General features: G+C 41.5%; 3 protein-coding genes and 1 long non-coding RNA gene across 9 annotated transcripts; 1 reads left to right on the plus strand and 3 right to left on the minus strand.

Moving 5' to 3' along the window:
• Positions 1-6,004: 6,004 nt before the first annotated feature.
• Positions 6,005-18,598, minus strand: pecam1a (platelet and endothelial cell adhesion molecule 1a). Of its 3 annotated transcripts, none has more exons than XM_074655200.1 (15): positions 17,871-18,581; positions 17,741-17,764; positions 15,296-15,589; positions 13,268-13,564; positions 12,915-13,175; positions 11,777-12,058; positions 11,342-11,635; positions 10,978-11,259; positions 10,017-10,155; positions 9,814-9,881; positions 9,532-9,585; positions 8,417-8,509; positions 8,269-8,325; positions 7,618-7,640; positions 6,005-6,355 (listed from the first exon to the last, which is right to left on the minus strand). In XM_074655200.1, the coding sequence occupies exons 1-15, from the start codon at positions 17,926-17,928 to the stop codon at positions 6,209-6,211; spliced, it is 2,373 nt and encodes a 790-aa protein (XP_074511301.1). In that variant the 5' UTR covers positions 17,929-18,581; the 3' UTR covers positions 6,005-6,208. The 3 variants fall into 3 exon arrangements, with proteins under 3 accessions (XP_074511301.1, XP_074511302.1, XP_074511303.1); XM_074655201.1 differs by having other exon boundaries at positions 6,005-6,352; positions 17,871-18,574; XM_074655202.1 differs by lacking the exon at positions 9,532-9,585 and having other exon boundaries at positions 17,871-18,598.
• An 18,918-nt stretch (positions 18,599-37,516) lies between these two features.
• Positions 37,517-205,472, minus strand: LOC141780119 (uncharacterized). Of its 3 annotated transcripts, XR_012596553.1 has the most exons (5): positions 205,362-205,472; positions 196,316-196,364; positions 134,867-135,079; positions 40,118-40,290; positions 37,517-39,895 (listed from the first exon to the last, which is right to left on the minus strand). It is a non-coding gene; the product is annotated as an uncharacterized LOC141780119 (long non-coding RNA). The 3 variants fall into 3 exon arrangements; XR_012596554.1 differs by lacking the exon at positions 196,316-196,364; XR_012596555.1 differs by lacking the exons at positions 196,316-196,364; positions 205,362-205,472 and adding an exon at positions 182,461-182,569.
• nptx1l (neuronal pentraxin 1 like) lies at positions 152,968-157,143 on the plus strand. 2 transcript variants are annotated; one of them, XM_074655154.1, is made up of 5 exons: positions 152,968-153,505; positions 153,792-153,999; positions 154,997-155,241; positions 155,369-155,548; positions 155,949-157,143. In XM_074655154.1, the coding sequence occupies exons 1-5, from the start codon at positions 153,062-153,064 to the stop codon at positions 156,168-156,170; spliced, it is 1,299 nt and encodes a 432-aa protein (XP_074511255.1). In that variant the 5' UTR covers positions 152,968-153,061; the 3' UTR covers positions 156,171-157,143. The 2 variants fall into 2 exon arrangements, with proteins under 2 accessions (XP_074511255.1, XP_074511256.1); XM_074655155.1 differs by having other exon boundaries at positions 153,183-153,397; positions 155,949-156,306.
• Positions 205,473-213,338: 7,866 nt separating the features above from the next.
• Positions 213,339-228,906, minus strand: sec14l1 (SEC14-like lipid binding 1). The gene is made up of 16 exons (XM_074655211.1): positions 228,675-228,906; positions 228,275-228,361; positions 222,941-223,090; positions 221,988-222,119; positions 221,375-221,503; positions 220,471-220,684; positions 219,571-219,680; positions 219,149-219,338; positions 218,577-218,665; positions 218,050-218,120; positions 217,773-217,944; positions 216,836-216,970; positions 216,481-216,615; positions 215,125-215,376; positions 214,786-214,964; positions 213,339-214,096 (listed from the first exon to the last, which is right to left on the minus strand). The coding sequence occupies exons 2-16, from the start codon at positions 228,335-228,337 to the stop codon at positions 213,991-213,993; spliced, it is 2,127 nt and encodes a 708-aa protein (XP_074511312.1). The 5' UTR covers positions 228,338-228,361; positions 228,675-228,906; the 3' UTR covers positions 213,339-213,990.
• Between the last annotated feature and the right edge of the window lie 22,074 nt (positions 228,907-250,980).

A 250,980-nucleotide genomic window follows, 5' to 3' on the forward strand; every position in this document is an offset into this window, starting at 1 on the left:
ACGCATTCTAATGCCAGGTGTGAACAGGGCCTGGGAGCATTTCTATTGCCTCCACACAGCTCTCAACATGATGACGGCTGAGCCAGTGGCTCGCAGCTAGCGGTGCTAACAGCGCTAACAGTGGAAACTACAGCAACACTGCTGACGCTTCGGTGACGACGCGGTTACAGCTGATATGAGAGCAGTGCAGAGCCGCGACCGTGAGCTCGCCAGTGTGGCACTCTCACATGCACGAACATGCACTAAAAGCACGCTTTGCGGCCCGGCTATGTCAACAAAGCACGTAGAAGCTCTGATTACAACACACACAGAGGGAGAGTGACTTCATTCTCTGCTCTGGTAGACATTACTCCTCTATATCTTTACATAGCAGATAGATGTTTGCTGCTGTATTAATGCTCTGAATATCGTGTAGAGCACCTTAAAATTATTAATTAATATCATAGCCATCATGTAGATAACAGGTGCAGACTGGTGGGGGTGAATGAACTCTGCAGGCGGCCCGCTGGGAGTGTAAATGTGTTTTTTGTTCCAAGAGAAATATAACTGCTCGGGCCGTGTCTAAATGTTGGCATAAGAAAGGGCAGAGCATTTGAACCAATGCATCGCTCGACTGTACATATCTCCTCATAAACACTTTAATATTTTCCAGTGGCCCCAGTAACCTGGAATTAAAAGGCTTCCAGTATAGCTTTGAATAAATACTCCCATGAGAAGCCTCAAAGCTTTTATAGACTGTCTAGAATAGTTATAAGCCATCAAGTAGTCAAGGGGGAAAAAAGCGGCCCCGTTGAGGGACGCTACTGCTGACATTAACCAAGCGTGAAGAACGCCGCCCTGCAAAGAGGTAAAGGCAGTAAACAGGCGCAGCAGCTGTCCGGGACGCAGCGAGAGCGAGAGGGCTCAGACTTAGCACAGAGGGGAGCGGGAGTAGCACCAAGGCCGGCTGAGTGTTTGTGTGAGGATTGGGTTACTTTAGCTGAAAGCCGCCTCCGTGGAAAAGGAGGTCAGAGGTTAAGAGTTGTGCATACGTGCGCCTAATGTGTTGATGCTCGATTGCACAATGAGGGCGTGTGTGTCAGTCAGTGGTCAGCGAGGGAGAGGACGTGAACCTTCGCCGTCGCCGCCGTGTGCTCTGAGCAGGTTGTACAAGGTTATGATGAATTAATGTCCGGGATATGTGAGAGCTTAAGCAATTAAAGACAGAGGACATCGAGCAGGTGGACTTACAAAGTCTAACCTTTACTCAGCATATGAAGGACAATGGAGTATCACACTTTCACACAATAGCATGCCTGAGCTGCCTTTAGCCTTGATACAGCACAGTGACATGTGGCTGTGTGTCAATGACAAGAAAAGTATACTGTAACATATATACCCTCATCCACCTCCACTGGCTCCCGGTCAAGTCCCGCATCACCTACAAAATCCTCCTCCTCACCTACAAATCCCTCAACGCCCTGGCTCCTCAGTACCTATCTGACCTCCTCCACCCTTACACACAGCCCCGGAACCTTAGATCCTCAGGCACGGGTCAGCTCTCCATCCCTCACACAAGAATGAGAACTTTTGGGGACAGAGCCTTCAGTGTGACAGCCCCCACACTTTGGAACTCTCTCCCCATAGAGCTCCGCAACGCACCATCTCTGGACACCTTCAAAAGACTCCTCAAAACCCACCTCTTCACCAAGGCCTATGGTCTCTAGCTACTGTTACATTTGTTGTATTTATTTATGTCTTTGTTAAGCGTCCTTGGGTTTCATGAAAGGCGCTATATAAATCCAAGATATTATTATTATTATTATTATATATATAATAGTAATATAATATTATAAAGTGTAGGTACACCTGAAGTGATGCCAGCTTCAAAGTAATTTAATTTTTACTTCCCACCATGAGACTGTTGTGCCAAATGCAGCATTATATAAACACCTGCTGCATTATATAACTTGCATAAATAATTGCTGTTCTTCAGTAATATCAATATCTATTTAATAGGTTTCAGACACAAACCTAGACTGCAGGCGCTCATCCCGAACGTCCCAGCACGACTCTTTAATGAGCCTCCTACCAGTGAGTGGTATGTATGAAGACAAATGAGCCACGAAATACCATCCTTTTGATAAATAACTCTGTGTATTCCCAATTAATTTTATTTTAAGTTAGTCGGAAGGCTTGACATTGAATTGAGGTCATAGTTTGCATAATGCATCGACCAATTCACAGTTTAAAGCAAATCTTCTTGAATAAATCGTGAAAATTAGAAACAATAATTACCAGTTTGACTCATAACTGTTCCTCAAATATATCCATTATACTAATATTGAATATGAATAAAAATGCATGTAATAAAACACTGAATTGAACACAACTCATTAGTTTCCTTTTCGGAAATTAGGAAATTAAAAAAAATAATGCTCCACAACCTGACTTGAGTTATACGGACAAATCACTTGATGCAGTGATTTTATTTCTATATTCTTAGTTAGCCACAGTGGTGGAAGAAGTACTCAGATCTTTAACTTAAGTAAAAGTAGTAATACCACAGTGGTGGAAGAATTACTCTGCTACAAGTAAAGGTCATGCATTCAAAACTTTACTTCAGTAAAATAAAAGTATACATCAAAATATACTTAAAGTACTCATTATGCAGAATGGCTCATTTCAGAATAATATATATTATATTATCAGATTGTCATTATTGATGCATTAATATGTTCATCACTTTATTGTTGCAGCTGGTAAAGGTGGAGCTCATTTTAATAATTTGATATACTGGGTAGCTTAATCTATAATAATATAATGCATCATGAATCATCTAAATCTGAAAAGTAACTAAGGTTATGAGATAAATTTAGTGAAGTAAAAAGTACAATATCCCTCTGAAATGTAGCGGAGTAGAAGTATAAAGTAGCATAAAATAGAAATACTCAAGTAAAGTACAAGTACCTCAAAATTGTACTTAAGGACAGTACTTGAGTAAATGTACTTAGTAACACACTGGTAAGACATGATATGGCTTTTCTTCACAGCCCTACATACAGTAATGTGAATATACTGCTGCCTTTATTTCTATTACAACTACTGAACTGCACCTTGATTACAAGAACGTATGAATCATATATTAAATAAATGATTAAACTAATGTAAAATGATGATAATGTGAAATATATTGCCGGATAAATTTAGGATAATTACGTGGTGGCTGAGAGCACCTCTAAATGTTCCTCCGCAGGAGCAAGAGAGATGAGGTCAACACAATGACCTCATTGCTGCATCTGAAGACCACCAGCAGCACTGGCCCCATAAGGCCAAGTGAAAGACAGCATAGTCCCAGAATGCATTTCACAGGGGTCAATATGCTAATTTTAGCACAGCGGCCAATGGCAGTTCAGGAGTCGTGCTCCAGATACGGGAGGAGCCGGATCAGGTTACGTGGCGGCGGAGACACGAACGGCGTACGTGCAGCAATAAAGAGGGGACGCAGGACTCTGCTGCTGGGCCTGTAGGACCGATCTATCACGGTTACCACATGCATGTACAAAACGTTTCCTTAGTTACCACACGATTGGCACCATAAGCATTGATCATGTGATAGTATTACTCTGGTGGTAACAGGATCCCTAAAGGTGTGTACATGGCCTCACACGTCGCAGCTTTGGGTACGGTAGTAAATCCACCACCTTCCCTCCTGACAGACAGTTATGATGTAACGGCAGAGCAGCACCATGCTTGGGCAAAGTGTTCGGTGTCTGAGACGAGAATGCACTCAGACGAATGCACTTCCCTGGCAGTCGCTGCACACAGTTTTGTAGCCGTTGAAAACACACCGGTTAAAACGGGTGTTATATGACTTTGCGGTTTTGTCTTTTGGTCAAATGCATCCAAGAATAAAAACCAAAGCAAGTTCAGACTACGGTTTTCTCTGCCCACTGTGTAATCATACTCCGACGGCCTATTTCTAACAAGTCTGATGGCGTGTAAGTTACTCCCCTGATATTCTTGTAACACAGTCCCTGTGTGCCGGATCTCTGGTGCTCAGAATATGCTGTTGCCTCCTGTCAAGGCCGGCCTCCCGGTTAAGTACTGTAATGTGATTAATAAACCATGAGTCGACTGAGACGCGGCCCTATCCTCAAAGCAGGGATGAGTTTTCATTTTGGCACCTCCGAGCTGAAGCCGTATCCATTCATAGATGCCTCTGAGGACCCCACAGAAGCCGAGAAGCACACGTATCACTCCACATGTGAGGTCTGTGGGGGGCCTGAGGGAATGGTGCAAACCCTGGAAATATTGTACCACACCCTGGTGTCACATATTGTGCACACATTCGTGAAGCACAACTGCAGCGGTGAAAGAAGCTCAAGAGGTGGAGGAGGAGATCAGACGGCTCTGTGAACTGGCATACACACGGAAGCATATGGAAACTCCAGGCAGGCCGGTAATGAAGATGAACAGTCTATACCGTACGTTCGCCTGTGTGCTAAGAATGGAGATGAAAGCTTGTGAGTCGGTGGCAGGCTGTCGGTGTTAGCTCTGGTGTCAGGTTGTTACAGATTCCCACATGGATTTTATCTGCTGTTCAGCGTCTCTAAGAGCTTCCTGTCAAAACGCAGATCCTCATAATCCAGATTGTTGACAGCAGTTGCTGCCGTGAACTGAGTGAACCCAAAACGTATGCCCAGGTCCAGAGCAGCACCTATTGTGCAGAGCTTGCCCCAGTTCACCTGCTAACAGGTGCAAAATGTCAAAATGACACTTTTAACATCCACAGATCTTTGAAAGAGGTCAGAGAACTTTGTAAAGCCATAATAATGAAAACAATCATTCTAAAATAAGATATGCAGAAGGATCACTTTAATGCTTTGCACTCACTCAGAAATATCCGTCAGCAGAGCAATAAAGTGACCGTTCTGTAGAGGGGTATTCATTAGGGCAGCAACTGACAATTATTTTCATTTTCGATTAATTATTTTCTCGATTAGTTATTTGGTCTATAAAATGTCATAAAATGGTAAAAAATGTTGATCAGTGTTTCCCAAAGCTCAAGACACCGTCCTCAAATGTCTTGTTTTGTCCCACAACTCAGAGATATTCAGTTTACTGTCATAGAGGAGCAAAAAAAATCCAGAAAATATTCATATTTAAGAAGCTGGAATCAGACAATTCAGACTTTTCTTTAAAAAAATGACTTACTTAATCAAAAATAGTTGGCGATAAATGTAATAGTTGACAACTGATCGATTAATCGTTGCAGCTCTAGTATTCATGATGATCTAACACTAGCGCAGAAGCCAATCAATACAATCAATAGAAAATGACAATGAATCCTTTAAGTCATTTTTAAAGCAAAAACACCAGATACCAGTGTATTGAATATTTTTTGGTTTGGATTGTTGGACAAATCAAACAATTTGAAGAAGTCACCCTGGGCTTTGGGCTTTGACATACAACTCTAACACACAAGCTATGTTACATTATGTCCTGAGCTATGAGCTCTAAGTGTCAAAGTCTGAGTTCATCCCAGCTATTAATGTACATTATCCTCCACTGCAGCATTAAGTTTAGCAATAGATTTGCCAGCTAAACATATCTGGAGACCTTGGATCAGTTCATGTTATATCATTCAATCAAAGCTTAGATAACGGAACATGAAACTGATATGTGTGATGAAAGTGATTACCTCAGTGGATGCCCCCCTCGCAGTGAGAGACATCACAGCCAGATGGCACTAAGTTTCCATGCAGCGCTGCCTGAAGTCTGTCCTCTAGTGGTTTCAACAGCAAGCACTGGTGAATGTAGTCCCAGCCTCGTCTCTAAAGGGGCAGTATCACTACTCTGCTCACTTCAAAGACCTCTCTTTCTATTCAGATTCTGTCACCACTGACAGCAGTGGAAGGATATAGACTTGAACGTCTTTTCCTTTGTGGCCACCACACACATCCTCTCTCTCTGTGTCCTGGCAAGAAATCTACCGGAGATGGAAAGAGAGACACTTCACTTATCAAAAACATTTTATTTGCCCTTCAAAAAGGCAAAAGCAAGTGGATTTACAGTGTGGGATGTTGATTGCAAAGCGTTACAAAAATACAAAAAGTATATAGTAAATGCTTAGAGCTGTTTAAGGTCTTTCAGGACAAAAGTCTCCAGCTGCATCAACCAGCCGGATAAATAAAGGAATAAATATTCTGGTCGGTCAGTTGGATTTTCATTCCCCGTGGTCAGCAGTGTCGATGTGAACACTGTCGTCAATCTCATCTATGTGGTCATCCTGGACGATGTGGTCGCCTTGGTTACCGTGGTCACTGTGGTGATCCGTATCATGATTCAGCTGTGCATACTCCACTGACCCCTGCTGGGACAAAACAATGAAAGAAAGGGACAAACTGACACTGTTACAGTTTCACAGCTGGCAAAAATTGGTCTTGCACTGATATTTTATGTTGAGACACAAAACAAAATATTAAGGCTGTCAATCGATAAAGATATTTAGTCGCTATTAACCGCATGACTGTCCATAGTTAATCAGGATTAATCGCAAATTAATCGCACATTTGTATCTGTTCAAAATGTATCTTAAAAGGAGATTTGTCAAATATTTAATACTCTTATCAAATTGGGAGTGGGCAAACATGCTGCTTTATGCAAATGTATGTATATATTTATTACTGGAAACAGAGCGTTTCACATAGAGAATGAATACAGGTATATTCAGACAGACAGTATGAGAAAAATAATGTGTCTTTTGAACATTAAAGCATGTAAACATGTTCTAGTAGAAACCCAAAATACAAGTATGAACCTGGAAATGAGCATGATATGTCCCCTCTAAAAGCAGATGCTTGAAACACAAGTTAAAATGTATAATCATTCATCTATTATAGGAAACGTTATCCCTCAACATGTTGAACTGTATGTTTGCCTGTAGACTGATTTCTGTAGACACATTTTTGAATGTTCACTTGACCTAGTGTGTACTGACTCAAGGTTAATTAAGGAAGGGATAATGTACAGCAAGCTGTTCATTGTTGTGAAATAAACCCCGACAGGGCGATGCGGCACCCTGACGCTGTACATTAATCTGCTTATTACACGGCTACTTACTTAAGAAATCAATAATTTGAAACATTTAACAAAAATATTCCGCCAGAGTCCGACATCAGAACTGCGCCCATAGCAACAGTCTGTTATACATAGCAACGGTCTGCTATAAAGAAATAACAGACCGTAGAATGCTGTGATGGACCAATCAGAATCGAGTATTCAACACCGCCGTGTAATAACTGGAATTAATTAATAGAAGTGCATCAATTGAACATAATTAGTTCCAAATTGCAGTTTTTTCCAGGACACTTCCTACATAAGTATTAGCAAATGATCACAAATTTACAAAGCAGTTAAATAAAGTGTTTTACTTGGGCTATAATACTTTCAGTTACCTGTCTACAAACAATAAAAACGGACTCCTCAGGGTTTCCGTTTATTGCACTGTCTGTCCGTGAGAGGTCTCTCTGAGCAAAGACACAACAGATTCATGAGTGTGTGTGTGTGTCTGCCTTTTTGTAGCGTGTGCATGCACTGTGTGTGTGTATGCGTGGTGTGTGTACTTCTACTTACACCATCAGTCTGCTCGGGAACACCTGCAAAAACAAAGCCAGAGGACAAGCTCAGGAAACAAAAGGAGTCTGAGGATTAAAGGAGGGCTGGCATAGTCATCAGCACTCCCATGAAAGAGCTCCCACATCCCATGAAACCGGGAGCTTATCATGTCGCACACATTCACACTAACATGTTCGTGCTAATAGAGTCTTTATCTACAAGAACGTCTCCTCTCATAGAGCAAAAAACATGCCTGTTATGTTATATTGTGTTTCCCTTCACTTCTGCTGCATCATTGTTTGCATCACTACAGCCGACATTCAAACCGTTAGGAGTTATTAGGAGCCAGTGACTGAACAATGGATAATAGTTTCCCCCACGAGTACGAAACAATGGCGTTTGCTCACTTAGTCTTAACGGATGTACACACTGTTTGGTTCTGATTGTTAGAACAGGAAGTTCTCTCTGACGAAAGCAGGAAGTGGACACCTGGCGACTGGGCCTTCTGTTTTAATGACACATTCTTTCACTAACAATGCAGATGTTTACAGTCAGAGCTGATCCTGTTTCCTGGCACTTTTCTCTTTCAAACGTCAGCGAGCGGCCTGTTTTCTCTCACCGCGTAACATTAAGTGGGATTTGAAACGCAGAGCAGGATGTTGGTCGTACCTTGCTTGGAGTTCCGCACTTCGCTGTACACCGTGTCAGTGCCCTTTTTCACCGGAGCTGTCATCAACAAATACAGAATTATTTTAGACAGTGTTTTTGAGTTCGACATGATCACACTAATAATAATAATAGTCAGAGGAAGTCTCACCTCTGTCAGGATCTGCCTGTCTGGTCTGCACCTCGGTGTATTGAGGTTCTGGTGGTTTTTCTGGAGCGGTCACGCTATTCTGGTCCTCAGACTCTGCAGTACAATACAGGAGCAAGCTGAAGTTAAACTTCATAGCATTTTGTATTATTTTAAATCAAACAATAGGCTATAGCAGTCAGATTAGGTAATTTACAGATGTTTAATTGAATCCATTTTAACCAGTTAACGTAATTTATTTTTAACGCATTAACACAATCGATCTTTTAGAGGATGTAGCGGCTCAGTTTTAAAGCTAGAGAGAAGACACTGGCATCATATGAAACTAGAAAAACCTAAGGAATCCATACTAGCTTGTCGAGAAGGAGGCTAAATAACACTCCAAACTGTGGCTACATTTTGGTGAGGAAAAACTGTCATGGCCATTTTCAAAGGGGTCCCTTGACCTCTGACCTAAAAAATGTGCGATTAATTTGTGATTAATCATAGACAATCATGCGATTAATCACGATTAAATATTTTAATCAATTGACAGCCCTAGTTTGGATTTTTTGTATTACTGTTTGGAGCAGACTTGGAAGTCTTGTTGAAATGTCTTTTCAGGTGTTGTTTGAGGACACCTGTTAGGAGGACTAAGAGATTCCACGTCTCCTTCACCCTAAGTACTATTAATATTCTCAATAGCATATAGCACTCTGGCTGCACTTTTTGCACTTCCCCTAGCACAACTGCATATTTGCACAATTGTACATGTGTCCTGGGTACGAATTTTCATTTCCCTGCTCTAGCTCTGCGTTTTATTGTGTTGATGTTGTCTTTTGTATTCTGTTTTTATAGGAGCACTGACTGCAAAACAAATTAGACGGAGAAGAATTAAACGGTTGCTTGTAAATTAAATTAGATTAGATCATGGTGCAGATTAATGTCGAAATATGTATTTGATTTGAGTTTCTTTTTGTATTTTTTTATTGTATTTATTATTATTTTTTATTATTATTATTATCATTATTATTTTGCATTAAGGGGTCATTTGATTTGTTGACCAAAATGAGACAATACTAATTTAAAAAATCAATGAAATACTAATTACAATTTTTTTTTTTAAACTGTCCACTCACCAGAGCCTGATGCCTGTTCACTCCAAACACTCTTTCCGATCATGCCTGGAGTGACTAGTGCACAGAAAGAACAAAAAACAGCACCAGGCTCAGTTGTTGAATCATCAGTAAAATCTACACCACTACTTTAATGCTTAAAAAAAAGAAGAAAAAAAAAGAAAATATTTTAAAATGAGTTTACTAAATCATATTTTGCTCTTAAGCACCATTTACAGCTCAGTATTTATTGTATAATCAGTATCAAATCAATCAATCAGTATATATCAGCATTAGCGACTTTACCATTAGCAGCCTCATTGACTTCTGCCTGGGTGAGGCTCAGCCGCTCCACTTTAGTGCTGGCTGACTTCCTAAGAAGAGGTGGACACAAAACACAATCAGCTTTTTTACAACAGGAAACTGTACGGGCGTCATCGTCTTGTTACTGAACTTGTTTCACCTTCAACACACTGATTTTTGATAAGAACATGAGCAATGTTACTTACACCGACAGCTCGCCAGTTCGTTTCCTCTTAAACAGAAGGAGACGTCTTTTAAAGGCCATAATGAGGATCATGGCCAGTATGAGCAGGAAGCAGATGACGATAACAGCGATGAGACCTTTCTTCCAGCCAGCCATCTTCACTGCCATTTGAATGAAATACATGGATGTGTATGAATTATATTAAACACAATGATTATAAAACACAGCATTCAAAATTGTTATCACAGAACCTCAAACTTTTCTGCTTAATGTAGTTTGTCTTTCCCTTCTGGGTTTATATATGTAATCATTTCATTTCCCAATCATGTCACAGTTTACACCTGCACAGAAACACTGCTCCTGAACTGCCTGAAATGCTTTGCTTGAAGTCCTGCTTTTTCTTTTGTAACGTGGTGATGTCACCAAGTAACACATTTGCATAATACCTGCCTAGCGGCTAGTTTGGCATGCCCTCAAACAAAGCTAGTTAGAGCGGAGTCTGGAGAGATTGGCAGGAGCCAAACAGAGCGTTTCAGACAGAGGGAGATGTTTTTGAACATAAAAGCATGTAAACATGTTCTAGTACCTGAAAAGGAGCATGATGTGTCCTCTTTAATATTTTTAATGTAATAATTGCCGCAGGGTTTATACTTCAAACTCATGTTGGTTCACTTTTTTATAGCTGATCTGTATTCTCATAAATGCTGAGTCAAAAACACTTATGGTGTTCCGCTTTTACAACCAGATTCTTCTTCTTCTTTTTCCAACAGCACAATGTTAAAACGTCTTTATGAAACTCATTACTCTTTAAAAAATTTACTGAGAAACTTGTCAAACTCAAATCGAAACGCACCCTTAGACTTTATGTCCACTTTTCATAAACATCCTCTCTAAAACTCTAACGGCCCTCACAAAGATAGACATACAAGAATCGCACCCATGACCATCATCATCTCTGCTATCAACTGAAGATAAAAACACACCTGCCATCATGACGGTGTGGCTTCGTTTGGTTTCTTCGGCCAGGTTGGTGGCCACACAGTAGTATCCCCCTCGTTGTTCTCCTCTGACGTTGCTGATGCTGTAGGATCCTTTCAGTGTCTTGGAGGTCTGGGAACCGAGAGCGCCCTGCGTCTCCGTGTGGTACAAGGTGAAGTTGATGGGAAGAGTGCCTCTCTCAACGGTGCAGACGAGAGTCACGTCCTGCCCCTCGGAGACGTCCCCCGCGTCGGGGAGCACGCTCAACACTGGTTTTGACACTGGCTCTGCGTGGAGTAAAATGCACGTTAGCCCTGCAGTTCACCATGTTAACATCAATTTGTTTGAGTGAGTCGTCATCCAACACACCTATGATGGTTGAACGTAGCAGCTGCTCCCCTAATCCTGTCATGGGAGGCCTGTTTTCACTGTTTTTCGCGTGGCACATAAGGCGATTTAAGTCTGAGGTCTTGTAGATGGCTGAGGCGTTAAAGATGGCCTGCTCCCCCGGCTTGCTCACCATGAGCTCAACCTGCCTGTCAGGGCTGTGCAGGGTATAGATGATGGGCAGAGTGCCATTGTCGCTGTGACAGAGCAGCTGGAAGCGCTTTCCCAACACCAGCGTACCCCCCACCACACTCAGCATGGGTTTGGAGACAGGAACTGAGGATAAGATAATTAGCCAGTTAGTCAGTGCAACAGAAAAGAACAAGAGACGACAGCCATGCTAACAGCTCTGTGAGGCGGAACTTAGAGCTAAACACTAATGTCAGCATGCTTAATTCCAAGCATTTGATGACTCACCTTTTGCTTTCACAACAACCATTTGGCTTTCTTTCACAAAGCTGTGTGTGGAAGAAGCAGCCTCGACTTTACAAGTGTAGTTGCCATTTTTAGAAGGGTGTGCCACCGCGACGTATGTCTCTGCACTGGCGACTTTGACGTTATCTTTGTAGAAGGAGAACTGCATGGTTTCATTGTTGATCTTCTCAGGAACATAAATGGAGACTGAGCAGGTCAGCTTGAAGCGGTCTCCCTCAAATATGTCTATGGGCGTCACAGACAGTTGTGGATTTGAAAACAGCTCTGTTGAAGTGGGAGAGCAAAAACCCAGCATTATATAATGTTCCTGTGGTATACTTTTTAATTTAGAAAATAGAAAATGCTAATGTTAAGAAGGTATTTAGATTAGGGCTGTCAAAGTTAACGCAATAATAGTTAACATAAATTTCTTTTAACGCCACTAATTTCTTTGATGCATTAATGCAACATGAGTTTTTTTAGGTTGTAGAGGCTCAGTTTTGAAGCTAGAGTGAATATACTGGTATCATATGAAACTATAAAACCTGAGGAATCCATTGCCCACCATGCCATATTACCTTGTTGTGAAGGAGGCTAAATAATGCTGCGAACTTACGCTAAATTTTGGCGAGGAAAAACTGTCATGGCCATTTTCAAAGGGGTCCCTTGACCTCTGACCTCCAGATCTGTGAATGAAAATGGGTTCTATGGGTACCCACGAGTCTCCCCTTTACAGACCACTTTATGATAATCACATGCAGTTTGGGGCAAGTCATAGTCAAGTCAGCACACTGACACACTGACAGTTGTTGTTGCCTGTTGGGCTGCAGTTTGCCATGTTATGATTGGAGCATATTTTTGTTTATGCTAAATGCAGTACCTGAGAGGGTTTGTGGATAATATTTGTCATTGTTTTGTGTTGGTAATTGATTTCCATTAATAAATATATACATACATTTGCATAAAGCAGCGTATTTTTCCACTCCCATGTTGATAAGAGTATTAAATACAAGACAAATCTCCCTTTACGGTACATTTTGAACAGATGTGTGATTAATTTGCGATTAATCGCGATTAAATATTTGAATCGATTGACAGCCCTAATTTAGATATACAAAACAAAGAGCTATCCAGTTCTTGCCTTTGACTGTGATTGTTTGATAGGTTTCTTTCTGCACGTTGCCCCACTCTGCCTTGCACACAAGCTCCCCAGAGTCGCCTTCTAGTGTACGGTACCGATGACTGAGGCTGACTCGGGCTTTCTTGAGGATCCTCCTGTCCTTCGTCAGGAATACGTCAATGTTGTTCAGTGGACTCACCACTTTACAGACCACCTCTATTATCTCACCCTCATAGACATTTGGGGAGGGCAGCACATTCATGATCGGGGAAATGTAGAGTGCTGCAAGACACAACTCAGAAGAGTCAATCACACAAGCCTCTGTAAGCAGTCTGATCTTTTGTTGGAGACATAACAGCGCATGAACTAATCACCTTTGACTATGACTGGGATGTCGTTGCTGCGGTTGGAGCGTCTGGCGCCAGAAACCAAGTTGACCTCATAGTCACAGTACAGGAGGCTGTCTCCAATCCTCCTCAGGACCAGCGTGGTCTCTGATGAGTTCCCAGTGGGCGCCGGCTGCTTTATCTTCTGAATGTCTCCGGTCCTGAATCTCTGGTAGAACCGGAAGATGAGGGATCCTTTCTCCTCCGGAGCGCTGCAGGAGGCTGTGAACTCCTCGCTCTCATAGGGGGAAGTCTTATTCAAATACAGAACGGGGGTCTGCAGGCCTGAGGAGAGGAAAACCCAACAGGACAGTTGAAAGTATACTCTGCATACTAATGTTGTTTGTTCAGGTGCCTGGTTATGAGGTGTGTGGAAATTATATTATTTATATGTTTTGCCAGAACTTTCTGGAATTACCACGAACAATGAGGATTTGAAGTGCCAAGTGTGTCCATGGTTTTGTGTGTTTTAGCCCATTAACTTAAAAGGTATGTATATTTACATTGCTGATAATTATTTCCCAAATTTTGCTTTAAAGGGATAGTTTGGGTGTTTTGAAGTGGGGTTGTATGAGGTACTTATCCATAGTCAGTGTATTACCTACAGTAGATGATGAAACCAAAGCAATGCAGTGCTGTGGATGGGGCTGGCAGCAAAACGTATTTTAGCCACTTAAAAGAAAGGCTCACCTAAAAAAAGTGTGCGTTATATTTAGAATATTTTCCCATGGGAACTGATCTGAAAGTGAAGCTTATCTAGAGAGCATAGATAAGTTTCACTTTCAGTTCAATTCCCCATTGGAAACATAGACTGTATAGCTGTCTGACGGCAAGGTTATTATAAATATAGTGTACATTTAAATTGATATTGATTTTCTTTTTTAGGTGAGCCTTTCATTTAGGTGTCTAAAATACTTTTAGCTTCGCTTCCATGGAGTAACTCCTGTCTGCTTCTCCAAACTGGGGGAGTGCCGACCCGTCATCTACTGTAGGTAATACACTGACTATGGATAAGTACCTCATACAACCCCACTTCAAAACACCCAACTATCCCTTTAAGTCAAACGTTACAATCTCAAAGATCTCTGTTTCGTTCCCCTTGGCGGCACTTGTGGCGATAAGTGGTAATTACGGTGATCCTGCTTCCCAGAGATCCAAACAGTGTCGCCACAGCCAACCAGTTCGTAATACTACAAATGCAAGGGCTTTCATCAGTGAGCCATAGACTCATTACTTACTACTTACTTCAACTAGAATTACCGCATCACGGTTGAATGCCTCCGCTAACCAGTGAAGTTGCAGTTCTGTCCAAAATGTCATCACTACATCATTTTATCCTATTAAGCATTTAACTGCCAACTTCTAACCAGTTCATCCACAGCCACGGCTGTCGCCAGCACAGAGGCATAAAAACATGTTTGTGTGTTAAAAGAAATTCTAACATCCAAAATTCCAATGCCAGCAGATGTAATGCAACATTTCTAACGCAAAAAAATACAAAACACTTTATTATTTTTACATCTACCATATGTTTTCTTATTGTCTGTCCTTTTCAGCTCCTCCCTACCAAATGTCTAACATTGGAGATTCCTTGAACACAACACCAAAGACATATTTTAAGAGTCGTGGCATAACTTTTACAAAAACAAAAACGCAGCCAGAATGCTCACTGTGATTGATATTTACCTCAAAAGTTTGAGCTCTCTGGAAATGCTTATTTAAACGGCAGAAGGCAGGATGTCAGTCTAAACTCTTCTGACATACTGTGGAAAATGGCTGGCAGTATTGTGAATTATTCAATTGGGGAAAAAAAACACCACTGGTTTTGTCCAATTACTTTATGTTGACTTTTCCCCCCAAATGTGCTGATATATGGTAGAATTTCAGGTATATTATCACATTTTTCATGTAATACTACCTTTGTCAGACAAAAGCAATAACAACAAACATATCTAAGCAACTGAAAACAAATAAACCCTGGTTTGAGAAATCTATTGTACCAATATATAGCTCTACCTGTGACGTCCAGTTTTTTGCTGACGCTGATTTTGTTCTTGTCCTTGACTGTGACACGACACTCGTAACTTCCGGAGTCAGCTGCCCTGGCCGGGTCGAGTTCATATACGATTGCGTCTTCTGTGCTGGTAGAGGAGTGGATGGGAACGTCGTCCCGTCTCAGCTGGAAAGTGTGTGTCAGGTTACGGATGTTGTCATGACTGACTCTGACCTGGCAGCTTAGGGTCACCGGTGTCCCGCTTGGAACTGTGTTGCTGGGTTGGATGGTAAGGCCAACGGTATCTATAGTGAATGCTGTAGGTCCAAATGTCACACACACACACACACACACACACACACACACACACACACACACACACACACACACACACACACACACACACACACACACACATGTATTAGACAGAAATTATTGTCTCGTTCATGTAAAACCAACATCAGGGATTGAGCCAGTAACACAATACACCAGTCAGGGTCTATTATTCTCTCCACAATAAAGGTGAAGTCTGACGGAAGGCGCTCCCTGGCCTCCAGTCTACTGCGCAGTAAGCAGGAGCTGCTGAAGGAAGGAAAAAGCTTCAACAAACAGCTTCTGACCCTCTCCGCCCCCCTGGGAGAGCTGTGTTGATTTATCCCAGCTCCTGCTCTCCCTCAGCAACAACAACACAGTGTAACCTGCCTCAACAATCACTTAGTCCACATCCTCAAAGTACTGCTGCTAGTTTGGGCTCAGTGATGTAGAGTGACTGAGGCAGTAAACGACTGCGCTAACTCAGCCTACTGTATAAGTAGTTCATTCAAAGCTCTGTAAAAAAAAACTGCAGACCTTGAATTAAAATTATTTTGTCAAAGAATACATGTAGGTATTGCAATTTTAAAGGAATAGTTCAAAATTTTTGTAAATATACATTAGTTTTTATTGCCAAGAGTTAGATGAAAAGATTGATACCACTCTCAGAACCAGGTGGCAACATTCGGGTCTGAAAAGTGAAGCCAATGCTGAAGAGCCTTAAACCTGCATTCTTTCTAACAGCCAGCAGGGGGCGACTCCTCTGGTTGCTAAAAGAAGTCTGATTGCATAGAAGTCTATGAGAAAATGAGCCTACATCCCACTTGATTTATTACCTCAGTAAACATTGTAAACATGAGTTTATGGTCTCAATCGCTAGTTTCAAGTCTTCTTCAATACAGCATGATGTTCATTTAGTAAATTATGGTCCCATTTAGAGTCAGATAGACCATAAAGCAGGGGATGCTTTAGGGCGTGGCTACCTTGTAGCGTCTATGTCATTGTCCGGTCTGGGAGTTGTCCGTGTTTTTGTCTTACAACTTTAACCCTTTCACAGTGTGTTTTCAGTTCATGAAAGTTAATTATTACATTTTTGGTCGACTTAAAAGCTCTTATTCAGTGTTTGGTTGTGCTTAGCTCCACCCTCTAGTGTCACTTGGTTGCAAAAACCAAGATGGCAACGGCCAAAATACCGAACTCGAGGCTTCAAAACCGTAGACCACAAACCAATGGGTGACATCACGGTGACTACATCCACTTCTTATACACAGTCTATGGTGTGTACGCTAAATATGAAGCTACAACCAGCAGCTGGTTAGCTTAGCTTAGCACAAAGACTGGAAACAGTGGGAAACAGCTAGCCTGGTTCTGTCCAAAGGAAACAAAATCAACCTACTAGCAACTCCAAAGCTCACTAACTAACACGCTAGATCCCTTTTGTTTACTCTGTGCAAAAAACAAAGTATAAAAACGATAATTTACAATTTGACGAGGGGTTATGTGACTATTTCTTTACAAGGAGCAGTTAGGCTACTATTCGGAGTCTCAGCTGGTTACTGGCAACCTCACACTGACAGCAAGACTTCAGGTTAATTAGTGAGCTTTAGAGGTACTAGTAGGCGAGTAGTCTTTATGCTAAGCTAAGCTAACCGCCTGCTAAATGTAGCTTTATATTGAGCGGACACACCTGAGAGTGACATCACTGTTCATCTAACTCCCGGCAAGCGTGTTTCCCAAAAATGTCGAATTATTCCTTTAAGACACTAACTGCCTCTATAGCCACCTAGTTAAGAGCTAAGAGAAGAAAGCAAGAAGAAATAAGCGTTTTAATTCAAATACATGTTGTTTGAAAGCTATTCAAAAATTGGGAGGGATTCATTCAAACTCATGCTGATTTTAAAGATTACCCAGCTTCACCTGCGCAACTAAAAATATCTTCAATGAATCTCACTAAAGACTTTAAAATCTCAAGGAGGCCATGAGTGCACGATACAACGCCCGACTTGCAAAAAATAACTGTGCGAGGTAAAAATAGCTTTCTCGTCGAACGCAGCGAGGAACGGATAACCTGAAACTGTCTCGACACTGGAGAAACTACAGTCCTCTAGACCGATCATTAAACAAGAGTCAAATATACATAATGGAGTTCTACTTACATGACTGTCCTCTGGCACACTGCCCTGTGTTTGGAGAATACAGAGGGAAAAGAGAGAAAAAGTGAGAATCAGGAGATTAACTGGAGGAACATCCTTTATCCTTGAAGCGGCACAACAGTGGGTCCCTTACAGAAGTGTAGGAGGCAGGTGAGGAGCAGCAGCGGTAGGTTGGGGGGTCTGGAGTCCATCCTGAGTGATGCTGGTTCACTGCTGTAAGATTAAAATACAGCTGCAGAAGGCCGACGAAACGGAGGCCAGAAGGGCGGTCAGACGGACGGAGAGAGGAAGGGAGAGGTGGAGTGTGTGGAGGACAAACTTGTGGTGATTCAGGCAGTGGTGGTGGTGGTGAGGGGGGTGTTCCTCGTCTTATCATGTGCTGCTTGACTGGCCAGGAAATGGTGGTCACTTCCTCAGGAATCGAGCATTTACCGTGTATTTATCAGTGTGCGAGAGAAGAGAAAAATTCAACAATAATGCACAAGAGCCTGGCAACCGTTTCACTTCTCTCTCAGCGTGGATCTGCTTAGGGTCTTACATTATTCAACAGTTTCATATGGATGACAACCATTTTGTGCAACGCTATGACTACATTTGGTAACATCGGAGACTTTTGCTCTCCAGATAAAACAACAAACACATCAGGAATTATGCAACAACACTCACACTCCGCTCTCACCTCTTAAATTGTTAATGTCGTCGGCTGTTTCTTTGCTGAGCTGCAGCGATTCCTACCGAGCCGTGGACCAATATGTAATTAAATATATGAAAAACATTCAGTGTTTTGACAACATCACCTACCACCTTACACCCCTTCTCCTCTCCTTCTCCTGTGCTCTTGTTAAAAACTCTGAGATGAAACTATGATGGAGCCACTGAATCATTTATAGGACACAAACTGAGATCTTAGCATCTGCAGAGCGTGTAGAGATGATTTATATATGCTCAAGTGTTTGGGGAAATTTGGGGAGAAATACACAACATAAGAGAATGTCAGATTAATTATGGCTACAGCTTGAGATATCAATCCTGCACTTAATCTACTATCCAGTCGTCGAGGAAATTAGACTTGAGTAGGCAGGCGTTATTGTTGGACAGGTGTAGATTAATCTCATGACAGATATTGTAGTTGTCATGGATGTGTTTCATCATCAAATGAAACTCCTTTTGCTATGGGAGTCCTCTGGGGAACAGTCACTCCATTGAACACAGTATATTTCCCACAATATGGGAATATATGGGAATAATTTCAACTTTTGTTGTCACAAATGCACATATATTTTAATAGAGAGTGTGGTTGCATTTGTGTTTAAAATCCAGATGTAGGTATGCAATGCTGTGCAGCATCCTGCAGTCCTCAACTGTGACCACTAAGAGCTGCTGAAGACCAACAGGAAAAAAAGGGTCTGCTCTGCAGCTTTATCTGCATAATGCTCCCAGTACCTTTCATTTATGCCACATTTTTACAAACAACAATGTTTTCAGGCTGCACAGAAGTGCATTTTATCTGCTACAGAGCTGCTGCAGAGGTGACCTTGACGGGAGACCGCCATGTTATTCCAACATATAATGTCCTATCTGACTTGTTGGTTATAGCAGCACATAAGAAGTTCCACAGACTAGTTAAATCTGCTGTTGATGGAAGGATTTCTTAGCATTGCTAGTGGGCTAGGATGGTGCCATTTGTAAACACGTCCGTCAGAGTTCACTCAGCTTTCTAATAAGCATTTTAAAATACAAAGAGCACATACAGTAAGTAGGGTGTTGTTCTAAAAATTTGAAGCATTGCACACGCAGAATGTGTATTTCAGGGTGGATGTTCATTTCAAGAAAGCTATCATGCTAGTTTCCAATTGTTTCCTTTCAGACAGTTATTATGTATTCTTGAGTCCTCTCAAAGCGGATCATCAGATCTAGGTCTGCATTAGTATACATAACATTACTTTGCTTAATATTAATCAGAAATATTAGCCCGTGTTCAATCCCAGAGCCAGAGCCGGCCCTGACCAATTTGGTGCCCTAGGCAAAATTTTAGCTGATGCCCTTAGCATCCAGGGGTGTTGCACAAAATTGTGGGCCCAATTAAAAGCCCAACCTAGTGTTTTAGTTTAATTCACAATGTTAAGCACATGATTACTGCGACCGAAAAGTGACGCCGAGGGGAGTTGGGATGAGAATTTGTTGGAAATATATCCCCAACTACATGGCCCACTTTGAAAGTTGTGTGTACCTAGTCAGTATTGGGATGTGGCCCATGCCAACAGGTCTGTATGAGTGGTCTTCCAACAGTGTCAGACAAAGTTTTTAGTGTGATTCTTAGCCCATTATAACCATTGCAGTACCTCATAACTGAGCTCACTGCAGTGGATGGCTCTGCTTGAGCCATTATCTGCTCACCTTCTCATTTCCACTGAATTAACATTGGTTAGAGATCCATAGAGAGGGTTAGAGTTTAATTGTACATCAGCCGGATACACACTCAGGGGTGGAGCAGAGTTTTGAGGCTGGTTAGGCGGTGCGGCCAGTGGTAATGATGTGATAACTTCACATCATGACCTGTAATTATTTTGTCTTCTTGACATTTCAGCTTGATTTCTCTTCTCTCAAAATGCAGCAGACTTTTTAAACTGGATGATATTCCCTGCATGCGTTAACTGTATTTTCATGACTGTAAAGAGTGTCCGAGTGATTGATGGTGGCCATGGTAGTACCATTGACACCGTCAGTTCTCGGTGGGTCCAGTGCGGCGCCGTGATTGATGTCTTCGCCCTGGGCCTCATCCTGCCAGCACTTCTCTCAGACTGCCAAACAGGTTCTGGCTCTGCTTCACACTGTAATATGGATCCCAGCGTGTTGAGATTCAACCGCTGCGATCATGCGTATCAACACAAACAATATTGCCTCTGCCAGAGATGATGACAGAGACAACAGGAGAAACAGCTTCCTCAATCAAAGAGGGTTTCTGTGTGCGTAAAAACTGAACATAATGAACTGTGCTGATGTTTCTCTGAATGGACATCCTACTGTAACACATGTATGAAGAGGAAGGGGAAATGAGATGAGTTAAAAACTAATTCAGACTCCTACTTTATTTGGGCATAAGGGAAATGTTGATGGATAATAAAAACCCTCCATTGAAAGACATGAGACGGGTAATGTGTTTCTGCTCTGAGGCAAACATCTTCAGGGCCTAATTACAAGCAATCAGCTCAGGCTTTGTAGAAAAAGTAGCCTGTACAGTCATGCAGTTGTGGTGGTTTTAGGGGACACATATTGGAACAAATGGTTTAATATGACAAACCAAAAGAGAGGAATTACACGTGGGTATTACTGTTTAAAAAATGGAACGCAATAGTTAAGGTTTGACTTGGTTAGGGTTAGAGTTAGAAAATATGCTTGCTTTATGCAAATGTATGTATATACTGTATGTATTATTGTAAATTCCTTAACAACACAAAACAATGACAAATATTGTCCAGAAACCCTCACAGGTACTGCATTTAGCATTACAAATATGCTCAAATCATAACATGGCAAACTGCAGCCCAACAGGCAACAACAGCTGTCAGTGTGTCAGTGTGCTGACTTGACTATGTCTTGCCCCAAACTGCATGTGATTATCATAAAGTGGGCATGTCTGTAAAGGGGAGACTCGTGGGTACCCATAGAACCCATTTTCATTCACATATATTGAGGTCAGAGGTCAAGGGACCCCTTTGAAAACGGCCATACCAGTTTTTCCTCGCCATCATTTTGCATAAATTTGGAGCGTTATTTAAGCTCTTTCGCAACAATCTAGTATGACAATGGATTCATTCGGGTATTCTAGTTTCATATGATGTGAGGATCTTCGCTCTAGCTTTAAAACTGAGCCCGCTATATCCTAAAAATCGCAAGTTGCGTTGATACGTCAAAGAAATTAGTGTTGTTAAAACAAATTTGCGTTTGCACACAGTTGCGTAACTTTGACAGTCCTAATAATAAAGTTATTGACAGTTACGTGGTATAACGAGTATAACAAGCGAGAAAGTCCACTATGGGCGGGCATGCGGGGAAGTGGATGGGTGCAAGAAACACCAGACTTTTCCCCAGGAGGCCGCGGTTAGTGTCCCTAAAAGTCAACGTTCACTTACATTGTAATTTTAAGACAAACCATTATGTTTTTTTTACTAAACCTAACCAAGTAGCTTTGTTGCGTTTTTTTTTGTTGTTTCATTTAATTTAATTTGCAACCTTTGTTATTACGAAAGGTCATGGTCATTTGCTCTCGCCATAATTAGTAACGGCCGTTAGAGAGCTTTCTCACTTGGACGTAAACATATGTCGTTTCGGGGCTGAAACGACATATGCTGCTGTTCTTCTTGGGAGGACAAGTCTTGTAAAAATTTTCCACAGTTTTTTTATGTACAACTTAAACATGTGAATAAAACAGGTGGATAGAAACTCACTCAATGGCACACTATATTGTATATAAGACCTTCAGCTTTAGAGTGTTTGCTGTCTGCAGATCCATCCGACTGACTAATGTTGACTTTACAAAGCCACTCTCCATCCCCTCCCTGGCATGGTGTGTTTTGACAGAGTGCAGCCAGTTGTGTCCCCAGAGAGCCTCTGCGCCTGAGCGGCAGGGCTGACCCAAGACTGGAAACACTGCGGATGAAGGACAACATGGAGAGGTTTCTGCCTCTGGCACAACAGCCTGCAGGACGCAGGGAGCGTGTTGCTACAAGGCAAAGCTTTGAGGCTACGAGTCCCACATAACCTCACGCCCCACCACAACTCCATCTATCTTTCACCAACTGTCCGTCTGTTCAAGTGTCATCACTGCTCTGTTTCACTAATTTAGCACAGGGACTTTAAATTCATACTTTTCATTCCTACATTTTCTCCTTCCACTCTTTTTTTTCTAAATAGGTCTTATGACTGACTTTCTCTCACTCTCTGTCTCTTTCTGTCCTCCCCTCTCCACCCACCTCATATCTGCTGAATCAATAATAAATGATCTGAGAGGCTTGGCTGTGACAGGCTCTCTGCATCGACTCTCTCAGGGTTAGAAGCAGACAATGCTCCAGGTCCTGGTACAGCAGCGGGTATACAGTAGGACAATGAGGCAGAGAGGACAGAAAGGAGAAGTCATGCTCATCGTTCCGTACTGCGGGTCATTAACAGTGAGCTTTCACGGATGTGTGCATCACGGCACAGCCGGCCTTCAAACCTCTTCGATGCAGCACATGTATCCGTGGCGTGCAGTATGTGGACAGCTCCATCTGAAACTCCACAGGGGACTATTGCTCTGAGAAACCTGCTGTGTGTTCACTCCCAACAAAAACCTGGATCCAAGGCCTCCTCTGTTCACATGCTGGTTTGAACATGAGCTCATTCTTTTTCTCTCTCCTCCTCTTTTTTTGTTTTTAGGGCTCTGTTAGATCTACCCTGCTGAAGTGTCCTTGAGCAATACACTCCAGGGGTGCTGTTCTGTTGCACATCCTGGTGAGTCAGAGCGAGGCGGAGAGAGGATCACATCTGTGTGACTCTCAAGATCTATTATGCATGCATCAAAGAACATAAACAGTAATTGCCCTGTAACTCAATCAGTTCTTCTGAAACAGCTTATCTTTTCTCTCATTAGAGGGGCGAAAAAGAGAGAGACATCGAGGCTGTGATCTCTAAAACTATAGCCAGGTTTACATGCAAATGTAGCCCAAATTTGAACCAAATTTCCAGAAAATCTGCAAAAGAAAATGCTAATTATGTGCATTTCCATCCCCTATGGTTATACGGAAATAAGGAGTTGGGTGCATCAAGATGGTGCTAATTCTCCAGTTTGGTGCCATTAAATTATTGCAGAGGAAGAGGGTTCAACGAGATGATGTAATTAAAAGAGCGCCGGTCAAACCTCAAATGGTGGAGAACCATGAGGAAAATATGATGGAAATATGACATTTCTGTTTGTTTCATCTATTAATTTGAAGAAGGTTACAGTGTCATTTCTGAATACACGGTAGGTTGCCTGATGAAGGTATAGAAAGGTGCAGGGATGACATGTTTTTGTAGGCCAACCAGGAAGTTAGCATCGCCCCGGTTCCCTCCACAAAAAGCCAATAGGATTTTTCCATTGGGTTTTGGATTATTGCAGAAAATAATCTCTGTGGCAAATGAAACGTTTATGATACTGACACGTTTTGTTCAGCAAGATAACCTTCACAAATGAACACCACTTTTATGATTTTTAAAGTGTGAATGCAACCGCCGGAAGTAAAAAGCTAACGTTAGGCTATAGACAAACTACACCACGGTCGCATGAGCGCGAGTATACACAACGAGGCTGTAAAGGCGGACGAGTCGGCGTGATGACGTTTAGTAGTCTCATTTAGCCACTTGTTAGCAACCGCCTTTTTAAATACACGTAAAAGCTTCAAAATTCACGAGTGGGATATTTACTGACGTACTTCATGTCGTAGAACAAAACGTTAAAATCTCTTCAGCTTGTGTTAACCACAGACCTTATTTCAGGCATCAAACTAAAAACCCATTTACAAAACCAATTGACATCCAGATAACGGGAACAGGAAGTGCTGAAATGCTAACTCATTTCTGGGGTTTACGACTCATTCCTGCAGCACTTCGATAGTTTTGTTTGACTCAAACATTTGGAGAGCTTGTAGAATCAGACAGGAAAACAGCAGACGAGGAGCCTCAGCGGTGTGAGCGTTGGCGGAGGAAAAAAGCTCTAAATAGCCTCCTCAGAACAGAGGCTCTCCCGAGAGGAGAATCTTTCTTTGGGTTCTCGTACATCATGAGATGGATGCTGGTTCGCCTTCAAAGTAAAAGTGCTGACACACTGAAGTCAAGAAGGGGAGGCAGAGAAGAGCCTCACGATCCGTCATGCAGGCCTATTGTCAGCGTTCCTACCTCAGATGCTCACACAAGGCCGTGTTTTTGCATGCAATGTGTCGAAAACCTGTTTTGGATTGTTGTTCCAGACAAAATCTTACTGTATGTGCTACTCCCAGCAGCCACTGCGGCGTCAGCCACTGAAGTTATCAACTCCCAGTAGAGGGCAGGGCTCAGTTAATCATGATGGTTCTGATTAAATCATGCATTTAACCTCAGTGTTTAGCTCAGTTAAAATCCTGTGGTCTCTATCACAGTGCTAGGGCATCTGGCAGAGCCCACTCACAATCAATACGAGCATTATGTTAATTCATCGGCTCTCCTCAGGACTCATTTAGAGTTATAGAAACTGCAAACGTGTTTGCGTGCCTGCCACTACTGCCAACGGGAATACTGAAATGTTTCAGGCTGCAAATGTGTCAAAATACGTAACTTTTAAGCTTTTTTTCACCGTTGAAACATGAAACCACTCAGCAAATACAGACAGGAATACAGCTGGAGGTACAAGGCCTGGCATTTTTGCTTGTTTTCTCCGTAAATGTCAATTTTTAAAAAGGAAAATACCAGCACACGGGAGAGAAGCAGTTGGGGAGAAGTGTCTTAAAAGTAAAAGGGAAGTGGGGGGTAAGTCATTTATTACAGTGAGTTAGCACGGAGCGTTGCATAACTCGCAGCCTTGGCTGGCGTTGGCCTTTATAGCAGAACAATGTGTCTCATTTGGGAGGAACACTAATTAGCTGGGGAAAAAAAGTGGGACGAAATTAAGTTAAAATGGATGTTGCAGGTTCGGAGTTGTCCTCTGCCACCTCTTGGCAAACTAAATGCTGAAAAATTACAGCATGATTTTTAAGTGGCTGTGTTTATTTCAGCAGAGCATAAATTATAGAGGACTTAGTGTTTTTAGTCTCATCAGAAAACAAGTCAATCAAGCTGTATTTGAAGATGGGAGAAAGGAAGGGGCAGCAGGAAGAAACAAAAAGTCTTATTTACTGCCAACAAGCCCCTGTCACATGTACCCAGAAGTGACTGCAGGAGGCCAATTAAATACTCAATCCCTGCAGCACCATAAATAATTAAGGTCGTCAGAATAGATGTAAAATGTTTTGTGTGATGGTTTCCCAATGTCACTGTTTGCAAAGGAAAAGAAAAGTCAATAGGTCTAAACATCCTAGAGTTCATGGCGACATGTTGTATACGTGGAAACCAATGACATTTTGTGTTTGAGTTTCTATGGTGCTAAAAAATAATTTAAAGGTGCAGTGTGTAGGACCTGGCGGCATCTAGAGGCGAGGTTGCAGATTGCAATCAACTGAAACTTCTCCCATTTTCCAAGCGTGTAGGAGAACTACAGTGGCCGACGTGAAAACACGAATGGCCCAGAGTGTTTGGTTTGCCCGTTCTGGGCTCCTGTAGAAATATGGCGGACTCCATGAGGGGACATGATCCCTATGTAGATATAAACGGTAAAAAACAGTATTCTAAGGTAACGAAAACACAACGATTCTTATTTTTAGGTACACTAAAGAAAACATGCTTAATAATATTAAATTCCATTCTGCCAATAGATCCCCCTAAATGTTACACACTGTTCCTTTAACGCTGCTAACGGACATTCTTAAAGTGAAACACCACCCAAAAGCCACAATCTTTAAGTATAAAACATAAACGATAAGCATGAAAAGTGGTTGTAAAACATTTGTTGCTTCTTTTTGGAGGGCAGTTGTTCACTTTTCTTTATATTTATTTCTATCAAACATCTACTCAGCTGTGCTCGGCTTTGTTTATAGGAAGTACAACATCAGGTTAGCCAAAGATTAAGCTAGGACAGAGCCATTGCTGTTTCCACTACTGATCTCTGTCTCTTATGTAGATGTTTTTCATTTCTTAGTGAAGCCCTTTGCAACACAATCTTGCAGGAGAGACCCTGCATGAATAAAATTTGATTTAACAGTCATCTATTTCTCTGGATACCTGTGTTAAGAAATTTGTTCCATTTCGTCATTTTTACTTTTTATTTCATCATCTGTATATAAAAGCGTAGAGTCGAAGTGCTCAACTCAAAATCTTGTGTCAGGATGAGGAACAAAGGCTCATCAGGATAGCCCACCACACACACACTCACTAAAATATTCATCTTAATTCAGTTATAAATGAATAGAAATCCAATTTAAAATCCAATTAATGTGTCTGCAGAGCCTATAAGGCTAATGTAACTGCTATCTATGAATATGTGCAGAAATCCATATAGCAAAAATTACAGAGCTGCACAGCCGCAGATAACATTCAACGTTTTCAGTCAGACATCACTCGATCTAACATTACAGGCAGAAAGGCGACCAGGCAAAAGAGTGATGTTTGGAAGTATTTCGACACACTAAACAAAATGAATGTGCAGTGCAAGCTATGTAACATTAAACTTTCATATCACAGAACAACTAGTTTGATGATTAACCATTTGCGCATCAAGCACAAGGAGAAATCAACGGAGACAGACCATGGGCAATCTCTCATCACCTTATTTGCTAGCAGTGTTAGCACGCACCATTGTGAAATGCGAGTTTGGGAGCCTTTCTGTTGCCTCCGCACAGCTCTCAACATGGCGATAGCTGAGCCGGTGGCTCGTAGCTAACATTGAAAACAAAGGCAACACTGCTGACAGAGCTAACAATGTTAACCTGGGGGGGAACCGGAGGGTGTGTGCTACACTTCCGCGCTGGCGCCGTCGGTCGGGACGGCGTTATCAGCTGTGAGTGCCATATGAGTGGTGGCCATGAGCTAGCCAGTGGGGCACGCTCACATGCACGAACATGCACTAAAAGCACGCGTAGCCGGCCTGGATATGTCAACAAAGCATGGAGAAGCTCTGATTATAACACACACAGAGGGAGAGAGACTTCATTCTCTGCTCAGGTAGACATTACTCCTCTATATCTTTACATAGACATATCATATAGAGCACCTTTAATGTTTGTGGATATGTTTTTTCTTTATGTAGGCTAATCTCTGGGCAGCAAAGAAAGGTGGGCTTACCCCTACCCGCATTTTCGCTTGGGTGTTCACGTCGGACCCTATTGTTATGTTAGATTTCATTTTGTGAGTACTCTTATGTATACTGGGGCGGCTGTAGCTCAGTAGAGTGGTCGTCCTTCAACCACAAGGTTGGCGGTTCAATCTCCAGTTCCTACTGTGTAGATGTTGAAGTGTCCTTGAGCGAAACACTGCTTTACAGCAGCTCACTGCTTAGGATGGCTTAAATGCAGAGGTCAAATTTCATGTATAAACCTGTATGTGACGAATCTAATGAAGTTTAAGAGTATGGAAATTACTTAAAGGTCCAGTAATCTGGCAGTATCTACTGTATAGCGGTTAGATGAGGAGATTGCAACCAACTGAAGCCTCTCGTGTGTGCAAAGTGTGTTGGAGAGCAACGGTGGCCGACGCAAATGTCCCTGTCTAGAGCCAGTTGGAGCAGAGCCTGTGCATAGTATGTGTGTGTACGTCGGAAGCAAGAGGAACAGAGCAGCGGTGACGACAGCGAGTAACGTCATCAACTCCAGCCTAAGAGGGAGAACACATGAACTGCAGCACTTGTCTGCCTGAGGAGACTGATTACAGTGCTAAGTGGAGGTGAATGTCTCTCAGCCCCAACATGGAAATGAGACCCAGCAGGGGAGCCAGAGGGATCGGACAGATGAGGAATAAAGGACGCTGGAATAAGATGGAGAAGAGGTACAACATGGCTGAACAAGGGCATTTCTTTTTCTCCTGAGAATATAATTACAGACCAGACTACTGACGCCACAAACTAGTAAATAATCAAGATGTTATGTTAAACGTTATGTAATCTATTGGTTTTGAAACTTTATTCCAGCCATTCAAATGTGACTACAATGAGACATTCCTTCTATTCATCTCGTCTCTGCAGGAACATTCACAGTGAAATAAACAGACAACCAAGTATGCGCAAAGTGACCTTGGAGCTGCTTCATGGCGGATCCAAGCACAGAAAGTATTCAGTGAATGACGGGGATTTTTGTTTAAGAATGATTAGAGAACATTTTGACCGAAATATAATGAAACTGTAACCATGGCAACGGCTCTGGTGATAATGAGGAAGCTGTCAGAAGGCCTGTCTACCTTTGTCTGTGAACAACAGCAGGATGAAAAGATGGGAATGAATTCCTTTGATTTCACCGGTCTAATGGGACCAACCGCTGGAGGAAGGATGAACCTTTGTTATGTTACATGGAGTCAAAAGGAAAGATGACGAAGGGGGGAGGGGTTGGACATGCTGTGTCCCCTCATGTTGACTTTATCCACAGAGACACCGTTTGTTTTCAGTCAAAGTTTCACCTTTCGGTTTGAGCGTTCACAGCCAGTCAGCCTGGTCCCCTCCAGTAGCATTCAGTTACTTTGAGCATGAGAAAAACTGTTCAAATCTACTTTCTACGTAGCCCTCTGTATCCGTCCCATAGTGGAAAAGCATTCACCCCTGGTGGCTGGACACTGTAAACAGTAGTCTTCTATACATATCTTCTGATCACCAGTTGCAGCATTGAGTGCAGCTGAGACTCAGTGTCAGTGAGTAAGGAAAAAACCCTGCACCATAGTTGACTTGATGATTTGCATCGACTTAAACAGAAGAAACGGAGTAAATCCTGTTTTTTGTTACATTGTTCTCCTCCCACCTTTTAACTATGGACGGTTTATTAAATGTGTTAAATACAGGATTGGGAGCGTTTTTATGGCCTCTCAACATGGCGATGGCGAGCTGGTGGCTCGCGGCTAATGGTGCTACTAGCGCTAACAGTGCAAACAAAGGTGAAAGTGCTGACAGAGATAATAGTGTTAATCTGGGGTGGGGGGGAACGGAAGGGTGGGTGCTACGTTCCAGCCACGACGCCGTTGGTCGGGACGGCGTTATCAGCTGTAACCACCGTATGAGAGGAGTGCAGAGCAATGGCTGTGAGCTAGCCAGTGGGGCACGCTCACATGCACTAAGAGCACGCAAGGGCCGGCCCGGTGATTTCAACAAAACAAGGAGAAACTCAGATTACAACACACACAGAGGGAGATTGACTTCATTCTCTGCTCAGGTAGTCTTTACATAGACAATATTTGTTGGCTGCTATATTAATACTCAGGATATCAAATTTAGCACCTTTAAGGTGCAGTCAAGGTGCCACATCACAAATTCTGTGCACATTTGCAAAAAATGTGCAAAGCATCCAAGTATAGAAACTTTTATCGTACTTGTTAGCGTCTCAATCATAGCCGATCACATCGGATCTTTAAAGATGTAACAATTGATGGGTGATCTGAAGCAGCTTCTCCAGAAACAAATGTTCTCTCAAGAGATATGGCAAACATAAATATGCAGCGTGCTACTTTTTTTAAATTGAGATCAACTCTCTGGACATAATTGAAACTCCTGACGTCATCTTTTCCAAGTGTAAGAACAGACAATTTTGAATCACTACTTCTTTACACCTGGCATTAAAAATGTGTCTCGTATCCAGATTGTATCATGATATGATTTAACCTGATTACATTTACACCTGGTATTAATATGTGTCTCCAGTGTCCACATCGAGATCCGATCGCTCTGCACAGCTCAAACAAACGAACGGGTCGAGTGAGCGATTACGTATTTCTGCTCACGCAGTGTGGGTACGTAGACTGAAAACGTAATTTACACGCATTTACACTTTTGTGTTCAATGTGGTCACAACGCATCACTGACCACCTCTGGAAGTGATTTGGCTGATCGGATCACAAACCGTCCTCAATGCATTTAGGGTGCATTTACACCTGTACTTTTATGTGTTCAAGCAATATCTGATTGCAATCCAATCACCCAAAACACATTTAAATGCCAGGTGTAAAGGGGATAATTGATCCACACGAACACATTTGCCGTTATAAATGCACTTATCATAAATGCCCCATTAGTGTATTTTGAAGCAGGTTCACAATGAAAGCATGAAGAGAAATTTGGGCAAATCTAAATCAAAAAGGAATCTCTCCTCACACATACTCCGTGTGAAAACCCATGCTGACCTCCCCTTGGGGGCTCCGGGGAAAAGCCTTCACTCGGGGTCTTTTTAACTGCAGCAGAGTACAGAGACCTTCGCACGCGGCTCCACAAAGCGGCCGGGTGTCACAGGAGACTGTGTGTGCGAGGGAGGCAGAACAAGGCAGGGACATGCTGCGTCGGCTTCCAATTAACTTGAAAACATCTCATTGTTTTAAATCACTGACACTCTCCCACCATGCCATCCTATAAAGCACCCCCCATACACATCGTGGTTTCATCTCACCCTTTTCATATCAGATATGTGTGTGTGTGTGTGTGTGTGTGTGTGTCACACAGGCATACTCTCTCTCTACCCTTATTGCCAATGTGAAGGTGTTAGCTGCAGGTGATTTTGGAAATTGCTAATAAATCAAAGTATATTGATGTGTGAGGTTTACATGAGGCTTTTCTGGTCCTTACTGATCACTGTTGATGAATCATTGACGAGTAGTTCTTGAATAACTCTGATTCGAGGATTGTATAGTAGATAATGATGAGGTACTGGAGAACAGACTGGGAGACATCAATGAATCATCAGGTAATGATTAGTTTATAAGTATGTGTGAATCGGAATAGCGACCACTTTCTTCATGGGTAGTTAACTCTGAACCAGTCCCCGAGCGACACAAACCGGTAACAACTCATTACCTACTCATTACATAATTAATTAGTTTCTCTTTTTGTGCATCCCCAAGTAAGTGACACATCACACTGAGTAGTTTCTCATTACGTCTTATTTATTACACTGCTGCAGATTTTTTTAAAGCCTGAAAACAGAGCCATGAGGAGGTGCAGAAGTCTAGTTTTCTTTCAGAACACTTTAATTACAATATGCTGAAAGGTTATTATGGAATATTTTTGCCCAATGATGCCAAAATCATTCTGCCTACTGAAGCTTTAAGTCATCATATTTGTGACGCGAGGAGTCTACATCTCTGCAATTAACACAGGGTCACAAGGTCTAGAGCTTGTGTCTTTAAGTGTTTTGGGAACAAGCAGCAGCTTTCTGCCGGGATCTCAAGTTTTGCACACAGACTTGAGAGGCACCCAAAGTTCAGCGATAACTCCAGGCCAGGCAATGCAAAATGTATAAGTACAATCTAAAGAAGCACCTCTGAAACACCTGACATCCATTAAAGAGATGTTAAAAACAGGAGCGATAAGTCTCTGCTTCTTAGTTTTACCTCTTTCTGATAAAGGCATGTAAATAACACACTGCAGTAGCTGAGGTGAGAGGAAGCCAAAGTGTGTATAAAACCTCTCTGATATTCAGGAGGATGGATCTAATTTTAGCTTTTTAGAGACAGACAAAAAGCATGACTGCTTTTTAGTATGCAAGCAACTACATTCCAGTGTTGCAATGCACCAGTCCTATCATTCATGCTAATCATCACCAGCGACTGTGAGACGGAGAAAGAGGTTTCCAGCGGAGTGCAGGCACATCGGAAGAAACTACTTTCAGCTCAAACCAAACTCATCCTGGTCCACGCTGGGCCAGCCCGGCTCGGCAACAGTAAACAAACTCTGCCCGTTGGGCTGCTCGAGCAGCTGGAAGTGTATGTGTGTGTATGTGTGTGTGTGTGTGTGAGCAGCAGGTTGAAAGCTCCCGGTGATGCGTTGGGGATCAGGAGTGCACCTGCTTTAAACTCCTCTGTTTAACATGAAGGATTGCTCCTGAAAATATTCACTTTAGCCACATTCACTGCTTCTAATTAATCCAGTGTGAGTGCTGCTCAACATGCATGCACATACACCGCGCACCCCCATGCATGCACACGTGCACATATACAAAAGGAATAATCAGTGAGGCGTTACCGGCAGTCGCCATCAAAGCGAGGAAGAGGAAGCATGCGGGGGCAAATGCGTAGCTGTTTTCCATCACATTAGGTTTCTTAATGCTTGATGGGAAACAATCAGTATGCAGAGCTGAGAAACACAACTTACCTTTATTTACCTGGCCTCCACCTGACCTGACAGGAACAATAAACAGCTGCATGTAGGTGTGTGTGTGTGTGTGTGTGTGTGTGTGTGTGATCAGAGAGCACATCTGCCACAGACAACTGCTTTGATGACTGAAGATTGAAAATGGCCTCCTCCTGACTGCTGCATGAACATAATAACCCGAATAAAAACTGCCACCACACTCAATATTTCAAATGGCCGTTTCACATGCAGCCTTATTATTTGTGATATTGCGGCGCTTCATGGAGTAAAAAAAAAAGTGGATGAAAAACAGAAAAAGAGATTGAGCTGAAAGAGTGAAGGCAGATTCATCCAGCTGAGAGGAGACAAGCTGACACGGGTATTTCTAGGATGTTAAACCTCTGGCTGTGTAAATGGCAATTACTGTATGAGCTACTGTACGAGGTGTGTATGAGGCTCAACCCCCCCCCCCCACCCAGGCTGCGGCAGAGGGGCCGAGGACAAAGCAAGGCTTCGGCGTTCACCCACAGGTCTGCATGCTGTGACATTAGCACCGCTTTACACTAGGCGTAATGAAAAGAGCACGACAGTCGTACCCACATGGCTGACGTATAGCAGCGCATGGTGATTAGAGCCGAGAACAAAAAACATATAATCCCTCAGGTTTCAATCATGGGATTTAATTATAGCAACAGCTTAGCACACTGTTTTCATGTCTGCAGTAGTGTGTGGTATCAAGCCAAATACATGTATATAGAATGACTCAGGGGAGAATATATGCTAAGTAATGCAGAGGCAGGAACAATAGGCCAGTGTTTGCTGTGTGCTTTGCAGCGATGCACAGGGGGGAGGCAGAGTTAGGTCATGATCATGTGTACATTTCTGGGTCCTGTCCTTTGATGTGTGACCTCTGCTTTAGGTTACAGCTGTCTTTGCATTCCATATCTTCTTGCTTCTATTAAGTAGGTATTCGTTCTGGATTTCAGTGTGTTTTAATCACATTTAGCAGCATATAGCAGAATGTATTAACAGAATAATCCATGATATGCAGCCAATCCCACCCTGGTGGTCATATGATGAAGTGGAAACAACGTTGAAGAGGGCAGAAATCAGAATGAGAGTTAACAGGTGTAATGTAATTTAATGAGGACTCTGTTTATGGTGCTTTCAGCTATTGAGGTATGAAGCCTCATGAAATACATGTAAAAAAAATAGGCCAGATTAAGTTGTACTGAGTCAGCATTTAGGGAACACACATTATTTGCATGTTTGGCTTTCATTAATTTATTGCTGCATTAAAGGGGACATATTATGCTCATTTCCAGGTTTATCCTTGAATTTGGGGTTTTCTACTAGAACATGTTTACATGCTTGTTTGCATGTTTACATGGGTGCAAAACTCTGAGGAGCGGTTTGTCACTAATGAGAATAGCGCTGGTCCGCCTTAAGCGAGTCTGAGCTGACGTTGTGGCTAACTTCGGGGCCCCTTCGGTAATCTCTATAAACAGATTCTGCATTCACATGTAGAATATGAGGGCAACGGGACAAGATTTTTGGTACCGGAAGCGTTCCGGTTTTCGAGTAGTATTGACCAATCACGTTCGAATAGGCTTTGGTTGAATGCAGGTAAACAGTCCGTGTGGAGAGCAAAACGCATTGGCCGAAAAGTATTCTTGGAACCCACCGGCTATCGTCTGATGATGATTTTGCTTTTTATTGGTTTAAAATTAGCTTGTAAAACTGGCTACTTGTGAAACAATCCAGTCGTACACGTCGTCTCTCAACTCCAACTCCAGTCTCACATCTCAAGTTGCTAATCGGACTGTAAACAATGAACAGCGCACGGAAAAGGAAGTCTTGGCCTGGATATCTGCTGGCTACACCGGAACCCCAAAAATATAGGCCGTTGCCCCCAGAGGCTTATCCGTCGTTAGACCGGAAGCCGATGGGTTCTGAGGAGTTGTAGCACTTATTCACTGACAGCTCAAAATTGTATAACAAATTTTATTTTATATAACATCTTAAAAATAAATAATTCCCCGATGCTTAGGCCCGGCGGGCTGCCAACACACTGGCAGAAACTCTGGCATAGTACACAAGATCCCATCGGTGAAGGGAGAGGAACAGAGCCTGAGCAGGTGGAGGTGGAGATGGTGTTCAATGATGTCAATAAAGCAATACAAAGAAAAGTTAAGTTGCAGTCTGCAGTGGTTTTACAGTTCATCGATGGTCAAGTTCAAATTCAAGTTTGATCAACACAAACTACATCTGTACTCTATTCATTTGTGTTACAGTAATCAGTTTTTGTGTTTATTAATAAAGGCCAAATCGCTTCATTTTTCTTTATAATAATCAGGTGTTAGTTATATGCAAGCCTATATTTAATGCATGTTTCTTTTCCCTCTACAGTCTTCCTTGTGGCTCTTGTAAATCCCATCTGTGCTGTGTTTATGAAATAGTAAATCCAGCAGAATACATAATCAACCTCTCTCCCATTTGCATGATCCTCCCTTAAAGGGAAACTTAGGTATTTTTCAACCTGGATCCTATTTTTCCATGTTTTTGTGTCTAATGGGGACAACAATTTCTGAAATTCGTCCAGTATTGAGCGATAACGCTGCAGCCGGCAGCTGCTAATCGGGCTGTCTGTTCCCTCAGAGAAGCCTCGTTCTGAAATCTCGCCTCGCATCCACATTGTCGAAATCATCTACATAATCAGCCGTGACATTGAAAATCTTTTAGATAACACTAAGCTATGCTTTCTGTACTCCCAACACAACAAACTCTGACAACACCGGGACTCCTCTCTCCAACTCGCACTCACGTTTCCATCGTTGTTTTCCTGCAACAAGTCACATGACACAATGACAAACAGCGAAAGGTCAAGAAAAAATGTTTTATTTCTCTGTAGGGTCCTTTCCATAATGTTGTCAGACACTTATACTAGCAATGTGAGCCTGTCAGTGGCAAAAACAAGCCCTTTTAGTGGACGTACATTGATGATGCGAAATTTCCCGAGCGTTTACATTATCCCTCAATATTGGAGCACTTTAAAAAATATGTTGTCCTCATTAGTCACTTAGACACAAAAATATGGAAAATACCAAAGTTACCCTTTAAATGCATGTGAAATGAGGACAGAGGCAAACACTCAGCCTTAGTAAATCTGGCCCCCAATGTTTTAATTCATGGATAGAAAAAGTTGATCAGAGTTCACATACAGTACACAGGACTAAATTATGTTGCACAAGAGTGGGTGTTAATGAACTGACTGACACCTGCTAAATCTTTGCCTCCCCCTTCCTAATAGCGCTCTTTGTCTCCACGGTTCTCACTGAGAGGACAAAGCACTGCATCTGATAATAAAGTGGGTCCTGTGCTGAATTATTAATAATAAGTGCTTTTCTTCCAAAGAACAGGGATCAGCGCCCAGCAAGGGGTCCCTCTGAGCTACCAGGGCCCTGAAAAATCAAAACTGCACTACTTTGTTCAGCTGTAACTGTGAGATCCCAGACTGGCTTTGTGATGCACCATTACAGTCAGTCCAAGGGAACTGGGTCCATTATAATAGTGCTTAAAAAGGTTCTTCTGTATATCACAACGCTGTAAAGTCAACCGTTAAAAAACGCTTTGGGACAAAAATGCGTTTTCATCCCTGCTGCTGCACTACTGACTCAAGTGATTCATTTGAGTAGGAACAGGTTTTGAATTTGAGTCACTTCAACCCTATCGCCAGACAAGAACGTCAGTATTGGAAAAATGAAGCAAAACCCCAGATTATGTTCATTTCTGACACACTTTGTCGACATTTCTAATGTAGTTTCTACAATACGTACGCATGGTATAAGTCAGGGAAATCTTGTGGTTATGGCAAATAAACTATGCTTAAAGTATAATTATGGTTAGGCAACTAAAACACTTTCTAAAGTTAGAGAATTCTTTTTAATTTAAACGCAGAAGCAGGTCTGTGACAGGATGCAAACACTGGTCTTCTGCATGAAAGTCAGACATGCTACACATCTGTCCACCACCCTACTCCACATCCCAGTATAACCCAGTCAGAAGTGCTTGTCGGATGGTAGAATAGTTGAATGTGTCCTCATACAACGGTTCGTATATCTTATGAAAAGCTATTCCTCATTTTTCGTGAATTTTCCTACGAATGACCAGCAATGTGAGCTAATTTCCGCTTGTTACATGCTTACAGTCTTTTCAAAATAATGAAAAGACTGTATGCATGTAAGTTCCTTTCAGGAAACAACTTGGTTAGGTTTAAAGGCAACAAAACTTCTTTGTTAAGTTCAGGAAAAGATCGTGGTTTGGGTTAAAATAACTCTGGAAATGGCGTAAATTAAGTATGGAAGTTACGTGACAAATAAATCAACGTTGACTTCTGGTTTCACACGGGGTACGAACGCTGGTCTCCTGGGCGAAGTTTTGGTGTTTATTGACCCACCCATCCACACTGACCTCATCCCTACGTGGCGTTTGCCACTCTTTACTCTTCGTGGTTCACAATTTCGTGAAGCCCCAAATTGATTTCAACGGATATATTCGAATTACAGTGCATTACTTTTTGTAGGTATAGCTACGAACGGTGTATATATACGGAGTACAGCCTGAATTGCTTCGTATATGCCCGCCCCCTACACCTTTCTGACGTCTGAATTGGTGATTCTGTGTCCGACCACTTCTGTAACTTTCTGAAACCGAGGATCCCACATTCACTCTCACTTCATGATGTGATTGACCAGCGGTGCGGAAGTGAGAAAGAAGCCAAGGTTTGAGCTTCTTTCTCTTGCTCTCTTTTCATTCTTTACACAAGTGTTCTTGCAGCTCATCTCTCTCTATGATAGACGGCTGTTCACCCTGACGTCAAGTGTGGCCGTGCAGTGCAGCTATAAATACTTTTACATTCCAACAAGGTTGGACAACACGTTGTACAGACTAGTTCTTTTCAAGCATAATCCTGCCATTCATTTCCAACTCGCAACATAAAGGACATATTACTTCTTGTATTGATACTTAACGGTGCAACGTATCCTCAAACAACGGTTCGTATGATATCTTACGGAACGTTATTCCTAATTTTTCATGCGTTTTCCTACCAATGTCCAGCAACACGTGACACACGTGTCAATTTCCGCTCAAGTATTTTGAAAATAAACTTTTGTCTTCACAGGAAACAAGTTAGGTTTAGGCAACAAAAATACTTAGGTTTGGGAAAAGATCATGGTTTGCGTTAAAATAACACCGGAAGTGGCGTAACTTAAGAATGGAAGTTACGTGGCAAATAATTCAACGTTGACTTCTGGTTTCACGTTTCAGTCTGGTGTTTTTTGACCCACCCATCCACCCCAAACTCCTCCCTTCGCTCCGTTTGTCGCATTTTATACTTCCTGGTTCACAATGATGTGGATTACATACAAATTGATTTTGTGGGATATATACGAATTGCCATGCATTACTTTTCATAGGTATAGCTACGAACGGTGTACGAGAACAGCCTGCAATGGTAGCATTGGACCTAAATCATGAGGTGTGGAATCTACCAATATGGATGTAATTTCTGGGGACACTAAGCTGGTCAGTTTGTGAAGGTGAAGGTTTGGAAAGGTGACCGTTGCAACGGCTATTTGTTCCTAAATGTGTCTGCATTGTGATTACTGTATTCTTACAGCCTTGTACTGGTCACTTTTGACAAACATGAGAAAACCCCCGTTTGAGTTCAAGTTTGCCGGAGTTCTAAACCAGAGCAGTTTATATCATGAGCTCAACAACATCAAAAAGTTCACATCAGTCGCACCACAATCCCCAGTTGAAAAAGAAGAAAGTGCAACAACTTGAAAGCAGCGTCTTCCTTTAACTCCAGTTCCGGCTTTGCTACACTCGGTCTCTTGATGATTTATCTCATATCTAGGTATCAAGTGTAATATACTGTATAATGTACAACCAAGCAGGTATTCATATAATCTTTGGTACCTTTCTAAGGATATTGAGTTTATTGTGTTTCAACAAATGGTGCATCTGTTTCTTTATTCTAACCTACTGGGAGTTGTGGGAGTGTTGAGAAGTCATAAAAATGTAATAACTCTAATATTATCATCATCTCCTTGGAAAGCCTTCCAAACTCTGAAGTCCTTTGGTAGCTGCGCTGACATTAGCTCTTTCTTTCCTCTGTGCTCCTAACAGACTCCAGATATATGTGCTGGTGTGAGCTGTCAGTGATAATTCCCCTTCACTTTGAAGAGGTGGATTTACTTAAGTATGTGATAGAAATCTGTAAACAGCCTCCTGTTTTTTCCCCTCTCTGATCCAAAACTTAAAATGCATGTAGCGAAGCCAGTCAATGTGAAACAAGGATGGAGGTGGACTTTTTTATTCCACCCCACCTCACCTGGAGTGCCACGACTCCAGCCAGGAACAGAAATGAGAAGCCTGTTTCTCATACGACACCAGGCGAGTCCCCGCTGGCTCAAGCTAAGGTGTGATTTCAAAAAGGCAGCAGAGTGTTCTGGCACGTCCTCGAGACGGCTTTTGAAAGGCGCGGACCCTCCCTTTGTCAGTCCGGTGCAGGCAGGCATGGAGCAGCCTGAAGAAGAGTGGCAACAATCTGCCTCGCACCTTCCTCAGGGACACCCTGACAGGACTCCCATCAAACGAGACGCAGAGAGTTTCCAAACTTTGTTGTTCGTGTCTTTGTTCTCTACTTTTTTTCCCCTCAGTTTTAAGTCAACTGTCCTGTAAAAAACAACACTTCTAGGGAAGAAGGAGAGCTTTCCCTCTTCCCTTTGTTAGATCAAAACAGTCAGTCCCTGGTGATGGAAATAAACAGCGTAAACATCTTTTTCCATGCAGGAATTAAAACTGCATAAAGTGCAAAGCACATAAGGACAAATCAGCAGATCAACTCGGCTAAAATCCCACAGGTCCCGCTTTGAACCTGCCACTGAGCCTGCAGGAACAACCAGCACAGAGAGCGAGTGGCGGATTAGAGATTCGCCTCAACACAGGTGACATCCACCTGTTGGCATAATCACACCAGGTTGCTCTAGCACCCCATATAGTGAACTGTTTAAGCTGCCGTTGCGGCCACAGATCTTCAGGTGAACTAGTCGTTTTCTTGCCATTGCCAGCTTGAAAGCGGCAGAATCATCCCCATCGGTACGATACATTATGGAATTTTTGTGCAGAGTCTCTTGAGGGCAAACCCTGGGGAAAGATCCGGTCCTCTCCTCCCTCCGCTCATCTCACTCTCTCTGGCACTGAAGTCATATGGGAGGTTAGAAGCAGGAGGAATATGTTTAGTAAAACGGCAGGCACTTGAAATATGAAATCCACAAACTGATGAGGGTAATTTGGACATCGGATACTGTATACACTGACACTCCACGATCATTTGGTCAAGACGCAGCAGGAAAACACACCATCATCACAGGAGAAAATTCTCTTAAATCTTCCTGAATCTGGAAGTCTGTGATGCTTACCACGTCCCACTCAGTATGGTGCAGGAACACTGGCATGGTTTTGGAAGTCCATGCAGCTCTGTGTCTAAGGATAGGTGTGTGTGTATGTGCATGTGTACACACTATGCTGCCAGCTCAGGAAACAGTCAGGGCTTGTCTAAGGTTACATAAGGCCTGCAGGGGTTTGGTGTGAACTGAGGACAGGTGAGAGAGACAAAGAAAGAGGAAACAAAAAAGTGAAACTAAGAAACTCCAGGAGCTCATAGCTGTCACTCAAAGGAGGAGCAAATTACATAACATCTAAGCTGATGGTTTGATTGGGAATTTTAGTAGAATAACGGTAAATCAGGTTTTGGTAAATATGAAGCTACAGCTAGCAGCTGGTTAGCTTAGCTTAGCACAAAGATTGGAAACGGGGGGGGGGGGGGGGGGGACAGCTAGCTTGACTCTGTCGAAAGCGAACAAAATCGGCCAGGCTAGCTGTCTCCCCGTTTACAGTGTCATGTCTAGAAGGTAACCCGCAAATTGTGAAAACTTGCAAAAACTCTCACGAGACTCGCTGCCTGCCGACCTATCCTAACCTCAACCATTCAAGGTCAATGCCTAACCTTAACCACTCAAGGTCAATTCCTAACCTTAGCTATTGGAGGTCAATGCCTAACTTTAACCATTCGGGGTCAATGCCTAACCATAACCACTCAAGGTCAATTCTTAACCTTAGCTATTCGAGGTCAATGCCTAACCTTAACCATTGGAGGTCAATGCCTAACCTTAACCATTCAAGGTCAATGCCTAACCTTAACCATTGGAGGTCAATGCCTAACCTTAACCATTCAAGGTCAATGCCTAACCTTAACCATTCAAGGTCAATGCCTAACTTTAACTATTTGAGGTCAATGCCTAACCTTAACCATTCAAGGTCAATGCCTAACCTTAACCATTCAAGGTCAATGCCTAACTTTAACTATTTGAGGTCAATGCCTAACCTTAACCATTCAAGGTCAATGCCTAACCTTAACTATTTGAGGTCAATGCCTAACCTTAACCGTTCAAGGTCAATGCCTGACCTTAACTATTTGAGTTCAATGCCTTAACTTAACAATTCGAGGTCAATGCCTACCTATAAATAGGCAGATGGGCCCTGACGTACAGTATATGGCTGATGTAAGTGGTAAAGTATAGATGGAGATTGATGAATATTCTGTTGCATTATTGACAGATTACACACACACACACAGTATAATCTCACACTGTTCACACATAAAGTCAGAAGCTGTGTGGTGACACTCTAGCCAGAAACATGATGAGTCATCCTAAGTAGCTGTTGTAAACCCAAATTACCAAGATCAATGATAAAGGTTTATGCATTATCTTAAAGTGATGTAACCGGTGATAAAACAAAATGAAGAATTTAGGAAATTATCAATGGATCATCAACAATGACTCACTTTTTTTCCATCAACATTACGTAACTCTGCTCTGATCTGGCTGACACGGACAGCAGCTCTTTTTTTCTTGCTCAAAGGCTGCTGGTCTGCTCGTGTTGGAGAATATCTAGACTCACTCAGGGGAGGGTCTCACTCCACTGCTGTTGCTCCATGTCATCCAACACTGCAGGCATGGGCAAGCAAGCCTGTGCTTTGAGTTTAAGGTGTCTGTAACTGTGGATGTAGGCAGCTTTGAGATTCCTCAAGGAATGTATTAGTTACATAACAACGAAGGTTGTGTTGCCTGCAGAGTCCGATCCATGAAGGATCAATAACACAGGAACCCCTTCCAGTTTCTCTTTCCTGTACTTAAGGCCACAAGATGCAAATACCAGGCTCTCATTCCAGGTTTCTTTTTAAACAACCAATCAAAGCTACACAAACAATCGACACAGCATAGAAAAACAACAATGCAAACTCATAAAAGTACCGTACGTAAGCCTGTGGGAGTAAGGTCAGGGTTTTCGATCATGAACATGTCCTTGGGATAGGAGATGAGTCTGACTTATCATGACTCTCCACATCCAATAATGCCGCGCCAGCAGAAACCTCCGCTCTCTTCTTCTTCTACCACAACAAAATGCAGGGAAACCTCCGACGGCTCAATAAGCCCAATCAGGGATTCTCAGTTTATATCTTTAGGGCTGAATCCGATTAGAGGAGCAAAATAAAAGTTCCATACAAGAACTATTCATCTCTTATTCAACATGAATATATTACAGTTAAATTGTGGTTAAAGGAAACTATATTGTATTTAAGATGAAAAACAATGTGTATACGGTACATAATGCAGTTTTTAAGATGCTTTTATCACTAATTTCACTGCATAATGTATGTAGAATATTATCTTAAACCCCTAATCATTACACCATATTGGCACAACATTAGCTGTGCTCCGCCAACCTTTCAATTTCCCTTGTTTACAACAGACCCATGGGAGACTTGTGGTTGGACAGTGGAGGAAAAGCCGCTGTTTTTGTGCTCAGAATTGAACCGTTTTCAACTTTGGGTGCTACGGGCATTTCTCCAGAAATTGCAAGGCATGCTGGGTGGATAAAAGTGAGGCGCCTGGAGCTCAGAGCAGCATACCAAATGGTTCGAAAGATGCAAAACAATTACAAAAAGGTGCTTCAAACTGCTAAAAATGCACCCTGTGTAATAACAGCCACCCCATTTTCGTGGGAGTCAGGAGTAACATCGCTGGTGAATGGGCCAGCCAGAGGCCAAACAAGATACCACTGGAAGGGATTTTAAAGTGCAAGGTTCAGTATAAATACTCTAACCTCTTTTAGTTTGTGAAAGAAGGCAGGTGTTATAAGAAAAAAAAGAATATTAATGTGCTTTTACATAGTCAGCGTCAACAAATATTTTCATCTTACAAATTGCCTTTGAAATGATCAGATTGTGGTTTCCCGTATTAATATATCTAAATATTACTCAGACTTCCATTGGTAAAATGCGGGCCAGGCTCGCCCACCATTTCCAAATAAATTGATTCAAAATGGGATTTTTTGTTGTACTTTTAATGTAAATATGTGCATAAAAAATATGAAAATAGACTAACAGAGCTTTATTAAAAAAAAGTGCCAGGGGAGGATACCCTGGACCCCTTAACAGAGGTCTGGGCTAAGCCCTGAATGCCTGCAATGTGTTTATTAACGGGCCCCTGGCCTGTCATTTTGCAAATATGGCTCCCGGACAAAGCAAGTTAAGTATCCCTGGTATACAGCCATGCTAGATGCTCTGTACTTAGGCTGCACTTAGACACAGCTGTGATGTGAGCTAAGTAAATGCTAACATCAGCATTCTAACATGCTCATAATGACTATGCTAACATGCTGATGTTTAGCAGGTATACTGTTTACCATGTTACCACCATCTTCATTTAGTGTGCTAGCATTCTAACATTTGCCAATTAACACGAAACACAAAGTACAGCTGAGAGTGATGGTAATGTTGGACAAAATCGAAATTTTGATCTGATGACGACGCTAGATGAAAGTCAGAGGATCATCAATGTCATGACGGTTCATCATGAGGGGAACTTGAATCTATTCCAGATTTCATAGCAATCCATCCAATGGTTCTGGAGACATTCAAGACCACAAAGAGGAAAAGTCAAGGGATCATCGAGGTTAGTAGGATTCATTCCTCTGTGGTCCATGAAGAACATTTCTGTCATGGCAATCCATCCATTAGTTGTTGAGATATTTCAGTCTGGACCAAAGTGGTGGGCCTACTGACAGACACTAGCATTGTAGTGGAGCTTATAGGGATATGCTAAGTCTGGGCAGTAGTTCTGTGTTTGTCACTAGGTTCACCTCAGTGGGTCGGTCAGAAAATCACTTAAGGCCAAATCTCCAGAGTATAAAATAAAGAGCTGATAGATGGTTAGTTTGTGGTTTGCTTTTTCCCTTTGAAGTTTCACATGTACAGGTATTCCATTACAGTCATGCAATAACAGGTAAGAGTCAAGCACCCTATGGGCAATGGTATAACACTAACTTGTAACTTTGGGGCCTTTCCTACAACCGTGCTAAGAGACGTGTCACTATGACTAAAATTGTAGAAAATAATGTCAAACATGTAACAGCATGTACTCTACTGTAGGTTGCGATGACTTTTTAATACAGAACTAACAGCAGCAGCAGGGCTGCTTTGTCTTGCAGCTGAAGCAGAGTCTGATACTACAACTATGGATGTGAATTCTTGAGAAACTGCCCGGTAGCTTGAAAGAGTCATTAATGGTAATTGTGAGCACAGGGCTGCGGGGAGTCATACTAGAAACACATCCTGTGATGTTAAGGCCACAGGCTTGAGTTATTGTGTGACGATGTGGTTAACTGGCTCAGTGACTGAAGGGAAAAAGCCTTCAGGCAATCCCGAGCAAGGGCAACCTCTTCAGCAATCGAATACAGACCGCAGTAATATCCCCCCCGCATGCATAATGCAATAGCTCAATTTAATAACAAGAGAAATGGAATGACAAGTAAAGACCCAGCTTCATAACGGTAACGGACCATGTTAGAAAAGCAAGGGAGGATGTAACTGGGAATACTGTTGTTGACTCTGACCCCAGATGCCAAAAACCTGACATTCACCTGATCAAAGTCTGTGTCGAAAAAACTATTTTAAGTCTGCACAGCAAAACCTCACAACTAATTAATTTCTGCTTTTTAAACTTTCTTGGTTGCAACATTATCATATTTTTCAGCTTGATTTTTTTTTTTTCCGCAGTTTTGTAGAATTCAATCTCACCCCGTTTCAACACCAGTGAAGTGTGAAATAAACATACTAAATATTCAAAAATATACACTTGGGTACCACAAACAGCATTCTAGTCAAGCCCTCTCAGCATTGAGGCTTTGGACTCAATACTCCTACCCAATACTGGGAAAAAAACTATTCACTTTCTCGCTAAGAGTCAGATGAGAAGATCGATACCACTCTTCTGTCTATACGAGTGGCATCAATCTTCTCATCTAACTCTCAACAAGAAAGTGAGTAAGTGTATTACCCAAAATGCCAAACAATTTCTTTTAAAATTTCCACTATTAAGCATACTTTATATTTATGTGCGGTGACATATTCTGCAGCTGAATAAGGTTGCAAAGGGAACACGAGTAGATGAAACTGTGGATAGGTAATGGCTGCCTGTTAGTACCATTAGAAGTGAAATCATGGTTAAATGGTGTGAAGCAGAGGGAACTCTCTCTTTAATAGGATGTTACTGTAGGTATTAAATTCTGACAGATGGTAAGAGAAGTCTGAATGTGAGAAAATACTTGGCCGGCACAACTGAGAAGACCAGAGAGAAACAGAACTAAATGCAATTGACCTCAAAGTTGTCTTGCACAAATTACTCCCTAAATCATCTCATTTGCTGACTGAGGCGATTACTGGATCCAATTTACACGCTGGAAAAAACAGGAAAGATGAGACTTTCAGCAGCCAGAATGCCATTACGTCGTATCCTCTGGACATTATATTTGCATCCACCATAACGTTACATGTAGGGCCGAGGGAAAAGCAGAGCTTGCGTGACATCATGTCCTTGCATGAAAAATACAGGAAAGTTACATTTAATATGAATCTTGCAATACAATATATGATACTACATACTAATATAATGCATGTGATATATTGAATGGCAGTTATGTTTAAAGTAATAGAGCACAGCATCAGCACATTTACATATCATAGGGGGTTCAATAATAAACTTTCATCAGCATTGGTTCACATACCCATAGAACTTTTGTCAGATCTGAAATGAATCATTATTTTTTCAAAAGAAAGACTATCTGGATGAGCTCTGTGTGTTACATTTTAGTGGTCTGTTCTCTGTACTGGGACTAGGATCAACAGTACTGAAGCAAGACGAGGAGTCTTCATCCACACTAACTGCTCTGTGAGGCTGTATGTAGGCACAGTGGTGCTTTAAGCTGAATACTAACATCAGAATGCTAACCAGTGAGCAACTTCGGGTGTTAAAAGTGAAGCCAATGTGGAAGTGCCTTAAACTTGCGTTCTTTCTAACAGCGAGCAGGGGGCGACTCCTCTGGTTGCAAAAAGAAGTCTGATTGTATAGAAGTCTATGAGGAAATGAGCCTACTTCTTACTTGATTTATTACCTCAGTAAACATTGTAAGCATGAGTTTATGGGTTTCAATCGCTAGTTTCAAGTCTTCTTCAATACAGCATGATGTTCATTTAGTAAATTATTGTCCCATTTAGAGTCAAATAGACCATAAAGCAGGGGATGCTTTAGGGCGTGGCTACCTTGTGATTGACAGGTCGTTACCAACCTATCTGGGAGTTGTCCGTGTTTTCGTCTTACAACTTTAATCCTTTCAGTCAATGAAAGTTTATTATAACATTTTGGTCGCCATAAAATGTCTTATTCAGGGTTTGGTTGTGCTTAGCCCCAACCTCTCGTGTCACTTCTGGTTGCAAAAAAACAAGATGGCGACGGCCAAAATGCCGAACTCGAGGCTTCAAAACCGTAGTCCACAAACCAATGGTTGAGGTCCACTTCTTACACACAGTCTATGATGCTAACATGTTAACAATGACAATGTTAACAGGCTGATGTTCAACAGGTAGAATGTTTAGTGTGTTAGCATGCTAACATTGGCCAATTAGCAGAAAGTCCAGCTACGGTGATGGGAGTGTCATTAGTTTTGCAAGAATTTGGTCAGAACCAAAGGTTTTGACAAATTAAAATGTCGACCTGATGATGGGGCTGGAAGACAGGTCGGGGATGAACGTTATTACAGTTGATCACTGGGGAACATGAATGTGTGCACTAATGTCACGGCAATCCATCCAGTAGTTGTTGAGATATTTCAACAAAAAGCGAAATGGCGGAGCTACAGGAAAAGACGGGGGATCACCAAAGTCAGTAGGAAACATACAATGCTGGAAAGGACATTTACTCAAGTACTGTACTGAAGTACAATTTTGAGGTACTTGTACTTTATTGAGTATTTCCATTTAATGCTACTTTATACTTCGACCCCACTACATTTTGGAGGCAAATATTGTACGTTTTACACCACTACATGTATTTGATAACTGTAGTTACTAATTCTACAGATTCTTACTGTAATACAAGATATTACTCAACTAATAAATTCTGATGTATTATTATACTATTAATTTGCTATAAAGCAAATTAAATTAGCTCCACCTTTACCAGCTGCAACATTAACGCCAGGGTGGCTATAAAACAAAATGTGATCATATACAGCCTCAAATATTTGCCAGCTTTGCTCACAATAACGTAGAGCTATACTACTAATATTCACACTCCCTAACAGAAAACCAGCAGCACATTTCTTGCCGCCTAAAGGTTGGAGCGTAAACGGTAATACAGGAGACTCCAAATCAAATATCCAATTTTAATGTCACCATATTGTTAAACTTTACAGGGAGCTCTAATTGCCCATTAACTGCTACACAACTCTCTCTCCTGCATCAGGAGAATAAGAAGTCAAATCCATCTGGTGCTTGACCCCCGAGGCGATTAAACAAACATGACCTCAATCTCTCTCCTGCTAGCTCCTTGACATCTGCTGGCAAGCCACCTGTTTAGCTTGCTGCTAATTTGACGCTCTCAGGGGAGATGATGGATGCGTGTTTGAAAGCCAGCTGACAAGAGACTCTTCAGAGTTTCACCGTGCGTTATTGCTATGCAAAACCCCCTTATGGCCTTTGGCTATATTCACGTTGCATGTGGAGGCATTTGAATACAGTGAGGGAACGAAAGAGTCGGCTGGGGTTTATTCTGGGGAAACACACTGATATAAAGTGCTATATATCATAACATGAGGGAAATAACAACCGTGGCAGCATCCTGGCATCTAACTGAATTCACTAGCCTTCTGATCAGACGTCTTCGTCCTGCAGCAGAGATCCCTTTGATCTTCACACCAACCCAGCTGCTTCTCTTTTCCCTCTCCTCCTCTTAGCCTCGTCTTCCTCAGCCGCCATGGAAGGTCAGGGGTAAGGAGCCCATCCAGTCGCATTTTATATGTCAGAGAGCCTGCGAATTGTCATTATTCATGAACTCACAGCAGTGGGAATCAGGCCTCTGGGCTCCACGTACATGAGGAGGAGGACGGGGAAGATCCCAGAGGAGCTGAGTTCAAAGCCATCAGGTGCCCAGGTTGAGAACACAACGGAGAGATTTCTGAACGGCTGTCCAGGGAAACTGCGGGGAACACGTGTGTATGAGTGTATGTGTACTGTATGTCAGTATTGTTTCTATTTTTTTATTGCCTTCATTAGTGCAGGTGGAGAATGACAGGAAAAGGACACGCAGCAAAGGGCCACGGGTTGGAATCAACCCCGGGCTGTTGCCAAGGACTCAGCCTACGTGGGGCGCACGCTCTGCCGTGTGAGCTGGAGGTCGTCTCCAGTAATGTGTCTTGAGGAGAAAGGTATGTCAGGTGCTGTTCTATGTAACTTGGTGCTTTCAGACGGAAAGCCAATGTCACCGCTGCCTTGGTACGGCGGCCACTCCTGCCATTAGGTTTATGATGATTCAACTTTTTCAACTCGTGGCCGCAGTGATTCGATTGAATCATCTGTCAATCAAACTCTCGCTGAAGCCAGTCGGGAGAAGAGCGGAAACTTCTTTTCCATCGAGAAAAGCCTTCAGTTCCGTTCTTTGCTCTTCTTTCAATGAAGAAATACTCTCCAGTTCTGATAGAACTGATGCTATTGCAGCAGCTACACTAACCTCTTTAGAGCCACCATTGTTGTTTAGAACAAACAGTCGCCACTCTGTGTAGTCTCACACACCTAAGCCGGACACAAACGCATTACTTGAAGCCTGACAAGATGGATTTACGTGTGATATGTGATTTTCTCACGTGTATCCAGCTGCCATGCAAGGTGAGCAGCTCGCCGTGTGCCTATGACAACCACAGGAACTACAGCTTCAAAGTCTGGCTACCCGTTCCGGGAAAATAAACAACGTTTATGATACTTGTTCCCAAAACTTGCTATATTAATCGTGTCATATTGCTAACCATTTTCTCTATCTTGAGCCAAAACCTGCTCTATTTAGCTGCATGATGATTATAGGTGGATAGCAGCAGACTGTGATGTGCAGACTGGTAGGATCACAGGTAGACGGGAGCCGACGTGGCGGAGTTGCGGCAACTGCTCGCTGTCTGAAAGCACCTCAATCTTGTTGTCACCGCGAGGTTACCAGGCAACCAGCGGAGACTCCGGGAAGTCACTGCGTGCGGCAGAGAAAAAGTCCAGCACATAACCACCTGTAAAAAAACAACTTCCTTTCTCATCTAACTCTCGGTAAGAGAGACAATAAACACATTTTCCAAAAGGTCAACCCATTCCTTTAAGGTCTGGTTAGGTCCACCTTTGCTTGTGACAGACAACAGTCATAATTTGCCCGGCCACAGGAGCTCCTTGTCAACCACATTACATGTAGGTGCAGATAAATTGAGGCAGGACATCAAATACAGCAGGCTGCATTCACACCATCAACAGTACCACAGCCAAATACACAAGGGGCTTGGGCTGCAGGTTACTGGTGAAAAGATAGCAACTAGTCGATCAATAAGTCTACTTTGAGTGCTTATAGTATCTGATCGTCTTCTCTTACTCTTTCTCCTTCGTCCATCCTCTAGTTACCTCCCACCATAATGGAGTAACATCTAATTTGGTGAAGTACATTTTCACACATTTATTGCACTTTATGAGCAGTAAGAAAGTAGAGTACACTTTGGGGTAAGAGAGAGCAGTCAAGACTGAGGACTCAAGTGTTCCCTCTAAAGCCAAGATCACACTACAAGACGTTCACACTGTTCACGCTACACAATTTGCTGTCTTGTAATTGGGAGTCTTGAAGTGGTTTTCACACTACATGACTGACCGGCGACAGGGGGTCACACACTACAAGATCTTTCACCAGGAGGAGTCTAGGATGAGCTGTCCAAACTGTTTTGTCAAGAAAACACAGGTGAGAAATACACGGTAAATGGCATGATACCGTACGTGAGACACATTGCTGATGTTGTCTTTGGCACATGTGTTTACAAAATAGCCTGTTTCCACCGATTTCCTCACTCTTTTTTTACTATTTATTCCTCTAGGTGCAACAACAACTTTCCTCTGTGTTGCAAATGCAGCACATACTGTACAGTAAGTTCTTATTGTTACAGGCGACCTCCCCCCTCCGCCAGGTTTCCCCTCACTGTCATTGGCTGTAGTTTGTGGCTGGAGTCCCCGACAGGTAGAGATATTCAGCTTGCTAGATATCTGGAATAGGTCTGCGAGGCATCGGTGAGCCTCTCGGATCGCGTCTTTGAACGTCTCACACATGACGCTTGAGTGCAGATGTGCGAGTGGCGAGCCAACGCTGATTTGCTTCTTATGGGGATTTTGTCAGGGAGCTCCAAAAACTGTCGGGGAGGCGGAAAATCAAGGCTTAAGTTGTGTAGTGTGAACTAGGCTTTTTACATAGATAATAGTTCTTCAGATACAGAGTAGGTGAGAGAGAGAAACAGCGACAGGTCCATGAGTAGCAGGGTTAATATACAGTAGTGCCATTACTCAGACTTTACAGTAACTGCTTCTTTGAACGATCATCCACCAAATGAGATTGTGGCCTTTTGTCCAGCCTCTATGCGGGCCATGATGTGATATATACTATACCTCTTTAATTAGCGTCTATGCGGGAAATAATGAGCTACTATAGGGTGCCCTATCAGCACTTCTCTCAGAAGGTTTGACATTTACTGAACTCCCTTTATGACGAGGTAAGGCTCGTCATAAAGGGAGTTTTCCTCTGTAGGCTCAGCATGTTCACTGCACGCCCTGAGCCCGACGGCCGGTCGGGAGGGGTGCAGTTCAGGTCTATTTTAGCCAATAATGTGGGGGGTTGAAAATGAGAAATAAACAGATAAACAAGTAGAGAATGAGTAGAGGGTGGGGCAGTAGTGGTTGAGATTACAGATGACAGATGGTGATAAGCAGAGAGGAGATTAAAGCTGCAGGTTGAATGCAGGCACGGGGTGAAAAAAAAAAGAAAAATTCAGGTTAATCCCTCCAGCAGCTCAACCTCTACCTTTTACGCCTGCGGACACATCATAAATATATTCAGTTCTATTTAATTCTATTGAAAACACACCGTTGAGTTTATCTTAAAATGCTACACATCCATCTCGGGCTAAAAATGTTACCTGATGTTCAGTCGGAGGATGATGACACTCTCTGAAATGTTACTATTCATAAGTAAAAAGGCTCAAGACAGCTCAGCTTCGATAATATTCAACAGTGAGATTCACATTTATGCCAGCAAAAGTCAGACTACGTGATGTGTTTTTTTTAACAACCCCCGCGTCTCATTTTGGCAGGAAACTTTTCGTACGTGGTTAACAAGCAGCTGAACGTTGGAGCCTTAAGGCATGTCCAAGAAGAGGCTGCGTCCAAAAAAAAAAATGCCAGTATTTAATTTGATGGGAAATGCCTCCAATTTCTCACTTGAAACAGAATCAATGTGAGTTTTTAGGCAATTATAAAAGACATATTGAGCTTTAAAGACAATTTTATGGGCATTTGCTTTATTGGCAGGTCAGGAAACCATCAGCTGTGGTGGTCACTATCCCACCTCAACTCGATATCACGCCAAAGCCTCTTGTCCACCTGATGATAGCCTGTGTTTGTCACGTTTTGCATTGCCGAGGCGTGAATATTACAGGCATGTATGAAGGTGCAGTACAAGCAGGGGGGCAACAAAGACACTCGCTTAGGTTTAGGCAACAAAACCACATAGTAAGGTTTAGGAGAAACGTCATGATTGGCCTTAAAATATGTATTAACTAAGAACAATACGTACGGAAACGACGTAACATAAGCATGGAAAACACGTCACAAACGTCACTAACGTACCTTACAAAACAAAACACCGGCCTCTAACACCGGCCTCCTGGTTGAAAGTCCGGCATTTGTTGGACCCATCCACCTCACCTCACGCCCCCCATAAGCTGTCTTTCTCCCTTTTTATTCTTCGTCACTAGCTCTGAGTGAAGCATATTTACGTGGATGCATTTACATTGCTCTCAGTAAAGACTACATGGCGTACAAATGACACGCCTAAAGCAAGAAATTAGTATTTTTTTGGCTCCATACATCTGACAAAGCGGCAGAAAATGGTAAACTCCAGCCTGCAAAGCATCTTTCAGAATCCTGCACGTGAAATCGCAGCTACAACATGTTTACAGTCGACTCCGACACAGCCCTTCAGTGTGTGTCAAAGTCATCAAAGTAATCACGTGCACAAACCAATAAATGTGTGAATTATTTTCAGCGGTGAGCTCCAATCTGTGCTCACAGCGGAAACAGGCCACATTTCATGCTGATGCGTATTTACTGTATACAGTGTTTGTGCTTGTGGCCATATGTTGCGGCTGATGTACTGTACACTTGGCTACACTCTGTCTTTGGTTGCAGTAACTCACACCTAACAGAGGAGCCGTGGGTGGGAGAAGCCGGCGTACGAGACATGATTGCTCTGTCCACCTGCGTCTCCCTTCCTTCCAGATGTCATGATGGAAAGTCACAGCTGCATGACGCAAACGCTCCTCCTCCTCCATCACCACTCTGATTTGTTCTTTTTCAATCCCCGTCTCTTTCTCTCAGTGGATTACGGATCGTCTCCCTCCTGCTCATGTGCCGCTCTTACAAGGTCTTAATCCCTCTGGGGTTTTATTCACAGTTGGTCCCTGTGCTGCAGAGGCATTCTGAGTGGACTCAGAGCTCCTGTACTGTTAATTTAGTCAATGAAAATCCCTAATGACTAAAATATCCAGCAAATAATGATGGCATTGACGATGAAAGACCCCGAAAAATGATGATTATGTGATAAAATAAATACACTATTGCTGACTACATCGGGATTTCTTTCAGCCTGTCCTGTCAGTTGCAACTTTTATTCATGCACTCAGGGACATTTATTTAGCCATTTTAGCAAAATGCATATGTTCGGGTATTTTGTGCCTTTACTGGACAGTAGAGAGACCAAGGGCACCCACTAAACACATGCTTTAATATATGTGAATGCATACATGAGGCTTGGACTGTTGCACAAGTAGTTTGCTGTTGTTAAATGGCTTTGGAAAGCATCGCTTCATGTTTTCTGAAATAAAATAAAATAAAAATAAATAATAATAATATTATATTTTTATTTTTATTATATAATAATATAATACAAAATAAATAAATAAAACTTTACTGAAACTTTATTTAACAGGTCCCATAGTATCCTTTAATAATCCTATACATAGCTATAAATTAAAATAAAATTTCTTGTAAAGAGCGACGATACAAAATGAGTCAATCTGTGCACTACCAAATAATTAATATCAATGAATTGCTATTATAACCTGGTGAGTCCTTTAGTTGGGGAACAGCAGGTTAGTTGAACTTGGAAAAAAAAAGTCGACAAGTGAGCATACAATTCCACAAATATGGAGTTAGTAAGTTAATAGTAATAAGTTAGATAAGTAAATATTAATATATATATATAAATTAACTGTTCTGTCAAGGAAACTCTTCTGCAAATCAATAACGACGTATAAACTCACACAACTACCTCAACTCAGAACTTTACCTATATTTATTAGTACCAAATTACATAATTCTTTCGTGGAAACTTCCAAGGAAATAATTGGGAAATAACGGATGTCATCTTTCAGCCATTCTCAATATCAATAAAAAAACTACAAGACAACGTGTTAAATATAATGACAAAAATATGACTAAAGTAAATGTCAGACTAGACTAAAATTCAACCAGATTTAACTTAAATTTCAATGATTTAACATGAATGAATCCTGCCAGAACTATTAGTTTATCTGAGGTAAAAGTGATACGTCATAAGCCTTAAAATCTAAAAATGGGTGTTTGAATGAACTCTGCTCCTCTGGGTCAACAGACACTGACACAGAGTGACAGAGAGGGAGACAGATGTGCGCACACACACACACGCACACAGAATAATCCACACAAACCAGATGAGAGGAGATAAATGGCAAACCTCCCGCATCTCAGAGCACCACCACTGGGATTATCATCTTGAATGATATTTGATGAGAGCCACTGAAGCAGAAATCCAAGCGGGCGCATCACCGGACCCGAGCAGCACCTCTGCTCTGTGTGACAGGCGTCATGTGTGATTTATGACTTGGTTATGAGAGAACACAGTGGTCAGCTGGATAAAGGTTACAGCTCAAAATGAGTTTGCCATGAGCCCTATTGACATGGGAACACAAGGGTTTAGATATTGCATCTGGTGACATCGGCCGACATGTGAATGGAATTCATAAGAGGAATGTTGTTTCTCTCCAATCTGTGAGAAATACACGTTCTCATCCCAACTCGCCACATACCGACGCTTTGTCAGGACCCCTTAGCGTCACTTTCTAATACACTAGGTAGCCTAGTGCATCAAACTATGACCAGGGGGAAACCTTCGGGTCTGAAAAGTGAAACCAGTGAAACCCTTTCAGTGTATTTTCAGTTCTTACTTACTTACTTAGTCCTTGTTGCGCCTGGTGGCACATAGGGCAAGGACTAAGGATCACCACTCATCTCTGTTGTTTGCTTTCTTCTCAATGCTGTTCCAGCTGTATCCTCTCGTCTTCATTTCTCCTTCGATGGTTCGCCTCCAGGTTTTTTGGGGCCTCCCTCTTTTGCGTTTTCCCTCCGGTGTCCAACGCAATGCCACTTTTGTCATGTCATCAGATGGTTTCCTAATACATGTCCAAGCCATTTCCATCTTCTTCTTATCAATATTGTTTCCAATATTGTTGGAAACAATATTTTCAGTTCATGGAAGTTAATTATAACATTTTGGTCGCCTAAAAATGTCTTATTCAGCTTTCGGTTGTACTTAGCTCCACCCTCTTGTGACACTTCTGGTTGCGAAAAAACAAGATAGTGACAGCCAAAATGCTGAATTCAAGGCTTCAAACCCAAGCCCCCAGGAAGAGCACTGTTCGTTGATCCCAATTTTCGTAGTGGCCAAACGGCGGTACTGCAACCTCTGTGTCTGCCAAAAATACTTTTTCCCATAGACTTACATTGTGAAAGAGACGTCTGTAACTCAGTGAATATTTTTTTTCTAGGTAAATCAACTCCCCAGTACGAACACTCTCATAGCCCTCATTTAAATCATGAGGTCCTAAAGGTTGTAAAATGCCCTAATAGCAGAATCCAAAGTTATTTCCCTTCATCCGTTCATGTGAATGAGACCCAGACCGTGACGACGGCGTGAAGTTGAGACCCCGTGACCGAGTCATGTGACCGAGCGGACGCTACTGCGGATGCGGAAGATCACCGGATTATCCGGGTACTTTTCCAGTCGGAAGTCGAGCCATTTTGGCATATGCGCCACTGAGCAACTTTCATCGGAATGAACGGGGCCCCACCTCCAATGCTGTATCCAGTTAATACATCCATGTTCAAAACGGTAGTCCACAACTTGACGTTGCAAATTCAAACAAAACCACTTAGTTGGGTTTAGGAAAAAACATCATGGTATGACTTAAAATTACTACATTTGTAAAGTGAAAGTGAAATCTGAATTGTGAGTTATAAAATTAATACAAACATTCAGGTAAAAAACAGATTATGAAATTACACAGTACTACTAAGAAGCTCACACAGGATCAGCACCTTATTGTACTTGCATTTTCTCCTCTTTTTAATATTGACTTTCTATTATTAGATAGAGTGAACAGTGTCTTCTTGCAGCAGAGAACATCATTTTGGACTGGCGTGGACAGAAAAATCAATTTAAATGTATTGCCTCATAAAAATGGGGGGTAAGAATCAGTAAAAGCCAAAAACAAGCCTTAAATATGTGTTCAAGCAGTATTATTTGATGATTTAGGCCACTTGGGTGAAGAGGAACAAGCTGTAAAGACAACATATTTTCATCTTATGTCACCATGTCAAATATGGTGAATGTGTTAGCAAACAACTGCAGACACAAAGCGACATTAGCATTAGTTTGGAGTCGTGCTTCTGGCCATCTGAAGACTGCAAGTCCAATACTCACTCTTTTATCTCTTGTCTGGTCTAACCCCTGAGGGAAATATGTGGCTCCTTAGCTGCTAAAAGCCCCTGTCTTCACCAGCGAGCTGCTAACTTTGTCTGTGTGCCTTTTTGTGCTGGGCAGGTAGATAGGTACAGTTGGTTTATCGCAGTTTTTTTTCATTGAAAACAGCTGTCTGCTGCGGTTGGAACCAAGACTGATGAGAGTGGTGAAAGTGGCTCAAAACAGTAGTAGTTTTGGGCTGTAAAACCAAAACATTGAGCTTTTATACATTGGAATAACATGCTCATTATTTTCTAATGCTTTACTCTAACGCAACATTCTGGTCACGTTGAAAACAATCTCGAGGCGGTTCACGCTCACTGGACTGTGGTTCCTCTTTAAAGACTCGATGGCGCTCTGTCAAACACGTTGTCCCTTGAGGGCACGCAGACCAAGTGAGTGGAGGGTTTTATTATGCACCAGCATTCACGACAGTGAGCTGGGTCCCGGCTAAATACCCAGGCTCACTCCTCTGAGTATCATTCACTGCCCACAAGGATCACACACTGAAGATGTTGAGACTGGAGGGGAGGCGTCGATGATTAGAGCAAGGACTCAGCATTGTTAGGTTTCTTTTTTAGAAAGCCTTTACAAAGCAGTTTGACACTGCAGAGTCTCAAATCCATGTCAATACAGCAAAGCAGTAAAAACAGCACATATGTCCCTCTTAACTGATGTGATTTATTTCTTCGCATAAGTCAAGCCTCTCCTTGAAGTATAGTGCATTGTGTGTGAGGTGGAGCTGTGTAGCCTACAGGTTGGGATCAACATTACTGAGGGTGTGCATGATGACTGGAGGTGTGGCATCATTCATAGTGACAGTAAAGATCCCGTTACTGTCCACTACTGCACAGTCAGCAGCGCTACAACTCAGCACTGGTAACTCTGGGCGATGGGGTTGCCAATAGGTAATTAATCTCACCTTAATGAACAATATCAATAATGTAGAAGATAAGTAATTTGGACAACAACGTGCATGGTCCTTTTTGCGGATCTTTACACTTCTGCTTCAATCTTGTAACCTGGCTGTTATGAGAAGAGGGACTTTTACAGTAGTAAATCCAGTGGTAGAAGAAGTATTTATGTTCTTTACTTAATACCATCCGATGAAAATACTCATATTACAAGTTGTCAAAGTCACACATGCACATTGTTACTCAATTTAAATAGCTAATTCATTAAAGTTAAAGTATCAACAGCTAAATCTACTTAAAGTATCCACAGTAACAGTAAAGTATAACTAAAAATCATTTTAACAATGCATCATTTAAAAGATCTTAATTTGCAAATTACCAAGTGTATAATAAGTAAAATATAATAAGTATAAAGTACAATATTTGCCTCTGGAATGTAGTAAAGTGGAAGTATAAAGTAACATAAAATGGAAGTAGTCATTTTAAGTACCTTTTTACTTTGAAGCTTCATTCGGTAACTTTGAGCAAATTTGATAAAAAAGGTACTTTTATAAAACTGCTACTATATCCTGACAGTAGTGCTTGAGACAGATAATCTGTGAAAAAAACATGTTCCTCAGCTTCCTTCTAGTGCTCCTAATGGCATTTGCAAAATTTCATTTCGCCCGAACCAACCCCCCAGGAAGAGCGCCAGGTGTTGAAGAAATTTTGTGTAGTGGCCAAACGGCGGTACTACAACAAAGTGTTGCCATTGGGCCCAAAAATACTTTTTTCCCATAGACTTACATTGGAAAAGAGACGTCTGTAACTCTGCAGATCCTTCGTTCATGGGAATGAGACCCAGACCGAGGCTGGGAGGCGGAGTTAAAGGAAACGCTACTGTGCCTGCTCTATGGGCCCAATGGATGCGGAAGATCGGCGGATGATCCGGATACTTTATCACTCCGTAGTCGAGCCATTTTGGCTTCATGCACCACTGAGCGAATTTCATAGGAATGAACAGGAGCTCACCTCCAACTCTGTATCCAGTTCTCTTTATACATCCATGGTCCGAACCCAAAACAACCAATCAGAGCCCAAGTTTGTGACCCGGCCGCCATGTTGAAAACAGTCGAGGCCAAAGCACCGCAGACCAGCCAGCGCAAACTTTCTCATTTTACAGCTAAACAGTACACTACAAGATGACTCTGAAAACATCTGAGGTGAGAAATAGGCATTACAGTAACAGAATATTGATTCATATTTGATCAGCGCTGCCTAGTTTAACTGTTTGATCGGAGTTCACGAGTTTCGCGAGCAGTGATTGACAGCTGCTGTAGAGACTCCGCGGCTCCGATTCGTTGTTTTCCTTCGGGCGCAGTGAAATCTTGCAAATACCGTTAGGAGCCCCGGAGGACTCAGAGGAACATGATTTTCTTCACAGATTACCTGTCTCATGCACTACTGTCAGGATATAGTGACTGTTTTATAAAAATAACTTTTTATCATATTTGCTCAAAGTCACCGAATGCAGCTTTAAGTGCTTCAACATTCTACTTAAGTACAGTGTTTGTACTTGTGTAAATGTACTGTACTTTCCACCACTGTGTAAAACTATCTTTAAACGAAAAGTATAGGAGTAATATCACAAAGACAAGGATGATGTTACGTGTGCATGTTGTGCATGAGCATACAAGTCATATTTGTAATGTCAGTCAAATGCCACGGCAGCTGCAGCGTTCTAATTTCTGCTGATCCCATAATCTCCCAAATATCAGCATGACTGTGGGAACATGAACTCGCAGCGTTTTGGCACCGCAGCTGAATAAGGCATCAGGTCCCGATAGGGCCAAACACACACTCATTTATATATATATATAAAAAAAAAAAAAGCACCATAATTCAAGCTGCTGCTGCAACTACACTCTGTTGAGCTGGAATTAGACCGAGATCAGAGACAAAATAATTCATCAGACTGCACAGTATCTGGGTCAGACTACCTGCATCCCCGGCCAAGAGAAAATCCTCAACTGTGAAATTCAAGATAAATGGAATTTGAGAGGCATTTCGTTCTGGTGAGCCAAACATGGCACCAAATCATTAAAGCCTCCAGTTCACACTGACCTCTAACGCACCGTCTCAGCATCTAATCACTGTTGGATCATTAGTTGGCTCTCAACACGTATTTGTACGCAGGCCTCTCATGTCTAAAAAGTAATGTTCCGCACATTTTGTTAGACGATCTTGTTAGTGACGTGTCTGTCGATGCTGTAGTTTCCACGTTATCCCCTCGCCCGCCCCATCCCCATCGTTCCCTCTCCATCGGTGGACACATATTTCACGAGCCGGGAGCTCTGTGATTGTTCCGGTACCTTCACCGCAGCCGGCAGTCTATAATTTACATCTTAGCCCCCCCCAACGTTCCCCTGCACCGTCTTGTATGTGGGAGCAGCACCCATAAAACACCAGTGAGCTGTGGTACGGCTGGGAGGTGTGGCAGGCCATAAAAGTCTGGGGCCAGCTGATGATAATGTGCTCAGCAACGTGCCGGGGTCCTATCAGGTTTGTTTTATAACCCATCATGTGCAGCGCACACACACACACACACACACACACACACACACACACACACACACACACACACACACACACACACACACACACACACACACACACACACACACACACACACACACGTACGGACACAGCCATAGATATACAGTAGATACTCACAGGTGCTATAGCATACAGAGCTAAACAAATGTGCATATTTTGCACATTTCAAATGGCGCACAGTGATAAAAAAACAAAAAGAAACAAAAAAGCACACACACTTTTACTGCAGGAACTGCTATGGATCAATGGCTGTCGACAGGCCGTGCATCATGCACTTGCACACACAAACACCGCCACAAGTAATGTATCCGCATCACGTGCAGTACACACACACACACACACACACACACACTTGGCCACATTGTTAATCCTTTGTGCAAATTATTTACAGCAGGTAAACATCCAATAATTTGTGTATAAACTCACAAGAGGATGCAGGATCTATTCTAAACTGTTATGCCACAAGCAACAGTTAAAGTATCTTTTGGATTAGAGATTTCACGAGGGGCACAGGCTTAAAAAAAGAAAAGAAAAAGTGTGACATTTAGAAGTAAACGAAAAGCAAAGTTACAATCGGGGGTGACAAAATCTAATGGATTTGGGAAAAAAAACATTCTGGTATCGGTCACAACATCTTTAAAAAAAAGATATCACACTTACATTTTGCATTTTTGTGGAGAGAAATGTCTAGTTTCACATTGTTCATCTTCTGTGTTTGTTTTTTTCCATTTATCAAAACAACGTATCCTCATACAACACTTCCTATGATATCTCACGAAAGGTTATTCCTGCATTTTCGTCCATGCAGCAACACGTCCGCTCATTATGTGCATACAGTCTTTTCAAAAGAAACTTCTGTCTTCACAAGTACCAACTTGGTTAGGTTTAGGCAACAAAACTGCTTAGTTAGGTTGAGGGAAAGATTGTGGTTTGGGTTAAAATAACTCATGAAGTGACGTAACTTAAGTACAGAAGTTACGTACAGTAACAAATAGATAACATCGACTTATTTCACACGGTCACACGGGGTTCAAACACTGGTCTCCTTGGCAAAAGTCAGATGTTTTTTGACCCACCTATTAGCTAATTTAGAATGTTTTTTAACCGATAGCTGACCCCCGTTAACCAATTATTAACCGTTAACTGACAAGATTAGAGCGTCGCATGCAGCTGTGCTGTGGTTTTAGCACCTAACGAGCCGCCCAGCTGCAACGATAAGCCGATGCACAAACAGGTTAAATCCATCAATTATCACCAGCTGCAGTGTATGCGCAAAACAGACAAATGACTCCCCAGTTCACCCGTCCGGGAGAGTTACTGTAGCAGCCACGATGCTGCGTGCATTGTCGTGGACACATGCAGCCACTTTCCCAGTAAAAGTCTCCACTGCATCATTTAGTTTAGCCGCGAGGTTGTCAGCATAACGTTAGCGAGTGTCCGACAGACCGTGTGTGTATGTGCTGCGTTCGCAACTGTAGCGTGGCTGGTGACTTCGTGCTCGCCGTTGTCACACACATACGGTCTGTCAGCGCGGCATAACGTTAGCGAGTGTCAGATGGTGGCGGTGAGTGTGGGGTTGTCAGTGGCGTTATAGCTGTGAACGAAGCAGTGCAGTGTGTGTACAGTTTATTTGTTGGTGAATAAATGCTACAACTCCTGAAGACCCGAGCCAACTTCCTGTGTCTGACAGCACCGGCTAAGACTCACTTAAGGTGGGCTGTTAAGGTGGACCAGCTATTCTCCTTTAAGTGACAAAGCCACTCCTCTGAGTTTTGTTCAGCTTTTTATTTAATTTTTAATAGTTCTTTTAACCATTTAACCAAAAATTCTTAATGTTGGTTAACGGTTAAACAGTTAATTATTGACATCCCTACCACCCATCCACCCCAACCTCTTCCCTATGCAGCACTTGTCGCTCTTTATACTTCCTGGTTCACGATTATGTTGATTACATACAAATTGATTTTGTGGGATATATACTAATTACAGTGCATTACTTTTCCTAGGTACAGTATAGCTATGAACAGTGTATGAAAAGAGCCTCACCAAAATGTAAGTTCAGCACAGGCTACTGCATGAGTAAGAATTCAAATGCCATGAAGATATAAATGTTCCGTTGCCTAATCACATTAACATGGTTATAGCAACACCACTTGCAGTTAAAATGAGTGACTGCATCTGAGTTTATTGAACAGTTTCCCTGCTGGAGATGAGTCATTACGGTATCTTCCTACTGTATTGCCTCATTATATGCCGCAGAGACGCGACATTGACGTGGATGGCAGATGATGCTCGCACGCCTGCATCCTGCATGTGCGATATACATGTGACTAGTTTGATGGATCACCCTGACATGGACCCCGCCCGTAATTAGGACCCAAATGACTTTACAGTGACTAATTATTGATGCAGCCAATATGCGACAGCTGCTAATAAATACTCATGCAGCCTGGATCCTACAGACAAGGACTGCATTAACGATCCACGGGAAGCTGAGGGGGGGAAAGGTGAGGAACAGGAAAATTGTATGTTAGCAGCCAAAGTATGTCCCCATATACAGCATGACGTCTTTGTGGCTTGTAGATGACAGTGATAAATTGCCTCAATAATAGTCCCAGGTAAAGGACCTGGGAGAAGAAAGATATTTATTTCCGGTGTCCTCATAGTCATAGAAAAAAGTCTCGGATGAAATTGTAACCACCGGCTGTTTAAAATGAAATTCTTACTCCTCCAAAAGCATTTTAGTCCGCCGTCTCCTGTTGTCTCAGTGATCTATAGCTCCATCGAGAGTCAACAGCACGAAATGGGACTCGGCGGCAGTAAGGAGGAAGTTCTGGTTCAATAAATGGAAGAACAATGAAGCTCCTTTGGGTGTAAAAAGCTAAAACATTTGTAACGCAGTATAGGAAAAGAAGTTGTGTTTTGTTTGTTTCTTTGTGACTAAAAGGAAACTACAGTCTGTCAAAGTTATTTTGCTCAAAATTGCTTTTAAATACCTGAAAATTACAGTGTAGTTTTGTTGTGCATGTTCAATATGAACCCATCAATCTACACTTTAAGTATTAAAGGGGACATATCATACTCATTTTCAGGTTCATACTTGTATTTTGGGTTTCCACTAGAACATGTTTACATGCTTTTATGCTCAAAAAACACATTATTTTCCTCCTACTGTCTGTCTGAATATACCTGTACTCAACCTCGGTCTGAAATGCTCCGTTTTAGCGCCGGTCTCTTTAAAACCCGCTACTGAAAAAGCCCAGTCTAATTGGCTTGTGAGAAAAATATGATGCACCTTTGCAAAGATGGTCTTCAAGCCGTGGGTGATATATTCTAATGAGCCTGCATGTGACATATGAAGAGGAGCCAAATCTAAATGGTTTGTTGAATCAGATGTTTTCTGATATTGGAAGCCCCCCAAAAAACTGCCTGGTTTGTCTTATTTCATAGTTTGTGGGTTGGTAGGAACTGAAAAAAGTGCATGATATGTTCCCTTTAAATCATTATTTGCAGCTGGAGGAATAATATTAAATGAAGATTTTTAAAGCTTTATCTCCTTACGGGCAGTTTATGGGCCAGTGCCTGTAGATTTAAAAAACTTTCATGCTCCAGAGCCTTAGAACAGTGAATCATCTAAATGTTTTTTAAATGTAAAGAGGCATAGTCATGACAGAAAGGCTGTTTTATTTATTACGCTACACTAATGGCTGCGCTCTGTGATATAGGAAGGAAGCAGGGGCAGCAACTTGGGATTGTATTGCGCCAAAAAAAAAAGAAATGGATTTAATGAAGATGAATTATTAATAATCACATGTCAGAGTGGCTTTACTGTAACTAAAGCTGCCATGATTTATTAGCTCACAGCAACAGCAACACTGTTTTCCTCTATGGAGACACCACTGACTTTCAGTGCTCTGTACTTTCAGTTCACTTTCAATGTTTGGTCACTTTTCCATCATTCTATCTCAATTTATGAACTTTTTTTTTCTCATTGTCCAGCTTTTCTGTCATAAATAAAATTCATTACTTATTACAAGCCCCGAAGAACTGGAGCCTCATCAGTGCATATTTTCAGAATTGTTATAGATTCACATAAAATACAATGCCAGAAGCAATGAATCTGAAATAACAGATAAAAACACATCTGCACATTAACAAGAAATTGCCATTTATAGGGAACAACTCTTCACCCTGTACCACTGACAATATACAGAGATTTTAGCACAAAGTCAAAATAAGTGCAGCGAACTATGAAAACCCAAAGATGATAATCTCATTTGACCTTGACCTTAAATTACTTAAAAATGCTTGAATTGTCTTTACAGAAAATGTGCACAACAAACATCTCTGTTTGTAAAGATTGGTGTTTGCCCTCGACCAAAGAAATTCTCAGTCGACTAATACTCATACGATTTTGTCTCGAATCGACAGATCTGTAAAACGGAGTTTCTCCACAAAGAATCACACAAAAGCACCACTTTAAATCTTGTGTTTACCAGAGATCTGCTCATAAGTTTCTTGGAAATAAGTCATTCCGCGTACAAAAACCCATAAAAAAATGACTAAATAAATCTTAGTCAACTAGGACCAAGACGGCAGCCCTTGTAAAGATTAATATTCTTTCCCTAAAAAATAATTTAAGCTCAAGAAAACAACTTCCCGCCCTTATTTTACAAGCACGGCAAAGACATTAAAGGTTAGATTCTGCTCCTCTCCTATCAGGGTTCATTCAGATATCCATCCTGTTTGACCTCTACCCTCTGTCTCTGACCCCTGTCCGGAGGAGGCCACACCCCTTACCTGCATGCAGGTACACCCAGCTGGTCTCCAGCACTGGAAACAGGACAATCTCTGCTCGGTCGGCCTAGACGAACCCGTTGACAAACTGAGCCAGGACAAACCAAAAAGATGAGTACAGAGAGAATTCGAGCAGAGCGGGAACACCCATATGAAACTACGTCGACCCTACGTCTACGCGCTGGACCCCACAACCCCTCTGGTTGCTGAGCAACCTGGCGGGGGGGTGGCAGAGATAAGGCCTGTGTGACAGACAGACAGCGCTATCGACCAGCGACACCTTGAGACAGGGATATCCCAACCCTAGTTTGACCACTCCGCCCTCCCAGCATGAACCAGGTCCAAGTCTGGACATGGGTAGTAAGAGGAACCTGTTTGGTCCTGCAGGCCTAACCTCATGCTGTCTGAGGGGCACACGGGGAGTAAAGAGGCTAAAAAGGGGGGCAACATACAGTATCAGGAGTACAGCATCTTAGTACGTCATGTTGTGTACGTATACTGGGGATTCCCTCAGGGGGGTAGTTCCTCTACTGCTGATTATCTTTGAGCAAAGTCATGAGATAAACACATTAAACCCAACTTTTTTTTATCATTGCAGTCCTCAAACTCACCTGGTTTGTTTCTCGTATGGTCCATGTGACATGGCAGTGACAGGGTTGGACATCTTCTGTAGCTGAGTGGAGGTGGATGCTGGTGGTCCAACCCAGTCTGAGGACAGATACTAAGACACAACGATGCCTGTATGACTGGTGAAAGAGGAAAACACTAGACACAGATTATTAAAACGAACAAAAAAACAACATAAAACAAGGGGATGTGAACCAGAAAAAAAAAAAAAATAATAATTTTAATAAAACAGGTATAAAACATTGTCACTATTCTCTGGTCTACTCTAAAGGACTTTTATTTATATAGATACAATCTGTCATCAAACATGTTTTGATGAAATTAAGCAGCATAAACAAGAGTACAGTACCTTAAACTGGAGGTTCCCAACCTTTTTGGCATGTTTGAAAAGAAGCCATGTTTATGTCTCTAAGGCCTCGTCACAGGTTATATCACCTTAGTCTGGACAAAAGACCATTCATTTTACCTCCTCACACTTAGAAGGACTTTGTGAGAAGATGTGAAAGTATTAAATATCTCACAAGATAAAAGAAAACATTAGAGAAAAAGAAACATCATTTTGAGTAACTTGTGTAAATATTGTAATTTTTCACTCTTATGAACCATTTGGTGAAAAATAAATACACTTTTATTAATAATTTAATTCCATACCAGCATTATTCAAAGTTTTGTCTTGTTTATTTGTCATTTTTATTATCAAACTTTCAAACAAATATTAGAGTCAATAAGTTATGCTGCTTTGCTGCTAAGCTAGCTGGGCTATTTAATCGTGGCAACAGTTCATTCACAACAACAGAAAAGAAAAGAAAAACAAAGTATGGATATTATGTAAAACAGCTATAAATGTAGTGATATCAATCAGGTACAAAATATAGATAACAGATCAAATATAAAACGGTCTTGCTGTGTAAAATATGTCAACTGTGGATAAGCGGTGATGTCAATCCGGTCCACAGTAAATAGTGTACATAATACACACAAATGTTTGAAATCGCCTGCCACAAAAGCTTGATTGGGTCCAGCCAGATGGCTAAGAGGACTACTCTATATGTTTTAATCATCTTTGATGCTTTTAGGTTGTAGAGAGTCCTAACAGATGTTAGTTTGTATGAAGGGTTTGTTTTGTACATGGAGAACAAAACGCTGAGAGAAAGAGCAGAAAGAGACAAAGATCCCTCTGAGCAACAGTTCAATAAGGATAGAAGAAGACACCAGTCATTGGTAAAAGATACTGCATCAAAATGTGTGCAGATTTAAACAGAAACAGGTTTCTGTTTAGGTGTCACGTGCACAGTAAGGCAGCCTATAACAATGTGTTGCTTTAATAAAGCTGTTCTTCAAGCTTCACAATAGAAATAGGTTAGTCTACGGTTAGCATTATTGGAATATCAGCTGAACATAATGTGGACTGACAAATCACAGTTCAAACCTCTGAATCTAACCACTGAATAAGCTGCAAGGGACCCAAAGAAAACATATGTAGAGCCCAATTGCACCGTTGTGGTTCAATAATGATCACGGGTCATGAAACACTGTGGGGACGACAACTAAATGGAAGTTTTAATCATTTAATTATTTTTCTTTTGGGGCCATCACTATTTCAAATGTAAATAATACATTTGGTGTCTGAATTACACTGTTTTTTTTATCTCTGTTTAAATAGATATTATTGAAGGAAAGAATAAAAACATCAATATAACAGCTGATTCCAAACTTCTGAACGGTAGTGTAAATATACACTATATAATCAAAAGTAACTGATAAAGAGGAGTTATTTTTTTGATTGGGGTACTAATACAAAATCTTTAAAAGAGGTAAAATAAAAATGTATGAGGTATAGGATGATCTCTAAAGGTCTCATAGGGACAAAAGCCTCCATTCTCTCTCTAACACCCCTGATAACCGATTTCAGCCTCCGGTCTCAATGACGCAACATGTGGCTCTTTGTAAAATGCATGTAGTCATATGAACTTCATGGCTATAGGCTACTGAGTGAGTTAACATGAACAAGTCCATTGTGTGGAGAACTTCATCAAGTCACGTGAGATCTGATAAGTAACCGACAAAGGGAACGAGAATGAGCATTCGTCACGGGGTTTGATGTCGCTAAATCCGTGAGAAAAGAAAAGGTGACGCTTGATTTCACAAGTCCTGAAACTAATAAGGAATGCAGGGAGGAAGTGGTGTGTTTGTTAGGGATGGGCATTAGGTAATTACAGAACAAATGCAGACAGTGTTAAGGAAGTGTCACTGTTTATCATCTGAGTGTGTTAGCATGCCAACATTAGTTAATAGCACTGAGGCTGATGGGGATGTCAGTAGTTTTGCAGGTCATAACCCTTTTGGACATTCACTTGTGCTAAATGAAAGATCAGGGATCAAAGTGATTATACTGACTACTACCACACAGTGAAAATACAAACATACACCCCACAGTGAGGCCCCCATCTACAGACACTGTGTCTCAGGCCTGTTATCACCCGTTTGTGGAAGCTATCTGCTGCGTCCATGTGTGTCAACATACAGCATACAGACACTCCCAGTCTTCTTATAGACGTTTTCATATCCAGACACTCATAATCTTTAGCCTTAACGCATTATTTTTTATGAAATGTAAAGCAAACGATGTCAAATTCAGATATAAAGACAGTTTGACATCTTGCTTTACGCAGTGCAAGATGTGAAAATGCACAAAATAAAGACAATATAATGTGTAACAATCTAGTTTAAAAAGATATAACATAAAGCATCTATAATGTAAGCGCCAGGGCATGTGGGCGAAATGTGATTTGGACTTTTAAAGAAAAAAAAAAGGATGTGAAGGAAACCTAAGTGGCTGAAATACATCGTGTAGTTGATTATGACACTGCTGAGGTGTCTAAATTAAAATGCCATTGTCGAACAAAGACAAAACACCAAATTCACATGGCTACAGTGCGTATAAAAAGCATTCTCTGCAAGTTTCATTGTCTTACAACATTGAATCAAAGTAGATTTAATGTGGCTTTTTTCACACCGATCAATAGAAAGAGACAGATTTCAACCAAGTGATCTAAATGAATACAAAATACATGTTTGCATAAGTATTTGCCCCCTTTAATAGGAGGATTTAGAAGTCACATAATTAATGTGCGTGTGTTCTAGGGGTGGGGGAAAAAATCTACAAAGCATAGTATCGCGATACATGGACATATCAATCTTTTATTATATAAACTAGTAACCTCTTAACAATCCGACATCCCGGCTGCTATTCTGTCTATCAGAGGTTGTAGTGGACTCATAATATGCAGTTGAAAAAGGTAATAAATAGCGATATGTCTTATCGCAATACTCAGCATATCGCAACATGTTTATAACCGCAATAAGATTCTATCGTGGGGCCTGTGGTGATTCCCACCTCTAGTGTGTACAACTGCACCTGTATCTGTAAGGTCCAACTTGAATGCTTTTATAGGCCCTGTCCATTTTCAAACCTCTAACTGGCAGACTAACTAAGGCAGCACAGAGGGCCTCTATCAGCTTTAGAACAAGCAGGCCGCTGTGAGTTATCACTGAGAGCCAGAGCCAGCACCAAAGACCCACCTAGTCACAGAGTACTACACTAAACTACACAAGCTGCCATCCATTAACAAGTACAGTGTGAGTCATCTGCTGGGTTTTCCCCCAACTTTTAGTGAAAAGGCCCCGTAAAATGTCCCTGGAACTTAATTTAGATCCTGGTCCCTGCGGTTCAACTGCAAAAAGTTCCTCAAAAGGTTCTTAGTTTTGGGGGGAAAGTTCCTGCGGTGGAAACGGGGCTCTTGTGACTTCACTTCAACTATACGATTATTCAAGTCAGAATACTAGTAAATACTTACTCATGCTGTATGTAGATAGTGTATTTATCAGTGCTTATCATTTTTATATATTCCCACTGACTCTCCATCTAGAAATAATGATACACAATATTAATTTAATAATGTTCTCAGTGGAGACTAGATTTATCTTTTGTTAATTACAACAACTTTAGTGTTTAAAAAGTAGTATGTACTGTATCCTGAATATGAGGTCAAATATTCTCATTATTTACTGCATTAAAAAATCAATTAGTAACAGAGGATATTGTGAGAACACCCTCCAGGGTTGCAGCAGTTTTTTGCGAATGCTGCATACGGGTGTCTTCATTTGAGTTCCATGTATTTGACCTCAGTATCTTTTCTTCGAGTTAGGGGACGCCAGAGGACAAATACTGAAGGTGGGAGTCTTTGTTGACTTTGGCGCCCCTTAGTGTAACAAATGCAGAAGAAACCGCACCCTTAAATTATTTATCTTTTGCTCCACGTGACATGCAGGATTTTCAAAGCATAAAAGAATATAATGATTTCCATGAACTACCCTTATCTATCCGGTTTTGTTTTGCAATACTGAAAAGTCTTCTTTAATTTTTCATCTATTAATCTGATTGTATGGTTAGACGTTGTCTGGGTTTGTTATATGTGTTTTCTACCATTATTTTTTATGGTAACATTAAATGCTTATCCTGTATTAATCGAAATTAAAATGATTGAAAGAAAGGGTCAGTCTTTTTTGTTGTTCCAACGATAAACATACAATTTAACAATCATAAGAATCATTTAAGTCTTCCTTAAATCTTAATTTGTATTGTCTGAAATGTCACTTCTGTGTAGGTGCAAAGAGGAACTGGAGCATAAAAATAACACTTGTTTATGTTCAGCATTCCTTGAATGGTACACCATCACTCCACCCAGCTAGGAATTTTTAGATAATAGGAACACATGACTGTACAGGAAGTAAAGGCTAATTAAAGTGCACTTACAAAAGATGTGTGCATAGTCACGCCTTTGTGTCTGTAATCATTACTGTAAGAGCCAAAACATGATGCTGACATACTGAGGTTGGGATGTAATTCACTTCTACGAACACTAGGTGGCACTGTGTTAATTGATTGACCCAGCCACGGGTATATAGGTAAGGAGGTGTTGTTGGCGTCAGGGTTTAGCCCGGAAGGGCAAATGGTTTTTGACCGCAGGGACGCTGAATTGTTTGCCGTGTTGTTATTGTGTACTCGTTGCTATGGTAACTGGACTTGCTTCCTTAATACCATATTAAGAATAAATGAACTATTATTGTAAAACCAACGAGCGGACTCAGGATCAGTTTTGTACAGCACAACAGACAACTAAAGGTACCATCTACAGCGAAAAGCGCGTCAGTCCAGGGCTAATCACCTCAGTAGCTACAGTAGTAGACTTTAGCTCCTACAATTAGTCAAAAACCCGTCCTGTTGGAACTCAACGGAGGCGACGCGGGAGGACGAGGAGAGCTGCCGGTGTGGATTTCGGCTGTGTTTGGAGGACGTCTGTAGCCATCCATGGGCGGAGGAGCTACGGAGGAGCTACGGAGGAGCTAATGCTAAAGCCGGCTGTGGAGCATCGGACCACGGCATCACTACAAGGCGCCCGACGCGGAGGTATGGTAGCGCTACACTGTGTAATGGCCATATAAAGTGTGCACACATATGCGGGCGGAAAGCCAATGCATTGGTTGCCGAAGCGGGCGGACTTTGGACTTTGCGCTGACTGTTTGTTACATTGACTGTTAAGTGACTGACTGTTAATCATGGAGAGTCGCGAAGCGGCGTCGGGCCGTTTTACCGGGACTGGTGCACAAACCGCTAGTGAGACTGGCGGTGTTGAAACACCAGCTGAGAAGCGGGTAGTAAAGCTCACCGTGAAAGCGCTTGCTGATAAACTGGAAAAGTTGCAAGACAGCAGAAGGGCTAAGCTAAACAAAGTAACAAACATAAGAAAATCAATTCAAAGTTTGATGGTTATGGGTGATAAAGAACAGGTACAAAATGCTCTTGAAGAGTTGATTAATGTGTGTAATGAAGCTAAATGTGTGCATGAATCTCTGTTGGGTTTGTTGACATGTGATGAAAAAGAAAAACATGTAACATGGTTTAATGCAAAAATGCTGGCACCTAATGAGTGTATTGCTGAGGCAAAAAGGTGGGTTTCATGCATTGAAGGTGACACACATGAAAAGGGTAATAATGAGGATGATATTCATCCAGATGACAGTGTTTCTAATGTTGGTAGCAAACACTCAAGCCACAAAAGTATGAACAGTGGTAAATCCAGTACCACATCCTCTGCCAGAATAAAGGTGGAGGCAGACAGAGCTGCACTCATGGCTCGCGTGGCCTCTTTAAAAGAAAGACAAGCTTTGGAGGAGCAAGAACAGCAGCTGAAGAGGAAAAGAGAGCAGCTTGACTTGGAAGCTGAACTAGCTGCATCCACTGCTAAGCTAGCAGTATTGAGGGCATATGATGTGGGAAGCTCCTCTCAAGGACCATCAAATGGCATGAATTCCTATTTGCAAAGGGAAAAAAGGAAACTGGAATCTGCAAATGTATTGAATCCTTCTGCAAAGGAATACAAACCTGGATCATGGAAATCATCACAACAAAATGATATGACAAAAGAATCATTACTGTCTAACAGGCCATTGGATATGAGGCCAAATGAACATCAGCAGGAAAACAGTTTGTTGGGAACATCACAGCATCTGCAGTACCAACCAACAACTGCTCAGTTAAAGCCAGAGGAAAGGCAGCCTACATACCAGCATCTGGTCGGTCAACATCCAACTGTGGACATACTTACCATCATGCACAGACAAAATGAAATCACAGCTGCTTTGGTTCAACAGCAGCGTTCACTGTCTCTACCACCGAGAGATATTCCCTTATTCGAAGGGGATCCTCTCCAATACAGGATATTCATCAAAGCCTTTGAGCAAGGAGTGGAGGAAAAGGCAGGAAAAGCAGATTGTTTGTATTATTTGGAACAGTTTACCAGAGGACAACCACAAGAACTGGTACGTAGCTGCCAACATATGGCTCCTGAGCGTGGCTATGCAGTGGCGAAGGGTCTTCTACAGGAACACTTTGGCAATCAGTACAAAATCGCAACTGCTTATATTGAAAAGGCTTTGGCTTGGCAAATAATAAAATCTGAGGACGTGAAAGCACTCCAAGCGTACTCTTTGTTCTTACGTGGCTGTTGTAACGTAATGGGGGAACTCCAGTACATGGAAGAACTGGATATGCCTGTAAACATGAGAGCCATCATTTCAAAGTTGCCATACAAAATGAGAGAACAATGGAGGACAGTAGCTCACGACATAATGGAGAAAAGCAATAACAGAGCTTACTTCATTGATCTGGTCAAATTCATGGAGCGTCGTGTCAGAATTCTTTCCGACCCGCTGTTTGGCAACATACAGGAACCAACATCTGGCGTTACTGGGACGAAGCCTCTCACCAGTTTTAAGCCACAGTCTGGGTACAAGGTGAAGGAAAACATTGTTGCCACCACAGTAACATCTAAGGACTTGCCCCAGGAGCCTAAGGAACCAACATCAGATCCAGCCAAGGCTGAAAATGCTGAATGTCTCTGCTGTGCTCGTAGTCACTCATTGGACGAGTGTAAACAGTTCAAGGGAAAGATGCACAAGGATAAGATTCACATTCTGAGGGAAAAGGGAGTTTGCTTTGCATGCTTAGGTGATGGTCACATGAGCAGGGATTGCGAGAGGCGCATGACATGCAAGGTTTGTGGACAAACTCATCCCATGGTGCTTCATATCAAAAGGCAAGTAACAGCTTGGCAGCAGGAACCATCTCAACAGCCATATTCATTCCAAACATGTGGACATACAGGGGCCGGTGAGGACCGGTGTGTTCTATCCATTCTCCCTGTAAAGGTGAAATCTGCCAAAGGAAATCACATCATTGAAACTTATGCCTTTTTGGATCCTGGTAGTTCAGCCACATTCTGCTCAGAACATCTTATGCAGAGGCTGAATGTTACAGGCAGAAGAACCAGCTTCTTGTTGCGCACAATGGGTCAAGAAACAGTTGTTCCAGCTTACTCCTTGACTGGTTTGGAGGTCTCTGATCTGGATGGTGATGACTTCTATATTCTCCCAGAGGTTTTCACACAGAAGAAAATGCCAGTTACCACTGATAGCATGGTGACACACGAGGACCTGGCTAAATGGCCCTACTTGTCAAAAGTTCACATTCCAAGCATCAAGGCAAATGTCGACCTGTTGATTGGAACAAATACTCCCAAGATATTGGAGCCTTGGGAGGTCATCAACAGCTGCGGGAATGGCCCGTATGCCATTAGGACTGTGCTGGGATGGGTTGTAAATGGGCCGCTGATTGGAAACAGTGGCACCCTGGAGGCAGGGCTTCCCTCCGCTAATGTAAACCGGATCTCTGTGTGTAAACTGGAAGAAATGCTAACCAAGCAGTACAATCATGACTTCAATGAAAGGAGTGAGGAGGAAAAGGAAATGTCCAGAGAAGACCTCAAGTTTCTGGAAACTGTGGAGCACTCAGCGGTACTTCAGGATGGGAAGTATTGTTTGAAATTGCCCTTTAAAAGCAAGGAAGTCTATCTGCCTAACAACTTCGTGGTGGCAAAGCAAAGGATCCAGGGTTTGAGGAAAAGGTTCCTCAATAACAAACACTTGCACCAGGAGTATGCAGGGTACATGAATGCGCTCATCAGTAAGACCTATGCAGAGCCAGTACCTCAACATCAACTGCATCAGGAAAATGGTCCTACTGTCCAGCTCATTGGCTACTTTTTTGACTGGAGAGGGCTAAAGACATCAGTTGCCTGGTTCCTCAGGTTAAAGGTCGGGTTGTTAGGAAGGATTCGCCTACGAAAGCAGCTGGAAGATTCTGAGGCTAACCATTCAGAGGAAACCAGTCAGGACAGACCAAAGCCACCATAATTGAAAGGCCAGTGACAAAACTCTGTTTGGTACATGAAGTTTAAATGCATAACTTGGTGTATTGTAACATTTGGCTCCTCTTTTTTGTGTATTTTGTTTGAATTGTTATGTCTGCCTGCCATAACAATTAGGGGCCGGTGTGTAAGAGCCAAAACATGATGCTGACATACTGAGGTTGGGATGTAATTCACTTCTACGAACACTAGATGGCACTGTGTTAATTGACTGACCCAGTCACGGGTATATAGGTAAGGAGGTGTGTTGTTGGCGTGAGGGTTTAGCCCGGAAGGGCAAATGGTTTTTGACCGCAGGGACGCTGAATTGTTTGCCGTGTTATTATTGTGTACTCGTTGCTATGGTAACTGGACTTGCTTCCTTAAGACCATATTAAGAATAAACGAACTATTATTGTAAAACCAACGAGCGGACTCAGGATCAGTTTTGTACAGCACAACAGACAACAGAAGGTAACATCTACAGCGAAAAGCGCGTCAGTCCAGGGCTAATCACCTCAGTAGCTAAAGTAGTAGACTTTAGCTCCTACAATTAGTCAAAAACCCATCCTGTTGGACCTTCGTTGAAACGGCGGCACGTTTGGAACTCAACGGAGGCGACGCGGGAGGACGAGGGGAGCTGCCGGTGTGGATTTCGGCTTCGTTTGGAGGACGTCTGCAGCCATCCATGGGCGGTAGGACGGAGGAGCTACGGAGCTAATGCTAAAGCCGGCTGTGGAGCATCGGACCACGGCATCACTACAAGGCGCCCGACGCGGAGGTATCGTAGCGCTACACTGTAATGGCCATATAGTGTGTGCACACATACGCGGGCGGAAATCCAATGCATTGGTTGCCGAAGCGGGCGGACTTTGGACTTTGCGCTGACTGTTTGTTGCATTGACTGTTAAGCGACTGACTGTTTAGTATGGAGAGTCGCGAAGCGGCGTCGGGCCGTATTACCGGGACTGGTGCACAAACCGCTAGTGAGACTGGCGGTGTTGAAACACCAGCTGAGAAGCGGGTAGTAAAGCTCACCGTAAAAGCGCTTGCTGATAAACTGGAAAAGTTGCAAGACAGCAGAAGGGCTAATCTAAACAAAGTAACAAACATAAGAAAATCAATTCAAAGTTTGATGGTTATGGGTGATAAAGAACAGGTACAAAATGCTCTTGAAGAGTTGATTAATGTGTGTAATGAAGCAAAGTGTATACATGAATCTCTGTTGGTTTTGTTGCCATGTGATGAAAAAGAAAAACATGTAACATGGTTTAATGCAAAAATGCTGGCACCTAATGAGTGTATTGCTGAGGCAAAAAGGTGGGTTTCATGCATTGAAGGTGACACACATGAAAATGGTAATATTGAGGATGATATTCATCCAGATGACAGTGTTTCAAATGGTGGTAGCAAACACTCAAGCCACAAAAGTGTGAGCAGTGGTAAGTCCAGTACCACATCCTCTGCCAGAATAAAGGTGGAGGCAGACAGAGCTGCACTCATGGCTCGCGTTGCATCTTTAAAAGAAAGACAAGCTTTGGAGGAGCAAGAACAGCAGCTGAAGAGGAAAAGAGAGCAGCTTGACTTGGAAGCTGAACTAGCTGCATCCACTGCTAAGCTAGCAGTGTTGAGGGCATATGATGTGGGAAGCTCCTCTCAAGTACCATCAAATGGCATGAATTCCTATTTGGAAAGGGAAAAAAGGAAACTGGAATCTGCAAATGTATTGAATCCTTCTGCAAAGGAATACAAACCTGGATCATGGAAATCATCACAACAAAATGATATGACAAAAGGATCATTACTGTCTAACAGGCCATTGGATATGAGACCAAATGAACATCAGCAGGAAAACAATTTGTTGGGAACATCACAGCATCTGCAGTACCAACCAACAACTGCTCAGTTAAAGCCAGAGGAAAGGCAGCCTACATACCAGCATCTGGTCGGTCAACATCCAACTGTGGACATACTTACCATCATGCACAGACAAAATGAAATCACAGCTGCTTTGGTTCAACAGCAGCGTTCACTGTCTCTACCACCGAGAGATATTCCCTTATTTGAAGGGGATCCTCTCCAATACAGGACATTCATCAAAGCCTTTGAGCAAGGAGTGGAGGAAAAGGCAGGAAAAGCAGATTGTTTGTATTATTTGGAACAATTTACCAGAGGACAACCACAAGAACTGGTACGTAGCTGCCAACATATGGCTCCTGAGCGTGGCTATGCAGTGGCAAAGGGTCTTCTACAGGAACACTTTGGCAATCAGTACAAAATCGCAACTGCTTATATGGAAAAGGCTTTGGCTTGGCAAATAATAAAATCTGAGGACGTGAAAGCACTCCAAGCGTACTCTTTGTTCTTACGTGGCTGTTGCAATGTGATGGGGGAACTCCAGTACATGGAAGAACTGGATATGCCTGTAAATATGAGAGCCATCATTTCAAAGTTGCCATACAAAATGAGAGAACAATGGAGGACAGTAGCTCATGACATAATGGAGAAAAGCAATAACAGAGCTTACTTCATTGATCTGGTCAAATTCATGGAGCGTCATGTCAGAATTCTTTCCGACCCACTGTTTGGCAACATACAGGAACCAACATCTGGCGTTACTGGGACGAAGCCTCTCACCAGGTTTAAACCACAGTCTGGGTACAAGGTGAAGGGAAACATTGTCGCCACCACAGTAACATCTAAGGACTTGCCCCAGGAGGCTAAGGAACCAACATCAGTTCCAGCCAAAGCTGAAAAAGATGAATGCCTCTGCTGTGCTCGTAGTCACTCATTGGACGAGTGCAAACAGTTCAAGGGAAAGAAGCACAAGGAGAAAATTCAGTTTCTGAGGGAAAAGGGAGTTTGCTTTGCACGCTTAGGTGATGGTCACATGAGCAGGGATTGCGAGAGGCGCATGACATGCAAGGTTTGTGGACTAACTCATCCCACTGTGCTTCACATCAAAAGGCAAACAACAGCTTGGCAGCAGGAACCATCTGAACAGCCATCTTCATTCAAAACATGTGGACATACAGGGGCCGGTGAGGACCGGTGTGTTTTCTCCATTCTCCCTGTTAAGGTTAAATCTGCAAAAGGAAATCACATCATTGAAACTTATGCCTTTTTGGATCCTGGTAGTTCAGCCACATTCTGCTCAGAACATCTTATGCAGAGGCTGAATGTTACAGGCAGAAGAACCAGCTTCTTGTTGCGCACAATGGGTCAAGAAACAGTTGTTCCAGCTTACTCCTTGACTGGTTTGGAGGTCTCTGATCTGGATGGTGATGACTTCTATAGTCTCCCAGAGGTTTTCACACAGAAGAAAATGCCAGTTACCACCGATAGCATGGTGACACACGAGGACCTGGCTAAATGGCCCTACTTGTCAAAGGTACACATTCCAAACATCAAGGCAAATGTTGACCTGTTGATTGGAACAAATACTCCCAAGATATTGGAGCCTTGGGAGGTCATCAACAGCTGCGGGAATGGCCCGTATGCCATTAGGACTGTGCTGGGATGGGTTGTAAATGGGCCGCTGATTGGAAACAGTGGCACCCTGGAGGCAGGGCTTCCCTCCGCTAATGTAAACCGGATCTCTGTGTGTAAACTGGAAGAAATGCTAACCAAGCAGTACAATCATGACTTCAATGAAAGGAGTGAGGAGGAAAAGGAAATGTCCAGAGAAGACCTCAAGTTTCTGGAAACTGTGGAGCACTCAGCGGTACTTCAGGATGGGAAGTATTGTTTGAAATTGCCCTTTAAAAGCAAGGAAGTCTATCTGCCTAACAACTTCGTGGTGGCAAAGCAAAGGATCCAGGGTTTGAGGAAAAGGTTCCTCAATAACAAACACTTGCACCAGGAGTATGCAGGGTACATGAATGCGCTCATCAGTAAGACCTATGCAGAGCCAGTACCTCAACATCAACTGCATCAGGAAAATGGTCCTACTGTCCAGCTCATTGGCTACTTTTTTGACTGGAGAGGGCTAAAGACATCAGTTGCCTGGTTCCTCAGGTTAAAGGTCGGGTTGTTAGGAAGGATTCGCCTACGAAAGCAGCTGGAAGATTCTGAGGCTAACCATTCAGAGGAAACCAGTCAGGACAGACCAAAGCCACCATAATTGAAAGGCCAGTGACAAAACTCTGTTTGGTACATGAAGTTTAAATGCATAACTTGGTGTATTGTAACATTTGGCTCCTCTTTTTTGTGTATTTTGTTTGAATTGTTATGTCTGCCTGCCATAACAATTAGGGGCCGGTGTGTAAGAGCCAAAACATGATGCTGACATACTGAGGTTGGGATGTAATTCACTTCTACGAACACTAGATGGCACTGTGTTAATTGACTGACCCAGTCACGGGTATATAGGTAAGGAGGTGTGTTGTTGGCGTGAGGGTTTAGCCCGGAAGGGCAAATGGTTTTTGACCGCAGGGACGCTGAATTGTTTGCCGTGTTATTATTGTGTACTCGTTGCTATGGTAACTGGACTTGCTTCCTTAAGACCATATTAAGAATAAACGAACTATTATTGTAAAACCAACGAGCGGACTCAGGATCAGTTTTGTACAGCACAACAGACAACAGAAGGTAACATCTACAGCGAAAAGCGCGTCAGTCCAGGGCTAATCACCTCAGTAGCTAAAGTAGTAGACTTTAGCTCCTACAACTACTGTCACTTCAGCGTTCCTATTGGCAGTGCGAATGCAAACAGAAAAAAAAGCCATTGAAGAAAGAAGAGCTCCCCAGTGGACACTTCCTCTCAGAGTCCCCACAACTGTGTCCGAAAACACCGTATACAACTTTTTATTTCTCATAGGCGACCAATTCATTTTTATTCTATGGTTAATTTCCTTTTTTTATTCCTTTTTAAATTTGTTCTGTTTTATATTTATTTAAAATCTTAACTGAAGCTCGACATTCAACTTGTCATTCATGATCTGTTTGAAAACTCAATAAATAAAGTTTGGAGAAAAAAAAATAAACTAGGGAGAGGGATACGGCTACACACCGTATACGACAACCCTCCTACCAATGCAGGTCAATAAGTAGTAACAGCAGTAACTTGTCAAGCACTGACTGACCCGGTAGCTTCAATATCTTTACTGATGAGGAGCTCTGGAATAAAATCAGTTGGGCGTTCTGCTGCTATGGTGAGTTCAACAAATTCACCCATAACATTTCTTACAATGAAGGAGTGAGGGATAATCGTCTGTCAACATGGTTGGCCTCTACATACTGGAGTCAGGCTGAAGTGGAGAGCCGGGCACCAGTGTATGGAGGTCATTGACACCTACCAACAAGATGACCATCGACAAGTTCACAAACTGTCTGCTCTGCAGGAGCGAGTAGGCGAGCCAATCGAACCTGTTAGAGGGCAAAGCCCGCGTGAAATAGACTGTTGTCAGAAAATGACTGCAGGGGACTACAAGGACATGGTACCACGCATGCATCACCAACACGCTAAAGATCACGTTGTTGAGCTCATTGTTCATGCCGTCATTTGTACTCTGCCCCTGACCATAAAAGTCTGGTTGTTATACTTAATGTCAACTAAGAGAGAAACACTAGACTGGTGACAGATTCTTCCAACAGGCAGCACAATTTCTTATTCACACTCCACAACTTTAGCCATGACTTTCCACTCGCTGACAGTTTTTGGAGCTCCCTGACAAAACCCCAGATCAGAGGAAAATCTGCGTCGGCTCGGCGCTCGCACATCGGTGCTGGAGCGTTATGTGTGAACTGTTCAAAGACGCGAGCCGAGTTTATTTGTGGATTCCAGATGTCTAGCATGCCAAACATCTGGATCTGTTGGGGAGTCTGTCAGGGAGTTACAACCAATGAGAGTGCGAGACACAGGTTGAGGGGAAACCTGGTGGAGGGGTCGCCTGTAACAATAGGAACTTTACTAGCCAACTTTACTACACGGTGACTGATCTCCAATGAGAAATAGTAAAGAAGTCTATTATGTCTAAGACAGGCTATTATGTGAACATGTGTGCCAACGACAACATCAACGAGCATGACTGCCCACATCGCTTCTTGCGTGTGTTTTCGTGACAGGTTGGAGACCTCATTCGGGATTCCTCCCGGTGAAAGATCATGTAGAGTGTGAACCCCCTGTTGCTGGTTAGTCATGTAGTGTGAAAACCACAACGACTTAAAGGTATATTATAAAAGAATTTCTTAAAAAACAATGTATAGATTGATACAAAAATAATCCCTCTCAATCGTCACTTCTGCCCCACTAGAAATGTGTGGCAGTGTCTATTTCTACAGAGACCCTGCCCTTTGCCTGTATTTTCTCTTTTCTTCTTATTTAGCTTTACTCAGGACGCTTCTGGGCATCTTCAAACAGCCTTTGGGCCCCACGTGGGGGTGTAACTGCAGGGTGTGCAGCCCATTCATGTTGCCAAATATCACCGCTTTGTCACGCCCCTCGGCTTCTGATACCGAGTCACAAGTCCTTTAGCTCTGTCAGATAAAGCAGCTGTATTTCATGAATGAGAACAGGTTTGTTACCTTGCTGCGGGTTTCCTCTGTTCCTATGTCTCTCCTCTGCTGTGTGCAGAGTGCTAATAGATCGGTGTGCATCAGTAGTTTGACCGGGAGCGGCGCCGAGCCCCTGCAGACAGAAGCTGCCCTTCGGCTGTATTCATTCAAAATCCAGCAACGCGACAGAGTTGTGCAGATTTAGTTGCGTGTTTATTTTTTGCTTTAGCATGTGGCTGCCGTGAAATGATCAGAAAATAAGGTTTTATTTCTCTGATTCACTGCTTTGTTCTCACTAACGGCGCTCCCTCTCTTCAGTCACTCTGTAGCTCGCTCCACCATCGCTTCTCTCTCTCTCTCTGGCTCGCTCGTTGAGCCGAGGAGGAGGGCCCAATTAAGAATGTCGGGTGTTTGCAAACACCAACCGGCAACTGTAACATATTATACCTTTAAAGACTCCCGATTACAAGATAGCAAGTTCTGTAGCGTGAACAGCACAGCAATTTGACGCCTTTGAAAGTTGTGTAATGTGAACTTGGCATAAGGAAACACGTGTCGAGAATTAAATCTGATGCTGTTGCAGCTCTGTTTATTGGTGGTGCAAATTAAAAGTGTGCTTTGTTGTAAGTTGACTGGGGAGATTCACTAAAACAAGACAAAAGTACTAAAAAGATTATGAAAATGAACACATTTAAAATGAGACTGTGACTTTTGTTGAACTGTGGTCACAGCTCGCAATTAAAGCATAACAGCACACTGAATTTTCGATGATGATTTTTAGTGAGTTGCTTTAAAGACGTCATCATCAGGCAGTCTGACAGAGAGTCATTCACTAGTCCCCATTTAATCCTCACAATCAATGGTTCACGGTGAGCAGTACATTGATGTTTCGGACACTGACATGACTCATCATTTTGCCCCACCGTTGACAGTAATAGTGTACATGCTCGGGACGCATGTGGGAATTTTTTAGGGCACAAATTATTGAATAAATGCTACATACTGAGTATTCAGACACCCTAAAACGTAGTGTAACAGTAGCACAAGCAGGGATGAGTCATAAAGCCAGTGAACTGACTCAATTACACAGTAATATCTAACATCTAACATTAGCCACCAATTGCCACTCTTCATACCAGACAAAGTAAGGCTGCAGCAGCAAAACCACTAAGTGTATTGAACTGAGCAAATATTGGTTTAATTGCTCGCAAATGTAACTTTACATTTGTAAGAGGAAGATTGTGTTATTTCAAGCACAAGACTTGCTTTAAGGCAACGAGTAGATGCTCCTTTTATTTCCACATGTTCTATATTTCATCACAGCCTTTATGGAGAGTTCATGTGACACGAGCACTTCAGGGAAAACAGTGGAGAGATGATGGTGTTTGATGTCGTAGTCATGTCGACATTGTCTCTGCTAGCTGCCTACTGTATGTGAAGGAATTTATCCAAAGGAGACGAGCATGACGCAAGTGAGCATGAAGTCTTTGACGTAAGGGAATCTGCTCACCCCCAAGTTTCAGAACATGGAGTGAATCATACCTTTAATCATGGCGGACTAGGACAGTAAATAAATAGAGTACAGCACAGCCCGACCTCTGAGCTCTTCAGACGCCCAAAGTTGTTCCCCATAACTCTCTGTACCGATACAATTCTCGCTGGCATCCACTCACAAGACTCAGCCAGATGAAATTTTCCAACGTCCCAGAAAACAATATATCCCTCAATACCGCTGTCAAGACTTATACATCACCGCGAGCCCTGGTAGGCTACTAGCTCTCCGATCTTTACTTATAGATCCGTCTGTTATTAAAAAACACAATCGGAGAAACGGTCGCTCAGAGACGTCTGGAAGTATGAGAGAGAAAGCAATTAACCAGGCGAATTAGTTTGAGTTTCTAAAGGCAGAAAAACAAATGAGAATTCTAACAACTGCATGAGTAAAGATACCGGAAGCATTAAATATTTATTGGAGATTAATTGGCATGGGCTTTGAAAGCTGATACACAAGTAGATTATTTAATATGAAGCACAAAAAAAAATTACAAGCACTCAGGTTTTGCCCCAGAACTGTAATTTTGTAGTCCATTATGTGACGCTAAAGCTCTCCACTGACACTAATGAAAGTGTTTGAGGGTAAACAAGCTCTCGGTGGGGAAAACTGCGGAATACATTAGGAAGAAAAACAAATTCAATGAGTAAAAAAAAAGTTATTTCCCACTCACTCACTCACTCAGACAAATTGTGGCTTTACACATAAAGCAAATAATATTATTGTGTACCTCAACAACGATTACATTTTAAAAGCTTATTTCTGGAACTGTCACAAGATATTTGTGTGCCTGAGTGACATTAATGGATTGAGCTCTGGGGCTGCTTTATTTGGGAGGTCAAGTGAGGAGAAGATGGGCTGCGGTAAAATGTAATCACGTGGAGTTAAAGCCGACAGGATGTCAACTGAGAACATGTCACTGCAGGGAACAAAACCATGTTAAGTGCAATATCATCTCTGAGCTACGCACGCAGAGCCCAGCCAGCCCCGAACCTCCCAAATGGTTCAGACGACCATGGCTGACACATAAATGTGTTTTATGAGACAAGGATTAATCTCTAAATAGGTTATCCCCGTTGTATGTTGGAATCTGGTTTGACAGTAGAGTTCAGCAGAAGGGAGCGCATTCGAAAGCTGTCAGTCTCAAGCCAGTCAAATGTGGTGGATCTTCACACAGATCTACAGCGTGTCTGGATCACTTTCATGCCTACTGTAGAGCTGATAAATAATCTACTGTGTGATCAAGATGTCAACATTCCTGAAAGGCACATTAGCAACCATTAAAGGGTAACTTCTGTATTTTTTAACTTGAACCCTATTTCCCCATATTTTGTGTCGAAGTGACTAATGGGGACAATTTTTTTAATTATTGTGGGAGAACGCTGTAAAGGCCTTTACACACTTGGGACCTGACGAACATGAAAATGCGAAATACTCGCCTGCGAATATTGTATGTCCAGGGCTTTTATTGTGAAAGGCAAGATCGGAAGGAGTTAATCTGGTCTGCGCTGCCTTTGTCGAGTTTGAAAGGAATGATAAAGTTTCTCTTTATACATCCATGCTACGGTGCCTCTGTGTTGTTGTTTCATAAATATAGGTGCAACTCAACCCGTTCCGCACAACGTGATTGGTTGATGCCTTTATTGGCGGTGCGGGAACTCAGAAAATCAACCTTGTTCCGAAAAAAAAGATATTGCTTTTTCGCTGTGTAATATCTGCGTACTGTGTGAAAGTACTCATGACAAAATCAAGAGTTCTAAAAAAATATATTGAAGTGCGAATTAATCGCACAAAAAAAACGCCGCCAGTGTGTAACATCCTTTACCGGCAGCCATAAAACGAGCTGCGAGGGCAAGTGAGCAGCGTGTAAGGTTACAGTATGTTCACTAAAAGTGCTTATTTTTGCCACTGACAGGCTCAGATTGTTACTATAAGTATCTGACAACATCATGGAAAGGACCATACAGAGAAATAAAAAGTTTTTCTTACCTTTCTCTTGATTCGTTCTGTTTGTTACTGTGTCCAAGTCCCTCTCAAGTAGAAGACTCACTGTGAAATCTGAATATCCGTATACACTGGTCCAAATTAATATGGGCCATCGAATTCAAAGACCTCATACACATTGTCAAAATCATCTAAATATTCAGCCATGACACTGAAAATCTAAGCTATTCTTTCTGTACTCCAGCACAACAAACTCTGCCCGGCCGGCACTCTCGTTCCCACCATGGATGTATTCCTCTATTCCACCATTGTCTTCCGGCAACACGTCACCTCGTCAGATTTCAGAACGAGACTTCTCCTTGAGCGAGACTCTTTCCATAATGTCAGACACTCATGATAACAATCAGAGCTTGTCATGGCAAAAACAAGCACTTTTAGCGGACGTAAATGACAGAGCCAGCTTGCCCTGATAGGATCACATTGTGCTCCTGCTCAATACTGGACCAATTTCAGAAATTATTGTCGTTATTAGTCAGTTAGACACAAAAAAACATGGGTCTAGGTCGAAAATTACTGAAGTTAGCTTTTAAGGTAATTTTCTCATGTAGTTCAGTGGTGCCCAAACTTAAAAAGAAAAGTGATAACTATTCATTAGAACCGCACAATATATAAATGGAAATAAACAAATCTCTGTTTTAAAGGCACACACTTTGGGAACCACTGGCATAGTTTCTCTTTGGGTTAAAAGGAATAGCTTGGCATTTTAGGGAAGATCGATACCGCTCTCAATATCTGTACGCTAGACATTCAGCAGCTTATCCTAGCTTAGCATGAAGACTGGAAACAGGTGGGAACCAGCTGGCCCGACTCTGTCCAGAGGTAACAAAACTGACAACTTCGGGCAGCTGCTCAGCCGCTGGCCCTGCACTCAGACCTCCATCAGTAGAACATCACCTTTTGGAGTTCACATAAATTATTGTTACTCATTGTGAATGGATAATGGATTTTTAGTGCACTGCCATTATGGCAAGCTTTTTTATTTTGCCATACCCTATTTTAGTGTTGGCCTTGATAGTACTGCAAATCATCACATTGTACAGTAAAAGCAAGTAAAGCTTTACAGTGCAGCATTGTGTAACACCCACTGCAGTACTTTGCACAGGGCCTGCAGTTCCTCAGTTGACCAACCGGTCTCAGCAACACACCTCGGGCTTCAGGAAGCCCGGCTCTGCCTTTAGGCCGCGGGGCCTGGATTGCAGACATTTCTGTATGATTTTAAATCACTGAAATGACTGTATTGTGTGTCTCTTCAAACATAATGACTATAACTCGCTCTAGGCAGCGCCAGTTGTATCATTTGTATGCTTTAATTGTATCGTTTTAAGTTAATTCGATCTCTTTGAACACTGAACACAATATTTTCCCCACAGGGAAAAAAGCTTATTGTTCAGGATGAGGAGAATCAGTCACATGTGGTTGAGACATATTTTCATTCATTTCCATTTTTATGTAGGGGATTCATTTCTAAATAGGTAATATAATCCCTACCACTGGTACACAGATTTCCTAGTGACCTTGAATGCTGCCTTCAATCAACCACAAATATGCTGTGTATGAATTAAGAGTTTACTACTGAGGGTTTACTGCTTATTTTAACCCATGTGCTTCTGTCTGTGCAACCTGTATAATAATGTTGTTTGCCTCAGGCAGCATCCTTTATTGGCCAAACAGCCACGATTCAAAGTGATAATTAAAATGGAGGTGTTATAATCACAACATAGCTGCCTCTTCTTTTTACTGTTCTGTAATATACAAGCCTTCCTTGAAGAAAACTAATTATGCTTTGATGAAGAACGTTCATATGATTTATAACAGAGGGGTCTCTGCCTCAGAGTCATTTGTTATCTTTGATTTATGTGATGTAACAAAACAAAAAACAGGAATGGTAAGAAATGTGCAATCAGTTCAGTAATATCTTTAACATCCGCTGAATGTTGGGAGATTAATTACTCCAGTGGCGTGATCATCTTGTTGAAGAAAAAGTACTCAAAAGAAGTACTAAAACTCTTTCACTTCAGAAAAAGTATCAAACATTACAGTATTAAAATAAACAGGTTTTAATTATGAACAAAAGTACAATTAAATTTTTCTGTGAAGTAAAAAACTTGGTATTTCTAGTTTTGGTGATTTTCCTGCTTTTAGATCAGTTGAAAATGATATACCCTCCTCTACAGATTGAGAAAATTATCAAAAACTGTTTAGATAATGTCCGTAATGTGTTGCGTCTAGTGGGCTACCTCAGGGTCTGAAAAGTGAAGCCAATGCTGAAGAGACTTAAACTTGCATTCTGTCTAACAGCCAGCAGGGGGCGACTCCTCTGGTTGCAAAAAGAAGTCTGATTGTATAGAAGTCTATGAGAAAATGAGCCTACTTCTCACTTGATTTATTATCTCAGTAAACATTGTACACATGAGTTTTTCAATCTCTAGTTTCAAGTCTTCTTCAATACAGCATGATGTTCATTTAGTAAATTATGGTCCCATTTAGAGTCAAATAAACCATAAAGCAGGGGATGATTTAGGGCGTGGCTACATTGTGATTGACAGGTCGTTTCCACGGTGTTGTCCAGTCTGGGAGTTGTCCACGTTTTCGTTGTACAACTTTAACCCTTTCATAGTGTCCTTTCAGTTCATAAAAGTTAAATATAACCTTTTTGGTCGCCTAAAAATGTCTTATTCAGCGTTCGGTTGTACTTAGCTCCACACTCTCGTGTCACCTCTGGTTGCAAAACCAACATGGTAACGGCCAAAATGCCAAACTCTAGGCTTCAAAATGGCAGGCAACAAACCAATGGGTGTCGTCACGATGACTATGTCTACTTCTTATATGCAGTCCGTGGTTGCGTCATTGAAATGAAAGTAGGATGTCTTGGAAATAAATGATTTTTACCCAACAAAAGCAATTTCATGAACTTAATGTCCCAAGTCTCTTATAAAAACAGAAAAATTGGATAAATGTAGGGGAGAAAAACAGCTCCCTTTGAAATGTTGAAGAATAAAGTAGGAAGTCTCAATAGTCATATTAGACACATACACAGGATTCACTTGACATCTGTCTGAGTGTTTAAGACGGAGCAGGCCCGGGGCAAAGGTGAACTTAGAGGCTGTTTAGCATCTCTGGGGCCCCCAGAGGGACCCCAAAAAGAGGAAATTATAAATTGGTGGTTTCAAGTCAAACCTTGTTTGTCTAAATTGTCAACTTTTCTGGATCTAATAAAAACACTACTGTTTAGCGAGATGACAGTGCTGTTTTAAGATTAGAGTTTATTTACAGCTTTATGTGTTAAACAGGGTTGAAAATGATCTCAGTGCATAAGGGAGCATGCAATTCTTCACACATTTTTAAAGCATTTGTAAGCAACATTCACCTGAGATTCAAGCAATATTTTATTGTTTCTTTAGCAAAGTTTTAAGTAATTCTGAGCATTTCAAATAGAGCACCTGCAGTGTGTGGACAGGAGCCCGTGGTTCAGTAACTGATCCAAAAAAATTCCTAGCAGACTCCCTTCATCTTCAGATAACATTTGTCAGCTACACTGACAGATGTGAGTAGAGATAAGTACACTGCATCACATTTACAGCTTCGCACGAGGTCTCGCATGTCACCTTCAGACGTTGCTCACATGCGGAAGGCTGTAGCACGAAAGACATGAGGCTTTCATGGCAGCCCCCCCCCCCCTGTTTAACACACTTGCAGGCTGTGCAAAGAGCATAGATGGTTCATGCACTGATGCACATTACAACAAAGACTGAAAGGTGTGCAATGTAAGTAACCTCACAGCACACATGGATCCTCTCTAACTGACTCTATAGGCTTGTGGGCATATGGGAGCTCTGCAGTGGAGAGCGGACTGTGGGTAAAATTAGAGGGTGAAGCCTGTGTGAAATAGAACGGGTGTTTCATGTGTGTCTGGGTGTACAAATGTGTGTGTCACACAAAAGCAAAAAGGAAAAGACAAAGTTGTTTATAGTCTTATAGTTCATTACAAAGATAATTACATGCAGTTCTGTGTCTAATGTCTTCCTTCAGTGTATTTGACATACAAACAGAGAGAGTTAATCCCTCAGGCAGGGAGGAGGAGGAAGATGTAGAGATGAAGGCAAAGAGGATGATGCAGCAGCGGCGGCGGCTGACTTAACAAAAGGACCAACATCCCTGACCTTAGCAGCTACCGGCAGCATTTATAGAGGGACCGGAGGAACAGGATCGGACCAGAGATAAAAATATGATAATAATAGCAAATAACAGGATAAATAACAAAGTTCACCGGGGGTGTAAGCAGATGCAGAGCAGAGGAGATGGTGGGTGGTGGAACCCCAGAGGTTGCGGTTTATTTATATTTCCATATTTATGCCTATTTCCATTTCTCTCCTCCTCCTCTCCTCCTCCTCTCTCTCTCTCTCTCTCTCTCTCTCTCTCTCTCTCTCTCTCTCGAAGAAATAAAACCTGAGGCTCTCATCTGCAACATCAGCAGCAGGATGAACAGAGGTGCTTTTTGTCACTTTGACAGGAGTTACTATAGGAATATAGGGGGGCTATTATTCTGACATACAGCACACTCAAACCTATACTGTAGAAGCAATTTCATACATGAACATATACAGTAACCCAGGTCCATTTATTTCCATATGAGGAGGCGATAGAGGAATATCGCTCTCATTCATCTGAGGGAGAAGAAATAACAAGAGGCTAAATCTGCCTGCCTCTCTCAGCGAAACATGCCGTGAGCTGAGAAATACATTTATGTCCTTCCTTATAGTTGTTAATGCTCTCACAGCAGGGGGCTGTTAGGATACCCAGGTTGTTGTACTCACAGTTATACACGCTCATCTCCTTATCTGTATGGACAGTACACGTAATAGATGCATGAAGAGGTCGTGCAGCATAGTAATATGTGTAAGTGAGCACACACACTTCTGAAAGTAGAGAAGTTGCTCACAGCATCCTCTCGTCATCATCGCCCTCACCTCAGGAAGTTTCTGCGGCTGTCTAATTTGCCTTTCAGCTTTCTCCTCTGTTCATGATTTAGCACCTTTGAATATTTCTGTATATCTCTAAAATATAAGACCATTATTTTACAGGATTTGCTAGAAGCTCATAGTGAAGTTGGCTACACAATGAAAAACAATATTGGGAGCATTTCTATTGCCTCTGCACAGCTCTCAACATGGCAACGGCTGAGCAGGCAAATGGTACTAACAACGCTAAGTGAAAACAATGGCAACTGTGCTGACAGAGCTAACAGTGTTAATTTGAGGGGGAATTGGAGAGTGAGTGCTACGTTTTTCGCAACAGCGCCGTTGGTTGGGACCTCATTCTCTGCTCAGGTAGACATTACTCCTCTATATCTTAGCAGATAGTTGTTTGCTGCTTTATCAATGCTCTGGATATCCAGCCCGTTTGTACGAAAAGGTATGAATGCCATGATAGTTGATGGCATTTAGCATTCAATACAAACGCCTTTCTCGCTTTTGACGTGTCATTTGTACGCTATGTAGTCTGTACTGAGTCCAATGGAAACACATCCGCGTAAATATGCTACGCTCAGAGCTAGTGACATAGAATAAAAAGTGAGAAAGACTGCTTATGGTGGGCGGGTGGTGATGTGGATGGGTCCAACAAACACAGGACTTTTAATTAGGAGACTGGTGTACGAGACCGATGTGTTGTTTTGCAAGTTACATTAGAGATGTTTTTCACGTGTTTTCCATAGTTATGTTATGTTGTTTCCCTAAGTATTTTACTTAGTTTACGTACTTATTTTAAGCCCAACCATGACTTTTTCCTAGACCCAACTAAGTGGTTTTGTTGCCTAAACCTAACTGCGGACGCTACCATTGTTTTGTTGTGTGGTGTACAAATGACACAAAAAGCGGCATACAAATGACATTTGAAAAGCCTAAAATGCGTCTTGATGACACGTGGAATGTCAGTGGAATGTCGTGCTATTTAAACGGCTTCCTGTGAGACCGGGTTGGGATATCGTTTGGACAACCTTTAATGGCAAGTTCCATGTGCACTCTTAAAGTTCATTAAAGGAATTTTTTTGGGGGGAAAAGCGCTTATTTACTTATTTACTTTCTTGCCGAGAATTATTTGAGAAAATTGATTCCTGTTTCATCACCTCAACAGCTAGCTTGGCTCTGTCCAAAGGAAACAAAATCCGCCTACCAGCACCTCTAAAGCTCACTTATTAACATTTTATTTGTCGTTTGTTCAATCGGTACAAAAAACAACGGGTAAAGATTCAATAATACGAAATACAATTTGCTGTTTACAGGGAGTTATGTGGCAAATGCTAAGCTAGCCGGTTGCTGACTGTAGCCTTATATTTAACAGACATAAATGACAGTGGTATCAATCTTCACAACTAACTCTCTTTCCCAAAATGTCAGACTATTGCTAAAATTGTAGGTTGATTAGTTGAAATGCCACATCTATATTACTGTACCATAAACCACATTTTGTACATTTTAAAGATCCAAAATGATTCCAAGAGTTAAACTGAAATCATTTAATTTTCTATCTCGGGAACATTTTTTAAAATGTTATTACCTCTTGCTGGCATTGAAGTCTCAATGCTCCAGACACTGCCTATAAAGCACCATAATGGTGTTGTGTACTGTAGCAAGAGAACAGAAAAATACCAGCCACGGCTTTTCAAGTCAATGTCATTTTTTAATGACTACGTTGCTCAGCAACGTCGCACATTACACTCTGTAGTAAGTGGCAGAAATTTACAAAAAGGTCCTCTTGGATGTGTGGGGGATTGTAGGTGGTTCAGAGACTCACCATGATCTTTAAGGGTGCTTGAACAAACTCCTGTCCTTGTCCACGCTGATGTATTCATTGCTAGACGCAGCACTCTTGCACAAAAAACACGCTCGCCGTCTTTAGCACCGAACTGTGTGCAGAATTTTTAATTACATCAGCCGCTGAGAGAAAGAGAGATGAGAAGAATAATTCTTTCTTCGTAATACAGGCTCTGCTTATAGTGCAGGGAGATTCCAACAGGTTTCACGAGGAAGACCTGGGTAAAATTTGACTTTTACAATGCAAAGGAGCTCGATAGGAGACAAAAAAAATCTCCCTGTCATGGTCCCGGGCACTTTTTGCCATAAGAATAGCCTTGTTCCTGAACGGTTTGGTTTGGTTTCATTTTCACTGTAAAAAATAGTTAATTTTTGCTTGACTGGCCCTTTGCAGAATCAATATGTGTTCACACCGTGGCTGTATTTGTCTTTTTACAGTCCGGGTTATACTCCCTGACACTGGTGCAGCGTGAGGAAACATCAGAAAGGAAAACATCGAAAACTTTTATTATTTCTTTGGGAATAAGCCAAGGAGAGAAGTGGTATATGGGGGGAGACAGCGGACCAAACCTCATGTTATTATTAATTTATCTGATTCTTACTGCCCAAAGATTTAAAAGGAACATGGAATGAAAACCGCTCCGGTCGGTTTTTCCTCCAACCCAGTATACTTATTTATTCATCGCTCTCTCTATCGCCCTCTCTCCCACTTAATGTATTCAAGGCACGTATCGACAGCAAGAAAATACAGCAACTCATGGATCTCTGCACAGTTCAACATAGCACAGAGCGGGCTTTGATGTTTTAATACGTGTGGGCTTTCAGTTGGTGAATAGGCAGGCAGCCTCGCGAAGGTCCTCACAGAATAAGAGAAAGAACCCAAACAGTATTTGAAAAGACCTCACAGCTTAACCTCTGTTTTTCAAGGACTGCAAATGTGTCACTCTTTTTCAGCATTTCAGTGCCAGTTCTGCCCCCACACACACAGTCAGATATTAAAGGTCACATATTATACTCCATTTAAACTAGTTATTATAGGTCTCAGACACCTCCAAACCATGTCTCTGAAGTTTTTTTTTCAAAAAAACAATCAGATCATGCATTCCAGCATGTCTCTATAACCTCTGTTTCAGCCCATTTCCAAAAGTGCTGATTTCTGTGTCTGTAGCCTCTGTCTCCTCCCACTCTGCTCTGATTGGTCAGCGTTTTCTGTCAATCAAACGTCCTCAACAACACAGCGTCACTATCTCCCCCTCCCTCCCGGAGAAGCGGAGAGAGAGAGAGAGAGACGAGTGGAGAGATAGCAGCTAGAATAAAGTTTATAAACCACTTTAAAGTTTATAAACCAGAAACTTCACCCAGCGCACGTTACCGGAGGAATCTGATCAGAAATCGGCGACACATGATGAACATCTGCGGTCCAGATTCCAGGTTTTCCTGACGGTTTCTCTCAGGTAAATAATGCTGTTTATAGCTCTGTTAGTTAACTCAGTGTTTACCTCATGCATCAACTCTGTAAACCGTAAACATACACTCTGTTTTACGTCTGTCTTTACAGATCCATCTGTGAGAAATGACCGACAGAATCATCCCAGAGGAGAGCAGACAGCTGAGAGCAGATGGCTCTGTTTACATGGAGATACAGAGCTAACCCGGTAGCATGTAGCTAACCCGTTAGCATGTAGCTACATGCTAACGGGTTAGCTACATGCTACCGCTATGACACGGTGTGTAAACACAGCGACCATCAGGGTGGAAAATAGAAGATGTGAAACAGTAGTCAGTTCATTATTTCTGCTAAAAGATAAATGTATGGAAGATCAGAGTAATGGTATATTATTTACTGTAGTAGCTGTCTCTGTGTTACCATGACTACAGACCACCGGAGCCTAGCTTACCATAGTTTACCAGAGCTGAAGACTTTCTCCTGTACCATGTTAACATAACTAACTAACAGGTGAGATGATTACAAATGCTGTGAATAATTAATATTGTCATCTGTCAACTCAAATAAAGTTTGACTGTGAAACAGAAATGTGTTGTGTTGCTTACAAGTCACTATTTACTACCTGTATTCTGCTACATGCATGACATCAAATATATATAATATATAAATATCATCTGTTTAAACAGTGTAATTACATAAAGCCTTTGTGAATGAACATGTTATATTTAGATGATGGGAGTACATGAAGCCTGTTCTGCTGGTTCTTGCAGACTAACTGTAGGAGCTACTTTGCTCAAGTTCGGTTGAGGAGGAGAGACAGTGACGCGCTGTGGGGCGGGGTCAGCTACTGAAGGTTCTGCTCTGGTTCGACCAGGAAACCCTTACATGGCTTGCATTCTCTAATGACGTCAGAATACAAGGAAAAAAGCGAATTTTTTTTCTGCACCCATTTCCGGACAAACGGAGGAGGAGAAAAAGAGAGAGGATGGTCTTTTATGATACTATGGTGGCCTGTAGACACACTGGGGACAGATATTGATGTTTAAAAGACATGGAAAAGTGCATTTTGCATAATAGGTGACCTTTAAAACACAGTTCATCACAAAACATCACTAGTGGCTCCGTGGTGGTCATAGAAATGCTAAACAAAAAGAAAATAAATTAGAGGATTAATTTACTAAAATCCCCAAATTGATTATGTAACAAGGCAATTAGTACTGTTAATCTAAATGTTATAGATCACTACAGTAATCTGCATCCTACTTTTATATTTTTACACATGGAATGGTGATGAGGTAAGGGACAGGAGCGAAAAATAAAAATAACAACAAAACAAAATGCTGTTTTTGTTTCCATAATATATTGGGTTGCGTGCACTTGTGGATTATTCTAATATAGATCGTCCCAAGCAGACAAAGATGTATTATATAGATTTCCATCATATTGTATCACACTCCACTGTACAATATCCTCTCCTTTCTCTTTATTGTATCGTCTTCGATCTGTCCCGTGTGGCTGTGGGTACGTTCCAGCCTTCACAGATGAGGCACACCTGAGTCTGTCGAGCAGCTTTCTGTCCACATGGCTGCTCTGTGAGCTGTGACCACCTGCTATCAACTACCAATCCTATTCTAGGAGATTGCCGATAATGAATTAAAGCTGAACTAAATCGACAGATGAATAGGAAACACTGCACTATATCAACAAGGACGTGACCGTGGATCTGGGTTTCACTGGGATTGAGAGTGCTGACCGCCATTTGAATTTTGCACCTGGTTATATGTTTGTCCAGCTGGTTAGACTGTTATCAGGTTATTAAAGGGGCGATATCAGTGCTTATAAGCCTCATAGATGTGGGTCAGTAGGACCCTGCTACACCCACTAGTAGTTTTGTCATTGATTCACATGGACGATCACAAAAAGAAGGAATAAAAGAAGACGACAGCAACATCTAGCGACCGTATTAATTATGACAAGAGCAAAAAACACAGTACTTTCACCAAGGAGACCGGGGTTCGTATCCCTCATGAAACCAAACAACGTGTAATCCTTGTGTTCACAAACGTTAGGTTTCACTTTCACTTTTCAAAAAGGTTATTTTGAGCCAAAACACAATGTTTTTCCCTGAACTTAACCAAGCGGTTTAGTTACCTAAACCTAAAGAAGTCGTTTTGTTTGTGTTCAAAACATAACGTTTTATTCGGTTTTACAACGTGTTAGAACGTGTTGCTTTTAAGTTTCGCTTACACTTTTACAACGTAGTAGGCACAGTAGGCCGCTACTGACCCACATCTATGAGGCTTATAGTCTTATAATGACTGATAACGCACATTTAATGAGCTGATAACAGTCGAATCGAGTGGTTTGTTTGTCGGAACCCAAATGAGGAGAAAAAAACGTTGGATCATATAACGAATAAATAAATATTCTTTCTGGTAATATAAACTCTACTTACAGTATTTTAGAGAGATTATTCTCAGAAGAAGATCCCAACAAGTTTCAAGAAAAAGACCTGGGTCACATATGAATTCTTTAAAGCGAAGGACAACAGATTGGTGGGTTGGTTTAGTAATATGAGGTCAATATATGAGGTTAATTCAGATTTAGGGTCACAGAGAGAAATACTGTCCTGTGATTGTTATTTTCTCTCAAAATGCCCCCGAAAGACTAAATCCTAAGTGGCCAAAACAAACCATGAATATCATTTTCGAATATTTATTCCACTCAGGCCTGAGAGCCAAACGTCTCCCAGTCATGGTCTGTTTGCAGAATGCCAGTTCTAATTGTATGCTACAGTATCATTATATACTGGGATATTGTACATTTTCTGGGAAATTAACTGAGAAGCTGTTAAAATAACTTGTGCGTTTCTGTCTATCCCAGCAAATTATATACCTGGCAATTCACTTTCTCACAATGATGCAAAAGAACCCCATTAAAATCCAATATTGCCTGAAAGCAGCCCTGCTCATTAATTTGCAACATTTCCCACAATGGTATAAACATTATGGCAACGTCTCTGATGGTTGACAAATGTATGCTGTCTCACTGGATATATCCTGATATTCATCGCCCAACAGAGGCGGCGACTTCGCCCAAAGCCAAGAACAACTTCCTGTTGTAGTGTGTATTCACATGTGTGTGGTAATCTATAAAGAAATCAATGGAGTAAGTAATCATTAGTGGAGCTGACACTGAACATTTCTATGTTTCATTACAGCACATAGGTGGGATTGAATCTTGAAAACTCCTGTGAGAATAGAGAAATAAACTATAAGAGAGCCCTGATGAGGCTCCTCGCGCCCCGTGTGAGCTCCTCCATTATCGTAAAACACACTGAGCACACGGTATATTAAAACGTTCACTCTCTTGCATGCCTTCACGTGAATGGCTGGTGGATCGATACAATCTCGGTAGAGCACGCGCTACCTGTCAGCGTTTCATGAGTGTCATCACTTGACTGATAATTTGCCTGAGCTGAGGGAATCCCTTGAGGTAGATCTCCAAGATAATATATACAGTGAAGACTATGAATCAAAGCTGTAGTGTCCTGAAGATGTTTTGCATTGAGACTACTGTACTGTATATGCTGAGTGGTCTGACTAAAATAAACAGGAGCTTTACTATTACACAAGTTCAAAATAGCACATTTCAGGACTGGTAAAGGACCGTATTTCTGATATTTCTAAATAGCAAAATATATATATATATATATATATATATATATATATATATATATATGAGTCTGTCAAAGGACAGTCATTGCCATACTGATGTGAATGCGTGGAAAGGAGGAACAAAAAGTGCCCTAGGAAATCTGCCATAGTGGCTCGGTTAAGTAGTGGTAATGGATGATTAAAATTCACCTTGTTAGTTGAGGCTATGAGAGGATTGTGTCTGAAATCAGGACAAGAGGAGCCGAACTGAAAGTGCACGGAGTGGATTATGGGTGCAGGTGGGAACGTGCAGAGCAGGGACACGGAAATCATGGAGGGAGAGGAGCGGAAAGAGGTCGGAACGATGAGACGGTGCAGTGACATAAAACAGGAGCAGGTGCTAAAAAGACACACATTGTTCTGGAGAATAAAAAGTAAAAGATACCAATGTAACAATGTAACTCTGCAGAGGAGCCACAGTTTTCCAGTTGGTCTACAACATCCACATGGTTCAGACTAATGACTGGCTCATGCATGGTCCAGTCTACACCCTGTCCAGGCCTGAACTTCCCTGATTGACAGAGGACCAAAGCCTCCCCGTTGTTCCAGATGGTGGACCTTAAACTCCTGAGAGACAATGGTTGATTATTCCAAGTAACTAAATTAATAAACTGAGTACACAAAAAGCAGCGGCAGGCATGAGTGGGCACAGGAGTGCGTCTACTGTACATTAGCTCTGCTATTGTGCGTCTCTTGACAATGGTAACCATGACGATGTCTCTACTTGTTGGAAATAGTCTGGGTAAAGGAGAGCATGTGATGTGTTTGAATGGGCCCTATTATGGGTATTTGTCCACAAATGTTTAAAGGAATAGTTTGACATTTTGGGAAATACACCTGTTCGTCGTCGAGATAGATGAGAAGATCGATAACTCTCTTCCGTCTGTGTGCTAAATTTGTGGCTAGGACCAGCAGCTGGTTAGCTTAGCTTAGCATAAATACTGTAAACAGGGGGAAACAGCTAGCCTCGCTCTGTCCAAAGGCAACAAAATCTGCCTATTGTACCAGCACCTCTAAAGCTCATTAATTGCTCACTAAAAATACCTTTGGACATAGCCAGGCTAGCTGTTTCCCCATTTTTAGGCTAAGCTAAGCTAAGCTAAGATTATCAGCTGCTGGCTCCGGCTAACTACATATTTACCAAACAGACATGAGAGTAGTATCGAGCTTTTCATTCTTCGGTCTTCAAGAAAGTAAAGGTGTAGTTCCCAACATGTCCAACTATTCCTTTAAAGGTGCTAGATGCAAGATTGGGAGCATTTCTATTGCCTCTGCACGGCTCTCAACATTGCAAGAATCGTGTTTTCGTTACCTTACCGTTTATATCTACACAGGGAGCAGATCTCCTCTCCACGGAGTCCGCCATGTTGCACTGCCATGTTTCTACAGTAGCCCAGAACAGACAAACCAAACTCTGTTAACTTTTCCTGCTTGGGCCGGAGTCGATAACCTTACTCGTTCCCGTCGCCGCCACTCTCTCTCTCTTGCTTCACTACTCCCTTCCCACGTACACACACACACACACACACACACTCTATGCACTGGCTCTGCTCCAAAAGGCTCTAGGTAGAGACATTCGCGTTTTGCAATGGCCACTGTAGCTCTCCAACACGCTTGGCTCATGGGATAGGCTTCAGTTGGTTGCAACCTGCAACCTCATTGCTAGATACCACCAGATCCTACACACTGGGGCCTTTAAATGTATGGTTATACTTTTAAAAACTTCCACCACACATTGTTGGAAACCCTCTACCCAGCAGATTTGAAGTGGAGGATCTGCTATTGTAGGATAATCCAGTTCAGCCTGACATGATGTCATTCAACAAATACTCTTTTAACAACGCTAGATTTACTTCACAAAGAGCTTTACTCTTGTCCTGAACAATTGCATATTTGAAAACACATGCAAACTATACTAGGAAAAAAAAGTGGCAAACAGCTGGGAGGCAGAGAACGGCGTGGGAGATGAGATGGCAGAGTCGAGGTTGAGTGCCGCTCAGGAATTCCCTTTGACTCTGGTGGAGAGCTGGAGGAGGAGACACATGCTCACGTATAGCTTTGTGTTAAAAAAAACAAAAAACTGCTGCGTGACTGCTTACTAACAAGAGGGTCAGGCGGAAGGAGACAGGGAGGGGAGAAGTGTCTCAAAGATACATAACGGTCTGGTGGTATAGCACTTATATAAAATATTTACATCAAATTTATATTACCACATCTACATATCATTAATTCATGCTCACATTTTTCCTTTATAAGGTTAAGTCATGCAAGCCCACTGAAACATAATCTGAAATCTAAATTGCAAACAGATCCCATCCTCATGACTCACTTCTTCCCTCTCATCCTTTCCCTCCTCTCTTCTCAGCCTCTCCATCTCATTCTCACGTCACTTTCTTTACTCCTGTGTCTCTCTTGTAGAGACCTTGACGACAGGATGCAATCCACCTGAAGAGCAATTTGTAGAGGCACTTAACTCTTTGCTTCCTTTTCCCACCACGGCAGATGTTCAATCTGAGGGGAGAAGCTAGAAGTCAAGGTCAGACATCGTCGAGTAAACCACGATGACTGCGATAACCGCAAACTAGTAACTACAAGCAGTATCTGAAAGCAGCTGCGGCATGAGCTGAATGGTAATGAGAAGAAGTGCTGTTGTATCGATGGTCCACCTGTAGGGGGCGTTCCCTCTGCATATCCTTAATGCAGTGAGGATGGCACTGCTGTAAAGGAGTCAGCGCATTCAGGCAGCAACGAAGAGAGCAGAGATGGTTGATTAAATTTGTATGCGCATGCAGCTGTACATAGAGGCAAAGGTACATCCAAATATAACCTCACATTTAGTTCTGCTTGTGTTCTCTTGAGGGAACACAGAATAACTTTTCCTCTAAGGTCATGTTTGTTTTTTAAATAATCGCCTTGATAAGTTAACCGATATGTGTGGCGCCAACTTAAAACTGCAGAAAATATTAAAAACCGGCACACTCACTCATGAACACACACAGAGCTGCTCTTCTTGGTCAGCGTTTCTCTGTGTTACATAACCGTCTGTCCCCTACATCAGAGACATTTTGGTGCCGTTTTAATCCACTGGCTTATCTCTGCTGAGTCTCAGCCAGCGCTGTGTGTGTGTGTGTGTGTACAGTATGCATGCATGTGTGTCACTTTCATTATGCGAGCATTTGTAGACCCCCTACAGCTGCTAATAGATTCTCTATTCTTAAAGAGCTTATAGCAAAGTAACACATGTAAGTGAACATGCAAACACGCTCAGACAGGAAAAAACACACACACATGCACCCCTAATCAAGCAGATGATATGTCTGCACGCTGATGGGGGTTGATATTGTTAGCTCATGGGAATAAGAGCTAGGACAGGTGCTACAATGAAGAGCGAACAATATGAAGGTAGTTGACTTTCGTGTCTCAGAGTTCAATAAAACACACCATGTTGCACCATTATGTCTTAACATACTCAAAGAGAAATATGAAATCAATACCATTGATACATTTAACCAAATAGTGCAAATTTCTCTAATAAAGCAGAAAACCACATATGAATACCAACCTTTTAAATTATTCATTATGAGTACATAAAAAACACTTTTTCAAGCTACTCAATGCATACTTCAATAATAACTAGAATTACTAGCTTGCAGACTATACCTCTGCCAGACAGTCAAGTTGAATTTACGTCCATGTCTGTCCAAAATGTGGACACTTCATCATTTTATCCTATTACACTATTTCAGTTGAGTTTCCGCCAAATCCTATTTTCTGAGGTCACAGTGACCTTGACCTTTGACAGCCAAAAATCATATCAGTTCATCCTTGAGTCCAAGTTGACGTTTGTGCCAAGTTTGAAGAATTTCCCTCCAGGCGTTCCTGAGATATTGTATTCACAAGAGTAGTACGGACTTAACTTAAACTCTTTATGCGGAAGCATAAAAAGTAGCGATAGAGTGATTTTCATCCATGTACAAGGAGGACCTATTATGCTTATTTTCAGGTACATACTTGTATTTCGGGTTTCTAGTAGAACAGCAACTTTAATGTTCAAAAAATGCTTTATTTTTCTCATGCCAGCTGTGCTGCATCATCTCTTTTCAGGCTCTGTCTGAAACGCTCTGACCGACATGCCCAGTCTTCTCTGATTGGTCAGCTGGCCCACTTTGTTGTGATTGGTCAACTGAACCAAACTCTTTGGACTCCGCTCCAGCTCCGCTCTAACTAGCTTTGTTTGAGGGCGTGCCAAACTAACGGCCAGGCAAAGTGTGTTACTCGGTGACATCACCATGTCACAGAAGAAAAGGCGGGACTTGAAGCAAGGTGTTTCAGCCAGTTCAGGAGCAATTTTTCTGGGAGAGTAACTCTCTTTGGTGTGGACTTTGGGCTTTGTAACTTCGCAAAAATAAGTAATACGAGTCACATGTTTTATAACTGCAATTAATCAACAACTTGTTGTGCTACAAAGTTGCCAATGAGCTGAATATAAAGCTTCACCCAAATAATTAGGATTCAACTCCTGGGAACCACGAACGTCCAGAACAAACTGAAAATGGGACCATTAGTTTTCTATCTTTTCATGCACCAAAGTGTTAGTCAAGAGTTTAAAGGCAGGGTTAAGTTAACGATTTTAGATTTTTTTCCCGTTATAATTAGTTGAAATTCTCATTACATCACGACAGCAATCAATAAATCAAATGCACTGACAAAAAAATTTGAAAGAAATCTGAAATTTGTGGCCGTCGCAGGACTGTAATAAACCCGTCAAATCATTTCATTCAGCCTGAATGTAATGATTGGACGGGCTACCTGCCTGTCTACCTACATGCGTACACTCTACCCGTGCACACTCTACCCATGCACTCACTGCGCATCACAGATTCTTCCACAAGCTGCTAGCTTGACAGCTGCGAGTACTAACAAAAGACAAGTTTATTGTTCACATTTATTATGATATGTTTTACGTTGCTAATGATAGTTTTGGGGGAATGGTTTTGGAGGGAGGCCTGAAGAGACGGGCTGTCAGTGTTGGCAATTTTCTCGCTAGTTTTTGGGACTTTTGGAGCTAGTGCTGCTAACTACTTTCATTGGAAAAGAGTTGGCAACACTGAGGTTGGTTTTTTGGTTGGATCATTTTTAAATATATAGTGTACTCTTGCTAGTTTCTCAAGATCACCTCGACCAAAGACAGATGAATAAATTGACAAATGAATGGCCTAACCAACATCGCCACCCTTAGGCACCATCGCTAGGAGGGCAAAAGCAGGAAATTAACCATGGATTAATATTGATTGCTGATGTATTTTTTTCCACCAGCAGTCCCATAGTTTTCCAAGTAAAGTCAAAAGTTCAGGAAGAACTTTTAAAAGCACTCCAGCCTCCACGGACATAATCTTTAAATTCAAACTCCATTACTCTTCTGGAAACAGCAATCTTAGAAATGAATAAGGTTAAATATTATTCTGTGCAATGCCCTTTATCGCAGTCTAAACCACTCTCTCTTGTGCATTTGGAGAGCCATGCTGAATGTAAAGCTTTACCGATTTTTTAATTATCGTGAATCAGTTGGTGCTTCTTGTAATTCAGTAACGTTCTCGCATGATTCAAACATCGTAGTAATTTTAGAGCAGTTTGTTTTGTTACTGGAAATGTACTCGTGATGACCTTCAACTTTAATCTTCCACAGGTCATGTCTTCCTCTGTCTCAGTCTGAAGGGGCTCTTACCCTCTTATCTCACGGAGAGGGCCTAAACCCCTTCAATCCTCTCATCTCTCCCTGATGATGGCAGAGCCCTCAGAGACTCAGACCATCAAAGGCTCTGGAGAGGAAGGCCAGGAAAGAGAGAGAGAACACACAATTTGGCAGCCTAATTTGGTTTGCCTTGGCTCCTTTTAAATGTGTGTGTGTCTTTGTGTAGGGCAAATGCTAAGAGCCCATCATAATCCCTTCATTCCCATTCCCCACCACGCCTGACTGCACCAGCCTCCAAACAATCCCTGGGAGCCCCAGCAAAACCTGCACCCTGTATGGGTTGTAAAATGAGTTACTGGAGAGGATCCCTGCTCCTGGAGCACGATCACTTTGTGAGCGATTAGTTACAATAGTGTTTGCTGGAGTGGACTGTATAGAACAGAGAGGAGCAGCAAGCAGCTCGTACAGTAAATAAGATGCCCTTTAATGGGATCTATGGAGTCGGTGGATGTTGTTGCAGTAGTTACAGTAATAAAACAAAAGCACCTCATTGTATTCAGTGTATTGTGTGGCACACAGCATAGACAGCATATAAATTAGTATAGTACTTTACTAGTACTTTACTTTAAGTACTTTTTTGTGAGTTCACACTAACTTATTACAAACGAACCAGAAATTCAACATAAGTCACTTGACATAAAAAATACCTCATTCACTAGACTATTTTTGGTGACAAACTATGTATTATCAGCACAACCTGGTTTTATGAGGTAAAATCAGTTATTCTGGTGAGTGACAGCATGTTACGCTGCTCTTACAGAAATAGTTCCATATTTTGGGAAATGTGCTTCCTTGCTTTCTTGCCAAGAGTTAGGTGAGAATATCAATACCACTCTCATGTCTTTATGCTAAATATGAGGCTGGAGCCACACCAGCAGGTTAGCTTAGCATAAAGACTGCAAACGAGGAAACAGCTATAGCCTTTTTTATCTGTACAAAAACTACAGTCTAAAAATGACAATGTGCCATTTTTACTATTTCTGGAACATGTTAATTAGTGAGCTTTAATTAGTGAGGTGCTGGTTGGCAAATTGTGTTACCTTTGAACAGAGCCAGGCTAGTGGTTTCACCCTGTTTGCAGCCTTAAAGTTGCTAATTACGAGATTGGGGGGGATTTCTATTGCCTCCCCACGGCTCTAAACACGAGCCGGCAGCTCATAGCTAACAATGCTAACAGTGAAAACAACGTCAACAGTGCTGACAGAGTTAACAGTGTTAACGTGATGGTGAACTGGAGAGTGGGTGCTACGCTTCTGCAACGGCACCATCGGTCGGTACGACGTTATCAGCTGTAACCACTGTATGAGTTGGAGTGCTGAGTGGCGGCCGTGAGCGATCCAGTGGGGCACGCTCACATGCACTAAAAGGACACGCAGCCGGCCCGGCGATGTCAACAAAGCACGGAGAAGCTCAGATTACAACACACACAGAGGGAGAGATACTTCATTCTCTGCTCAGGTAGACATTACTCCTCTATATCTTTACATAGCAAATAGTTGTTTGCTGCTATATTAATGCTCTGAATATCGTATAGAGTGCCTTTAATGCTTGGTTTGCCCCAGAAAAGTGAAAGTGGATCTTTTCAGGCCGTGTCGGTGCACTTGTTTGGTTTGCACCAGAGTTCAAACGATAGTATTCTCACCAGCCTTAATAAAGCAAACTAGTCCAGCAAACACACTGGAGTTTCTTTTAACATCACCAAACAGGTTATGGACTTCAGTTGTTGCATTAAAGGCTATGCAGTGCCTTGTGATGATATGGCTTTAATACTCTGCTTATTCACTAAAGAATAATCCTATACAGTATACATAAGGCTGGTGAATTATTGATTCTCTATTGAGAGGAAAAAAAGAAAAAGGGAATTAAGGCACAAAGAGAAAATAGACAACAAACACCCACAATGAGCAGCTGCAGTTACAGTTGGACCCCAGTTGCGGAAAGTGAGATGATGTATACTCCAGTCTTCTCTGAAGGGTAGAAGAAGAATAGGGTTGGAGTTTTAAAAAAAAAGAAAAAATCAATGAGCTCTGGGTGAGGAAGTGCTGGCACACACGTGGACTGCCAGAACAGTGTTCAGGAGGAGACAGGCTGGCTTCCTGATGATGCCCCCGGAGACGAGGAGAGGAGGGGGAAGTGAGATCATGTGTAGGAGGGGAAGCAGCTGCAGAAGTGAACTCCGACTCTGGAGCTAGAGAGGTAAGGTGGTGCAGATGCTTCCCAGAAACCTTGAGAACACGCTCATGGGGGTGTTTTAGAGACTCTCGGTGAGGCTGGAGAGTTAGGGACTGTGCCACGTTGCCCAGTCAGCAAAATGAAACAGCTGAGACGGTCAAGGACGAAGGTCATCAGAAGAGGTACAGGTAGGCAGAACAGAATAAAAACTTTGACACTAACAGTGTAGCACCCGTTTTTCAGTCATGACAGAACAGATAAGCTTCAATTTTAATCAACACAGTTGTCTCCAACAACCATGTTATGGCTCGCACTTCATTAACACTCTAATAATCTGCCTGGTCAGATGATTAATCTATGTGCTCTGTATAATAACCCGCCCTGTTGTTCATGACCTCTACCTTTAGGCTGGCCACGATGTTATCGGTAGAGGTCAGCAGTTAGAGGATGAGTCCTGAATCAGAGCCTCCCAGACTACTCCCAGTGTACCAGGTACTCAAAGACGATGACAAACTCCCTGGGGCCGCACAAATGCCGTGTGATTCGTACGGCATGTTGTCCGACAGCTACACTCAAAGGTGGAGTGAAAAGCTGGCTATGACAGAGGAAGGCGTGTAAATACGGGGATAACGACTCACATTTCCTGACAGTCCTTGCTGGAAGTCACTCGCAGTGTTGCTGTAGGTTGTTCACATGAAAAATGACAAAAATAATTGCTTCAAGGATGAAAAAAAGAGGGCTAGAGAGAGAAGTTCAAACCGTGGCTCCTTTCTCACCTATAAGCACCGCTGGTCAATCATGCATAAGGAAAGTTGGGGGGACCATCTGACAAGCACATCTGAAAGAGCATGCTGGACACTTACCGGTGTTAGGATGCAAGGCTGCTTCACCACCTGGTACGGCAACTGCACCAACGTGGACTGTAAGGCGCTGGGAAGGGTGGTGCGCTCAACACATCACCATATTCTTAATATATATGTTTTTAATATGCCCTTGTACAAAGTATTTCCTTTTTATAATAGTAATGTAAATGTAATTGTAATGTAAATGTAATATAACTTATTATTTTAATGGAGCTTCAAAAAGTATTTCACACGTTTGTACCTGTACAACCGGCGTGTCAATAAACATCTTGAATCTTGAATGTTGAATGTTGACTGTTAATGTGATGGACATGGAAGTTTTAATAAAATTTGCTTTAAAAGCACGATGTAACAGGGCACTGGGGAGTGATGGGGAGTCAGCCTACGTCCGGTCGTGAGCAGAGGTAAAGTACACATCATCAAGGTACTTATCCATCTCTGAATGTAGGTCTGGTCCAATGGGACACTGGCTTACTCCTGCTCAAGGAGCAAGGGAGGCTGACAACCCCAGTTCCTCCACCAGTTAATAAAGACTAGTGGAGGAACTGGGGAGCGTCTTGTGGGCGGACTCTACCCAAAGGTAGCAGGTGGGCAGCTTGAATGGCAGGTGTGGATTGAACGGAGAGGTTAATATGCACAACACAGAGATCAATCAGATGAAAAGGAGCAAAAGAGCTAAGAGAGGAGGACGGGGCAGCTGTCTCCATGACAGCAAGCGGTTTTATCAGTAGACTTTCAGCTCAGTAATTGTCAATCCATCCTGTAGGGAGTTCATATGTTTACTTTGTGTTCATGGGGTTTCCTCCCACAGCCTGTAGACATGAAGGTCAGGTAACTGGGAAATAGAGTTCCTGTGAGGACTAACGTGTCCAGCAAACGATCCAGAGAGATTCGTTGCCTTTAAACCGAATTATTCTGGGATAAACTGCAGTCCCTCGGTGGCCCAGAAGGGAACAAAAAAGTGCAGAGAAAAAAGATAGACGGATGTATTTTATCTTTCCTTTACATCTTTTGTTTCTTTACTTGAATGCTCTGAGGTGCTCACATCTCCCTCTTTATTCTGCTTTCACCTTTTGTCCACGTTTGACAGACAGATTCCCCCCTTGTAGTGCACAACCTCTTTATCACCCGTCATCATCTCTCTCACACAGTGGAGGTTTTGAGGCTGCGTGCTGGCCCAGCAGGTGTCGGTCATTCAGGTTGCTGCGGCAGGTGTCGCGGTGACAACACGGTTCAGCAACTAAGGCACCGAAGATTACGTAAACCTCAAGCTGTCTGCAAACAAGGGAGTAATGCTGACAAAGGCTCGCTTCATCAAAACAGATTACACCTACATAATGCATGTGTGAAAGAAAAGAGAGAGAGAGAGAGAGATGAGAAATGTTTTCTTTCAGAAAATGTCATTATAAACCACTTTAATCTCGTTCAGTCAGTGATGGTGATTTATCAAAAATCCTTGAATCTCTTTAAAAAATGAGCTTTAGCGAAATAAGTTGGTGTTCTTTGTGTACAGGGTGAAAAAAAAGACAAAACAGACAGATGCAGTGGCAAGTATTTTGTCATTTCTGGGCATTTGTTTGACTGCAGTGTTGGCTACAGAATGAACAGATTGGATAACTAAAATAAAAGTGCAAATTATTTATTCACTCGGTTTGAATCACACCTTCCTGAGTCACTGTGGAAACTATTAAGAAACGAGACACCAATATGAAAGCAAACGTAATAATGAAAACAACGTACTTAGATCCTCAATGAAAATAATCAGACGTGCAAGTGCTCGAAGGTTGGCAGACAATGGAACATAAATGAAATATTCAGGATAAACACGGTAAATAAAGCTAGAACAGGGACATCACTATCATCTCTGTCTGTGTAACTACAACCAGCAGCAGGGTGACACCGACGCTGCCCATGTTCTGTCATAGTTTATTAATTAAATTGAACTTGTACATCTTCTTGTTTCCTTCTACAATTAAAGATTCATTTATCTAGTATCTCTTTCATACTAGTGTAATGTTTGCTCATAAATGGGAATATTACCATATTAAGCATTTCACTAGCTAAAAAAAAAACAGCCCTGTTTTCAGCTTTGTGACGATGCATTTTACTGATAATTCAATGGTTTATTTAGCTTAAAGTCTCAGAAAAACGGAAGTTAGAGCGTCTTTAGCTTCTATACTGTGATGTATTCCCCAGTGAAATGGAATATTTGAGCCGTGTACAGATACAAGAGGGATTTAAAGCTTCAGAAGGCAGAATGTTTTTGGCATCATTGGGCAAAACTTCCATAATAACCTTTCAGCATATTGCAATTCAAGTGTTCTGAGAGAAAACTAGACTTCTGCTCCTCCTCATGGCTCTGTTTTCAGGCTTTAAAAAAATCTAGCCTGTGACGGGAGTTCATGACAAAGTTTAGTATAAGCATTTGTTGGATCTTCCAAAGGCAGCAGTATTGTGGTCAAAGTTAATCAGATATTCAGGCATATAGCAAAGTAATGGGGATGCTTGTTGAAGCTAGATTGGGAAACAAACTGCACTGAATATGACAGCCCAGCTTTGTCTCAGTGTTTACATCCATGAACGAAGTAACCAGAATCACCAGATTCAGGGTCACACTGGAGCAGACAACTCAAACCAGAGGTCAGGCAGCATTACAGCTGGAAAGAAGAGGCCACCTACGCTAGCACAAAAGAAGTAGATGGAAAATATAACCAATAAGTTGTCAACGAATTCAGGAAAAGCTGTAAAAGCACAAGTGCTTCTTTAAAAAACAAAACTTCAAGAACAAAGTTTGACAGAGAAGACGCCAACTCACTCTTTATATAATGAACAGTTGGTCGCGCTTTGTTTTGTCAAATTTGGCAACGTCTGCGCTGAGTGTCTCAGACGTGCTGACCACAACTGAGAGCAGCAAACCTTGCTCAGTGACAAACTTATCACTGCCAGATTGACTTTTCTTGCAATAATGAGTGAGATACGCACGGTTTGCACTTTAGGAATGATTCTATCATTTCCACACTGTCAGGCAAGTTGTTTTTTTAACGCAACAAACAATTTACATAACACTGGAGACTGCTGTTTGTTTCCAACCGACAGTCAACGTCCTAACTTCCCCAACTTTAACCACGTGTTTATTACTGTAACCATGATGACAAAGGTCGCCCCCAATCTTTCCTAACCAAACTTTAACCATAGTGTTGTCATATCAAAAAACTAAAACATTTATTTTCCAACAGTGATTTGTAACAAACAAATGATGTCATCCTGCCAATAGTCACGTCCGATCATTAAGTACTTCTACTGTATATGTTGTTCTAGAAGGCATAGACAAAAACGGATTTTGTAATTTAATTTGGAGGACTAATGGTGATGCTTTATTACTACATTAAATAGAGGTGGAGCATTGTATCTTTCTTTTGTCCCCCACATTGTATCAGTGAACCAGGACAATAGGGAAGAGGATGAACTCTTTAGGCCTAATCATCTGTACACTCAAAAACACTTCCCTGCTATCTTGAAGGTCTTATTGATAACATTTTTATGTAGATGAATATTTAAAAATTTAATATTTAAAAAATTTGGAGGTTCCAAAATGAATGTTTTGTTTATCTCTGTGGAAGATATCTGACGCCTGGTTCCCACTTCTAACAAGGCTTGTGAGCTAATAGCAAAACAATGTTGGTATCACTTGGTAACTCTGGGTCGTCAGCGGCTGAGGTTGACAGTAAGTCCCTGGCAACGACTTGTTGTGAAGTAAATGCAATGGAACGGGGGAGGGAGAATGCAACATCTAGTGGCTGAATGTTATCAATGTTATGAATAGCACCTTTAAAATTGTGAGTCAAGTGAGGATGTTAACCTCTGAAATGGGTCTGAAAATGAGAAATCGAAATACTGTGTTGACTTTAGTTGAAATCAACAATCTTAAAGGGGACATATCATGAAAAACTCACTTTTCCAGTGCTTGTGCTCATACATTTGGGTATCTGGAGTACCTACCAACCCACAAACTGTCAAATAAGAAAATCCAGTCAGTTTTTTGTGGGCTGCCTAGATCAGAAAAGCATGTGATTCAACAAGCCAATCAGATTTGGCTCCCCTTCCTATGTCACATGCTTTTTTCGGGAGGAGTTCTTAAAGACATGTGAATACAGGTATATTCAGACTGACAGTATAAATGTTTTTTGAACATTAAAAGCATGTAAACATGTTCTAGTAGAAACCCAAAATTCAAGTATGAACCTGAAAATGATCACGATATGTCCCCTTTAAAATTGATTTACACAATTTCACAAAATGACAGAATGATTTTTTACAGTGTAGGCTTGAATTATAGTGGTGCAGTAATTTACAACAGAGAAAAATGTAATTAAAAGGTTTCTAATTAATCTCCTTCTCTCTCTTTCACTCTCTCTCCCACACACTCACATCTCATCTTCACAACATCTGGAATTCACTGCAGAATTTACAGCGAGGCAGACAGAAATAATTACCAACGGTATCATGCGACAGATGTAGGTCAATTTGTTTGTGTGTGTGTGTGTGATGGTTCATTATGTTGCTGATGATGGCGGTGGCTTTGACAGATAGTTGTTTGACAAGTGCACACACACACATTAACCGTGAGCATCTGGGATTTACAGTCAATATTAATAATATATATTCCCACTCCGCACACACGCTGTGCAGCACGGAGACAGTTTCCTCCTGTGTTTGCTTTACTTTAGCGTAGGCAGAAGCATGATGCTGAGGGGACTTTTCCTGGCTTACTCACCTGCTCAGTGTGCTGATGCAGGATGATTTCTATATGAAGTCAACGTCATCACAGCCAGTTTTGTGAGTCAGCCCTGTCAAACAACGTGCTATACTGTGACAGGGGTGATTCATGTCTCAGCCTGATTATGGTGGAATTCAACGCAATTTCACTGCACTCCTTTATAGATCACCAGCTAGTTTAACACTATTACAAAGCTTTCAACAACTTACAATTTAGCCTCTTATTCACACACACACACACACACACACACACACACTGATGGCGGCTCCACCATGTATCAGGAGCAATTTGGAGTTCAGTGTCACTCTCGAGGGTTCTCGGACAGGAGAAGCCAGGGCTCAAACCAACTCTAACTCTATCTTCTAATCCACAGCCACCCCATAATACTGTCGGGTAAGTACAGCTACAACAGTATTTATTAGGGCTGTCAATCGATTCAAATATTTAAGCGCATGATTGTCCGTGATTAATCGAGATTAATCGCAAATTAATCACACATTTTTTATCTGTTCAAAATGTACCTTAAAGGGAGATTTATCAAGTATTTAATACTCTTATCATGATGGTAATGGGTAAATATGCTGCTTTATGCAAAGGTATGCATATATTTATTATTGGAAATCAATTAATAACACAAAACAATGACAAATATTGTCCAGAAACCCTCACAGGTACTGTATTTAACATAAAATATATGCTCAAATCATAACATGGCAAACTGCAGCCTAACAGGCAACAACAGCTGTCAGTGTGTCAGTGTGCTGACTTGACTATGACTTGCACCAAACTGCATGTGATTATCATAAAGTGGGCATGTCTGTAAAGGGGAGACTCGTGGGTACCCATAGAACCCATTTTCAGGTCAAGGGATCCCTTTGAAAATGGCCATGCTCGTTTTTCCACGCCAAAATTTAGCATATGTTTGGAGCGTTATTTAGCCTCCTTCGCGACACGTACAGTAAGTATGACATGGTTGGTTCCAATGGATTCTAGGTGTTCTAGTTTCATATGATACCAGTATCTTCATAAGTTACGTTAATGCGCTAAAGAAATTAGTGGCGTTAAAACAAATTTGCGTTAACGCATTATTCTCCCTAGTGTGGATCTATGACATGATTTCCACATAAAATCTGAAAATATTCGTCATCATAACTTCAATCGAACCTTTGTGGACTCCGTATGTCGAACGTATCACTTCAGAGTTTTAGATACAGAGGTGTTTTAAAGGGCACGCTGAAATATCAAAAGTGCCAGAGGTGATTTGTGTAATATGTTACACAATGAGTCTTTGCATCCAGCTCTGTGAGTCCTTCTACTGACCTCGATGACATCCACTTCCAACTATTGAATCTGATTAAAACCTCTTCCTCTCACTCACTCTAATTATTTTCTCCTTTATACCGCAAAGGCTTTATTTTTTTCTTAATCATGTTTGCATTATAAGACCGGTGAATCTCTGTTACCTGTCACCGTGATCCCAGCCTCTATAAACTCACCCATATGGTAATTCGCTTCAATGAGTAGACCCCCTCACTTTCAATGCAACTGTCACTAAGACATGATGAAAGTGAAGTCGGGGGATTATGTCGTGAATTGTCTCGCCCCTCAATATTGGAGGGAAGCGGGCCGTGTGAGGTTAAGCAAAGGACAGATGTCTGGGTAAGAGGCTGAGGGGTGTCTGCGCTCAGGAATGAGCTGCAAACCCACAACCTCCCCGGAGAACAGAGAAAGAGAGATAAAGCAGATAAGGTACAATGAAAGGATAAAGAGAAATTATAATGGAAGAGATTACTGTAGATTTGATTCATATAATGCACATTTCAATATTATACGCCAGAAGCAACATTTCTCCGCTGCTTTTTAAGGCGATTTATCATCACGGGTTATGATAAAAGACATTTTTAGAAGGAACAACACTGACTATAACAACAACAATGGCTGCCGGGTGTCCCTCCAAATCACCTGCTAGGTGATCCTGAGGCGGGCCGTCACTGCTGATTACAGCCCCCGCCACTGAATGCCTCATTTCCTCTCTTCCCCACTGTGGATACTCTGGACAGACTTCTGCAACACAGAGCCAGCTAATCCTGGCTGCAGGGAGACACGCTCATTTACACACTGACACTCACACACACACACACACACACAGGCTGAGAAGGCAAGCAGTCATGCGTGATGCACTTGGACGTCCGAGGGGGATTGAACCACCGGAGGAGGATCTCAGTTTTAGTTTTCATACAAAAGGCAGAGACGGGGAAATTACAGCTGCGCCGTCAATTAATTTATAAATCCACACATATACGGCTGAAAGTGGAGATGAGCTGCAACCAAGATGATTGGTAGCCCGTATCTTTAGTGCTGGCATTTACAACTTATAATGAAGATTAAAAGTAGAATCTGGCCCGTTATACTCAGCTTAACAGTTGAATAATAACGGCTGTATTTCATCTCTTGATGGGTATACAGCAGCTAACCTTTAGTGTTGGAGAGTGTAAGAAATGAATCAATCCCATTAGTCCTCACCCCGCTTGATTGTGCCTCTTCTTTCCGTCATATTTGTCTCTGACCTCCTCTCTGCTCTAATCCACTCAAACATTCATTACGTTGCGGCGGCGTCTCGATGGGAATGTACATCATTAGAGGAATTGAGCGCGGCGCCCCTCTAAGGAGCCATCCACAGCACTTTTACCATTGAACCTGGGACCACGCTGTCAGCACTCTGCGGTGTGTGTGTGTGTGAGAGGGCCTGAGTATGTGTTTGTGTGTTCTTGTTCCAGTGTAAGTAGACACATAAACAAACCTGTAGGTCACAATGGGAGAATCCGACATTTACTGCACCGGGAGAGTAGAGAGGAACAGGAAAGATTCAGGTTAAATAATAAAAAGAGGAGAAGAAGAGGTGCTAACCACAGTTTGAACTCTGTGTTTGGACCCCCTGCTGTTTTGGTGCTGCAGTTCTAGATCTTTAAAACAAAAACAAACTTTAACTTGAATAGGTTTTATCCCCATTTATAGGGCCATGCAGAAACAGTGCAGGGCTGCAAGTGGAAATTATATTCTCGTTACTGATTTCATTTGGGGTATAACAAAATGTGTTTCCTTTCTCACAAAACATTTGCAAAGCTGATTTCTTTGAACATTTTTGAAAAGTGATTTGTTTATAAAATAATTACTAGCTGGCGGTCTTATTCTTCTCTGCCTTTGCTGACATATTTTTGCACATTGCTCGGCGTATTACTGCCACCTGCGATTATGTTAAATCATTGGCAGGACTGTGTATCACATGTGCGTCCAAATACACCAACTCATAAAAAGAAGAAAAATGCTCCATACCACTACTATAGGGATGTCAGGATACCAGAAATGTAATAGTCGATATCAATACCAGTAAAATTCCACGATTCTCGAAACCAATTCAATACCATGATAAAAAATAAAAGTAAAACAATAAATCCCATCTACTTCAACATCCATTCCTTTATCACCGTTTGCATACTGGTATTTGTTAGGAAGTTAAACAGGTCATAATTCCCTCTCTATTATCTATTTTATATTGCTGTGAAAACATCTCCTTTAAACGACTGTAGTTATTCAAGTTTCTCGATTACATTTGAACGCATCATGATAACATTACAATCTACCTTTGCCCACTGCTCATTTTTACTGAATAGAGCCTGAATGCATCATAATGGCATCTCCTGTGTGACAAGAGCTAATTAACGTTAGCTGTTAGCAGCCAGTAAGCAGCACAGTCCTGCATGGAGCTAACAGCTGACGTAAACTAGCTCTCATTCTGCCGATTTCAACACGGGTTTGTTGTTCGCAATGTAGCATTATCAGGTTCGTTCCCTGGACGCATCAAGACTGAGTTTACTGTGTCCCAAACACATTTTCTATAGTTGTTTTCAACAACGGGACGCCATTAGTCTCGAGCCCTGACGGTACTTTTGGTAGAAAAATGAGTACCGTCACGTTTTCTGGCATTGATTTGGTACCAAAGTATTGCTTCACGTGACATGCCTACTACTCGAGGTTTTAAACTCCAAAGGGTACTTTTAATTGATGAATTGTTCTGTCACATTTTCCTAATGCCCAAACTGATGCCCTCAAATTTCTCGTCTCGTTCGACCAACAGTCCAAAACTCCAGTCCAAAGAGATTCAATCCACAGTGATATTAAACACAGAAACGCAGTAAAAAAAAAATTACTTTAACAATGAATCTATTAATGAGCTATAAAACTGTGTTCAAGTCAGCAAAATTTGATCATGACCTCTGATTAAATGTCTTTTGAGCAAGACTGTGATTCAGTGTATTCATATAGAGATCGGGGCGACTACAAAGTGTGTGTGTGTGTGTGTGTGTGTTGGCTGGCAGCGGAGGGCTGGACGCAGTTATTATCTTTTAAAGTGTGTATCGCCTTAAAACATTATCCTCTACCTCGGGGCCCCGTCGGTGTTTTGTCATTATAGTTATACAATATACGTGACTCCTCGCTGAGAGCCACAGAGACCCGGGCCAGTTAAACACACCTGGCTTTCATCCAGTATAAGCTAATAAACTCGGCGCGGCCGTGAGACTGCGAGAAATTGCAGCAATATGCAGCAAGAGAGGTGCACAAACACACACATCAATACGGAGAATCTCACACGCGGGTGACAACGCTTCCCACGGGGCGCATGCAGTTATAAAATTAGAGATAAAAGAAAAAGCCCTGCTGTCGACTCACGCCATCCCCCTGCTCTTTTTGATCACTCTTTAAAGCGCACAAACACACCCACGACTGTTGTGAAATAAAACACATATAGTATAACTGAAATACATCAAACATACCGTATATTTTAACTAATAAGGTAAGTTATTTTCAGTAGTATAAAGGCCTCTATCACCATTGCCTCATATACAGTACAGTGTCCCTCAATTACTGTACATGAAGCCCGTGGCTCAGTCCATTAGTGTGTAAAGTATGGGTGGGGAAGGGAGGACTGCATCATTATGCTTTCAAAGAGCAGAGCGTGTGTGCACTCCGCACTAATCAAGGAGCTGTGATTGATGAGGATCCTGAGCTGCGTCTGAATCAAAGGCTACGCGCTCTCCACTGCACGGGCAGGATGAAAACAGGGTATTACTGTAGAGAGGGAGCAATGCCCCCGGTGAGGAGGAAATAAAAGACACAGCTGGTTGGATTCAACCAAAAGAACTCAATCTGACTGCATAATGGGACACGTGTAAACCAACACTTATAATCTGAAAATCTTTTTAACAGGTAGTGGAAAGCATGCCACTACAGAGATGAGGTAGAGGAAGTCTTTTTCAGCATCTATAAATGATGTGATTTTGAAAGCGAAGGCACATAAAACCATATGTTGAACCGTTTTTTTTTTTTTAACAACCTGCTGCAAAAACAGCACTAAAGTGAGATTCCAGGGGAAACAGATGTACAGTACAATAAATGATGCATACGGACAAAAAAACATGTTTATGCAATTTCCCACATCAACTGGTGTTTATATGCTTCAGAGCATTGTTATGCGTGGTTTTCTAGCAACACTGTCTCCTACAAAATGACGTTCCCATACAACTAAACTGCATTCTCAGTTATGTTTCGAGGGAAACGTATTTTCTCAGTTGCAGTTTTACATTGTGGTTAATGTTGTAAATTGAAGCAAAACAAAATAAAAAAACACAACAAACTACTTGGTTAGGTGTAGTAAAAAAAAAATCAAGGTTTGGCTTAAAATGACAACAACATTTAAACAAAACACAAACTGTTTAGTGAAAAAAACATCATGTTTAAATTAGTGAACGCTGACAGTTAAGTTTCACACTTGGACCAGTTAGCGGTCTCCTGGGTGAACCCCTGTGTTGGTTTGACCCGGACCTCCTCCCTACACGGACATCCGCGGACTATCTTTACAAACGGATTTGTGATACATCAAAAACAAACATCATCTGCGACAAAATACATTTCCCTTTAAACGTAATTCACATTGAAGTTTTGCTGTTTGGGACTGACACACTGACAGCTGTTGTTGCCTGATGGGCTTGAGTTTGCCATGTTGTGATTTCAGCATATTTTTTATGCTAAATGCAGTACCTGTGAGGGTTTCTGGACAATATCTGTCATTGTTTTGTGTTGTTAATTGCTTTTCAATAATAAATACATACATACATTTGCATAAAGCAGCATATTTACCCACTCCCATGTTGATAAGAGTATTAAATACTTGACAAATCTCCCTTTAAGGTATATTTTGAACTAATGAAAAATGTGCGATTCATCGCGATTAACTATGGACAATCATGCGATTAATCGCGATTAAATATTTTAATCGATTGACAGCCCTACTGAAAAATGGTGAATACTAATATGTAGAGTAATAGCAGCACAAGTAGAGAAGAGACATAAAGTTAGGGAACTTACTCACTAATGTCAATAACGCAGCAATATCTATCTAAAGTTTGCCAACTTTAACTGACGTTCTAGTGGTTTATTTCTTGTCAATTCAACCTTTCATTTGAAAAACGAAGGTGTTATTTCTTTTTCGTTATATTTTCCTGTTTACAATCGTTTCTTTTCACCCTTAGTGTGAAGCATTTTGTAAAGTCTGTTTCGATATAAGAAACTCAACCAGTGGTTCACAAACCCTTTTGAACCATGGCACCACTTTATAGTGTGGAGTTCCAATGCCACCCATCTATACAACACACTATTCATCTGGAAAACTCGCATGTCAGAAAGCATGTTGCGTTACTATGACAACTGCGAGCTGTTGTCGTTAGAGTCTTACCTGCAGTATAACTGTATACTTAACAAGGTTTGTAAAACATTGGATTTAGAGGTTGATTCTTCTTCCTTCTTTTATTTCATGTGATGGGAAAATAATTGACTATCTTTTTTACATTTGATGATGATGACTGCCGATGAGTGCTGCGATTTTTTACATTTGATGATGATGACTGCCGATGAGTGCTGCGAGTACATGTGACTCTACAGAGAGCTGAAAGCATCTGGCCCCAGCTTGGACCTTGAACTCCCTCTACAAATAGCATCACTTCTCTCTCTCTCTCTGGGCTTTTTTTCAGTCAGATTGTCTGTCTGGAGTAATAATCTCTCCATTTGATGACCTCTGTAGCTCATCCCTTCTGTGTCCACTAACAGTATTAGTGTCTAAGTCCTCTCTCACACCCACCCACACACACACACATCAGCATGCACACCACCACAGACCAGCCACAGTCTGAGCACAGCAGAGATTGACCCCAGGACGTTCTGGTTCCCCGTTCAGCTCTTGATTCTTGTGTTGTTAAATGCATCTGTGGTCTCAAAAGATATAAATGCACCGAGCGCTATAAAGATAATGAAAACTCAGTGGATACTCATGACTGATGGCTGCAATCACCGCAGCACTATGACAAATGGATAACGCTGTGAAAACAGAGCAGTGTGATACAAATATCACACTGTGAAATGGACGGAAATGTGTCATCCTGTCATCCAAAAAAGTGGTGCATGGACGCCCGTCCCCGCGGAGAGACGAGTCAATCACCTCCTGTTAAAAATGACAGGCAGGGAGACAAAACAAATTATGTAGATGGAGACGTGTGGCTGACGGGACGCAGAGAGTGGACCAGACTGACAGACACACGGGAACAGGAGGAAACAACACACAGATCGCCACGTTGATGGATGAAAAAGTGATTTGCAGGTAAACAAGACAGCGTAGGAGCAGACAGGTGAGTGGGAGGCTTGATGGCCAAACCAGACCAGGAGGACAGACGGGATAGACACACTAGACCAGACAGCCAGTCGAAGGCTGTTAACGCATCACAATTGCGTCAGAAAGAGGGCTGCTGTGACATCTGGGGAGAAAGTTGCTGTTGGTTGGTCACATGTGCAGCCCTGGGTTAACTACTGGCAATAATAATCGGCATGGACAGACAGGCTTAATGAAGGGTAAGCCACGCTAACAGCTTCTCCCAGTGGTCAACGGTCAGAGGTGGATTAGCAGCGGGACACTGAAACAGACAACGTCCAAACAGAGCAGAGGACACACATACAGTCACTTGTGGTCGTTATCTACCCTATGGTAGATAAAACATGATGGAGTTCCCTCCAGGGTGCCCTTCTAGTGGAGAAAATTGGATGAAGTGTCCTCTAGGGTGCCCTTACAATGGAGAAAATGTGATTTAGTGCCCTTGAGGATGCCCATTCAATAGAGAAACGTGACGAAGTGCCCTCCAGGGTGCCCTTCCAGTAGAGAAAGTGTGATGAAGTGCGTGATGAAGTACCCTTTCAGAAGAACAAAACGTGATGAAGTGCCCTCCAGGGTGCCCTTTCAGTGGAGAAAACGGAACGCAATGCCCTGTAGGGTGCCCTTCTAATGGATAAAATGTGATAAAGTGCCCTCTAGGGTGCCCTTCCAGTGGAGAAAACGTGATGAAGTTCCCTCCAGGGTGGCATTAAAACTGAGAAACACGATGCAGTGCCATATAAGCAACCCTAAATGCTAGAAAACGTTCTGCATGCTGGTGCCCCACCGCATGCAGCTGGTTCCCTTTTATTTTATTTTGCCCCTGCCCCTCAGACAGCCTGAATCCACCACTGAATATAGTAAAATGTTGGCTTATTAGCATATTTATTACCGCACTGAAGTGGCCATACTCATGAAAATGTGTTTGTGTACTGCAAAAAAAAGCAAAAGCTAAAAATGGCTCTTGTCCCCCAGTGTCATTCAAAAAAAGATGAAGAAAAAAAGGTAGAACAAGAGGGAATGGAGAGATGGAAAGGAGGAGAGGAAGAGAATTAAGAATCAAGGGAAATGAGGGGAGGAGAGATTTCCTGTCCCATCCAAGGGCATGGCAGTGTTCATGTTCTCAGCCGGCACCATCTGCTCCAGGAGCATGACGGCATGCCAGCGAAGAGAAGCCTCCGCCAAAACATGCCGTAACACCACCAACACCGTAACAAATAAACAAACAAACACAGATGAGCGCACACACACACACACACACACACACACACACACACACACACACACAGCACAGAGCAGCACATTAATTCTGCTCCAGCGAGTGTCTGCAGCAGAGTTCCAGCTATTATAAAAATCTGCAATCACTCTGGGTCTGCAGATATCTGTGAGACAGCGAAAACGAATTTTCCACTGGGAGAGTAACACCATGATGTGAAATAATTACATTTCTCCAGGAGAAATAAATGAAGAGGATACGGCCCCGTGAGTTGGATCCAGGTGCGGCGAGGGGAGCGTCGGGGGCCGGCGGCTGGCTGAGTCAGGCCCGGAGGTGACGGCGCATAAGAGCGCCGATGAGGGACCGGCAATGTGTGGCAATGTGCTACAGTCAGCTCAACTGGCTGGCCTGTTTCAGGGTGTGTACTGAGAGTTTGTGTGTTCCTGCTGCTGAGTCTGTCTGCAGCTGGGAGGGGAGTAATGAAGCGAGGTGCACCAGCCCAACACCGACACATTTAGCACCACACTTGTTCCCAAACAAATAAACAGCGACACCAGGTAAGCCGCCGTGATGGATAATGGAGGAGTGAGTGAACATGAATACATATCTTGTATCAGTCGTGTCGTTCATCTGCATCCATACAGAGACTCACTAATTTGTCTTATAAATGTAAACACACACACATTGCTTTGACCTACTTACACTATCTCCCATACTACAGTAAACACTACACTCAACCCAGATATCAGCCGACATTCATCGCTTCGTAGAGGACTGGAGGCATTCGTCTATTACCAACAAAACGGCTAGAAGGCAGAGAAATGAATCGCTTGTCAACATGTTCAATAGATTTGAGCAGATGGATACTCCATCACTCTCTGGACCGTGTCGCTGAGTGCCTCTGAAAAGCTGACCCGCGCTGATGCCCTCGCGGATCTCAGCGATTGTTACAGGCCTCCTGGCGAGCAAAGACAAAAGGGGAAGGACACACGTAAGGGAACTATGGAGAGCAAACACACACACACTCTTATGCTATGTTCACACTACGAGCGATAAAAGCAGCAAAATGGCCAAGCACGGCTGCCGCTGAAGTGTTTCTCAAATGCCCGTTGGCGTTTCTTGTTAAATAGCACTGGGGACTAGCTAACGGCATTTCATTTAGATGGATATGACTGGTTGATGCTTCACTGCGCCATTGGAGTGCTGAAAAAAGTTGCCACAAGAGTCGGGCATCAGTTTGTCGCTTCATGTCACCGGTTTCCAATGTAAATGGCTTGCGGCCTGTTGCTTTGTCGCTCGTAGTGTGAACGCAGCATTACAGTGTCACAGAGACAAACATCATGACCCATTAAGAGCCAGGAGTAACAACACTGATGTCCTTTTGCCTATAGGAACGACCAAAACCACCAATATTCAACATGTTTTCACTCAACTCGCAACTAGCTTTTGCATTTTTCCAAATGTAATCTTTCAACACTTTAAGCACGAGAAATGAGATTCCATTAACCTCTGTTGTATTGGGGTGGAGGCAGAAATCTCATTGATGAATATCTCAAAACCTGGACAATTAAAGCTAAGGGCGGTGGCATGCTGGTAACTAGCTTGTAAGCTGCGTCAGCAAAAGTGTTTATACGAAGAGGAAAGTTAGATGTTATAGACGGGGTAATCACGGTAATCATCTAAATATTGGGATAACGGAGCACACTTTCAGACTGCCGTTCATAGTGTTGTACTCATTTGTTCAGCCATAGTTGTATGAAGAATGATAAAAGAGACAGCGTGAGAGAGAAGTTCAAAACCTGCTTACTTTCTCACTTTTGCAACGTTGGCCAATCACGACGTGAAGTGGGTGTGAATGACGCATCGTCGGTTTGCAAAAAATTGTCATTGTCCCTCGCAATTGTGACGCTGGAGTGGTGTGGAGTAGACGTGGTTTCAGATGCTGCTCGACCATCCGGCAAGCACATCGCTCAGAGCATATTAACACCTTAAACTATCTAAATGGCAAATTTATAAAGGACTTTTGAAACGTGCTCCTCAGTCACCCACTTAAAGCATCTACAGTCCTCCACTCTACTGACTCAGCTCTGGTGTCTGCATGGCTAGTTACCACTAGAGAAAGTCAGATTCAAAGGAAATGTAAAAGACAAAAAAGAAGGTAACAGGACTTGTAAATGTACAACTAAACAGTGTACATTATCAATTAATGAAATAATTACAGCTGACTTCATAATTTAAACACACAACATTGGAGGAGTATGCACTCCTACTTTATGGCAGTTACTGTTGCGTTTCCATTAATGAAAATACTGTATAATGTTGAATCGCTGGAGAGTGTCGTCTGTATTTCTTGGTTTCCAGCTACAAGGCCAAACAAACAAGCATAGCTGTGAATACCAGTCAAAAGGTGAACACACAACCCAGTTGGGATGCACTAAAAGTAAGATAAAATACAAAATAATAATACAAATATGAATGAAAACATGTTGCTTTAAGGGAACCTTTCTGTTATAATCTACTTTCTGTATGCCTACCTATGAGGCTGCTATCTTCTAATTACACTATGTCGCCTCGCCTCTCCTCCCAGCCCAGGACTCACCCAACCACAGATGACACTCGCCCCTCTATTAGTGAAGGAGCAGAGATCATTTGTCTGTGAAGATTTATTACGGAGGAAAGCATGATGTTCACACGTGTCTAACATAATTCATAGCACAGAGAAAGCTGCTGCTGTTGTAGTTGTGGCACTCTGGTGTCACTATGCTGTGTTTTTCATTTCCCTCCATGCTTACCCAGTAGTCTCTACAGCTGTGTCTAAGATTTCAATTATGTTGACTCTCTTGCATGTTTGCATTTTTAGAATCTAAAGTGATTGGCCTTGCTCCTGTGGAGCTGCTGTCAGCATTGTTCACAACTATGTGCGATGCCCAGATACTCAAACCCGAATCATCGTCGCACCACTTAGACATGTCGACAGAGAAAAAGGGAAAACAGAGGACGAGGCTTTGTTTATCTTTCTGAGAAGATTTCACACGAAACAAGAAAAACAACATCACTGTATCACTGCATTCCTGGAAGTGAGAGACATAAAGGTTACCATGACTACTGAGACACTGTCTGCACAGCAAGCTATCAAAACTTTATGACACCATTAAATAACAATGAACAACATATCACTGTCACTTAGGTCACATCATGCCTTGTTTGAAAAAGTTTTTAAGTGCACGGCATGACATGGTGGATGTGACTGTATGCTTACATATCGTGCACACACAGACACACAGACACACAGACACACAGACACACAGACACACAGACACACAGACACACACACCTGTGCTGACAGAAAAGAGTCAAACTGAATATGCCACACACGTTTTACCGGCAGTAACGTTACTACCAGCGCCTGCAACGGTTAAAACAAGGGAAAATATATATTTTTTAAGACAGGACAAACAGTAGTTTTTTTTTTATAATTTAATGACTATTGCAAAAATCAAAAATCATGACCCATTCCTAATATTTATACAATATATATATATATATATATATATATATTATTAGGGCTGTAAATTGGGATTAAAATATTTAATCACGATTAATCGCAAATTAATAACACATTTTTTATCTGTTCAAAATGTACCTTAAAGGGAGATTTGTCAAGTATTTAATACTCTTATCAACATGGGAGTGGGCAAATATGCTGCTTTATGCGAATTTATGTATATATTATTATTGTAAATCAATTAACAACACAAAACACTGACAGATATTGTCCAGAAACCCTCACAGGTACTACATTTAGCATAAACAAATAAGCTCAAATCATAACATGGCAAACTGCAGCCCAACAGGCAACAACAGTTGTCAGTGTGTCAGTGTGCTGACTTGACTATGACTTGCCCCAAACTGCATGTGATTATCATAAAGTGAGCATGTCTGTAAAGGGGAGACTCGTGGGTACCCAGAGAACCCATTTTCACTCACACATCTTGAGGTCAGAGGTCAAGGGACCCCTTTGAAAATGGCTATAACAGTTTTTCCTTGCCAAGATTTAGTGAGCTAGTATGACATGGTTGGTACCAATGGATTTCTTAGGTTTTATAGTTTCATATGATGCCAGTATCTTCACACTATCTTTAAAACTGAGCCCGCTACAACCTAAAAATCACAAGTTAGGTTAACACGTTAAAGAAATTAATGGTGTTACAACTAATTTGCGTTAAAGCGTTATTATCACAGCCCTAATATATATATATATATGAATAATATAAGGGCAATCTTGATATTGATACCTTTTCTAATTATATAAAATATAGCAGTTATGGTTAAAGAGCTGCACAGAGTTGTTGCAGATTTTTTATGTGGATGAATGTCTGAGTGAAACCAATAAATCGAGGAGTTAATGACTACAGCAGTAAATAAATGTTAAATATATGTAAAGATATGTAAAACAACTAAGCTATATCACTATGTAGTCACAAACCAACCCCACATTGATGTCCAAAAGTGTCAAAGAAAAAAAACAACTCCTATTTCTCTTATTTCCATTTATGCTGATCCGGTATAATCTCCATGTATTTTGAACTCTGCTTGTGTGAGATGGTCGACTATCTCCTCCCACGATCATCTGACGGCTCTGACCCTGGCCCTTCCTCCCATAAGCACTCTCTTTATAGATCTGCCACTGCAACCCAGAAAAAAGTCCATAGCAATATACGTATTTCTCCCCCCCCACCTCCTCATATCTATCCACTACAATCACTACCGATCTCCTGCTCCCCTCGGGGCTGCAAATTATCGGGAAACGCCAACGACTAGCTGAGCTGTAATTTGTGGAGCAGCGGACCCTCATCCCCTTGACCTTCTCCCCATCTCAGCCTCTCTCCCATCAATTCTTCAATTTCATTTTTTTCCCTCCCACTGGTGAATGTCACCCCCTTTTTTCTTTCTCTCACTTTTCCCTCAACCTCTCTGTTTTTCCCAGTCTCCTGTAATGATTTACACACTGCCTCCACAATAAGAGAGGGAGGAGAAAAAAACAGCCGATCTTAAATAACGGAATGAATTTTTTATCAGCGGGGAATTGATTGATAATTCGGTGGGAAAGGCCGACAGCTGTAGTTGCTGCAGGAATAAAAAGATATACATGAGGTTTGTGGTGTCTCTGTTTGGCCACACGGCTGTCAAGCTCACGGTGAATTATCAATCCGCAGGCTTTGCTCTACTGCAAAATCAGTTTGAAAGAAACACACTACAGAACAAAAACTGGCAGCACAGATTGCCATCACATGACTCAGGACAGTGTATTACTATGACAGTGGTAAATGTGATCATTGATATGCGCATACAGCTTTGAAAGAGCAGAGGAGCGTGAAAGTGTGCAGATTCTGGTGATTAAGTTTGAGCAGGCGAACAACAACACAAGCTCATCTTGTGAGTCAGTTGCGGTGCAGTAAGCTTTCCTCTCAGCTATCTGGCTCCTATGCAGATAGGAGGAGGAGAGCGGTGTTATAAGAATGAGTCAAGTTGATACGCACACTAGTGGGTGAGAGCGAGCATTTTCACTGTGACACCCACATCCTCCACATGAAGACCTGCAGTGGGCTCGCTGGCAGACAGCATTGATTGATCCGTCTCTTTAGAAAACTCAGAATAGGCTACAGAGTGAGAAGGAGCTTCTATAGCAACACATCATAACTGAACTACAGACCTGCAACGCCACACCTCGACAGGGTTCGTTGAGTCTTATATAAAGTGGTGCCATAGTGGTGTAAACAGACAAGATCAAATTTACCTCCATGACACTTTTTGACCTTTTTACCCTCTGCCTCAGTAATGAATGATAAGAAATACAGTCATTAGCCCAACTTGTTAGTATTCACTATATATCGATAGTCTTCCACGGGGCCCATCTGAAGTCAGACCAGGGCTCATTATCTTGAAGCAATGTAGTCCTACGTTAGTCGCACAATACTAATCTATAAATGTATCATTGTTTGTCAAGATTTTGAGATTTTTGTTTCCAAGTGTCTGTTCTATCCCTTCCTGTCAATAAGAAACATGGTCATGTCCAAGTTTTTTGGGGAGCCCAATGTCAACCCGATCTCATGGGAGGGCGTGTACAGTAAATAGTATATTGCAAGGATATTCCACATGTCAAGAGAACGCATTTTAGCCTTTTCATGTATCATTTGTAAGCCTCTTTTCACGTGTCATTTTTACGCCACGCAACAAAACTACGGTAACGTCTGCAGTAAGAAAAACATCATGGTTGGGCTTAAAATAAGTACGTAAACTATGTAAAATACGTAGGGAAACAACATAATCAAAGTAAGGAAAACATGTTACAAACATACTTAACTTAACTTCAAAATAATTCAACAACACGGGGCACCCCGGTAGCTCACCTGGTAGAGTGGTAGCCCCGTGTGCCAACGCTGAGTCCTTACCGAAGCGGCCCAACCCACGGCCCTTTGCTGCATGTCGTCTCTAGGCTTGCCCCTGTAGTCGGTGTTTCCGGTGTAACACGGTGTTCGGGCATAAACCAATTACATTACTTGATCACCGCCCCGCACCGTTAAATGACTCAACAACACTTTGGGACAGAACACCGGTCTCCAACACCGGTTGTCTGGTTGAAAGTCCAGTGTTTGTTAAACCCATTCACCTCCCCTCCCACCCACCATAAGTCAGCCTTTCTCACTTTTTATTCTACTAGTCACTAGTGTACAAATGACACTTCAATAGCAAGAACGGCATTCTTATTACACGTGAAATTACTTGCGAAAAGTGACATTCATATGCAATTTAGTGCGAACGGGCTGAATCAAACCTGAACCAGAACTGTGAAAGATCAGAAAACAGTTCTATTTTTGAAACGGGGATGTCGTCCTGTCGATAGCGGCGTCAGATCAGAAAACAGGCACGGACCAACAACCTATTCTCCTCTATAATTTGGAGGACTTTTCAAACACCCACGAGAGATGAATGAAATCGGTAGAAACAATGAGTGGAGTCATCTCTGATCTCTGCTACATTTGCAGGTTAATTGCTGGACCGTGTTAAGCCTCCCCATCTGACCAGCTGCAATGTAGGCCATTGATCCCTCCAGCTGGCCGCTACCACGTGACACCAGCATCTGGTATCTGGGCCTTGGCAAAGGTCACGGGCCTCCTGTCCTCTACGTCACGCCATCACTAACATCCAGCACACTAACACACACCTGGTGCTGCACAAGACCGAAGAGTGAAAGCAGCATTTCGGAGTTATTTTTTCAGACAGTTTTAATAGCAGATTGAATGCAATCTAATACCCGTTTAACGATCACACCTGAGAGATATGAATGAAACCCAGCAGGGAAGTTAAGTTAAGATAATATCATTAATTAATCATTAAACATGACCAGGACTTGGATATGCAGCAGAAAATGGAAGGATGATTGGATGGATGGGTTAAACAATTAAAAAAAATAACAAATTAAGGTCCACATAGGTATTTTACATAAAGGTCAGAGGTCTGGAACAGGTACTGGAGATTTTCTAAAACACACAAAACATCTGGTTGGGTTTGTTCTAGTGGGCACATTAAGGTTTATGATGGAAGAAAAAGTGTCACATAATGAAACGGCCTTCAGGCGTCACATGAAAGCACGAATCATTAATTAATGTGTACACTGTGTGCAAGTGTCCCATCATTTCTTGTTGCCGTTCTTATCCATGTGAATGTTTGATTTTCAGAATAAGATCCTGGTTTACAGAGAAGAAATGCTTCTTCTTCCCTTTCGCCACTGCAATGCGGGGCCGGCTGAGAGTTTTGAATAAGACTAGAAAAACTAACTAACAGTGAGAAAATACACAATATAAATATATAAATAAATATACAATATATATATAAATATACAAATAAAATAAGACCTTGATATATCTGGTTGCTAAATAATTTAATTCTAAAGAAAGAGAGAGAGATTTTTCTAAACAATGACTGTACACCGTCACACTGTTAAAGCTGTATGGGTGACTTGAGCTGTGGGTGGATTTAAATCGTGTTGTAGAATTTGTCATCTGATGTGCAAACATAAACTTCACTAGCAATACACAATGAGTCAAATGCCACGCTGGCGCTTTTCTCAAGTTTCCAACTAATGATATCACCAGGCTGGAAGTTTTTGCGCCCGTTTGTTCTGCCTCCAGCTGCATGGGAAGCGCAGATAAAAGGTGACGGAGAGGCGTCCGCTCGACTGCATCTCAGGAGGGTCAACAGTGCACAACCCACACACAGCTGTGGTGATGAGGAAAGCCCTTTACTAATAACACTGCACTGTCCTCCAAAGTTGGATGGACACAGCCTTGCAGTGATGGAGAGTAAGAGAGAGACAGAGATAATCTGCCAGTTCTCACTGTAAACTAGATTTTTGTGTGTGTGTGTGTAACTCTTCCCACCTCTTCTGGGAAAACTCGTCTTTTTTTTCCCCCTCTCTGGATGGAAATATAAACTCATGAATAAACAGAAGGATGGTGCATGTTGATGTGAAAACACATTGCTCAAACTTGTATAAATGTAGATGATGCGTCTACCACAGAATGTTTCACTTGATTTAGAAGATACTCTGAATAGTAAAGTCAGAAACCTCAGCAGTGGTGTTACTCTTGTCCGTGGTTGAGGTTCGCTGGGAGACATTTTGGTTCTGGTCTTGTTGCAAGGTCTGCAAACGGGTTTTATTGATGACATTTAGTCAATTTTTAATGGATTTGCTTGTATCAAATTTTGCTCACCGTGCACATGGCATCATGTTGGATCAGCTCTGTGGTTTGTATCGATGTGTTCTGCCTACAAGGCCAATCCTTTATACCTCTGCGTGGTAAGACAAGTGGATTCTTTGAGGCTGTAAAGCTGCCGGTGATCCAGAAAAAATAGTCTTTCACTTTGTTACATTTATAAAAAAAACAACCCAATTTTTGAGATAGTGTGCAGCAGCTGATGGGAACTGCTGGAGAGATGAATGAGAGCTTTTATTATGGACACACAAACGTACCAGTTCAAATCAAGGTAAATGGGCTGCCCAATAACAGAAAGGCTGTTTCAGGGTTAATGCCTTTGTGTTATCAGATGCAGGCAAAGTGTAGGATTCCCACATGGAGAATAAAAAACTGTGTCGAGCTCAGGTAGCCTGTCAGTGTGGAAGAGGAGACGTGTGAAGTCCAACCCCCAGTATTGATTTAGTGAAGATCTGGGTTAACAACATGCATCTGGGGTGCCTCGCTTTGTACCAAAGTTCCTTGCTGTTCCAATCAGAGACTCCACATCTTTTTCTGCAATTCCAAGAAAACTTTCCACGGATGCCCTCAAAAACAATCAAGGGATAACGCTGGGCTGCAGCAAAAAGTACTTTACAGAACAGAAAACTGTAAACAACTTTTGAATGATTACTGAAGCTGCATACTATCCATTTTTTCGGGTACGTTATTTGTACAAATTTGACGGCTGGTATTACGCAGCAGGCATTCAGCTCAGCCTCTGACTGAGTTCAAACTCAACATAAACTCTGGTTCTTCTGTTATTTCCATTCCATTCCAGTCTCTCCTGTTCCTTTTTCTCTTTACATTCAATTGCACCGCAGCTAAAATTTACCGTTACGTTCTGTCTTAACACACCTTAAAGAGGTCCTTATTATGCATTTGTTCTTTTTCCCTTTCCTTTAGTGTGTTATACAGTTTTTCGTGCATGTAAAAGCTCTGCAAAGTTATAAAGCCCAAAATCCACGCCAAAGGGAGTTACTCTCCCCCACAGAAACACTGCTCCTGAACTGCCTGAAACGCCTCGCTTTAAGTCCCGCCTTTTCTTCCGTAACGCCGTGATGTCACCAAGTAACATGTTTGCATAATACCTGCCTAGCAGCTAGTTTGACACCCGCCCTCAAACAAACCAAGTTAGAGCGGAGTCCGAAGAGTTTGCGCCAGTTGACCAATCACAACAGAACGGACCAGCTGACCAATCAGAGCAGACTGGGCTTTTCGGGAGGGGGAGGTAGGCATGTAAACATGTTCTAGTAGAAACCCAAAATACAAGCATGCACCTTAAGAAAAGCACAATAGGTCCTCTTTAAGAGTGAACACATCTCGGATGATTTCATCATATCTGCCTCTATTTTGTTATGCATCTCCCCCAAATATTGCCTTGTGCCTCACTTTCTTTCATTAGGCACAATGCAACCAGTCACATGAACAATATTAACTTGACAATATATTATTTTATAACGGAGTATATGGATGACACAGTAGAAGATGGTAGACTCACAGTGGTAATTAATATGTCTTAACTTGGGTAATGAGTGTAGCATTGACAACCACTCAAATGAACATGAGGACTGTTTTCTTTAATTAAGGCTATGTGCTTTGGGCTACTTTGGGCCTTTCTTGAGCTCCCATTTAATTAGAGATAGAGCATATGTTCCAAGGACACTTTGCTCTGTGCTGCCATATGAGGTGCATAGGAACATGCTGGATTTGACGGTCTGAAATCCACTCCACAAAGTCAGAAACATGTTCTGTCCAATAGGAGAATGACCTTTAAAGACAGAGGAAAAGATAAAGGTCACAATTAAAAATCTAATACCCTCCATTATGCAAGCTCAGCTCCTCTCAGTAGCTCCATCAAACCGGGCACGATCTCCGCTGCAAACATGCCAATAATCACTGATGATGATAAAACACTGAGAGCAACTTGCTCATTATTTGAGGCACTGAATGTTGTAGACCAAAAATCATGATGATAAAGAAGCGAAGCTCACAGCTTTTCCACTTCCACAGCGGAGTCAAGATTGATAGATTACCGCGGGTGTCTTTTACGTTGCAAATTGGCAATTTGCGGTGGCCATGAAAGGGAACTCTAATGCCCTGTCCATTTGAAACAAGAGCGGAGAGTGGAGTGAAGTCTTCCCTGATAGATTCGAGCCGAGCTTGGGTCAGATAAACAAAGCAGCGGGAGCAGAACACAAATCGATAAGCTGAGAGAGGTCAGGAGTTAGTGGGGACGGAGAAAGTCAGGTTAGGGCAGAGCAGTTTGTCCAACAGTGCACACAGGGTGTCACTTTGGCAGCTGTTAAAAGATTCTCTCTGCACTTGAAAACAAAACTAGTATTACCGCCTCGTGGTTGTATGCCTCCGCAAACCAGTCAAGTTGCAGTTTATATCAATGTAGCTCAGTCTATGACTGTAAGATACTGAGATGTGTTTACCCAGGAGTGACCTGGTTGATGCGCTTCGCTAGTTGTTAGCCTACCATACGCTACAATTTGCTGTGTGTTGCGTTCCTTACAGAATCTGCAGACATGTTCTTCGGTTGTAGAATCACAATCCTTTTATTGGCTTTGCCGTGCATAATCGTGAACAAACTCCATTTCCATTTTCCACCGATAACCAGGGTTGGATATTAGCATCAGCCACCAGCCTAATGCTGGTTAAAATTTCAAGTTGCTGCTAGATTTGCTTCATTCACCGGCTAAAAAAACAATGGTAACCTATTGAGTGGCTGCTAGATTTTGTAATCCACCAGCCACAGTGGAAGGTGGGCAAAAAGAGTTAACTTCAAACCCTGCCGATAACCGAACTCACAAAAGTCTTAGAGCATGATAAACAAACTGTTTAGTGCAACATCTGTCAAAAACACTTTGCCCTTCCGAGGTCAAACTCCTGATGACATCAGAGACTTTCCTTACCGATATACCTGAGCCCAGGAGCGACACTCAATGCACACATTTCTGATCATTTTAACACCATATTTGGCTCCTACAGCGTTCCTGAGATATTACGTTTAAGAGAATGGGACGGACGTGAGGACACAGTAACCTTTGACCACCAAAATCAAATCAGTTCATCCTTAAGTGAGTCCAAGTGGACGTTTATGCCAAATTTGAAGAAATTCCCTCCAGGTGTTCCTGAGGTATCCCGTTCACAAGAATGGGTCGGACGTACCTACAGACAACCCGAAAAACATAATGCCTCCGGCCGCGTCTGTAGCCAGCGCAGAGACATAAAAAATGCCATTTCCACCACTTTAACTGCTATAAAATGTTTAAGAGGCCATTAAGGAAAGATTTCGGTGCATTACAATTGTGCTGCTATTCAAAAGACACCCCTTTTTTTATATAGTAACCATCAAACAGACAGATACGGACAATGACGCAGGATCATTTTCGGGACACAAGATGAAAGCGTCCTCCAGCAGGTGTTTCCATCACAGATGCATTAGCTGCTGATATTAAAGAGTGGGCATTGTGCTCAGTGCCATTCAGTCTGCATCTCCTTCCACCGCACACTCACCACTATGTGGGAGGGTCATGACCACTCAGTCAGAGCTACCTCTCCCACCAGAGATCAGACAGACACAGCGGGCCATGCACTGGGACCACACCGCCTTAAATAGCACACACTGATGCCCGCTCACACAGACAGCCAGTGAGTCACGATAGCACAGAGCTGAAAATGCTGCTCAGGGTAGTGGGGAGAAAAATGACTGTGTTGATGAAACTTTTAAACTTTTCAGGACCTCACACATTTGTCTTATTCCTGCCAGCTTGTTTACTTGTATTTGCAGCAAACGTGATTCATCAGGAACAAAACTGTTATGGGTGGACAACCTTCGACAGGCACTGAGAACACTATGCTAATATTGTTCATTGTTGTTCTAAAGTAAACTCTACGGGAGCTGTGCTCTAATATCCATCATTTAAAAAAAAAAAAAAGTGACCCTAATATCCTTAAATCAATGCTGATATTACAGTAAAACTTCTGTACAGTTAGGCAACTCACTAACGTCTTAGCCCTGATGAAAACATGGTCCTTGTTTAAACACAAATTGGTTTGGACCAATAAAAATCAATCATTGCATAGTTGCATAACACGGAGTAACAAAAAAGGGACGCAGGAAGGAATATTGTTGTTTAAACAAGACCAAGGGCCCTATTTAATAAGCACATGGTCTAAAGTGCATAACGCAGGTGCATTTAGGGCGTGTCCAACTCCACTTTTGCTAGTTAAACGGCGCATAATCTGGGTAAAGGTGTTGTATTTAATCTCTTAATTAATAATAGGCGTGTTTTGGGTGTAACATGAATTAAACCAATCAGAACCCAATTTCTTTGAAAGCCTGGTGCACCTGCACCTGGAGCATTGCTATTTAAATGGCAGATTCGGCATATCCGAGAAACAAGGGATTTTCTGCAGTGAAAATGACATTTTTTAAAGGCTAAATAACAACAAATATGGATTGAAGCAGAATATTTTGTTAGATAAAAACATGTTGTGAATTTTGGAAATGATTACATCTATATTTTTTCAATAAATTTTTACTTTTGGACTTTACAACGCTCTGGAGTTATTGAAAATGTTTGGATCACAGAAGTCAGAAACAATCCTACGCAGCCACCACTGGAATGTAATTCTACAAATAATATAATACTAAAAATAGCAGCCTAATCTTTATCTGAAACTGTGCAGAAATACCGTGTTTAAACCAAGGAATATATAATAGGAGCAAGGGTCATTACGTCATCGTGCCAGACTTTGGTACCAGTTCTATTAAAGTGAATAGGGCGAGCATGGCAAAACAGCACTCATGGACTGAATCACGACACATTGTTTTAGAAAAAGCATGTGTGGGGATATTGTGTTTTCCTTAACATAAATAAAAACATTTCCACCATAAATTGGTGTATAAAAATTCACCAGAATGCAGGAAATGAAGTGTTTGACATTCAAAATGTTGGTTGTGAACCCGCCTATTTAAGCGCATCTTACTATCTTAATAATACTCCCTTTAAATAGCAGGAAAATACTGCGCCATCGCTTTCTGCTGCCTCAAGATAGCAAAGCGCCAACAATGTGCCTGACCACACCTCATTTTAAGACCGAGCACAGGTGGGCGCAAGTGCATTTGCTACTTAAAAAACGAGGGCGCTGAGCGTGAAAATGACAACTGCGTCGGTCTGAAACTAGAAATGACAGCTGTGCTGCGCTGTGCACTGCTTTACACCGGGTGCAAGATAGGACCCCAATAAGATTAAAGTTATGCTAGCAGCTCCGTGAGGCTAACCTGACCCTGTCAGATGGTTTATTACACACAACCATCTGAGAAGCCGACATTGGAAACGGGGCACGCACTTTCAAAGAAATATTGGCAGGTAATTGGATGAACCATCTGTCAATCAAACTAACAAGGGCGAAACTAACTGATTGCCTTCAGTGCTGTACTTTGCTCTTCTTTCAGTGAAGAAATACTTTCCAGTTCTGATATAACTGCTGATATTGCAACATCTATGCTAACCTCTTCAGGGGCTGCCATTGTTGTTTTGAAAGAGCAGTCGCCTCTCTGAGTCTCCTCTCACTATGGTCTCACACACCTAAGCCACGCCTGTAGCTGCACTAGCTCCTCACAGGACGCTGATTGGTCCGTGCTCTGGTTAGCTGGACACAAACGCGTTACTTGGAGCCTGACAAGATGGATTTTCGTGTGACATTTGATCCTGCGATTCTTCCGTGATCTTGTGGCATCGTGAGAATCCAGCTGCCGTGCAAGGTTACTATAAGGCTGAATGCCAACTTCAGCATGCTAACATGCTCACAATGACAACGCTAATGTGGTGATGTTAAGCAAGTTTAGTGGTATTTAGTTTAGCGTGTTAGCATGCTAACATTTGCTAAAGACCACTTAACTCAAAGTACAGTTGAGACTGATGGGAATGTCATTCGTTTTACATGCAATTAGTCATAAACCAAAGAATGCACAATGTCGAAATACTCAAGTTCAAATCCGATGTGACATCAGTGGACTATAGCGGTGTAAAATAAAGTATTTGATGCAGAGAGTCGTTGAAAATGATCAGTGGCAAACTCCACGACACCACTCCATCACTTCAAAAAGGACAGATGGCTGAGGTGAGCGGCTGCTACGCATGGATCCACCAATCTATGACAAAAACACAGCGACCGACGCTTTACACGCGACTGAAGGTACACTAAGTGGCGTTGTGTTCATTTTGCCGCAACACTGCTTCCTGACCATCTCACGCCAGCAATCACATGCTCTCACGCTGCAGGGTTTTTAGTGCCAGCTCAGCCCTCTGACAATATTGAACCTTCAATAAGTTGAGAGACTGGTCAGTTTGACTTTGCAGAAATGTGCAGTATTGCATTTTGAATCCAAGGCAGGCGGTTTCGCTTTCATCGATGCACAAAGACTTATGAGAGGCAGAGCGGAGCTGGCACCTGCGAGGCACATCGAGTTTGAATTGACAGCTGCTGAGCTCTGAGGTGTGTCTCCAGTGTAGGCACAGCCTCAGAGACCTTCTATATTCCTGTTGAAATACTTGAGTTCAATAGACGGCCTGTCTTACACAAAGCCAAAGTGACATCAATAGACCGTAGCGCCGTAAAATGAAGTATTTGGTGCAGAGAGCTACATTAAATCAGCCTTACTGAAGCTAATACGATAAAACTAGTGTTTTTACATCCGCTAGCAAATGGTTTGAGTTAAAAAGAGGCATATTCTCTTCACACTCAGAGCCTGAGTTATGTAAACTCATCTGTACTGAGTGCCAGAGAACGTCAGTAATCACTGCTGTCCTAGTTATCAAATGCTTTGGTAACAGGGAAGGCATCAACATCCTTTGGGTGCACCGATATTCCAAAATGGCAAAGTACATTTTGTCCACTTTAAAAGGAGATGCTGTGTTGCCTGCTCTACATCTATTCCAAAAGCATCCTGAATGCAGAACGAGCAGGGCTTTTAAAAGGTAAATATAGAGGCAGTGTTTTATGTGCATGCAAAGTACCCGCAGGTCGTTTGTACAGATGCACTACTGGAGAATATGGCAATGCCCTGTCAAATCTACCGGGAGAGTAGGCTTTTAGCATTCACTTAAGCATAAACATCCAAGAACTTTCAGTGATGAAATTCCTTGTGTGTAGCAACAAACCGTCAGCCGGCGTCTCTCTGAACTCACTGATGTAATTGAAGTTCTTGTTGAGCAAATGTACAAAGCAAAGCCTGAAACAAGTAGGCAGCATACTGATGGAATCTAACTCCTGTGTTTACATGCACACACACTGCTGCAGACGATTGTGCCCACAGTGGAAAATTGAACAGACAAGCAGAAACATCATGAACAATGCTTGGCCCCAGTTGATCGGACACGGGGTTAAAGAGGGAGGGAAGGAAGAGGGAAGGTAGGGGACAAGATAGGGGAAGTAAATAATTGAGGGTGTCCAGCACTGAGAGAGCTCCGACTGGCCTAGAGTGATACTTTGCCATTTCCTACTGACCACACGGGGTCCCAGAAATCAGTGAAACATTACCTTTGACTCGGACGTACACTGGTTCCCCCGGCTGCTCGGATCGATGGCCACTGATCGCCCTCCTTGCTCGGCTGTTAAGGCCATTACCACTGTTGTCTCCATCGATCACTGGAGAAACGTGTGTGTCCTGGTCCCGGCTGACGATAGATGTCCTGTGTCGAAGGTCTGCTGTCTCTCACTTGCTTTGTGTCTCCCACCCACCTCCGGAGATAACTAGGACACAGAGAAGACAACAGGGTTCAATAATGAGGGGAGGAGGATTCATTAGGGAAAACTGTGTCACACCAAACTTGTCTCATAAAAAAAGACATTTATATACCTCTTAAATCTGCAGTAGGCTGAATGTTTTTGGCATCATTGGGCAAAAAATCCATAATACCCTTTCTAGTATATTGTAATCCAAGTGTTCTGAGAGATAACTAGACTTCTGCTCCTCCTCATGGCTCTATTTTCAGGCTTTAAAAAATCTAACCCTTGACGGGAGACTTTGGCCAATCACAGGTCATTTCAGAGAGAGTTCCTATTGGCTGTGCTCCAGCTGGTGGGCGGTGTTTGGTATTTCCTCAACTTATCTCAACATGGCTGCCGGGTCCCAAACTTTCTAATTTTACAGCTAAACAGTTCACTACAAGATGTTTCTGAGAATATTTGAGGTGAGAAATAGGCATTACAGTAACAGAATATTGATTAATGTTTGATCAGCGCTACCTAGTTTGACCGTTTGATCAGAGTTTGCGAGTGATTGACAGCTGCTCAGAGACGGCGGGTTCCAGCTCGGCTCTCACTGGTTGTTTTCCTCCGGTCTGTGAAATCTTGCAGATGCCATTAGGAGCACCGGAGGACACACATTTTTTTTCTGATTACCTGTCTCATGCTCTACTGTCAGGATATAGTGACCGTTTTATAAAAATAACTTTTTTTAATCATATTTCCTCCTTTTCTACCCACTGTAGCTTTAATTGTTTTGCTGTACTTTTTTTTTTCCAGTCCAGGAAATGTTACATTCTTGTACTGCACACAAGTGGTGGGAGGGTGGTTGGGTTATATCAGTGGTTCCCTAAAATGCGTGGCAAGCCCCCCTAGTGTGGTGCGGAGGCAACACAGCACTCACTCTGTCTCTGCAATTGCCTCAGTACCAAATGTCAAAATGTATTGAAAAAAGATAGATGTAATAATTTTCAAAATGTTTTTATCTAACGAAATATTTCGCATAAGTCAATATTTGTTGGCGTTTAGCCTTTCAAAAGCAAAATTCTTATTGCAGTCAAAAACCTTTTTCTAGCAGAAATCTAACAGCACCATAAATGACTTTTATATAACTACAATAACCCTAAATCATATTTTCCCCATTTTTTAGGGTGATAACGGGAATGACAGAAAAAGAAGAGAGAAAAAGTTTGAGAACCACTGGGTTAGATGGTGGTTGTATACGTGCAGGATTAAGACAATGGAGACTCAGGTTTGCTGATGCAAATTAGTAGTAAATAAACAGATATTTCAGGAGACAGGGTTAGGCACACAGTCATAATGAGTCACTGTATTGTCTGCATGCCTCTATGTTGGTAAGTTATTTTTTAAAAGTTTTTGTTTAAGTTTGCATTCTCTACTTGCAGTACATAAAGAGTTAAATAAGTATGACAAGCAATTCACTGAGCTGTGCAAACTGCAAATTAATTGAACTGGCTCTACTTGGATGTTTTAACTCCACAGCTCAGAGGCATCTAAAAGAAGTCACTGTACACAAATCAGTTATTTACAACTGAGTGCAGAAACAAAACTTTAAAAGACGTCGCTGATGTGATACGATATGAAGGCTGAAGGGAAAGCACGGCTTCGCCCACTCTCGTGCCTATGACGCATAGTACACAACGGAGCGTGGCATCATGGTATGAGGAGTATCCATTACCACAAGTTCAGTTACTGTACAAACTGCTGTCAGAAAGTTTCAGTCTGATTTTGATGTACTTCAAACTTTTCCCTTTCTAACAGGCAGATCTCTCTGAGGTTAGTCAGAGAGAAAAGAGTGAGAAGTTGAGTCTTCTGAGAGCAGAGAGCTTTGTGCTGTGATTGATTTTAAAGTAGGTAGACAGTTACTGGATCCAGTGCTTCTGAAAAGCCCCCACTGGCATCACGATTCTGTAGCTGTATCAGTGATATTTATACATCAGAAATGCTGGCTGGAAAAGCTTCATTTTTCTTAAAGAATTTGTATTTTCTTGAGCACGAACAAACTTGGGTATTTCTCATAAACGATGCAGTGCTTGATTTCAGTGAAGAATTACACTGCAACGTTGCGCACACTGATGCAATTACATAACAAATCTCACCATGTACTTTCTGCCACGGCCCTAATTTAGGATTCAGCAAAGCATTTCATTGTAAACATGACCCAAACCATATTTGATAATAAAATAAACTCCATCATCATTACAGTGAGCTGTTGTTCAGGTAAACCCTGCGCTGATACAGCGGCCTTGTACAAACACCACCGTAATCCTGCCTGCCAAAACCAATTTGCACACCTCATTACACTGTGCCTGTGAAAATATGTTTGCGAACATCTTAAGACAAGAACCTGGAATGATTTACGAGTCTAAAACAATGAGAATGAATCCACTGTTTACTGTTGTTTGAAGTTAATGTATCGGAGCGAAGAGCTAAAAGGACATGAATGATGAGCAAAGGGAGAGCTGAGCTGTAATGCTACTAAAATAGTCAAAAATGCCATTCTTTGTTGTGTTGAAAAAGAAAGGAAAGGTCACTGAAATTATATTTGATGATGTTTCCTGCTGGGGGCTGCACGGTGGTGCAGTGGTTAGCACTGGCGCCTCACAGCTAGAGGGTTGCAGGTTCGAATCCGGCTTGGGACCCTTCTGTGTGGAGTTTGCATGTTCTCCCCGTGTTAGCGTGGGTTTTCTCCGGGTACTCCGGTTTCCTCCCACAGTCCAAAGACATGCAGGTTAGGTTAATTGTTGACTCTAAATTGCCCGTAGGTGTGAATGTGAGTGTGAATGGTTGTCTGTCTCTATGTGTCAGCCCTGTGATGGACTGGCGACCTGTCCAGGGTGTACCCTGCCTTCGCCCAATGTCGGCTGGGATCGGCTCCAGCCCCCCCGCGACCCCTAACGGGATAAGCGGTTGCAGATGAGGATGAGGATGTTTCCTGCTGGTTTAATTATTCTGTCAAGTGCTTTTATGTATTGGTGCAAAAGCTGCTTATTAGATAGGAACCTGCAGAGATGAAGAGACGTAAATCACAAATGAAGGCAGTGATGGGTAAGCAGGACCGAGTCCAGCATCAGCACTATCTCGCCCATCAGCAGGTACCTATGTGCTCCATTAGGACACATTATATAACAAACACTAAGTCAACTCTCAGCAGAGCGCTCCTCTCCTCCGTCCTCTCCTCCAGACTAAGGTGGGGTCAGAAGACTTTAGCAGCCTGAACACAACATCAACTGCAAAAGTAAAAACACAGCAGCAGCAGCAGCGGGTAAGATGCACTCATCCACCTCTGAAAATCACTTCCCACGTGAGAGGTAACTTCTATTTGCTCAGCGGGAAGAGAACTGTTTACGAGAAATGTGTGATGCACGATTGACTTTGGTTTGAACGCATGCACACGTCTCAGTAATCATTGCCCTTCTGCTTGAATCGGCCTCGCCCGATGACGGATTAAAGCTCACAGAGTGATATTTTAATGGGACTCTTGTATCGTACAAAGATATTTAAATCCAGCAGCAGATCAAACGAAATATCCCGGTTAATACAATACAAATTATATTTAAGCGATCTTATTTCTCTGCTGTTATTACCTTTCTACGCCTACTGCTGGCTCACTGATGCTTGGGGTGTCTTATTTCTAATTCTGAAATGATTTTAATGATATTAGTCAGCAACAAAATACACTTTTTGAATTTTTGATCTCATTTGGAAAGACAACACTACAGCCCATTTTCCACTGGACAAAAAACCCCACTAACACCCACTAACATCTGTTTTTTGTCTTCAGTGAGAATCAGCATTCATACCCAAACGAATGAAGTAGTCACAGGTATTAACCGGCTCCAGCTCTGATCGGCAGTGATGGAAGCACGACTGCCGCAAAAGTTCTGATTTTTTAACATACTCGAGGAAAATTCCTGACCTAAAAAAAAACGGAAGGAGTTTAGCAAGTACATCGGAGATCACGGAGGTTCCCATAGGAATGAATGGACTAGCGGGTGACTCGTACACAGAGCTAATGTGGAAACGGGGCGTGAGACATACTGTAGGCCCTGAGGAGAGGTACAACTTGGCCCTGTAGACGGTGTTTTGAAGAAATGGGGTTTGTGGGTTTGGGGGAAGACAGAATACTTGATGGGAAGTAAGTGGGAAAGTGGAAGCGTAGACTCATCTGTTGACATCTTTCCTCATCACCTATTTAAAGACAATGAATAGAGAAAAGGGAAAAGAGATAGAGAGATAGAAGGGGCAAATGAAATATTAAACAAAAAATGAGGTCTATTTTTAGAAGCAAGTGGTGGAGGGGTGCTTCGGTTCTATTATTGATGTTGCTGTGCAAGAGGGGGCTCTCTGGTTCTCTCCTGGGAGGCCTGGTAAAAGTGTATGTGTGTATGTGTGTGTGTGTGTGTGTGTGTGTGTGTGTGTGTGTGTGTGTGTGTGTGTGTGTGTGATAGTGGTTTTCTGTGGGGAGTGGTCATTGCATTAACAAGACAAAACGGAGCAATAAGAGACAATGAGGCCGTTCTTAGAGAAGGAAAATAGTACAATATGACATTTAAATCTGTGCAGAGAGACCAGAGGACAGTGGAAACATGAAGAAAAGACGTTGAGGAGAGGAAAAAACAAGAGATTGCTGCAGCTGTCGGAGCTCCGTTCCCTACAGAGAGTGTACAGAAATATTTGCCTGCACTTTTTGACACAATTTTATTATTCCGCACAGATGCAAGGCTGGCTCTTCTCTAGCAGAGGCTCGGGGAGGGGGAGCCTTCATGTGGAAGCACTGATCCTGCTCTTTTTTCACACACACACACACACACACACACACACACACACACACACACATATATACACACACATACATATCTGCGCAAGCTTGCTGGGTTACAGGGTTCACAGAGCAAAGTTGTGGGAGAGGCTGTGAAGCACTGATTTATGCATCATCTCGGGACTCGCAGCTTTTTTTGTTAACAGGTTGGCGATCGGCATCATCTACAAGCATTAAGGCGTGATTCATTTAATTAATGACCTTTAGAGGCTTCAAAGTTTATTAACAACTTTATTATCTTGCCACCCTTTCTTTTTCTGATAGATGGTGTCTGTCTTCTCTCACTGTGACTGTACAGTAGTGCTGGGATGATTCACCTATCCCCCGATTCCGTACTATCACGATACTTGGGTGCCGATTCTTTTTTAACACTAGACCATGGGAAAAAGTTGAATCATACAATTCTAGGGACTTTTACTTTGGAAATTATCTATATGAATACACTAAGGAGGTTTGATTTTCAGCATGTATGTAGTCAGAGATGAAGTCAAATACATCAGTCATTGTCAGGCATTATTTATTACATTTGTTTTTCCAGCAACCCAAAAATGAAAGAATAAAAATATTTCCCTCACAAATTTGTGGTATTTTCTTTTTAATTTATAAGAGACATGTAATGTTTTATACTTCTGGTAAATATAATCCAATCAATCTTATTTCCATAGATGTATTTTGTATATACAGTTCCCTTTGTTAACACCTTATTTGGAAAACCGGACGTAGTCACACGTGTATACTTCCGCTAACTTTGCCAAGTCCGTTTCTAGCTCTCCCGTCAGCTCTGTTCTCTTTACACATCCATGGTCAGCTCCACCAGGGACGTTTGAAGGCATTTAACATAAACGTCAGTATATGGGTGCTCTACAGTTGTAGCGTTGGCCGATTTGACCACGGAGATGTGAGTGGCGGCTGGCTTGACCGCACGTTACGATACAATAACGTTTTATGACAGAGTTAGCATGCAGCTTTAGCCATGATGTCTAGCTCTGCTTTTCCTGGCAATGTGTGAGTGTTTCCATACTTTACTGTATGTGTAGTGTTTACCACTTTGGATTTAATACCCGATTGTGCCGATCGTATCCATGCAGGGCCTCCACCGTTTTCAAATTTTCCGTTTTGGCTCGCTGCGGCCGGCTGCTGTTTGTCTTGGTTGACGAATACTGAACGGATATGACGTCAAGTTACTCAGACTACAACAATAAAAGCGATAACTTCCTTCTACCTTCTCATAGACTCAAATCAAGCAAATATATAGATTCTGGCATTAAAAAAAACTATTTCAAAATCGGAAAAAAACAAAACACGATACATAGGTGAATCAATTTTGTTCCCACCCCTATTGTACAGAGCATCAGAGGGTACAAGTATGAGTGTAAGTTGTAATATCCTCAGCTCAGCAGCTAGACACTTCGTCTCTGGTGTGTGTACTGTACACTATCGTTCCCACACATCTGCATCAGTCCCCCCTTCACACACACATAAAGAGGGAAAGACAGAGAGAGGAAGCGACCTTGATGTACTGAAAGATCAATACATCTTTACTTACATGGCCTCTGATTATCCTCTCCCACATTACATCACAGCAATATCCCTGTGCTGCTTATACTGTAATTCAGTTCAAACAGTCTCTAAGCATGGCGTGCCGGCTGGACATCACATACAGCCGGAAGCCTTTAATGCTCACAATAATATACTTATGGATAAGGACTGACGAGAAGTAATCAAATGCAGACTGAATGTGACTGAGTCTGACCTGAGCGAGGACATAAAGGGCATCTGTTGGCTTTAGATAAACTGAACTTTCAAGTATATTATCTACATTACCAGTCAGTGTCACATAAAAACTTTTTAAAAATGGGTAAAAGTAAAAATGGGGAGAGGTTTTTCGCAGACATTACAGTACGTGACTGTGGGCATGTGGCTGTTCCTTCATAGCGTGCAGGCTTCTTGCAGCCTTTTTCTACCACAGTGAAACATATGTGGGCTATTTTTGTATACTGACTCAACCCATAGATTATATATATGGAAGGTTCTGTATGAAAGATAGACTTCCAGCAGACAATGTCGTGCCATCAGAAGAACACCTTTGTCGTCATCATTTGCGTCACCCGAGCTGCCTCAGCTCCACCGACGTTCCGCCTCTTTGCCCAATTTCGAATTAGCCGGGACGGTGGCGGCCAAAGCCACCCACTTTGAGCTTCACAGCGGCTCTTCAGAAACCTATGGGTGACGTCACGGAGATTACGTCAATATTTTATACAGTCTATGTTACCTGCTAGCAAACTTCTTCTGGACTTTCTTTCTTGGCACACTGCTACATTTCTTGGCGCATTATCGCCACCGACTGGCAATCGGTGGAATAGCGTGATACCGATGGCAAGATGTCGCAAAGCCCACACGCTAACATTAGCTTTTTACTTCTAGCGATTGCATTCACTCTTCAAAAATCATAGAAGTGGTGTTCATTTGTGGAGATTTACTTACGGAACAAAACTTGTCAGTATCATAAATGTGTGTTCGCCACAGAGCTTATTTTCTACAACAAACCCAATGGAAATATCCCATTGGCTTTTTTGTCAAGGGAACCAGTGCGATGCTAACTTCCTGATTAGCCTACAAAAATACGTCATCCCTGCACCACTCTATGGTGCCACTAACAGGTAAAACTTCACAGGGAACCTTTAATAAAGACCATTCGGCAGGTTCTACATTGTGCCAAATCTATTCACATAGAACTGCAAAAGGACTAATGAGCAGAATTTTAAGAGGCGTAATCTTGAAAATCACTCCAGCTATCTTGAAGGTAGGATCAAAAAAGTCTTCTTTCTAAGTTTTGTAATTTCTGTTGATCATTAAAGCAGACAGGAATCTTCCCTCTACTCACACAGTGTGGGTGGCTTTGAATCTTAATAAGTTAGCGAGGCATAACTTTTTCTTCAGCAACCTTTACTTCTCTTGCTAGGCGTGATCCAGCATGATGTCTTCAGTCTCTCCTGCAGAGAGACGGTGCCTTGAGCAAGTCAGTCAGCTTTCCTTTTGTGTTGCTGCAAGAGTACATCCCTTCATTAGACTGCATCTCTTGACAGCACGTCATGCTTCCACAGTTTCTTTGACAGCTGAGAGGTGCCCAAGCATGAGGCTCCCACCTACACACACTGCTCATGCCTGGCTGGCTTCTCAGTGTCAGGAACACATGACACAAACATATAGAATACACTTTTCCATATGTCATATACCGTGCTGAGACATGCAGCTGCTAAATCATGCCGCTGTCAAGAACTTAAAGCTACTACGCGGGACTTTCATTTTGTGTCGGTTTTGGCGGTCCCTGTTGACAAACGTGGTAGTGTTTCCGAGCACAAGAGTCCCTTTAGAAAAACCTCTCATTTTACTGCATCAGGGTCCGAGAGTCTGCCCCACGCAGTCCTGGTTCTGGTTCTCCCATGCCTCCCTACAATACGGCCTGGGCCTCCAGCAGCGTGGTATCGGTGTTGGCGAGGACAAAGCACTGTCTGGTCGGAGGAGGAGCCGCTGCTGCCAGGCGCGGAGCTCTACACCTCCCACCGGAGCTCCGACTACAGGTCGAAGGCGGAGGCGAAGCCGGATCTGGGTCTGTGCGCGGCGGGATGGTCGCTGCCGGAGGCTCCACTGGAGTCTCTGGAGAAGTTTCTGGTGAACTTACATGATATTGTCCGATTTCGCACGGAATCCAACCTGGTGGCACCGATGACAAGCATTAAGAGTAACTATATAGAAATGGCCAATCTTCTCTCTGATTGTCTTGTTTAATGACGTAGGTCAAATAGAGGCATTCATATTAAATTGAGACTGTTTCATAACCAAGTTCCTCACAGTAACTTTTAAGTAAAGACTAAAGTGAGCAGAGAAGCAGACGATGCAGGAGTGAGTTACAGTGGGTGCTCTAAATTTCCATGGTATTTTATTACATTTACATATAATTTGTACGTTATGCCGAACCTTCACTTACATCTGCCACTTTGTATGCAAAACAGAAAACCAATTTTGGATTATCAGGATCTAAAGGAAAAATCTATAAATCATGTGCCTGCAATATGGTGGTTTTGAAAGGCCGTGCTCACTTGGATTTAGGGTGTTTAATAATAACTCACATGTATGGTTTAGCGGGCGATTTGTGAAATTGCTGTGAAAACGGTCGCACAATCTGTAACTCAAAACAAGTTTTCCTCTGCGATGCCGCAAGAACTGTTTGATTCAAAGCAATAAATGTGAGCAGCACAGTGTTTGTCGAATCTGCAGACAGCCTTCCACAGTGCTGAAGGAATCTGAGCCGAGATTGAAATCAAATCCACAAGGCCGTTTCTGATGTGATACTGAGAATGTCTGATGCCTAATTCATAATGTAACATCCCTTCAGGTACTGAAAGATTACTGTGCAGCTTGTATTCATCCCAAAACAATAGTCAAATACGATACCAATGCTATGAGAAGACAAAGACAAATCAATGTGCTGTCGTTACAGATGGATGACAGGAATCTGTACCTCATTTTCTAAGGGCTTATAGTAATGTAGACACCTATAGCGGGTAGTCAAAACAATAAAAACGTACTTAGGACATGGACTTATGGAAAAGGACAAATCATCTGCACCTAAATTCTAAACACATCGGTCACAAATGCTACAAAAAGAAACTAATATATCAAAAGTCTCAAACATTATGCCAAGATATGCCTAACACAGCACATGTTGAAATGCATCTGGAAAGAGGAGCAGCAGTGCCACGTAGAGACTGTGCAACAGGTTTATTATAAACATGTACAGCAAAGGATGGACGAAATCAAAGCAGCAAAGGTTGAGATATCCAGATTTTTAGTCCCTAGCATTGGGCTAAGCTCCAAAAACACTGGATCCTCCATTTCCCATAATGCAACTCACTAGTGTCATTTCCATAGACTGTATATAAGAAGTGGACGTAGTCACTGTGACGTCACCCACTGGTTTGTGGACTACTGTTTTGAAGCCCCAAGTTCGGTATTTTGGCCTTCACCCTCTTGGTTTTTGGTGGTAGCCATCTTGGTTTTTTGCAACCAGAAGTGACACTAGAGGGTGGAGCTAAGTACAACCGAATGCTGAATAAGACATTTTTAGTTGACCAAAGAGGTTATAACTAACTTTCATGAACTGAAAACACACTGTGAAAGGGTCAACGATTGGATAATGTTGTGGTAGCAACCTGTCAATCACAAGGTAGCCACGCCCTAAAGCATCCCCTGCTTTATGGTCTATTTGACTCTAAATGGGACCATAATTTACTAAATGAACATCATTCTGTGTTGAAGAAGACTTGAAACTAGTGATTGAGACCATAAACTAATTTTACAATGTTTACTGAGGTAATAAATCAAGCGAGAAGTAGAATCATTTTCTCATAGACTTCTACACAATCAGACTTCTTTTAGCAACCAGAGGAGTCGCCCCCTGCTGGCTGTTAGAAAGAATGCAGGTTTAAGGCACTTCAGCATTGGCTTCACTTTTCAGACCCAGATTTTGCCCACTGGTCTGAACATTAGACCCTTCATGCCGGGTAAAACGCCCTCATCTTTTGATCCTTACAAAGCTCCCCAGAGCCATAGAAGCCATTATATAGCTGTTCTCGCAGGCTAAGTAGCACTCTCCCTGGCGATTAATGCGTAAAATTGGTGGAGTGCTCCTTTAATTTAATTTAGTGTTAATGCTATTTTATCCATCCCCATGTGTTTCCCTACCTTCTATGAATTTAAAAGAAATAGACAATGGCCAAGAAAGGCAAGCATATATCTGCCCATAATTACAGCTTGGATATCTTTTATGATATTAATATTTAAGAAAGCCAATCCACAGAGAAGCAAACACACGGCCAGCGTAAACAGACAAAGAAAAGTATTAAAGTTAAAAAAAAAATGATGATCTATAAAATCCAAACATGCACAAGACAGCAAAAGCAATCAGTGGCGGTATGAGTGCACTGCAGGAAGCCAGTTTGCTTATTCACACACACAAATAGCAGATCATAAAGCTTTCCATGGATACAGTATGTGAGCGCTTCCTCTGACAGCAGATTAGATCAGAAAAATTAGATGATGAATGAGTGAGTTGTAAAAGCAGATGCACAACAGTAAATTAAGAGATTTTTCTATCTGGGCAATGGCATGAAAGAAAGACTTCTATGTGCATATTGTTATATATATTTCCTCATCATCTTCAGCAGGAGGACAGCACTGTCGCATCAACACAGAAAATGATCCCAATGTCAGATGATGCATTGTATCAATTTCAGATGGGCGCTCAGCTCATGCAGACGGAGAAATAATTAAATCACAACCTTTAATAAAACATAAGGACCGCAACCATACTGTAGGAAAAACTCCATCTGGAGACCATGAGGGAAATAACTCAGAAAAAAGGGAAGTGATGGGAAGTTATGAGAATAAATGTCTTAATTAGCCTCTCTGGGCTATGGTTTTTTTACACTGTGTTGGCAACTGCATGACATTTTCCTCACTCTGACCAGCCACTGCATACTAACATTCCAGTGACCCCAAAATGGCAGCTGTTTTCCTCCTCTGGTATGGCGAGGCGGCTTAATTAGGCTTTTGTTAATAGAAATGATGAAATACCTTCCAGTATTTATCAGAGACAGTTCCACACAGTGGTTACACTGACATGGATAACAACCATGTTGGTGACCTTTAGCTTCCTCCGGCATACTGTACACATATTTACATTGTAGGTGTGCAGTTTATTCTCTAATTACTGTGATTGAATCAGTTGGGTTTAATGTCTCTTGTATGCATTGGAGCAACTGTTGCAACAAACCGCAGCTTTTTAGTTATTGGGAACCATACAATTATCCAGCTGACTGTGTTTTCAACCTGAACATACACTATACACCTTGTTTTTCCACTGTATTTCTGTTCAATTACAAGAAAAAAGAAACGGCGGCAACATGTGAAATTGATCTGAAGAACAGAGAATATACTGGGAGGAGACAGGAAGTACAGTCAGAGAAAGCTACTGTCATAAAAAATCTGAACGTCAATAAAATAGCTGTGGCTGCCGGATCCCCTAAAATGATACAATACTTTCAATTTATTTTTTTACCATTGTGGTTTTCTGGGGAAAAAATGTCACTGTCAACTAGGGCTGGGTATTGTTTGAAATTTCTCAACACCGATGCCAAAACGGTTTTCAGTGCTGATACCAAAATTATACTTTGCTCAATACCTCACATTGAGGGATATAATAATGCTTTTTTTAAATGTACCCAAATAAACCAAACTTGTCAAATGCATCAGTTTACAGCAATCACACATCACTGTGCCTGAACAAAATCTAAAATCCCAAAATAGAATAATCAATAGTTTACTGCTCACTACAGTATCAACTACTGGGTGTATATTACATCAACCCGGTCTCACGGGAAGGCGTATAAATAGTACTACATTTCACAGACGTTACGCATGTGAACGCATTTTAGGCTTTTCGCTTGTCATTTGTATGCCTCTTTTCTCGTGTAATTTTTATGCCATGCAACAAAACTACAGTAACGGCTGCAGTTAGGTTCATGCAACAAAATCACTTAGTTAGGTTTAAGAAAAACATCATGGTTTGGCTTAAAATAAGTACGTAAACTAAGTAAAATACGTATGGAAACAATGTAAAAGAAGTCCGGAAAACAAGTCACAATCGTCACTAACGCAACTTCAAAATAACTCAAACAACACTTTGGGACACGAACACCGGTCTTGAACACCGGCCTCCTGGTTAAAAGTCCTGTGTTTGTTGGACCCATCCACCTTCCCTCCTGCCTATCACGAGCAGTCTTTCTCACTTTTTATTTTACGTCACTAGCCCTGAGCGTAGCATATTTACGTGGATGAATTTACACTGCAGTCAGTACAGACTACATGGCGTAAAAATGACACGCCACAGCGAAATGATTTGCAAATTACCATGTCATTCATACGCCATTTAGTGTGACGGGGCTGATAGGAAGAAGTGAATGAGTGAGCGAGAGACTGATTTATGGACACAAGGTGAGAATCAGCTTTCAGTACTTGACAGTTTCTGATATTAAGTGCTGTGTTGTTCTATTCCCACTAGGGCTGTCAAAGTCGACGTGATAATAACGCAAATTCATTTTAACGCCAATAATTTCTTTAATGTATTAACGCAACTGCAATGTTTAGGTTGTAGGCTGTCAGTTTTAAAGCTAGAGTGAATATACTGGCATCATATGAAACTAAAAAAACGAAGGAATCCATTGGTACCAACCATGTCATACCAGCTTATCGTGAAGGAGGCTAAATAACACTCCAAACTTTTGCTAAATTTTGGGGAGGAAAAACTGGCATGGGTATGGCCATTTTCAAAGGGGTCCCTTAACCTCTGAACTCAAGATATGTGAATGAAATTGGTTCTATGGGTACCCACGAGTCTCCCCTTTACAGACATGCCCATTTTATGATAATCACATGCAGTTTTGGGGCAAGTCATACTCAAGTCAGCACACTGACAAACCGACAGCTGTTGTTGCCTGTTGGGCTGCAGTTTGCCATGTGAGCATATTTTTTATGTTAAATGCAGTACCTGTGAGGGTTTCTGGACAATATTTGTAATTGTTTTGTGTCGTTAATTGATTTCCAATAACAAATATATACATACATTTGCATAAAGCAGCATATTTGCCCACTCCCATGTTGATAAGAGTATTAAATATACTTGACAAATCTCTCTTCAAGGTACATTTAGAACTGATAAAAAATGCGTGATTAGTTTGTGATTAATCGTGATTAACTATGGACCATCATGCGATTAATCGCAGTTAAATATCTCAATCAATTGACAGCCCTAATTTCCAGCTCTGATGTCAACAGACAAGTTTTTCAAAACATTCAACTCTGGTGTTGAAATTGTAAAATGATTTAAAACAAAAACTAAAAAGCCCAGGATGTTTTTCCCCCCCTGATGGCTGTCGCCGCGCTACAGCAGAAGGTGGGGAGGAGAAAGAAATCAGGGAGAAAAAGCCTGTCAAGGCAAGATGCCAACATGTGAAATTACAACTATTGATCTCTAGTGCTGGAGAAAGCATTTCCACTGTGCTTGAATGCATTATTAAGGAGATACTGTTCGCCACAACAGGTGGATGGCGGCCGGGCAGCACAGCTCTAAACAGAACAGAGGCTGTATAGTGTGCAGCATTGTGATAAGAGCTACTGGCAGCTGTTTGTGTGAGATTAGTATCTCCGGTGTCGCAGATTGTTGTGCTGTCACGTCTAGCACAATGACTTGGAACAACAAATAATCATTTCATCCAAACCCTATTATTATTTCATGCACACCATGGCTAACAAGATTATAAATTCAACAGCTGTTACAATGTTTTTTTGAAATCACAGCGTAACTCAATATGCTTGCAGGGTGAACTTGTGGCATCCAGAGGAACATGTTAATTTGAGAGACTGGAAAGGCTACAAAACAAGTGTGGTTCGAGTGTGTACTTGAGCAGAGGAGAGGAGAGGAGAGGAGAGGAGAGGAGAGGAGAGGAGAGGAGAGGAGAGGAGAGGAGAGGAGAGGAGAGGAGAGGAGAGGAGAGAGGAGAGGAGAGGAGAGGAGAGGAGGGGAGGGGAGAGGAGAGATAGAAGGAGGAGATGTACAGTATGTTTGTGAGGAGTGCGGAGGAGTGAATGTTCTTCTTCTTTAAGCATATGGCTCTGAGTTTTGTCTGTATGGGAAGCACTAAATAATGAATTCATAATGAGAGCTAGACATTTTGCAATGCTATTTTAGTCCCACAGGTAGAAGATGTCTAGTTTTTTCTGTCTGATTATATACAGACCGATAAAGTCAATCGAAACTAAAATGTCAAATATTGAAACTACTGTTCATTCAGTTGGGTTGTCTATTCTGCTCATTAATAACTGCATCATTTTGGAACATAATTATGAATGTCCTTTGCGAAGAACTGGAAAGCACTGTGGTCCATTATGCGTAATTATTATATAACCAGCACAAATTTACCAGATGGTTGATACGGTGGAGAGGAAAAGGTTGTTTACTCACATTTTCTTGCTCTCCAAGTTTGGGCCACTCTGACAGGGCCAGAGTGCAAGGCTTCATGTTGCATAACATCTAATAAAGTTTCATATTTTTTTGTCAGTTTATATTTTACCCAAAGGCAATGCAGCTAAAAGCATTTCCTCTGACTCTGTGCTACTATTTGTTTTTTCTGTGAAGGCTTCTGTTGAGATTTTCACAAAAGAAGGGTTTGGTTGGTTCTGCTATATGACTTCTTTGACCTGTGTTTTCTGGTATTACTCTTTCCATCTATTTCCTAAAAACATTGAGGTAAACAGTAGCAAACTCGGACAGTTATGTCACCTTAAATTCACTTTTTCTTATAAATTCCATGCCGCGCTAAAAAGGCTCAAAAGAAATTACTTTCTCTCGCTCATGTAAGCCTCATTTTTGCTTTTTATAATATCAAAAACTGTCCATCAACTCTGGATTATGGAGTATGGAGTAAAGTCACTAACCCTCTCCCCCCTTTTCATTCCTCTTAGATGCTGCTGCGTCATTAAAAGGGACCACAATCCACAGGAGACGTTCAAGAGATCCATGAAAGCTGGTAAAACTAAGTTATATCACCGTTTACTTTGCCTAATGTACTTCAACATCATCACGCAATGACTTCTTAAAATCAAAAAGCTGTTATATAATGACAAAACATAATGGAGACAACAACTTTAAGATGATTGATGTCATGGAAATATGTTGGAGAGCATGACTCTGTTTAAATCTCTCAAATGCACCATTTACTCTCAAGTAGGTAACACGGTATAATGCACCAGATCTTAGATTATGATGTGAAATTAAGTCCTTCCTCCTGACAACAATTTAATCGGTGATTCAGTGTTAATATCCAGCCTGTTAAACGACACCTGCAGCTATAAAGCATTTGGCTTAACAGACCTAATAATTATGCTGTGACCTATCTAACCTCCTCCGTCTAATGTCCCTTTGTCACATTCAGACTTTTGTCCCTCATGCGGTGTTCCTCATGCGGTGTTCCTCTTCCCGTGTTCATCTTTCCAAAGAAATCAATTTTAATCTGAGAGCCGATATGTTTTCATTACTTATTCAAACTGTTTTCATTTTATTTTCAACATTGACCGAATAAGATAAGAACTGAGTGGGCAACGGAAAAATAATAAAATTGTCCTTCCTGAATAATAGATGGGGTAAATTGCTCGGGGACAGATTATCATTTGAGAAACTGGGAGATGATTATAGCGGTGATGTGGAGAGCAGATCGCCACTGCAGGAGAGGGTCTTTGGGAATAAGGTCGGTGCGCGTGTGTGTGTGTGTGTGTGTGTTAGGGCTGGGCAATATATCAATATCATGTCTTTAGTGATATGAGACTAGATATCGTCTTAGATTTTGGATATCGTAATATCATAATATGGCACAAGTGTTGTCTTTTCCTGGTTTTAAAGGCTACCTTATACAGTAAAGTGATTTTCTGAACTTTCCAGACTGTTCTAGCTGTTCTATTATTTGCCTTTACCCACTTAGTCATTATATCTGCAATATCGATATTGAGGTATTTGGTCAAAAATTTAGGGCTGTCAAAGTTGACGCGATAATAACGCGTTAATGCAAATTAAACACCACTAATGTCTTTAAGGCATTAACGCAACTTACAATTTTTAGTTAGTAGCAGGCTCAGTTTTAAAGCTAGACTGAAGATCTTGGTATCACATGAAACTAGAAAACCTAAGGAATCCGTTCCAACCATGTCATACTAGTATTTCGCAAAGGAGGTTAAATAACACTCCAAACATAGGCTGAATTTTTGGCAAAGGAAAAACTGGCTTGGCCATTTTCAAAGGGGTCCCTTGACCTCTGACCTCAAGATATTCGAATGAAAATGGGTTCTACGGGTACCCACGAGTCTCCCCTTTACAGACACTTTATGATAATCACATGCAGTTTGGGGCAAGTCCCAGTCAAGTCAGCACACTGACACACTGACAGCTGTTGTTGCCTGTTGGGCTGCAGTTTGCCATGTTATGATTTGAGCATATTTTTTATGCTTAATGTAGTACCTGTGAGGGTTTCTGGACAATATTTGTCATTGTTTTGCATTGTTCATTGATTTCCAATAATAGATATATACATACATTTGCATAAAGCAAGCATAATGATGATCAATGATCAATTACGGACAATCATGCGATTAATCGTGGTTAAATATTTTAATTGATTGACAGCCCACATCATGATATTTTTATTTTTCCTTATCACCCAGAGTAGTGTGTGTATATGTGTTTTTTTTTTTTTTTTTAGATTATCTAGCCTGAGTTTGACCTGAAAAAAAAAAGTTAAAAGGCATCATCAAACAAACATGTCTGATCACAACAAGTGGTGTAAAAGGAAAGAAAGAGAAATATATATATAAAAAAAAAAAATGAATGTTCACATCAATCTGAGCTGAAGCTGAACGGAGAGAGAAAAAAGGCTCCAACAACTGCAAACTGAGCATCTCCATCTCCAGACGCTCCTCTGCTCTCTGTGATAATGTGATGTGGTTGGAGCTCTCCGTGGTGCTGAATCTGCGGGGACTCCACCGACAACAAATTGCACAAACTTCTGATCTCCATCCACCTTCCAGTGTGTTTGCATGTGTGTGAGAGAGTTTTCTGTGTGCGCAAAAATAAAACAAAAAACAAACACAGCTCTCTTGGCTCCCCGTCACGCCACGCCAAGCAGCCTACACAAATGCGCGTTTTTTCCAGATGAATAATACACAGCGAGAAATGACAAATAGTCGAAAGCGATGAAAGATTTAACATGTGGGAAGCCCTGAGAGCAAAAAATGGGTTTCATCTCTTGAATGTGACGCTGCTCCTGGAGCCGATTAAACAGGAACAGATTCCCTCCACCTCCTCCTCCGGTCGTGATGCAGTGAAGCAGCTCTGCGCAGAACCGACTCGCTGTATAAAAAGCGCTGCGCTTCCACAGACCAGACTACAACAACAAGGAGACAAGGAGCGCGTCAAGTCACTGCGGCTCCATCAAACCAAAAACTAAACCACACAACCCATAGCACAGATAGACGCAGACATGCAGGCCACGAAGAACGGTATCAGTTGGAGACTTTTTCTATTTTCCTGCCTGTTTTTGGAGAGTTCCTCTCAAGACTTTGGCGCACAGACGCAATTCATTTGCACGTCCGTGCCAAAGGATATGGACATTTGCGCAGCCACTTTGCAGAACAGCGTGCCGGGGGAGGACTTGAAGACCACCGTCTTGCAGCTGCGGGAGACGGTTTTGCAGCAGAAAGAGACGATCATGAACCAGAAGGAGACCATCAGGGAGCTGACCTCGAAGTTGGCTCGGTGCGAGAGCCAGAGCGGCGCAGAGCCCGGGGACGCGCGGCCCGGGGGTCGGAGAAAAGAGGTTGGGACCAAGAACACCATGGGGGATGTATCCAGAGGACCCCAGGACACTTTGACGCAACTATCACAGACTTTACAGTCACTGAAGCAGAGATTAGAAAACCTGGAGGTATGGCTATAGAGAGGACGGTTTTCAATACTTTGGGTGACTCTCATGCGCAAAACTCCAAATTATGCCCAACCCACTTTTCTTGACCAATATAATAACTACATAATAATAATATAAAAATAGCTGATTTGGGTCAATTTGAACATCTTGTGAGCACACAAGAAAAACAACCTTGCCAGATAGAAATAAAGCTGCTTGTTCCACATATACTGCAATAGAAAAAAAAAAGTATATTTGTAAAGATCATTCTGAGCTAAATGCTTCTTTTCCTTTCCCCCTCTAACAGCAATTCAGCAGAAGTAACAACTCAGTGCAAGCGAACAGCCTCAAAGACCTGCTCCAGAGTAAGATCGACGACCTGGAGAAGCAGGTGTTGTCCCGGGTGAACAGCATCGAGGAGGGGAAACCCGGACTCCGGAATGAGACAGAGCAGCGAGGCAGAGTGGAGTCCACCCTCACATCTCTACACCAGAGGATCACAGACCTGGAGAAAGGTAGAGTTGTGGGAAGAGAGAGTGTATATTGGCTTTTTACGCACAGGAAGTAAAGGAGATCTGGGGAGTGTTTGGTGGGTTTAAGTGTAGAGATGGATGAGATAGGTGATCTAGGAATGCTTCAGCAACCAAGAGGAGATATTAGATCACCAAACGAAAAAAAAATCATCTTTGCACATCCAGTTTTGGCATCATAAGCTTTTATGACCTCAGCAGTCGATTTAATGTTTTACTCATCCGCGCAAAGCTGCAGCAGCCCGGTGGGTTCTGCAGTCTCCTGCTCTAATTCACGCAGATTAAACCATTTCACAACAAGCAGTGATGACAGCCCATCCCTCCATTTGCTCTGTTTCAGAAGTGAAACCACCTCTGATACCACACTGCAAAAAAAAAAAAAAACTTGTGTGGCAGTAAAATAGAGAGGTGTGGCAGCAGAGATGACGGGTAACCACGTCAGTATAGTCCTGTCCCTGTGGTAGATTTATCATAAGAGATTAAAGCAAATCTGGAGATTGTGGATTTGGTTGTGTAACATGTAATTCCTCTACACCATAAATCCCCCCAGGATGTGTGCGTTCACGGAATGATATATGTCCAAACCCACATTGATACTTTCCAGTATCTATTACGGCACTTTGGCATCAGTATTTCTCAAGGCACTTTGTATGAGACACACAAGGACATGAGGGGGGACAGAGCTCTTACACCTCATAACAACAATTATATTGTACATAAATTAAGGAAATTAAGGAAATAAACATAATACACATTATAAAACATGTACAACTAACATTCAGAAATGTGCCACAACGTCTTATGTAATTATCCATGAAAATCCAAATTATTAACAGATAGATCAAACTAAACCTGCTTTATGTTTCAAAAAATAAAAGGTGAAAGGTGTCAATCTCATTTACAACACAAGTACAAGTGTTGTTCATCTGTGTCCAGATCTGTGTCCTGGTGTACAACCAAGTGTCTATTTCTTCTCCCGCAGGTCAAAGAGAAAACAGGCCTCTGGATAAATTCCAGCTCACCTTCCCGCTGAGAACCAACTACATGTACGCCAAAGTGAAAAAGAGCTTGCCGGAGATGTACGCCCTCACCGTGTGCATGTGGCTGAAGTCCAACGCGTCTCCGGGAGTGGGCACACCTTTCTCCTACGCAGTCCCGGGTCAAGCCAACGAGCTGGTCCTCATAGAGTGGGGCAACAACCCGATGGAGATACTAATAAACGACAAGGCATGTCAACCACACACACACACACACACACACACACACACACACTGTGGAGGTGTTGCCATGTATTGATTTGTATTATACTGTGAGTGAGTATTTTGGCTAACTAGCAAATTCTATCTTCTTCCAGGTTGCTAAGCTGCCTTTCCTTATCAATGATGGGAAGTGGCATCACATCTGCGTGACCTGGACCACTCGAGATGGTGTTTGGGAAGCTTTCCAGGATGGCGTCAAGAGGGGGAGCGGAGAGAATCTGGCTCCATACCATCCCATCAAACCACAGGGCCTGCTGATCCTCGGCCAAGAGCAGGTAAACACAACACACTGCTGTTTCGAACGCTTTCCAAGTCCATGAAGGCAACACAGATTGTTTCAAGCTCCACATAAACTACATTTGGAGAGCTTTATACACTATGAGAGGATGTCAGGGCAGGACATAATGCATATAGGCGTGATTCAAATACTTTGATGAGGTGTGATGTGGATGATTAGCCATTTCATTGTGACATAAAGAAACAGATTTCAATTTTCAACTCCATCCTGGCTGTAAATCACATGTTTAATAAGGTGATTAGATCTTGAATTCATCAAGAATCTCAGTGGATTGAAGATGCCTCATTCAGTTTAATCAGTTAAATAATCCAGATAATCCAAGAGGCAATTTTGTTCTTTCCTTGCCATAATTAAATCCATTTGTCTTTTCCACACAGGACACGCTCGGAGGAGGATTCGACGCCACGCAAGCTTTCGTAGGAGACCTGGCAAACTTCCACATCTGGGATCGGAAACTATCCGTCGGAGAGATATACAATCTGGCGACATGCAGCAGCAAAGCGCAAGTTGGCAACGTTTTCGCGTGGATGGAGACGAGCCTTGACATTTACGGAGGTGCCTCGAAGTGGACATTCGAAGCTTGCCGCCAGCTCAATTGAACTGCAGGGAAAGAGGAGATCAATGCATTTGTTAGAGCCACTCTGTTGTCACAGCATCGGTAAACTGATTTGAAAGATCAGGAGCATTTCAGTGAATAGCATCTGGATTTGTTATAGATATTTGAAAACATCATTTGTGGACACTTGATAGATTTTTACCATGTGGGACAGGTCACTGCAAATGGACACTTTTGGCATCCTGGGGGTGCTTGAATGCACCATCAGGCCTACTTGTGGTGGTTTGGAAGAAGTAGCCGATGTCGCTCCGGAGAGCAGAGGATGCTCTCGGAGACCCAAAATGTCAGGCCAGCGTCAGAAGTACAGTAGGAGGTTGTGTAGTTTTTAGCCAACAGATGTCACGCAATTCAACAAAACGACTCTTCAAAAACGTCTTTTCTGTCTCGACTGCCAGGGATTTTCACTGTGAAAAAGGACAAGGTGGACTTCTTTAAAAGGAACGCGCTCTTCAAGAGGTCATGAAATAGACGACGTTGTTTCTCTCTCACTATTCTTTCTCTGCCACCACCTGCTTGACGTGATTTTGTGTAAAAGAATGACGTATTTATTGCCAACATTCGAGCCTGAGTGCCTTGGGCTGTTGAAAAAAAAAATCTCAGCACATTCATTATGATTTGCAGTGTTTGTGTTTATTTTTCCTGTAAATTGATTTTGAAAAGCAGTGTTTCTTGTAACACTTCTGAATGAGTTTGGATCAGATCGTTTAGTGTAAAATGCAACTCATTGATGATAATGACGCATTTTGCAGATGTTTGTACTTCAGTGGGAATGTTCTCTGTACAGTAACAGCATGTCTTAACTTCTGTAAATGCTGCGTCAGCATCTATGATCTTTGCTTTTACTATCCGACTTTTGGGTTGAGATTTTATACTGTATTGTTATATGCTTAAAGCATGGCAACACGGACAGATGAAAAAAAAGTTCTAGTTTTTGTAATAAATTGTGATACTTGAATCATATGCAGGTGTTTACATATTTATTTGGGAAATGTGCACACTTTATGACACAGATGTAAGGAAATATGGTCTCAATTCGATACAATTAGAGGTCGAAACTTGACCTCCTGAATCCTTTACCTGTTCTCCTGAGTGTGCAATTGTGAGTTTGCCAATTGGACCATTAGATTTGGCTGCTATAATCAATATTTGTATATTACTAATGGGTCACGTGACTGCTTGCATGTGAAAGGGGTCACTCGTAAAAATAAAATCTCTAAAAACCCACTGTACACCTGCTCGGCACCAAACAGCACGTAGACAAAATTAGAGAAGAGCTGGTGAACATAGCTAAAGAGCCAGATACGTTTGTCAGGAGTTGGTGGAGACCAAAAACAGAGCTAAAACCAGAGTGAATGCAAGTTACTTTCCTGTTCGTAAACATGATGACGTATTTCTGTGGGCGGAGCGGAGGCGGAGGCAGAATAATTCTCTGAACACGTTAGCTAACTTTTGCCAGCAAGTTTGTTGGCTGTTTTTTTAACAATGGCTGAAGAAAATACGTGTTTTTCTGAATATGTACAGTCACTCACTCTCAGGGACCGCAAGTGTTAGAGCATAGACAGTCTTATCATAAAGAGAGTCTTACAATATCGACGAAGCGTTTCAGAGATGGAGAAAAAAAAATGTTGCAAATAGTTTACCTACTGCTAACCGCAGCCAAAGACTCACAGCTGTGGCTACGGTTAGCAAAAGGCTAAACTATTAATAGCAACACTTTCTCCCCATCTCTCTAATAGTTTAGCCTTCTGCATGAGCTGCGGTGCTAATTACGGTTAGCAGAAGGCTAAGCTAAACTATTTGCAATGTTTTTTCTCCATCTCTGAAATGCTTTGCCGATATTGTAACTCGCTAGAGCCTCGAATCACAGTTTGTCATCTCAAATGTATGCAATATTTATTCTGGCACCCAACAGCAAAGCAAGATGACATTTTCGATGCGTGACTTTAGCCTACTACTCTGAAGTGATCCGTGTTTGCCTCCGGTCTTTCCTTTGTTTTGCCTCCAGCTAACACCGTGACGTAATCATGACGGCGGCTGTAAAAGGGTCTATTGGTCTTATATTTATCAGGTGTCAAGAAAAACGACTCCAAATTAATGATAATGTTGCTCCATTTCTGCTGGGTGTGTAAACTGTTCGTCGTAACCACCTAAAAGGGTCAGTGTTGTTTTCACGGCTTGTTTGCAAAAAAACAGTTATTACAGGCTTAAGAAAAACTATGAAATAAATATTGTCTACGTAAATTCAGATCACTGTCAGCCACCATGTGCAAATAAGCCATGCCCACTTTCATTAGTCCAACAAAAAGCTAACCATCAAAAATCAGGTCTACTGTCCAATCAACACAATACGTACAGCAGAACATACCACGCATGTGTGCAAACAGTACAGTAGCATCTTCAAATCAACCGTCAAGAGGCACCAGAGAGGTAAAAAGAAATCTTGCCAGAGGCCAGCAGACAGTAAAATCAACCAATTTGCACCTTTCCTGGTAGCATCAGAATATGCAACAATACCTGATTACTATAAAACTGCTACACTGAATAGTAACTCTCAGCTTTGAGCCAATTAATTTACTGTAAGAGTGGATCATTTAAATGGCCTTTAACCATTGCTTTTTCTTCTCCTTCTTATAAAACCTGTCTCAAATGTGTGAATGAAATTCTTCTCAATTCTTCTCATCACAGCTTTTCACAAACTTCAGTATGACCCGGTTCAGGCCTACACACGAGTCCAGATTTGACATTTGGGAAAAAAACAACACTAGATAGCAAAATATGTTGGATGGTTCATTCCTACATGGCCTTCCCCATACATTTCTTACACAATAGGCTATATTATTGTGGTGATATCCTACGAAGTCCCATACAAACAAATCCCATAGCATAGCCAGTATAAATAATCTGCAATGTCACTGACTATATTTACATGCACAAATTATTAAGTTTTTTACCCTTACTCCAAAAAAGACAATATTCCTACTAAGCTGTTTTCATGGCAAATGAAAAATGAATATTCCACTAATATTCCCGTTTACATGCAGCTGTGTATACTCTGAATAACGTAACCGGTGGCGGACTTGTTCGACCATGTGAACACAGCCTCCCTCTTTGATTCCTTCAACCACCTTCTTAAAAAGGTCTGCGTTGCGATATTTGCACATATCCAAAAATCTGCTTTTAAAGTAGGTGTGTTTCTCCTTCCGACAAGAAATGTGGGCTTTTCTTTTGGGCATGCATCTCTGCAAACTGTCGGCTAATTGGTTTGTTTACAACGCACAGAGCTGGCCGCAAACAGGCAAGAGGCTGTGTGTCGCAAACTGCCCTATTGAGACGCATATTCCGAATGAGCTGTATACATGTCCAAACAATGCTCCTAAAACCGAAATATCGGCATATTCCACATGTCTTAATTGGAAAATGCTCCATTGGAATAAGGCCTAATTTAGAATATCTAAAAAGAATATACGGTTTACATGACCTGTATCAAATTTGGAATATCGTCATATCATGTATTCATATAACAGTTGAATATTATAAATGTAGTAATTGTAACAGAAACACATTTGCGTGTGGGATTTGAAATTTTCATCCTGTGTCCATAAAGACTGGATGAAGGATGAAGCAAAGTGAACTTGCCTTCGCCTTACAAAACAACATTCTTTCTTCAGTGAGAATCAATTTCGAGGTGGTGGAGTTCACAAGAATTTCTAGAGAAGTACACTGTAGACACCAGCATGTTAACCAAACATAAATCACCTCTGCAAAGTAGTACAGAGACAGCATTACATGCACACTGTAAGTGCACACATGTTACACACTACGCAGCCTATATTGAAAACACACGGCTGTTTCTGTCAACAAAAGGTTGGCGTTGAGGTCATACAGTACATCTCAATCCATGCAGTCTCTCTACAAATTAATCAAAGCTGACACCGCTCACATTGGATGGGGTAGCAGGGTCTGAAGGTCCTCCCTTTATTGCTAGAGAGGTCATTCGGTCCCACCGCAGTTGGGTCACATGTCCCGCAAATTGGTTTCCATCCTCTACCTCTGAGGTAGCGGGACGCCTTTACATCAATAGGTTTTCCCCAGGCATCAGACGAACTTCAGCCCATACCCATCGCACAGCCATTACAGACAGATAGTGTGACACATCTGGGGTTGGATTTCACTTCAGTGACAAAGTCACACACAAACACACCTACATATCCACACACACAGAGTATGTACAGATAGACACACATACACAGTATAGGTCTCTTCTTGAGTGGCCACTGGAGGCCTCGGTAGAAATCAACATCCACTCCCTCATCCACATCCACCTGGCCTTGTTGACCCACAGACCACAAATGTCCAAATCAGGTCTTTTTTTCTCTTGACCTAAATCTTGCCCCACATCTTGTCAGGTATATTTTTGGCAAAGCCAGGTAATAGCCAGCGTGTTGACCTATCCCCAGCTTTCCTCAGCCCTAATTGGTTTGTGCCTTCATGCACTCCGATTCAAATTAGCTTGGAGGAAAGGTCCCCATCTGGCTTCTCTTATTTCACTCTTTATCTGAATAGCACATGGCATCATTACACCACATTTGACTGTTTTACCACAGAGAATTGTGTTACTGTCCTTGAAATGACGTGGAGGCAATGCAGACAGAAGTGAGCTATTTTAGTGAAGAGACAATGTGGATAACAAGCCTTTGCGTCATTCAGGAGACCGTGAATTTGCTGCATGTCAAATCATCACGCAGTGCCAGCGTCCAATTTCATGATTTGGAGCTAGATTCGACAGTTCTGGGTAATTGCTGCTTAAAACACAGGTAAACATCCAACTTTTTTAATATATTGTGTTTCCACTTACACACATCAGCAACTATATCCCTGTTGACACTGAACAGAAAAAAATTACTTAACAAGCTCAGAAAAAAATACTTAACAAGCTCAGTATCCTCATCCAGTACTAAGTAACACAGAAATACAAACCTAGACTAACAGTCTACAGCCTTGCTAGCGGGCTCTTCGAGGTTGTACTTCACAGTGGTTCTTTTAGCGAAATGCTAACATGCTCACAATGAAAATGTTAACATGCTGATGTTTGGCAGGTATAATGTTTACTACTGTATGTTCTCCATCTTAGTTTAGCGTGCAAGTATGCAAACATTTCGTAATAAGCACTAAACACAAAGTACATGCTTTGCATCCAAGCATCCAATTCATGCTCTGGGGACCATGAATGTGTGTACCAAATTCCACTGTAATATCCCATAATCCCATATTTACAGATATTTCACTGAAAAGCAAAAGACAACCTAATTGAGTCAGTGTCAGTTGGGGCTGAAGACTACAAGTTCTAAAATGAAAACAAATCTGAAGGTGTGGAGTTACCAAACCTCTGTAACTAGGGCTGCACCTAACGATTATTTTTTTAACGATTAATCTAACGATTATTTTTTCGATTAGTCGATTAATCTAACGACTAATTCATCAATTATTAGAAATATTTTTTTATAAATAAATAAATATCAAAAACTTGACTCATTATTATTTCAATACTTTATTCAAATATCTTCTCTTATAAACATATACATAAAACAAGAATATTATTATTAAATGTTATTATTTGACAACAAAAAATTTGACAACAAAAAATATCCCAGTCTTTGCTGGTAATCTGTTTTCAGTCCAACATAAAATTTCTCCAAAATAAAATTAAAACAAGAGCTTGTATTGTAAATTCATGTAAAAGGAATAAAGTGCAATGTTCTTTTTGTAGAAAAAGTCCTCCACTCTGCTTTGTCTCATCCTGAAAAACAGACACAGAAGAGCCCATTAGAATAATGATAATAGTGGCACATTTTAAAACAGGTCTAATTTCCACAGCACTGTTGTGTTATGACATAATTCTCATCAGTATTTTTACTTAAGTACTTAACTTAAAATGGTTTAGACATGGATTTATTTGATCACTGTAATAATATGCAGTTAAGATAAACACTAGCAAATGTACTTTTGCATCAGTGTGGAGAAAGAGAAATAATTGAAACTATTTATAGACTAACAGTCACAGACTGTAGAACAATATGTAACGTTACTTTACGCCATTTTCTCACCCGTACATCGCCGTTAAAGTAAACAGAAAAAATAAAAGGCTGAATAACAACATTAGATGACGCGTAGTGTAACGTTACGTTACGTTACGTTACTATAACAGTGGTCCATAAAATACTTTTAACATGGTGGTGATAAAGAAACATTTTAAAAACAAACTTTAAATGACTACTGCCAACAGAAACACATCCGCGCTTTTACAATCTTAATATATCATGCCTGGGTGATGAAAAAGTAAACAGGACTTACGGCGGTGTGTTGCTGCTGTCTTCTTCACGCAGCGCTCTGGGATGCCTTCTTGTCAGGTGATGGTGCATTGCACTTGTACTGCTGTAGTACGCCATCTCCATCCTGCACAACTTAGAGAGCACCACATTGTTGGGTCTCTGTTTGAAGTATTCCCACACCTTTGATGAACGTGGGAGAGGTTTTTTGACGCTTCTTGCGCTCTGGGGGAATCAGAATCCATGCTCGGACCTGGCGCAGCGCATTTTCATTACGTCATCCGATGCGTCGACGCAAGTTACGTAAATCGATGTATTTACGTAATCGATTACGTCGACGAATCGCCCCAGCCTTATCTGTAACCAGCTCCTCATCTCTGCTAGAGGCTAGCAGCTCTAGGCTACATTAGCTGCTACTAGCATAGAACACCTAAATCTACTAAAACATCTGTCAGTGGTCAATTTGCATTGTGGGTAAAGTAGGCACCAGGTTTGGACAAGGAAGAAGAACGTGTGGAATAAAAACTGTCCAACAATGTTATAGGAGTGCAGAGCTAAATCAGTAGATTACTATTTTAATGTGAAAGTGTCTACAGCAAGTTTTGTCTAATTTATTTAAACTACTGACGGGCCGATTGTGACAAAGCAGGGGTAAACAGACCGTAAGTTACAAAGAGACCCTGGCTCCTGTAATTCAAAAGCCACTGTAGCAGTGGGACAGTAGAAAACATCCCCTACCCAAAGACTGCTTACTGTGCTTTATAAGGCAAACAGATTGAATGTCTCATCAAGTGACTGATGAAAAATTCATGACAAGAGAATAGCAAAACAAACAGGAACTCTAGGTGGGCGTGAGCGACATTTAACTGTCCCAGTGATGCTGAATAAGAGCCGTTTTTGCTGAAAAAGAAATGATAAAACTGGTGACACAGGCAATCTGTTGATAAACAGTTATCAACAGATTGCCTGTGTCACCAGTTTTATCATCAGGGAAATGCATTTTTAATGGTAACGAGAATATCTGCACAAACAGGAAAACAGTGATTTTTGAGAATTTGATTATATAAATATGCGTAAATCCTTTTATTGGATCATATGGTGCTCACTGCAAAAGGCGTGTTTTTATTTTGCAGGGTTTTTAGCATTTGATAGTTCCGAGTGGAGGGGAACGAGATTTTTAAAGTGCTGGCTTGGATTCAGTCTCTCACAAAACACCAGAATGTCTTTTGTTTAAAAACATTGCACTGACAATGTGATATTTCTACCCAATTTTGATCCAATTCTCATCTAGTAAAAGATTCTATGAGTAATATGCACCACCTAAATCTCATTACACTAAAGCTTTGGCTCCACAATACTGCTAATGAACTATTTAAACAATAATCACTGGCGTGATACAGCAGAGTAATTGTCTGTTTAGAATGTGCTTTAAATGCTGCCAATGGAGGGCCACACAAAAGGACTTTGGCTTGCATGGTGAAACAGAATATACATGAGACACACATCCATCCATACTTGTCCTTAATCTCAGAGCTGTCAGGGTGGCGCTCAACTCTCCATGCCACTGAATGAATAATTGATTTCCTCCCGACATGGGAAATTCCCCTTTCAGACTATCACCCAACAAGCCTCAGCCCAAATATATGCAAAAATAAAAAAAAGTGCTTCCTCAGGGGAAATACAAACACAAAATCACACCGCTATTTCTTTAATGCTTCCTTGAAGTGTTTGCCAGATGAGTAGGTATCTAATTACTTCTCAAGGGGAGAGATTATTTTAGATTGTTTTAAGTGTAAACACAATAGTCGCTCAATTTTGTTTGTACTTTACACATATTATGAACTCCACAGTGTTCACTTGGGATACATACTGCCACATTGGAAGTGTGCCTTGTGGCAATTCAATATGATTATCACTTCCACAAGTGCCACAGTAAGGTGTTACTTACTGTAAGATGTCTCATGACAAGCCAGCACAACCACCAAAGAAAGTGTTTTTGCAGGGTTTCAGGTTTAACATTAAATCATCAAGCTAGACACACTCTAGTTCAGTGGTTCCCAACTTTGGGTCCAGGCCCCCCTTAAGCCCCAGACATAACAACCCGACATCAGAGAACTAGCGGCGACGAAGGCTGCCTGTTGCGTCGCCTCACGTCGCCTTTGTTTTGGCCGACAAGCTGCACTCGAACACACCGCGAAGAATACAGTCTATGGCCAGTTAGCACGTATGTACTGCGTGAGAGGAAATAACTCTCCACACCAGCAGGAGGTGGTAGTCTGTATTTGTCATTCAAAAATGGAAACTGTGGGCGGCTGGTTAGCGGCAGCGGGAGAGGGATAGAGTGGGTCTGCCGACCAATCAGCTTCCAGGATTTCCATTTTCTCTCGACAAATCATGTGGCGGCTTTCCATTTTCAATGCCGACGTCATCCATTTTCACCGCGGATACAGCCAATCGGAGCTCTGGATTCCATTTTCAGGCAACGAATCGTGTGGCTGATCTCCGCTACGTCATCCATTTTTGAATAGCCAATCACAGCCGTCCCAGCGGACGCGATGCGGAGGAGGGACTTTTGAACTATTCACTGCCTATTCAGCTACAGACAGGTAAATGTCATTATTAACATTATATTCAGTTAAAGACAGGTAAATGTCATTATTAACATTACGTAACATTGATATTGGGTTCTCTTAGACAATACGGATTAAACGTGTTTTAGCTTTCTGGCGTTTTTTAATGTTGGCTGATTAAGATTCGCTGTGAAATCCATGAATAGGTTTGTAATGTTACTCTGTCTAAGCTAGCCTGGCTTTAATTATGTTAGCTAGACTTGGTGAATTAGTTACCAATCACTTTATCATCTGTTCAGAGCTCTGATCATTATGCTGAGGCTACGTTACAGTTACAGTTACAGTTACATAGAGGTAACGTTACTCCTACTGTATGAGCTCCTCAGCGTTGTTAAACTAAGACTACCACAGTCACTTCTTTTAGCTCAGACAGGTAACTGTAAGATAACTGTGGTGTTATATTAATGATTATATGATCATAAACGTTATGTTAATACTAAAGCTATATATACATATACAGTATGACTGCTGCTGTATTAGCTTCTTAACGTTGTGAAACAAAGTTTACTATCACAATCACTGTTTTTAGCTCAGACAGGTAACTAAGATAACTGCTGTGTTATATTAATGTTCATGATTAATGATTATATGATCATAAACGTTATATTAAATGTTCATACTAAAGTTATATAAACATGACTGTAGTTTGCAAGGTTTTTCAAGGTAAAAGAAACATAATTATCATATGTGTGAAATTGTTTCTACATATAAGTTTTATTTCAATGTCTGTTTAGACTTCTCCAGGCTGTCAGTCATCCTGTATCCTCTGCCCCAGAAGCTCAGCCTGCAGTCCAGTCTGAATCCTCACCTGGTGAGGTCTCAGGTGGCAGAAATACAGTTGGTAAGTAATGTTTACATAAACCTCACAACAAAGCAATAGTAACAGTTGGGTCGAATCTATTTAACATACAACAGACAGCATACGGACATACGGACATTAAGACATTATATGTTACATGTAGTGTAATTTCACAGCAGTTTATCCTGTTTATTTGCTTACTGATGACAAATTGTATGTTTAGGGGACGGGCATGGTGTGCCAGGTATGGGTCGGGTTGACAGCCTTGCAGAGCACCTGGTAGAACTGAGGACACAGAGCTCCATGACTCTCAGCAACCAGCAGGTTAGTAATATCTGTAATTTGGAATACCATGCTTAGTCCAAAAAGAATAAGACAATGTTGTTGTTTTCATTTCATTAATTACTCACATAAGCCTGTTGTGTGAATAAATATTCAGTCTCTGTTGTTCTTTTCATGTTTCTTTATAAGGGAAGCACAATTGTGGCCCTGTAGCAAAACCTGCTGGACGTTGACAGAGGGCCCAGCAATCTACAGTGGGCTGGTCACTGCCGGAGGCCCCGCTGGAGTCTGAGCTGAAGGAGTTTCTGGTGAATCTGTGTGCTGTAAATCATTCTGTCTGATGTTGCAGGGAATCAGACCCAATGACAAACATTAAGAATAGTATTATCTTCTTCAAATTATTTGTTCTTGTTGTTTCACGTGTTCCAGGCCCAAAGACAATAAAGTTAAAGCTTTAATATCATTACTGTCTCAATTCATGTGTATTCCTATGGTTATTTTTTTAATTAATTACACACAGAAAGTCCATCCCAATATTGCTCAACTATTCTCCAGTACATTATGATTTATTCTACTAACATTTTGACCTATCTTGCCTAACAGTTCATTAATCAGTCATAAGGAGGATGTATGCAATAATAATAATGCAAAACATCATCATGGATGATGATAATGTTTTGTATATTTGTTATCTGTAGTAATCTACCAGTTATATGACTGTATAAGGAAACCTGAACGATTTTCAATATTAATGTATTAGTTGCAGTGCACAAGTCTTGCATTAAAATTATATCTTGAGTCAATTCAAGTTTACACGAGCAACACAAACTATTTTTTACTGCATATTATAAACTTCGACCCTGCCAGAGACGAGATTCGAACTGCCTCTCAAGTGGACATGTATTCTTCCCCCCGAAAAGCACAAAAAATAATGTTTTTATTCTTTAACAAAAATACTATGGTGTATAAAGACTTCAAAACACCATGTGGGTGAAAATAAGAGCTACAGAGTTGTGTTTTCTTCTCTCTTTCTCTCTTTTTCTTTCTTTTCCTCTCTTTTCCTCCTCTTTTCCTCTCCCCCCTTTCTCCCCCTTTTTCCACCTTCTTCCCCCGCCCATCCACACTATTGTTCCCCAGCTTTAGCGGAGTCGGTAGAGCGAGCGCCCATGTATCGCCAAGGCTCAGTCCTAGCAGCGGTGGACCCGGGTTCGAATCCGGCCTGTGGTCCTTTCCGCATGTCATTTCTCTCTCTCCCCCTTTCCAACACTCTATCCATTGTCCTATCAATAAAATACTTAAAAATCACCCCAAAAAATAACTTTAAAAAAAAAAAAAAAAAAATGGAAACTGGAAGACCGAGGACTGCGAATACACATGCTGTTGCTATGATACATTACATGAAACAAAGCGGTGTTTGCACCACTCTCACTCACCACTTAGCTTCACCCCAGATGGCCGTGTCGTTGTGAAAATACCCGTGTATTGGAATGTTGGTGTGTCAGGGCCTTTAGGGGGGTGCGCCAGGATTTGTCTGCTCTGAGGTTGTTAAAATTAGATTTGCTTATGTATAATTAAAATCATAATAATACACTACCTGGATAATTTATACAAAAGTCTGTATATAAAACAATTAAAAAAGATATACAGTATATTTGTTGTTACTAAGTAGCAAAATCTAACAAAATATTCAGCTTCAATCCATATTTGTTGGTGTTTAGCAATTTAAAAACAACATTTTCCCTACGGTCAAAAAGCTATTTGCTCTCCTGCTTGACGCACACAAAGTGAGGCTCGCTCCTGTATTAACAGGGCGGTCTAGCAACAATCTGCACCATAAATTACATTTATTTAACCACAAAAACAAAAACAAAATCTTTTTGGCCTCTAATGTTATTATGGTAAATTAATTAAGTCGCCAAAAAAAAGATATGTATCTGCATTTGCTTGGCGAATCCGTCAAGACATCATTACTTTATTTAAGTGGATGAAACGGACAAGTTATAAATAAAAAAGAAAATATAAAAAGACTAACTCATTTAAAGTGGCAGTAGGCAGTATATTTTTGGCATCATTGGGCAAAAAATCCATAATAACCTTTCAGCATATTGTAATTCAAGTGTTCTGAGAGAAAACTAGACTTCTGCTCCTCCTCATGGCTCTGTTTAAAGGCTTTAAAAAATCTAGCCCGTGAAGGGAGACTTTGACCAATCACAGGTCATTTCATTGAGAGAGCGTTCCTGTTGGCTGTGCTCCGGTCATGTGACCGGAACTTGGCGTTCCTTCAACAGATTTTATAATGGCGGCCGCGTCACAAACTTTCTCATTTTACAGCTAAACCGTGCACTACAAGATGATTCTGAAAACATTTGAGGAGGGAAATAGGCATTAACGTAACATAATATTGATTCATATTTGATCAGCGCGGCCTAGTTTGACCATTTGGTCGGAGTTCGCGAATGATTGACAGCCAGCTCTCAAAGACAGCAGATGGACAGCAGACCTCAGATCAGCTCTTACTGCTTGTTTTCCTCCGGTCTGTAAAATCTTGCAGATGCCGTAAGGAGCACCAGAGGTCACCGGAGGACACAGAGGCACATGATTTTTTTCAGGTTACCTATTTCATGTACTACTGTCACAGTATAGCGACCGTTTTATAAAAAAAAATGTTTTAATCATTTGCTCCAATCTCACCTACTTCAGCTTTAATACACTGAATCACTTTATTGAAATTGAGGATTTTGTTTGAGGATTTGTAATTTCTTTTAGGGTGATGATGTTGGGGGGGGGTGGGGTCAGCTTTTATTAGTTACAAGTAAAAGGAAAATAGTTGGGAACCACTGCTCTAGTTGTTCATCATCCCGGTTAATTCAACAGGCTCTATACGCTATAGTGCTGATGACATGACATTATGAAACTTTAGTGAACCAAAAAAAGAAGAAAACTTGAGGTACCAATCAAACCCATGTTGAGGTGGTCGTCTGTTTTGGCAATTTCACTGCAATCCATAATCATTCATAAACGCAACATCCTTGTTCAAACAGATCTTAGTACACTTACCAAAGTATGAACTGCTAAGGCTGCTGTGTATCAATGTTTTGAGTTTACAGTTCAACAGAACTACAACACACCCAACTTATAAATACAATGGGTGGTAAGGTACAGCCTTAATGGAGTCCAACACCCACTGTGAACAGATTTGAGGACCCAGTTTTTGCTTGAGATACATAACATAAAGTATATACTGGACACAAGGACTAGATATACTAACAGCCCTCTCACTCCTGCAGCACCCAGATGCACACAATTATTAAAGATGCAATGTGTAAGATACATCTAGCAGGCTAAATATCTGGACCTGTTGGGGAGCTACAGCAAATGAGAGCAAGACACGGGTTGAAGGAGAACCTGGGGCAGGGGTCGCCAAAAAAAACGGAGGAATTCAACAGCTAAATCTAGCAATTCATTTTGCAAACAGATGGAATGTTTTGTTTAATAGCTGTTTTGAAGAGCTTTCTTTGACAAAAAAAATAGTTCAATGTTGTGTTACATAAAATTCATTGATATTGATTAAGTTTGAAATATTTTCTTATTGAAATTGTATTCATTACCACATGATTAGACACTCTTTCTGATGACAAAATGTGCTTAAATTGTAAAACACATTATTCCGAAAAATGTTAACAGAAAACACAATTTGTGGGCCAGCCCCAAGGGCTTGTCAATCCAAGCCCCCAGGAACAGCACCAGGCTTTGAAGCTTATTTGACAAGGATGCAAAAGATTCCTTTCTACCAAGGAAGTCAAACTTTTTGGCTTCATGCGTCACAATGATCAGCTTTCCTAGTAATGAAAGGGACCCTGGCACCAAAAAGAACAACTTGTATTTTCATTTTGTCCTTCCTGCCACCAGAAGATTACTTCACCGGGAGGAGAGCGGGCGGCAGCTCCAGGAGAGACAGACCTTCAATTAGCAGTTAGCTCGGATTCAGTCAGCGCAAACCCCAGCGCCAGGGGTCTTGTGGCCAGGTATTACACATTGCACCTTTAAACTCCAAGTCCTAAAAAAGCACATGTAAACTCTCATGACCTCATCAGTATCCTTGCACAAATGAAGAGCTTGTCCACCGTTCCCAGACCAACCTGGAATCAGACCACCACCTCTGATTGTCTGCCCACAACCTCCATTTACAACAAAACTAGCCCAACAGTGCAACGGCCCATTGTTATTTTTAAAAAGTAACACTTTGGGGGTGTAAACTTGTGTGGTCGGTTCATCTCCTAAAAGTACCGTTTCTCTTGTCTGAGAGATGGCAGAGCAGATTAATGGTCCATTCCAGCAATTCCTGGCGACCTTCCTTCCTTTGGCTCAACGCCCCTCTCTGCAGCTCGTTACATGTTGCCTCTGCACACTGGAGGGGGAGGTTTGCATTTTTCTTCTCCGATGGTCAGATTGAATTTAGGATGATTATGGGTAGAAGAGATTATTCTTTAGTTGGCTTGCTGCATCTATTGTGGAACCAGCACTGATAACAATACATAGAAAAGGACTGCATTTCAATGCATTGGCTACATGTAATCTATATATTTTAGACTGGATTATATTCTATCTACAGCTTCAGTTTGCTACTCCTAAAATAACAACACAATGACGGAGGCACTGCATTGATTCTGAAATGCAGTCACCACACCACAGCTCTATTTAGATCGACAGGTGTGCATGATGCTACTTCTTCAGCACAATACCATCTATCTGGAGAAGCAAAGAACATGTTTAATATCATAAAACAAAATCGTTTAAAATCCATCATAAACAAAGTCAACCGAGCGCAATTTGAAACCGCTATTCTTGCATAAATTACAGTAATTTGAAAGGATTGTATTGGAGTGTAAAGTCCTCAAATGGCCGTTGTAAATTGCCAGATTTGGTGTTTTTTTTCCCTTTATTTGCCACTCTTGTTGATTCACTTCCCCAGTGTGAGATTCAAGTGGGAAATATCGGCGCCTGCTTAAAAACATCCCGCATGCCTGACTGTAATTACCACTAGGATGCTAACATCAATAATATTTACCATAAATCTGACATGACACGAATGCTGCATAATTCCGTCTCCTCTTCATCATCAATCTCCCTCCGTCCCTTCGTTTCCTCCTTTAAAATGGCCCTCTCTCTCTTTCTCTCGCTATGTCTATCTCTATCTCTATCTCTTGGCAGTCTGCCATGGCTGGGCTTTATCCACAGGCGTCTTGTGACAGAAGCCGGCACTACAGGAATATTTTTCATGAAGATGCCACAATCCCTGCACCCTCTGGGAGCAACGCCAGGGGCTGTTTTCCATAATCAGGTCAATCACAAACCGCCACCACAGAGCCCTCCATCCCTTACCTCCACCGCACACACACACACAAACACACACCAGGTAAAGTGGAGTGTGGAGGTCTGCTCTGTGTGTAAGAGTAATCACTACGAGCGTGGCAGCGACAGCAGTGACGAAGGAAACGCAGGCGTCCTCACCTAACCTGACAGAGCAGGTGCACCATGAGGCAGCAAACTCAAATTCTACTGTTTTTTTAAAAAAAGATGGTAGTCAACAGTAAACGTGTGCATAGTGCTAAAAACGAGCAGACACCAGAGAACGATCCCATAAAAAACAAACTGGAGGGTGAGATACATTGTTATACTTGCAAACTAGCAATAAAAATGTTTCTGCAGTCAAATGTTTGGACAGATAAAGTTGTATATCTATCCACAGGAGCACAACTTTAAATGAATGCAAATTGTGTTTGGAGGATACAGTATACTTTTTTGTGCAGTAAAAGCTGGCTATAGAGCTCAGTAAAATGCGGATGAAGGACGGCGCTCCTAAGCTTGTAATTGACAAACTTGTTTGATAGAAGTCCAAACATTCCAGTAGTGTGTGCCGTACCGCATGAAGGTAGCAAACTAAATTAAAAAAAATTATGAATTTCAAAAAAAGTCAGCAGCAACATTGAACGGATGGAATTTCTGTCAAGGTAATTGAATCTTCACTTAATAGCTTCAGCATTCAAGAATGAAAAAGTCAGTTAATCCTGTAAAACAACCGGAGGCCGCATATTTTAGGTACGTACAGTGAAAGCCAGTGCATAACCACTTTTGAATTTATTTTTTTATTTTAAAAGCGGGTTGATGGCAATGTAATGATAAATGTACAAAAGAATGATTCCAGAGACGGGTTAACTATGTGACTCCAAACTCTCTGCAAAACAAGTGTTTCAAAAAATGTTCAGCACAAACGATCAGCACAAAAAGGCAAGGATAAGGGAAGACATAAAAAGGATCTATTAATTAAGGATTTAAAGTGCACAGTTTTAAGCGACTTTATTGCACTGGCCAAATTTCTGGCCCAGCAGGAAAACTATTTCAGACAGCTGTTTGGCCATTGCCACGGTATAGAATTCAACATACTGGAGATTGTGCTGTGATCGGTGCTCAGTGCTCGAGCCGTTGGGAGTATTGTGAGGCACGACAACACTAACATTCTTGGACGAGAAAAATAGACCGGAAAACCTAAAGTTGAAGGTGATTCACAACGACTCACAAACAGCTCATACAAAGCAGAGATGCAGGAAATGAAATTGAAATTGACAAGATACTGTATAAGTAAACAAGTATTGTGAAGTCACAGCAGGATGTCTTAGTGGAAAATACACAAATAAAGTAAAGTAAACACATGAAAATGGATAAATAAAATTATCACTTTATCCTTAAAGGTTAAAGGCTTAAAGGTGCAGTGTGTGGGATCTGGCGACATCTAGTGGTGAGGTTGCAGATTGCAACCAACTGAAACTTCTCCCGTGTGCCAAGCATGTAGGAGAACTACGGCCAACGCGAAAATGTGAAAACGCGAAAGTCCCTATATAGAGCCAGTGTTTGGTTTGTCCTTTCTGGGCTACTGTAGAAGCGGCCGGCTACGTGAAGAGGACCCCGCTCCGTATATAGATATAAACGGCTCATTCTAAGGTAACAAAAACACAATAATTCTTATTTTCAGGTGATTATACTCTAACAAAACATAGTTATTAAAACAATATTCCATTTCTGCCAATAGATCCCCTTAAATGTTACACACTGGTCCTTTAACACTACATGTATTTGTGTTTTCAGGTATGTGGAAGAGTAAAATATGGTGATGGTGCGCCACAATACAGCTCAAACTACCACAGCCGTCCTGGAAAACTACCTCTCAGCTTAGAGGTGCTTTGAAATCTGGTTTAAAAGAAGACAGAAAAGGAGATGAGAAAGACATAAAAGCAGATCTCCACCTTTACAACGGCCTGTAGTCAGAAAAAAAAAGAAAAAGACCAGATCAGGGTTGCCAGAAATGAAGCAAATCGCAGGTTGATGAAGTTAAGAGGAGAGGTGGCATAAAATAAAAAACTGAGTCAGAGGAAATGAAAGGAGGGAGAACGGCCATCAGCAGGGCCAATCAGACCTTGGTCCTGCTCCCTATCAAGGAGGAAGAGCTGAAACTGACAGAAATCATTTAAAAAAAGCAAAAGGTGACGCTGTGGAGGAGAGCTTCAGTAAAGAAATGACTGTGAAGGAGAGCTGGAAGGTTGTAACGCAGAAAATCTGGAGGAGGAACGGCCAATGAAGAGAGAGGCCCCCTTCAGATGTACCGATCCTGTCACAATATGGTTAAAAGATATACTGGAAGCGAGATGCTGGAAGTTTGGAGGCAGGGCATTTACAAAAGCCAAGGACAAAAAGGCCTTGTCTATATTTGTCAGGACAAGAGGAAGCACTGAAAACCCCTGATGGAGTCCATAAAGTCTCCTCTGACCCGGCAAAGAGGGGGATATCAAAGCTGACCTTGGCAGGCAGCTTCCAGTTTCCCAGAGGACCTCCATGACATCCCTCCACCAGACATGAGTCATGTGCTCTGTGGCCACAAAAAACCTTCTTCCTCATTAGGAGGACAGAACTGGCAGGTGAGTGCACGCACATACAACAGCAAGAACCCTGAGAAAGATGCACGGGGTGCAGTCACGACAGAAAAAGGAATGAAACTTCCAATTTCTTCTTGTGGCTCATAACAATTTTGATAAAATGTTAACACAAATACAAGGCGGACAGATTTGATTTCTTAGCCAAAGTAAATTCTCATTTCAGCTGGACTTTGGGAAGCATTTTAGTTTTAATAAATACAGACGTCATGTGTGACAAAATCCCGTGGTTTATACACCCACACAGCTTTTAAAATAGTTTGCTGTCTGAAGCTGATACAGAAAGGGCGCTAAGTATGAGGACAGAGAAAAAGTAGACGAGTTTCCATTCAAACTCTTCCTTGGATTGCCACCAAAAATAATTCCTTCTGACTGTTTTATTCTTTACTTGAGTCAAATGTCCAGACAATTTACAAAATGATAATTATCAAATCAGTGTCTCGTGTTAAAAAGGGATTAACTTGGTGTGGCTGATTGAGCAGTGTCTCATGGGAAAGAGGTTTTAGTCTTGAACTGTTGATTAATCTAAATGCTGTTTTTAAGGGTAAATATCAGATAGGTGTTTTGCAGACAGCCTCATAATCAGGGTGTATATACGAGGGCTGTCCTCGACCAAAGAAATTCTAAGTCGACTAACGCTCATACGATTTTGTCGACTAATCGATCAGTTGATTTAATCGACAGATCTGTAAAACTGAGTTTCTCCACAGAGAATCACACAAAAGCACCACCTTAAATCTCGTGTTTAGCAGAGATGTGCTCATAAGTTTCTTAGAAATTAGTCATTCAGCATGAAAAAAAGCCTAAAAAATGACTAATTGATTAAAGAAATCTTAGTGGAATAAGACCAAACCGACCGTTTAGTCGACTAATTGACTAAGAGGGGGCAGCCCTAGTAAATACTGAAAACAGAAAAGCCTCTTTGGATGAAAAAAAGCTACTTGCAAGTGATGTAATGCAATCAAAGTGCACAATATACGGAATATTCTATAAATTAAATTACCTGCAGTAAAACACAATATACTGAGACTGAAAAATTAGATGGTTCTCTCTGACCAAGATGAAGACCATAATATACTGGCAGGCATATCTGAACTGTAATCGTACTGGTTTATTTATTATTTATCTCCAGTGATGTCTGTGCTTGTAATATTCGCCAACCAAAGGCCACCAGTTTCTCTGTCCTTTTTTTTGCTTATTTCCGAGCAGCACTCCTACGTATCTTTCTTATTAAAAACAACCCAAAATCCAAGAGCAAACATAAAAGAAGCTGTTTTTGCTTTCATGATTCCTTTCTCGTGTCCCAAAATTGAATATCATATGCACAGAGATCCGTATCACATTCTGACTCCCACTGCTACAGACAGCAATCGGTTTCCAACACACTGGTGTTTCTACCTGAAACTGTGAGAATACAAGCACATTAATTAAACATATCAGTACAGTATATGTACAGCACAAACCAATGGAATGTGCTGAAGGAAAAATACAAGCTTCTATGGTCGACGCTTGTGAGCATCTACGTTCAACTGTTTTTACTTTTCCCACTAATCAGACCTGATGAGGGGGATGTCAGCTGTTACAATAGCCGTAGTAATTGTGGGTTGATTCACAAATGAACCACCTCAATCTGCCTTTTTGAGAAACTGCCAACAACCGGTACAGACATTACAGGATCATTTCATCATTTCAAGCCGTGGAAAATCCACAAGAAAACAAAACCACCTTTTTATTTTCTGCAATGCAACTTCACTATTCCTGCTGCCATGACCAGCTCTAACTGTAAGATAATGTCAAATAAGTTAAAGGAAGAGAAGAGGAGACAGTCTGTCAGGTGGAAGAGCACAGAGGCAAAACATAAAGCTGGCTTATCACTGGGGAAAAATAGAGAGGGCGCTTTGGCTCTATTGACCGATCATTAGGTACCATGTTTTCACAGTTGCAGTAATTGACGTCAAATCTATCTCCGCCTTGGTATGGCGAGCACATTGCTGTAAAGCACAATCAATGAGGTAACAAATAACAGCAACACAAGAGGCTTAAAGATCACCGTATTATTTGTAGCATCCACCACTGGTGATCACTCCCGATTATGAACTTCGAACGCTTGACAGTTTTTTTCTGTTGACCTGATGCAACCGGCCCTGTCACGCTCTCTGGAATATGAGGCACAATGGGGCCGCGTCATCTCCCCTCCATATCCCATGAATAATCCATGACCTCGGAGGCAACGCGAGCAGCGCTGGGTACTCTGAGAGGCTCTCACTAAAACAAACTGTCAAAACAAGACACAAGTGTTTACATGCACTAGACAGAAGGTGGGAAAAGTTACACGACAGCAACACCCTTGGTTGTTTAAATTGTTTAAAATCAATAGTGTATTTTCTGGGAAGTTTAACTTGATTTTTTTTTTCCAACTGTATTTGTCTTCTTACTTAAGACAAATGAGTCAGTGTGTTGTCCAAGGACATTTAGGAAGGACGAACATGTAAGCTGATGCAAGTGTTTCATGCTTCATTTCATGACACAAAATTATGTTCGGGAGAACAAAATACATCATTTGTAGAAAAATAGACCTCAGGGTGCATTCACATTGGGTCACTCTTGTGCTATGAAATACATTTCCTGCCATGAAATTAAGAATGGAATAACACAATTATCATATTATTACCATAATTATTTCTTAATTACATTTCTCACACACGTTCTAGTGTTGCGTTTCAAAAAATGGACTTCAGAGTCAACAGGAGGGTATTTTGTATATTACAGAGACTATGACATACAGTAAGGGGTGTTACTGTTATATGCCACAACAGGTCTTGAAAAGTGACTCATCAGTGTTAAACCTGCAGTAGGCAGAATATTTTTGGCATCGTTGGGCATAAATTCCATAATAAGATTTTAGCATATTGTATAGACATCTGCTCCTCCTCATGGCTCTGTTTTCAGGCTTTAGAAAATCTAGCCCGTGGCGGGAGACTTTGGCCAATCACAGGTCATTTCAGAGAGAGAGCGTTCCTATTGGCTGTTCGTTCAACGGAGGCAGCTGTCAATCACTCGCGAACTCTGATCAAACGGTCAAACTAGGCAACGCTGATCAAATATGAATCAAAATTCTGTTACTGTAATGCCTATTTCTTGCCTCAAATTTTTTCAGAAATATCTTGTAGTGTACCGTTTAGTGGTAAGATGAGAAAGTTTGCTCCGGCTGGTGGGCGGTGCTTGGTATTTCCTCAATGACCTGAACATGGCTGTCGGGTCATAAAACGTTCTCATTTTACAGCTAAACAGTACACTACAAGATGTTTCTGACAACATTTGAGGCGAGAAATAGGCATTACAGTAACAGAATATTGATTCATATTTGATCAGCGCTGCCTAGTTTGACCGTTTGATCGGAGTTCGCGAGTGATTGACAGCTGCTCAGGCTCCAGCTCGGCTCTGATGGGTTGTTTTCCTCCGGAAACAGGACACCGGAGGACACCGAGGCACATGATTTTTTCAGATTACCTGTCTCATGCACTACTGAATATAGTGACGGTTTTATAAAAAATACTTTTTAGTCATATTTGCTCCATTTCTACCCACTGCAGCTTTAAGGTCTTTACACACCGGGTTTTTTTTCCCCACAGTTCAATGTATTTTTTCAAACTGTTGTTTTAGTAATGACAACTTTCACACAGAACGCGAATATTACTATTATACTTTTATATGCTATATATTATTACGTGGCGAAAAAGCGACACACTTTTCTTTGGGAACAACATTGATTTTTTGAGCTTTCGCATCATGAATAAAGGCATCAGCCAATCACATTGTCCGGTTGAGGTGCGCTATATTTATGAAACAACAACACGGAGGCCTCGTGGTCCGAGCCAGGGCGGCAAACTTTATTACTCCTTTCAACTTTGACAAAGGCACAGACCAGATCCACTCTTTCCGTTCTTACCTTTCACAATAAAAGCCATAGATATATAATATTCGCAGGCGAGTATTTTCGCATTTACGTGACGTTTATATGTCACGCCTCCGGTGTGTAAAGGCCTTTACACACAATGAAACCTGGCACCCAAGGTTCATTTTATGGACACACTTCATTCATGCCGTGAAATTTTCAAGGCACGAAATACATCCTTTAAATATAGATGAATTTAGATATTACGCTGCAACTAGCAATAACTTTTATTTACGATTAATCAACTAATCATTTTCTTGATTAATCGTTTTGTCTATAAAATGTGCCAGCTATATGCTTTGCTGTAGAGTAACTGCATCTGAAATAGTTGCCACGGACTCTAGAGGATAAAACTAAAAAGTTATGCGCCTTCCTGAATATAGTCTCTCTGACAGGAAGACTATAATAGCACAGTCATCTGCTTCACCTGGTGTAGAACATTCCTCTGGCAATGACTGTCCCATCTTCCCTCCACATTCTGCAGCACAGCACTGCAGCGCTGGGGAGGTTCACATACCAACTCCCTATAGCACACTTAATGAGCAACCTGCAGAGTGTGTGTGTGTGTGTGTGTGTGTGTGTGTGTGTGTGTGTGTGTGTGTGTGTGTGTGTGTGTGTGTGTGTGTGTGTGTGTGTGTGTGTGTGTGTGTGTGTGCAAAACTTCAACTTTTTACAACTCGCCTCCTCCTCATATTTCCTGGCTGTTTGCCCACACCCACATTGTCATCCTGTGTGCTGAAACCCTCATCGTGTTCGGGTGTAACCATGACGAAGACGGCCTGATTTAGAGCTGATTCAATGTGTAGTGTAGGGTGTATATTGATTAAAACAAAACAAAAAAACATACTTTAGTCATTGAAAAATCTCTAACTGGAGAATTACTTAAAGGAGTAGTTTGACATTTTAAGAAATACGCTTATTCGCTTTTTATAATGAGATGAGAAGAACGATTCTACTGTCATGTCTGTACGGTAAATATGTAGCTGAAGTCAGTAACAGGTTAGCTTAGCTTAGCATAAAGAGTGGAAACAGGGGCAAGCAGCTGGCCTGGCTCTGTCCAAAGGCACCAGCACCTGTAAAGCTTGCTAATCAACACATTACATCTCGTTTAACCTGTACAAAAGCCAAAGTGTAAAAAGAGGGGTTGTGTGCTCGACACTTTCTTGGCTCGGGAACAGTAATTTCCTGAAATCTCTAATGGTTGCCTGGCAACTGCTGCTGCTCCTGGCACGTCACCCTCTGTTAAAGTTTTTATACTTCAGTTTTTGTATAGATTAAACTATCAAGATATAACGTGTTAATTAGTGAGATTTAGAGGTGTTGGCAGGCAAATGTTGTTACCCTAGGACAGAGCCAGGCTAGCTGTCTGTTTCCAGTCTTTATGCTAAGCTAAGCTAACCGCCTGCTGGCTGTAGCTTCATATTTAGCGTACACACATGAGAGTGGTATCAATCCTCTCATCGAACTCTGCAAGAAAGCGAATAAGCGCATTTTCCATAATGTCGATTTGATTCAAGTACGCAGGAAAAAAAAAAAACTTAAAATAACATAATAATAAATCATAAAATTATTGGATTAACAATAAACAAGTGGTCTTCTTTGCCTTCATATAGGTCCAGTTATCTGCTACTCGTTACTAAAAAGAAATACAGTAATAAAAAGAAAGTAATCATGTACACTTATGGCTGGTTCAGACTACACGATATCAGACCATTATAGCCTGACACGGCCGTCATAGGGTGTCGGCTCTGATCGGGAACGACAATAAGTGACGTGCGTTTTATCTTTTGTAGTGTGTCATAGTAGACGACAACCGACGCAGCGTCTCATGACGTCCTGACAGAAAGTCTAGCATGTTTTATTTTTTTTTTTCCAAGGCGTGTTCCGTCACGGCCGTGACTTGCCACACAGGCGCGTACAACTGTAAAAAATGCCGAAGCGAAAGAGGAGCGATGTTGGTGCTGTGATGTGGGAATGTGAAATGGAGGAAACATTTGTGGAGCTATGGCAACAACACCCCATCCTTTTTGTTATTTCCTCGAGGGACTACAACGACAGAGTGAAAAAAAGAATAAAACTGGCGTGAAATAGCAGAGGCACTTCAGCAACCAGGTGAGTAGGCTACTGCCATTAGCATCAAGCTCCCTTCCTGATGACATCACGCATGTCGTGGAAGACGACCAGCGGTGATTCGTCGGGGACGGAAGTGTAGTCTGTCAACAAGAAATTATGACTCTCAATCGCCTTATCTGACATAGGGACCATCGTAACCGACAAAAATATTGTATAGTCTGAACCAGGCATTATTTGAATAAGGAATTAAAAAAAAACAGCATTAAAACATCTTAAGCAGTAAATTCTAAGTGACAACTACTCCACAATAAGGTAATGACCCTATCTAGACTCAAAGTGGACGAGGAGTGTCTCTTCTAATTTGTCTAAGGGTTTGAGGACATTATGACTGACTGATCTTCCCGCAAAAACATACGACTTGCTCTTAATTACTGCTGGACGTTAAGATGAAAAGATCCATTTGTGTGCAAATAGACCGAGTAGATCATGTCCCGCTATTTGACACTGGAGACTACATGGAGGATCATCATTACACTAATGGACAACAGCCATTACAGTGTCCGAGATATAATCTGTCTTCAATTAATGGCTGATACCATGGCGCGCTGAAAACCTCATAAGTGACCCTGTGTCGGCTCTCGCTGTGAGCTTCGCTGTGCTAATGAATGAGATGTTGCTGTGACGTAAAACTGGAGGTATTTTGGTATTTTCCTAAGTGGGTGTCAGAATACAGCAAATCAAAAAAGGATGCAAATCAAATAGATCATCAACCGAAGCACACCGCATAATATGTTCAGTGCAGCATAAAATAAAACCAATTGATTTTTCTGGTTAGACTATAAGTGTAATAGGAAATAGAGAATAAGCAGGATCTATATGCCACCAATAAGTTAGCCCTCAGGGACATGTGACAGGAAGAGAGGAGAGGAGAGGAGAGGAAAGGTTATAAAAGCTCTCTGTAGAATAAAGGAGACTGGCATGAAATGGTGCTTTGGGACTGCAGGATGTAGCCCCCCACCATTTACTTTGTCTAACCTTTAAGCACATTAAAAATCCGCAGTATCCTTTAATAAAACTCACATACTCAGTTTTGCCCTTTCCTGCTGTAACCTCTGTCTGGGTCTTCCTTTCAGGGCAAGCGGCTTTGTCACGAAAATGTTAATAAAGTTGGGTTTCGTTAGAGTCAGGCCTCAGATTCCCCTGAGTGCTCCTGTGTTGTGTGGAATATAGGATGGGGCTTTCTGACAGTACAGCGCAATTAGGTTCCCTCTGTGACAGGAGAGAAGGGGAAATACAACGTGGAATTAATGATCCAGAAAAAGGCCTTTAGTGAGGATGTACGTATATGTGTGTGTCCATTTGGGTACATAGCAGTAACGTAGTAGTATGTAGATCATGCATATTTCATAGTGTAGCGTGCTATAGTGTCCCTCTGCACAAGGTGACTTCTACTGTTATGGAGATAGAACAGTGACAGGAGGGAAAATAAAATCACACAGCCAGCTCCGAAGCCTGGCATCACCACACAGTTATATATACACTTCTTGGCATTGTTTTAGTCCGCTGAAGATATGTAGAGTCATAACGTTTTTATGAAAGTTAAAATATGAGGAAATTGTCCAAGTGTCCTTTGATGCAACTTTCCCGTAACAGTACGCTAATGTACAGTGAAGTAAACCAGGCCTACTTTATATGGTCATAGGAACATTTTGAGCAGAAATTCATTGCTCTTCTCAGCAAACGGTTTTATCATATTGGGAATTCTTTGGTGGTGATGTCACAACAAGCCGTATTTAATATATATGATGTGTAATATAATGTTTTTATTTGGTATATAAACTGTGAGAAGTGGTTACTGAAATTCAAGTCTCTATTTGTCCTGTTGGGCCACTCCAGGCACCAGTAAAGTAAATGCAAGAATAGACGCACATCAAAATCAAGAGCCATGCGCGCTGGACGAGTTAATTTGCATAAAGTTGAGATTTTCTAACTTTATGCAAAGACCCCCCTTACAACCTCGCCGCAACACTCCCACCATGCACTGCGCAACCTTTTCTCTTGCTCTCCATAGGAAATGATTAGCTTTGATAGCTGACACTAGCTGACATGACGTTAGCTCTTGTTGCAGCAAAACTCTGCCAGACCAGAATAACGTCAGCTAAGCTTTAACCGGCCCGGTTCTATGTGACAAAACAACAGCGGAGAGAAACAGACTTAACATACTTAATGTTTGGGTTTCTCCGGTGAACTCAGGGAAGGCATTTCCGTATGGTAGCTGTGTGGTGATGCCAGGCGTTGGAGGTTGCTGTGGGTCCAGGTCAGAGATGTTCTGATAGAAAAAAACAATCTGTCAGCCTAAAAAAAATGACACTGAAAAAAGGGAGGTGGGGGTGGGGGGTCAGGAGCTCAAACAGAGCGTGTCAGACAGAGGGTGAAGAAAGGTGCTGCAGCACAGCCGGTATGAGAAAAGTAAAGCATTTTTTTAACATTTAAGCAAGTAAGCTTACTTGCAAGTAAGCAAGTAAACATGTAGTAGAAACCCAAATTACAAGTATGCACCTGAAATTGAGCATAATGGGTCATGTTTAACTGCAACTGTTCTAGCTCCATATACCACCAGATGACTTGCATCGACAGCAGCACCTTGCAAAGAGTCAAACTGATCTCTCAGGAGGACCTACGACTCTTCAGGAGCCAACAACTACACGTCAATCATCGGTAGCTGCAGTCCAGTCCAATAGAAAAGTCAAAGTTACCTTGGCCTGTTACTCTCCAGCACCCATTCACTGGCAAGAGATAAAGGTCACCTGACAAGCTCACAGTGTGGAGAGAAAACTCTCAACAACAATCACAGACATTCTTGTTTGTAAAATTACACACAAGTAGAGCTGAAACTACACTATTAGTCAATTCATCAATTACTTGATCGACAGATAATTAACTAGCAACTACTGTGATTGTTGATAAACCATTTAAGTCATTATTCAAGAAAGAAAAATTAACAAAAATGTGTTTGATTCAGCTTCTCAAATGTGTATATCAGCTGTTTGTTCTTGTGTTCTATGATAGTGAACTGAATACCGTAGGGTTTGGACTGTTGGCAAGCAACTTGTAGACGTCATGCTTTGGGAACCTGTGATGGAGATTTTATAGACTAAATAATGAATCAATTAATCAAGAAAATAAACAGTAGAGGAATTAAACATGAAAATAATTATTAGTTGCAACCCCTTGCACAATTTATGTAAATTGTATAATATAAAGATTAAACTACATTGATACAGCTTGTATCTTATAGTACCTGTTTATTCAATTTACTGATCATTTTTAACGTATGCTATTGCTCACTAATGCCTTTTCTATCATTCCCAACAATTTGTGTTTTACTGTGATGCAGCAGAGTCTCCATCTATACAGGTGCAATGAAGTTTATGTAAAATTCAATGTACATCACGATGATGTCATGTTTGGGAATTTACAAAAAAGATTAAATCCAAGAGACGCCAACCTTTTGCTTAAATATAGATATTAGCTTTTTGCTTTTAGCTGGAGCACTCAGTGGTCCTCTGTGTGACCTTCACGTCAGAGTGCAGCGGGATTATTAACTAGAATTATCCAAAGCCCTCCTCTGGCACACAGTTTGGGATTTAAGAACAACAGGTATAATCCTAAACATGAAAAAGCCAGCAGCTCTACAGTTTTGGGCCCACACTGCCAGCATACTGTGAAAAAAACAAAGACATCTGTGAAGTCAAAATAACAAGTCAGTGAGAAAAGTACTGGGGGTAACTTGTTTACCACACTGAAATAACAGACTTCTATCTATATAACTGGCCTCAGGACATCCGATCCTATACGTCTCAGAACTTACTTGAGCTCAGTGAGAATAGATCCACACAAGTGATCGCTCCTCTTAAGCAAAACATGGGCACCTTGTCTTCTTATGTCAAGCCACATGTAAAAATATTATTTCTGATTCAGCATTCAAGTCGAATAAGCAAATAAATTATGTTATGACTGTAAATCAAGCATTAACCAGCTCAGATCATTCACCAACGGCCAACTCATCCATCTACACCTCTACCAAAGAGTATAGAAGCAAAGAGGTGAAACTCTGGTGCATTTTTGACAACAGCTGCAAGATGGCGCTGCGGTAGCGCTGCGGTGGCGCTGCCGCCATTTTGGACTGAAAACGCCAATGAGTCCATAGCCATTAATGTATAAAGAAACGTCTGTAAATCAGAGGACAATTTTTTTGAGGTAAATCAATTTCCCAGTACGAATGATTAAATAGCCCTCATTTAAATCATTATGTCCTAAAAGTTGTAAAATTCACTAATAGCTGAATCCAGAGTTTTTTCCCCCGGCATAATGAACGTGCATCAGACCCACAGGACTGCACTGCTCTGCATGTTCATATGACATATCCTGTTCTGCCAGCTTCCTGCTAGCTGTAATAATGGATATATTGGCTGTAATTCATCATTTTTATTATCTTATAAGACACCCACGGGCTGCATGCTATAAGCCTGTACCGTGGCGGATGTATTAACATCTCTGTTCCCAAAAAATCGGCCAGAAGCTAGTAGTGCTAGTAGCATGACATAAACAGAATTTAATGTAGTTGTAGGCTAGTTACTAACACTCAGGGCAAAAGCACAGGACACATCCTCTTATTCATCCATGGTCTGTGGTCTGTTGGACATCGGTTTAGGAGGTCCTTGACATGAAAAAGTTTAGATTGCTCTCAAAATCTGTGTGCTGGATTTTCCATTTATGTCCATCGCTCACTTTATGGACGCGGCCGTGAAAAAAGTAAAGTATTAAATAAATAAGTAAGTAAATAGTTATAATAGCATGCATATTTATAATATTTTTATCGTTCAACACAGGCCATTTCGGTAGAGACATTAAAAGTATGACAATAGAATAGAAATCATTTTGTTTTAGTTTTGTACGGCCTTTTGTAGGCGAACGTATTACCGGCGTCCGCTAGACGCTTTCAGTCCAAAATGCTAGGCGCTGGCATTGCAATAGAACAAAGCATTGACTTTCAATTCTTAGCAATATACGTTCTTTGCGTTTACTGCCACCCGCCTCATTTCATTTTGGTATCACTCAGGGTTCTCTATCCTGTCTTGAACTAGTCCCCAGTACTACAGCAACTCAGGTTCTACATTCCTTTCACTGCAGCAATAGAACTTAATTTAAAATCTTGCCATCTGACTACAAAGTCTTGAGAAAGAGACATGAGATCCTCTGGCCAAAAACTCCTGTCTGTTGTAAGATGTAGCAGTAAATGTTCAGGCTATCTCAGCTGCCGCCCCAAAATCAAGACATTCCCTTCCCCTTCCCTTTTGATCTTCTCTCTTTATTGAAGCTCTCAAGAGTCAACTTAAAACACACTTTACTGGCTTTTGACTGTTTTGACTTTTGTGTCTGCTCCATAGTTCATATATATCTATATCAATAAGTATTGGTTGTTTGCATTCACATTTTACTTTTTAGAAAGATGGTTGATGCATCTCAATGAAAACAGTTAAATTGTTTTTCTAATTAAAAAAAAAAAAAATGACACATGGCTATCAGAGATTGCACAGTGACTCATGCACTCACACACAGATGACAGTGTGGCTGCTCCATGCTAAGATGTGTTGGGAATTTAAATGTGTATTTTGGAGCATCTGATAAGACAGCTGCTGAGGATATTGGATGTCATAAATACTAAACAATAAGGTGTTTGTAATGTTACCCTGATAAAAATGATGGAGCGAGTGACATATTGGTACTGAAAGCTTGCAGCAATCAGAACACAGAGTAGTCATACGGTCCTTGACATTGAGTCCAGCAGTTGTTTGCCTGTCAGACGATGAAAATGTGGTAGCACGTAAATCTGTGTGTGATATTGGCAGAGCAGTAGTTTACCATAATCCCGGGACATTTTGCTCTGACCAGTGTGGACGGGCCAGGTTATAATCCAAGGTCACTTTATCACCCATATCTGGTAAAGCTTATCTTTATGTTGCATAATGTTCACTTTTGGGGTTTTAAGTGATTAAAACCGCTGGAATAGTGCTGTCAAGAGTCTCGTTTCACTGGTCACTTTGTTTGCAAGTGTTCTTAAGCACTATACCATCAACAGAAATGGTGTGCACGGAAGCTAAATCCTTTTATTGCAAAGTCGATGAATAAAAAATAGAAACAAATCTTCCTAGAGATTTTCTGTCTGAGGCAAACCACAGAGGGGAGCCTGAACAAAGATCAAACAAAGGCAAAAAATAGACAAAGGAAACAGGCAATACAAGCTTAGAAAGGTTGTTAAAGTATATTGTGGAATGTGGATACAACAGCAGCGCTTGTAGAAAAAAAAAAATCTACACCATCATGTAATCCTATAGGAAGAACATTGAGAGAAGGCTATACAGAGGATTATATTCTAAACTGTAGCATCTAGTAGCTATATGAGAGTCAATGACAAAATGATCCTATCCTACATTAAAGGTGCAGTGTGTAGGATTTGGCGGCATCTAGCGGTCTGGTTGCAGATTGCAACCAACTGAGTATCCCTCCGCTCACTCCCCTGTTCCAACATTGCAGTAACGTGAGCCACCGAGTGCAAAACCGTGGTAACGCCATTCGCCTCGCTCAGAGGCCATCCTTGCAATAATAACACTACTTTAGGAGCAATGGAAGTCAGACGGCGGCTGGCGGTAACACGGTTTTGCAATCACGTTAATGCAGTTTCACAAACGTGTCGGAGAACTACGGTGGCCTTCAGGTAACGTAAAAAAAAGGAAAGGCTCTCTCTAGAGCCAGTGTTTGGTTTGTCCGTTCTGGGCTACTGTAGAAACATGGCGGAGCAACATGGCTGACTCCGTGAAGAGGACCCGCTCCTTATGTAGATATGAAGGGCTCATTCTAAGCTAACGAAAACAAGATTCTTAGTTTCAGGTGATTATGCACTAATGAAGACATAGTTATGAATATTACATTCCATTTCTGCAAATAGGATCCCCGAAATGTTACACACTGGTCCTTTAAATACTCCATAAAAAACATGTTTTTGATATTAGGACCAACTTAAACATCAATGTACATCAAGTCATTGTAACCACTATAGTCTGCAACCTCTTCATAAAGTACACCTAAAGATCATTTCTATCACATTTACTTGAGCACTATTACCTCAGCTATTAGTGTTCTGTGTGTTACCTTTTACAAAAACAGCAGTATACATTTTTTTTGTCTAGAAAAGATTGTTTCCTGCAGTGTCAGTGTAAATCAGACAGATATCCAGGGGAGACATGACATGCCTTCCTCCTCTGCATCATCGTTTCTTTCCTCAAACAGCAAGACATTTCAACCAACAGCCTGCTGTTAATGAGAACACGCAATTGCTTTTAGCTCAGTTTTGATGTGTATAATACAAAATGCTAACAAGATTGCACCCCGCTAACCCCTGCTCCCTCTCAGCTTATTCAATGCCAAATTGCTTCTCGGCTGACTCAGTTTCATCAATCACATATTTATGAACAAACATGTCGGCGACAGCCACATGATGTAAATAGACGGCGCCTAGCAGTGTGATTAGCGTTCACTAAAACAAGAGGCAAAGCAGCACAACCCATATTGGATATTTCCTGCATCAGTTATGGGATGCAAATTTATTTTCCTTCAAACCAATTGCTAATATACAGTTCCAATTGCAAATTTGCCCTCAATAGTCACAATCTTTGAGCTGACACAAACCCTTAAACCCCTAAACCTGCATGCTTGGCTCATACTATGCCTGCATAAAACATATATGTTAACAAATATGTGAAGGGTTACTTTGAAAACGTCATGATATCAATTCATTTACACAAGAAATTAAAATGATCCAGTAATAATTTCATCCTTAGAGCTTCTCTTACAATGAATAAATCCGCCCGATATCATGTCAAAACGTGTAATAGACCCGCCGGTTCACCAGAGGAAAGCGTGTCAGTGTCACGTTTTGCCTCGTGAATATTACAAACGTGTATAAAGGTGCAGTACCAGCGGGGGCAACACAACCACTTAGTTAGGTTTAGCAAAAATGTGTTAGGCTTAAATTAAGAACTTAGTAAAATATGTACGGAAGCAACTTAATATCGGTACGGAAATCACGTGACAAACGTCACAATAAAAACACGTGACAAACGTCACTAACGTAACTTCCAAATAGGTATGCACCAATCCGACTTTTTTAGTCCCGATACCGATAGCGATACCTGGAATTTGGGTATCGGCTGATACCAAGTACCGATCTGATACCAGTGTTTAATGAATAAGCTGTATGCCTCACTGTGTGGAAGTGACTGGGATCATTCTTTAATGTGTAAAGCAACATTAGACCTGACATAAAAATTGCTTTCCTAACTTTGTAACACAAAAAGTGACCAATAAATACATAGATATATAGTTATTTAATTGTTCTTTAGTATTAAAATAATAAATCGTAAACCAGCAACTCGGTAAAAAATCTTCAAAATGAACAGAAATTAAAATCAAGTGTAAGCTACAGTTAAAATACAGTATATAATGTAAATAGTATATAAACATAGAATTTAATTGAATAGATCGGCCCCATTGTCACCGATATCCGATCCAGCAATTTGAATCGGTGCATCTCTATTTCCAAACGCAACACCGGTCTTGAACACCGGCCTCCTGTGTTTGCTGGACACATCCACTTCCCCTCCTGCCTGCATTTACATTGCGGTCAGTACAGATTACATGACGTGAAAATGACAAAACAAAAAACAAAAAGGGCGTTCTTATTACACACTTTTATCTTGCGCAATATCGTGTCATTCACATGCCTTTTCGTACAACTGAATGGATATACATTTTAGCTCCTAAAGCTCATATAATTGAACTTTTGTTTTTGACGGTACTGTAGGACGGTATAGGAAAAATCAGCAATAGTGTGTGCGAGCTGCGGTAAGCAAGCAGGCAGTAATCTCAGTTGCTGTGACTCACTAACCTTTCCTTTATTTAAGTCTAAATGTGCCCCTCTCAGTACTTTATGTGCTATTATTAAAGTGAAGGACAGCTCATAAAAGAAATTGTTTGTGAAGCATAAAAAAAATCGGACGATTTCTTCACAAAATGGTTTCAGTACATCTGAATCTCAAACCAAAAGCACATAATAGGCCTTTACAAGTGTGGAGTGTATGGGCCATGTGCTCAGGAGCCCATCTCCCAACAAAAAAAAGCGCAGAAATAATAGAAACCCTCTTCAATACTGTAAGCCTCACAATTCTATAAAAACACAAGAGGGCCAAACCTTTCAAATTCAGACAAGAGGTAGCATAGTTCTAGGTAGCGCACATATTAAATAACCGTGTTAATAAACCCTTCATTGGGCCTTTCATCAATTCACACCATATAAAGTTGTGTTCCTTTATGCCGCACTCTCTCTCTCTCTCTCTCTCTCTCTCTCTAAATAACAAATGGGTGCTGAGCTTTAACAAATTAATCTATTCTGTAGATGAGAGGGAGTTGGTACATGATGAATCACACCGCCACCCACAAAGCAGCAGACTCACACAAAAGGGTGCACACAGAACATAAACACACATAAAGAGCAATGGGGTGTCCTTGGGGAGTTGGCCAACATAACTGTTGTGGCTTTCATTCAATAGATGACTCAGTCCTCCTGAAAACGTGGTCACACGTATTTATTCGTTTCCCAACAAATTGATTGTGTTATTTAAATTACCTTTAAAAAACAGGGTTAATCAACTGTACAAATGTCTCGGGTGTAGATGAGATAGGTGGCGGTGATCTTTTGTTGAGAATACAGACAAATAAAATTGTCTAATCTCTCGAGGATTATGTTGGTGCATGAGGGGTTGATTGATATTGGTGACAATCCGTGTTCCCGAAAATCCCTTTTTCTGAGTCATCTACAGGGCTTGAACATGGTGGTCAGCCTTTTGAGTGATAGACCTGAAAGCTGTTAGACTTAAACTTGCCAAGATTGCGACACTGACTGGAAGAGTGAGGAGGCGATTCATCCAAACAATGTGGAGCTTTAAAGCCATGGCTTGCTAGGTTAGTGAGTAAGTGAGTGAGTGAGTAAGTGAGAGAATGTGTGTGTGGAGGCACTAGCGTCAGCAGCATTCTGATCTTAATATGCTGAAGAACTGAAGTAATCAATCTGCTTATTATCCACCTTAAAGCTTCCAGAGAAGCAATATGCTTCAATTAGTGGCCACTTACAAATGTTTAGAGGTGAACTGGTCTCACATTACAAGATCCTTAATGCATAACAAGTGTTGCAATGTGAGGTTTTTCATGTTGTCTGCCCCATATGGTGAGAACATCCAAGCCCGTATAGGACACTCAAAATGTGTGTCTGTAAATGTGTAAACACTAGGGTTTTAACTACCTTTAAAAATACTAGCTACCTTGTTTTGTTAACTTCATAATATTATCTGTACTCTGTAAGTGGGCGAACATGTCTAGAATGCATACTTTGTCTTAAAGGTGCTAACTGGGAGATTGGGAGCATTTCTGTTTTCTTCACACGGCTCTCAACATGGCTCTCAACATGGCAACGGCTGAGCCGGGGGCTCGTAGTTAACAGTGCTAACGGCGCTTACAGTGGAAACAACGGCAATAGTGCTGACAGTGCTAACTGTGTTAACCTGGGGAGAACCAGAGGGTGAGGGCTACGCTTCCGTGACAACGACGTCAGTTGGGACGACGTTATCAGCTGTAACCGCGGTATGAGAGCAGTGCAGAGCGGCGGCCATTAGCTAGCTCTGTGGGGCATGCTCACATACACGAACATGTACTAAAACAAACGCGTCGCCGGCCGACTATGTCAACAAAGCAGAGAGAAGCTCTGATTACAACACACACAGAGGGAGAGTGACTTCGTTCTCTGCTCAGGTAGACATTACTCCTCTATATCTTTACATAGCAAATAGTTGTTTGCTGCTATATCAGTGCTTTGGATATCGTAAAGAGCACCTTTAAATTGTTTTCTGCTGCCACAACTACAACCACTGGTTTCTCCAACAAATACACAAGGACCGATTTCATCTGGCTCTAGTCTGACAGAGCTGTACCCAATTTTCACCAGAAAGTTCGCCTGTAAACAAAGTTGGACCGATCGCCTTATATACAATAAACACAAGCCTGCAGACACAGACACAATGACACTACGGCTGCAACTAAGGAATATTTTCCCAAAGTCCAACATAACATATTGAAATTGCTTTTTTTTAATCCAACCCACACTCCTAAATTCTAAACATATTCAGTTTATGATAATATATGACAAAGAAAACCATCAGCTCCTTACATTTGAGAACCTGGAACCAATTCATGTTTGGAATTTTTGTGTGAAAAATCACTTCAGTTATTGTGTAATAATAATGGGTTGACTAATTGTTTCAGCTCTATAAATGACACAAACACATCCTATACAAATGTATAGATCCCAGTGCTTTCCTCTCATCATTACAGGAAGCAGAATTAACATGATAGATGCTTGGTTCAAATTCATCACTTGACCATGCTTCACCTACACACCTACGCTGATCATCCACAATTATGGTAAATGAACATCAAGATGAGTCATTATCTTATATAAACTTCTTTTTTTTTTTTTTCATGATTATTGTCAAGGTAGAATTGAAATTCAGCTCCTTTCCTTGTTTCCAGTTGTCACTCCATCTAAAGTCTATTCAGACACAGAAGCATTGTTCTTTTGTCACAAAAGGCTGTGATGCAATATTATTCTCAAGGCTCCCTGAATGCAGAGGGTGGCGCTGACAGCTTTCATCTGTAAATCACTCTGAGGCTCAGCTCTTCTTGCTTACAAGAAGCTGGAGACAGCAGTGCTTCACTCTCTGGTTTGTGGTGGGAAACATCAAATATGCACAAATGGGAAAAAGAAAACACATTACTGACAACATCCCCATCTCATTTACGCTTTGATCAGGAGCAAACAGCGGCTTCGACTCAGACTCTAGCAAATGCTATACTGTAGCACAATACAATATGTGGAAAATAACACACACAGGCACAAACATGTAGGCACAGGATAAATCCACCACTGCTAGTATTCACTGCTTCTTAATCAAATTATGGACTTAATGTGGATATCTTTCCCTCGACTAGAGAATGCGTACAAACGTATGAAAATACATCATTATTTCTCTCTGGTATACTGGATTTGTAATTATTAGTCTTGTCAGGTCACAGAAAATTGGAGACCATTTATGTGTTTCTTTGGTATCAACCAAATCCAAAAACCTTTTATTATCACAATAACCAAAATGTCAATGCCATAGACTGTATATAAGAAGTGGACATATCACCGTGACGTCCCCCATTGGTTTGTGGACTGCTTGAAGCTTGAAGATTTGAAGCCTTGAGTTCAGCATTTTGGCCGTCACAATCTTGTTTTTTTGGAACGAGAAGTGATACGAGAGGATGGAGCTAAGTACAGATTTCACACACACTGGACGAGAGAGAGTTGACAGACAAGACGATGGCGGAGGATTTGGTGTCAAAGCGAAAAGCAAATCGCCTATTTGGTAATACTACGGATTTAAACCTAATGCTATAAGGGAACCATAACGTTAATAAGGCAATCGCCGTGTGGAGGACGGAGCGGTCACAGCTGGTGTGCGCAGTGGAGCAGCGGCTCAAGGTGGAAACCTGCAGCCTTGCAGCGGAACCTCTACCGGAGAGACCAGACACACAGCCATCCGACGTTAAAGATCAAAGTTAGCACTCTAGATATATTGAGCGCCGCCTTTTCATGTAAAATGTCCGGTGTAATCGGTAACACCAGTGTTGTCACGAGTTTATTAACCGGTGGGAAAATGTCCTCACCGTCAAATCCCTAGTTCTAAGACGAAACCACAGACGACACCCAGACCGGACAACGCCGAGGTAGCGACCTGTCAATCACAAGGTAGCCACGCCCTAAAGCATCCCCTGCTTTATGGTCTATTTGACTCTAAATGGGACCATCATTTACTAAATGAACATCATGCTGTATTGAAGAAGACTTGAAACTAGCGATTGAGACCATAAACTCATGTTTACAATGTTTACTGAGGTAAGAAATCAAGTGAGAAGTAGGCTCATTTTCTCATAGACTTTTATACAATCAGACTTCTTTTTGCAACCAGAGGAGTCGCCCCCTGTCACTTGTACTATTACATGACCTTTCAGTCAATAAACCTTCATAAAAACTTAAAACAAGACTAGAAGAATGTTTTATAAATGAGACACTTTTCTTATTTTACTCCCAAAGTCACCACCTGTCCCTGTTGTACATCTAAAAATCTGAGTCGCTAATTACACAGACAATCATAAGATCCAGCCTTAATGCCATTAGCACGTCTGAGATCAAACAGTCACAGCAGATGCCACAAGAGAGCAGCAGGATCAGTGGATCTGTCAGAAAATCTGGGATTCAACGGAAACCCTCTTCTCTCTTTCGCTCGGCTTTAAATCTTTATCCATTCCTCAAAACCTGTCATCCTCCACCGCATTCCTGCACCGGAGCTTCTTTTAATAACCACCCTCTTTATCTCTGTCTCATGTTTCTCCCTGCCTCCGTGCTGCACACATGACTCACCTCTAATGATACCTGCGATGTGTAGAAATATAACAGAGTATTGTATCTGGACCAATTATCTGAGTTGGTAGGTGGAGGAGAATGGGCATTCCAAGTAAGAGGCTGGCTGGAGCTATTCTCCCCACATAGTTAGCAATGTATTGATTGGTGGAATAGCACACTGGTAGAGCGGCACAGCGCGGTGGGAGAGAACATGAGAGGGCCAGCAATTCAATAAAGACGCATTAAGTTCACTCTCAATGTTTACTGCACAATGGTATGGACATTTTTTTCGGGATGGGGTCACTAAGGGGCTGTTTGACGTTAATTGAGCTACAGCTCACAGCGTGATTAACAAGTTTATAGGAAATCGGTGGAGTATTGAAAATGGGGGGCTGAAACTAGGCTGAGCAATTAACTAACCAAACAAATAATAAACCACACCAGACAGAGCTCGGGCACATGGCAACCATATAAGGACATGGAAAAGAAAAACAACACCAAGAGGTCTATATGACAGGTCTGACTGACAGTCGTATTATGGCAAATCCAATTCACAGGACGCTTAGGCTAACAGGTGAGGGTTGAAGTCCGGATGCTCAATCAATGTTACTCTAAGTGCGTTTTTATTTCCCTCTACGGCAGCTCTCATGTATAGTACACTGAGCTGTGCTTCCTTCTGCCTCATGTCCCAGCCTCACCCTGCTGACCCTCATTATAACAGTGCCCACGACCACCACTGTGTATAATTGAACCCTGGTCCTGCTAATTTGTGCCGCAGGAGTGAAAACCCATGAATCACCTTTGCTCTGCTCTTTATATCGGAAAGCTCAACCCACTGGCTCGGAGGCACAACTCAGTCTTCAGACTGCAGAGGAAGTTCGAGAGGGTTGAAAGAAAGAGGAGAGCACTTCATAATATGCCATTTTGTTGCATGAATCAGTATCAATAAAATACTTGAGTAGATATATTGGAAGAAAACAAGACTATGAGCAACAACTGGGCATTTTAGTAGAGAGTTTTTTTGTAAATACTGGGTACCTACGGGGCACAGTACTGGGACTGAAATACATCCATAATCTACTTCTCCTTTCCTCCCTTGTTCCAAAAGTCTTCTTTTCTTCCACTGTATCAATATTTAAGTACCAACAGGAACCACTGACAACTTTACTGCTACCTGATTCATATAATGGAATTACACTGCATTATGAAGAGTTACCAAAAAGAGAAGTGAATGTTGTGAAAACATCCATAAAAGCTTGTTCAATTTTTAATATGTTAAAAGGTGCTATATGTGAGATTGGGAGCATTTCTATTGCCTTTGCAGGACTTTCAACATGGCGACAACTGAGCCGGCAGCTCGTAGCTAATTGTGCTAGCAGCGCTAACAGTGAAAACAATGGCGAAAGTGCTGACAGAGCTAACAGTGTTTACCTGGGAGGGATCTGGAGGGTGGGTGCTACGCTTCTGCAACGGCGCCGTCTGTCGGAGTGCCGTTATCAGCTGTAACCGTCATATGAGAGCAGTGCAGAGCGGCGTCCATGAGCTAGCCAATGGGGCACGCTCACATGCAGGAACATACGCTAAAAGCACACACAGCCTGCCCGGCGATGTCAACACAACACAGAGAAGCTCTGATTACAACACACACAGAGGGAGAGAGACTTCATTCTCTGCTCAGGTAGACATTACTCCTCTATATCTTTACATAGCAAATACATGTTTGCTGCTATATATTAATGCTCTGGATATTGTATAGAGCACCTTTAAGGTTATTATTAAACGGTCAAGGAGCTGACAGTCTTCAAAGCTTAGAGTGAAAAATATCTTGTTTCATTAACGTTAACTCATCACAGTACACCTGAACAAGCAATTACAGCACATTTAATTTTCCTTATTTGCTGTTTTATGAGATACTTTGGATGGATGAGAAAACCAAAGCAAAGACAAATAGTCTTTGGACAAACAATTTACATTATAGAGCCCAAAATTAGCTTTCAGTTTGAATTACAAATGGGCAAAGCTGGAGGCCAAATTACAAAAGCAACATTTTGTCGACTTTGTAGTAGCAAATTGCAATCTGCTGGTGTAATCACTTGAAGAAGCAATGTCTTGTATAAGAAACGCTTGCGATACTGTTTCCCTGCAATGCGCCCAGATGTGTTTGAATCATACTGTGTGCAGCCTGGTGTCTTCTTCACAACAAAACATGACAGTAGCAGCATGTACTGTAATTGATTCAATAAGGAGTAGACACGTGTACTGCAGGAATCCTCTGTTCCAGTTAACAGCAAACAACCGTTATGAAAGTGTTATTTTTATATCTGACTGCAGGGATCTGAAGAGGTTCCGTGTCACAGCAATATGTGGCTCGTGGTTATCAAACATGGCAGGTAAACAAAACGCTGCGGTACAACCCCAACACAACCCAACCGAGAGATAATTGATATACGCCGCCTGACTCACGTGTCGCTGTAGAGTCGCATCCTTCAGCATCTGGCAGGACCTCACAGGCCTCTGGAAAAGTATTCAAACAGAAATTACATTTTAGCGGTGCAGCAGCCCCCGGGAGCGTGTGAATGAAATTCTGCACATATATCCAGCACTCACCTAAGGCGAAATACTGTAATGAATTTTATTGCTGCACAGGCAATGAACACTGAACTGAGAGAAGATGCAAGCAGTTAAAAAAACCTAATGGATAATTTCCTAGTGTGCCATAGAAGTGGGAAAGGTGAAAGAGGGGGTAGTCCGGCTTAAATGATCACAGGATGGAAGAACCATGAAAGGATCACATCATAGGTGCAATCGGGCTCCCCTGTCAAGTGATGTAACTTTGCAAACAATTAAATAAGACGTAGACGTCTAGTATATGGCTTGACAGACATTCATTTAACAGGTAATTGCATTTTAACACTATAAAGTCTTCCTCTGTGTCTCTAATGAGTCTGAGATAGAAAATCCCTTTCTTGGCTTAGGTTCAAGGCCTCAGATTCTTTAGTTACACCTTTCCCCTGCTGAATAATCCCGTCTCAGGTTGGAAGCTTTGATCCACGGACAGAAAGGGAATCTAAATTCAGATGTAAGAAAGTATTTGATCCGGATGGGGTGACTTCCTGATTGCAGCTGACACAACGGTAGACCTGATCACATAGAAGCAGGAGGTGGAACAAAGGGCTATCAACTTATGACACCGTCTGAAACAGTCACCTTACAAGACATCGTACAAGTTATGTGTTAGAAAGACCAGAGAGCTTGATCTAAAATACAATTATCCTTTTAACGGCATGTCGTCAGAGTTTACAGGGGTCTTTACTCCATCAGCTCTAAAAAGTGAACGGACAGGCTTAAGGTCATCCTCTTACTCTCTGTCTCACCCTCTTTCTCTCTCTTGCATGTACTTTAAATAATACAACATAATTCGTCAGTTCAAATTAAGGTTATCCACTTACACTGCTCTAAATCAAAGAAATGTTTTAAGCAAATGCAAAAAAAACTCTTCTGGCCTGTTAAATAACTAAAAACCAGTTTAAATTAATTTTAAAGCTTTAATTTGTATTGTTTTGCAATTAATGTAGCATTCATATACCCCATCTGTATGGTGTCATGTGGTCACACAGCTGCATGGTGGGAAATGTTCTCTATATACTGCCATTAAAAAAAGGTTGATCAGGTTGACAGATCCAGAGGGAAACCTCCAGTTCTGAAAAGTGAGGTCAAAGTGCCTTTAAGTGCCTTAAACTTGCATTCTTTCTAATAGCCAGCAGGGGGCGACTCCTCTGGTTGCAAAAAGTAGTCTGATTGTATAAAAGTCTATGAGAAAATGAGCCTACTTCTCACTTGATTTATTACCTCAGTAAACATTGTAAACATGAGTTTATGGTCTCAATCTCTAGTTTCAAGTCTTCTTCAATACAGCATGATGTACATTTAGTAAATTATGGTCCCATTTAGAGTCAAATAGACCATAAAGCAGGGGATGCTTTAGGGCGTGGCTACTTTGTGATTGACAGGTCGCTACCACGGCGTTGTCTGGTCTGGGAGTTGTCCGTGTTTTTGTCTTACAACTTTAACCCTTTCACAGTGTGTTTTCAGTTCATGAAAGTTAATTATAACATTTTGGTCACCTAAACATGTCTGATTCAGCATTCGGTTGTACTTAGCTCCACCCTCTCGTGTCACTTCTGGTTGCAAAAAAGCAAGATGGTGACAGCCAAAAACTAAGACGGCGACTGCCAAAATGCCGAACTCAAGGCTTCAAAACCGCAGTCCACAATCCAATGGGTGACGTCACGGTGACTACGTCCACTTCTTACAGTATATACAATATATGGTCAGATCGCACTGGTCTTGGTTGACAGTGCCAGTCTAGTAAATAACATATTAGCGTTCAAGTTTCAATCTGTACTGTATCTGGATACTAACAGCAACAAGATGAGACACCTAACAAGCTCATCTCCATCATCTTTGCATTAATTCAAGGGTGGCAACATATGGAAAGTTCTAATCCAGATTTACACCACATTAAGAAGTGTAGTTTCAAAAAATAGTGATGGCAAAAATGGCAAGTAAAACACATTGTACTATGATTATAAATTCAAATGGTGCTTGTACATGAATAAAAAATGTGGAAAACGTATTTAAAATCTTAAATGGCTGAATGGCCTCTCTTCTTTCTTCCCTTCTTTAATATTTACAACATTAAAACATTTGCAAACCAATAGTCATAAAACACTTCTTGTCTTTCTACATAATGAATGAGAATTTATGAGAATTTAGCCGACAGCCATTTCCACTTCATATTATCTTTCTGCTGTTCGGATGACACTACTGAATAAGACATAAACAACAACAGATGCAAAACTCTGCAGGATACCTTGTATAATCGTATGACACGGGTCCAACTATACAAACAAAAGCGCCTCCTCCACATATGGCGACTGCCACATACACCCACACGAACAAAACTGTGTCTGATAGGAGTTAGGAGCTGAGTCAAGGTAAATCATATACACACTGCCAACAAATAAACATTTTCTGCCCACTGCTTACACTCACCAGCATGCTGTATTTACTGCAGGGCCTAAATAACATGCAGTATGTTTTCAATGTGTTCAGCAGTCCGTCCATTCATTTTCTTGATGCTTGTTCATATCGGTGTTGTTGTGGCAACGGCACGAAGAGCAGCCTAAACATGCATTTTTTGTTAACATTCAAGCATCCAAAGCAGATATGGCCATGAGGTATTTTTGTTATTAATAATAATAATAATAACTTGGATTTATAAAGCGCATTTCAAGAAACCCATGGGCGCTTAACATAGACATAGTAGACACAACATACAGAACATAACAGTAGCTAGAGAGGCCGTTGGCCTTGTTGAAGAGTGGGGAGAGAGTTCCAGAGGGTGGGGGCTGTCACACTGAAAGCTCTGTCTCCAAAAGTTTGCAGGATTGTGTGGGGGATGGAGAGCTGACTCGTTCCTGAGGATCTCAGCTTCCAGGACTGTGTGTAAGGGTGGAGGAGGTCAGATATGTACTGAGGAGCCAGGGCATTGAGGGATTTGTAGGTGAGGTGGAGGATTTTGTAGGTGAAGCGGGACTTGACCGGGAGCCAATGGACGTGGATGAGGGTGGGGGTGATGTATTAAGACCCTAAACTACCTCAACTGGTTGTAAAAAGCAATGGGGAGCATATCTTCCTATTTTCCAATACAGTGAAACCTTTGTGATGTTTGAGTCATATATCCAGAGTCTTTGTGTATTACAGAAAAGAAAAGAGGACAACCAAATACATCAGACCAGCAATACATCATCCAGAGTAGGCTTGCATGACCGAGCCACCTTTTGGATGAAAACAATCCCGTGTCCCTCATAGACGGTAACAGTGTAAAAAGAAGAAGTTAAAACATGTCTCCAAACTTCTACTTTAAACAAACCGGTAATAGTAATAACACTATGCCGAAGACTTGCTGTGTAGTTGGTTGTACCAACAATAAATCCAAAAACGCCCCTGCCGTGTCCTAACAAAGATATAATAGAGGGGCTTAATGGCTCTAAGCTATAGACCAGACCAGCGATGCGTTACCGCCGAGGCTGCACTTCCCGTTTGGGGGAAAGAAACGTGCTGTCATATGAGAGAAAATAACGAAAAGCTGTTGTGTGGCGGGTTAACCGAGGCTTTCACACTGACATTTGAGGCACATACGATACGCTAATATTCAGTGTCAGTGTGGTAAATCAAACAAAACAGTCATACATTAACGTTATAGCAGCATCCTACTGTTGTCTCCAACTAAATCTCAGCCAGTTGGCTATTAACAGGTTGGTTATTTACAGACATCACTTAGCCTAACGTGATTCAATCAAATATGTATAGATGTCTGGATAAGCAATGCCCGACCACTGTGTTGGACGGGGGGGGAGACTGAAGGGACATGATGGCGATCAACCTTAATTTATTAAGGTATCGTGAATGCTCAGGTTCAGGCGAGGTTGCAAAATAATTATTAGACATGTGTATAAAACATTTTTGCGATTTTGCAAAGACCCGTTTGTGCCGGTCTGATGTATAGAGGAGAAGACTTAGACTAATTGACTGCCACTGTACTAAAATGTCAGGATACTTACTTCACTGTATTTTATTTACAAGGTCACTCCTCACAGCTCTCTGACACATGGAATCTTTACAAGCCGGGTTTAATGCACTTTAATGCACTTATAACCCTGCCAGCTCTCTCTAACATTACTTCATTGGGAAAAGAAGTTAAATTGACATACCCGCAGCGTCTTTATAGGTTCTGGATGTGGCCTCCACATTTAACTGCGAATTGCCTTACATGAAGAGGCCATAAATCGTGTGGGTGTACGAGGTAATAATGGGCTCCTTTAATGAACATGAGGTGTAGGATATTTCAGGTAGTTCGGGATATTTTGAATAGTGTCAGGGTCTTTTGATCTTCAGAAATACATTGTAATATCATCTAAGGACACAAGTACGTCAGTCATCAGAGAAGCTGTCCGGGGTGGGATTGCTGCCAACAGGTTGCGGTTTGAAACTGTCCAAACTGTTTTATCACCAGATTTTATCACAATGAATCAATCATCAGGCCTGTGCTTTTTGTTTCCCACAAGTTCATCACATCTACTTTCGTTGCAATCTGCTGGCTTGAGAGTTGATACTTCAAATACTTTTTACACATTTAATACAACAAGTCTGCAGTTTAATCATTTCCCATTTCATGTGAAGGCTTTTATGTTTATATGAGATCAAAATAAATGTTGCCAATAAAAGTCGAGATGCATCCTTTGACACAGACAAATTTCCATCCAACTGGCTTTAGTTGTTTGCCTTATCCGGCCCAATAAGAGTCTGCTTTTGACAATCAAAGACCTCTAAATTCATTGCGTTGTCTACTCTGTATTGAAGTGCTAATGATCCACAGAACAAAGACTTACACTATATTTCAGCACAGACTGGATCTGGATGTGACGATGCCAAAGCAAGTGGCACAAATTGGCTCTCACACTCCGGCTTTCATCCTCATAGGATTGTGTGTCTTCACGCAACAAGTACGTAATAGGCTTAACAGATCACAGCTGAAAGATCCTTGGTCCTGAGCCTAAGCCAGTCTTGAAGGCAATTACAATCACAATACCTTCGCACCACACGGGAGGAGGACGGACGAGAGAGAGGAGATGAGCCTTCATCGCTGTCACACATTCATGTGACTCCGGTGAGGGAAGATTGTTCATTTCAATATCCAAACAAGGAATTGAAAAGGCGACAAACATGGCTAACACATCAGCCTATAGTCATTTTGGCCCTGACAGGTGATGAGTTTCCCTCAGGCACATACAATAGGCAGACCTGTCAAGATCCATATCTCATCTCTGCTGCCTGTCAAAGCCATTTTCCCCCAACTACGGGCAAGACAGTCAGAAACATTTTCTACATCTGCAAACCTGTCCCTACAGTTTAGAAATGTAAAACTGACACTTAAACTTGCAGCAGCTCAGTATGCTGTGAGACAGCAAGTAAAAGTTGGGACATTCAGGGTTCACTTAAAGGAATAGTTTGATATTTTGGGAAATACGCTTCTTTGTTTTCCTGCAGGGAGATCGATACCACTCTCATGTCTGTACAATAGATACGTAGCTGGAGCCAGCAGTTGGTTAGCTTAGCTTAGCATAAGGACTATTTCTTGGCTCTGAGCAGTTGCCAGGCAACCAGCAGACAAGGCTTATTGAAGGAGGCTGGGTCACGCGTCATCAACGCGTCATATCTTTGGGGGTACAGCATATGCGCATATAAACTAATGCAATAAATGCAAAGGCGTAATGAAAGAGAAAAAAGATGAGGTCGTTGGGAATATCAACACTTTCCTCAGACATATTATAAAATTACGAAGAATTACAATATATTCACTTATTGCGTACCGAAAAATTTACTTCCCACGGCCTCCGCTATTTCTGACAACGTCAACAAACACATCACAACTTGTGAACTCTTTCGAGCTTTCAGAAACGTTCCACTTAGAGGTCGTGAATACCACATGAGGGGGTTCATATGGATTCTTCTCGCGAACATGGTAAACACGATCCCATTTGAAGGCACCAATAAAACGGTGAAAATTGCTTTTACAGTAGACTTTTTGGTTTTTGTATGAATTTAACAAACAAAATATAACATGTTATAACATTAGGGAACTTTAAAAGATGGATTTTGATACCTTTGGACAGAGCCAGGCTAGTGGTTTCCCCCTGTGTCTTTGTGGTAAGCTAAGCTAACCAGCTGCTGGCTGTATCCTTACATTTAACGGACAGATATGACAGTGGTATCTTCTTGAGTTGCTGCAAAAAAGCAAATGAGCGTATTCCCTTAAATGTCCATGGTATGTGCTTGGATTTAAATTATAACAACATGGGCCGCACCTTAATTGTCACTAAACTAAAACAGGTGTGAAAATAGCACATACGGTGGCAATATATGGTGTTTTTCTACATACAGCTAACAACGACAGAGCATCCCTGCTACAGAGGCTCCCTGATTTCTTCATAACTTGAGCCACAGGGAGTAACAGCCACAGTGTGTGCCAGTTTGGACCAATCAGCCATCCTGTCTCCTCCAGCAGCTCTAATGTTCTGCAATCAGACTCAAAATGATAATGAACTTACTGTCATCAGAGAATAGGTGTCCCTCTATGCTGAGAATAGTTTATTTTTAATTTACACAGCGCAATGAAGCAGGTAGTTCAAACAAGCCAAGAAGACAGAAGCTACAAGCAGACTGAGTGGTGTAGTGCCAGCATGCATCTAGGGATCGCTTATGGGCCCGGCTTACAGTAACTACCTCATAATGTTAGAGAGAGACAGAAAGGAAGAGCAGCGGATAGCGTTGCCAGAAAGAATTTTCCGCACACTGTTTGGCTGTGTTTCATCTGCTCTTGTTCTCTGCTTCACTGCATCTGTAAAGGATCGTCTAAAACAACAAGAGGCACAGGCCAGACTTGTTCTGGGTAGTGGGTATCATTCTGTCTAAGTCACTTTTAAATGCTGGATACTCTGGAACTTTACCAAATGAAGTACCTCTGCCTTTGTATAAGTCAATTTTAGAGATTAAAAGGTTTGAGATCAAAAAATACCTTGATGCCCTGTGCAGAATATAAAGTTTGGTCTGGAAAACATCAGTAAATAGTGCAAAAATGCCAAACACACCCTAGTTCCAGCTTCTCAGTTTCACACATTTGCTGTTTTTCTTCATCTTTTCTTCATCTTATTCAATAATAAGCTGAAAATTGTAAAGATGTGAAGTGCTGCTTAGCAAGCACCTTGAGTCTTTAATTGTGATGGGCATCTTTCACTGTTTTATGACATATTATGGACTAAATGATTAATCGAGAAAATAATCTGCAGTAGTATCGATTATTTTAGTAAACAAGTATTCTACCGATTATTCCATCGATTAATCGAGTACTCTGACAAGAAATATTTACTTTAAGAAAGGTATACATACAACCTAAAACTATAAAGGCATACATTTAAATAATAATAATATTACATAAACATTACCTTTAAGCTGTGCAATTTAACTTTCAGAACTACAAGCTTTTACTGTCTTCATGGAAGGATTTGTGCCATTTTCTGGCAAAACTTAACTAACTTAGGGACATCATAACTAGCCACCATATTAACTAGCCTTTACATATAACCATAATTAACATACACTCTTTACTAGTCTTCATTTCAAATATGATATTGATTTACATTAAATGCTAATGTTACCTTGTGTGACACAGGGTAACGTTAACATTGGCTCCGTGGACTGTATGCGTAGACTGGATGCTTTCTGCTGCATTAAAGCATTAATGTTGTGCTATTGTGGAAGGCTAGTTCAGTTTAACAATACACACACTGTTCAGAGTTTTAATTTTGTTTCAGCTTGAAATGATCCCAAACTTTGGACACTTTCTGTTGTTTTCTTTAGCCCTCAAGTTGTCTTCAAATTATTTGTTTTGTTCAACAATCAATCCAATACTTAAAAGATATTTGATTTAGTATTCCATCAGAAAGAAAATCAGCAAATAGTTCCATTTGAGAAACTTGGACGAGAGCATGTTTAGCACTTTTGTGTGAAAAAAACTATTTTACTTAATTTTCTGTTAACTGACTAGGTCCAACTGAATAATCCACCAACTGTTTCAGCTCTAATAAACTGGCAAAAACAAGTCTGCACAATGATCATGTTATAAGATGACAATAAAATATGATATTGTGATAATAATGATATGAAAATAGTTCAGCATGTCAGGAGATGTTGAAAAAGATGTTACAGATTCACCTTATAAAGCTGAGGAACAGCGGTGAAAGAAAGAAAAATTGAGTGAAGAGCTGCCTGCAACTAACGATTATTTTCACTATCTGTTAATCTACTTATTAATTCTGTGATTACCGGCCACTGTGATGGCTTCAATTTGCTTGTTTTGTCCAACCAGCAGTCCAAAACCTAATATATTCAAAGTATTATCATAAATGACAAAGAAAACAGCAAATCCTCACTACTGAGTGTTAAACAGAGCCATCAAGCAGGTAGGGTGATACTTCAGTTCTTGTGCTATGACATCTCCACCACTCAATTTGGCAGTGTTTTCCATCACTGAGTGTTCTTGGACATTCATTTAATCTCTTATTCACTTTCATTATCATTGCTTCTCTTAGCGCACCTCCTTAAGTGTTGAATGGGAAACACTAGTGTTTTTGTCTCTTGGACCTTTTGTGAGATCCTGCTTCTACCGCCCTCATCTCTAGATCTCGAGTAGCTCTTCAGGTTGATCTTTTTTCAGCTCTGTGTAACTTTGTGTTGTGTAACAGCAGCCTGCAATTCTCTTGATATCGTGCCTTATTTTGTCTCAAGGTTTCCTCTATCCCACCACCTTCGTCAAGTCTTGCAGGGTCTAGCTTGATTGGTAGTGCATGGAGTGAGTGACACAGAGGAATATTCCTTGTTCACATACCTGTCATCTCCTCTTTTGGCAGGATTGGCCTGGGGAGACTTTACACCTTCCTTCTGCTGACACAGGCAACACTTGGTCCAGTTGGTGTTCCTTGATTTACTTTTACCACCCTGTAAATGAGAAAATGTACTTCAGAGGGCTATAAAATCAAAAAAATCCACTCTAGAAGAACTTTGAAAACAGAGAAATTGATACCAAGATCATTCAAATTTACCAACTACTCACATTTCTATGAACATTTATCAAAAACAAAATCAACTTTGGGAGCTCAATTTGGCTGCCAGCTTGGATTTTCAAATGGCCAATTGGGCAAACTTGATCAGAAACCAAACACACGTCTTGCTTGAGTCATGATTTGCACGATTCCTCTCAAATATTAATATTATCCGCTCCACTACATTTAAGAAGCTAGGAACCTGATATTTTATGGCATTTTTGCTTGGAAAATGACTGTCTATTAGATATATTTTTCTATCGCAATATAGGCTAGGTCTATATTTCTTTCTTTCGTCTCTATAATTTTACTTGGAACTGTTATGTTCGTTTTGCTCTCAAGCTCTTAAAATGAGAAAATTACTCCATACTTTTCATTTATCAAGTATTTAATTCACACAGGAGCATACAAAAATAGACTACCATGTGGCTACTTCATATATACTTTATATTTATTGAATTACCAGAAAACATGCTATATTGTGATATATATCATTAAAGATATGAAATCATCTACATTGTGATAGAAGATTTTGGCCATATCTGCAAAGTGTGCATACATGGAGCGGTGGTGGTATGGATATGCACTTGAGTAAACTCGTCACTCCTCTACAGAGTTTGAATTGATGAAAAGGGGCTAGCAGGCAAGATGGCAGCCAGTCTCATGAGAAGCCCAGGAGCTCTTCAAAATCTACATTTGCCTTGATCGTCCTGCTCTCTTCATCCCTAATCCTACCTTCACACCTTTATCTCACTCTCTCCATCTGTCTAGCTCTGTCTTTGCTCTATCATGCTCGCTCTATTCTTTATTCAGTAGACACCCACATCATTCAAGTATAGGGGATTCCTGGCAGCCCCTCTGCCTGCCAATAAGGCAAGCCTGTGTTCGTTGAGGGGTGGTGAGGCTTGGCAGGTAAGAGGAGTGAAGATGGATGCCTTAAAGGCCACCCTTAACTGTCTGCTGGCAGAAACAGTAGTCCAGGTAATCACTACAGATTTACTACTATGTAGAACCCATGATTACATCTAACCTGAGCTAATACTGAGAGACATGGACCAACAGGCAGGAGGAAGGTGTTACCTGTCACTGATAGACGTGGTAACACCAAGCCCACAGGAAGTGCACCGGTCGACGATCCGGACTTACGTAGTGACCAAACGGCAATACTGCAACTTCTGAGTCAGTCACATCATGCCATTGGGCCCAAAAAGACTTTTCCCCATAGACTTACATTGGTAAAGAGACGTCTGTAACTCAGCGTATACATTTTTTTGAGGTGAATCAACACTCTAATAGCCCCTATTTAAAAAATTACGTTTTTTAAGTTGTAAAATGCACTAATAGCCTGAATCCAGAGTTATTTCCCTTCCTCCATTCATGTGAATGAGATCGAGACCGAGGCTGGAGCGCAAGCTGTGATGACGGCGTGACGTTGGAACCCTGTGACCGAGTCATGTGACCGAACAGACGCTACTGCGCATGTCCCAGCCGCCCAAGATCCGCCAAGATCCGGGTACTTTTCCAGACGGAAGTCGAGCCATTTAGGCTTCATGCGCCAAATCCGCAACTCTCTCATAGGAATGAACGGGGCCCCGCCTCCAACGCTGGATCCAGTTCTTTTAATACATCCATGGGTAACATCCAGTGTGTCATTGTTCTAGTGACACCGTCAGTCACTCTTTATACTGCGGTTTAAAATATACAGCAATAAGCCTTTTTCACAGCAGATATATTGAGTCATCATAGCAGAAAAAGAACAGGTGTAATTGACACCTTTAATGAGTGTCAGTGTGCCAGTAGACACAATGACACAGCACTGAAAATGGTAAAGCTAAATGGAGTGCAGCCCTCATTAATGTTATTAATCACACCTGTGCTTTTTCTACTATGACGTGTTAACATGTCTGTCATGAAAATGTTCACTCAAAACTTGAGCAAGATTGAAATATAATGGAAAACCTTTAGCCAAGCAATAACTAGGTTAACTTACTGTTAGCTCTCCTGGTTACAACAGTGGAACAGAAATCACACATTTCACAAGCATTGTACTATTTATGAAGCCTAATACAGTCATATTGTTCAGTTTGCATATAGACAGTTGTGTTTTCATTTTCATGACAGTATCTAACGTTAGCTAGTAACTAGTCTAGTTTAGCTAGTTGGCTAGTTTAGCCTGTTGTACACATCTAAATGATGGTTGACAGGTCGTCTTGCCTCCTTTGTGAAAAGGTTTAAAAATAAAAATAAATCTCAGCAGTACAATACAACCTAGCTAACATTAGCGTCAGTTTAAATTAAAGCATTAAAGCATGTTTAACTGATGAGTTCATCATCTAGAGCTCATATTAACCCAGAGATAAACCCCCCCGCGGGTAGATACGGTAGTTATGACAACACTTACCACTGTGTTGGTGTTTCCAGATTCGTAAAATACTTTTATCCAGCTAAAACATAAAAAATATAGGGTCGTCTCAAATCGAATACTCTGCGGCGCACTGACCGGAAATGACGATTGCAATATTTGACCGCGGCTCGCTACCCGCCAAAATATCTTCTGAAAAAAATGAAAGCAGAGTGGAAATTACGTTTCCAACGTCGTCGCCTACGCCTACGGTGCGTCCTCCTGTTGTCTGAAAATGCACCGGTATGTTTACGTATTGTATTGTTTTATTCTGTTCTCTACGTATGTTTGAATAGTGCTCGTGGCTCCGCCTCTTCCGCTACGTAGCCAAGATGGCGACAGTTGAGTGTGGAACGTGTCCAGCGTTCCACACTCAACGATCTGACCGTTCTGAGTACAACATCCGGGTACTTTGAGTGCACTGCATTTTGCCGTACTTCCCAGTGTGAACGCACTTATGCACTCAAAATAGTAAGTGTACGTACAGAAGTCCTCGGATTGGAACCCACGTGAAAACCGGAAGTAGTCTTCTTCTTCTTCTTCTCATCCTCCTCCTCCTCCTCCTCTTCTTCTTCTTCTTCCTCTTCTTTTTCATCTTCTTCTTCTTCAACTTCTTCTTCTCTTCTCTTCTCCTCTTTTTCTTCTTCTTCAACTTGTTCTTAATCTTCCTCTCATCCTCCTCCTCCTCCTCCTCCTCCTCCTTCTTCTTCTTCTTCTTCTTCTTCTTCTTCTCCTTCTTCTCCTTCTCCTCCTCATCCTCCTCTCCCTCTTCTTCTTTTCCTCCTCATCCTCCTCCTCCTCCTCTTCTGCTTCTTCTTCTCCTCCTCTTCTTCTCCTCCTCCTCCTCCTCTTCTTCTTCTCCTTCTCCTCCTCTTCTTCTTCTTCTTCTCCTCCTCCTCCTCCTCTTCTTCTTCTTCTCCTCCTCCTTCTCTTCTTCTTCTTCTCCTCCTCTTCTTCTTCTTCTTCTTCTCCTCTTCTTCTCCTCCTCCTCTTCTTCTCCTCCTCCTCCTCTTCTTCTCCTTCTCTTCTTCTCTTCTTCTTCTTCTCCTCCTTCTCTTCTTCTTCTTCTTCTCCTCCTCTTCTTCTTCTCCTCCTCCTCTTCTTCTTCTTCTCCTCCTCTTCTTCTTCTTCTCCTCCTCCTTCTCCTCTTCTTCTTCTTCTTCTCCTCCTCCTCCTCCTGTTCTTCTTCGCCAAAACTCATTTTATTATCATTTGCAAGTCAATGATCTTAATCAATCTTATCAATTAATTTAACACATCTTATTGTTGACTGATTAGACCTATTGTCAGACTGCCATCATCAGGTGAACACCGAACACTCAATAATCAAATTGATTTGGAGTTTAACCTTTCAACAATGTTACTACTTTGTGTGTCTGCGGGCTTTTATAACAGTATTGACTTACACTTACTCACAATTATACATTTTAAAACCTCTCTTCAAGTAATCAATATTGTGAAATTACCACAGCTACACTTCAGGTTTGGTATTCTGGATAAATGTGTGTTCCCCACTGTAACATTTAGGGAGGGCAGGCCCATAATGACCTGCACAGCTCAGCGCCCATTTAGAGTGAGAGAAATGGAAATGTCAACTATAGAAGTCAGAGGGAGCCAAGAAAACACAAGAGACATAAAACAAAAAGGTCTGATGTTGGGAAACCGATGAAAACAACATATGACTTTAACCAGAGCCTTGACAGTTTCTTTGCAAATGAGGGCAGTGCTCAGAAATTGGCCCCAAATTGAAGCTAGATTGATGGTCTCTCTTGTTGCGGAGAAAATCAATGTTAGAAGAAGATATGAGCGCTATGAAGCATCAGAGATAAACAGATGTGACTGTATCTATTTGTTTGTGGACATATTAATCAGGCCTAGCCTAGTAGTCGCCTGAATCAAGTCAGAAAATGAATTTCAACCCAGCCGATATGAGATTAGTTAAATAGACAGGTCCACAACTCAGATGGAGGAGGAGGCGTTAGTGTGTTGCAGGTTGCACACATGACGGTGCTGCACACTTGCACATGCAAACAATACCGGACAAAGTTTCTCATCAGAGTGTGTGAAGCCTCGTAAAAATAATTCAGTGCACACTAATCCGGAGCTCTCCTTTTCAATTAGTGGGAAGGTCAGGATTGTCAGAAGGAAGCGGATGAAACACAGGCTCAGGTTTTAATGAAGATCCCCACTACAGTCAGGCTCTATAACCTTGTGTCTGATAAGATTTCATGATTGAAATCAGATTAGAAAACAACCACTTTCATGCAGGATTTGTTGCTTTTGACCCCTCGTGTTTTTAGGTGCTATTATCATTCAACCCTGGCAGCTGAGAAAGGGTATGTTGACATGGGAAAAGAGGTGCATGAGTCATTATTTTGCAAAACCCTGTCTAACTTTTTTTCCGTTTATGAAATGTAAATGAAAAAACAACCCCAGAAAATCAGCCCCATGTTGACTGCATGCCTCTGGTGTTATTGAGTAAAGATGAGTCATTACCGTGAACATATTCCCAGACAGTGAAGGCTGAAAGAATGTTTATGTCTGTAACAAGAAGTCTGAGACTGTTCAGCAGCACAGTACCAATGCAGTCCTCCTCCTTCGCCTGCTGTACTCACCAAAGAATTAAGAGATCTACCGTTCCCGGTTGCAGTACTATTCAACATTTTAAATTGACTGCTTCTCCAGACTCACATATCATCGGTCAGCCGGCAGTTTATGAGGCAGATTAAATCAAGAGAGCAGTTTCTTACAGGGATATATAGCTGGGAGTGAATCTTCAGGCCCGTTTCTTCTGTGACAAATTCCACATTTGTGTGATGCTCAGTGCAACCAAAGGATAACAGAGATGAGTTGTCAAAAATGTTGCTCTATTCCTGACAGATTTCCTCATGAGTCACTGTTCTGGACAGCAGTAGAAATGATGAGTCTAGACAGCCTATAATTTATCTTTCATTATGGGTGGTTGATAACAAAACTTTTTAGATTGTTAGACATGATTAGCAACACAATGGAGTCCTTTAAATGCATTAAACTGACCTGTGCAGAAATCCCAGTTTCCTATTTCATTTGTCATAGAAACATGAGGCAAAATACATCCCATAAAAAAGGTCCAGTGTCTCAACAGCATATGCATTTGTCACAAAAACTACAAAGATGGCCTCCTATTCCATGATTGATGCACAGCCATGTAAAGTTATTAGTAACTACGACTCTCATGAGATTAATTACACCAGTATATATCCACTTTATTTTGTCCAAATCATTTATCCATCTTGTTTGAGGAAAAGGGTGGAAAACATACTCACTGGTCTGTGTGAAGTGATATTTGTTGGATTGCCATGACATTTCATACAGGCATTCATGGTTCTCAGAGTATCCTAATGACTCTGGTGACCCCATGACTTTTCCCTCTAGCGCCACAATGAGGTTCACATTTGTGGTTTTGAGTGAATTGTCTTGACATTTAGGATGGATTGCCATACAGTTTGGTGCACACACTCATGATCCCCTCAATTGTAATAACTTTAGCACTTCATCAGATCAAAATGTCAAAGTTCATGCACACCAATGTGTCCAGTATGTTGTTTTTTTGCACACAGCACAGCACACAGTGGAATTTACTCTCTGCATTTAACCCATCTCGGCAGCTATTATATAACTCGAGCAGTTTTGGGGGTCCTGTGCCTTGCTCAAGGGCACCCTGGCAGTGCCCAGGAGGTGAACTGGCACCCTACGGGCTGAGCTACTGCCGCCCTGGCTGAATATTTCAGAAAAATCTGATTTTTACAATCGTAATTACGACTTTGAAGTTGACGTGAACGCTATTTACAAGTCAGAAATTGCAATAATTGCAATATGACACGCGGCCTGACAGAGCTGCTAGCATGGCTGTACACTCTTAAAGAGGACCTATTATGCGTTTGTGCCTTTTCTCTTTCCTTTAGTGCGTTCTAATTTCTTTGTGCATGTAAAAGGTCTGCAAAAAGTTAAAAAGCCCAAAGTCCACGCCAAAGGGAGTCATTCTCCTCCACAGAAACACTGCTCCTAAAGTACCTGAAACGCCTCGCTTTAAGTCCCGCCTTTTGTTCTGTAACTTGGTGATATCAGCAAGTAACACATTTGGCTAGTTTGGCCCGCCCTAAAACAAAGCTCGTTAGAGTGGAGCTGGAGAGGAGTCTGAAGAGTTTGGTTTGGGTGACCAATCACAACAGAGTGGACCAGCTGACCAATCAGAGCAGACTGGAGAGGTGCTGCAGCACAGCCGGTATGAGAAAAATAGTGTTTTTTGACCATTAAAGCATGTAAACATGTTCTAGTAGAAACCCAAAATACAAGTATGCACCTGAAAATGAGCACAATAGGTCCTCTTTAACCTACACCGCACACACACATTTTGTGAAGATCAACAGTTTTTGTTGAGACAGTGTGTTTTTAGACAAATTCTGTGATCAATAATAACTAATATAACCATAAATCATTTCAACGCTTAGTGGCTGTAGGTCAGCTAACGTTCCTCCTTCACAAGGTTGTCAGGTCAGCCACACAGGTGATGCATTATTTAGTTTAGAGTATTCGATTGACTCACCAAACCTTGTTGTTACCTGTATAATAGACCTTGTTTTTCAACCCCTGTGAACGCCAGTAAATAATTCAGCCTTAAATCACATAACTGCTCGGCAACTGGAGGTTTTAATAGCAAATGAGGTGTATCAGGAGAAAGAGGTGCTGCTATTTATGTGGACAATGTGTGTCTTGGGAGGTCATTAGAGCAAGCTGAGTAATTCAGTAAATAAGCTTCTGGCAAAGTCACTACACTCCCTCTTTCTAACAACCCTGACATACCAGCAGGAAGTCAGGCTCCCGCTCAATCAACCCCTAACAAAACTCAATCCACCTGACTCAGTGAATTGCGTTGGGGATAAGCAGCAACACGACACAAGTTTGCAAACCAAGACAAAAAAAGACAACACAGGGAAATTCAATTAAGCTTTAGCTGGAAGCATCTGATAAGTTTATGGAAATGAAAGTTTTATGTAAATCAGTTGTCTGCCTGGCTCTGTGCCAGATCACAAGGGGCTGCACTATATTGCATTCAAATTAGCACCCCCAGATAACTCCGCAGCTACGTCTCACAAGCCTCAAAAACAACATTACATGAAATCTAGAGTGCACCGCAGATTATAAAAAAAAAAGAGTTTGTATTATCTGCTCGCTCTTAACATCTCACCTATTGCTGTAAAAATGATGAATAACCCGTCTTTACAATTACACAAAATTACAACCCCGCTGCAGCTCTGCTACTGCAGTCATTGTTTTCTAAAATCCAGTAAAAGACACACACACTCTGGAGGACACATCAATATTAATGCTTGTGATAAATTCTTTATTCAAACAATTCTTCTTTCCATTTCTTAGAGGACCAGACAAAGTGTGTGAGTGAGAACGTATATATGTGCTGAGTACACTGCAGACCTGAGAGCAGTTAAGTCGCAGAGTACACTGACATCTTGTGGACAATAAAAGCAACTTCAGGGGACGGAAGCCACGTGCGCTCGTTCAGATACTTTTACTTTAAATCTCATTTCATCTTGTGTAAAAACTGCTGTTTTGTGTGAGGCTTTGCATTTATTGATCCAGCAGATGCACAGCAGGTGTTATGGACACACATTTACTGTAACTGCAAGTGAGATATCCAACATTTACTCTGTGCAATTTGTTATAATGTACACTACTATTATTCAAACAAAAGAGGCATCATATGGACAGGAAACTGATACTTTAAATACATAATTCCCTAGAGACAGAGGTCCGTGAAACATTATTGATCCTACGAAAATATTAATAATAAAAACATGTATTTATTTATTTATTTATTTATAAACATATCCATAATACTCTCCTCACCTTCAAATTATCATTAGAGAGTGTGAGTATCTCTCTTTGGAGGCATTAAGGCACAGTCGGAGGATGATGTCAGTAAGTTTAAGGTCACTGCTGTCTTTGGCGTGCAGATGCTACCTTGAGACGGTGGAGCTGGCGTGTGATTGGCTAGAGGAAGTCGTGGCAGCACTGAGCTGGGAGAAACCGCTATGACTAGACTCCAGACTGGTCATGGATCCCCTAGAAATAAAAAGACAGAAGAGAAATGTTCAGACTGGGGCTGTCGATTGATTAAAATATTTAATCGTGATTAACCACAAATTAATCACATATTTTTATCTGTTCAAAATGTACCTTAAAAGGGAGATTTGTCTTATATTTGATACTCTTATAAACATGGGAGTGGGCAAATATGCTGCTTTATGCAAATGTATGTATATATATATTTATTACTGGAAATCAAATAACACAAAACAATAACAAATATCGTCCAGAAACCCTCACAGGTACTGCATTTAGCATAAAAATATGCTCAAATCATAACATGACAAACTGCAGCCCAACAGGCAACAACAGCTGTCAGTGTGTCAGTGTGCTGACTTGACTATGACTTGCCCCAAACTGCATGTGATTATCATAAAGTGGGCATGTCTGTAAAGAGGAGACTCGTGGGTACCCATAGAACACATTTTCTACCTTATACATTACTGTAAAAAACAAACAGGTAACATATGTATAAATAACAGGTGTAAAAAGTACAAACATGTCTAACACAAAAGGAAACTTAACTTTCAGAAATATCACAACATCGATTTTTCAAAAAACCCACACCGGAGCGGTGCAGCCTTTGTGAAGGACAGCTTCAGTATACAAAGAATACAGGACACGACCAGAGGGGAAAAAAAGCTCAGTAGAATAAATAAACTGACCTGAAGTCATGGGAGGCCAGCACCTCGGTGTAGTACATGATCTTACACTTGTGGGAGGAGACCTGCAGCGAGGCCAGCACATCATCCACGCGAGGCAGGCTGGAGGCGGTGCAGGCCGGGGAGCTGTGGAAGCGCCACTGGAGGATGTAGAAGCCGGGCCAGCGCGTTACGTGGGAGCCCTGTTTGAACAGAGGAAAGCTTCAGGATCAACGGTGGAGAATTTAATTTACTTTGATGCAACAGACAAGCAAACAGGGACAAACAAAGTTTAGTTGAAACTGCTAAAAGAAAAAAAGAAAAAGGACAGAGTGCAGATGGATTGAGAATAATCTCTCTGACCTGTACGCTCTCTCCCTCCCTGCAGGTGAGGGCTTTCTCCACCATGCTGTAGTCCTGGCCCAGCACCCAGTTCCTGTCTATCATCTGGGCGTTAACGGCCCCCGGGGACGTGATGCCGTGGGTCCCCAGAGTGTCTTTCTTAGGGGGCTGTGGGGCCCTCTTTGAATGGTAGATGTTGAAGATCACGTCTCCTTTAGACACGTCGAAGTCCCAGGTGATGACGGAGGACGCCTCGGTGATCTCGATCAGCATCTGCAGGAGGATGTAAGGAGATTGGAAACAGAGTTCATCACATAGTTCTCTTTTTCTTTAAGGGGAGACACATCAGGTGAATGGGGTTAAAGATTTGACTAATAGATATTGCCATGAAACTTCCCCAGTTGATTACTTACATTAACAAAATTATTGTTTGTATTACAAGTTTTCTGAAAATGTCTGTTTAAATATGCAGAATCGTATGTGCTAATTTGTATACATTTCCAGAACAGTATAAGTATGAACATTGGATAAAGCTTCGTTCAAAATTCTTGTTTCATTTTGTTGACATATTGGAGTCAAAGGTTTTTTATGCAGGGGATTTTGGATATCTCTTTATATCACTCAATAAGTCAGAAAATACTGTCAACAGCCATAAAAAGTCCATTTTCACCATGTTTTTAGGAATAAAATGTTCTATAAATCAGGCTATGAATGATATATGAACAAACCCCTCGGTAAGAAACCTTCAGAATATCGATAGGAATGAAACAGGAAAGTTTGGTATGTGTAAGTGCTACTGAAGTGAAGATTTCTGGATTTCTGAGAAAAAAACTCATTTTGAGAAAACGACCTTTAAAGATATGTGTTGTAAAATTCCATACATTTTGCAAGACTCTACAGGGGAATAGGGTAAAACAATGTTTTAGAAACTTCCCCAGTTAGTGACTTACATGAAGACAATAATCTTTTTTCTCTCAAGTTTTCTGAAATGTTATGTTTAAATATGCAAATGAGGCCTTATCTAATGCTAACTTTTGGTAAATTTAGGAGAAATCTACAGACACAATAGAGACAATGTAGTAAAACAAACACCTAAATGTGTATTTTGGATTTTTTTCTTTCTACTAGTCTGAATGTTATGGAAGCAAAATAGCCCTAAATCTCAGAATTAACCAGTGCATGAAAAACAATCTTTGCCTGGGTAGTCTCCCCCTTAAGCCTGCAATGTAAATTTCCTCCAGTAGGTGGCACCGTATTCCACTGAATATAATCCATACCCCCTAGCGCTCAACCTTTATGCAGTATTAACACAATTAAGGTAGCCTCGCTCTTTGATGCATGTGGATTTGTGTGCTGATTTAAAGGTTGAGGCTGTACCTCATATGGGGCTCCCTTGAAAACACTGGCACTCTTATAGATGGAGTCAGTCAGCAGGCGGTTCTCCTCGCTCTCCAGCTCTTCTGCTGTCCTGTATAGAGATTTGGGGACCATACCTCCCTCAGGGATGTCACACTGGAGAGGGGAAAAAAAGACTTCAAGCTCGACTGAATGCCAACAAGAGACAACTCAAATTAATATATGTTTTTATGTGTAAAATGTCTCCGCTTGTTTGTAAATAAGAGTTGAACGGGAAGCTAAATGACTACAGCCTTGTACACATTATTATTATTATTATTATTATTATTATACAAATCAATATGTGCACTGCAGCATGCTGATGACTACAGCTCACCATGCAGTCCCCTCCCAGGAAGTCAGGGATGATTTCTTTGTCGATATAGTCCACCAGTCCTCCTGGATCCTGGTAGTCGTTTCCAGCGTAAACAAGGAACTTCTTCCGGGTGTTTTCATCAATCAGGGGGCTCACCTGGAAACAAGACGCCAAGAGTCATCAGAGAACGTGATACGTTCACATGTTATGAACTGTAAAAGTAAATCCATGAATATTTGAATTATTCAGGTCTAAGAAATAAACAGGTTGGCTGGTTGATGGTGTTGCTAAGCATCTGCATGTGCACTTTGTATTGATTTTATCATCATAATAACTCATACTATATAACCATTTATTATTTCATTTTCTATTAGTTGATAAATAGTTATATCTTTCACATCTCTGGGTAGCAACGGTTACAAACCTATATTTAAAATCTGCTCATGTGCTGCCTCAATACTGCTTTTATTACGGTTTTGATTTATTTTCATATATTAGCGTATTACTACTTATCTTTATGTATTTGGCAGAAGGCTATTAAAACAAACAATTACTACAATATTGCATTTCTGTTCTGTACTGTAGCAATGATCAAATCCCCCCCCGCCATGAGGATCTGCATATTGCATGGTTTTAATTATCTTCTTCTACATTTCTTTTTTGTTTATCATTTTCTCATATTCACAATGTCGCACCTAGCGAGATGCAATCTCTGCGTGTGTACTTAACATTCATCCATTCTTCCACAATCAGACGATGAATTAAAACCGCATTAACGGCTGCACATAAAAGTGCAGACATGTATAGACCTTTTCATTGCCATTCTGTTGCTAGGACAACAGCTTTGGTCCAAGTTTACTTCCTGTCAGCTACTGCATTAACAAACACTGCAAAAGGAAATACAAAGGGACCCGTTTACAATGTTTATGTTGTCAAGCTTGAAAAGGTCTTTTCTCACCAGGGTCCAGAGCACTGGAAAAACCCTGGGCGCCCTCAGGATGAGCAGGCGACCCAGAGTCTCGGGGTAGTTGGCTTCCACCATCTCAATGATCCTCAGCAGAGCCTTGACGCCTGGCCTCCACAGGTGACGCATGTTAAGACCCTCCAGATCCACCAGGCAAGTCCAGCAGCTGCATTAACACAGACATTATATGAGCATATGTGCATGCATGTGCATACCTGATTAGCTTTTAGCCATTGAGACACTGACAGAAGACAGATTAACATTTAGGCACCTGATGGGTCGACCAAAGACTCTGGTGTTTTCTTCACAGCGCCTCAGTCCCTCCTCGTTGATGGACAGGACCTGGGGTGACATTCAGGTTGTAGCATTAATGTAACTGATGATATTTGAAATGAAAATGTTCATGTGTATGTGAAGGCTCAAAGGTACAGTGTGTAGGATTTGGTGGCATCTAGTGGTGTGTTTGCCGATTGCAACCAACTGAGTACCCCTCCGCTCACTACCTTTTGGTAACGTAAAAACGTGAAAGGCTCTCTCTAGAGCCAGTGTTTGGTTTGTCCGTTCTGGGCTACTGTAGAAACATGCTGGAGAAACACGGTGCACTCCGCGGAGAGGACCCGCTCCCTATGTAGATAAGGGCTCATTCTAAGCTAACGAAAACACGATTCTTAGTTTCAGGTGATTATACACTAATGAAAACATAGTTATTAATATTATATTCTATTTCTGCTAATAGATCCCCTGAAATGTTACACACTGTTCCTTTAAATCTTGTGTTTGTGCATGTATTCATGTCACCTGTCTCAGCAGCCCCTCCTCTCCCAAGGCTCGCACCAAGCCTTTAGTATCCATTTGGCCCAGACGCAAGATATACAGAGGACGGCCGTCTAAACCACACACACAAGAACACACAGAAATTCACAGATTATACAACAGAGTAAAATCAATAGGCAGAATGAGTCACATCATTTTGTGGTAATGCCTTTTACAACGCTTAGGAACCCCCCTGTCGTCTACGTAAAGCTGGTGTTTACCATTCTAGCAGGTACTAATTTAGCATGCGAACAACACAAGGGCACATCCTGTGTGTGTATCAAGTCCTCCCCCTAACCTGGTGGATCAGCTGTGCTGTTAAAAAGCAATGACTCATTTTCAAACATGGGAGCTACGACAGATGGTGCTCAGACTTTACAGTCAATAATTAACAGGCCATTTCAACCCATGAGGACTTTATAAATACAGAAGACTTAATCCATCTGCCTCTTTATCTTTACGCTCACTGATAAGTGTTCACTTTCACTCCAGGAAGTACTGAAATAAAGTGAAAATAAGATGAAGTTAGCAGGTTGGCAGTGCTATTCACACGGTACCTCTATCGTGATGGTGCCAGCCGCCGGTGTAATAGTCCTGAAGCAGTTGTGGGTGCTCCCACGTGTCTAACAGGAAATCCACCTGATGCTGCTTCCTCCAGGTAAGCGACTGGCATAAGAACTCCCTGGCCTTGTCCAGGTTGAAGTCTCTGGCCCTCAGGAAGCGCAGCACATGCTGATCCTTTGGAATCTGTACAGCAACAAGCAGGTGTCAAAATTCTGCAACGATATTTTCTTAATCTTTTAGCCAATGGATGCTTGATATTTTCTATTTGTAAAGGCCAGTACATGCTAGTGTGGAAGGAAGAGCTGAGCAGCAAAAGTCTAACTTGTGTGCGAGTGTCCAGGAATAAATGTGCATTTTTTACATAATTGCACAAAATGCTCTGTCGTCAAACAATCTGTGTTTGTGTTTACGTGACCTTGCCCTTGTGGGTTTCCTGGAGCCACTGGCGCAGTCGGATGAGACAGCTCTCCTGCAGAGGCGTTAAATCACCTAGGTAACGTCTGATGTAGTCGGCATCCAACTTGTCTACAGACCAAAACACATGCACAGTGTAAAGTTAGTACATATTGTATGCATAAATCTGAGACATCAGGAGCTTGACACCGCAGTGTATTTATACAAGACGTCCTCACCCAAAAAACGTCCGTACAAGTCATCCGTGCGAGCAGCTTATTACGACCCATGTTTATGTTAAATATTAGGTAGAGACCTCTAGTGACCATAGTGAGTATGACCGGATGTAGTAGGACATCCTGGTATTTTTGGCATACTCCTACTGCATTTGACATACTATGTATGTATTGGGAAACACTACATCTTTTTCTGGCATACTAAATAGTATGGTAGTATGGGTACATGAACGCACAGTAAGATCTTTTCCTTAACCTAACCAAGTAGTTTCAGTTTCAATTCACAATGTCAACCACATGTTTAAAACTGTGACCGCTTCACAACTTGCACCTTTCGATGGTACTCTCCAACGGTTACACAGTATATGTTGTTTTGGAAGTCATTGGCTAACAACCTATTCTGTCGTTTAGGTATGAGGATATGTTGCATTTTCAAAATGACAAAAAATTATAAACTAAGTTGGTTCTGTAAGCTTTGCCCTGTTTGCTTCTGTTCAACATTTAGCACTATTATTCTTAGAAATAGTGCCAAAAGACGGTTAGTGGTGTGAGATTAAAAGCTCGAGGAAAATATTAGTACTATTAAATCCATTATTACATTCCTGTTATTAATTACAGACTTAAAGCTATTTCACCCTGTTGGCTGTTACTCCATACTTATTCGCGACTAGTGAGTAAACACTGACCGTCGGGAGAGCCAGCCACTAGCTCTGTGGGACAGGCCGGCTCTTTACTGTCCAGTCCAGTCTCAACACTGTTCACTGGGATGGCTCTGGCAGTGGAGCGGGGCAGCGGCTGGAGCCTGGCAGTGCCAGAGACAACAGGGGGGGTCCAACGAGGTATGTAAGTTACTCCTTCCTCCTCCAGCTCTCTGAGGTAGTACTCAATTATTTCTTTACCCTATAACACAGGAAGGAGACAAGACGTCAGGTTAAAGAGGACCCATTATGGTTATTTTCATGTGTATACTTGTATTTTGGGTTTCCACTAGAACATGTTAACATACTTTAATGTTCAAAAAAAACTTTACTTCTCTCATACTGGCTGCGCTGCAGCACCTCTTTTCACCCTCTGTCTGAAAACGCTCTGTTTGATCTCCCGCCCCCCACCTCTCAAAAAGTCCAGTCTGCTCTGATTGGTCAACTGCACCAAACTTTTCGGACTCCGCTGCAGCTCCGCTCTAACTAGCTTTGTTTGAGGGCGTGCCAAACTAGCCGCTAGGCAGGTATTATGCTAATGTGTTACTTGGTGACATCATCACGCTACGAAAGAAAAGGCGGGACTTCGAGAAAGGCGTTTCAGCCAGTTCAGGAGCAGTGTTTCTGTGGGGGAGAGTAACTCCCTTTGGCGTGGACTTTGGGCTTTGTAACTTTGCAGACCTTTTACATGCACAAAAAAAACCTATATAACACACTAAAGGAAAGGGAAGAAAACAAAAGCATAATAGGTCCTCTTTAATGTGACACTATGGTAAATACATGTAAAGCAAGAACAGACCTACTTAACACAAGAACACAAATACTGTGGGAAAACGCAATTTAAGTAGATTTCCACAAATGTAAAAGTTAAAGACGATTAAAAGATGCAAACCTTTTTAATGCTGCTAGCATACTGTTTCATAGCTAGCTTCTCTGCCGTGCTCTCAAAGCCAAAAAAGGACTTAATGTCCAGACTGGCTGTCTGTTCGAAGCACGTCCAGTCCTCATTCTCTGGATGTACCTGTGGAGGAGGATGAAAATGTGTTATGGACACTGAAACATCATGTTACAGTACTTGTTATTTCACTTATGTCACAACAAGTACAAAAGCAGAGATAAAATACCTAATAATAAATCAAAAAACATGTATCACAGATGAAGTGACTATGTACTGAAGTAATCACACGCAGCAGAAACAATATTGCTGGCGGGGGTTATGTTGTGGAAATGTTTCAGCCGGTTAGGTATTATTGGAGTGAGTCACACTACATTGACTTTAAAGACTCCACCTGTTGACACAAGTGTTTAGCTCATTTGGCACACTATAAGAGGATCATTTAGATTAATAATACACAAGCTGAATAGAAAAGGACGATTTTTACTGGTATGCACTTGCAGCAGTGGGCATCCTGTCTGTGTCTGTGACTTCTTTTTTATACTAGGCATTGTAAAAGTGTTCTATAAAAACAATAAAACAAGTACAACAACAAAGGAATAAAACTCACTGTGTAGTTGCAATACTCGCAGACAATGACCCTGCTGGAAAAGGTCTCGTTGCGGACCTCGATGTGGAGCGTCCTGTCTCTGCGGTTCAGAGTGTTCTTTTGGATAAAGTACAGGTAGTCTACGCCAGCAATCTACATACAGAAAAAGAAACTGATGGTTTACACTAAAATATTTCAATGAGTCGATGAAAACAATCTTTGAAATGCATGCAATCTAATGCAACATTGCCACAAAATACCAGAGGTGTCAAGACAGGTATGTCCCAAGTCCTAAACTTTGAGTTTCAAGTCCTAAACAAGTCATAATGCGCTCTTCACCAAAGGTAATGCCATTTGCGTCTCAGTCTGTAATTTTTGACCGACATTTGTTGCGGGTCAAATTCATTTTTTGTTGACCACTGCGTTGTTTCTATATGCGGACAAAATCATATTTGGTATCATTTGGTACCATCTGGCGCTCAGTAATGTAACGTTCTTCGTGGTTCTATCCTGCAACATGATTGGATGCTGTTGGATATATACAGTCTATGGTTCAAACAAAGTGGATCTGGGGAATTAAGTGTTGACTAGCTGGGAATGAATTATGTCAACATTAGTTGATTCAGGAAATGAATTGATTCGTGGCAGACTTTCAAAATAACATAACTTTGGGCTTGGGGGGAAGGTTTCAAGTATTTTCAAGTCAAACGTCTTAAGTCCAAGTGAAGTCATTGGAGTTAAAGTCCAAGTCGAGTTGCAAGTCTGTGTTGATTTTGTCAAGTCCTGTCTAAAGTCATCAAATTTGTAACACTAGTCTGACTTGAGTTTACACCTCTGCAAAATACCATCTTTAAAGTTGCTTCTCTCTGACAGTCTTGGCAAACATTTCTATTGTTGTTCTTCAAAACAAAAGATCAGATTATATCAACTGCTGTGACTGTTTCCTGCTCTGTAAAAGGTCAGAGGAGAGGTACCCGTTTAAGAAGCCGTGGGGCCTCGATGTCGATCACACAGCGCCTCTCAGTGACCAGCGTGGATCCGTCCTTGCTTTGGCATTCGCTGATGATCTCACTGCTCACAAACACTGGGATCAGATGGGACTTTGGGAACCGCCTCACATAGGCCTGAAAGGGGGAGGAAAGACATCACATGTGAAAAAAATGTGCAGATTCTCGAGTCTTGATGTCATACTGTTGTTGTACTTTTCTTTTTTGGAGCAGCACTGGTGTGCCTGGTTCTGTACATTCTGTTCCCAGTTAGTGTTTTTTGCTTTTGTCTGGCCCACTGTGAGGCAGCTCTCTGATTGGACAGGAAAGGCTGCTTTGAATGGCCCCATTATGGACACTTGTATTTGCCAGAAGAGTAAACTATACTGTTGCAGGTCTCGGGACTACAGCGTGAGATTTACAGCACATCATTTCTGTGTCTAGTTAGGAACAGTTAGTGGCTTTAACAGTTTATAGAAACACAAACTGCTGCTGTGGCAGCTTTTACAAGCAGTGATTTATGCTTTACTGCCCACAGCATGCTGCATGACCATCTGTCCACAGCCAATGACACCGGGGCTCACCTCACCTGTCAATATTGATTTAGTCACTGAGCGGCTGTTAAAGGACGTGCAAAAATAGTCCTCAGTCTATGTAACTGTGTTGATAAAATATTAACAAGTAACCAAGGATATAGACAGACAGCTCCTGTTCAATGTTTAGAGTAACAATAAATGAGTTCACCATGGAGTACTCTGAGTCCTTGATGTGGAAACCACTGACAACCTAAACTGTTACATGTATGCAGTGACTCAGCAGACTGAGGAACAAATAAAAGACTGAATTTTCAATAGTTTTATTTCCTCTCCGAATTCACACTTTAAGTGTCACTCTTGAAGATTTTCATTTAAATAAATGTCTGTTATGTCACTATCTATTACTGAAGGAGGTAACACAATGATGATTGAGTGTATGGTCCACGGATGAAAGATATTGATAAAATAGCAGTATTACAGACATCTGTGGTGACATTCCTGGGAAAAAAATGCTGTTTTATAGGTTTTTCTCTCCATTGTATACACTAGGGCTTGATGATTATGGCCAAAATGATAATACTGATTATTTTGATCAATATTGAGATGATGATTATTATCACAATTATTCATTGATTTTAGGGACAACAGATGTTTTTGTTTTTTTTCTGCACTTTAACATTTAAATAAACAGAGTGCTTTCACTTCCATGTTGTGTTACATTCCTGCTAATGTACAAATATTTGCATCGAAATAAGACTGATCCTTATTCACAGTGCATCTCTCAGAATGAAAAAAACAGAACTTTTATTAAATAAACAGAGCAATGCTTTCACTTTCACGTTGTGCAAATCTTTGCATCAAAATAACACTTAAAATTAAGATTCTTCACCTGAGTTTAGTGCATTTTCGTTTAAAACGAGTAATCTTCTACTCTGGACTGCAGCCACAAAATTCCTGAAAGTTTTTCACAAGCTGCTGCTGTAGCGTGCTGTGGTGTGGCAGCTCCCCAAAAGTGAAGCCATAACATCTTGATCGTCCCCTGGTGGCTGGCTGTTAGTTTAGGAAATGCTTGATTTGATATGTAGCAGAGTTTTCTATGAGTGGAGCATTCTAAACGGCAATATCGTGGACGATCATGCTCATTTAATTGTGGAAAGCCAAAATTGTGATTGCGATTAATATTCGATTAATAGTGCAGCCCTAGTATACACACAAAAAATGTAACTGTGCACACAATTCTGAAAACTTGAAGCTCATGGTTGCGTCCCAAATTCCACACTAACATGCTATTTAGTACGCTAAAACAGTAAGTGAGATTTTTTAGTATGTCTGAAACCAATAGTACGCGAATTGCCTACTATGTCCAGTGAAACATTACAGTATGCAAACGCTGGACACTACACCGGCATAAATATCCCATAATGCAACGTGGTAGTGACGACAACGTTCATAACAGACTTTGACGGACAGCTCTCTAACATCAATAATGCTTCAGTTGAAGTATAAGATTTCACTTTGCTGGTCTTGATATATTTTGAAATTAGTTCAGACTTTATGATTCTCACAAATCATCGTTTTGGTCACATGAGGTTTGCACTGGTTACCATGGTTACACGTCTCCAACCGGCAGGGAGGCTCTCAGGAAGTGACGACGTAAATTACTGCAAAGTGCGACCGAAAAGTAAAATACTACTGTTTATTCACACAAAAGTATGTTGAACGTTAGTACACTTGTTACGTAGTGCTTAGCATGTGATTTCTGACGCAGCCAAATTCTAAGTCAACCAGGACTGAAATCTTATGTATTGCCACTTTAAGTGCTGGTCTTTCAGCAACACACACGCACACGCACACGCACACACACACACGCACACACACACACACGCACACACGCATTCTTCTTGTATTGATACAGCACAGCATGTGATAATCAATTAGATGACTATATCAACTAAGCAAATTAATAGGAAATGTCTCCTTGATGAATAAGCAACATTGACTGGTGTTATGTAACAATATGTTTCCCTGATTGCAGACAAATTGATGTCTTTGTCCTCCGTATTCCTCTCAGAGCTATAAGCATAGAAGCATAATGGGAGCCCAGGATATAAAAGATGAGCCGAGTAGAAACTGTCAGTGGACATTTCCACCGTCATATTTCACATTAGCAGGCCAATAACAGTCTAATGGGTGTGGAGCAAGACACTTTATTTCCTTAGGGGATATTGATTAAATGCAGTTCTGTAGGTGTCAACCACGCGCAGGTAGTTTAGCATAACTATTACATACAAACACAGGGACATATTAAGATGTATCATGGAAGGAACAACAATGATGTTACTGGTTGAACATTCTGTACTATCCAGGACGCTGATTGTTAGCTGGAGTAATATCAGCCAAGGGACTAATGAGAAAGCCCAGAGATAAATGGGGGCAGACTATTCACTGGATTCGCTCCTTTAGGCTGTCGAGGCCTGGATCTTCTCACATGATTTACTTTTCACAAAAGGCCTATTTTGAGATCTTTTTCAATAACATGCAGTGATGCAAGATTAATTATAGACCTGTGATGTTTCATTGGAAATAAAGCTTTGTGTAGGTGTCAACTTGGACCGCTTTGTGAAGGAGTTCTAGTCTACAAAGTGTCACCGCAGCATCGCGGTCTTTACCCCTGCTCCGAGGATATATTGCATAAGCCTTTGGCTTAATATGTAACTGCAGGGAGCAGGAAAAAACAGCAAGAGAGTGAAAACAGACTTGCTGAAATGTACATTCCTTCTACCGTTGTCCTACTTTTGTTTCACAGAGAGCTCCTGTTGCGACAGGGACATTTTCCACTAGTTTATCATATGGCAAGTAGATGTTTGGAAAGTGGGATCTACATTGCTATTTAAAAGCATTCCCCTGGTAGGACTGTTGAATACTACAGCAATAAATACTTTAACAGTTACATTAATATAGCTAGAAAATATTCAGCTGACGAACTCAATCCAGAAATTCAAGGTGTTTTTTTATAAAATATTACCAATAGTTTGTTTAAAACGGGAGCATTCATACACAATAACTCAAGAACTCCTGGCTGCACCGGTACCGGATTAGATATCGGGCCGATACTGACTCAAATAGCTGGATCAGATCAGTGACATTGGGACCGATCTATTAAATTCAGTGCTACGTTTATATACTTTATACATTATATGCTGGAATTTTGGGTAACAAATGTCATGGTAATTAGGTAATAATTAGTAAGTAACCTATTTGAAATTTCTTTGGAATTACCCCAATATTTACCTCAAATTATCGAAAATCACTTTATTATAAACATTATTTCATCATTATATTCCGCTATTTCCCAATAGCTGGTAATTTATTTAATACATTTCCAGGAAACAAATACAAAGTTAATTGATCTGCTTTATTTCCATGTCTGCTGGTAAATAGATAATAATTAGCAAATAACTTGTTTGAAATTTCTTAAAAAAACTCCCTGAATCGTTACATTAGCTTCCAGGTTACATTTGTGTAGAGAATAAGTCACACAATGGTGAGATTTGTGTCTGATCAGATGTGTTTTCTATTAGTTTTCCACCTCCGATGAAGATCAGCGGACAGCCGCTTCTCAAGCCCAAGGGCCGTATTTTAACCATTATATGCTATTTTTGCATATAATTATTAAATAATGTTTATAATAAAGTAATTTTCGATAAATCTTGAGGTAAATATTGGGGTAATTTGGCAGTAATTCCAAAGAAATTTAAAATAGGTTACTTGCTAATTATCACCTAATTACCACTAAATTTGCGGATCTGTAAAATGAAGTTTTACCGAATTTTAATTCCCTTTTAAGTATCGACCAATTCGTTGCTGCATTAAAAAGGTTTAATGTTCATTTTTAAGATTTTTTTGCCAAGTTGTCGGTGTACGATTTATTATTTTAATGATAAATAATTAATTCAATTTATATCTATGTATTTATTTGTTACATTTTGTTTTACAAAGTTAGGAAAGCGATGTTTAAGTCAAGCCTGATGTTGTCTTTACACATAAAAGAACCATCCCAGTCACTTCCAAACAGTGAGGCATACAGCTTATTAATTAAACACTGGTATCAGATCGGTACTCGGTATTGGTATTGGGACTGTATCCCTAGCTACAGATGCTTCTATAACATGTGTACCTTTACCAATACTTCACATAAAATAGCCAACCTTTACAACAGTTATATAGGCTTAAGTTGAATAAGCAGCTTTCTCACAGAACACCCTGCACATTACTGTAGGTATTTACCACAGCATCAGTATAAAAGAGTGTATAGATACAGTATGTTCTGCCCGATTCACTCAACACAAAGCATTCATTGCAGGTAAGTGTATATATTAAGAGGGAGACAGACAGATGACCCTGGGAGGCAGACAAGGCTGCAGAGGGTTTTCTTCTCAAAGTGTCTGGTTCTCCTGTATAATCTGCAACATAACTGAGAATCCTGTTCACTCTATATATTTCTATGTTTATAATATGTTAGTTTTCAATTAGAGCAGAATATGATTAAAGTGTAAAGGGTCAAAGCCACACTGTCTATGGATGGATGCAGTCTCCAGTTCAGTTCATCTGCAAAGTACTGATCAGAAGCTGTCTGAATATAAAGCACATATAGTCCTTACTCCAAGTCCTTTATCCCTTTGACTTAACTAACTATTGGTTGTCTGTTGTATGTATGTATGGATGTATGGATGTATGGACTGGGAATGCTACAAATGAACTGCCCCCTGTAACATAGGCTACTCACCGCCATTATTAACTCAAAGGGGACCTTGTAGACCCGCACAGGGGACTGGTACTCCTGCACCATGGTGGAAGCTGTCTCTCTCAGCCTCTGTTAGATAAACACAAAGATATATATATACATTAAATAGACATTAAAGCAAGCATAACAACAGTTTACCAGGGTTATTGTTCTGTGTTTCTGATGTAAACAGATGAGCTGAGTGTGCAGAGACAACGAGACGTTCACGTGACTCAGTTGAGTTTTAAACCGTAAAAGAAGAAAAAGAGTCACAACAGTTGTCTTCTTTACATAATATAACAGCTTATGAAGTATTTAGAGGGATAAAAACTAAACATAGTGTAGGCTATAAGTCGTATATTGAGTGAGAAGCGGCCTAAGCAGCGAGCAAACAGGAACTTACAGCAGGTTGAGTCCTAGTGGTCGTTAAATATACACGCTGCGTCACTGACTGAGTCCAACTATCTGTGTTTTATCCTAAAGTTGTTATTATTATAGTTCTCCATAATATCAGCTGACTGGGGGAAGTTTAGTTTCCCGCATTGTAAAACCCCCGAAAACTGTGAAACTCCACCGGTCCGTGTCCGTTAGTCCTCCCGTAGCTCACAGACTGTTATAACTCCGCCTCCGACACACAAACAGGAAGTCAGGGTGACACTTTGCTTTTCAAAGTTCAGGCGTTTTATTGTGAAAGGTCCAAAAACTGACACATTATAGCCACCAATATTAATCTACTAAAGACTGTTTATTACAGAAGACTGATATTTTGAGGGTCATACAGTAAAGACAATTTGGAAGCTTTTAATATTTTCTTAATTAGCCTATATTAATTACATACCATTACAAGTGTATTGATTTGATTGCAGCAGAGCAGTTATAAGTAATATGTATAAATTTGAAATATTAACTGTTACCCCAATAACTTTGCCCAGTAGAGTCAATTATTGATGGATTAGGCCTCCCAGGACCAGGGGCCACGAGCACTGAATGTAGGCCTACTGTGTACAATTTAGAATTAGCAGCAAACAAAAAGATAAACAACAAAATAAATCTGCTATAACCTGCATCAAAAGTTTCCGTTGATGCTTTCATATATTATGTTGTATAATACATAGATAGAAAGATAGATAGATAGATAGATAGATAGATAGATAGATAGAAAGAATATATTAGAATACACTATAAATGTACCAGACTATACTACAACTGACATAGAAAATATGAAATACAAACATAGAATAACATACTGTATACATTAGCAAAGTGTGAAAATGTATTGCAGTTTTTTTGTCATTAAATACAAATTTAAATAAGGTACTAAACCGATGTGCAAGGTTAAGGAAGGAGCAAAACGGAGAAAGGAGTGTTGAGAGAGAAACTATAAAGCAGAGAGTTCTCTGTTAGACAGATGGGAGGTGCTGTAGAGGGTTATTGCTTTTCTGTCCGTGTGACAATAATAATTGTACAATATCCTATATTATTGTTTATTGAATGTGGAAAGGGTTAAGACATCCTCTTTTTATTTACAGCCTTAGTGAAGTTTAATTACGTCATTTTAAACCACTTTAGATTGATGGTAAACTTGCAAAATGTTGCTGATAATCCATCCGTGGAGTCTTCCCATGATGGAAGTTGAGACTTTAATTAATTGATAATGATACAGATGCCTGACGTAAGACTCAAGGAATTTATGTTGGACTTAATAAAGCTAAATTAATTTTACTTTAATGTTAAGCTTCCACCCAGCTGCTTGCCCAGTTGGCACAGCACCTGACATCTGTTCTTCACCCTGCAGGTGTAACAGTAGGTGTCAATATAACTTTGCTTGCTTTTTGCTGTTTATTTTTCACAAAATACATGTTTTTTTAAATTTACATTCAATTCTTGGCCTCATTATGTCTAACGCTCTGTCATAGAGGTGTGCGGTATTATCACTTCGTCGCTGTTTAGCTTTTTAGGGATTAATCCTGCAAATGTAGCTGACTGTATCACATTGATCATGCAGTTCTGTCCTCTACAGTGAATACAGATTGACACTACGATAACAGCATTTTAAAATTATCTTGTAAAGGTATTCACAGTCTCAAAAGGATCCACACGGTTGAGATTCACAAATACATTTCCTTTTAAAAATGCCAAGTTGACGATTTGCAAATATATATAAGAATTGTGAATGATATTAAGCCATGCAGATGGGGATGTTTGAGTAAAAATATGACAATGTATTTGCACAACTGTTTGTGTTTATTTGCAGATGATGGATGGATATACGAGTGGTAAATTAGAGGCACAGATACAGACCTACAGATACAAATCACTCTGCATTTATTTGTGTTTTAAGAGTTACGCATCTTGGCATTTGTTGCAGCCCACTTAGCTGTTCCAGGGAGATGCAGCTGGTCCACCATTGACGCTCCTGAAGCAGCATCTGTGGGGGGTGGGATTCAAAGCTTCTGGATCTGGCAGCCTACAAAAGGTACTGGAAGTCCAGCAGGGGACATCCGGAGAGGGGGAAGTGGAGTTCAGATAAGCTCTTTTTTTCCTAAACAGCCTCAGGCACGAAGAATAATGTTACCATGAAACAACCTGCTCTCAGCAACTGTCTGCACACAGTTTGGGATGAAGAATTGAGCCACCTTGGTGCAACTGCACAGTCATCTTGCTCTTTCTCACAAAATACAACAAAAGATGTGAGATCTGGGTTCATTTCTCGGTCCGTTGTGTATTTCTCTGGCTTTTTTACCTTTTTAAAGCTTTGACTCTCACAATTGAGCTGCAATTTTAATGGTGATGGTCAGACAAAATCAAATCACCCTGGTTTTGTTACAACGGACTGACTGTAAATATAAAATGAAGCCATAGGTAGACTGTACGTCAGGACAGATCCTTTCCCGCACGCCTCAATATGTCTCCCTGTTTTCCAGCCCGTTGTAACTCCCAGGGTATGAAATACCGACGCTTTGTCACGGCCGTCTGCGTTAGATACCGACCATTCATCATCCTGTTTGTGTCCCGTGCGTTAAGTTACAATCAGCTGTTTGTTTGTGTCCTGTGTCACATTTTCACTGTACAAACGTAGTAGTTTTAGCCCAACCATGAAGGTCTTTCCTAAACCTAATTATAATGGTTTTATTGCCTGAACCTAAGCAAGTATTTTTCTTTAATACACAACATTAAGCACATGCAACCAAAAAGTGACACAGAGGGCTCGTTAAGCATGTATTTACTGCGACCAAAAAGTGATGCAGAGGGCTCTTTAACAACTTGTTTACTGCAACCAAAACGTGACGCAGAGGTCTCTTTAAGCACGTATTTAATTCGACCGAAAAGTGACGCCGAGGGCTCTGACAAAGCGTAAGTATATGATGAGTTGAGTTGAGAACGTGTTGTGTTTTCCTGAGTGGGTGATTTTGGTTCACTGAGGGTATAAAAGTTGGGGTGTCATCTCCATTTGCTACTCTAATTATGATCAAGGACCATAAAAAGCATCCCTGACTCTATAATGACAACAGCGATTACTTTGAAATCCATATCCTGCCATATCCCGCCGCCGAGTCGAAGCGTATCACAAACACAATGACTCATCTGTTCCTCCTGATTTAACATATATTCTAAGTTGTTTGAGGTAATTATAGTCCAACAAAGTTAAATGTGAACACTGAAGTTTGCTGGTCGTCTCTCCTCTCAGCTTGGCTCATCACCTCTCTGAGCTCATCATCCTTTTATAGAATCCTCTTAGCGCTCCTGTCTAATTAACTCTAATAATGACTAAAGCATACTCAATGTATTTCTCTCCAGACCTCACAATGACTAAACACACCTCAGGCACTGTCGAGCTGAAACCTCTGGCAATAACTCTCCTGGAGATTATGCAACCATGCATGCAGCTTTTTTATTCATGCACTGGTAATCCAGAGCATGAATAAACCTCTTTTCATCAGCTGTTGAGCTACAGTAATGAAAGAATAATGTGTACAGAAAGTAGGATCTGTTAAATAATATTGTACATTACAAGGCTCATGAATAAAATGGCTATATGACCTCCAGCTAGTGATCATTATATAGCAGATCTATATTCATAAATATCAACCAAAATCAATCAACGTTGTAGTTGTTTGTTTCCTCTCTGAATGTAATTTAAACTCTTCACGAGTAGAATGTGAGGTGGTAATGCTGATGAGGTTGCTTGTGGCTATCAGCTTGAGTGAGTTTCATTTGGCTCCTGAAAACTTTGCTGTTTTCCTCCTCTGTTTCTCCAGGAAATGCACCTCAGGGAAGAAGTCAATTTGAATTAAAATGAAGACCATCTCAGAAAAAAAAAATAGACCTAACTTTGAGGAATTTAAAATGATTTTCAGACGAGCACAGAATGTGTCCAGAAGCTGTTTAGCGCTGTGAGTTAGAGCATTTAAAATTCAATTAAAGCCCCCTCTGACCCATTCCTACCCAACTTTCAACGTGAAAAAAAGTCTGTATCTGTATATATATGTGTGTGTGTGTGTGTGTGTGCCCATTTATTTTGAGAACTAGGCTACTGAAGGTACTGGGCTATTCAAGGACAGATCCCAAGCAGGGTTTTTTTGCCAGGAGGGAAAGCTCAATTAATTAACTTAACTCAATAAAACATAGAAATTGTGATTTGATTAAAAGAGATATATCCACATATTTGTGTTAAAGGTACAGTGTGTAGGATTTGCAGATTGCAACCGACTGAATTCCCCTCCGCTCACCTTTCCAAGATGCTATTCGCCTCGCTCACAGGCCATCCTTACCATAACAACACTACTTTAGGCGCAACGTAAGTCAGATGGTGGCTGACGGTATACCACGGTTTTGCACTATGCCTCTCATGTTACCACAGTTTCACAAGCGTGAGAGCTATACGGTGGCCTTCTGGTAACATAAAAACACGGGCTACTGTAGAAACACGGCGGAGCAACATAGCGGACTCCGTGAAGAGGACCCGCTCCCTATGTAGACATGAAGGGCTCATTCTAAGCTAACGAAAACATTCTTCAGATGATTATACACTAATGAAAACATAGCTATGAATATAATATTCCATTTCTGCAAATAGATCCACCTAAATCCTACACACTGGTCCTTTAAGGAGGAAACTAAACAGCCAAATAAGATTAGAAATTGTGATGCTGATAAGCGGTTGTCAAAATGGTAGAAATAGTTAAATTTTCAACTTTCAGTTAGTTACAAGTAATGGATAAATGGTTGAAACGTCCAGCGAGTACAGTAGTAGTATCAATACAAATTAGACCACAGATTGATCTGTTGATCTGTATCATCTGCTTATTAAAGCAAAGTTTGCTGATGGAGGGAGAGACACAGAGAGCGCTCTTTCTTGAAATCAAATTCAACAGCATCACATTGCTTGGGTGAGAGATTTGAAGTGCTATTCACCTTCATTTCTTGTTGAAGTAAAGGCATCCAAGAAGAATGTGTTATATTGTATAGCAGATCACACAAACTCTGTTTGTCATGAGCGGCTATTTAAACTAGGAAGTGATCTGTCTGTGAATAACAACGGAAGGCACATTTCAACTTCAATGAGGTGACTCTGAGACTTCAGCCCTGACAGCTAATTAGCTTTCAATGCTGTTTAATGGGTGCAACACTATCACAGTAGTTTTCTTTGTTTTCATGTTACCTCTTTATTGTGTTATTATTAGATTGTCATATCATATCTCGTAAAAAAAAAAAATCATTAATCCTCCATGCATATATCTACAAAGAGAGAAACATACATGTCCGTCCCCAATGAAAACGTTCTCATCTGCAGTAATGAACAGCTGATCTGAAGATTTGCCGGCTGGTTAGACAAGACACCAACACACTTAGTGCGACAGCTTAAAGGTCAAACTACAAGGGGCAAGCGTGGGAAGCTTATTAGTGATTCAACCCCCTGCCAGATCCTGAGAGGGATTTGTTTTTTAATTGAGCGGGAAGGTTGTAGGTTAGACAGGATGACAGCGGCAGCTACATCAAGACAGGTAAACACCACTAACATGACAGTTTTTTCTTTCACATTTCTCTCACAAAGGGGGGGTGTTGTTCATTAACCGTCCACTTGAGGTCCTCAGTCCATTACCAATAATTGGAAGATGAGAAGAAATCAGCAGGGCGTTGGATGTAATGTGTTATATGTGAAAATAAATTAACCAAAATGACTGACAGAATGTATATTGGTGAAAAAAAAACCATCATCTCTTTGTACCTCCTGTGTTTCTGTGCCGGGACAACTTGTGAATCAGCGCTGTTAGGCTGGGATCAAGCTTATACACTCCAGAATAAAACATCAACTCTCTAGCTTCCTTCGTAGCCTGCAGCTCCATCACACTGTCAAATGTCAGATTAATATTACAGTTCAAAGCACCTCCAGTATGTCTCTTAAGTGCCGTGTAGTGTAAGTTTTTAATACTAAATGTTCTATTCTTATTCTGGTTCCCAGCAGGTGTAAATGCCTGTTGTAGACTGAAGGTCAAAACAAACCACTTCAACAATAATTGTGTGTATAATGTATGTTTGAATGACTCTGCTCTGTTAGTTTTATATGCATTCAGAAGAAGGGCTTTTTATGCATGAGCTGTCTGAACCTCAAGCATTATTGAGTATCTTATTGAAGTGGAAAGAAATCATGTAACTATTTAATTCAACTGTTGCAATATAAATGCAATGGCTGCTTGTGTTTTTTTTTTTTTTTTTAACAGCGAAAGATTTCCTCGCGTAGTCTCTTCCACCCACATGCACTAACCCTGTGTATGAGCTCCGTGCTTTTTTTGCTCAGCACACTCGTGAATCCAATCTTAAAAAATGCTGAAACCAACATGAGGTGGATTTTTGGGGTTTGGCTGATAAAAATAGATTACTGTTTCGTCCTAATTAAGTCTTGGACTTGCTGTAGATTCATGTCTGTCCTAGATAAATTAAACCCTGCAGTAGGCAGAATGTTTTTGGCATCATTGGGAAAAAATTCCATAATAACCTTTCAGCATATTGTTATTCAATACAAATTTGACAGCTGCTCAGAGATGGCAGGCTCCAGCTCAGTTCTGATTGTTTGTTTTCCTCCGGTCTGTGAAATCTTGCAGATACCATCAGGAGCACCGGAGGACACAGAGACACAGATATAGTGACTGTTTTATAAAAATAACTCTTTTAAGATCATATTTGCTCCAATTCTACCCACTGCAGATTTAACTGATATTTCGCTCATGAAGAAGTAGCCTACTACGATTCTATTACACAAGAACAGCAGAAAGAAGTTCATCTATAATTCTTTAAGATAACAAATTTGTCTATGTATACAAAGGAGAGGTCATGTTTTACTTTGACATTCTTCAAAAATCAAAGATATTGCGATGATGTAGTCTGTCAGGAGTTATACTTTATATCTGTCTTGCGGAAAGTAGTACTACAGCGTACACGCAAAGGCTAATGAAATACATCCCATCCATCCTCGGTGAAAACCCCACATCAAACCGCGCCAGCCTCTAGTACACCCCCAAGGATAAACTGTGAAACAAGAGAAATGAGGTGTGATTTATGAAATCCCATGCCTCTCATCTAAGAGGAAAAGGAGATTCTTGAAGTGCATACTCGTTCAAAGAAACATCAAGCAGAGCAGGAAAGCTTAAAATTAGCCTTCTAAAATCACTGTAAGACAGAAAATTACATTATTGCCTGGGAGCGGACTAAAATAATTACGTCTGAGAGCAATATATTCCAACATTGGATTAAAGAGGATATGGAGGAAACAGACAGTGAAACAAGATGAGGGAGGCAACCAGCTATCCCACACATCCAACACTGTCCTGAAAACACTACAACAGATGCTGCATTCATGCTTCTTCCAGCTGAACGAGCATGTTAGCCCAGGAAGCATACTTTACAAAACCTGGGACATCTTTGGAGAAAGGCTGCAGACACAAGTAGTAGGCTGCTATAACAGGCCACCCGATTCAACTGTTATCAGGTCATGAAATAGGCGTTCTCAGTTGCTATAAGTACCATAGATGTGGGTCTTCAGGGGCCTACTACGCCTACTACGTTGTAAAAGTGAAAGTGAAACTGAAAAGCAACACGTACTAACACGTAGAACTGAATGAAACGTCACTTTTTAAACACAAACAAAAAGGTTTCTTTAGGTTTAGACAACAAAACTACAACTTATTTAGGTTTAGGCAAAAAAAATACTTAGTTAAGTTTAGGGAAAAACATTGTGTTTTGGGTTCAAATAACTACGAACACAAAGACAACTACACATTTTTCGTTTCACATTGGATGCAAATTCTGGTCGTCTGGGTGAAAAGCCTGTGTTTTGTGTACCATCCATCGTTCCCGACCTCCACCCTTAATGGAGTTTCACACTATCTATACTACAGCGCCTGACTTCTGCTTCTGTTCCTGTCATAATTACTACGGTCACTAGAGGTTGCTGTTGTGTTATTTTATACCTTCTTTCTATGATCTACCATGTAAATAGATGATAAAACCTACTAGTGGGTAGAGTATGCCCCTATTGACCCACATTTATAGGGCTTATAGCAACTGATAATGCCTATTTAATAGCCTGACGACAGGCTTATCGGCTGAACAGGCACGTTAGGCTAGCAGAGCAATGCTGATAGGTGAGGTGCAGGTGTTCGGACAGCTACGGTTGCCAGTTCTGATCCGGGTGTAATCATGATCTTTGAATCGCTAATTCATTAGTAAATCTATAACGTGTTGGTCTTCTCATATAAAGACAGATTGCAATGCTCTGGAGTCTGAGGCACAACATGACAAATGACTCTTCCCTCAATCTGCTCAGAATCAATCATCATGATGTATGCTTCCAGTGCCCTTTCATATTCAAATGAGTAAGACGTTGGGCAGCTGCGGAGGGAAGAAGAACCCATTCAGGAGATTTAAAGGAGGGATCATCATCTCATATCAGTCATCTTCTCTTGGCTCTGTTGCTACGTCCCCATTCAGGACCTCAATTATTCAGTGTCTGTTTTTAATGGAGATTTTTAACTTGATAACTCTGGAAATACCATGTTAACATGTAGAATTTATCAGGTGTTCATGTTCAGGTGGTCACCAGTTGCTTGTAAGTGTCACAGGAACAAGGTTTAAATAATTGAAGTCAGGCATAAACTCTGCCTGAATGTTTCATTAATCATATGACATTACAGAAAAATGTATTTGGATATATTTACCATTAACCTGGAACAGGGGTGGGGGTGGGTCGGTGTCCTGGGAGCCGAAGGAAGGAGTTGGAAATCTCAGGTGGCCGGCCTGGGGGCAGGGCAGAGGGGCAGAACTTCTCTGGAGGACGGCCAGACGACAGGTCTGGAGGGCGACTAGGGTGCCGGAAGCCCTCTGGAGAACGAGCAGGAGGACGATCAGACAGGCAGGAGCACCTCTGGTGGACGGTCCAGAGGTCGGCGACGTAGGCAGAACCGCTCTGGAGGATGGCCCCGGAGGACGGCCCCGGAGGAGGGCCCCGGAGGACGGCCCCCGAGGTCAGAGACGGGACACCTCTGGAGGACAAAGACAGTGACGGAACCACCCTGGAGGCCGCCGACACTGAAATTCTGCCGACACTGAAATTCTGCTGCGGAGACTTAAGGCCAGGGAGGGCAACTGAGGGTTGGACTAGTGGAGAACAGAACAGGAACTTGTGACTGCTGCATCTTGGAGTGGTGTCAGCCAGACCGCCGACTGGGAATCAGGAACAGGTGTCGGCGCCAACTCAGGAACCCCTGACGCAAACCCCCAACGCAGAAACCACCGACGCAGAAACCACCGATGCAGGAACCCCCGACGCAGGAACCACCGACGCAGAAACCACGACGCAGAAACCACGACGCAGAAACCACGACGCAGAAACCACCGATGCAGAAACCACAAACACAAAAACCCTCGACGCAGAAACACCGACGCAGGAACCAGCGACGCAGGAACCAGCGACGCAGGAACCACCGATGCAAGAACCACCGACGCAGGAACCACCTAACCAGGAACCACCTAAGCAGGAACCACAGACGCAGCAACCACCAACGCAGGAACCACCGACACAGGAACCACCGACGCAGGAACCCTCAATGCAGGAACCCCCAACGCAGGAACCCCCAACGCAGGAACCACCACCGCAGGAACCCCCCACGCAGGAACCCCCCAACGCAGGAACCCCCAACGCAGGAACCACCAACGCTTGAGGTCTGGCTGGGCCTTGATCGTGGAGCTGGGCTGTGGAGACTCAGGTTAACTGGGCTGCTCTCGGAGCTCGGAGGCTCTCTGCAAGAAAGCGAACGAGCAAATTTCCCAAATGTCAAACTATTCCTTTTTGACTAAATGACTCTTAGTTCATCTGTGGAGGGAAAGAGTTTAGTGATTGATTTAGATTAACTTGAAGCTATAATTTAAACTATGAGTTTCTTTCAAGGTCTCGTTTAATTGATACTCATTCACACACCTAAAACACTACCTCTGGGTAGAAGTGTGTTTTATTAACCTGGAAGGCATTGCCTCCCCCAGCCCTTATTCTCTTTTTATACTCTTTGTCGTTTTCAGCAAAGATATATCACCATGCAGAATATTGCATAAGACATCCAGCTATATTCTGTATCAACATTTCTTCTTCCGTATGAACAGACAGCAGAGTGTGTGGGAGAAGATTCAATGCGGTGTTCTGCTTTCAGCTGCCGACTATCTCAGCACACGTCGCGCTTCACAGATAGATGACGGTAAAAAGAGGAAAAAGCCAAACAGTAATCCTCAGGTGTGCAGGAACTCAAAGATTTTTGTTTTGGTGTGAGGTCACACTATGTTGCCAGTGGTGTCACATGGCGGCGGTGACATGTAATTAGTCAGCTCTGACAAGCCAGGCAGCAGCTGTGTCCGTCAGCGCAGAGGGAAGCTTTAACCAGCTCAAATGAGATCAATTAAGGCCGATCAAAGTGGGCGATTATAGCAAGGAGATGTGACAGTAACATGCCACTCTGATTTATTTGTTCACCATGATGCCACCCAAGCACCAAGCACTGGTAGCACTGTCTGTCATCACACTTAAACTCACACCTCACTTGATTTTAGTGTCATACGAAGATCTAACAGCTCAGGAAACAATTCTCTGTAATTACATTGTCAACCTGTACGTTGTGCATGTAGCTTAAGTGATTGGAATAAGTATCTCCTGCAGCTCCTTTTATTAGTTTTCTCAAAATAGCTGATATACAGTACCATACAGATTGTACGTTGTATTGTATTGTAGACTCTTCTTTGCAGAGACAACTGGCAAGACAATTATACCTCTCTTAAAAAACTGGTACTGACATAAAAATAAAGTCTGGAGAAACTATAGGAAAGTTGCCTGCGAGCACTCTCTGCTGCTACTCATCTGGAAAGATCAAAAACACACAGAGGTCAGCTCAATTGTCCCACAAGGGCAGACTCACCATTAAACCCACAACACTTTCCATCATCCAACCCTTAACTGAGTCATGGGTTTAATCCACAGCAACAAACAGGAAGTCAGGGGAATTGATTAGCCAAGCGTTGAATCATTTATTAAACATCGTCTTGTGCCGGCTAACAGTGAGCCGAGGTACTCATCTGAAGCGTTCGGGCAGAAAGAACATCTTTAATCATGGGTAAACAGCTTAATCATTTACCACGCAGGATGTGCGTTTTGGCGCGAGGCCATACGCCGCTTAAGGGACGTCATCTGTGACAGGGCCTGCGCATAAGAAGCCGGGAAAGCTCACAGAGAGACGCTTCCAGTTTCACAAGTACTCCAGATGGACGCAGAGGTATAGATGGATATGCAGGAAAAGCCTGGGGGTAGAAATTAAGCTCATGTATAGATTTACATTCATTATTATTGTTGAATGAGAGCTAAAACATTTCACAGTAATGAGGACACATGTGCCATTCAAGCTATATACTTGTAGTTTATTAGTGAACTGAAATGTTTCTCACGATCGGTTAACTTGTTATCCCAGAAACACGCTTCATTTTTTTCCAGAAAGACCGATGAAAGAAATAATGGATGAGAGATTGCGCTCTCATTCATGACTCCTAAGACTGAGGCTAAAGCAAAAAGTTATTGATCCGTGAAGAAGACATGAAAATAAAGAGACAGCATTGTTCTTGTATTGCAGAGTAGAGCTTAAGAGCCCAAGTATTATAGTACAATATTATAAATAAAATAAAGTTATTTAGTCTTCTTACATAAACCTTGGATGTTTTGATGTCTAATCAGCTATGGTTAGACACATTTTTAAACAATATGAATCATTTTTACAACAGAAAAAAGCTTTGGGGATGAAGAATAACGTAACGTAATTGTCAACAACAAGGTAATGTAACATACTGGAGTTGCTGGAGTGTAAACTTCCCAAAATCAACTAAAGAGCAGGATAGAGCAGTTATTGTTTGTCTAGAAAAATCTCTTGAAGCCTCCAGTGTTGAACAAGTGCTTTTTGTAATGTGACCTGGTGACCCCACACAACAATATTGCTTATTGCCTTTGGAAATAATGCTTGGTTACTACTGTTAGCTGGGCATGTTAAGAGTTGTAGCGTATGTTTGAGCAGATAATCATTACATTCTTTGATTTAGTAAAGACCAAATAGAAACAGTACAACCTCCAAACTCCTCAGATACAGAGTGTTACAATCATTGGAGCCCTTGCACACCAGAGCAACATGTGGAGAAATCCCAAGCTTGACATGCCCGCTGTGCCTAGTTACGGTTGCTAAGCTGTGATTGGACAATCACTGTTTGTGGCAGTGGCTGGGCGAAGGGTCACTTAAGAGGGCCGGGGTCTGAAGCAACTTCAGGAGGTGGATTTTGGAGCAATCCAACTTCCTTTTCTATTTTAGGTACTAGGTAATAAAACTGTCTGATATGTTGCTCCAGCTTTAAAGCTTCAGTAGGCAGAATGTTCTAGGCATCATTGGGTAGAAATTCCATAATAACCTTTCAGCATATTGTAATTCAAGTGTTCTGAGAGATAACTAGACTTCTGCACCTCCTCATGGCTCTGTTTTCAGGCTTTAAAAAAATCTAGCCCGTGACGAAAGACTTTGGCCAATCAGAGGTCATTTCAGAGAGAGAGCGTTCCTATTGGCTGTGCTCCGGCTGGTGGGCGGTGCTTGATATTTCTTCAATGATCTCAATACGGCAGCCAGGTCACAAACTTTCTCATTTTACAGCTAAACAGTACACTGCAGGATGTTTCTGAAAACATTTGAGGCGAGAAACAGGCATTACAGTAACAGAATATTGATTCATATTTGATCAGCGCTGCCTAGTTTGACCGTTTGATCTCCGTTTGGCTCCAGCTTGGCTCTGATTGGTTGTTTTCCTCCGGTCTGTGCACTACTGTCAGGATATAGTGACTTATGTTATAAAAATAATTGCATTTTTAATCATATTTGTTCCATTTCTACCCACTGCATCTTTAATTATATTGTAATATAACTATCCCTGTCACTAGCTCCTCAGAAGCCAGTTAAAGGGGCAATGTGTAATGTCTGCCCACATGCTCCAATGAAATAGTGGACAGCATTTCACCTCTACTGGGTTCATACAATCTAAATTTACAGTCATCAGTTATAAAAAAAAAAAAAGCCAACTACTAACTAACAACGGAACAAGAATACGCAAAATTCAACCAAACTGTTGAAAATCTTCATGTGTGGCTTTGGCCTATAGTTTACGTTAAGCATTCTGTGTGTTTACTGTGCCGCCAACCAGGGGATGTACGGTCCGTGTACATTTTGATAGTTTGTTTAATGGATTGTATCCAAAGTGGCAGAAACGAGAAAATGACCCGTACCTTTGTCTCGGCCTCCCCGTGGCCAGGAGACCATGCACCCCACCGGGAGTAGAGCATGCAACGGCTCCAAGAGACGGACCTTCAGTTAGCGGCCGCAGCAACTCAACTCAAATTCAGCCAGCACAAACTCGAGCGTCAGGAGTCATGCTGGGTCTAATCCGTGACTGCAGCAACAGAAAGTTTGCTGTGCAGGGAGTCTGGGCAGTCCCCTTGTATCAGACCCCCAGTGCTGAATTCGAGATAACTGCTAATTGCTAACCGAAGGTCCGTCTCCCGAAGCTGTCGTACACTCTCCTCCTGGCGAAGCAGCCTCCTGTAGGACGAAATTAAAACAAATCATTTTCTCCTTTCTGCCACTTTGAATTAAATCCTTCCCTCAATGTGATTGATAAACTCTTGGGGCCAACTCATTCTCATCCCAACTTGTTATACACTGACACTTTGTCAGACCCCTCGCCATCACTCTTTTCGGTCGCAGTAAACATTTGCTTAACGAGCCCTCGCTGTCGTTTTTTCAGTCGTGCTTAATGTTGTGAAGTAAACAAAAACTCTTGCTTAGGTTCAGGTAACAAAACCAGTGCAGTTAGGTTTGGGAAAAAACAACATGGTTGGGCTTAAAACTACTAGGCTATAGGTTTATACAGTGAAAATGACACTGAACATTGTGAACAGGGGACACGAACGAACAGCCGATTGCAACGTGACACAGGGGGAGACGAACAGCGGTCTCCTAGATGAAAGCCTTGTGTTTGTCAGACACATCCACTTCCCCTCCTGCCTGCTCGGTGTGCGTCTCTCCCGGTGCACTTAACCTGAGCGTTTAATATTGACGCGGACGGGTTAACATTGTAGTTAATGAAAAGCCTTGTGCGTCTCATAGGGTGCCTTAAGCGCCGATGGTCTCTAACGCCGACGGCCGTGACAAAGAGTCAATATTTGACGCCCTGGAACTGAGAACGGGCTGTCATGGTAGCTCTACTTCTTCGTCCTCTCATGTTGGACTGAGGGCAGACTAGACGCTACAGTGACTCATTATTGCCTCTCGGGGTACAAGTATTACAAGACAGGATGGGCTGGGGCTAGATATCTCTCCAACACTGTAACTTTTTGACACTCTGTTGATAATGTTAGTTAAACTAAAATATATATTACACAATGCCACTTTAAACCAGCTCTGCTAGGAAAGCTGAATATGGAAAATGACTATACTATACATCTAAACACACCACACTGTTCTCGCTCAACATTTTCAGCAGCAGCAGCCTTGCAAGACATTATTTGTCTGCACTTTCTTTTTTTGCCCATAGGTATTTTTGACCAATGTGACCCTTTACAGTAAGCACAATCATTCATACACCATTCTCTCGCTTTTCTAGCTTCAGGGACAAACTACAAGTCTCAATGCTGATGCAGCAGTTTCTTAACTCCATCTCTCGCTCTGATCCGACGCTGCAGCCCTCTCACCTCCTCCTGCATCAATCCATAGTTCACTGAATAACTCATAAGAACATGCAGCACGCTGGCTGTAACGCTGCACGATACCTTTGATCTCTGCAAAAACTTTTTACATCTAGGTCCTAACAACACGATCCAAGATCAACATGTTTTTCTAGGATTCCCATTTGAGACCTCTTTGCTCTTTTACTGTACATCCTTGGTATGGCGTTTGTAGAAGATTACTTTGAAGTTGCCCACAGACGCCCTAATAAAAGCTGTCATGAACACATGCTGTTTTTTCCTTTTTCTGCCATCTCTCTCCCACTTTACTCTCTTTCCAGACTCCTCTAGCCCCCCAGCCCGTAATCCATCTGCCTTGATTCTTTTCCCTACTTTTCAATCATTTGTCTTCTCATCTTTTTTCTCTGCAGGAAGACTTTTTCTACTTTCCTCCCATACGCCCACAGCGTCTCAATCAACCTGACAGTCCACTCAGACAACAGGGTCACAGGGTGGATGGACTGTCTATAAGGGATCTCTCTCTCTCTCACTCTCATCTCCCTCCTTTCACTCTCTCAGCCTCCCTTATTTGTCAGGAACTGAAGGTGCACACAGTCACGAACCTCTCAGATCTACCTAAAAGCTGTGCCACAGACAGCCGGCCCCTTTCTTTCTGTCACAAGCCGCCACACAAGACTGTGGAGGATTGGTTCTTACATGTCTACTGTGCTACACACTCGGCTCTATGGATTCAGTAATGGAGTGGCCTTTGCAATTGCACCGATACTGAGACAGCTGTGACAGATGCAGTCTGGGTTTCAGCAGTCTGGGAGCTGCCAGTTGGCTGTGGGAGCCATGACTCAGTAACAGACAATGACTGTGGAGTAGCCTCTTGACTTCTTATTGTGCTCCACACTGCCACTCACTGAGGAAATGCATACAGATAGGTCTAATGTGAAATGGGTCCATTATAATGTAAGAGAGGGTGGAATATCCCGCAGAATGAGGCGCCGCCTGGAGGCTTTAACTCCGTCAGCAGGAGGCTGGAAACGGAACAAATAGGAGAAAGGATTTCCCCAGGACTCATAACTTTGACTCTCCTCTGACTTAAGGACAAAATTGAATTTAAGGAGAAAATATACTCGCACATAAAGGCACCCTTGCCTGCTTTCCAGCCAGGCTTTGCCACTGCTGCAATTTAAAGGAATAACTCAACATTTTGGGAAATACACTTAATCACTGTCTTGCAACCAGTTAGCTTATTTCAGCCAGCATAAAGACTGGAAATGGGAAAGCACCTATCCTGGCTCTGTCTGAAGAGAGCAAAATCTGCCTGCTAGCACCTCGAAAGCTCACTAATGATCACATTATATCTTCTTTGTTTAATCTGAACAAAAACCAAAGTCCCTGCACCTAGCCAAAAACTAATCAGAGTGAGTCAAATTCCTCATCTAACTCTCCATAAGAAATCAAATAAGCATGTTTCTCAAAAATGTAATATTGTTTCTTTAAACCTGCAATAACTGTTTTTTTTGGCCACTTGGAAGTGGAAACAAGTTGTGAACACAACATTGATACTGTACATCATCAGCTTTTAAATTGCTTATTTACACATCGAGCAGTTACAGAGTGATGATCATTCAATTGGAGTCGTGCTTCTGCCCAATATTCACTCTCTTTTAGCTCTGTTTTTGGTCTCTACCAACTCCTGAGGGATATATTTAGCTCTTTAGCTATTAAATGCCCCACTATGTTCACCAGTTTTCCTGAAAACAGCTGCCTGCTGTGGGCAAAACGACATTATGAGAGCTGATAGAGTGAACCTAAACAGTAAAGTTGTGAGCTGACAGCTAAACAATGAGTTAAAACTAGCTAAAGCTCTGTAATATAGCCGAGGAGAAAGGCTGCAGAATAAGGTGATAATTCTTATTAGGTTCAGCACTACCATAGACTGTATATATAAGAAGTGGACGTATTTACCGGGATGGTCACCCATTGGTTTGTGGACTACGATTTTGAAGCCTTGAGTTCGACATTTTGGCCATCGCCGTCTTGTTTTTTTTGCAACCAGAAGTGATAAAGAGGGTGGAGTACAATCGAACGCTGAATAAGACATTTTTAGGCGACCGAAAATGTTACGATTAAATTTCATGATCTGAAAACACACTGTGAAAGGGTTAAAGTTGTAAGACGAAAACACGGACAACACCCAGATGGGACAACGCTGTGATAGCGACCTGTCAATCACAAGGTAGCCACGCCCTTAAGCATACCCTGTTTTATGGTCTATTTGACTCTAAATGGGACCATAATTTACTAAATGAACATCATGCTGTATTGAAGAAGACTTAAAACTAGCGAATGAGACCATAAACTCATGTTCACAATGTTTACTAAGGTAATAAATCAAGTGAGAAGTAGGCTCATTTTCTAATAGACTTCTATATAATCAGACTTGTTTTAGCAACCAGAGGAGTCGCCCCCTGCTGGCTGTTAGAAAGAATGCAAGTTTAAGGCACTTCAGCATTGGCTTTACTTTTCAGACCTGGATATTGCCCACTACGAGTGACCCATTTCGCATTGTTTTGGACAATTTTGTCAGATAAAACCTCCATAGTGTTTAAATAATTATGCCTCTCGCGACAGAGATTACATTAATGATGGGATTTCTAGCAAACTTTAACCTGAAACAGCTTTTAACAGCATCTGGGGGAGTTGCAGCAGATAGTGCGTCAAGTATAGTGTGCGTGTGTTTGTGTGTGTGTGTATATTGGTTCGGCTCAGACGATATAAAGCTGAAAAATCAACACGGACCTTTGTGATTCTGATTCGATATATTCACTCTGTTTGCGCTGCCCCCTCACACCTACCTGAGACGCCTGTGGTTCAGTTGAAATGAAGCAGACTGTGGTAGACAGGAGAGCCTTATCACACAGCAGCAGAGCTCTCTTTAGTGGTGAGCAGTACTGTTACTTCAGGTGCTTTCCAATCCTGCAAAGAACAGGCACACAGACCTTGAGCATGTTTCCATTTCACTTATTCATGTTGTTAAGTGCAAACGCAAAATTGATCACAGCCAAACGTGGGGAGAAGCAGAAAGCACAAAAGAAGAGGTGCAACAAATTACATTTTCAAAACCAGCCAATTAATCTGCATAATGAGCGAGAACGCAATTACAATCAAGTGTTTTCGTGGAATAAAGTGGCATGGGAACAAGAGCAATCGGTTGTTTTTTAACAGCTGTTGAACTTTACGTTCAAACGTGATGAAGAAGCTGAGGAGGAGTGAAAAAAAATGAAGGTGGCGGAAAGAGACAGACGATCAGTTTCTTCCCGTAATTTCTGAGCTATCATAGATCTACATATGACTGCAGAGCTTTATTGTTAAACTGCTAACACTACATGTAATAAAACTACAACATATATCTGTAAAACCTATCCACACATCACTGACCTGGTGCATCACAGTTTATATTAAAACGGTCTCTCAGATTGACTAATATTTCTTCCACTCTGCAGTTCTTTAGTCATAACAGGCGCACTCCATTACGTGTCAGTTTTTCAGACACCTATTATTATGGAGAAAGGCATCCGCATACAGTGTGCACACACACACATACACACACAAACATATAAAGAGCAGGGCACAGAGTCATTATGTGTGATGCATTTATCCTTGTGGGAGGCAGCGGTGGCAGGGCATCTATAGTCTCCACTCTGTCACACATACTAAAGAGCCGAAGAGACACGAGCGAGCTCAAGAGAGAATTGATAAGAAAGGAGTATCAAATACACGGCATTCATGTAACGGCTGGGTAATTGGTCATGGAGAAGGGTTCAGCGTCTAAAAAAGAAAAAAAATATTAATCTTGAGGAGATGAGGTGAGGATTTAAAGAGAGAGAGAGAAGAAAGAAGAACTTGGATAGATAGAGAAAGTACAAAAAAAGAGAGTATAGGGGAGCAGAGAGGGCACTGGTGAGGAGGTGAGTGTGAGGAGGGATGAAGATGCCTGCTGCTGCTGTGCGTGGAGAAAAGTGATTAATGCTGGCCTGCGTGACCTCTCTCTTTCGTAAAGGTGGCCTGCCATGCCATGAATCACACTGTGTCATGGCCACCGTGAAGAAAACACACCTTCACGGCGCCGTGAGAGTTGTTCTGTTGCAGCACTGAAACAGCCAACGCATGCTAGTTATACAAAACATTACATACAGTATATACAAATCATTCATGCGTGTGAATGTGACAGGGCCCACGCTGTGTAATTGTGTGAATAGTTATTATTCTGCTTGTGTTAACTCTGTCACAACCCGCAGCTTGCTTTATCGTTTCTATCAGTGACGCTAACATTGAGCTCATTGCTGAGATCGGGGAACTTGGGAGAATGTTGCAGCAAAGTGGAACAATCTGAATCAATTTTTAAGGAGGTAAAACTGAAAGTGGGTGCTCGTGACATGCTTCATGTTGCTGTGATTGCGCACAACAGCTTCAAGTACATGTGCAAGTTGGTCTAATCTGTGAGGGATGTTTAATCATTTTACAGATTGCTTTCTCTTCTAATTCATTTAAAGGTACAGTGTGTAAGATCTGGCGGCATCTAGCGGTGAGGTTGCAGCTTGCAACCAAGTGAAACTTCTCTCATGTGCCAAGTGTGTAGGAGTGTACTACGGTGACCGACGCGAAAAACGCAAACATACGAAAGGCTCTATCTAGAGCAAGTGTTTAGTTTGTCCGTTCTGGGCTACTGTAGAAATATGACGGTTGGCTCCATGAAGAGGACCCACTCTGTATGATATGAAGGGCTCATTCTAAGGTAACAACAATTCTTAGTTTTAGGTGATTATACACTAAAGGTAACATAGATATTTATGGAACAGTGTGTAACATTTCGGGGGATCTATTTGCAGAAATGGAATATAATATTCATAACTATGTTTTCATTCGTGTATAATCACCTGAAACTAAGAATCATTGTGTTTTCATTAGCTTAGAATGAGCCCTTCATACTTACATAGGGAGCGGGTCCTCTTCACTGAGTCCGCCATGTTTCTACAGTAGCCCAGAATGGACAAACCAAACACTGGCTCTAGAGAGAGCCTTTCATGTTTTCACGTTACCTGAAGGCCACCGTAGTTCTCTGACACGCTTGTGAAACTGTGGTAACGTGAGCCGCAGAGTGTAAAACCGTGGTACCGCCAGCCGCCGTCTGACCGTCTGAGTGGTGTTATTATGGTAAAGATGGCCTCTGAGCAAGGCGAATGGAGTTACCACGTTTTTGCACTCGGCGGCTCACGTTACCGCAGACTTGGAAAGGGAGTAGTGAGAGGAGGGGTTCTCAGTTGGTTGCAATTTGCAACCACACCACTAGATGTCACCAATCCCACACACTGTACCTTTAATATTATGTTCCATTTCTGCCAATAGATCTCTCGAAATGTTTGTTCCCTTAAAGTTTGGCTATCGGCTGTGTTTTTTTGCCCTGTCAGTCTTCTTTTACATCTCAGAATTCAGAATTTACCACAAAGAACAACGGCTTGTACAAGTAATATCAGTTACAAATATTTTAAGTTTGGTATAGGTTAGGTTTAGGTGAATGTATTAAAGACTTGACTTGACATCCAAGTAGACTTTCTCTCACATAGACGTAGACTCTCTGGTGACAGACTCTGGAGATACTGGCCTCTATTCTTCTTGTGACTCTTTCTGATTATTTGTGTAATACTGTTATCTTTTGGCCAGCAAAGATTTCCCACAGCTAGAGAGATAAAAGGCTTCTTCTCCTTCCATGATAAACGCCTCATCGGCCGCACTTCACCGTGTTACCTGAAATAGTCACCGCTGAGCTTCCGATCTCTCTGGCAACGCACGCAGAGTCCCAGACTGGTCCACAGCAGGGTGCGAAGTATCTGTCTGAGGAAGAAATCGACAGGTAGTCAGGACAAAACATTTTATCTGCAGGATGTAAAAAACATCATTGTGTGGTTTCTGCAGCATCTAATGGCTTCTTACTGTGGCAGCTCTTTCTCGCCAGGAAATTAATGAAACTTTTTAAGTGGTGAAAGGTAGAAATAGAGGTGGGCTTTTTTTTCTCGCTGTGTAGCTGAATAGAAAAATACTTAACTCTGGGTGCTGCGTTGTAGGTTTAACTCAGAAAAAGATACCATTTCAGAAAACGCTGAAGTTATAAAGGCAATTTATATTCTTTATAACTTTACAAAGTTTTTGTTCAGCACCTGAATTCACACCATGAAAGCTGTGAAAAGATTCAAAGGCTTTCTTACTGCTGCTACCACACACATTTCTTCTATTATTTAATATTCTTTTTCCCTTTAGTGTCTGAGAGAAAGTTCAATATTAGTTCAGAGATTATGAATTGGGGAGGCGAAATGGGCATATTGTGAAATGGTCCTTACTATCAGTCAAAGAGACACTAGCACCATCATTAAATGAAAAGAGGCATTTTCCAGCTCTGTCTTTTGAGGACGTCTCATTAAAATCCTCTTATCTTAGTGGAGGGTTTCAGCTCCAGTGGAGCAGCGGCTCACACGATAACGACTTTAGTGACATTGCATCGTTTCTGAGCATAATATATTATAATATCCATGTGTAAAGGTGAGTTAAAATGTTCTACTTCACGTAATGGTTTCATTCATGGAGCCAAGACAAACAAAACCGAAGAACGGAAAAGCTTGAGTCATAAAATGTATCTCTATGTTGCGATGACATTTTCATTCATCAACTACAGATGTTACTGTCATACAGATGATTGGAACAGGTTTGCTTGAATAAATATTGGCCATATAAATCTGGAACATGACTCCTTTTTGAGAATTAAATCATTTGGGGGAGATATTACTGTCCTGTTTGCTAATGTTGACCATATTTCATACTGTGTGAAGAAGCCGAAACACGTGGATAAATTGAAATTCAGAAAATAATGACTGTATGTTGTGAGTGGGCGACTTGGAGTAACATTAAACTTTACCTGCTTGGGGGGCAGCAGGAGTTTACAGCCTTTAACTGACTGAAAAAGAAAATGTTTCCAACATTTTCTCATTATATATCGTTTTCGCCTCAAGCAGGCAAACATTTTTGGTGGTGTTCAATGTGCCTTTCACTATGTGACCCACGATAACTGGACGCCATGCTGTGAAGTTTGAAATGAGTCCTATTGTGCTAAATCTACAGGACTAAATCCAACAGTCCTCAGTCATTAAACTCTGCTGCAGTTTCCTGTAGGCCTCAGGTGATATTCATCTTTTTTACCAGCCTAGTCCTTAAAGGATATGGGTCCCATTTTTCCAAGTCTATCTTAATACAATACTCACATTCCCATTTGTGCACTGACACAGTTTCTCGGTCGCTGTGATCATCCCTCCTCTTCATACTGTGAAGAGATTTCTTTCTAGCACAGCTCCACTGTAAGAGACGG

The sequence above is a fragment of the Sebastes fasciatus genome, chromosome 13, assembly GCF_043250625.1.
Source record: "Sebastes fasciatus isolate fSebFas1 chromosome 13, fSebFas1.pri, whole genome shotgun sequence".
Lineage (NCBI taxonomy): Eukaryota > Metazoa > Chordata > Actinopteri > Perciformes > Sebastidae > Sebastes > Sebastes fasciatus.

Coding starts and splice junctions, on each gene's coding strand:
- nptx1l (XM_074655154.1), top strand. CDS start 153,062: ATGCAGGCCACGAAGAACGGTATCAGTTGGAGACTTTTTCTATTTTCC. Junction 153,506..153,791: donor AGAGATTAGAAAACCTGGAG/GTATGGCTATAG, acceptor CCCCTCTAACAG/CAATTCAGCAGAAGTAACAA. Junction 154,000..154,996: donor GATCACAGACCTGGAGAAAG/GTAGAGTTGTGG, acceptor CTTCTCCCGCAG/GTCAAAGAGAAAACAGGCCT.
- pecam1a (XM_074655200.1), bottom strand. CDS start 17,928: ATGGACTCCAGACCCCCCAACCTACCGCTGCTGCTCCTCACCTGCCTC. Junction 8,326..8,416: donor ACAGGCAGATCCTGACAGAG/GTGAGACTTCCT, acceptor TGTTGATGACAG/CTCCGGTGAAAAAGGGCACT. Junction 6,356..7,617: donor TTCCCGAGCAGACTGATGGT/GTAAGTAGAAGT, acceptor GTTTTGTCCCAG/CAGGGGTCAGTGGAGTATGC.
- sec14l1 (XM_074655211.1), bottom strand. CDS start 228,337: ATGGTGCAGGAGTACCAGTCCCCTGTGCGGGTCTACAAGGTCCCCTTT. Junction 218,121..218,576: donor AGGAGGGGCTGCTGAGACAG/GTGACATGAATA, acceptor ATGTCACCCCAG/GTCCTGTCCATCAACGAGGA. Junction 215,377..216,480: donor TCAAGGGAGCCCCATATGAG/GTACAGCCTCAA, acceptor ATCCTCCTGCAG/ATGCTGATCGAGATCACCGA.